The following is a 211,929-nucleotide window of genomic DNA, read 5'->3' as shown; positions in this document are numbered from 1 at the left end:
TTTATTACCAGGTCAAGCTTCGATCGGTATTTGTCATCGATTTTTCGACATATATTTATAATAGTAATTAACATATAATATATATATACACACACACACACATCAAGAAAATCAAAATGGTTTGTTCATGATTCATGGAAGGTAATTTCTTTTGACTAGCTAGATGGTATGTACTAACATTAATTAAGTGATATATACATATACATACATATATATATATATATAGACACACACACACACATATATGTCAAAATTCGAATATTGCAAAAGCTAGCAAATTCAAAATGTGGGACATGAATACTCTGGAAAATTAAAGAAGCATATAGCTATCAGATGGGGTCAGTGTCTGTCTCAATATTCTTACAAAATGATGAATCCTCAAGATTTAACTAACAAATGGGTGTCAATTTAATTTGGTAAAGATGCTGATTTTTTTAAAATGTTTTTTCCACTTATTTAAATGATAAGCTTTTCATTCCACTTGTTTAATTGATAAGCATATATGTACTCACACACACACAAATGCATATAAATATAGAGAGAGAGAGTATGTATGTATTGCTTGATAGGTTTAGGTTAGTGGCTTATAACCAAAACAAAAATGATAGTGTTAGTGAATGCATGCGTAAGAGAAATCCAATATTCTTGAAGTGGAAATTAATTAGGGTAGATAAGTTAGTGCATGGACAGAATACGAGCAAATGCTTTTCACACTCAAAAGTTAAACTTGGAAAACAATAAATCATCTTTGATTGATAAGTTTCATTTGCTCATTATCATCATCATCATCACCACCACTAATTAATTTCCTATTTTTCATACTCTATGTATCTATGTTTCAAACTTGAAACACCATGCATATATATATATATATATGTGTGTGTGGTTATTGTCCAAAATACTGTTGATGTCGTAAGACACAACAGATATAATGTATATTTAGTGCTTTATGTGGAAAAAAAGAGGGATATGTTTGTTAGGTCATGGTTTTAGTTGTTTTGTGTTGCATATATATATAGCTTTCATGCATATATAGAATTAAATTAAATATTTATTTGCTTTAAAGGTATTTGATATTGGTACCTCATGATCAAAGTGGAATATGATGAAACAAACATTTACATTAATTAATTTATTTATTTTTCTTTTTCATGGCTGTTTGAGGATCACTCAAGCTATTGATGCTGTGTCATATATTATTATATATACATCAATACCATATCATATCAACCTTAATTAATTAATATATTCAAATCTTAGACTTTTTTCCAATCCTCTCATCAGAGAGACTAAACAATCAAGTTAAGGTGGAAGAGATATGCTTATCACAGGATAAAAACTTTAAAAAAAGAAAAGAAAAGAAAAGAAAAGGGAAGAGTATAACATATATACTCAGTTTTTTGGGTTTTCTCAATAGCATTTCCATTTCCATTTACAATTACCTCTCATAATACCAAAAATGCCCCTCCAATAAGATGTTGACACGTGTCACGATCAAGTCTGAAGGAGGAGATCATGCTGGGGAGTATCTCGGGCAACCGAGATGTCACCTTGCTTAGACTCTTTGGTACTGTCTAGCTAGCAGAACTTCGAAAACCACATATATGTGACAAAACACTTTGGGATACCTAGAAGCATTCACCACTGAACAATAAGGAAATTCATAAAGGGAACCTCCAAGCATCGAGCAATATCAATAGTCTTGTTGTCTACCGAGTTGACTTGGACGTCCGAGCATCCTCTAAAATACACATCGGAGAGGCCAAAACTCACATTTTCTCCTGTATAGATACAAAACAATTACATTCTGATCCCCATTATGGTCAATTAATATGTCAATAGAACCGAGCATGCGCAGTCGAGTAATCAATCCGATTGTGCACGTCATCAATCCCAAAAATATATATTTTGTTTGAATGGCTCCTTTAATTACCACCACATATTTTACAATCAATGAACTTGACATAGTAATTAAATTAGAATTAGAATATGTTCTTGGTGGAATATTCACTACATAGAATTAACATCGTATCTCATGTTGTCTTATATATGGATTTTGGGTGTATGAGGAAGGTCATGAGAATGTCTTTACAAGTTGAGGCAAATAAGTCTTCAAATAATTATGTATTATTTGAAGATTATTCGTATGCAGACAACAATACTGTAAATGGAATCATATACTTTGTAATAATTCACTAGCAAAGGTAATAATAATATAGATGCTAATCAAAGCCGACATATGTGATTAGATAACACTAATATTCATTTATTCCTTGTATTATTAAGATTCATTATTCTAAATTAAATACCTTTCTCAATTTTTTCTCTAGAAACCTAGCTCAATATAACCTTAATGTAATACATATGGTTGCATTATTATTATTTTTTTATAAGTTATATGGTTATAATTAATTATTAACTTTTTGAGGGCGCGAAGGTCATCACCATACTACACAACAAAGAACAAAGTTTGATAACCAAGGAAACACCCAGTCCAACATCCCCTTTAGACAGCTGAGTAGGTGTTAATCTCGGGTCGTCAGAACAGCTCACACCTTGTTGACAACAAGCAATGAACAAAGTTATTACTTGGCGAACACTAAAATCATTAAATTTTCGTGATTTGTGAAGCCAAAAGAGTACCAATACACTAAATATATATAGTAAAGGCGGTATCTCAAAATATGTCAAGATCAAAATTCCAACCAATTGAAAGACATTGTGGATTTTAGAGAGTGACCCTTGAAATTGAATTCCTACAAAGAGAGTAAGGAGAGAAAAATTAGAGAAAAACCAACACATATAGGCTACTCTCTATCCTAACACATTATGTCATATACATGATTTTGGACATATCAGGGCATGTGGGTATCTCCTCTCTTTTTTCCTCTAATCTCCACCTTTGATTTGGCCACTTGGGTAGCTTCCCTTTCTTCATTTAATCACAACCTTCCATCTCTCCCTTCCTCTCTCTATTTATTCACTCTTATTCCAATTCATTTTCTTGTCCTAAACTCCTCCCCTACTCTTTGATCACAACCACCTAGCTTTACACAATAGAGTAGTTGTCCTTCAACTCTTGATCATCAATGGCTTGTTTGGATGTGTGCAAAGAGGTTAGTACTTATTCGAACTCCTATTTTTAATTTCCTTCTCTTCTTTCTTGACAAACACATATGGTTTGATTCTCTCTATGTATGTATAGGTGAAGTTCAATGAGGAAGATGAAGAATACACTGCAACTCTTGATGGAACAGTTGATTGGCAAGGACGTCCTGCTATTAGAGGAAAATCAGGAAAATGGGTTGCTGGAATTATCATTCTCCGTAAGCTTTCCTCTCAAAAAAATGAAGAAGATTTATCTAGTTCTCTTCATTTAGTTTGTTTTCTAACTAAAGTTAGCATTAATTCAACTAGTTTCTTTGCCTCAATTGTGCTAATTAACAAATACTTGCAACTCTAGAGCAGCTTACAAAGTTTTGTTCAATATAACTCTCTAATGACTCAAAATGATACAGACACCCACTTACACTTTGTGACACACGTATAGATTGTACGCCTTTTCATGAGTCCCAAGTCTTTATCATGAGATGCAATACCTAGTTCCAACTCACACCACACATATAATTATATATAATAAACATGGTTAATAATTTTTTGGGTTGTTTTTGTTTTTAGGGAATTAGGGGATGGTGGGTCTTTTCTTTGTTTTCAGTTTTAGATGAGATGGAAAGAGGACAAGCTACATGCATGAAAACATAGAACAAGTGTTGAAATTTTTGTCTTCTCATGCTAAAGCTAAGACCAAACCACCACCATATGTATTATCAGAAAGAAAACAAACCAACTGTGTTGTGTGTGTTTTGTGTGGTGATGGTTATTTGCCATTGCCATCTTCCAATACTAGAAAAAGAGTGAGAAAATCAAAATTGCATGAAGCAAGCATCATAGCATATGCCCAACACGTAATTAGCCTTTTCAATATGTGTGATGTGGGTTCCTGCCACGTTTCAGTCATCACAAAATTGACACGATCGATGACAAATCATGAAGCAAAACATAGGGTGATGATAGTCTAAACATTAGGGTCAAATCGTATAGACTCGACATATCTTAAATTCAGTGTTTACTACGATTAATTTCGTCGTGGCCACACATTGGGTTTTAACCTAATTTACCATGTCGTCAGATGAGAAACTTTTGTACGTAGGAACTTGACGGCCTGACTTTAGTCCATATCCTCATATCGCCTCTATAAAATGCAAACTCGACAACCAAAAAAAATCACTCATCAACCGTTTATCAACTTCAAATAGAAATTCTGGATGCCCGCCAAATGTCTATTATTTTGGTCAGTTGCCCCTAATACTGAAAATGTGCATTTGAGTCCCCATTTTCACACAAAAAGGAAGAGACTAATGAGATGCCTTTTGGGGAAGCTGTGTGCTTTATAAGTATTACTTCACCGAGTCCCCATTTTGTGCAAGTATCTACCTTCGTGTGCAAGAACCAACCTTTCTAAAAGTCTATTCAAAGAAATTAAGGTCAACTGTGAATTTGACTGATTGTTTGTGATTATGAATCAACAGTGAACCAGGGACTGGCTACCCTAGCATTCTTTGGAGTTGGGGTTAATCTGGTGTTGTTCCTGACAAGAGTTCTACAGCAAAACAATGCTGAAGCAGCTAACAGTGTTAGCAAATGGACTGGCACAGTCTACATTTTCTCTCTTGTGGGTGCCTTTCTAAGTGATTCATACTGGGGAAGATACAAGACTTGTGCCATATTTCAAGTCATCTTTGTCATAGTAAGTAACTTGGACATTGAATCTTCAAGTATTCAACTTAATATTGTGTACTAATGATTCTACATTCTATCTGTATTGTAATGACAGGGTTTGGTATCACTATCTCTGTCATCATACCTATTCTTGATCAGACCGCGAGGCTGCGGCGATGAAGACACACCTTGCGGGTCTCATTCGAGCTTGGAAATAGGGTTATTTTACCTCTCTATCTACCTTGTCGCCCTCGGAAATGGAGGTTATCAACCTAACATAGCTACATTTGGGGCAGATCAGTTTGATGAAGAGGACCCTAAGGAAGGACAATCTAAGGTTTCTTTTTTTAGCTACTTCTACCTAGCTTTGAACCTTGGTTCCCTCTTCTCAAACACCATTTTAGGCTACTTTGAGGACGGAGGGATGTGGGCGCTCGGATTCTGGGCGTCTGCAGGCTCTGCCTTTGCAGGATTAGTCTTGTTTCTCCTAGGAACTCCGAGGTATCGATACTTCAAACCGACAGGTAATCCCCTCTCCAGGTTCTGCCAAGTCTTGGTCGCTGCGACAAGGAAATGGAAGGCTGTGATTTCGTCGGGTGAAGAGGGTTTGTATGACTTGGATGGCAAAGAATGTTCTATGAATGGTAACAGAAAGATACTCCACACTCATGGCTTCAAGTAAGTAATCAACATATAGCCTATAAAACTTGACTATGCTCACCATTCAGTCTACAATAATGCTAACTAATGCCCGCTTTGTATCAGGTTCTTAGATAAAGCAGCGTATATCACATCAGGAGACATCGATGACCAGAAGCGGGGTTTCCTCAACCCGTGGAATCTCTGCCCTCTAACCCAAGTAGAAGAGGTTAAATGCGTACTCAGACTACTACCAATATGGCTCTGCACTATAATTTACTCGGTTGTTTTCACACAAATGGCATCCCTCTTTGTGGAGCAAGGTGCAGCCATGAAGACTACCATCTCAAACTTCCGAATCCCACCTGCAAGCATGTCTAGCTTCGACATTCTAAGCGTCGCACTCTTCATTTTCATTTACCGAAGAGTCCTTGATCCACTAATTTGCAGATTAAAAAAGAAAAGTTCTGCAGGGCTTACTGAGCTTCAAAGAATGGGAGTTGGTCTTGTCATAGCAATACTAGCAATGCTTTCGGCAGGAATTGTGGAGTGCTACAGACTTAAGTATGCCAGAAAGGATTGCACACACTGTGAAGGTTCAAGTTCATTGAGCATCTTTTGGCAAGTTCCTCAATACGCATTCGTAGGAGCTTCAGAGGTGTTCATGTATGTGGGTCAGCTGGAATTCTTCAACGCACAAACACCAGATGGATTAAAGAGCTTTGGAAGTGCACTTTGCATGACATCGATCTCGCTAGGGAACTATGTCAGTAGCTTGCTCCTAACTATGGTTATGAAGATTTCGACAGAGGATCATATGCCTGGATGGGTGCCTGGAAATCTCAACAAGGGACATCTAGACAGATTTTATTTCCTATTAGCCGGTTTAACAAGTATAGACTTGGTTGTTTACATGGTATGTGCCAGGTGGTACAAGTGTATCAAGCTGGAAGGAAAATTTGGAGGGAACACTAAAGAAGAGAACTATGAAGTCTGAAGTATTTGGTCAAAACATCAGCCTGCAGAATGTTAAGGTTTACTGTAACTGCATATATGAATAAGAGGGATGGAAAGCAAAGACTCTGTAGATATTTTCCGTCAACTAGAAAGATGGGTGTTATGAGAGTAGGGAACCAGTTCATGACCACAACTCTCAGACATCCGCATTTCTCCTATTCCAAACACCCAGCTTGTAATTTCTTTCGGTCAAAGTTGTTTTTAGATGTAGGAGAGTGAGTGAGAGTGAGTGCAGGCTGTGTTGAGGTGGGTGGCTTTTGGTTCAAGGTCTTTGAAAATCTTCCCACCTCTTATTTGCTGGTTTCCAATGAAAGCAAGGACATAACTTGTATGGAAATTTTAATGTCAACTTGCATTAACTAAGATATTCATATGAATCACAATCAGGATTCTGGTAGCTTTGATGTTGTTGACACTTTCCATATTTCCAAAGCAGTATATTCATAAGGTTTATGATGGTCATCAAGTTAAAGGAGCTAACTTAATCAGAGATCAATATCCTATAAAGTAATGGCATGACTTGTGTTACATTGCCAAGGAAAACTATGTCAGCGAATCAGTAGAGACCTTAGTCTATGTGACTCTTTTGAGAAGTGCATCATCAGTTTGGTTCAGATAATTAGAAGATAAATACGTTGATCCTAAATGTTTGGGGCAGTAAACTGACCGATCATTCCTGTCAAATAATCTATTACCCGTATACTTGGGGGCCTAGATCATGTTAGCCACCAAGACTCACAAAGCATCTACTTACTCTGCTACGTTTTTCAACTAAAGTTATGTATGGAGAACAAGAAGAGTCCAGTGCATAGACATTCCTATTTCGAAGAGAGGTCGAGAACTCGTCGAGAAAGTTCCTAGATAGCATGGGACAGATCCATCAACATGCTATCCATAAGACTAGGACAAAGAAAAGGCCCATTTTTCACCGAGTGGTGAGCATAAGGAATACCAGAATCAGACTGATAGGATGTACAAAATGGAAGGTAACTGAAATACACTAGTTAAATTGAGGATGAGCTAACCAGAAGTTCACTCAAATTCACATAAGATGTCATATAGCACAAGAACCAGCCCAAATGTTTTCATGCATAATAACATGCAGAACAAAAGAGGGATTCTGATCCTAGCATCCATAGGATAGAAAGAAAGATAAACTCTAGACAGTTTCCATTTACAAAAAAATTCTCTTTGTTGTCGTATGTCAGCATATTAAGAAAGCACATGGGTTATGCTGTTAGGTACTGTCACTCATTAAAATACACAGAAATAGGCATTCGATTCAGATGGGTTATCTTCATAACATCCATAATCCATCCAGTAGAGTATTTCTTTCACATCAAAGAACTCAGTTAACAAACTAGCATTGTGATTTTCAAACTGATTATGTGTTTTCCAAATCTAAACTTAGCACAATATCTTATTGCCATTTCATAATTGAAATAAATAATGCTTGATATTAAGTAAGACAAAAAATAAAGCCAAAAGACCTTGTCAAGTGAGCAAAATCAGCCTTGGACCTTACGAACTTGAATGTGGTGTGTAGATTCAGCACGCCAGATTGGTTGTGCTCCACTTTGAACAAGAGTAACGTGTTCTCCCTCCATCAACTGGCCCTTATTCTAAAACATGAAATATTTCAGGAAAGATACAGGAAATCCAAGTGAGAAAACACAACAAAAGAAGAAGAAGATTTAATTACTAACCAGTAACAGCTTGAGTGCTCGGGAGAAGGTCTCCTCTGCATCATTGGAAAACTGCATAGATATGGGCATGACGCCTTGGTAAAGTGCCAGCCTCTGCTTAATCCTCTCTCTGCCAAGGCATACAAATGAGCCATGAAAAATTGAGAACAGAGAAGAAAGATGGCTATTAACATAACGTAATTAGCCAGAAGTAAACGTGAAAAAGAAAAGTAAAATTCAAAGAAAAATAAGGAACAAAATAATCCAGTCACAATTTGGAGAGAAGATTGAGGCCAACCGACCCGGTCATCAGAATTGCAAGGCTATGTTAAGTGCAAAAGCTTTGGTCCTTCTTTCCATTCTATTTCCTTGATGAGCGAATGAATTTCTGTTGTCAAAAGCTTATAGGCCCCACATCCTCCATACATTTGAGGTTGAAGATGGAAGAACCTTTTTTTATGAAACCCAATATAACATTCTGCTGATAGGGAAATTCTAGCATATGAAAGATGGCAAAAATGTTGTAGCAGACTACAGTAAGATAATAGTGTTTATAGTTTGCCTGGCCAGTGTAACCTATCTCTCAATTGTATTCAAAGAACATTTTCACATTTTAGGCAAGCTATCTAGCATACTATTTGAACTCAAAAAAAAAAAAAAAAAAAAAATGAAGTAAATGGATAAGAATTCTAAACAAGAACGCCACAGGACTTACTCATTTGTGAAGGCAAAGATTGTTGAGCAAGGCCGATAATGACTTAAAAGTACAGCCATGGATCCAGTTCTTGTGAAAACAATAATTGGAGTATTAAGTGTGTTTGCCATTGTTGTGGCATGGAAAGCAAACATTTCACCCATATGACTCTGTAAAAAATAAATGTCGCAAAAAATATAAGATAATTGGGAGGAGTGAGAGGAGAAGAGGTACATTCGAGAAATTTGATGAAGTGGTGCTACAATTTCACCACTAGACCAATTTCCAATTACGTATGTCACTAAACCTAACAAATAAAAATGCTCATGATTGTTTGTCATGATGAGTGCAAGACCTTATAGGAAGTAAGATTTGGATAAGCAGTGCTAACTGGTAAGCTTGACTCCGTCCTCAATGCTACGGAATGCATAACCTTCACTGCTTTCAATGGATACCTTGAGCCATTTTAGAAATAAGTTAGAATAAGATAAGATATCATAGAAAGTCAATCTAGAAAAGAAGAATCTAGTCCTACGTTCTATAAACTTTGCAACACCATCAATTAAACAACTAAAGCAATAGAAAAGCCTCATACCAGAAATGAAACCCACCCAAAGGGAAATAAATCTATCACTGGCACAATCAAATACTAGAAAGGTCTTGTAGAAAATTTATGTTTCTCAACACCTTTCTGTTCTGATTTTCCTCTACTAGAGTAGCCTGGATTGAATTTCTAGAGTAATAACTGAATAATAAAGTAAACAACTCCCATGCACAAGGCTCCCGCAGTGGACGGGGTTGGGGACAAACAAGATGTACGCAGATCTTACCCACTATATGCATAGAGTGTAACTGAATAATAAAAAAAGAAATGTTTTCTTTAAAGCTCCTTTCAGGTGAAACAAAAGACAGGTTCAAACTGCTACACTACATAATATCAGAAGCCTACGTACTAGGATTACCGAGAGTGAGCCAAGCCAACTTACTTCCCATGTGCAGTTTCTCCAGAGAGCATGATTGCATCAGAACCTTCTCGCACTGCAATTGCAATGTCAGAAACCTCTGCTCTTGTTGGCGTTGGATGATTAATCATGCTTTCTAGCATGTTTGTCGCCACAATGACTGGTTTCTGCATACTGCGACACCTTCTGATGATGTCTTCCTGTTTAAAAGATCACAAACACAATTATCGAACAAATTGTTCAGTGTATACATCGATTTCACGGTCCAAGACTTCAGTTATTAATCGAAAAATGCTGTAGACCATGTATCAAGAATGGAAAAAGCTATTGATCATACACATGCTATAGAGGACAACATGTGCAAAGGCACTATTTTGACCCACAATGACTTTATATCTCAAGTAGCCAGCCTTGCAGGAATCATAATGTCAGGAATTTGCATATGAAGCTAAAGTTTAATTTTCTAGACAATGCAACGCATTCCATCTGTCTTCTCTAAACCACACAAGAACCAGCAACCCCAATATATCAACAGTGTCATTACAAGTTCTAACTGTCAGCTAAAACCTAATTAAAAGATCTCCAGCCATCTCTTGTTCAAATCTTGAAGTATCTCACAAGTTTGACTACGACTTCGCATTCACAGGCATCATACACCTGGCATTTACAGTGGTTAAATGAGACCGACGTACCATTTTCATTTTGGTAAGTATATGTGCACCTAAGGTATGGACAAAATAGGATTAGCAGAAAGCATAGTAATAGACTGAAATGAATGGCGTTGGAAATCCAGGTTTTGGATCCTAACTGATCCCTTTACAGATTCTTGTAGATCCTAAATGATTTGGGATTTACGGCTTTGAGGATGATGATAATGATACATAAGATGACTTTAAAACAACAACCATTACTTCCAAAAGCAAAGCTGCAGAGGTGTGAATTTGACCAACATATTTTACATGCATGAAAATGTTGGTTCACAAATGAGATTCATACTATTTATTTACCTGCAATAAAGGGACATCCTCAATTGGAAGTTCGGCTCCAAGATCTCCGCGAGCAACCATTGCCTATAAATCACCAAAACTGTTAGATGATAAAGGGAACGAAATATATAACAAAAAGGTAACTCCCATCCACCCACTCGTACACATCCTCACTGACTAAATTATACCATTTATCATGGTGCCTAACAAAAAGATAAATTAGGGAAATAGCAGACAAACCCCGTCAGATGCGGAAAGTATTGAATGAAGATTAGGTATAGAGTCAGCACTTTCAATTTTCACGATGACATAGATATCCACATTGCAGCCTAGACAAGAGATATACAGAAGGTCAATTGCATATAGCCAAAAAAAAAAAGTGAATCCAAATTTTAGGTGTATGAGGAAACACTGATCAAAATGGGGAAAAAAAAACTTCTACTTTTTAGGTAATTTTTCAATTCATGGACCACTTTGGCATCCTTCACAAAGGATACAGCATAGAAATCGACTTGGTTGTCCACCCCAAATTTGATATCTTCCCAGTCTTTGTCTGTGGAAAATGCCACACATGGCAGAAAATTACTTAGCATAAGAGCATTAATGAAGCCATTGATAAAGCAAGCAAATGTTTACAGAAACACATTCAGCCTATGAAAAAGATAATAACCTGTTATTGAGGGCAGTGTAGCACTCTTTCCACGTACATTCAAATGACGTCTTGATTTTAGTTCTCCACCATCAATTACTACACATTTTACCGAATCCTTTGTCTTTGACTTCACAGCCAATGACATCATTCCACCTATGACAGCAAAAAATAATAATAAACTCTTCATGCTTTACAAACAAGCAAGCGATTTGGGAAATAAATGAATTTGTACTCTCTCTTTTTTTTTGGTGGAAGTCGAGGAAAGAAAATTTATACTTTCGGAATGAGATTATGACAATGTATCAAATATTGACTCCAGATATCAAAGAACCCAGAAAGGAAACAATGCTCAAGTATCCTTCAGATAAACATTAAAATACTGCATCACATATGTAACTTATAGGGGTGGCAAACAGAAACCAGCTTCAACAAGCCATAATCAATCCACTATGTGACAAAAGCTTCCTACTCCAGAAGGTAACTACTAACCGTCTACCAGTAGAATGTCTCCAGCCTCTACATCACTAACAAAATCGTCATAATTTACGCTAACGGTATCTTCTGTGCTGACTCCTCTTTTGATTGTGAAATTAAATTCTTGTCCCTCCTTGAGCAAAATTGGTTGAGGCACATCTCCACTTCTAACCTCAGGACCCTACATCGAGAAAGAAGTTAGCAGCAAAGCTAATTACTAGCCGTAAATTAAACATAAACAGAGATTATGCAATGTGAAGAGGTACTGAACAACATTTGAATATAACCCAAAACTATTTCACAAACAAATATACCTTAGTGTCCAACATTATTGCTATGACCTTATCCTCGAATTGAGAATTGTATTCTTTAACCAGGTCGATAGTTTTCTGATGAGATGCATGGTCTCCATGTGACATATTTAAACGAGCCACATTCATTCCAGATTCTGCGAGCTTCCATATCATTTCACGTGAGCTACTCGAAGGACCAATTGTACAAACTATCTTCGTCTTCCTCCGAGCATTTGAACCCAACTTGGTCAGCCCCAGAGGATGACTACTTACGGTAACCTCAGGGGACGAGTTCAGCTTCTCCTAAACAACTCAAATCACCAACTTTAGACACAATTTCAATTTTCTCGTCCATAACTATGATAAAATAAGAACAGAAAGAGAACTTTTGAATGTGATTTCCCTATATAATATTTCTCAATCACATGCTTTCTAGCATTTTCCCAGTAACCAATCAGGCAACGAATAGTGAAATTTAGAATCTGAAAATATGGAACAAAAGAACACTCACAGGAGTAAAAGGACCATTTTGGGAGGAAAGTTGGTCACTTTGATTCTCCTCAGAAATTTTGATCGATCTGACGGCTGGCATACGCTTCTGAAAGACGTATCTCCGTCGGATTCTAGAATCGAACAGCGATTGAACATCGCTAAGATTCCTAGAAGAAGACAAAACGCGATGATCCGCAGTAGAAAACCTCGCGGAAATATGACCTGCGGCCGCCATAAGTGAGAGAGAGTGTTTGTGTTGCTTGTCTGTGAAAATCAAAAACCTGAAAAGAGTAGGGAGAGAGAGGCGGGGAGGAGCAGAGGAGTTATGAAGAGGGACCAGAAGAGGACAAAAGAAGAGCCTTGCGCGTGTGGTTGATTACGAGGAGAAGATCGCGAGAAGAAGAGTCTGGTTAGGACAGTTGGACTACTCTGCTGCTGCTCTGTAGTCTCTAGTCTCTACCACTGCTCTGCCTCGTTATTTTCTCTGTTCGTTAAAGGCTGCCTCTCACTCGCACTCGCAGTCGCGGACTCGCGGGGCAGGTTTAAGTTTGTTCTCCACTCTCTCCTATTCCTAAATCCTAATTACCATCACTCATTTTCTTTCTTCATTTTAAGCCTTTTCTTTTATTATTATTTTTAACTATCATATATGAGTTGGTTTCTTACTAGGAGCTCTATTCTTGTAACTACGCATCGGATTTTGACCCAATTTATCCGGTTGTCAGATGAGAAACTTCTACACGCGAACCTGACATGTCCGAGTTTATGTCTATATTATATGTCCAAATGATGAATTTGTATAATATCATTCTCATTAAAAAAAAAAAGAGAGAGAAGAAGAAAGAGACCCCACTTATACAACATAGATTTTGGCAATGCAATGTAGTTGGATTGTCATGTGGATCCAAATGAATCTACAAAGATAAATCTTTGTACACTAGGCAAGAGGATAACAATTTACAAATTATGGCTACACTTATTTGTTTCAATAGGACTACTACTTACTTACGAGCGTGACTTTTATATACTATTATCTACAAATAATCAAATTATTAATGGCTAGATGAAACCAAGAAATAACCCCTAACGTGCAAAATTATAGAAGATCCCCTTTAACATTTTTAACAATTCCATCGAATTGAGTATGATTGTATGTGTATAAGTATATAGATACTCAATACAAATGAATAATGTATTTAGGGAGTGTATTGCAAGTGGCAAGAGGCAAGTGACAGAAATAGCAGGCAGTGCCACAATGTTTGGTGCATAGTAGGGGGCTGGCATCACAACAATTACCAAGGAAACACATAACCTTGTGCCTAAATCTTAGAGAATATCTATGAGCTCGACAAATCACAAATCACATCGGGTCCAAAAGATCTCTTCTACTTGTACAATGACTGAGACAACAAAGCCATGTCGTTTGTCTTTGATTTGTTTTGTGGAGTAGGCGAGAATTTCTCCCTAAAATCAAATGTCCCCACATTTTTTATTCTCTAGTATATACCATGCATTGTTTCTGACATAGAAGATGTCGAAATAATGAATCAGATAAGAACTAGTGGGCCATGAAAGTTGGAAAGGCTTATCAGTTCATTGGGCTTTTATAGCAATGGGCTTATTCTGGCTCAGTTTGTAAATGTTCTGGGGTTCTGGACCTTCTGGTTGTTTCAGGCAAGGCCCAACAGCAGCCCTTCATAAAAAAAACAACACTTTTTTAAACTTGGAAATCATCTAACTCAACATATCATTTTGACAGTTGGTGTCCGTAAATTTCGGACTGTCCTCGTACTATACTAACGACAAATAAGATTGGATTGAAGCCTATACAAAAGAAGGTTGAAAGTGAGACGAACTAGAACCAAAATTTTAAAAAAAAAATCTCGGTTGACTTGGAGATGTTAACCAATTAGGCTGGCCAAGTGTTTTTATAAGAAAAAAAAAAAAGAGTAAAACAGGCGAACCTCAAAACGAGAAAGCCAGCAGTACTGCAGTAGCAGGTTCATATGCCAACATGTCAGAGCTGCCTTCACATATCACGAGGGGACTAAAGAATCTAGTTCTAACTTCTAACCCAATCAACAGGCACTGCTCCTCCTGTAGTCCTCGTTCAATTCTTAAGATTTGCGACTGCGTGGGCTCCGGAGATAAGGGAACGTAGGGGGAGGGAGAGAGACGAAGCTCTCCTTCAATCTTCAAGATGAGAACCAGAGAAGCCCACTCTTCAAAGCCAAAATACCCATCACTGTATTCAACCTGCCCTTCACTTCTAACACCTCAAGATCCCTCCTTTTCTCTCTCTACAAATTATTCTTCTGGTCCTTCTGCAAGACTCTCTTACTCTGCCTCCACCACTACAGTCTCCCCTTTCTCTTTATCCCTCAAGTCGGATTTAGGGTTCTTTGGCTCTCCACGCAATTCCCCTCTCATGTTCTCTGCTCATTTCTCTCTTTCCCCCCACAAACCCATATACTATCATCCCCACCTTCTCTATCCACTTCAAGCCCCAATTCGGCCACTTCTCTCTTCTCAAGACCACATCTTCTAACCCTAACCCTAACCCTAAATCAAATTCTGGGTCCCACTCCATTCCCGAGGCTAATCCGGATTCTGGGTCACGTTAAAATGGTCTGTTTGGAGATGGGTTTGTACGAGATGGTTGGCAGGAGGTAAAGTTAGAACCTTGTGGTAGCAATGACAATGGTGATGCAAAAGCTAATTCTGATTATACTGGAATTGGCCCAATTGGGTTTATACCAGATAGGTCAATGAGAGGAGTGGCTATTAAGGCTAGGACAGTGTTGCCTGTGACAAAGAGGGTAGCAGCGAATTTGAGGTGGGGAGTGAATTTACCTGCAAATTTGAGGGGAAAAGTTCCATACTTGACTCTGGATAAGATAGGGATAATGAGGGTGGAGGACGTGAAAGTGGTGAAAACAAGAATGAATAAGAGTGATGTGGGGGATGTTGAGATGTTGAAGGGTATGTACTTTTGGATGAAAAGGTACTTGGAGGTTTTGGAGAAGGAAAATATGGAGATGAGACAGAGTTTGGAGGGGTTAAGATTGGGAATTTCATCTAGGAAGTCACATGGGGAGAGTAATGGTGGTAGAAAAACAGCATTGCCACCTCCTAATGATAGTTTGCATCACTTTGAGCAGTGGAGTGGCAAAAAGAATGGTGAACTCAGAGCCCAAAGAGAGTTGAAGAAGCCTGTCAATCAGGTGATTGATTTGGAAAGTGAGTTGCAGAAGGCTATCAAGGCTGCTTCCTCGTAGACCAGGTTTGGGATGTCTGAATGTATCATGTATGGTTTGCTTGCTTCTTCTTAATTTGTATATAGCAGCTGAGCTTTTGTCAAGAAATCATTTTCCTAATTTATTTAGGGTAGCAGAGGCACAGATAGCATCGCAGGGTTGTTGATGCAAACCTACTTGGTGGCATTAATAATCCAGTGTAAAATAATGTAGCCCACGCCGTAGGTTCCATCGTCCATGTATCTTTATTTCACTTGCAAGTGCAACAACACTTGAACCAGTTAATGAACTTTTGTTGTGAGCATTCGCTCATATTTAAATTTTGGAAAAAAAATTGATCCACTTTGATGGTTTGTTTGTTAAAATTTCTCTGTCGGATATCTTAGACGCGCCTTTTGCTTTCTTTAATTAAATGAGCTTTTGATTGATTTTTCATCTTTGTATTTGTTTGCAAGTAGCCAAGTACATGCCTTGGCTCTCTACCTGCCAATCTGTAGCATAAATAAGCAAGATGTTGGCGGTCGTGGAAATGATGGAGCTTGAAGATTAAGCTTATGATCTATTATTCTGAAAATGGGATGAAGGAAAAAGGGACCTCTTTGACATGTGGAGGTTTTTGCTCTTATCAATATCGATCTTTGGAGAAATTATCCCAACATTCTTTTCGTTACATGATAACATTTTGCAATTTGGTTCAATAGTCCAATATAAGTAAAATTTTCGTCTAATATTCTTAAGGAACTACTTGAAGTATCGATTATCTGCACTAAAACCCCAATAGTTTCTTTGTCTAATATTTCAGACATTTTAAAACTCCGATAGTCACATGTTTTCCTGATGGAACTATTGGGGAACCAGTTGAATTTTAATTTTTTGTTCATTTTGATACAATGAAGTCCACTTTTGTTTTAGTCGGAGTATTCGCCATTGTGACTTGGAGGCAAAACTATCCCATCTTTGGCACAATAATCCTTGACTTTATTACCAAACTAAGGTTGAAAATATGATTTTAAGCTCTTGGGCAAATACCCTTGAATATCTTGGCATAGCTTTTGACTTATATGGATCTTCTAGGACAAAAAAGCTCCACATTCTTTCACCATGTATTCCTAGGCTGAACAGAACCCTGGATCGAAAACTTTTTCATCCTATGCAGGATATTGTGATAGAGCCAGTGGAATTGCAGTTACTGCTAAGATTAAGGTGATTATAGCTATGGCCTGTTGGAGAGCTGCCATGATTCTTGTATCTAATGAACCTAATTTGCATGTCTCTGTGTTGTGGTTTATGTAGTCTTTTAGTTAACATTTACAGTACACTTGCACTAGATACTTGTTCTTGGTGCTTTAGTTTTAGGAGTTACAGAACAGTAATGAATGGTTGAGATTGAAGACATATATCTTCATCGATTTAATTTAGATTGTTCCGTTTTCTTCCAAAACCCTACTTCTGCACAAATGGCAGATGTTGGGTATTATCCCAATGTAGTAGTATTGTGAATTAGGAATCTGCTTCTCTTCTGTCCTTTAATTCTGTCTGCTTTTGAAGAAATGGCGTTTCTGGGATAAATTTGTGTGTTTGTGACTTTGTGTGACTGGTAAAGACCAAATGTACATGTTTGATGATATAGAAGAAAGTCTTCTGGAGTCTTGATGACAGAGATAGATCTCACAAACATTTACCATGATGTGGTTATGATAGAACAAAGGATCTGGAGACATCTGAAATTCCGATCTTTTCGTGACAAGGACCGTGTTGTTTAATTTAGATGAACAGCAGCTCCATGTTGGAGAAAAACTGGAGAAGCTATTGCTATGAGAAGCGACACTGAGAATGGTATTGCCATTGTTGTTCTCATTCTGGCATGGCCATGTTCATTCTTCACAAGCACTTTGTATTGAACTTTATTTATTTCATCTCCAAGACACAATGCATCTTGTTAAACCGTTTGGATTCAATCGAGACATTCTTGTTGTCATGAGGATAGTAGATAAGATAGCTGGGAGGCAAAACTGTTCCCTCTTTAGTTTCTTTCTTTTGTTTAGTCAAGTTCATGTTCCATTAGGTCACTGTTGCTCAGCCTATGTTATGCCTTCCATTCTTTCAAGCATAAGACCTGAAAGAATGCGGTAGCAGTATCAACTACTATCAAGCATGTGAGGAGATGATTACTGTAGAGGCAAGGCTCTGCCACAAAGGTATTGTTCACTCTGGACAACGTGATGGTCCGCTAGTTCCCTCATGAATTTATTGCAGGGCAAAGTCCCCCACTTCGAACTCATGAGTGATGGGAGAGTGAATACTCAACTTATAAATTAAGGTAGGTGATAACTTGGTACTGGGTTGGGTTCGAAGTGGGGGAGGTTTTTTTTTAATAGGAAAGGCTCTGCCACAAATTGTCAGCCACTCTCGCAACTCCATTTGGCACGTAAATGGCCTCAGTTCTGTTGCACAGAAAAGTTTGAAAGCCCCCCTCCACTTAATAAATAAAAGAAGTAGCACAAAGTTAGTTGGACCCATCAAGGCTCAATCACATCACTTGTTGGGTTGTTATCAAAAAAATTCACACTTCATTCTCCAACGCCAACTTCCCATTTTGAACACTTTTCTTTTAGTAGAAAGGTCGAATTACTTACTAAAGTGTGTAACGTCACAAGTTAACACCTCATATTCTAGAAGCCTAATTAGTCCCATTTTGGTTACTTGTAACGAAAATGGTAAGAATGTCAGTGTTTTTTTTTTCTAGGTTGTTCCAAATTGAATAATGCTACAGAGTCGCAACTCTGTCCATAAATAAATTTTTCATCTTTTTGCCTAATTTTGAACAAAATTAGGCCTTTCGACATCATTTTGGTACAAAATATTTTATGGAGCCTAAACTATCATGGTGAAATAGTTATTGATTGTAAAATATACACGTAGGACTCACATAACATTCAACACTCCATATCAATTAGGGGTTAGGTGTGAGTTATGTTTCGAGGGTCTCAATCATTATTATTCTAAATTTAGAGACGACGCACATGATATATGTGAAAATATGAATCTCACGTGATATATCTGAAATTATTGCGTCCATATCAGATTTGATATACCTGGGAGAGAAAAACATTGACATCGTAGCAATAGCAAACTTCAAGTATTCAATCTACCTCGTGTATTTGTGTAAGCTTATCTGGATTAACGGTCCAGATTGATACAGCAATCTTATAGCTTGCGACAGGTATGGCAAGTGGATCCGCCAAACCTATCTCTCCATTAACGGTCCAAATTCATATTCTGAAACATAGAAAGCAGGTAAACGGCGACGTTTTATGGTGGTGTTTTTCCACCGACTGTCGTCGAAGGAAAAAGAAGCAAGAAACGGCACGGAGAGCAGCACCTACCTCCTCCACCGTTGTTTAAAAGGCAAGAGGAGAGAAAGAGAGAGAGAGAACTCGGCCTCTCAAATCCCTCTCAGACACCATAACCAACCAAACCCTGTGCATTCAATTGTGAGGGAAAATGGCTTCAGTAGCTCTGTCTTCTCCTTCGCAAGCGCACCAGGCGTCGTCGTTTCTGTCGTCGTCTTCTTCGTCGCTCTTCTCTCGTTCCTCACTCTGCTTCAAGGGCTTGGCTTCCGGTGCCTCTCGCTCACGAACTTTCGCTCAAAATAGCGTGGTAAGAAACAATATTCGTTGGGTGATTGATTTTGGCTTTGAAGTTCGCCTTTATTCCAATTTTTGATACAAGCGAAAAAATGGGCAAAAAATTGGTTGAGTTTCAATTTATTGTTAATTCTCTGTAATTAGTTTCTTAAATGTCTGTGTTTATGTATTGCACACGTGCATGTAATAGTAAAGTTTTGTTCTTTACCCTGTACTGTTGTTTGTTTCGAGGATTTTGCTGTTTGTTTTTACCGAATTTCAGAAAATTTTCCTGAGGACGAAAGTAATTAAATTCATCTTGAGATAATGTTGTTGGGTTTATGTAGAGATTGGCTTTGTACTACCGATGGTTTTAAAAAATATAGATGATGCTTATAAATCTTTTGAGATGAGGGAAAACCCGACGCAGATTTCACTATTGTGGCACTGCATTAAGGCCCGGAGAACCCTGGAGCAGCCTCTTGCTGGTTTTGGTTACAAAATTAATGTGATTGTTTTGTGGTCCCTGATTTAGTACAGAAATCTATGGAGCTGCTATGAATATGGAAATAATGGCAAAAATGGTGTGTAGTAATTGCAAGTTTTGTGGCTTTATGTACTGATACCACCACAGACAATATAGATTCTAAGATATTATATTAAAAAAGTGCAGCAAGAGAAAAGAACAATGCTTTATATGGTAGCTTCAGATTTTCACTTGTAAATTCACAGGTAGCTGCTTTTTCTCCCAAACAGCAATTGTTGCTGTTGTAGATGAGGCATGAGCATCAGTTTTTATTATTGTGGCTTGCCATTTCTGTATGATATTTTCTTAATATTATATGCAGTTTAACAGTTGTCAAGCTGTTTCTTGGTAGTGGTATGTGTACTGATACAACTATTCATTGTACTAGAAATGTGATATGCAAGAGCCATTGAATATTGGCAATGGGAAGCCAAGTATTCCCATCCTTAATGAACGAACTTTTCCCAAGTTCTTGGAGACAGCACGCATGGAAAAGACAGTTAACAGAACGAATAGTACGAGGCTGAAATTGTTTACTGGCACGGCAAACTCTGCTCTTTCTCAGGTAATTATGTTGCTACCGATTTCATAATTGTCATGTAGGAATTTAAGACCAACTGTAGTGGGATGAGATTACATGTTCTATAGAAGTGCTACATGCTGTTGATTTAAATGTTATTTTGGTTTGGCTGAGTTCATTTATTCTCAGTAGTTGTCAGAACGTGAAAGCTCCCTCATTGTAGTATTCTCCTGAATTAACATTCTTATTGTTCTGGAACCGTTTGATTCCTGACTTTGTCATTTACCCCCAGGAAATTGCTTGGTACATGGGTCTGGAACTTGGAAAGAGAAACATAAAGCGATTTGCTGACGGTGAAATCTATGTTCAGCTGCAAGAAAGCGTTAGGGGATGTGATGTTTTTTTGTTGCAGCCTACCTGCCCTCCAGCAAACGAGAATCTTATGGAGCTTTTGGTAATGGTTGATGCTTGTCGGAGAGCATCGGCAAAGAATATTACTGTTGTGATTCCATATTTTGGATATGCAAGAGCAGACAGAAAGGCAAGTTTCCTGCTGCCATAAATTGTGGCTGGTTTCTGTTTAAGTTTTTGTGATGAGTTGAATGAGGGAGTTATAATGATGTGTGTGATGCATTTAATTATGTTAGGGGATGAGAGGCGGGTATGCTCAAACAAAACCCGGATGGCTGGTGTAAATGTGTTGATTGGAATATACTTACTCATATGTTATATGAAACACTTGAAATCCCTTTTTCATGTTCTTTTTTGATGCTGGTCTGAATGTTTGCTTTTCATTCTTTTGTGGTTCAATGTTAAGGGATTATGTTTGTGGTGAGTTAACAACAATCCGTTATCATCTTATGCTAAATCTCTATCATTTGAACTGGGTTGTATTGTGTACGGGATAATGTACTAGCCTCCAATATTTTTTTCTTGATTTTGTTTGTCTCCAGACTCAAGGCCGTGAGTCAATTGCGGCCAAACTTGTTGCAAACCTTATCACAGAAGCAGGTGCAAACCGTGTTCTTGCTTGTGATATTCATTCTGGTCAGTCAATGGGTTACTTCGATATTCCAGTTGATCATGTATATTGTCAGGTAATTTCATTCAAAATGTATATCTTCAGGTTATTATTCCATTGTCTTGATTTTTCTATTTCTTATTTTACATCCCCTGATGTTTTTATCACTTTATGTCTGTACTGTAGCCTGTAATTCTTGATTATCTTGCCAGCAAGTCCATTGCTTCCAATGACTTGGTGGTAGTTTCGCCTGATGTTGGTGGAGTGGCAAGAGCACGTGCTTTTGCTAAAAAATTATCTGATGCACCCTTGGCGATTGTGGATAAAAGGCGACATGGTCATAATGTCGCAGAGGTAAATTCTGCATCAATAATAATCGCATCTTTCCTTGAGCTTTCCTATCAATAATTCGTGTTATTATATTTCAAGCATGAGGTTGATTTGATTTTCTTTAGCTATGAGTATATGATATTTGCAAGATAACCTCCCCACTTCACCGATAGTTGTTTCTAAAAGTTCAATTCTTGTTCTTCACCTCTGTCCTTTTTGAGTTCTCTCATTTTCATGATACTTTACAGTCCTGTATTTATCTTCTTAGTTTCTTGCATCCCAAGTGTTCAGCTTCTCTAGCCTCTCTTTCTTAGTTTCCCACTTAAGTGCTCTTTTTTTGCCCTATTACTTGACATATGTTGTATTGAGATATTCAATTCTCATTAGAATTTTCACTGTTTCATGTGTGGCACAAAGGCTTTGGATGATGTTCGCAATTTTTGTTAAATACTTTCAGAAATCTTTTCTTCGTCAATGCATGTTTCTTATCCCAGTGATATCTTGTGTGATACTCGTGATTTGATAGTCAGATTAATTTGGCAGGCGTGGTGCTTGGCTAATTTATTCGCTTCCAATGTTTCTCGTACCATAAGTCAACCACAATGTTTCCATGACCTTGTTAGATGCACGTTCTTGTTTACCTATAACCGTCGGAGTTTGATGTTGGGAGAAAGAAACTTGCATCAATTGTCTTTTCTTAGTGATTACATTAGTTAGTCCCTCAAATGTAATCCTAACATTTATCTGGCAGGTGATGAACCTTATTGGTGATGTTAAAGGAAAGGTTGCTGTTATGCTGGACGACATGATCGACACTGCCGGTGAGATCAAATAAAATTTCTTTTAGACAGCACAACTTTCAGTTCTAACCTTTTTTCCCTTGTCAAAGTTTCTCGTTATGATTATGCTCACTTTTAAGTTATTTTATTCTATATTTTCTTCATTCTCTTTTTTCTCCCAAGCATTACTGATGTAAGTTCTTTCCCATTGTTATATTTTCGTTCATCCATTAATTTTGATATTCTGGAACTTCAATATTCGTACATGGTGTTTGACTAAAAAAAAAAGGAAGATATTTGAGAGATGATTGGCAGAGTTCTCTTTAGTACTTTAAAAATCCGTTTTGTAATGTCCGGTTTGTTCTAAGCTAAACTAAATGTGCAAACTTTGATGGTTGTGCACTGTAGGGACTATCGCAAAAGGAGCAGAACTTTTACATAAAGAAAGGGCCAGGGAAGTGTATGCATGCTGCACCCATGCTGTTTTCAGGTGATGAATCTTCCCTTTTGCCTATGTTTTTGTGACGAGGGAAAACCTATTCACACGAGCCACCATTCATTCATTGTGATTCTTGGGTTGCAATCAGCTTTATACCCTATGCTGTCTTGAATTTGCATTGAGTTCTTTCGACGCTTCACTGAAACTGTTTGATTTGGTCATGACTACATTATCTAGAATTCTAGTCAACCTACTCATGTTTTAGTTGTAGTATTATTACACATTCATTCAAACTAGGCACTTTTGCTGAGCACGTCTGTTGCCTGGCATAGTAGAGCAGGCATCAGCTTCGACAAGTTATGGAAAAAAATTTCGTCATTGATATCCTCTCTGTTGTTTCCATGTCTGAACAGCCCTCCAGCAATTGAAAGGCTATCAAGTGGCCTGTTTCAAGAAGTGATAATTACGAACACAATCCCAGTAGCGGAGAAGAATTACTTTCCCCAGTTGACTGTTCTTTCAGTAGCAAACCTTTTGGGAGAGACCATATGGCGCGTTCATGACGACTGTTCTGTCAGCAGCATTTTTCAGTGAAATTCCATTCGAATTTATTCCTCATAATTGATTCATGGGCACCCTTTGGTTGCTCCTCAAGCGGAGAAGGGGATTCGGAGTAGGCCTTAGTTTTTGTTTTAATTGAGTCCATTATTTCATCATTATCTTGACAGCCTACAGCCCAACACTTCTGGGATTTTACTATATGAATTCATAAGGAGAACTCGTTGGAATTCATTACTTTGGTTCATTAGTTTAAAGAGAAAGAAGAGGGAAAGAGAAATTTTAGTAGATAATTACTTGTTCTATTGTTCTCCCTTTCAATTGTTTCTGTTTTAGTAGTAAACCCATTTTGTTTCTATTGTTCTACCTCTAACTGACAGTTCAAACTTCGAATTGATTGGTGGGTTATCGTCAAAGATATGTTAGTGAGGATCAACTAAAAAATCAATTGAAATTCCGAAAAATCTATCAAACCGTCAATAACTGATCGATTGGTTGGTTTTTTTTTTATGTCAAAAAATCGGGAAGAAAAAAAGACAATCGAAACCGACCATGGACAATCCTAAAATGCAACCTCAATTGTCTTGTTCAGTTACTGATGCTTGCTTGACCGTATACTCACATGAGGACTGCTTCTATCTAAGATAATACTGTTGTAATCATAATATGAACTTTCTCTACTTTGCTAATGAAGTTGAAGTTGGGGGAATTCATCCTTGTGTCTTGACTTCTAAAATAATCAACCATGTTCCTTGGAGATTATCTATGCTTATCAAGCTTTAGAAAACTTTTCTCTGAAAGTCTGAACATATGGGCAACTAGCATCATCAATTTTTGGAGAATTTTCATAAGTAAAGCTTAATAACTAGTGTGGATACTCGTAACTTTTGTTGATTTTACATATTTTAATCTTAGCCATTGGAATTGACCAATGGTTGAGATTAAAAAAGACCTATATATCAGGTTTGTAACCCGTTTTAGTCTTTTCACTTCCATTTTCTCTCCCGTTAATTATTAATTGCAATATAAATTAACAAAAGTTATGAATGTCCGCATAAGAGAAGTATGTGTGTTTGTGTATATGGTTAAGGAAACAAAAAACACAACATTAGGGGGCCTCAAATACTCTGTAACGGCCCATTTGACTGTCATATCAGCCCAATCGTTTTGAGGCCTATGAAATTTTGGGATCAGCCAATTGGGAATATGGGCCAAGAGGTTTGTGGTTCAATGGCCAAACTAATTGAGTGTGTCTCCGCTTCAGTTGAATTAGGGTTTGCGTTTGTGACGCAGCCCCCACTCGTTTTATCTATAAATAGGCTGCTTCTATCAGTTGGAACCCTATATACATCGTTTGTCTCTCTTTTCAGGAGTGTATTGATATTAATGAGCTTGTTTGTCTGTGATTGTGCTTTGCCGATGTCTTGTTGGATCTGCTATTCAATATATTGCAGAGTCATGACCGTGATGAACAGCAATTGTGTACCGCAGACACTGTGTTTCTGTGAGGGTGACACATCTCTGTTTACATGGACTACTTGATTTCGTTTCTCATCTGCATTTGTTTTCTCTCCGTTTTCTTTTGCATGGTATGGTTTTTATTGATTGGGTATTGTGGATGGGAGGAGGATAAAGCGAGGTGATGATAGAAATTCATGTCTGTCAATCCACTGACTATTAACAGTGTGATGTTATTATGAATCCCGACAGGTTCTGATCGCCAATTACCAATTCCTTCCATCATAAAAGTCTACAGATTTGTGTTTAAAAAGTGTTTTTTTTGTTGTTGTTCTTACTGATAGATAATGTGTTTATGTTGAGCTTAGTGAAGTTGGTTTCTTGATTCTGAGATGTTGTATGTGTAGATCTGTTTGTTGGGCAAGTGATGAATCTCATTATACTTGATGGGTAATTTGCGTCTGAATTTCTATTGATGCGTATCACCTTGGAGAACTGATGCCTAGTTTTATAGTAAATTTTTCGTTCATTTGTTTGATGAAATTTGTGTTATCTGGTGGATTAGTTTAACCTATCTTTTTGAATGTCTTTATCACCATGAATGATAATTTATCATAGCATGGTGATAAAGATATTTATGAAGTTAAGGTTACATTTATGGTACTAATTGTCTATTATGAAGATTACTTTTGGTATTTTTGGTTGTGGTTCTCTCTTACAAGTTGCATTAAAGTTTGTGCTCTGTCAAATTGTTTTTCTCCAATTGCTGAAGAATAAATATAATTGTTTCAAGTGAGGTTGGAAGGGGTCTCTTGCTTTTAAATTATTGTTATGTGAATCTCTGTTTGTTCGGCAAATGATGAATCTCATTTTATTTTATGGGTAATTTGCGACTGAAATTTAGTTGATGCTTATCACCTTGGAGAACTGATGCCGAACCTTTTTAAGGTAATTATGTATCTGTTTTGTTGTTGAGAGAGCCAAAGGTCAGGAAATTTCGTGGCTGGATGAATGTAGTTTACTGATGAATAGTTACAACTATTTCTTGAATGTTTATATCATTATGATATGATGTTTTTTGGTAACAAGAAGTGTACCACATAAAGGCATTGTAATATAGTGGTATAAACATTCATCAAGTTAGAATTTAATTTTGGGTTTGGTAAAATTTTCTAATGAAAATTTCCAAGTTAGGGGAAGCATTGTGATTTTCAGGTTTTTTTTTTTTATTATTTATTATGAATTATCAAAGTTTTTAATTAATTAAATCATATCGGTTGGCCGGTTAAACCAGTTGTCGATGGTCTAACCGATACAATTTGAAATCCAGTTTTTAAAACATATGTTAATACACATTTTCCACATACTGCCGAAATACCTTCGGTGGGTGGTGGAGTGCTTGTATGTTGATTCACCATATTCTACCGTCTGATCCAAGCAACCCTTGCCTAAAGAAGATTAATGAAATGGTGATTGTCGAATCTAGCAGGGGTCCTTGCCCATTGTGTGGCTACCTGTTTATACTTTCTCATTTCTAATGTAGGAAAAAACTTGAATGTGTTTAGATTTGCACCTGACAAAGCAACCGAGTCTTGTATGTGAAGACCTTGTTGAGGATTAAAGCAAATAATGATGGAAATGCATTGGAAGAAGAGAAGCAGACATTAGAGGATCTTTATGCACTGCAATCTCTATTTCAAGAGCAACAATCTCTTCTGCTAAGGGACACTGATCTTTGAAATACTCATGAACTAGAATTTACAACATTGTTTCCTAAAGTTTCACTGTCCTGCAAAATCAAAGCTGATGAAATCAAGAATACTATCTCCTCGAGCTTCTCAATTGAAATTCTTATAATCCTGTTGTTCAAATGAATCATAAATAGAATGAGCTTATCAGCTTTAATGGAATTTCTAGCCAACCTTCAGACTGTTTATGAAGTTAATCAAGTTCCAACTAGACAGACAGAGAGAGAGGAGTCTAAAGAAAGAATACCCTTTTTTTTTAATTAGTTTCTTACAAAGTATAGAATGACTACAAAATCCGAAGAGAGGACAAGAAGAAAAGATCCTAGACAGGAACAATGTTTAACATAGACTTGCAAGACAAGGAAACCAAAGAACAAAACTCAAGTTACTCAACCATGGAGGTCAGTCACTATTTGTTCAAGGTTCATATTGAGCTCTCTCTGTACATCAATCCCACCAACATAAACAATTTCTGGGTTAGATTTTGTTTTCGTATATATGGACTCAAACGCTAACACAAACAACTTCACGTCCCGCATTTCTCTTGGAAAACCAGCACTACACATTCCCTTGCATGCTGACTATGGTCATTACTGGAGTAGAAAAGTGCAGCATTGTCTTACCAGTCTGTCATAAAAAGACACCAATCATTCAACTTTGTTAAAATGACCTGTTGAGAGAAAATCCCATTCTGTTAGAGGTATGCAGAAACCTTCAAACTAAGAATATCTGATACTCAAATTTGTTTTTGAGAAAAACTTTAAAGCATTACAAACTAAACTTGTGAATTTGTCGAACTTCCAATGAAAAAAAGAAGCAAATGTGAAGAGAACATGATTTCTTGTTTCCAAAGGAATTTTATAGCAAATAAGTTTTAGTTCAATTACCTGGTGTTTGCTCAAGGTTATATGTCCCCACGTTCGTCAAGGAAAATCTCAGGATGTACAGCTGCGCTGTTGACATTTAGTGCCTTTTGCAACTTCCGATTATCTAAGACTTCAACTTCAACCGTGAATATGGAGCTAACAGGGCGGTGATCCGAGAGCCTTATTTCTGTGCGCTTGTATGAATGTTGTTTTATTCCTTTCCCTAACCAGAGTATTCGATCGCACCTGCAAATGATTAACTACATAACTTAGCATTTAACATTTCTCCATACTACCGTCTTTCTTCAAAACCAGATTTCATATGTTTGCCAATACATCAAATGGTTCACAAATGGATTGGAGGCCCATCTTACGCAAAAGCTTAAGCTCGTGAGTTGGGTTCCAATCCATTCGCTTATAAAGCATATCACTCTCATTTTTTTTTCTAATGTGGGACTTTGTGTGGGTGGCTCCGACAGAATACTTACCACGCTGGAGATCTCTTCTTCTCTCCTTCCTTTGGGTTTTCGCCAACATATCTATCAGAGTTTATCTCATACTTGTAAGTGGGAGGAAAGTCTATCACCCCCTCTTTCCATCCATCAAATGCACGCCCACTCCGAAGTTCTTTGCTTAACTGCCACATAAGGTTGTGATATCTTAACACTAATTTCATCAAAAGATAAGCGTAATTCCATTTTGTGATAGAAAAATTACAAAACAAAAGAGAGATAGAGACCACCATTCACTAGTAAAGCGAAAAAAAATGAAGGCAAAAGAAGCATGATAAGCAGAAAGATCCAACCAAGAAACTGTAAGAATCATATACTTAATCTCAGCCACCATGAAATTTCATCCATGCAAGTTTACATTTTTGTGAAGCCAAGAATATATTTAGTTTTCTTATTCTCACCTGGTCATTGCTAATCAGTTCATCCCACTGTTTCAGAGCAACAAGCTTCCTAATTTCTGCGTCCAACCTATTGAGACGATAATTCAAATCTCCAAACCAGAATATCTGACTGTTTACACAAACATCCATGATCAGACACCACATTAACAGAATATTTAATAGGATTTTCTAAAATTTGTACTTAAAAGGGTCACAAACGTAAAAACTAGAGGGAAAAAAAATCAGCAGTCGGTGAGTCGGTGGACAGAAATTTAAGTTCAAAATAATGCTCACTCATGAGATGGGATCGTCTGCGCTTGTTCTGCATCAATTATAGATGAGAAAAAGGTACGTCTTATTATTTCAAATACATCAGCGTTACGCCTCTGTTCGGCCCCATCCTTCTGACCAGAGGTCAGATGTGAACAGACAAAGCACAACCTTGACTGGAAAAGAGTCATGCTAACAGAAACAGATCCCTGCATTAGCAAACTTCTACTTTAGATATCCTATAATGTAGACGAAAGCAAATTCTAATACGTATCAGTATATGCATATGGTATGATTCTAATTCGTATCAGTATATGGATATGGTATGATCCTATTACCACTACAGTTATTGCTATCTCCAAGCTGTAACTAATCACTTTTCCTTTTCCCCTTTTAAGGTTGCTTTGATATGCAATTTCTTTGCTAAGTAGGCTCTTTAACTCCGGCATCAAAGAACAGGCAGTACCTTGTTTCCCATGTAGCCCATGAGACCAACTCCTACTGGAGAGACTTTCACATTGTTTATATGTCTCCTTAACCTTTTGCGCACCCAAATTGATAAGTATATTCCTACCATCTGCTTGCTAACAATTCGCACATATTTAGGACGTGACTTCACCCTAGTTCTAACATCTTCATCATCATATTGTTCCTTTGGAATTTCAAAATGATCATCCTCCCCTTCAGATAAACCATCAGACACGTCAGATAGAGAATCGAGAACTTCAGGCTGAGAATCGAGGACTTCAGGCCTCTCTTGATACTCCGTGCAAATTGAACGCAGGTCTCCAGAGCTATGATGTGATCTTTTCAATCGACTGGCATTCAATGCAACATTTTGGGGGCTAAATATTAGACAATTGTCTGCCCAACTCAGGCCCATTCTTGCATCACTACTTAATACTCTCCGCATTTTGAAACTCGAAGAGGTAACTGTAGGGTTTGCATCTAATGGTAGTTCAGGCCAGTCTAATCTGCTATCACGTTCAATTCCAAACATTTTCTTCAAGAGAAAATTTTCTCCCATACCAACTGCTTTGTTTAATTCTTGTGTCACTGAATCACCACCATACGCAGTTTCCATATAGTTCTCAGTCAGAATTTCTAATGACAGAGGATCAACCTCATCTGCAAGTGCATCAGCAACAGAGGAAGTCCTCAACACGGGAGAGGGTGGGGCACTGTAACATTTGTGTTTGCTTTCAGGTGCTAAAGATTTGTTGAGAGTTCGTCGGATAATTGCCTCCCATTTCGGAATAGGCCTGTTGTCCTCCGCTCCAAGTACATTTCCAGCATTCAAAGGAACAACCTCTTGAAACCTGTAAAAAGCATATGTAAACACCATCTTAAGATCAGTTTTACAAACAATAAACCTTATCAGTAGTCCAATAATTTGATTAGTCACTGAGCCAAAAACGATGATTGTAGACAGAGAAAGAGATACTACAAAATCCTCCAAAACCAAGGGGATGTACTCACCCAATGATGTACATATCAGATGGTTCTTCTGTACAAAGCCAATCATCAATCTCAAGATCTTCATGTGGAAGCACTCCAGCAACATTCCAAGTGCCTATTGTTACTCTACAGATAACCAAGGGCTAGAAGAATTTCAGTCAGGACCCAAGCAATAATATAATCAGTCTAGCCAAACAGCACAAGCAGAATGAATCTGAACCTCACATCCTTAGTATTTATGTACTGGGCACGCAGAGTTTCTGATTTTCCTCTCCTGTGTTTCACCTGATAGCCTTTACTATCTGTACAATGAGGAATATCAAAAACATAAAATGATTAGTATTGAGAATGCATAAAAGGATTAAATATTCTCAGGCTCCTTTGTGTCTCTTAAGATTATGAGGAGATAAATATAATATGAACTTTCACGTTTTAGTCTCTCTTTTTCCCCGTACCTAGTGTCACAGAAACTTAAGATCCAATGGCCAATACTGATTATAGCATAAAAGACAGGCAAACAATGAATCATGCTGCCTTCTACGAGCAAAAAAATTGTATACCCAGCAATAGCCATCATAAAATAGAGTAGTAGGATTACAACCTAGATGAACTTGCGGAGAACTTCGTTAATTTAACAACCATTCCTAAACGAATTGGGTTTAAAAAAGAAACCAGGATATAGTGATAGCAAAGATGTAAACATATATGAAGAGCAATTCATGTTAACAAAGCTAGACCACAAATAAAGAGAACAAGTATTGCCTGAATTTTGAGCTCGGTATGCAGCACGGTTCCCCTGTATCTTATGGCCATGATCCTCGCCCATATGCACTCTTGCATCTTTAAGAGAGCAAGCTGGATAAAAGTCCAAAGAACATCATCAGGCAACCAAAGTTTTAAGAAAAACATTATTACTAAAGCATGCTAGTGTCTTACCATCATCTTCGCTTTCAGTTTCCGGGTCAATCTCATCTTCACTAAAATCATTAACCTTGGGTTTTATATTCAACCATTTCTTCATCACAATTGAAGGCCAAAATGCCTGCACCCATTCACATCATCCAAACAAATAAGGTATATAACAACACCTACTTCGCCAGAATCAGATTCAAGCATCAAGAAGCACTGAAACATACCTCAGCGCGTTTCCCTCTTCTTGTTCTCATTGTTTCAATACCAATTATTCATAAGCGGAATTCCCACAAACAACAAGCCCTTAAATACTGGAATTTCAAAGCACAATACCTTAAATATGGAAGCAGGTGCTAGTATCAAATTTCCACCACATATTTCTTAAATACGGAATGTTCAAATAGAAGACTAACAGACCTTTATAATAAAAGAAAGATCCAAAGGTCGGCCCATGTGATGCCAAACTAAAGGAAATTTTATAATATGTCCAAATAGAAAGGGCAGAGGAACACCCACAACCCCAACTTGCAGAAAAAGAAAAAGAATTACTCAATGGTCCTCCTTCAACGTCACAATCTTCTCATAGCAGAGACGGACTATCCTGATATTATTGAATTTTCCATAAAATCAAAAAAGTCATTTTCATGACAACAAAACCTACAACACATTCTCATCCAAACTCAACAAAAATGAACAATTCAATTGCAAAATGCCAAAACTGCCAAGATTACAGTGAACCCAGAAGACAATTACATAGTTAAAAAAACCAATGGCATTCTGAGTAGGATTCGCTTCAAAACCCTAATGAAAGTAACCCAACAATTACAAATCAATACCCACCGCAAATCTAAAGACAAAAGGTACTGCTAAATAATGATTAATAAGCCACGGATTATTAACACTGATTAAGACCAGCAACCATGATTATAAAAATGCAAAGATATAGCTGCTGATTAACTAAAATGCATTGAAAGCTGACCTTACCATCAAAGCCAAAGATTTGCAGATGTCATAGGACCACACCCACTTGGCAGAGACATGTAACAACCCAGTAAAGCAAACATGGGTTTGACACCAAAAAAAATATAGAAGTTCAAGTCAAAGATTAAACAAATGTGATCAGATTAGGGACAGCTGCAAGGCCATTGGAAGGGCGGTTATATATAAGTTTATATAAGATCAATTGGCACAATTTTCTTTTCCATATGGGGTTAAGATTCACACCCAAGAACTCGTACAGAAGGGACCACAATCCAGAAAGATAGTTAAACGCACTCTATGTGGAGGTTGTTAACTCTTGTGGGTTTCAACTTTCAACTGCAATAAAATCCCCGAATTTTCTTCTTTTTTTTCTACTTTATTTTTTATTCTTTTGTTGAGACTTGAGAGTCACTTTTGATTTATTTTTTTTAAATAATAGCCATGCAAATTATTAAACTTTAAAACAAAGAAAGGAGGAACAGACTGCAATGCAATAGGAAACTAATACAAGATTGTAGCAAAAATGGCTTTTCTCTTTCTAATTAGGGAAAAGCAAAAAAAAAATATAAAATTACACACCTCTAAGGCTCTAAAGTTGAACTTGATTGCGTAAACACTTCTAAGTTATGATCGAAAATGTATCTAAATATCTCAAGTAATTACCTTTTTTAACGAAAAACGACATCATACAAATTTATCATTTTGATATTCAATATGAGTCTAAATTCAGATAGTCAAACACACGTATACGGAAAATTTTCATCTTAATAAATTGAACCAAAATCCAACGCATGGCCGTAAAAGTCCCTACGATTTGAATTATGTAATTACACCTACAAAATTTGGTGTGATTGCATAAATAGCCTGAAATTATAGTCTAATATATATCCAAATCACTTATGATAGCAGTCGAAAAAGAGAAAGGCATGATTCAATTGTTATTCATTTCAACAATTATTGTCATCATAATCAATCTTTAGTCGACAAATTAGGGAGATTAACCTAACACAAACTTAACACCTTATCAGAATTTGAAAATTAGACACCAATTCATCCCCAAAACTAGTGTAGAGAGAAAATGTGTTTTTTGACTTTGAAATAGGCCATGTCAAGTTGGCAATGGCAAGCTGTAGCTGTACCATTGATGTACTGCTTTCACTATTGGGTTGTTGTTTTGTTAGCTCCATCACAACTTGATTAAATAGTGCATGAATCATAGCCAACTATGCTTTTGACTCAAGTGTCTGGTTTAAACAAAGAATGAATTTGTGGATCTAAATCATTTGGCTGATAGCTTAGTCAATGAATCTCTTTAGGATCAAAGCGTATGAACTTGAGATATCCTGAATTGATTATGGGAGTAATAATACCCTTGTGACTTATCACGGGTTTGATGGCCCCAATTTAGGCTCATATTAAATGTTCAAAGGATAAGTTTATATGATGTCGTTCTCGATTATCAAAACAATATGGATCTAGCTTTTCATTCTCCAATCTTACACCAAGAAAAAAAAAAAGAGTTGGGTAGCCTTTTTTTAAAAATTTGGATGAATAAGGTTAGCTAGGTACAAAGTCGTCCTCATAAACATATACATATATATACATGCTTATATAATACTCAAGTTACGTATGTGAGAGATATCTTTTTATAAATTCTCCTATGCATACTTAAAATACGTATCACTTTTAAAGGGTGTGAATGAGTGAAATGACAAGTAGGGTCCACTTCTTTGGGTCTCACATGTATAAAATTAATTATGAAAATATAGATGCGTATTTAAAGTGTGTATAGAAGAATCTTTCGTATATTTTCACTCCAAATCAACCACACACCGCCCACTGAATTTTATTTTCTCTTCATTTAATGTACCTATGAAAGTCAAATACATAAAATGGTAGAACTTGTATTACTACAAAGCTTTGGTCCAAGAATATTCCTAGAAGGAGTATCTTTGAAGTGAAAGTAGGAGTAGCTAGTCTAATTTTATGTTAGCATTTGCTTTCATTGGATCCACAAATATAAAGTTGTATGTAAAGTCAAGTCTGTAAAGAGAAGCTTTCAAGACTAAAATAATAAGGATAAGCATGAAGTGACATGGAAGTGAATAAAGGCAGCAAAAATCAAGACAGTTACATATGTTCATATGATAGCTACAAAATGTTAGATAATCAAGATTTAGATGTTCGGAAATCTAAACTCAAACACATCATTGTCTATTCTGGGGCATGAGTTTATACAAATTTGTTTTTCATGAGTCGTTGTTATTATTGATTTTTAGGTTCAGAAAATGCATCACTTACGTGAGAGATCCTAAGACTTTACTTATATACCACTCGGTTAGGTTATGTCAATTCGACCAAAGATATAGACTTGACATTAGATGAGATAACAAACACACCTTCTCTACACCAATTGAAGAGGTGTGACATAATTTCAACGCGTTGGTTTTGTCTTTAATTAAGCTAATTAGGGTTTTTCCATATAGTGATGTTGGAAGTGACAAGTGCACCTACGTAGGAATGTATATCATTGAACTTGATTGAGATTTGAGAGGAGACTCACACACCAACCATATAACTAGTAAACTACAGCTGTTGAGCATTTCAAATTCAGGGAATGGATTATGGATGGTATGCATTGTACGCTGAAATCATTACAAATGACCAATCAAATATATTATACTCCAGTTGGTGTCAATGTCGGTTTGTCATGAAGCCTTAGAATTACTTGAGTGTCCAAGTTCAATCATCAGCGATAGTAGTTTAACTTCTTGAGTGATAATCTAGTTAGTGAATTTCTCTGCGGTCAAATCGTATGGACTTGGAAGTCTTGAGTTCAATTTCGTTGGGAGCAACACCCTTATGATCATGCGTTGAGTTTTGACCCAACTTACTCTGTCTTAAAGTGGGAAACTTATATGCGCTCTGATATGACGGTTCAAATTTAGGTTCATAATCTGTATGATGTGGTTCTCGATTATATTAAGAACAAAAAAGAAGACAAACGCAGAAAGAGATGACATCAACCCAAAAAGAAAAAAGAAAAAGAAAAAAAACCACTAGAGTCATCAGATAAGTCATTGGCCATACCCAACCGAAAGATTCAAAACAAATCACAAATGTAGTTGCATTAAATCCCAACAAAAACTATCCTTCTCAAAGCCATAGAAAATTAAAAGATAACAGTCCAATTTGCCATGTAAGTCTGCTCATTGGACCACAGAGAGTTGTGGTATATAGCATATGGAGTGATGGAGAAACCACAAGGGTGAAAATGACATCCACTCATAGATTGACGAGTAAGCGTACATCTTTGGAAACCTACTGCATTAAGATATCAAAGAAAGAAAGTGAAGAAAGTTGAGAAGGTGAAGAATTGTTGGAGAAGGATTCAACATAATACTGTAATGGTCCCTAAAATTGTTTATGCATTTCTGTTCAAAGGACGTTCTTTTTCATCTACATAACGAGCACACACTTCCACAGAGCCTAAAAGAGAGTCTCATGTGCATACTACATGAGTCCACAGCTTTTCCAATATGAACTTTAATCCACAAAGGAAATTCCAGATCCTAACTTAAGGAGATACAAAAAAACATAACAATTGGGTGATAATCTGAGGATTAAAGATGCCCAGGTCAGGAGTTCAAAATTAACTTGGATATTTTCCAAATATTACTTGGTTCCTTGGGCCTTGCATCCCACTTTTGAGGGACTTCAGCCCACTTACCTGCACGGACTTCAACCCAATCTAAAGCGTTTGTTTGTCGTAGTGCGGGTTGTTACAGACAAGCTTGGGTTTAAAATTGGCTCAGTGATTACAAAGTGGCCATTGGACTGGGGCCTTTCCGGTTAAAATCGGAGTGTTTTCCTGATGGAATGTATATCACAAAGGTAATGCAGTGAAATGTGCTGTTGAAGTCTGCATGCTACTGCCATGACAATACATCAGGACATGTTCACAAACTTGTCAAAAAATGTAAGCTTAACCTCACTAGAAAACCAACCAGAACGCCTAATATTACAGCAGGATTTGACACACAAAATGGAAATGCTTGGAAGGTTTGTTCTTTATAAGGAAGAGGTATGATGAGAATTGAGAAACAAGTAAAGCTCCTGAAAAATGTGATTTGTACACAAGCTCAACATTATGAGCTACATTGTCTTTCGAGATACTAGATGCTATCACGCGATTGTGCAGGCAATCTGTCCGAACATGGTTCAGCGAAACACTGTGTGTTGTCACATGATGGTGCAACGGCTCCTTTCCTCTGCTGGCTGTGTTGTCGCTTGCTGGAACCTGTGCGACTCTGATGGGTTGTATGTGAACTCTGAAGTATCAAGTCCGTACTGGTTTACATGCATAGATAAACCAAAACATTGCAGCATTATTAGAACAAAAACTATGACAGATAAAAGTCATGAAATAACTGGAACAGAATTGGGGGGAGAGAGGAGGGGGGAGGCGGGTTTGAAGAAGGCAGCATAGTAAATCAGCAATAAGATGGTTAGGTCATTGGTACAGAAAATAAAAGTAACAAGTAAAAAATATGATGAACCCCAAGTTAAATGACTCACAACCTAAAGACCTTTAGAGAAAATTCAGAAACGAAGCTATTTTATTCGGCAGAGTGCATTTTCACACCTTTTCCCTCATCCGTGCACTCCAAGCATCATTTCTGCTTGGACGCTGGTCAATAGTTCCAGCAACAGGTATACCAGTAGCAGGAGCCGCTGATCGGTTGATCAAGGGTTGCTGGATTTGTTGTCTCGGAGCAATGAGTTCATCATCACTGTCATACTCTGCTGGCCTATTTGCTGCCCTTACCATAAGCGCTAACAAGAAAATCAAAGCCTGCAAGCCATGTTCATTCATATTAACGTGCTTCAGGTTCTGGGGGATAACAAGTACACAGTTTTACCATTCAAAAAAATTTAAACAGACTAAAGACAACAATAGAGAGTCAATAACCAGACCCGACTCAAAATAAGACCTTGCTCTTTCACCAAAAGGATAAGGAGAATGTGTAGTTGTCTCGAGTATAAAGATACACACAAAGCTTACAAGAACAATCAAATGAGATCTGCCCTTAGGTTAAAAAGCAAATTTCTCATTTCACATCATAATACAGTTACGAGGCAACTCCAAGAACAAAATCATAATTCACATCACAAAAATAAATGACATTTAGTTTTGCTTACCTCCAAAATTACTACTCCAAGAGCAACCCACTTCACAATTTTCCAGTTTTCTCTCAGGAAATCATATATCATGTCAAAAACTCCAGTTTTATCTGTTGGAAGATCCTGGAAAGGAAAATCATAAAAAAAATTAGATGAGCAAAAAATGCGAGCTGAAATTCAAAGAACCATAAAAAACACTCACTTCTTTCCAGCTCTTGTCAAAGAAAATAAAAGCTGCACATCCAAGCTCCACCAATATTAATAATATGACCAATACCGAATACTTTTCTTCACTTAAGGGAACCAATATTCCAATATAACGTGAAATAAAAAGGTAATAAATAAAATTAGAAATGTAAATGATGCAGATGTCGCAATATCAGTGACAACTGACAAGTGTTAGGGGCCTGCCTGATGCCACTCATACAGACTACCTGATTAACAAGAATATTAGGATACACATGTCAAGCAGCATCCATTTCGTGTTGCAGCTCCAATACAACCAAAACAAGAGATGATAAAGAGAACCACTCCGACACCAATGAATACGTATATGAACCTGCCACGGAAAACAATGCAATGATTATATCTTAGCAGTTGAAAAACACATACGAATGACCAAGGAGTTAGCATAGAAACCCTATTTTTTATGCTACAACAATAACTAGAAAGTAAAATACAGGTATTGTAAGCCAATAACAACAATCAAGCTGCTCAAATTTAAGTCTGCTGAGATTGTATAGAGATCAAATACAATTCAACCCAATGTTACTACTACAAATCATACCGTGCCAGTCTTTAGTTCCTTTGAATTTGGAAGAGCTATATGTAGTTACTGCTGCTTCGATATGTTACATGCGTCATGTGTAGAATTGAAAACCCAAACTAAACCTAAAGCGACTCATCACAGAACCCTAAACCCTGGCCAAATGCATGAATAAAAAATTAGCCCAATCCCTTCAAAATGGCAGGCCTTGCCTTGAAAAATTGTTCGCAGCTATGATTCATACAGCCCTTACAGGGTCCCGATTTCAAGGCTAATCTGTATTAGCATGGCTTCAAGCGATTCCCCTACTCTTATATCTACAACTTAGCTGAACAACCATTCCTTTCATCCATAAATAATAATAAAAAACTATAGTCCAAAATTACAGTGAAAACTTCACTAATTTTTTTTTTCCAAAAAACTGATTCTTAGCCCACACCTTATCAACATTAGAGTAGCCGAGCTCTAGTATGTATGTAATAAATAAGGTTTTCCACTTTCCCTTCATCAATAGTAATCCACGTGATTACAGTATAATCGGTTGATTACTCCTACTTCTCTGAATACATCTAAAAGTGATAGAAATGTAGGACAAAGTAAGAAGAAGATGAAGGTTATATTCAATGATTATTTTCTAACTCGAATACCATATTATATCAAACCAGGAAATATGGATAATTAACTATCAAAAAGAAACATATATGGCTATTAGGAGTCTAAACAATCACTTAAAGCGAGACGTTTTACCCTTCTAACTCTTCTAGTTTCTAGCTGCACAAAAATGGCTTCACTATCCTACATTTTTTCAAGTATCCCCCTCCTCTCATTGTTTCTAAAAGTCAAGGGAAGTCTCTGAGGACTTAACATGGTCAAAGCCAGGTAAATACAGAGCAGATGAATTCAAATATAAACTTTATTAATGCACAAACAGGTAACAGCTGTAGAGACCAAAATAAAAAAGAAATGTATAAAAGATAATTACAACCAGTCATACCAGGCTTTAGGCAAGTTGTCAAAAATATTAGCTGACAAAGACAAAGCCATAAGCATGGGCCGACCAAGCTGCACCAAATCCTGATTGTAGCTCACGAGTGAAACTCCACCAGCGTCGTCACTGGCTCTATTGAACTCAACAAACAAGTAGATCCCATAACCAATCATGGCTAAACCCACAAGGGTGAGCAAAAAGTTCAGGAGCTTCAAAAGGCACTCCAAGCACCCTCTACAAGCCATCCTCTATGATTCTTTCAATCCCTTCAAATCGAAACCCAAATTAGTCTCTCCTTACATCAACAACTCACCAGATTACATTCAATTGAACCCACATTGATGATTGACCCACAAATCAAACCGTTATATCATCACAATTTCACCGAAATACATTCCAAATTCACAAATTATAAAGTCCACATATACTTCAAAGAATAAGCTCATTTGGTGGTTGATAAAATGCACAAGAAGTATCATACAGCTAAGCAAAAACTTTACCCATTGGAAGTTCAAAACAAACAAATTTCAATTACCCCTAATGCATCCACTAGAATTTAGCTTCCCTGAATCCTATGCATCAAAAAATAAAATCACACAAAAGTCGAGCTTTACTTCTCCACCTAAATCTTCTCAGCACCCAAAAAAGAGAGGCAGCAGGTACGTGCTAGTTGCTACCACTTAAAATATTCAAAATTCAGAATCCACAACTCCCTCCCCATGTATTACTACAAAAATTCGACCAAAGCTAAACACTTTGACAAACAATTCAAAATTATAATTAACACCGATAATTCCATTCCGGAAAAAAAAAAATTTCACGACAATATCAGATCTCAATCTTGCTCAGATGAGAACTAGGGAATGAATAAAAAAACCGGAGAACTTACAGCAACCGAAAATTGCGAGCTCCTCTATTTTTATTCTCTGAAAATCGAGACAGAAATGAGGAGAGGAAAAAGATGAAATTCAAACGGGCAGAACAAATGTGTTTGAAATGACACATTTGCCCTGTTCTTTTTTTTGGTCAACCATGAACATTTTGTAAATTTAAAGGGCAAAGAGGGGCATAGAGGGCCTCCTGAGTTGGAATATATGGTGTTATAAGATTATATTATTGGATAGGTACGAACTATTTAGAAATTAGAATATTATATTTCTTATCTTAAAGTTGTGCAATGAATTAAGAATATTATATCATTGCATACTATAATATTACATTTGCAAATTCACACATCTTTCAGTGATCAAAACAAATGTATACAATAATAGTTAGTCAAGGCAACACCTACCAATCAAATTGCACAAAAGCTTGAAGTAGTTTACCTCATACAAGGGTATTGTCCACTTTGGTTACCTCAACGGACATTCCTATTTTTATCCTTATGATTTTATTTCAAGAAGTCATCTCGCCTCCCCTATTCAAACCCAATGGTATTATCTCTTTCAAGCACCTCAAATGACATTCTCATCCCCTCTCTTAGGTCTTATTATAGAAAATTATCTCAACTTCCTTGCTCGAGCCCAAAGATATTGTCCACTTTGAAATACCTCAACGAGTGTTTCGCATTCTTACCCTTGCCCTCACGGTTTTATTCTAGGAAATTATCCCACCTCCCTTACTCGAAACACATGAGCCATGATCTCGTGGAAGTGAGAAAGTGAAAATTACATACATTTTTGTGAAGTTCATGTGAAGTCTAGAAGGTTTTTCCACTCATCTTTGTCTGTTAAGTCTCTGTCTTGGACAGTTGTGAACTGAATTTAATGCTTTAATTTGGACCCAAGAAAACACACCCACTTCAATCTTTTATTACACGATGAAGTAGACTATTCATGAGTCAAGAATTATGATCATGCTGTACCAACTTAATTAAAATATATTTATCAAAAGAAATCAGTTCATTATCCACTACAAGTCTACAACTAATTCCAACTTTATTCACAGAGCTTCTGTTCTGTAGCACCATACTATCCGAACCCCATCACCACTAGGAGCTCCTTAATCAAGACAAGAAGAATGATCAAACTCCCAGAAACCAACATTCAATAATCTGAACTCAGTGTGATCTATTTACAACCAATTAAGGATCCCAGAGGCAATGTTCTTGTAAGGAATTAAAAAAAAAAAAGTTGCTGAGAGGTCATGAGCCTGGTTGGAGGAAATTGCCTACTTTGGAAGATATAGGATCAGGAGGGGGCAGCGTCGGTGGGGCCGGAGATTGTGATTGCCAGATCAGCAAGAATTAGAGCCATTGATGTTGGGAGGGATGGTGGAGATGCCTTGCCTGGAAAGCTCAGCCAGGACACACTCAGTGGAAGGAGGCTTCAGGCCTAAAGGCAGGGGTAGCCATGGCTTGCTTATTGCGTCTTTCACAACCTTGTCAACCATTTCCTCTGCCTGCAAAAGAAACCACAGGAATCAATTTGAGTTTCAAGGGTTCATGGAGATTAATAATGTGCTTTGATGCTCATTTCTCATACGCGCAAAACCTATTACCGCTCTATTTATGTATCGTGACAACTGACTACTTAAATTAACCTAATTCATAATTCTAACATGAAATTCAAGAAACAGTGTTTTAAGAGTAGTGTTGAATTACCGGGTAATGTTCGAAAGAATTTTCAGGCATGCCATAGCCAATGATGGCGCCAGCATTGGAAAATCCAGACGTATTCTGCATTTTCCAAAAATTTCGGTAAACAGGAGCATAATAACACACAGGTGCAGAGTCCAAAAAATTTCCAATCCACATATACGCAACAAAGATCTACATTAGCTTGCTCACCTGCTGAGGCAAGGAAGGACAATAGGTATAAGGTGGGGGCATCATAGGGCAACCCCAAGCATCAGCATGCATCTGAAACATGAAAATACAATGCATATCAGAAGTTACACTTAATAGGATCAGTCCTCCAGCCTACTGGCACAGACAATAAGCTCGTATGTATCATTCGCTTTGAATATAACAAACGTTACCCTAGGATTAGGCTTCCATTGCCAACTATCTGTCTGTGGCCACGGGGGATAGCCACCCCACATCAGGACAGGCGCTGGGTGAGTATTAGGAGCTCCCCACATGTGATAAACTGGACCAGACGGAGGAGCAGGATTAGAATGATATGTTGGGAAAGCCATGATAGGTTTATAGGAACAGTAATTTCTTTGCATTTGGTCTTTTTGATGCAGCCATCTCTGGTTGTCATCCTTAGGCAAGATGTGTCTCCTTTGTATTCGATATTTCTGCATGACATGATCCAATAAGTTAATCAACCATGAATAACTACGAAGTCTATAATAGACATAAGAGGATAAAATTGATAATGAGGCATTCTTAAGAGTAGGATTATGATGAAACTAGCGTTAGAACTGACCTGGAGATGACTTGCTACATTATGTCTAGTCAAGCCTGCCACTTTCATCAGCTCTAGAATTCGTGAAGGTATCGCTTGATCTACTCCTAGCTGCTCCACTGCTTGGACAAACTTTCTATGAAGTTCAGGCGTCCAGTCTACCTGGAAACCAAATGTAAGTGACCAACAGCAACTACTATGCACATTCGTAGCTACACCTACCTCACTGAAATTTAATCTAAATTTGAGAAATAAAACACATTCAATTATTGGAAACAAATTACTAGTGTAGAAACTTCCAAAACGATCAAGATCATGTACTACTGCATATGCCCAGTTTAATGACATGTTTACTGGGGGGCAGGCGATGTAACTAAAATCAACTGTCACAGTATAGGAGAAATCATTAATAGGATTCTATAACAATCCACGGGGTACAATAATACATAAGATGTACTGCGACTGCAATGCATGGCATTTAACCTATTAAGTGCATTGAGCAGCTTATATGTGTATGCTTACGGGGGAAAATGAGAGGCTTTCATGACAACCAGGAAATTCAGATAAAAGTAGCTTACAAGATTAGAAAAAGAAAAGGTAATTGCCAATCAAAACTTTCACCCTTTTTTGGAGACGAGGAAGAATCAAGGATATCTTCTGAAGCTAAAACTGAATTACCTTCATCTTCTTTCGGTTAGCCTTAATCCCGCGGACACTATGGGTAGCTTTACCTGGGCTTTCAGTCCCACCACTAGAAATGTCAAGATTGTCTTTATTTTGAGGGTGTGGGCAGAGATTACCCTCGTTGTTGGCACCATCAGCCAAGTCAATCTCCTCTTTGGTTGAAATCTTTCCTAAACTCTGCGGTTCTCTAACAATTAGAGTCTCCTCAACCATTGAATTTACATCAGTAGTTTCGACAGATTTAGTTTCCCGTTCTTGCTCCCCACTCTCAGTTTTCGTTAAGCTATTAGTGTGATCTTGAAAATCCTCATCCTCCAAAAATCGTTCTACTTGTTTTAATTGTGGGGTTGATGGAGCTGGATACTTATCGCTACCTGCTGACTGCTCAAGCTCATTTCCATTTGCCAGAGACACGCCTGCCTTTTCTGCCCTCTCTTCATTGGATTCTCCATTCTCCAATTGAAGCTGCAGCATGGAGACCACTGACTGCTTAACAGGTTTCAGTGATTCTGAGATGACACTCGCCTTTGTATTGAATGCCTGCTCAGGACGAACAAAAGATAAATTTTCCTTCTCACAGCAATCACACATTATTTAGCAGTATGTCTGCACATACAGTTAGCAGAATCCAACGAACCTTATGAACTACATGCTGCCAGATGTTCTTCAGTTTGTCATCGGAGAGAGGTTTCAGAAGAAATTCAACTGCACCAAGCTGAAAATTTACAGTCAAATGCAAGCATTGATAACAATAATACATGGAGAAAGCCTCCACTTTGAACATCATTTGAGCATAATTCTAGACCAAATCTTAACTGAAGGTACTGAACATTGAAATATAAAATCTCATGTTCATGGATATTGAAGTTAAAATTGAAAGATTAGAATAAAAGTCTCACCGCCATGCACTTCATCATGGTGCTCAGACAATGAGTGTTCGACGTCACTGAAAGAAGATTATTTTGCATTAAGACAAATATCACCAGAAAATAAAGCAATTAATCCCCGGCCTCTCCCAAAAAAAAAATATATTCAATACTGACGAAGGGACTCTCATGCACTAAAACATGATCGCCTAGAGAACTAGTGAGCTTTCAGAACTTACTAATGGTTGGAAAGTCCATGGCAGCTTCTAGAAACTTGAAACTCCCATTGCTATTGCTTGTACTTGCCTGTACAGACAGACACATAGAAAGAATTATCAATATTTTAGGTTCTATTTTTCTTTTTCTTTCCGAATAGTGACATTTGGAGGAAGTGAAAGTCATTATGATCACAGTAACGGTATCCTTAGCTTGATTAGTGCATTATAAAAGATAAGATAAGCACATTCATGCACTTTATTTCACTGGAATATAACCATTTTGAGGCTCATAGTTCTACAATTATGAAATATTCTTCTAGATATGCATGTAAATAAGTTCCCAAACATTCTTGAAGTAGTGATATAATTTAGGCTTCAATTACCTCCACAATGGCGACATGGAAGCTTTCTTTTTTGCTTGAAATTGCAGACAGAGCTTCGTTCTCATTGCAAAAAGAAAAAACTGTAATGAGCAAGTAGAGATGACTTAGAACCACAGAGAAAGAAATTCCCATTTCAGAGAGAATAATCTACTAAAGCATTACAGGATATACAGAAGACTGTGGAAAGAGGAACATGAGAATAGTATTGATACTAAATGATGATAAGAAGGAGAAAGCTAAGAACTTTTACATGGATACGCCATATTTTAAATATGAAAAGAAGCTGAAAGAAATAGTACGCCCTCCGGAAACTAACCAAAATTTTGTCAATAGAACTAAAATCAGAAGAAAACAAACAAAAGAGTATAATTTCAAGGTCTTTTAACATTTTTCGCCAAATGAAGAATCTAAAGCACTAAAATCATACAAAACCCAAATTGTGAACTTTAAACACTTTATTTATAAAAAACCAATATAGTGAGAAATGGACTACTATATGTAGAATCATAACATAAAGGCACAAAGTAGAACCAATGATAGAACCAAAACAGCTACATGCTTAGGGCAGCACCATAATTCAATAGTAGAAACAAAATAACATAGAGGCACAAAGTAAAGCAGTGGGGCACAACTAAATGATATAGGTAGATTTATACTTGCAAAATTAGGTGAAAAAAGACGAAATAACCTAAATTTCCAGTTGAGGAAGTAGAATACTGCATCAACAAGCTCATAACAAATATGGAGAATCAAAATATGTACCAATATAGTCCATAGCTTCTAGTTTCAACTTTATCTCGGCAGCAGAACTGCTGTCCTCATCAAGGAGAAGGACCCTGAGGCCTTTTGGGAAATCCTCCCATGCTGATAAATCATTAGCAGTGCAAACCATAGCTGGTTTGGCATCATTTCTCAGGCTGCTGATGTGTGCCTCAGATCACAACTGATTGACAGCATCAATTCAATTCTCTGCAAGATCCAAATGAGATTCACATCAAGCTCATCAACACTTTGATCTAATGTCCTAAATTTATCAACCCCACTTAAGAAAACTCAGAACACCTGACATTATAAGACCAATTTCACAAAAGTATTCAGCATAATATTGATCAATCCTGAAGCTTAACAAATTCATGCTTTAGACACAAAACTTGACATGGACTCAGATGCATGAGGAGCCCTAATCAAGCTAATTTTCACTCAAAAGTTGGGAGTTACAATAAGAAACAAAAATTTCTCCCCATTGTTAGCTTACCCAAAATAAAAGATCTTGTTAGCTCTTGCTTGCTTTATAAAACAACAAGCAAGATCTCTCCAAGATAAAAACATACATGAAATTTTCAACGTAAATGGAACTGGGGGCTTAAACCAGAACAAAGTACATACCTTTAGGCACAATACAAATTGAAACAGCACAAAGAAAAATCATTCAAAAACCCCACCAAGAGAAGAAGAATAATAGAGAGAATCATGAGTATTAACCCCAACAAAATGCATGCACTTATAACTACGAAATCACCATTCAACCCATTAAATCTCTCAAAACAGACATCAAATAAATCAGTCTCCACATGAGTTTTTCAAAGTGCATAGACATGTATATGCACCATGTGCACTACCTGTGGTGAACACAGAGAAAAGCTGTCCCCTTTGTTTTCTGTGTGTTCCTGTTCACTTCTTAGCTTCTTCGTTGGCTGTATATAGAAGCCGCAGAAAGAGGGGGAGGAGGGGATGGTTAAGTGGGCTTTTATGAAGGCAAGTCTGTGACTTCCAGCACTGTAGCTATGAATGTGTACAGGCCATGGAATATGCAAAGGAAAATTAAAAATAAACAAAAAAAAAAAGTCAAGCACCTTTTCTACACAAGCTTTTGAGGCGAATATCCCAAAAAACACACATTTTCGAAATAATCCCAAGATGTTCATTTTATAATTGATTGCATCTGGAATTAATCACAATCTCATTGGGGTAAGTTGTCTTGCATTATATATGCCTTTTTATAATTTGGTGACTTGACTTCCATGATCATGAGATCATCCATGGCTTCTTCTTTTTTCTTTTTTTTTTGAAACTTTTAAGCGTCTATGTATTGAAAGGTTGATTTCATGGCCAACAACTAAGCAAATAATAGTAAGAAAAGGGGTTTACTTTATCATCAAGATTATGCCTTTCTTTCTTGTGATGATGTATATTGATTTTTATGTAGAGTTCAATCCTTAATTATGGTTCCTTTAATTAATTTTGTAATCATTAGAGGGTATGATTATTCACCAGTTTCATATCATCTATTTTTTCAAAAGATGTATGAAGTTTTGCCGTCGGATTGACTGGATTGAAACAAATTTGCAAGGAATATAGTATCAAAAATAAATATGTTCATTTAAAATAAAAAAAATTTCAAATACAGATTTTGATAGTATTTCTTAATTTTCTTGGCTTTTTTTCCTGGTTATTTGTGTTTTTCAATTGGTTTTGTTGGTACTATGTTTGTAAAGAGACCTTTGTCTCCAAAATGATGTGGCAAAGAAAAGACCAAGATCCCATTGTTGTTGGTATTAATCATTTACCATGGTAGAAAGTGCAATTGAGATTTGAGAATGACTTTAAAAAGTATTGCTGCAAAGTCAAGTTAAATTAATTTCCTGTATGAGTAAATCTAAACTTAGATTTTTGCAAAGCTAAAGGCAAGTCACCATCTTTGATGTTCGTTGTTGGATATCAATTCAATTTTTTGTACTTATTCACACCCATACTTCTTCAATTTCAATTTCTATGTAGACAGAGAATCACGAACACTTGTGTTGTGGTATCTCATAGAGGTTTCGAATTCGAACCTCTCGTATCCCCTTCCTCTGCAATCAAAAAGTTTCAATGTAGACATTTCACCACGATTCTAGATCTTTGTCTCCTCCATCAAACCCTAATTATGACATTTTTCAAAAACTCCATATGATTCAATCATTTCCAATTATGTGAGATAATTTAAATTGCTAAATGCTTGTGATTCAAACACATCACTTCATATACCAAATGATCATCTTTAGCATGAAGTATACAAATTTATTATTTGGATATTGATCCGGACCTAAATTAGAGTTGTCATACCCGCACATTCATAAATTTCTCACTTGATGACATGGTGAGTTGGACTAAAGCCTAGGCGTGACGATACAAGTATTGTTTCTAGTGAGAATCGATTCAAAGAGAATCACCATTGCGTCCTCGCCCAAATGTTTGCATGAAGTACACAACAGTTAATAATAATCTCTAATAAATCTTACACTTGGTAACATTGCTACTTTAGTTTTGAGCCACAATTTGTGGCTGTGGAGGAGAAGTAACCACGTTATGTTTTTGTTTTCTTCCCGTTGGAATTTGTACTCTTCTGTGGATTCAAAATTATTGAGATTAGCATGCACTCTGCATGATTAAATCTACAAAAGATTGGATTATGTCTCCCACTTAATCATGTTTATCTTTTCTTGGACAAATGAAAGAAGGATAGGTACCACTTGATATATATATATATATAAATGGTCAGTTTACCCCTCTATAATACTCTGTTTTTAGGAAGTTTGGGGTCTCCATCGCATAAACTTGGTTTGTCCACTCATTAAACAACACAGGAAATACAAAACTCTGTTCAAATCAAAATGATGATGGTTTGATGGTTGGTGGGTTCGGGTCAATTATAGTGAAGATGCAATGCACATTGTTCACCAGCCCACAGATTGAAGACCATGGTTTGGATACCAGATCCTGGACGTGGTGGCACTCATTGAGAATGATAAAAGCCCTCTGAGACATGATTTTCATGCACCAGGACTTCTGACACTACCAAAGAAAGTACAATCAGTGCATGCCATAACAAAGTCAATTGTTGAATAGTGTGTCATATTGGAGACTATTCAACAAACCTCACTTCTAGTTAGACACTTAGAGCCCACAGATTGGACATCAAGGACTTGAACAGTGTACCATGAATGAAATGATTCCGACACTTGGCTGCATCATCTTGTCTTTTGTTGACAAGTGACAGAGATTAAGCACCAGAAGGAAAGGAAAAATGAGCTTAATTGACAACCTTGGCTAAGCAGAAGCAGTACGTATTATGACCCAAAAGACTGTTTAGGTGAAAGTGATCATTACTAACCATTCTGTCCTAGGGTACGATAATCTTGGTGGGTTGTTGTCCAGTTGTCAGCCATGAAGAAGTGATGTGCTCAAGATTTGCTTGTTGATTGTGTGGAAATGGTCTACTATCAGAATGATGAGGTTTATTGATGACAAAAGAAGGTACTTTCTGTTAGTTTCCAGCTTCGATAGCCACGGCAGAATATCACATGCCAGGTGACACCGGCAATTGTAACTTTTCCAGGAAATGGAGAAAGAAAACCCCATTTTTTCCAGAAATCCAGAGTCTCTCATTAAAGTCATGCCGTCAACTTAGCCCACCCATGTTGGCAACAAGAAAGACTAATGGGCATGATGGAAGTTAAACTCGCGACCTCTAGCATTTATAATGAGTTACCACAGTCAATTTCACTATCTCAACCAAAGCTTATCTCAACCAAAGCTTATTTGTTGCAGAAATCCTGAGTCGTTCAAGATAACCTAACTATATCTGTATCATGTAATTGTTCAAATGGATAGCCTAGAACTCTAGCAATAGAGACGCAGAGCTACAGTATAACATCAACATGATCTAATAAAATTTTACTTGGAAAAGAGAAATTCATTGATCTGGGTACTTGCTATTTGGGGAATTGAGATGTACAAGAATATGATTGTAAAGTTCATCACATTTTTGAATCTCAACCTGATAATCTGGGCAGATACATAAATTATGCATCATCTACATCATCAATAACACAAATAAGAAAACTTACATATGCCATCTCTAAAGTCGGAAACTCTTTGTTCCTTCACTAAGAGCAGTATAAATCAGCATCATGGTATTGTAATTTGCAAACATATTCACCGTTAAACGTTGGTTCTATTCTTCACTTGATGTGCCATTGCCACCAACCCAATATTGTTTGACAGCAATCAATATCTTCTCCGGTACCAGGGGACCGTCCTCATGATCCATCATTTTGATATCCCATCTCATCCCCCCAGCAATTTTCCTAACCTCGTTCAATGCATCGACTTCATCCCGGAGAATGACAGCTCCCTCAGGCCGCAAGATGCGATCCATCTCCAAAAGAATGTCTTCCAGATTGCATCTGTCAAAAAACGCACATCAAAGGCAATGAATAGAGTATATTTCGGGAGCTGTTATAAGTGATCTCAGATTAGTGCAAGAGCATTAGTTTGATGAGCTTGTTTGCTGCTTCACTTCAACAAACAAACTTATCTAATTGGTGAAGGTACAATGACTCAATGAGTCTGTTGAATTTTCCCAAATACTACACTTCTGTTGCAAAGTCATATTTAAAATACTAAACCGAAACTGAACCTAGTTTGGCGAGCTTTGTCACAGTGTTTTCTGTTCTTTGTACATCCATTTTGAGAGCAAAGATTCATACTCCTTCGATATTTCAATGCAAAGAGCAACATTTGGTTCATTACTACAAAATAATGCACAATTTTGGGAAAAGTAAGAAGGGAGCTTTACTTGTTCCGGTACAAGCTGAATACACCATTAGCATGAATGAGGTCATATGTCCTCGGGTACGTGGAGAAACCTTCACACCTGAAAAAGAAATTTGGTGGGTTTATCTCTCACTATTAGCGTTATATTTCATCCATGTCAATAATTTAAAGATGGGATATGTAAAAATGCAACAAATAGAATTTACAGCTTCTTAGGTTTTCCTTATTATTACATCCAGAAGAAAATGAATGCATCTTAAACAAGCAACCCTAGAGTGTTTTTTTATTAACCTTTTATTTTTCCTACTTCCCACTTTGTTTTTTTGGCCAATTTGCAAGACTATAAATCCACCAATCACTAGGCCTTACATAAATCCAACATTTCAGTAGCAAGCTATCACTCTGATGATCATTAAATCATGAAGAGAACCATTTGGACAAAAAGATCACACTGTGGGGAGTTAAGCTGCTTAAATCCAGTTACGATTTATTAAATTATTAGAAAGTCTTGTATCCATACTGCAACTAAACTCCACGAATTTTTGGAGTTCGACTAAAAACACTCGCATAACTGAAAATTTATATCCATTATGGTGAATGAAATGAACATGGGAAAAAGAAAGGATGGTTCAGGAGGACATACCAGTCATGATATATTCCAATCAGGCCTCTTTCATAAATAACGCCTAAAGTATTCTTGGAAATTGAAGGCACAACATTCATAACCCAAGACTTGGGGGATTCAAGCGCTGCAGCAAATCCCCCAAGGCCTGCATTCATGTCCATCACATTTCGATATCTTGCCGTGCCAATTAATTTATTGGTCCTTTTATAAGCATTCACATGTTTTTTCCAAAGTTTATTGTCCTTTTCGTAAGTTTCAGCTGTGACCCCATCAACAAATCCCTTGGCTATGCGGGGTGGTACTGCAAAAAGTCTAGCTGGAAACTTCTGCAATTCTCCTCCCGCAACTTCATTTGTACTAGCTACCTTGGGGAAAGGAGTTATGCATGCCTCCATTTCCTTGTACCTGAATTTTCCACAAGAGAAAGTATTGAGAGAATAAGAAAGGCAAATAAAAATTGAAAGGACTACAGCCAAAAATTGAAAGAAACAGCTTTCTGTTGGTTCAGGCATGGCCATCTCATATTCTCATGTCCCATTATCAAATCGGAAGTTTAAGCTAAGGTTAACCCCTTATTATATGTAAATTCTAACAAAATCAAGATACGACATCCCGAAGGCTTCAATATTTCATTGCAAGAAACATAAAACAGAGATCAAAATAACATGCTACAAAACACTAAAAATTTACTAATTAATTCAACCTGATATAGAATTTATTAACTTCAGCCATGCAAATTACATGTCTACGAACATATGAAATGACTAAATGCTTAATCCTGGCTTGGAGCAGGAAACAAAATGATCAAATTCTTAAATCTCCTTTTGCACTTATACTGTTATGCATGCAATACTAAATGTAGCATAACCTTTTCTTATAGCACAAATTAACCTTCTGTTTACCAAAGCACAGGTTAGTCATACAACACCAGTACCAAAATCCTTAAGGAATTATACATTATTAACAGAATAAACAATAACACAACCTGATGCTCATATGACTAGAGTAAATAATCTTGTTAGCCTTTTTTTCTTTGTTATAGATCTTATTTCTTCATATATCCATGTCACGGTAGTAAATTCATGACTAAATAAACTTAAACGTGTAAGCAAAACCGAGGTGAAAGTAGCTGACTAACCACACATCATCAGCATCCCTAGATTTACAGATATTTTCAGAATTCTTCCTGCATGATTTGTCATTAACTCTTTTTCTCCATATAGCAATATCTCCCTTTTCATACTTCTTCTCCCAACAAAGAAGTTTAGCCAGATCCTCAATCTTACTTTGCTCAGCCTCAAGTTCCTCTTTTGATCGTTTCCATGTCTGATAGTAAGTCTTCCAATTAATTGGAGGGCCTGAGAGAATCCAGAATCCGCCAGGTCTGAGGACTCTATCAACTTCCATTAGGTACTTCCCTTCTGCAACCAAAGTTCATACTTGAATGGTCATAAACTTGCCAGAAGCACATGGAGGCAATTTAAAAACATCAAGTTCATATATATGCAGCATCAAATATTACCAGACAAAAAATACTATATTCTAGACATTTATGCAGAAAAACAAAGTGGAAAGGCAAGTTATTAAATCAGGTTTCTACTTCATAAATAGTAAATACGACTACTGTTATGCTTTCATGAATATATATACACAAAACTATTTATGATGAGTATAGGAACTCAAGAAGGATTATTGCCTTTTGACATTAAGAGCAAACAGGAAAAATGATTTTGGTTGCTAAAACAATTACAAAAGTCTCTACCACAGTACCACTAACAAGGATAAGTTACAACTTACAAGGTTCATCAGCTGGTCAAATAATATGTTGTCCTAATTCTGTGATATGCTCTATTTTGAAGAATAAGAATAAGCGAGTAACACAAACAAAAGCAATGGCAAAAAAGACCATGTCTTACTATACAACCTTGACGTTAGTACTGCCAGCCTTACCATTTGAGGCCCATGGTATCAAACATCGAGAGCACTGAGCCATATCAAAGGCTCTTGATGGGTATGGAAGATGAATTGTTCCAAGAACACCAATAACAGCAGGTACACCTCGCTCCAGAGCAAACTGTACCTGTGCTTCATGATTGTCCCGTGGTGCAAAGGACATAGCTAACACATTCCTCTTTAGCAGGTAAGCACCCCAGCTGGCAACCTGTATTCACTTCTTGTCATTAGCTCAAGAAATCAGAACTGTGTCTTCATCAAAAAAGAAAAAGAAACCAGAACAGTTAAAGAAGTACGAATTCAGTTGGTAGAATGAAGAATTGCAGAAAATGTCACAGAAGTAAAATGTTTGGCAAAATAAGCTGAGAGATTAAAGATTAAAGAGTACAAATTAATGGGAGGAACAGACCAAAAAGAAAGGAAAAAAAAAATAGGGCTGGAGGTATATAAAATGAACACGTAAAACCATAAGTAAATTGATTTATGCTTGATGAAAAGGATAAGAATCACATGAAAAGAAAAATAATTACCCCACAACCAGTATCCAGAGCTGTTCTTACAGAACCATCTTTGATTGGAATGACTGATGCAAGCTCATCAATATATGCATCTGCCCCTTGAGGGAACATTGTTCCTCCGCCAGGAAACTTGAACACATTACCTTGGAACTGCACCCAGTTCTGAACAGCCTTCTCTACCGTAAGGCTTTTATGAGGAACATTAGCATAGTGCACATAGTCACGGCTTTTTGGCCAAGTAAATGGGGTCTTATACCCATTTTGTGCTGGAATTAGACACTTCAACTTTTCCTCTTCTGGAGGGCAATGTCTTTCCCTGTATATCATATTCTCCCGAGGGAAGCTCATTGCCCGGTCTTGCTCTTGGCAGGGAGTATAATCAGTATATCTCATATCACATGGCTTAAACACTTTAGTTTTTGGCTTCGAAGGTTCAGTAATCTCTACATCATTGTGATGAGTTTCGAAATTCAAATTCCTGAAGACAGTGCAATCCATCTTTTTGGTTACTTCCAAGGCTATGCTGTCCCCTTTTCCAGAACCACCCTTTTGCCATGCTCCCAGAATGTAAAAGAAACAGCATAAACCAATCACAAGAAATATAGATAGCGGGCCTCGTGATCTATGGCCTGCTGCGTTATGCTTAGAGGCCATGATAAACTTGGTAGAATTCCTAGAGCAAATTGTATGTTGAATAAAGTTAGATAGCAATAAATTATCAGAGATTATCGATGAAAATAAGTACAAGAAACATAAATCAGATGCTAAATCAAGCTAATATGGCTATAAATGCTGAAATCAACGGATACTAAAGCAGAGTACGAGGAGCAGTAGAGATTAACAGAAGGAGCCAAATCTATATAACCCACATCAATCGAATACTTCTCTCATGTTCTCAAAAACCACATCCACACATCTCGGGTTTTGTAAAGTTAAAACTCTTTCGAGAGCTTCGAATTGATACGAACTCGATTCGATATCAGCTATATGCAAGAATAAAGAACCAAACTTGCAGGCCAAAAGGAAACTGAAATGACTGCATGTCACAAACCCAGAAAGGAAAACAGAGAACAAGTGCACAAATCTCATGAGATCAACTGAACAAGCAATACCAAACACAACTATTATGCAAATGGAAGATGTTTTGAAGTGTTAACCTGAAACTGGAACTCTTCAGTAAGAGCTGCTTCACTTGAATCCCCCTCTACTGTGCTGCAGGCAAGTAGCCAGTGAAAGAGAAGATATTTCAGTGTATAAATATATAGCTTAGTTGAGAAATAAAAAGGGTTTAAAAATTAATAGATTAACCCTTCAGCGACGAGTTCGTGTCTGGTTCTTTTCGAGTTATCAGCTGTTACTTATAAGATATATATTAACGATATTCAGATCCACTTAAAAAGGGAAAAAAAAAACTTCATGGGGGATTTTCTTGTTCTTTTTGGAATTTTTTTACTGTCGAAAAAAGTAGAATAATTCAATGCCCTGCAAAAACAAAGGTATGTGTAGTGTATCTATGTAATTCGGGGTCATGTAGTGGAAACTCTCTGTTTTCTAAATTTAAAAAACAGATTGGACGGTAAAATGAGAAATTGTCTGCCTCTCTGCTGCAGGGAACCCTAACTCTGTATCTATGATTAAAAACTTCACTTATTCTTAGCTCCTGTGACCATGTCCATGTGACAAGGATGGCTATCCACTCAAAGTTAATTGTGAAAACTATGGACAAAGACAGCAATTAAATGGGATTGGGTTGTGGACTGTCCTCCATTGCTGATCACCTTTTGCAACCTCTCTTGCCGACACTATTCAAGTAAGGCAGTGTTTGGATTGATTTACCGGTAATCAATAGAATAGACAAATATTTGGTTTTCTGTTTTTCCACAGAAGACCCCATCAATTAAGGAAACAAATCCTATAAATGAATTTTTATCCAGAAATGAGAGCCCATACTAGGCAGTGGCATGGCTTTCCATTCAACCATCATGGTTCAGGTCCCCACTCCATGTGCTATTTGCACTCTTGACCTTTTTAAGCACTCATCAAGTCCAAGTACCAGCTGGAAAATTCCATTTTCCACTGTTTGGTTAAGCGCAATTAAATAATTGTTTTCAAAAACTGCGAAACCATCCTGAAAGAAAGAATCTTTCACTTTCTGAGATGGTAGGAGAGCTGTCTGCATTTTCAACCCTCTGTCCATTCCATCAGCTGTATGTTTCATCGATACAGATTCAACACGAGTGTCGGATACGACATTGCACGAATACACCGACACGGAAATTCTCAAAATTCTAAGTATACGACACGTTAAAGACATGACAAATGAATATTTAATAAATATACTTTTAAATTTAATTCATATAAATATCCAACTATAAATCGTTAAATCAAAATACTATAACATCATAATAATCATAAGATCGAAAAATAATTATTAATTTCACACATCTAAATCTTCAATTGGATTTTCTACGATATTCTCCATCATTCGATAATCAAAAATTGATCATTTAAAAGGATTATGAGTGGTCATTGTCTATTTGTAATAGGGGTAGGAATGATCAACTTTAAAGTTGACCATTTAAAGTTGAATATATTTGTTTTGAAATGTCGGACACGCATGCACCGCGTGTCCGACAATAATTTTTAAATATTAAATAAAAAAGGAATTGCATGACATGGTGACACAAGACCGACACGCGTCGGGCAAGTGTCGTGCAAAAGCGAGTGTCGGACACTTGCATTGGCTATCAAGTATCAATGCAAGTGTCCGTGCTTCCCAGGATTCAAGTACTGATCAGTATCATTACAACACAAAGAAACAAAGTCGTTTGTTGTTACTCCATGCTTTTCTAGCCATTACAGTCCATGGTTCATCTCCACATTAAAATGTGTCCAATTTTGATATTTCTGTCCAGACAATGACACATGCCGATGAGAATCCTAGTTCAATTGTTCATGAAACTGCATGATCCTTCGCTCCTTTCATGGTCGTAAATCTCATCAAGATGGGTATATAAGTTTTGTCCATACAAGCACTTTGAGAGAGCTGCAAGTATTCCCAGAGTGCCTCCACAACAAAAAAAATCAGGGGCTTAGGCTCTGCAAGAACAATGAATTTTGAATTGTATCAGTTGAGCTATATAAGACTGCATTCAAAGTCGACCAGCACGCCAATGTTTAACAGAACCAAAACCTGGAATTTTGAAACAATCAATTTTGCAGCTTACCAGCCTTCAACTTGCCATGTCGTTGATTAGAAGTTATCTTTATTCCTTCCCTTGACTTCTTCGCGTCCTAGAGCTCAGAGAGCATTTAACTACAAAAGTTGAGAAATAAACACCATGAAGGTAAAGCAAATGCTAACCTTCATATGCCAGCAACGGATTGGAAAGTACTGTTTTACGTAACAAGTAAAATGCACACTAGCATCTTTCATACCTTGCCATCCCCACACCACTTTCATCTCACCCCTCACCAGCTTTGGAAACCGATCTACATGAGAATCTTCCTGTATTAACTCCTCAACCTACATGTATAAAGGAGACTGATAATTAAAGCAAATCATTGAAAGCAGAAATCGCTGCCTCTTAATTCTTTTTATATGCGAGAGGAAAGAAAATAAACAATGTTACAAAGGTTTTAAGAAGCACAAGTGTGAAACTTGGTTTCACACAAGAGTACAAATCAAAAGGGTACTGTAAATTTTTTCAGAATATCACAACAAAAATTCCCATCAAGGGCTTATATAAAAAAAAGAAGAAGTTCCCACTTCACACCAAGGTGAGAAAGGGATACATCTTATGAGGTAGAAAAAGAAAGACACTATGAAGTGATCCAAGTTGCAGATGACAAAATGTACAGAAGAATACCAAATGGCCTTCTAACAGTATAAGGCAATCAGATGAACAAGTTTGTCAAGCATTCTAGAAAGGTTAGAAGCCGAATATTACTTGAATGATGAAAAGTGAATCATGTGACTCAACTCAATGCAAGTATTTTCCAATTTTGCAGGTGTTAGGTTGGCTTCATGACAATAGGATAAAATCCTAGCGCAAGGAAACCAGATAGCTTGGTACAAACAGCTTGAAAGAATTGTAAGTTCTTAATATCTAAGCTAAGATAAACGAAGGTCCACAGAAAAGTAACTCTCAATTGGTTAACAAGCACAAAAAATTATAAAAAGGTTGACTCATTGTAACTCCCATGACCTGCATAATCTGCATAAGTTCGACTAACAGTTAACCGTATCATCGTGTCATTGGATTGCAAACGAATCACAAGTTGAAGTTCCAACGGGAAAACAAATAACAATGAATAGCAATAAATCCCTTCAGTAACTATCAACATCTTGAGGAAACCAAGTGTCTATAAATTAGAGTAGATAGAGCTAAAACACACACATCAAGATAGTTAAAAGCCAATATAATGACACAACAACATTCTCATTCTTTTCATCAATGAAGTACAATCACATCCCACAAAGAAAGTTAAGAAAATACAACACAGAAACGCAAACCCTTCTAATATCTACATCAACCAAGTTACCAGGAGAAAAATCTATAGCACCAAGTAAATTTAGAACTAAAAGCCAAAAGAGATAGACAATTGGAAACAACACAGCTACAAAAGAATAAATCAAATTGATAAACGGGAAACACGAGAATTACTGACCTGAGAGAGAACCAAGGGAGTCTGAACCGCTATCGCAGAAGGGTTTCTGAGTGGGGTTGAAGGAGACCAGGAAATTGCAAGCGTGCGATGTCAAGCATCCAAAGGAGCCTCAAGAACTCTTCTTTTGAAGGGAGGAAATTTCCCGGTGGCTTCATGATTGAGTGTGGAATTGGTTAGTCAAGAAGGAGAATGTTTGGGCTTGGATTTTAGGCATTTTTTTTGGAGTGGAAGACATCGGTGATGGTTTGATGGATCGAATAGAGAAGAGAAGAAAGAAACTGGAGAAGAAAAAAAAAGAGAGAAACAGAGGGAAAGATATTACCGAATACCGATTACTGTTTTACTCAGTCCGGTAAAAAAAACAACAAAAACAAAACCTATTGTCCGTCATACACCCCTACGGCTCTACCTACCATACAACCGACATTTTTTTATTAATTAATTATTTTTCTTTCTTACCTTCTTCAACAAAAGCTCTATCATTGTAAAGATCATATTTTTTTACTTTATTCGTATTGATTCTCATTTGGGTGTATTATCGGTACAACATCTGCAACAGTGTTCTGTTGAACAATTCACTGGATTGTATGGTTACCGTATAGAACCCTAGAATTAGACACAGTTCCTCATAGCCTGGAACCAGGCTTCCTGTTCTGGTGAGTACTCCTTCCAATTTCTTCGAAGTTTGATTTCTTTTGTTTTGAGTGTCAGTTTCTGGGTTTGTTTCCAGATCTTGCTTACTGTGTTTTTTGGGGGAAATTTATGGATCGTAGGAATTCAACAACTCATGTAGCGTGAGATTTGGGATTTTTTTTTTCATTCTTATATTTTTGTTTTCTGTTTTGAATCTGAAAAGCCGCAAAGAAATCTGGGATGTTAGATTCAAAATGAGTTTCTCATTGGATTATGGGGTGAACGTCCAATGAAAGTCAAAAACCTTTCTGGCCTATGATTGTGTTATTTCTGTATCTAGGGTCTTCTACAATGTTATTATGGTTCATTTAGTTTCTTGTCATTGAACAGAATTCCATAATTTTGATTGGAACTACCAGAATGTGCTAGTGTAGGTCCTTATGCAGTGTGATTTCTGCTTAAATTCTCCCAATTCCTTCAAACCTTAAATTGGCATGAAAGGGGCCATTATAGCTGCTGTAAAACTGTAATCTGGATGTTCAATGAATTAATATCCTCTTCATTAGCACTACACCATTGCAAACTTCTGTTATCAACATTTTTTGTCTGTCTGAATAGTTTATCTAACAGTCACACCACACCTAAACCAAAAGAATGCCTACTTTTTTTTAATATACTTAATAAAACTCTTTCTTTCAATTCTAGGAGGCGAGGCAGCTTTGAATATGGCAGACTTACCTGGTTACTGCCGTGCCTGCTTGCATACTGGAAAACTTGCTTTTTTGGCAATTCTAGTTTCTGGAGGGATTGTCTTGCAAATTTTGGTAAGGACTCACGGTTGGCTGTTAATCCTTGGACAACTTATAGGCATTTTTAATGGCATTTTTATGCTTAAATAACCATAGTCTGATTTATTGTGTGCATCATGGCAGGCTTGTGCTTTGTACAATAATTGGTGGCCAATGCTAACTGGTAAGGGTTTCTGCCCTAATTCATAAGTTTAAACCCTTTTTATAAAGGTTTCTTGACCGGTAAGGGTTCTGCTATTTGGTGGCCAATGCTTATCAGTATTTTTCTAGTGAGCGTGCTAGTGGCTTTTCTTTTCATTGTTCATTATTCCTTTTAGCTAGCAAGCTCAGGAGCATTGTTTCTTGTTCTCTTAAATCGGTTTGATGATTCATCAGAAACTTTTTCATGCAGTAGAGAGGCCTTCAAAGTCTTCACTGTTCCTGTAAGCTAATTTAATTTGGGAAGAAGAAGTAATAAGAACCACTACAGATAAACTTTTGATTGAACGGAAACTGTTGTTTTTCTTATTGGTTACGCAATGTATGAGACCTATTTAGTGAATTGGGGAATTACAAAGAAAATGATGTCTTATTGTTTTCTGTCTTTATAGCAGTGCTTATGCATGAATGACTGAACCACACTGGAAGTAAGGTTCTCATATTGGTTTTCCATGGTTTTCTTATTGCAGTAATAATGTATGTGCTTCTTCCAATGCCTTTGCTATTCTTTGCTGGGTCCGATAGTTATTCTCTTATATCCGAATCTGATAATAGGTTAGTTTACATCCTTCAAACTAAGTGTACGTAAGATTGGCTGCTGCCACTCTCTCGCACTCAACTCTCTCTTTTTTCTACTGCATGGTGATTGATACACATACAACAGTTGGGTCAATGCAACCAAGTTCTTGACGGGAGCGTCAGCGATTGGAAGCATTGCTATCCCAACTATCCTGAAGCATGCTGGTGTTATCGGTTGGGGTGCGCTTGCAATGGAACTTTCATCCTTCTTTGTACTTGTGATGGCTATTATGTGTTACATTAGAATGGGCGAGGATGATGATTACAACATGTTTTAATATTTCAAAATGTCCCCACATTTCTCCTCATACCACTTAGATTATGAACAATTATGGATATCAAAATTATGAACATGTAATTGCCACTTAGATTATGGACAATTATGGACATGTAATGCTTCCGTTTAATATTTGACTCTCACTGAAAGCCTCAACTTGATTTGTGGAAACAAGTGTGTATTATTTTTCATTGCTTCATGACTGGAATGTGATAGTATGTAAACTGAATTTGGTCAATCAGAATCAATGTATACTTTGCAAATTGAATTTCAAATGGCATTGAAGAAAACAACACTGAAACATATATAACTGCCTCCAATACAAAATCTAAAGAAAGAAATAGTATAATTCACTCAAATGAAGACAATAGGTGCTAAAACCACGAGCCCAATCCCATCTGTAGCAAAACAATATCCATAACAAGGTAGAGCAAAATCAATAGTGCAAAAATATAACAAACTCTAATACATTATCAAGATTATGGATACTTGTTCCATTTGATTTTGAGACATTTCCATTGTCTTGTTCAAGTACTTTAGACAATCAACTGCAGCTAATGGGATTCAAAACACTAAAAATACAGACACGAACCAACGTGGTTGGATTTGCAATTTTTTTTTTCACCCACCAACATGGACAAGATCATCCCTTCAGTTGCATCCATTGAAGTCATCTAGTTACTGCAGAAAAAGAGCCACAACCATGTGAGCCATACAGAACTGTTCAGTTAAAATGAGGAGCTCATGCAACTGAGCATCAAATAAAGAGCACAAACAAGTATCAGCTGGATTTCCGAGATAAAATACTATGCCAGCCACTCATTATTTCCCCGTATGCCACACCATGTCATTGCAAAATCTACAGAATCTATGGAAGGATATATATTCAGGCAAAATCTACGGAAGGGAGTAGATATTTAGTCATGTCTCTTGGTTCCTAATATTGGTCATGGGATTTGGTTTAAAGTGCAGAAGATGCTCTGTGGACAACACCATGCGGTTGTTCTTTGATTCTAAAGAACATCAGAACCAATTGAACAGTTCACACCAAGACGACATATAAGATTGGGCGAAGCCCATACGGAAGAAATTGGACTCCTAACCCCTCTCCAGAAGTGGCAGTGGCAGTGGCAGGCCCCCAGAACCAGAAAAATACTCCTGGCTGATTCGACCAACACCCGACCTTAGCGACCTTAAGCCCTGATTCCTATCATTAGTTCTTCCTACCGAAACATATCACCCTCCAAAACTCAGAAAAGTTTAACACCTTTCAGAATTCCCAGTAAAATCCATTACTCAATCAACACAATTGCTAATCCAAACAACCTTAACATAAAAGCATAGAAGACAACAAAATTTGCATTATGTTTCAAGCAATTTCAAGCCCTTCTGATCCTTCAATATCGAAATACAGATAAGTACAAAAAAGGAGCTCAATTTTCTCTCTTTTCATCCACTTTATTTCATGTTACATACCAGATTGTTTTCCTTCACTCAGAACACTACGCGGAACTGCGGCGCATCGTCGCCAATAGCAGGAAGAAGCTCCCAGCGGCAGGGCTCGAGGTCCTCAGAAACGGGACAGAAGCCAGCGAGAGTCACTTTGTCTCCGGTTGCAGCGACCGACCCGAACTCAAATACAGTGACACCAACAGCTGGTCTGGGAACCTCTACGGCACCGTTCATTCCAGGAACCTCAGCCACCGAGGTTTCGAGTTTCGAGGCGGATTTAGGCTTGGATTCGGGTTGCGCCTGTGGCTTGCCCTTGAACCAGGAAAGAAGACCCATTTGGGTGGCGATGAGGCTGTGAACCAAAGAGGGGCTAGGGTTTTTGATTGGAGTTGAATTTTTGCCAAATAACGGTTCTTTATTTGACGGAAACTACGAGATGAACAAAACGCTCCGTTTCGTCACCTAATTGACCAAATCAAATTCACAGATACCGAGAACTGACTAGTCACTAGTCTTCCTCTTTGTTTTTGTGCGGAGCTTCAACGCCATGAACGAAGAACAGACTTCACTCCTCCTCCACTCATGCTCTCGCTTTCCTCCTCCAAAAGGTTCTCATTCAGCCTCAATCGGGAACTCTTGTTGTATCTCAAATTACAAATCTTGATCTCATTTTCTTCTTTTTTTTGAACTTTTACGTTGCAGGAGTGCGGCTGTCGTATGGTACGGCTGGGTTCAGAGAAGACGCATCGATCCTCCAATCAACGGTGTTCAGGGTTGGTATACTGGCGGCATTGAGATCGCTGAAGACCCGATCGGTGATTGGGCTGATGATCACTGCCTCACACAACAAGGTCTCTGATAACGGCGTCAAGATTGCTGACCCAAATGGTGGTATGCTGTCTCAGGACTGGGAGCCCTTCGCTGACGCCCTCGCCAATGCCCCCACACCTGAACAATTTCTTCAGGTATGTTCTAATTGTGTATGCTTGTAACATTTAACGGTAGAGGTGACATTTTAGGGCATAGTAAATGTCCTGTGTACTCTGTGCAGTGCAAATATATATATTTATGCTTTTCTAGACAAATGGCTCATGGATGGCTTAGCTCAGGAAGGGAACCTGCCTGGGGAAGGCACTGTTTGTTCTAGACTCTCGAGTGTTAGTTTTAGGGCACCCAGGGGTGCTTGGGATAGGCTATTTCATAGACCTATCATTTCAGTCGAGAATGAGGAGGATGGGAGTGGTTACCCTGTTCTCCTGTTCACTTCCCCTAAGAGTAAGTTGTTCAAACAATCTTAATACCTTTTCCTTAGGGTATGGAGCCACTACCAAGTATAGTATAGCATCTTTGACATGTTCTCAATTGTTTTGAATAGGGTGTTTAGTTTGGTTGATCAGTCCTACTACCAGTAAGGATGAGTTTTTGTAAATAGGGAATAAAAGGGGTTTCAAGTGTGGTTTTACATGCGTTTACCATTTAGAACTATTATGAATGTTTAGGAGCTTTGAGACTGAAACCAACATTCTTTTCTTTCTTTACTGGGAGATATATTTAGATTAGATTAGATGGATTGTGATGGATTGCAAATTAGAGCCTAGTGAAGCATTCATTAATAAATTTAAGTTTCATGGAAAAACTTATTTGGCAATGATTGATTTGTAGGATCTGCTTAGGTTGCTGAAACTACACATATCTATTGTGTTTTATTCTCAGATGGCTTACATCTGAGTGTACATTAACTTCAAATGGTGATGCCTTAACTTGTCTTACGCAGTTATTGACAGATTTTGTAAAGAAGGAAAACATCCCTTTTGATGGACAGCAGTCGGCAGAGATATTATTGGGAAGAGACACTAGGCCTAGTGGTGGATCTCTGCTTGAGGCTGCCAAACAAGTATAGCATTTTTAATTGCCATCAAGTTTTGGAATTTCACTTCTCTCTGTCCCTTTGTCTCTCTTTTTTCTTTTAAAGGGGTTTCATTTTTATTTTATTCTTGATTGAAAGGGCATTAGTTCAATTATTGGAGCAGTTTTCTATGACATGGGAATTGTAACATCGCCACAATTGCACTGGATGGTTCGTGCTAGGAATAAGGGCATGAAAGCTACTGAACTTGATTACTTTGATCAGCTGTCAAGCTCTTTTAGGTTAGAGTTGAATTTCAATAGTTGTTTTAGTTCAACTTTTATCCACCAACTATCATCAGTTAGTGTCTTTATTGATCTATAGGTGCTTGATTGATTTGATCCCATATGGAAGTGGTATCAGTAAGACGGTGGATGACATATTGGTTGTGGATGGGGCTAATGGTGTGGGCGGAGAAAAGCTTGAAGCTCTAAAGAAAATGTTGGATGATTTGGTTATTGATGTTCGTAATTGTGGAAAAGGAAGTGGCATACTGAATGAAGGAGTTGGTGCTGATTATGTGCAGAAAGAGAAGGTTATTCCGCAAGAATTTGGGTCTATGGATGTGGGGTTAAGGTCAGGCTCTCTGCATTTTTTGATTGTAAATTCATATTGGTTGTCGATCGTAGAGCAAAACCTTTCTGTTTCTATAAAGTTACTCTAATTTGCTGCTTGACTTGGTTATACTTTTTTGTTTGAGAAAAAACAAGAGAAGCATCATAAGTTCATTTTTCTCTGAAGGATAGGACGGGACAGGACAGAGTAGTTTATGCTAAGTTATGCTAAGATTGATTTTGACAGGGGAAAGAGGACTAACTGCATTCATGGTTCTAGTTTTCAGGTGTGCCAGTCTGGATGGAGATGCAGATCGTCTTGTGTATTTTTCTGTACCTTCAAATGTTAGCAGCTATATTAATCTTGTTGATGGGGATAAGATATTATCTTTATTTGCTATATTCATCAAGGAGCAGCTAAGTATTCTCCAAGAGGCAGCAGATGAAAAAGTAAAAGCTATTCACCATGCTCGTGTTGGTGTTGTACAGACTGCTTATGCCAATGGTGCATCCACAGAGTACCTAAAGCAGTTGGGCCTAGAAGTTGTGTTTACTCCAACGGGAGTAAAGTACTTACATGATAAAGCTGCACAGTATGATATTGGGATCTATTTTGAAGCAAATGGCCATGGCACCATCTTATTCTCAGAATCTTTTGTGGCTTCGTTAGAAACCATAAAACATGAGCCTTCTTCAGCATCTATAGGTATCTTTGCTCTGTTTTTTTTTTTACAATCCTCATAGTGTTTATATTATTTTTCTAAGCCATATAGACTACATAACGTTTTTTTGGTCAATTTCAGAACAGCACAATGCTGTGCTGAGACTTTTGGCAGTAAGTAAGTTGATCAACCAAGCAGTTGGAGATGCTTTGAGTGGATTGCTTATGGTGGAGGCCATTTTGCGCTACATGGGATGGTCAATACAGAAGTGGAGTGATCTTTATCAAGATCTACCCAGTAGAATGCTTAAGGTCAGTTTCCTTGATACTATTTGTTCAAATAAGGCTTCTCATGCTGTAGTAAAGAAGCATCTAGGTTATCAATTTGTCAATATTCTTTATACTTATGTTGTGTTCCATCTTTTTAGCATATATGAATTCTTAGTGGGCGTTAGCCTGGTTGGTTATACCATTGGTCTTTGTGCACATGAGTGCATGAGGTCGGATCTTCGAGCTACACCGGGTGCAACAATTCTGGAGGTTTACCTGCACGGGCTCTTACCCGGGTTTAAGCGTCTGTCATCGTGGTGCAGGCTGTGGTAGTTAGACCCGGGTTTAGAACCGGCCCTGGGGTTCCGAAGGGGCCGTTGAGTCGGGGGTTTCCCGGTATCAAAAAAAAAAGTGTCATGTCAAAATTTTATAATATAACATCAGCTTTAAGTATAGAATCTGTTTTATTGTTTTCAACATTTTACAATTCAACCTTATGTCTCTCTTTGGTTTCATCTTCTTGGTGGCCTGAAATGAATAAAACTTATATTTGCGTTAGGAAAGAAGATTATTTGCATGGTTCTAATGTTCTACCAATTTGAAGCATTCTATATGAACATATGTGCATTATTGTTTGTGATCAGATTGAAGATATTTTTATCTTTTTGCATGGCTCTCTCCTCATCCTTAAGTCAGTCTCATTTGGACATATTTTTGAGCTGCTTTTGCCATTGACACAAGGTTGCCTATCAGCTGTGGCAAATCCACTTTTTGTTGTGGCTCTCATGACATTTTAATGCAGATGGAGACCGCTTACCCAATAGACTCGCAGATTTGTTAGCTTACATGTGCATTCCTTTTACTCCTGGGATACTTTGATCCTTCTCCTCTTCATCTTGCAAGTTGATGTGTCAACTATTTTCCCTTGTTTATCAGGTGAAAGTTGTAGACAGAACAGCTGTTGTTACGACAAATGCAGAAACTGTTGTTGCGAAGCCCCCAGGCATCCAAGAGGCTATTGATGCTGAAACTGGTAAGTTCGCAGTTTCCTTGCAGAAGCAATTAAATTTTAGCATCATTAAAAAATTCATCCAAGTATCACACTGCATAATTGTACGTGTTTTAGGCTCACTAAGAATAATGTAGTATAGGTAATGTCTGAAAAACCCTCTATAAGCTTGGATAATATTGGGAAAATTTGTCACATTTAAACTAATTATGCGGATTTTCCATCTATGATTCAGCAAAATACCCCCAAGGTCGATCTTTCATACGGCCATCAGGAACAGAGGATGTTATACGTGTATATGCAGAGGCATCCTCGCAAGAAGGAGCAGATAACCTTGCTAGTTCAGTGGCAAAACTTGTGGATCGTTTCCTCGGATTTGGCAGTTCAAGCTGATATTCAATTTATGGATGAGAATACTGATATGATACTGAGTTTCCTTTTCATTTTCCTTTCTGGACTTTTTTTTGTATCTCCTAATTGACTAAGCACAAAGTGTAGCTGCTTCACTGATTCATCATATATAAACATTATTTTATGCATTCCTTCTGCCACCTCAAGTGCAATCTCTTTGTTTTCAGGTATCATGATCAAGTACATCTCTACAGTTATAAATAAAACTTAATGGATAAACATGCTTTGTCATTCAAAAACTTCATTACAATTCCAAGTTCTCTGTCTCATAACTCAAAAACATTCTCACATTCGTCACATAATTGAAACCCAAAGACAAGCAGGAAATCTCATCTCAATCAAAGGAATCTGCCATGCTTATTAGGATCCTGCATCTTTTTCTGGGCTCTAAAATTAGTTTCTAGGGTTGGTTTCGTTACCTAAAACCTCATTCTTCTGGTCATTACTCAACGACCCATTTGAATGTTTGATGATAGGAGTCGAATTCACTATTAGCTCCTCAGATCTGGCAGGTTTTGGGCGTCTTTGAAGAGGTGGTTCTTTGGTTCCAAAATTGGACCTTGACCGACGCGGATATCTCCTCCTGTGAACTTAGAAGGCGCAAAGGGGCCTATGAGGAGGGAGATTTGACGGGCTCGGATTGGAAGAAAAACAGAGAGAGGGCTAGAAGAATAGTATTTAAAGAAACAACGACGAAAATGAACGGCTTGTATAGAGGTTGGTGAGTTGGTGGTGGCTTTGTGAATCACTGAGGGATTGAGGAGATGGACGAGATTGGAAGAGGAACCGGGGCCTGCTGGCCTCGTCCAAGAACTCCATGGTTGCAGTGACAAAGGCGACGACTTCCTCAGCAAGTCAGCCTGCATGCTTGATGATGGGCTTGGGTACTAGAAGATAAGGGGAAACAGTTACAAATTAATTAAGCTTTGCCCATTTAAAAAAGGCCCAATCAACCCAAGCAAAGTTTAGCCCATTTAAGAAAGGCCCAATCAACCCATCCGTAATCCAGTTCTATTCAGAAAGGCTAGTCGAAACTCAAAACCAGCTCCAGCAGAGGGGAAAAGGCCATTCCTAATTCCAAAATTTTCATCCGAAATTTTGTTGGTTCGTGCGAGCGATAGACTCCTCTCAGGTATCTTCTTCTTCTCCTCAATTGTTTTGTTAAACGAGTTGGGAAGTTTTCTTTTCGATTCTCTGCTATTCGTTTCTCCCCTAGGGTTATAGCTGCCCTCGATTTTCTTCTGTTTCAATGCTGGTGCCGCAAACTTTTGTAATTTTTTTGCGTGTTAGCTTGATAGATTTCATCCTTAGCTGAAAAAAAATTATTCTTTGATTTCTTTTGGTTCCTTATAATTTTGTTTGTTATGAAAAATTCTCAGAAGGGACAGAGATTGTATGTGAATCGTTGGAAATTCGATAAAATATAATTTCCTATGGTGATGAACTTGATTGTTGGTTTATTATAAATGAACTGAGTAGAATTGAACATTGCCTTCTTCTTCTTGTCTAACACATTCAATTCATTTTCTTCATGAATTATGGATTGGTTTTGATCAGGGAAGCCAACTGATAATAAAAACAATGGCGGCTTTAACTTCTGGATCCAAACCCCTGAAAGAATATCTTAAGCGGTATGAAAGTAAAAATGAAGAAGAGAAGAGAAGGAAGAAGAAGAAGAAGAAAAGCAAACCAGTGGCTACCGGTGTTTTAGTCGTTGACGAAGATCCTGTTTGGCAAAAAGCTGTAAACCTTGAAGAAGATAATGGAGATGAATCTGCTGGTAAAGAGTCGATAAGATTATTTTCTTCTATGTGCTTGGTCTGTTATAGAGTGAGGATTTCTTGGGTCAATCTAATACGTGTTGTTTCTCTATGCAGATGAAGATAAGCCCCAAGTTGATGAAGACGTAGAAGCACAACGAGTGATGAGGCTGGAGCAACTTATGGCTAGACGTGCTTACAATGCAATAGCTGATGATGGAAGTGGTTGGGTTTCACTATCTCCTAAACAAAACGACATTGGGGATCGAAATATTGATATCTCACCGCCTCGTAGACAGAGGGCTCGAAATGACACACCATCACCAGAACGTCAGCGAATGTCTTCTGGTGATGGTAGAGAAAATATGGATTTGGCTCCTCTGCGGCAGCAGCAAACAGACAACAAATCTGGTTTACACGAACATGATGCGGATCCTGCACAAACCACTGTCTTGAGTCCTGACTTGTCTCTACCCCATAAAAGGAGGCTTATGAATGACACACTTTCTCCAGAATATAAATCAAAGCATTCAAGAGAAGATCTTGATTTGTCACCTCCACGGCAGCAGCGCAAAGCTAATTATTCTCCATCACCTCAGCCAGAGGTGAAATCTTTGCGTTCTACTGGTTTGAACAATGACTTGTCTCCTCGTCGTAGACGGAGAGTTAGAAATGATACGACTGAACCTGAATTGATGCCTGCAAGACCAGATACAGATTTGTCACCACCGCGGCAGAGGCGCAAACGATACTGTACTCCATCACCAGATCCTCATACCAAATCAGCGAGTCATGCTGGGAAAAATTCGGATATTTCCCCGCCTAGGCGATCTCATTCTAGAACATCAGAAAGCCACGAGAGGAAGAAACCTGAAAACTTGCCTGACATTACTCGCCGTCAGCGAGGCCCATATGAGGGTGATGCAGATGGTAACTTAAAGCCAGATCTTTCACCCCCAAGGAAAGGCAGGAATCTTTCTCCTCAACATTCACATAGGCGTTCATTAGAAAAGAATACTTCGCGTGTATCATTGGTTGAAGACCTTTCTCCACCAAGAAAAAATGACAAGGTAAATTTAGGTCCTGCTTCCTCAAGAGCAGAGTCGAAAACTGGTTTGATTACTGGGCGGGATGTGAGAGAACAGATCTTCAAAGCTAAGAAGGAAGATGTGTTGAGGTAATATACTGATTCTTATCGTAACTAGCTAAAAAGATTTCCTTTGTGTATACTTTTCTCATTTGGCATGTCATGTTTTCTGTTAAATAAAGTAAGTTCATGCTATCTGTTTAAAGTTTATTTCATTGCTTTCATCGGACGCCACAAAATAGTGATTTAGATAAAATATGATATGATAGATTTGAGTTCTAAATCCCTGACTATTATTTCACTCTGATTTTGATGGCCTTTGATCCATTTCTCGATTACTGTGGATTACTACTGGTTATGTTGATATTTTTGCCTTCATGCTAGCTTCTTTATCCTTTTGGTTTGATTCATATCCAGGCAACTTAAGTATCTTTTCGTGGAACACAGTGAAAAGTGGATTTCGGGATTTGTGGTAACATATGTTTTTATGTCTCTGTACATTTATGTAGGTTTGAGCAGATGGACCCTTCTATAAGCGGACGAGGTGCTGAACCTGTGTATCGTGATAAAAAGGGTCAGTCAATACTAAATATTATTTATTATGACTGATATTTAAGTGAAATCAAATTTGTGCTTTATTCTGTCTCATTCTTGGATGCTTCAGGTGAGCGAATATCGAAGGAGGAGTTCTTAAAATCGAAGCAGAAAATAGAAGAAAAGCCCAAGGTACTGCCTTGAACTTCTTTGGTAATTAACTGTTGGCAACTGGAAATTTTTGGTTTTTTATTGTTGCAATGACTTGATGCTTTCTTTTGATTTATCAATTACTTTGAGAGCAAGCCCTGGTTCAGTAACTGTTGTCGTTACAATTCAGGTCATATTGTAAAATGTAGATTTTGGTAGGTTTTGCACGCTGTCATGTTGAGGTTTTGAAGGATATGGAGATAATCTATTTATTGGAATAATTAGACGACTAGGGAGAACAAAATAATTTTCTGCAAGCTTACATATAAATTTTCAAGAATAAAAACTAAAATTCTCATGAATACATGGAACTACCGTTAATGATTTAACTATATGGGCAATGAGGCCACCACATATTATAACTACTAAAATTTTCATCATATCATCTTCCAAGGAAAATTCGCACTCCATATTGATTATAGCACAGTCAAGCTTTCTAATGTTAGGGTCTTCACATTAAATTTTCCCAAATATCTTGAGCCTTCTTGAAATAGATAAGTTAATTGCATCTTGGTCGATAGCTCTGGAGTTTTAGTGCCCAATATTTCTTCAGCAGTGTATTGCAAAAAAAAAGACAACAGAAAATTTTTTAGAACCCTGCCATCTTCTTGTGTTTTCGTCCTTGATGCTCTTCTGAGTTAGAGTTTGGTTTTTCCTACTTAATTTTGTTTGTTGGTCATCTTGTTTATTTGTCAGCCTTGAGAATCAAATCCTCATTCACTGTTTCTTTATTAGGAAAAGAAGTTGGAATGGGGCAAGGGATTGGCTCAGAAGCGGGAAGCCGAAGCTAGGCTTCAGGAATTTGAAGTGGAGAAGGACAAACCATTTGCACGAACCAGGTGAAACTAAAGAGTCCAAAAATCAACTGAGTTTTAAGTTTTCTTTTATCTAAATCCTCATGTTACTGATTATTTTCTTCCTTTTCCCCAATCCTTTGACTTTCTATTATTGCCAGGACTTGAGCATCTGTTTGAAAACTCAACTTAGCTAATCCTATTCCTTGCTACATGCCTAAATGTTTAATCTCTTGAGCTTGATGAAAATTTTCTTAGGGGTTTGTGAGTATTAATGTGATCAAACCTGAAGTCTCAGTGGATTGACCATTGGTGACCTACAGAAGTTTGTTGATCCATCGTGAACCATAATTCTTCCAATTTCTTCATTTTATAGTGGGAACAAACTGGTTTGCGATGTCAATAACTGTTCATTTCATCCTTGACATTGACATATTTTATACAAACTACATAATTGTGATGTTATGTTACAGCTGTCTTGCTTAATATTTTTTGTGTTTTAGAGCACATACTGAATTTTTTTTTTGCAAAAGAAAGAAAATTTCTGAAATGGATACAGGATCTGTTATCTGCTGACTTAATAGAACGAAGGGAAGTGGAAAGAGAAAATAGATCTAGAGATGCCATTTCTTTAAAATTTGGGTAGGGAACTAGGGTTATGCAGTGAAAGCCTCTTGTTTTTTAGATAAGGTTTTTCTGAGTTGTGTTATTATGTGATGCCGTATGGTACTTTTTTTACCTAGTTTGTGTGTTTGGAAAATCTTATAGCTGCTTGTGTTGTCTGCAGAGATGATCCGGAATTGGACAAAATGATGAAAGATAGAGTGAGATGGGGTGATCCTATGGCACATTTGGTGAAGGTAACCAAATCATATACTTATTGAGTGGTTGAGACTGCAGGTTATTGACATGTATTATGAAATCTCTCATTACGTATTGCAGAAGAAGCATTCAGAACTGGTCCTGCCCGACTTGGGTGACAACGAGAAGATGAAGGAATCAGGGTTCATAGTCCCTCAGGACGTCCCTAGTCATAGCTGGATGAAAAGAGGGTTAGATGCTGCTCCAAATCGATATGGTATAAAACCGGGTAGGCATTGGGATGGTGTCGACCGAAGCAATGGTGAGTTTAATTAAGTGGAGGAAGATTTTCTCACTTGATTATGTAATTTTCAAAACTAAACATATGTGAGGATTAAGTTATGCTATTCTGTCTATTGTAGGCTTTGAGAAGCAAATGTTCAAAAGAACGAATGAGAAACAAGCTACAGAAAGGGAGGCGTATCTTTGGTCGGTGTCTGATATGTAATTATCAATTCTGGAGATTTGATGCCCATGGCAAGACCAGGAGGACTCACTGGGAGGGTAATACGTGTGTTCTCCCCTAAGGGCAGTTGCAATTGCTGGTTGGCAGCCCCCAGTTTTGAATAAAAGAACAGTATCTTAGAATATTGTAATGTGACTTTCTTTTTCTGTTTTGCGAGGTTGATAAGTTATCATTTCCCCTTTTCATTCAGGATAATAGGCTGTCACAGTAAATGTGTACTCAATACTTGTGGTTTAGTTAGGCTAAAAGCGATATTTCCAGCCTTGGATTTCACCAGGTTCTGAAGTAAGAAATTCTTCTTGTTAATGAAAATGAAAAGCTTAATATTGGTGGGTTGCCTCTTGCCACTTCTCCTGGCAACCCTACTGGATTGGAAGAATTTCCAATCATAAGAGTATATATCAAACAGATGTTTTTCAAACAATTTATGCACCGAATTTCTTTCCAAGGATCAAATGTATCTTATGAATTGGATTCAAAGCAAAATTTGAAATTGGCACAGGCAGATTGATCAACTTAGTTGATCTTTGTTGGCACTTATCCTGGTCTAACTAAAGCATCGTTGCATCGTTCTCTACACAATTAGTGACGCTTATCGTTAAGTCCATGTGACTGAATCAATTTCATCCCTTGCTGCCTTGTACAACTCTAGCCTCTTGGCATGCTGCTGCCTCTTTCCCATCAATACAGGATCTTCATCCAGTAACTGTGCAAGTTGCTTTCCCTGCAGAAGGAATGACCATAGTGAACTAAATCACCAAACAAGGAAGCAAACTATAATGATCGTTGCACTCAGGGCACAAACATGGCCACTAATTCGGTTGAGAGATGCTACGACAGTAACAGACAAGTAATGGCAAATATAAAATTCAGTGCCATTGATTTGCTAAAATCTTAAATTTGTAGGAGACCATTCAATCCAATTTTTGCATGAATGGGGGACACAAAGATACACACAGGCAGATTGCAGGGAAACAGGATAGTTTAGTTACCTCCCTTTTGCCCACTTGTACATAAAAGTAATCTAGCAATGACTGTTTGGCCTGCCTCACTTGACAATACACCACGGCCTTTGGAATGGAATGCTTGAGTGTCTCAGATACCATACTGACATAAGAGAATACATTGGTTCCTATCCTGCGGAAGTGTCCCTCTATATACCGTTCTGCATTGGGTACAGTAGGATTTCCACCCTTCTCCATTTCCTGAGGCAGATTCCGGAAGTAATCAACAGTCAAGTACGATGATTCCATTTCCACCAATCGCAAGGTTGTTTTCTTACTATCTTCACGGAACCTCTCCAATGCTTCAGTGGCAGCTGCCGCTATTTCAGCTTGAAGAGTAGGAAAGCGCCTTAACTCCTGTCCAATCTCAGAATATCAACTTTTCTCCTACCCTGATAGTATAACACTGAATTAAAAAACAAATGATTTTTTTGAATCCTGACCTGAGTTTGTACAATTGACTTTCTCACAAGCTCCTTCAAAATAAAGTGAACCTGCAACGAGAATTCCCAAGCAATGAAAAAAATTCAATGTTCCATTAAATGACCAAAGTTGTACAAACGTAGGAAGCAATTCATATAGAAGACAAATTGTACTTTCACAAGCTTGTTAGATGGCATGCATCAATACACTCGTTCAGTCATTCTATTTTATCACTCACATTCCGAGATTGAACATGATATTGTAATGTTCCCATCCTTCATATGTTTATCCATATCTTTTCTAAATAAGTTAATTCAATTAGTATGAAGAATAAATTGATTTGATATCCAAATTTTTTCGAGAAGGCACCTTTAGTTAAAATTACAACAGTGATATGGAAACTAATTTCTCCAAAATTGCATTCTTTGAGCAAAACCTATATGAGATATGGGGAAGAACACTTACAGCATCTACAGAAGCTTCAGCTGGGCCTCTGAAATAATTAAGTGCACCATCAATGAGGCGTCGATAACCTTGTTCAGGTGCAATTAGATGAGGTTGGAATCCATCTGCTGCTGAAACCACGTTCTTTACATTTTGCACTGATAAGTAACGGTCCAATGGAAGCTTTCTCATAGCAGCAGGAAGCTGGTTATCGAAAACTCCATAGATACGATCACCACCAGGTCGCCTGGGATTTGGCAAAACATGTAAGTGAGAAAAAGAAAAAGAAGAAAGAAAAGAGCATAATGTCATACTTTATATGCCACAGTTGCAAATGTGCAACTGATATGATTAAGACCTAATAGAAACCGCAGTTGATTTTGTTCCATCTGTCAGATGAAGGTATTTCCTAAATTTAAATAAGGAAAAGAAACTAAAAAAAATACAGAGGATATGGAGTATTTGAAAGTACCCTCCCTCCAGATGCTCCTTGAAGACCCGCTCAAATGCACGGCACAACTCAAGAATATTGTATAACTGAGCCTGATATACAAGAGACCAACATCAGTGAACACTTTATCCTAAAGAGCATGCCAGTATCGATTATATGCTAGTACAAAATCCACTCACCCCAGGATCAATGGTTACAGCTTTTCCAAGGTAGTTCAACTCTTCTTCAAGTTCATAAATGCTTCTGTTTATCAACGATAAAATACCTGGTATACGTGCTCTGATTACGGACTCCAGATGCTGACCCCATATCAATTCAAATAAGTGGCCAGTAAAATTATTAAAAGACAGAGAACATATCCCCATCGTATCAAACATGTAAGCAACTAGAAATAACCTTTGAGAGAAGTTTCGCTAGATACTCTGAGCCCATATTGTGTGCTATATGTCCATAAATAGGACTAGTGGAAACAAACTCCCGCTCCCTCTGTCTGGCAGCAATCATGTCCACATTTTTATAAATATCTGCTTGAGAACGGTTGACAATCCCAACCCATGGGTTTTGAAGAGGATAAGCCCGCCCTTCAAGAACCTTCAGTTAAGCACATGGGACAAAGAAAGATGTGATGCTAATAGAAATAGTAGTTTACAAACAATATAGTAACAATCCACTCAAACATTACAGGACACTATTCGTCAGCAGCGGCATCATCTAACAAGTTGTTAAACAATGGCTAGAAAAACAATTATCAAGGATATTTAATGAATTATCTCCCCTAAAATTTATCTTGATAAAGGCCTTTCTGATATTCCAATATACAATAAGGACGGATTTCATCATATATCATGCAGCAATAGATAAATCTAGTATTATTTAATTTTAAAGTTCATTTTGCATCACTATCATATCAAACGAAAAGTCATACAGCGTAGTTGACATTCTCAAGTAACAACTAAGGTTTATAGAACAGCCTATTTTTAAGGGCATGATTTGTTGAGTTCAAAACTTTGTGGGACAACCAAGCACACTCATAATCATGTCACAACTAGGGCTAGGGGATATTTCAATAACTATTTATTGAAAACAAAGATACGAAAGCTTACCTCCAAAGCATCTGTGCCCTTGTCCATCAAGTCAATTTTTGTTAAAACACCAAATGTCCTTTCTCCTGTCAGAGAAATATGTAGAAGCATAAACATCAGGTGAAGCATAAAAAAATAACACTTAGAAGAAAGTAATACCTCTTGGATCAACTTCTCTTGAGAGTTTGATAGCATCAGATGTAGCTATATCCTGATTAGCAGGGGTTATTGCCAGAATGATGCTGTTTGGCTACAGTCAAAAAACGATCTATTTATTAGTGCTAACGAGGAATGGAAGTTTCGAATTCTGGAGGACTACCTTAAAACTACTAACAATCATTTGTATTTCCTTCATTCCAAGGATTTCAAGCTACCGATGGCATAGCATACCAAAATACTACTATGAATAGCAGGTATTCCTGCTCTTAACTGAGACAAATAGTTCCATTTTTTGTATGCAAAGAGATAAATATTTCCATTACCTTCTCAACATATGAACGAACCATGTTTTCAATGTCTTGAACAATGCTCTCTGGCTGTCCCTCTGAATATAACAGGAAGTTCTAATTTAGAGTTTAAATAAGAAGAAGCATATGTCAAGCAAAGAAGAGAACATTAAAGTATACCTACAGCAACCTTTGTCAAACCCGGCAAATCTGTCAATGTCAAGTTAACAACTGCCAAGAAATAGAACTTGAATGTCACAAATGAAGAAACCAAAATAATCTATCACACACTAACTCTAAGAATCAGTATCTATGCCATAAATTTTACTGATGCTCTTGTGCAGTCATTGAAAATAATGAAGATATTCTGAATCACCTGATGTGTTTAGAAATTTTAATTTTACAACAATAAATCCAATCATATGCATGCAATAGAACATAATGTGATACTTTCGATGCATGCAACCAGCTTGAAGTTTTAATTACTATTACCATTTGGAGAATAGATGCTGAGATGAATAGGAACAGGAGATATCTGTTTTGACCTTCCAGTCAATCTATCAGTTTCATCTTGGATTTCCTTCTGAACCAGAGCTGCACAAGATGACAGGAGTCAAACAACTTGTTTTTCTTGTAATTTATTTTCAAAGTACATTGGAACCACAAAGTAACACAGAGTAAATCGTGTAACTTAAATGAGAAGCATATTTTAGAAACTTTGGGAAAATTTTCTCTTCTTTTTTTTTGAATGGAAAATGAAATTGAATAAGGAGCACCAAGAAACACTCACCACAATGTCAAAAATTAAATGACAAACAAAAAAAAAATTCAAAATTATCAAAAAGAATGGGAGTCGGGGAACTTCTTGTGCTCAAGTGGGGTGGAAATGAAAGAAAAGGAGATCATTTGATATTGCGTGTTATCAGACAAGTTTTAAGAGAGTTCATATGCTCCAAAATTATATAGAAAAATGATGGCAACTATGAGGCAACACTCATAAGTACAACTAAATAATTTTGGCCAAGAACGAATCAAATCAAATAGTATGTAAAACATATCCAAAACCTAAATAATAAAAGAAATAAAGAACAAAGAATTATGTATCATATGCATATAGAACAAGTAATGAGCAATATCCATATCATAAATGACATACAGAAGTCTGTGAATGTTTTCTTTGGCAAGTGAAGGAACTCTGCATAATCTGGTTGCCCCTGTTCGGTCTTGTGCAGCTGCAGCACTAAGGGCCTCCTTGTCACAATTCCTGATAGGAATATCACAAGAAATTTGCATATATCAAGCAATTAACAAATTGACAAACTGATTTATGCGTTTCTTCAAAATGCAATGTCAATAATACTATCATGGAAGCAAAAAAAATAAATTAAAATCACTAACCTGATCCCCTGGGAAGAAAATCACGCCCAACGATGCTCTCCAAAACTGATGATTTTCCAGAACTCTACATCCACAGCCAAACACTCCAGAAGTTATACCTCAAGAAGAAATATACATATACATAGAGACACACACAGATGATATGACGTTCGCAAATTTTTATATATCAGAGAAAAAAGAGAGAGCGCGACTACATTCACTTCAAAATCTAGACATCCATGATTAATCATTCAGAAAACAAAAAAGAGATGCACAAGCCCAACAGACATTGGGCAAGAGGAGATAGGGACCTGGCCACCGACTACGACAATAGAAGGAAGGGCCTCCCAGAGAGTAGGCAGAGCTGCGTTATCTCCGACATGATCGCCGAGAACCGTACACGCTCTCTGTAATCTATTAACCAAACCGATCAAGCTCTCCATCGTCGCCACTTGAGAAAAAACAGCTCTATCTCTCTCTAGAATTTGTGGTTCAGAAACCCTAGACGAAGAAGTATCTGAACTAGAACGAACAAGCGAGACGAGAATGCAGGAAGCGAGAAAGAGAAGAGAGAAGAAGTAGAGAAGAAGAGGAAGGAGAGTGAGAGCTATTTTCGCTGTTTTTTGGAAAAATAATAAAAATAATAATTATGTGATTCGTGGGCCTGGCTGGGAGAAAGGTTATTTAGGTGGGAGTGGGAGTGGGAATGTGGGATATCATATGATAACTTGCCACATCAGCAGACTTTTTGAATTCCGTTGGACTCTTTTGATTTGTTTTTTGAATTTTGTCCATGTCAGTTATCATCTTTTCCAGTTCGTGTATATTTTTATATTTATTAGATTCAGGTGCCTGTTTGGTAGGGAATTTGAATGTTGTGACTCCGTTTTTGCCGCTCTTGTATTCTGTGGGAAGACTCGGCTTCTCTTTGGTCAATTGCTGGAGACTAGAGGGAATAGGGTTATAAAAAATTATTCATATAATCAAATTGCTCAGTCCGTTATTTTTTAGAAGTTACATATTTTTTTTAAAGATTGACCAACAATCTAAATTACCGACCGATTGATCGGTTAAATTCATGTCAAAAAATATAAATTTGTCGGGCACATTCAATTTTGACAACTTAAGAACATCTTTATCATATTACCTTTAACATATCCTTTGAAATATCGACAAGATGTCAGTTTACATATTACATAAAAATTATCCTATCGTATTAATTACTATCATATTATTTACTTTATTAAAATAATAATTTCTTTTTCTTTCCTTCATATTTTATTATTACAAAACGTTCACAAAACTTCCCTCATGTTGTTGTGTTTAAACTTTAAAGGGTGCTTGTAATTGTGCTGAGGTGGTGTTTGGCTACAGATTGTTATCTTGGTGTGTAGTTGTTTTTTCTAAGTTGATTATTCTGTTTCCACCCAGTAACTTATTGAGGTTTTCTCCTCTGTGAAATGAATTCAGGGTTATTCCCTTTCAAAAAAGAAAAAAAACTTCTTCCCTCATGTTCAAACTTGGGCCTCACAAAATATCACATGGTTTGGCCCACGACAGCCCAATTGATTGAACAAAAAAATCCAGAGAGGATCACACAAGCCCATGGTTTTAACAATTGGGTTTTCAAATTTGTATTTCGATTGATTGGAAAAACAGTTGAACAAATGATTCGACAGTAGAGTCGAAAAGCATCCTCCTGAAGAGCAGCTACAGCGGAGCTATGGAAGAATTTTATTAGAGACAGTATATATATATAATACAACCAAGTAGAGAGGACATATATCTACTCTTAAGAATATTTCACAGCTAGAGAAAGCAAGTTGATGATGCACAAGGGTATATCACATAACTGGAAGAGACTGTAGTTATGCTTTGCCAATGGAGAAACTTCTTTCATCTCTCTGAACCCTTCATCACATGTACTTGTTGCAGTCATAACAGCACTCAATCTCACATTTGCAATGCCATAATTTCCGATCAAAAAGGCTTCAATGGCATCAACCAACGTTGAAACGGCATCGGAATACAGTTCAAAGCAATCCCCTAAGCAAGCTGAGGATACAGAACTGTAATTTCCATTACTCAGCATGCTCTTGATTGTTGAAACTGTGTTGGTAGTGTTTTCTAGAGCTAATTCCATCGCTATGATGGCCAGACCCCGAAGATCGGTGGCATGACTGACTGGTATTTCTTCAAGAGAGGTTGAACAAAAATTGTAGCTAAAAGCAATGGATTCATCTGAGCATTTCTTGCAAGTTTTGTTGATTATGTCTAGGGATAGAGCGTTGGTGCTTGAAAACATCTCATGATGAGGAGAAGTTAGCAAGAAGAAGATGAAGAAACAACTTGTCCAGAAAGAAAATTTTCTCATGGTTGCTTTGATTGCTTCTCTTTGTAATCACATGGATCGAGATAAAGAAATGTCCAAGAGTCACTGTATTTGAAGGAAACTTCCTACAGGAGCAGATGCAGACGTATGATACACGTATAGGGGACAAAAAATGTAAGCCTAATGTAGCGTGACAGGTAATCACTTGGCGATAGGCTAGTTGGTTATCTCTTCAGATCGGACCTAGGGAGTATGATGACCGAGATCGGGAGTTCGAACCAATAAACTGAGATATTTTTTTGTGGAAGCCTGATTCTGTGAGTTTGTCCCACTTCTGACATTATGAGGCCCTACCTTCATAGACCTCGACACAGTTCAAAGGACATGTTGGGTTGGGTGGTTACTCAATTAAAAAAAATTAGTGTGACATGTAGTGAAAAGCAAGACTGCCACATCTTTCTGTATTATTATTCATTGAGGGGTAGCTTAGAAGACAATAATATGTATGGTTCTAAAAGCAAGACGTGCGCACCTGTATTAATTTTCATTGAGGGGTCGCGTAGGAGACAATAATGTATGGTTTATATTTCTCGTCTCTAAGTGGTTCTTTATTATTGAAGGAAGCTTCCTTGAAGTGTCTGTGGAGAAGAATATGCAACTCCTGGACAGCACATATATGGGCCGGGCTTTGTAACTTATGTCATGGAGACTTCATGGCCTGCTTGGTAGTTGGTTCCCTATAGTTAGGTAAGTTAGAATTCTAACTGGGCTGAGCCTATATGTGTTACTTGAAAATTTTGGCATAATTTGGCCCAAGTTCGTGTTCACATCTTGAATAATTAATAGGGTGACAAAAAAAAATCGAGTAATAAAAAAATTTGTTTGGGCCCGGATTTCCTTCATTGCAACCTAATCGAGTTAGGTAAATCGGATAAAATTGTTGTATTTTAGACCTAGATCCAATTTTAAATCGGACAGAAAAATATTGTTTGGACCCGGATTTCGTACATCCAACTTATGTTCAAACTTGATTTAATTCAGATCGGACAAATTCAGTTATTCGGATTAGACAAAGTTTTGTCATCCCTAATAATTAAGTACCAGATATGTGTAGTTGCTGAATAAGGCAGTGAATTGATTAAGTTATGGAAATTTTTTATCCTTAATTTCATGTTTTGAAATAAGTTTTATGCCAATTCCTGAAAAGAATTAAATCTCGTAGGTTGTAGAATCAGCCTGGTAGCAAGATCAAAATCATTATCATCACTAGACCATAACATTGAAACAACCATATATATCAATTAATAATACTTCGTGATTGAATTAATTTAGAGGGTGAGGGTGAATACGGATTGGAAGACCATCTGCGGGGGTGACTGTCATGCCATATTTTCTCTTCTCGTCTGGAATCAGAGTCTGGCATTTGAATTTTGTCACTAGATTATGCATGAAAGTAAGCATCGCTAATCGACCAATTTCTCTGCCTGGGCATATATGTGGACCTCCCCCAAATGGAAGATAACTGTGGGGAATAGGCCCTTTTCCTTCAAATCTGGATGGGTCAAACTTCTCTGGATGGCCCTAATGAAAACTAATTTATCGTTGGATGATGACAATTCATTTTGATGGACGAGAATGAAAGTAGTTAGTCTACAATTCAAATTTAAAAATTTTCACAACCACTCGTAAATGTCATGTTGGCGTACTAAGACCATTGAATATTTTCTCGAAAGGACATATAGAAAATAATCTTTACATTAAAGGAAACAAATTCATTAATAAATCAAGGTAAATAAGGCAATGAGTTAACTGATTTTCTTTTTTAATTGTTTATACAGTTTCATGTATATTTAGGGTCCGTTTGGCAGACAATTTTGTCAGTAGCGTATATAGTAACAGATATAGTGATAGCAGATATGCTAGATAATATTGGTAGCAAATATGCTGCTTAAATGGTTTGTGCTGTTTGGTTCAACTTTTGTTAGTAACATCTATGCTGGGTAATATTTTGAGGCAAATGACATTAGGGGTATTAGGCATTTTAGTGATAGCATATGCATATAATTGACAGAGAATATAACAATTAATTTATAAAACAAAGATAATTAATTTAACTATTTATAAATAGTTAAATAGAAGGGTTCCATAATATTCCATATTACCAAAATAAAAATAAATTCAAATAAGTTCATACATTTTTGAACCATCTTGTTAATTGTTTGCAAGAAACATAACTCTAACTCGAATGCATCCCATGAAACCAAATTCAAAATAGGATCTCCCTAATGTGCAATATACCCATAAACCAGTTTCGATACAAGAATAATGAAATCAAGAAACCCAAAACCATTTCAAGTAAGTAAAATGAAATCAAGAGCAAAATATGGAAGGTTGGCACAAATCGATTAACACAAGAAACCAATAAACCCATAAACCAGATCAAGCTAAGATCAATCAGAAGAGAATGAACCAGGAATCGACTAATGAAACACAGAATGAAAGATTCGATAAGTGAAAACAATACAGAGATGAAAGGAATCTCACTGTCGGACTGTCTTCGTTTGATGCGAGGCAGCGGCGTAGGCATGAGTGAGTTCTTTGCCCTAAAATCGACAACTAAGAAGACGAGAGCAAAGAATTCGCACAACCTGATTTCTGTCAATAAAAAGCAGGGTTATTTTAGGCAACTCAATAAAATAATGGGGACAAAATGGGTATGAAATATGCAATTGTCTTAAAATTGTATCAAGCCTCTCATTTTAAAACTACAATAATATGGTATCAAAATTGCATTGGTGTTCGTGCCATGAAATGGCCGTTTGGTGGCAACAGACAATATATTCTCTTTGGTAGCATATATTGTCTTGAAAATAGCTTGCCAAACGGGCCCTATACTGTATTTACGTATGTATATATATGCCTCTTTGGGAATGTTTTAATGTGCTTTATGAAATTCACACTTCGATCAAGAAATCTTCACAGTTGATGGAGATTCGATCCTTGTAAATTCATCAAGAATAACGCACTATCATGGATTAAATTTCTTGAATTACAAACCACGTATCTCCATCATCAACTATCATGCATTGTTACCAATCGCTCGTATATTGACACCATATTATTAGTTTTGGTACACCACATCAACATATGATACGGTGTACCAGGACCATTGAATAATTTCTCACATGGAATAACCCGCCATTGATCCTTTAACGGGCCTGACGTACTATTTGCACAAAGGGCCCATTTTATAAATACAGATTCATGAATTTACCTAATACATACTCGAAGGATAATGGATGTGTGTTATAATGTTATATATAAACAAAAACTATAGATTTTAAGTTCTCTCCCAAAGTTGGTTAAATTTCTACCCTAAGCATTTTAGTTTCATAAGCTTGAAAAATTAGAATCATGAGCGATGAAATTTGTTTTATTCAATCGAGAATATCATCCAAAAGCAACACACACACACACATATATATCATCACGTTCCTTTGGCCATATTAGTAAAAGCAATTGCTATCAAAGCCAATTGTAAGAACAATTTATCTTCCTTAGCCAAAGGAGACTCCGTCCCTGCAGCCTCCTTGTACCAATCTTCACAATAAGTAGGTGCTCTCGGTACATAAATCAAGTCACCTCCCAGCTTTTTATAGTCATGGGTGGACTTAAAATCACTCAGAGCATTAGACAAATCATCTCTCATTACTACGTAAATCCCCCTGCAATCCTCCAACACATCCGCCATGAATTTCCCCGATTTGATTAGCTTCGTAATCAAGGAGATAATGCTTGTTATATTTGAAATCTCTGGATCAATCAGACTGATCAACAACTCTTCAAGATTGCTGGCATGTTTGCTCTCTGGGTTTGATTCCAAGCTGTCGATACAGACTGCGGAAACTATTTTCTTATCATGGGTTATTGCTTCACTGCATGATTTTTGTATGAGATCACACCTTGCAGGAAAAGCCAGGAGAAGAACAAGAAATGTTGATATGTAGATGGAAGACAAGTGGATCTGCACCATATCTGAGAAAAATATGGAGATTAATTTGTAATGGTGTATCATGCTATCATGCATGTGTTTTTAAGTAGGGTTTGTCTAGTTAATAACTTAGGTGGCAATTAATCCAAAATAGGAAACCTTTATAAATACATAATATGGAAAGTAATATTTACATTAAAGGAAACAAATTAATTAATAATTAATTAATCAATCAAGTTCGATTAGGTATATTTATAAATGATCAGACAAATGAATCTATCAAGGCGAATAAGGCAGTGAATTAAAAAATATTGTTCACTGTATTTGTGTTTACATTCATCATAATAAAATAGACGACCAATAATGCATCTAAAATTCAAATTGCAAGAAAATGCTACAATTAATATCATTCAAAAGAATATATATATCCAAGTATTTCATTCCAATAACATTGGCGCTGAAAATTCAAGCTGCAAAAAAAAAAAAAAAAATCATCATTCAAAACATGTTCTAAAACATTCTCCAAAAGATAATCAAAGTCATAATTAAGTTGGTGAATTAAGATTGTTGTAATTCATTGTCATGTTCTATCTCCTCTCCATCATCATCAATATCAACACCACCATCTTATGCAACCTAGAAAAGATAATTACATTAAGAAGAGTAAAAAAGTAATTATTATTCAGTTTCAAAATAAGTATTCTATTCGACGACCTCCAAAGCTGTCTTCGATTTTGATGACGTTGTATCAAGTGGTCGGGTTGACGTCGAATGATGTCTTCAATTCTACTGAGGATAGTTTGCACAATAAAGCACGTGAGCTAAAATGGTCGTTAGGGTGTGCTCGGAGCCCTTTTGGTTGATACTCCCACCGTTCCTAAAGTCCTCTTACTTTACTTCCTTGAGTTTTACAGGATTGTTGGTGTTGGTGCTCTTCAGCAATTCTTGATTGTGGAACTCACCCACCACAACTCTCTAGTTTTTTAAAAATATTTTTTCATGGAATGTGACATATATGTATATTCTTGTATTGAAACGTCAATGTACAGTAATGGCACGTTACTGTCTTTTGGTATGAACAAGTGTACGTCTCAGTACTGAGACGTGGCTTTGGCCATGAAGAGTTGGACAGCCAGAGTGGACGAAGACCGCACCGTTCAAGAGACTTCAATCGAGAAAAACCATGTCGGCGTCGTCTCAAGTGGATCCACACGACAAGATGAGAGCGCGAGACGTGAACAAGGCAGCTAAAGGGGAACAAGCTCCACGGCCAGCACTTGAATACGGCACCGTTTCTTCACCTCCATCAATAGGACCCACCTTCTCTGTCTGCCCTCTTCACAAGCTTTCTCAGTTTCAAGTTCATTTCTTGGTAACTATAATTAAGGATTAACAGCTTGATTTGCTTATAATTAACACAGGAGGATGAATTACACTACCCATTCTCAGACCGAGCCCGCTAGCCACTGCTACGCTCGTTACATTGAGAACATCAGGTTAATTCTTGTCTTATATTTTTTTCCATCAGTATTACGAATTCCATCCTAGTGTTTTTGTCTCAACTATTCAACATACTGTTGAGATAGACGCATACGATTTCATATGTGCTTAATTATACGTAAATGACTAATTAATTAGGTGCCGCCACGATAGGGGAAAAAAATCATGTGAATGTGAAATGTTTGCAAAGCAATATCTGGGTCCATGCCCTATTGAATGGGTAAGTAGACTCTTCACGATCCCAATCTTTCTGCTTATTCGTCAGTCTTTAGTTTAATGGTTTGTTCATGACTGTAATTGATTAAAGAGTTTTAATTTGTGCAGATTGAGAGGTGGAAAGGAGAGGGCTAAATGCATTTTTCCAGCCCCAATCTAGGGGAATTCATAGCAAGCTAGTTAATTATATGTTCTAGCTAGCTTTCTCTTGGAGTAAATTACGGCTCAATGGGCTTATGGATATGGCCAGAGTGAAAACATGTTATGGTACCACGCATTCAACGAAGGCCGAAAGATGGACATATTGGGCCTTAAATTATTTCCAGGCCCAACGCTTTCTAGTTTGCTTGTGTAGCGGCTAAATGGATATTCCCTTCTCATACTGGGCCTACTTTCTTTGATTGAGAGCAGATCCCTTCTCACTCATCGAGGCCCCCAGGAGCTCCAGCCAATCACAGACGCCCCCGACTCTCTGCTTCGCGTTTTTGATCCCAGAAAGAAAAAAGCAGAGACAAACGGAACAGAAACACTCCTCTCTCGCTTCCTCGTCATATTCATCTTTTCTTCCAAACCCTAATCCCCTCCCTGAATTTTTGCTTCTTCCACACCAAACCCTAACCCTAAAAAATTGGGTGCTACTCGTTCTGGTAAGGGCTTGGCGATTGATCGTGATGGATTCACAGCAGAGTAACCTTTATGAGACTGCGTCGCAGCCCGACACAGGCACCGATGCCTACACTTTCCTTGAATTCAATACACAGGGCGAATCTGACTTCGATTACCCCGAATTGACCTGGCCGACGCCCTCTGATTCTCTCGCCGCCTTGTCTCTAGAGCACACCTCTGACCACCGCGGGGGCACATCATTATCGTCCGATCACCACTCTGAGTCCACTGTTGTGTCTCCTGTGTCGGCGTCCACTGCGAAGGGTGGCGGGCGCGGTGGAGGAGCAGGCGGGAACAGTAGTGGTGCAATGGAGGCTCTAGGAGCTGGGATGAGTGGGTTGAATTTTGAGGAGACTGGGGATGACGACGGGTATGAGTTCGGAAAGGGGGAATTCACCGAGCATGCCTGTAAGTATTGTGGGGTGTCGAACCCTGCCTGTGTGGTACGGTGTAACGTTTCCTCTTGCCGCAAATGGTTCTGCAATTCAAGAGGGAACACTTCTGGCTCGCATATTGTGAATCACCTAGTAAGTTTTTGGGTGCTCTTTTGGCCTTATTTTACTGCTTTGTTGACTGAAGGAGGGTTAATAATTTTGGTTCCTCATCACTACATTGGTTACTTATATTTAACTGATGGATAGTTTTCACTCAGTTAGAAATGTGTAAATTTAGAGTTAAGAAGTAGTTCATATTTTTTCTTTGTTGTATGTAGACCGTATCAATTTTAGTAGCTTCTATTTTTTTTGTTGGATTTTTGGAGCACAGTTAATAAATTGGGGAATTGAATATCAAAAAAAAAAAACTTATTAAAAAGATGAAAAGAGATGAAAATACGATTTTTTTTAAAAGACGGAACTAAAGCACCCTCTGGAATCCTTGCAGTAATAATTACTTCTTTTCCTTTTGCTGCTAAAAAAAAGAAGAACAAGAAATGCATCCATGCCTCGGCGCAACCAGATTTAAGATACGGCAAGGAGAGTTACAAGAAGAGCTAAACTAAAAGCCCCAAAATGATTGTCACAAAGACTAGAGCACCAGAATTTCAGGTTTCTAAAGCAACTATCAATAAAAAAACTACAGATTACTCTCAAATATTGAAATCTTGTTGTTTCTTTCAACCCATATCATCTACATGATGGCTAAAGGGAGAATCAGAATAGCCTTCCTCTTTGATACGTCATGCTATGAGTACCGGAATTAGATACTTAAGAACAGTGAAAGAAACATATTCTAATGTCTAATTAAGTGAATTTCATGTAAGTGCTGATGGTATGGTAAGTTTGTATGGAAGTGCTGTTCAGAATCCCTTCTAGTTCATCTTTCTCATATGAACACTTGCAAGATAGACGACATTTAAATTACTGTGCTATGTGGTATGTCCACCTATGCTGAATTTCTCAGTTGATTACTGGTTTGGGTAATTGTTTTGGTTGTCTGCTATTGAATGACATATTAAGGTTTTGGTTAGGTAGTTGAATGTCAGTTAAGCTGATATTCGTCTCTGCTTTGCTTTAAGTCACCTTTTCAAGAACTAGTAGATTTTAATGCTAAAAAAATGGAACCAGTAGATGTTATGATTGGATTGACTTTTCTCGTAAATCCTTTTAACAATTTTGTCTTTTTGGCGGATTCTCCAGGTCCGAGCAAAGCACAAGGAAGTTTGTCTCCACAAAGACAGTCCTTTGGGAGAAACTATTCTTGAATGCTACAATTGCGGATGTCGGAATGTTTTCCTCCTTGGATTTATTTCAGCCAAGACAGAGAGTGTTGTTGTTCTTCTCTGTAGAGAACCTTGCTTGAGTGTGAATGCGTTGAAGGATATGAATTGGGACCTGAGTCAGTGGTGTCCCCTGATTGATGATAGATGTTTTCTGCAGTGGCTTGTAAAGGTTGGTATCTGTAACTTTTATAGAGGGACCAGGATGGGGTGGTGTTTCTAGAACTTTCTGACAATTCCGCTTTGCAGATCCCATCTGAACAGGAACAGTTGAGGGCACGCCAAATTAGTGCCCAACAAATTAACAAGGTAGAAGAGCTCTGGAAGACAAATCCTGATGCTACCCTCGAAGACCTTGAGAAGCCCGGGGTGGATGATGAGCCCCAACCCGTAGTCTTAAAGTATGAAGATGCATATCAGGTGCATATTTTAGCTATTATTTTTTATGATTTAGGCTTGACTTGTGATGCAAGAAAGTTCTTATGAAATTTCCTCCATGTAATGGCTAATTTACTAATTCTCTGGTGATTTTGTTTCCTTTTGCAGTATCAAAATGTATTTGCACCACTTATTAAGCTTGAAGCTGACTATGATAAAGTAAGCCATCACTTTCCTGAATTGCCTTTGAAGATGATGTTTACATGGGCTTGTGTTCTCTTAACGTTTCTCTGTGTTACTATACTTATTTCTCCCGTATAAAACATTTATTTCTGTGTGACATTGTTTTGTGCCTTATAGTCTCAGTTCTTTTGCAGATGATGAAAGAATCTCAGAGTAAGGACAATGTCACAGTTCGATGGGATATCGGTCTTAACAAAAAGCGTATTGCATACTTTGTTTTTCCGAAGGTTTCTAAACTGTCACTATTTTACTCCATTGTTGTTAATGTTGTTGTGCATTTATGTATACTATATTTTCTTTGGATGCTGCTGTCTGCTGAGTTTTTGTTGATGACTTGTACTTACGTATATTCCTCATTTCGTGGAATTACACACTCACACTGATGTTTCAGGAGGACAATGAGTTGCGCCTTGTTCCTGGTGATGAGCTGCGGCTGCGTTACTCTGGAGATGCAGCTCATCCAGCTTGGCAGTCTGTTGGACATGTGGTATGCCTCATAACTAAAGATATATGTCTTAAAATTGAGAATGTATTTGATATTTTGATTCCTTTAGAGGATGGTAATATGTTCATTTACTAAAGATATATGTTCTATTCAAAATGTGTTTGATTCCTATAGGGGATAGCAATATGTACATTTACTAGATCTGAATCTGCATTGTTACCTGTACCATTTTTTTGTAGTAATTGTATTGCGCACAGCTATTTCTTTGTATGTTATAGCTACTTATATTTCTGTTGTTTCAGATCAAGCTCACTGCACAAGAGGAAGTAGCACTTGAGCTTCGTGCTAATCAGGTACTTTTGATTTATGTGCAGTTAGTTCTCTGATCTTCATTTTTCTTGAGTTGACTATGGTTCTTATCACTGCTGTTTGATGCAGGGAGTTCCTGTTGATGTGAACCATGGTTTGAGTGTTGATTTTGTATGGAAGAGTACAAGCTTTGACAGGATGCAAACAGCTATGAAAACTTTTGCAGTAGATGACACAAGTGTTAGTGGGTAGGTCTACAGGTCCCAATGTCCTGTCTATATGTGCATTCCCGTGGTTAAGTTGTGTTTTTCTTGCTATTTGCCTACTTTGAATTTTAGTAGATTTGTGTTTTCCAGAAATTTACGACTTTTATCTTAACAATAGTATAGTTCAGCATTATATGTAATTTATAACTTTGAATGGCTTTTTTCATGGGTTTTGGGTTTATATATTATTCAGGGTCATCTGTTCCTATGTAATTTGCCATATTATAATGCCATTAGTAATTTGTTGGTAATAACAGAATGTTAGCATTAATTGCTCAGAGACTATCTTCTGCTCATTCTTTGGCTGGAAGTCTGAACCCAAAGCCAACCACTGACTGACTTTACTCATTGACCTTTGTTTGAATAAGCTGTAAAGGCATTTGCCTGTAGAGAGCTATGTCTGACTACTACTAGTTTTAGCTAATTGCCTAATCATGCTTCCCCACCTCGAGGTGGATTTTAAATAATATACTTGCGTTGAGTTGAAAATATACGTACTTGGTTTATCTGATGTGATGATCTGGGTCAGGTATATATATCATCATTTGTTGGGACATGAGGTTGAGATTCAACTGGTTCGTAATACTCTACCTCGTCGTTTTGGTGCTCCAGGCCTCCCTGAGTTGAATGCATCTCAGGTATGCTATCTTGAATAAATAGTCTGGTCAACCTATTAACATTTTTTTGCTCTGTTCAGTTGGTGCTCTGCTGTTATATTTGATTCTGCTTCTTAGAACCCAAGGCTTAAGTATTTTTTGTTTATGCTGAGATCTGCATAAGTGGGTTACTTTATATTTCCTTTTACTTGTTTTATTACTTTATCATGTTCTTGGAACATGCATGTGTATCAACTTTGTAATGTATGATCAATGTTTAATGGAAGTATTATTAATTTTTCGCAATTCCATCCATGTTTACCTTCCTAACAGGCCAGTTTTATACGTTTGACTGCCCTGCTTTCATCTAACGTCACCGTGTATTTTAATTCACACTCTTATCCATCTTCCGCTAGATGTCTAGTGGGAAATGTATGTATTTGTTTTTTCACCATGTTTGGTAATTATCTACTTAAGACTTTAAATCAATCTAGCTGACTAGCTGAGGTCCTTTGACATTTGTTTCTCTCTCCATTTATCTTCTATCATTGCAGTTGTCTTGTTCATTAAATTTCCATTCGATTGCTTAGTTTTTGTAGGTTGTCAATTTTTAGGTTTGCATTTTCTGACATAATAGCTTATCAATGTGTCGCTGCTAATCTGCTATCACTCATCATACTATCTATATTTTTCACAGGTTTTTGCTGTTAAAAGTGTTCTTCAGAAGCCTATCAGTCTGATTCAAGGACCACCTGGCACAGGCAAGACTGTCACTTCTGCTGCAATTGTTTATCACATGGCCAAACAGGGCCAGGGACAGGTAAGATCTTTAAATATTTTTTATTTTCTTTTTTATTTTTAGATCACGATATATGTTGGCATTATTTTTTCAGGTTCTGGTATGTGCTCCAAGTAATGTAGCCGTAGATCAATTAGCTGAGAAAATAAGTGCCACTGGCTTAAAGGTAAAGAATCAATGCTTCCCCCAGTTATATTTAATGCGTTTTAAGTATGAAGTCTGGCCATTTGTAGCTTTGTTTTATTTTGATTTTTCTCAAAAGCACAAACATAGCTTGTTCCATTTTGAGAAGACTTGTATAACTAATGGGTTCAAGATGTGCATCTCTTGGATTAATGGCAACTAACAAGATAGTAATCTACTTATGTATTCCCTTTTTTGGATTATTTGTTCTCTTTCGAGGACTTCTTCTTATGAAGTCATGCATTTGTTCCTGAGGACATGCATATTACTATTTTCTTCAGGTTGTCAGGCTTTGCGCAAAATCAAGGGAAGCTGTGAGCTCTCCTGTTGAGCATCTGACCCTCCACTATCAGGTTCGTTGATTTACTACTTTTTGGGAATACTCTATTGTAATGTTTTCTCTATGGGTAGCGGTTCTTGGCATGATTCTTATCAGTAATGACATTACAGGTCCGTCACCTTGACACATCTGAAAAGAGTGAACTTCACAAGTTGCAACAACTGAAAGATGAACAGGGTATGTCTTTATTTCTCGCATTCATAATGAGGAAGTTGTAGTTTTCATAATGTTGTAGATAGGCAGGCCAAAAATGGATGGATAGAAATAATACAGAGGGATATTGGCATAATAGGATGGATGGAGAATTTAGTATTCCACTGAATTGAATGGTAAAGAGAACTTGTCATAATTTTCTTTATGAAGTTATGTAGCAAACCCAAATTTTTTTTTTGAAATTTTAAGTGGGTATCCTACATTTCACCATTTTTTAATGTTTCAATTATCTACAGGAGAACTGTCTAGCAGTGATGAGAAGAAGTACAAGGCACTAAAGCGAGCTACAGAGAGGGAGATTACTCAAAGTGCAGATGTGATTTGCTGCACCTGTGTGGGCGCTGGAGATCCTCGATTATCTAACTTTAGGTTCCGCCAGGTTGGAATACATTTATGTTAGCTTTGGGATCTGAACTTTGATTGTCATTCTGGACCAAAAAGCTGATGTGTGTTTCTTTGTGTTAGGTACTTATTGATGAATCTACTCAGTCAACGGAACCTGAGTGTCTTATTCCTCTGGTTCTTGGGGCAAAGCAGGTACATGGGGATCAAATTTTATGTATAAACTTGACGCACGAAGCCTTTAGGATTTAGGAATTTCCTTTAGTATTTAGGATTTTAGTTTATTCTTATTAAACTAGGAAGTCTTTTCTTATTAGAATTAGTAGACTTACTTTTCTAATGAGAAGTAGAAGTATTTTAATTTCCATATTAATGGGATTAGAACTTTGGATCTCTATATACGGAGTAAAGGACTCTTGTACTAGCTTATAAGGCTCTGAAGAATAAAAAAGATAGTTTTTTTTCAAAATTGTAGTAGGAGAGTTTCCTTACACGTTTGGTGAGAGACTAATACACACTTGGTGAATGATTGAGAAGGGAAGGTGAGTTTATCTGACCCCACCTAGGAGATTCAGGGTGATACTGTTCTACTTTAAAGATTCAACCACTGTTCTTGTTTGGTGAACATTCTGTTACTGCATAAAACCTAGGAATTTGGAATTTCTGTCCTGGGGTTTTGTGATTTGGGGTTTAGGGTTTTGGTTTGCTTAATCCTAAACAAAATCTACATCAGCAGTTTAAATTCTACATCAAAAGTCCTCTTAATTATTACATTTCCAGTTCTCTGACAAAGATTTCTTTATTAGATTATTCTTGTTGGTGACCATTGCCAGCTTGGTCCAGTCATCATGTGCAAGAAAGCAGCACGTGCTGGGCTAGCTCAGTCTCTCTTTGAACGCCTTGTTATGCTAGGCGTGAAACCGATTAGGCTGCAGGTAATTTAAAATTTCATGGTTCCCGTTTCCCTCTGGGCATTTGGTTGTGGTTTCCTGGTGGATGAGGAGGCTGTTAAAAGTCTTCAGACGACTTGTGTGTGCAACGGTTTAGTTCCTTTATCATGTTCTTTTCGTTGACTGCCAAGTGATATGTTATAAAATGCTGCTGCAGTGGTGGTATTTGTGTTGTATGTTCACCATATTGTCTGGTGGGGGCTGCATGATGGATGCCCTTTGGACAATTATGCTGTAAGCATGTAGTAAGTGTGTGTCTTTTTGATGTGCTTTATTGCCATTAGACACGGAGACACATAAAAGAGCTCCTGTGGCCTAGTGGTAGCCTGCCAGTTTCGATTTCCCCCTCCCTTGAACAATCATCAATTAACCCCAATCAACAATTAACCCCATACATTGCTTATCAAACAATGGAGATACATAACTCATAAAATCATTAATTTTGCACTTTAGATGTGTGGAGCTTGTTTATTTTATTTGAATGATAATTGGTTGTTGCTTTACTCTCTGGTACCATGTTGTTGTCCCCTTCTAGAAGGAAAATCTCAATATATTTTTGCTATCTTAATCTGTATGTGTGCTGTTGATAGTTCTTGCTGACTTTACCTACATTGACTGACTAAGAATGGATCAACTACTAAATCTTTGCTAGAAATTGCTTTTACCTATTTCTCTCAGCAATCTATTATTAACAAACCTCTTCACAACTCCTTTCACTGTAATGGATTACTATAAGAGTAATATCTAAAACAAGAGAAAGAAACGAACATAAAATTGTTCCTAGATAGATAGGATATGTTCCCTATGGTGACTGGATTAATTTAATCTGTATTTTGTGCTGTGGATAGTTCTTACTGACATTTTTCTTTGAAAATATATATTGATAGTTCTATTAATATATATATTACTATAAGAGTAATATCTAAAACAAGAGAAAGAAACGAACATAAAATTGTTCCTAGATAGATAGGATATGTTCCCTATGGTGACTGGGTTAATTTAATCTGTATTTTGTGCCGTTGATAGGTCTTACTCACATTTCTTCTCCATTGGCAAGTAGTGGTTCTAGCTCAATGATATTGATTATCTGTGCTTTGTACTGTTGATTATTTAATGTGATATATGTGATTTCATAGTCAATTTATGTACTGAGTACTAAATGTGGTTTATCAATGTATATTATGGTTCATTTGTAATGTCCATCCAAATTCTTAAGTAGATACTATTGTATTTAATATGTATTGCAGACTGATATATCATGTTTTGTCTCTTAATTTTAGGTTCAGTACCGAATGCACCCATCTCTGTCAGAATTCCCTTCTAATAGCTTTTATGAAGGTACCCTGCAAAATGGAGTTACAATTAACGAAAGGCTGTCATCAGGCATTGATTTCCCGTGGCCTGTGCCTAATCGTCCCATGTTTTTCTATGTCCAGGTACTGTATTTTTTTGGCACTAAATCTTAAGCAATTCGTGTACTGCTTTTACTTTTAAGCCTCTTTTGATTTGGGGGAAGAAGCTGTTTTTTGGGGATGACAAACAATATCTGATGGTTCAATTTGGTGAGTGCCTCTTTTTTGTTAGGGTAGAGGGAATGAACATGCCCCTAACTCTCCAAAAAGGGTCCTTTTTATTAACAGTTATCAAAGAGGATGCGTTTGATTTATTTTGTTAATATTATTGAGCAAAGCTCTCTTCCCATGCTACTGCTATCCCATCTCTCTTTTCTAAATCTGCAAATTCTTCTTGATTATGATGTATAATTACTTCTTTTTTTTTAGATGGGACAAGAAGAAATAAGTGCCAGTGGGACATCCTATTTAAATCGTACTGAGGCTGCAAATGTTGAAAAGATTGTAACCACCTTTTTGAGGAGTGGTGTAGTCCCTAGTCAGGTAGATCATGATCTTCTTTTTGCATTCAACTTTTTGGCGAGTGGAGGTTCACTTTTGTGATCTGGGATATTTAATTACCTCATCTTCATGTAGATTGGGGTCATAACTCCGTACGAGGGGCAGAGAGCATATATTGTAAACTATATGTCCAGAAATGGTGCTCTCAGGCAGCAACTTTACAAGGAAATTGAGGTGATTCAGGGATATGGCTTGTCTGGTTTAGATTCAAATTTATATGCGGTTGCAGTTACATAATATGTGTATTATCTCAGGTTGCTAGCGTTGATTCATTTCAAGGAAGGGAAAAAGATTACATCATTTTGTCTTGTGTGAGAAGTAATGAACATCAGGTAATTTTTTTCCGACTGTTTACCCTTTGCATGCTACTTAGTGAATATTGATGTGCCTTATCTTCTAATAAGAGAGATCTTATTTGGAGACTGGACTTGATGCCTCTGCCCTTAATTTACCATGCCAATCATAGTCCCCAATTTCTCAACTAATGCTACTACCTAGTATTTTGGATGCTTCAGAAATGAATGATACACTTTGAACTCCAGAAGGAGGTGGATTTCCGTTTTGTTTTATTTTATTTTACCTCTGTGGTATTAGTAGAAATTTGTGGACCCCTTCTGTATTTTATTCTTCCTTATTTTTCATTTACTTGCTCGAGATGCAGGAAAACAAAGTACTTTTGTGCCACACACAATGTTGTAGTGTCCACAATTAAATTATCTATTACGTCTATTAATTAATTTACACTTTGGCTGAGAAGATTTTTTTCCCTGTGACCTGTAAGTTGTAATGTGCTAACAAAGGAATCATGGGTGAAACCCACTTAGATATCCAATTTGCTTTCCATGGAGTTCGTTAATGGTGGGATTGACACTTGGTAATGTACTTTGAAATGATCTAAATTAGATGCATGGCAGTGCACAACTACAATCCTTACAGATGAATGGTCATACGACAATTTTATTTTAGTGAGTCAATTATTATAAAATTTTCAGATCAACCATTTAAGAATTTCTATTTGGTACTGAAACTAAATGTGGCTATTTTTATTTTCATTTGAAGTACTGAACTGTGATGCCATAGGGTGTTTAGCATTATAAGAAAAAAAGATGCCATAGGGTGTTAGCTATATCTTTTTTTTTGCAAGAATCTTAACTCTGTCCTTATGAATCACTTATCGTGTTCAAATTCTGAACAGGGCATTGGATTTCTTAATGATCCTCGTAGGCTGAATGTGGCATTGACACGTGCACGATATGGTATTGTCATTCTTGGGAACCCTAAAGTTCTAAGCAAGCCACTGTTATGGAATGGCTTGTTGACACACTATAAGGTATTTTTAGCTGCTTTTTATGTCATAATGTTAGTGGTAGATTTTGTGTGCTCTTTTTGAAACTTATATGATGTTGTCTGGAAGCGGTTGTGGATTCTTGATCTAGCTAGGTGATGATAGACAGATGTTATCTTGAGTTAGCAATCTGTATTTTCAGTTTCATCAATTAAGAGAAGTAGTTCCGGATCATTTCAAATTTCTGTTGTTCAAGTTGTTGTACTTGTCAAGAGTCTGTGTCCTGTTACTTTGCAATCTCTTTTCACTAGAATTCTTGTATCTTTTTGTTCACTAATAGGAGCACGAGTGCTTGGTAGAAGGGCCTTTAAATAACTTGAAGCAGAGTATGGTTCAATTTCAAAAGCCCAAGAAGGTATGGTTATTAATAAAGGATAGGTCTCACCTAGTGGGTGATGATCGGACATTATCTGATTTTCAAATAGATAATATGCGAGAGAATCAATTTGAAGTTTCGTTATTTTTGCTACTATTTGGATACAGATCTACAACGACAGGAGACTTCTCTTTCTTGGTGGACCTGGTATCGTACCTAATGATAACTTTGGGTCCAGTGCATCATCTACCCCAAATGCTGATAGAAGAAGCAGTCGTGCTAGGGGTATTCTACTGCTTCTTTCTAAATTCTCTTTTGTTTGTGAGGTTGGACTGGGAATTGGCTGAGGACACTAGACTATGTTGTTTGTTCTTCCTCGTCTGAGTAATACTTTACTTGCTGCCAATTATAGGTTCTTATATGCCACCTGGACCTCCTAACGGTACCCACAAGCCTGGAGTTCATCCTGCTGGGTTTCCTATGCCCCGTGTTCCGATTCCACCATTTCATGGTGGTCCACATTCTCAGCCATATGCCATTCCAGCACGTGGAGCTGTGCATGGGCCAGTTGGAGCTGTTCCTCATGTCCCTCCACCAGGAAGTCGAGGGTTTGGTGCTGGGCGTGGCAGTGCTGGTGCGCCCATAGGCAGTCATCTACCTCACCATCAAGGCACACAACAAACTGTTGGAAATATTGGGACTAATTTCAATTTTCCTGCCCTTGAGAATCCGAATAGTCAGCCATCAGTTGGAGGTCCATTGTCTCAGCCTGGTTATGTTAACAATGTACTTACTGTTTCTCCCAAATTTTCTTCTGAATTGCCTGTCCTTTTCTTGAAATTCTCATGTTATGAGAGTATGTATGGACTGTAGATGCCAGTTCAAGGTCAAAGCCAAACATTCCGAGATGGATTTTCCATGGGGGGCATGTCTCAGGTTTGTTTGTCCTTGGATGCGTCATTAGCTTTATATATGTGTATATAAATTATGTTTTTGAAATCCATTTCCTTGATTTGTCTCTCAATCACCATCAAATCAGGACTTCTTGGGTGATGACTTCAAGAGCCAGGGATCACATGTTCCTTATAACGTTGCTGATTTCTCAACTCAGGTACTTGGATCAGAGATTGGAGAAATTAGGATAACTCTGTAACTTAGTATGTTGGAGTAAATAAGTGGTGGTTCTTTTTAGCATTTTTTGCTAGGCATTGGAAAACAAATCGGTATTGAAATATAATTTGTCATTGGAAGTGCATGAAGAGAATATCAGAGGGATCTTTTTTTTTTTTTCCCTCTCTGAATACTGCATCAAAAGTTAGCATTGAATACCACTCTCCGCAATAATCTTTTCCGGCAATGGATGGTTTTTTGAAGTCTTTTATGTTGACTTGTGATCAAAATGCTTTGCAGGCTTCTCAGAGTGGATATGCTGTTGATTATGTTACACAAGGAGCTCAAGGTGGTTTTCCAGGAAACTTCCTTAACCAGAATTCTCAAGCTGGATACTCCCGTTTTGGTTCTGGAAATGATTTCATGTCCCAGGTTAGATCCATGCATGTATTTTGTCCGTTGTTTCTACTGATGGTTTAAGGGGTCATCATTTGCCCAACCTATTGAACTGCTTCTATGTCGCAGGACTACATGACTCATGGATCACAAGGGCTCTACACTCAGGTTGGCTTTAATAATGACCCTTCACAAGATGATTCATCTCAAAACCATTTTGGTGTGGCCAATCCCAATTCACTCCAGTCCCAGGTTTCTTTCCTTACCAATTACTAGAATGGTTAAATGCAAAATTGTAGGCATGTAGAATTTTAGTTGACCAATTTGTTTTCAGGGCTTGATGAGTTCTCTCTACTCCCAGCCTTTTGCCCATTACAACACACAGCCACTGAACTTGCAGGCTCCACAACAGCAGCCTCAGCAAGGTCAAGGCTCTCTAAACCAGAACGTTCATTACAATGGTTGAGAGGCCTTGGGGGCACTTGTTTGTGATGGGTTATACTCTTCGTGTTCAGCCACTTGGTTTGTGCTGTTATGTGTGCCCAAACGTATTATCCTCTAATGGGAAGCAGCAATTGCTGTGCTTTTGGAGGCCAGGCTGACTCGTTATGAAATGCATGGTAGCTACTGGAATTTGGAAATAAGAGAAATAAGTCGGCAATGGCTACTGGCCCATGGAAATCAGGGCAGCACATCCGAGGCTGATAACAAAAGGATAACCCCGAATTATGTGCTTCAAGTTGTGTTTTGAGAACGTATTTTGAAGTAAGAGAGCATTACATGGCACGGTTTTGTCGGAAGGGAAAGTCTTTGAGGAGGAAAGCCCGCTTTATTCACTTAGGTGAACCCCATTATTCATAAGGAAGCAGAGCTTAACATTTGAATTTTGTACAGCAAGCTGGGGAATGTAAAGGCTAACCCTTTCAGCTCGTCCTGACATGTAATTATACTCTTTAACGATATTGTTGATCAGACGATGACGATATCTTAGTAGTGTGTCCGGGTGCAGTAAGTAGAGTCAGCTGGTATATAAACGTGTGGAGTGGGTTTTTTGTGACACATGCTTTACCTTCGTCCCATTTGTTTTATGGGGGACTGAAGTTAAAAGTTTCCTTAAATTGTAAGGAAATCGTAGTACAAAGTTATGAGCAAATTATGAATGGTGGAATGGAATGATTCTATTGCTGGGTTTTGTTTAAGGTGCTTTTCATTTTTTGTTGATTACATGTGATTGATAACGTGCTTAAGCCTAGATGGTGTGCACTCGTTCGAGGTCGGGATGTCGGGAGTTAGATTCTAAATTGGGATGTCGGGAGTTTGATTATAAGTTCATGCCATTATCTTCAAGTGATTAGCATTAGGTCTCGGTCTAACTAATAAGTCATGTGTGTTTGTGCGTGCTTAATCCAGCCGGAGTTTAGGCATGGGCATAGTGGGCTGTTCAAAAGGGGCACTATTTTCATTATCAAGAGGTGCATTGTTTGCATGGTTTTGCTATATAATACACGGCAAAAGTCTCTACATTCCCATCGCCATCTGACAGCGGACTACAACTCTCACGGAGAAGATTTGGAAACTCGACGACCCAAAAACCACGACTGGCCAACTCGCCGAGGCATTCACAAGTCCACGGCCGAACCTCACAGGCAGCCAAAATCCTTGTCTCTTCTCCACAAACCATCCCCAGCGTCAATGCCAGTCTCGCCATTTCTTCGGGGTCATAGAAAACGTCGCTCATCAGTACCACGTCGAACTTCTCCAACTCGCCGCCTTGACTCAGTAATTCTGTCGAACCCCACTCGAGTTCCCTCACCTCCACCCGGTCCTTTAATCCGTTTGCTTCGACGTTTTCCTTGAGCCCTGGAAGCAGCGACCCGATATCTGTGAGAACAACGCGGCTGGCGCCGAGCCGGGCTGCGATCAAACCCGGCAGGCCGGCTCCAGCTCCAAGCTCAATGACGGACTTATATTTGAAATCGAGCTGCGTGGCCATCCACTCGGAAAGAACGAAGGCCGAGTTCCATAGCCACGACCCAGTGAGTGTGCAACCCGTCAGCGAGTCATATACATCGTCGAGTTCGTGAATAGTTAACTTTTGGCCTGCAACTTCTACTTCTCTTATGCCCATAATAGCATAATAAGGTTTGTGTACAAAACCTCTGTTGGTTCCCTGCGGCTTTTAACGGTGGAGGCCTGTGAGTTGTGATTATAATAATATTCATGAAAAAAAATCTGGTAAGTGGTAGAGGGAATCGCATTGATTCTGATGTTCTACAGAATTCTGTTCCAAAAAAAAAGAAACAAGAAAGCAGCTTAAAAGATTGCAATGGCATCAGATGCTTGATATCGTCGTGGGCTTGGGCCCTTAAAACTTCCTTTCTTTAAAACACTAGTGGGTACTGGTTTATAGTGAAGGCCCATTTGGCTGTATAGTGGGCTAGCCCATTGGTTTCCAATGACCAAAGCATCTAGATTCTAGAAGTTGAAATTTTGTGATAATCAATGTTCAAGCTTAGGTGAACCTTGATTATTTGACTATTTGAAATGATTTTTTATTTTTGTCCTTCTCTTTTGTCTCCTATACATTAAGTAATGATGTATATTTATACAAGTATTATTCTTCAAAACTTGTCGGACTATATGAAGAGAAAATCCATCTTTGAGTAATTTTTGATGCACATCGCTTTCGAATTCGACCCATTATATGTCACACATCATCATCCCATTTTTTTATTCCAAAAATTCAACGATCGGCCACATAAACCAAGGTCGATCTCAATCTCCATTCCACAACTCTTTTTCAAAGTTTCAATGTATTATAATTGTTGATGTCACATTTGTCATTGCATGTATCTTAATTATTTGATTAGACAGCTTAGTTAGTTATATTATATTTATATCTTTTTCTACGCTTCAACTACAATTTCATAAGATCTTATGAGTTTACCCATTTTCATTCTCCTTAGGACTTCTCATCCTAATATGTCTTACATGCCAAGTGGCAAGTATCATTATCCTCAAGAGTATTACATGTCACATAAAAAATCGTTACATGCAAAATTATCTACATTTTAACATAAAATCAAAATAATTATGTAATAATTATCCTAATTATATAATTGGTTGTTTTTTCTCCTCTTTGGCTATTGAATAAAAGACCCCTAAAATTAGAAGTTTTAAAAAAATTCACATGGAAATTTAGTTAGGATGAAATCTCAACTTCCCTTTGAAAAATCATAAAGTCAATCTCCAACAACTTCCTTTTTAACAGATTAGGATATACAAATTTCAATTAAACCTAATATGAATAGGGGCATTTGAGAAATTTAAGGCGAAAAGGAGGGGCAAATGTAAGCGAGAGTCCTAGTCGTATGAGAAAAAACACGCGTAAATCATTCACTGTAGTAGTATCCAGCTATGCAGAAACGTAGCTTGGACTCGTATACGACCACACTCCACTCCATCCTCATTCGTCACACTCTCTTCGTCGTCGCCCTGTTTGTTTAAAGCTCAAATCAAAAGAAAAAGAAGCTAAAAGAGAATGCAAGGAGACAAAGCAGTGCGAAGGTAGGGACCAGTTTTGCAGAGACGAAGCAACGGCGCATGTTCATTGAAGAGATCTCTCTCTTCCGACGGTGCTCTTCTCGTTCTCTGTAAGTGCGAGAAATTGTGTGCGCTTCTGGTAGTCTGCTTTTGATTTTGGGATTTTCGATGTTTGATCTTTGTTGTGGAGTTGTGGGATTGAGAGTTCGGAGTGGAGATTTCGTGTCTGCTGTGTTTTGTGCCCTTGTCTCTCTCTTAGCTGCTCTGTTTTCAATTTTTTTTTTCTTTTGCTACTGAAGATTCTTCGTCTAGATTGATTTTTGGGTTGATTGATGAGAATTACCGCTATACGTATGTTTATATGTATGCCGTTTTATATACGTATGACGTATGTACGTACGTATTGATGTTTATCTTCTCCTGTTATAATGCATGTATAGAACTTTCAAATTTAAAATGTTTATTTTTGTCCTACTTCTATATGTCCAGAACTTGAATATGTGATCTGCATAGCTTATATGACTGGTTATAGGCTTATAGCGAATACGACTGTGCTTAAGATGGTTTTGTCGATATATTTTTTTATTTGTTGAGTTGAGGCAATGCTGTGAAAATGCCTTGAGCCTGCGTAATTGTGATAAGTTCTTGGTGGGAATATGGGACAAGTGAGATATTGTAGAGGAGGCTGATGGTGATAGATATTACTGTGGAAATCAATGAATATAAATCATAATCTTCAAATTGAAATTGTTAGGTTTCTGTGCATGCTGTATTGAGCCAATTGGATGACATTTACCTCTAAGTTATCCATCTGGATACCAAAGATATGGGTGCATGCAGAGGTGTTATTCAACCACATACTACTTGAGTGAAGAATATTAATTGATGAAGAATCAGTAAATCTACCTTTGTTGTCATCTTGTTAGAGTCTTGTAACTCATTACGGATGGAACACACTATGCTTGGTTTGTCGAATAAAGAATCAAGAGCCAGACCTTACCCAAAAAAATCTCTCAATAATAACTAAGTTATCTTTAAAAATAGAAGGCTGTTATAGCTTCGCTTTCGCTGTTGTTTGAATGCTTCATTTGATATGATTTGCTAGAATATGCAAGCCTTTTCTGGTCCACAATTTTTAGAGGATTACTTTACTATAAAAGTCTTAGCCTTCAGTTTGATACTTGGATGTCATACTATCTAAACTAGTTTGAAAGATTGCTTTTGCATTAGTGATCTTTCGTTTCCTTCTACATTTTTTTCTTACAAACGAATGGTTGTAATGGCAGGTTAAGTTTTATGGTATCTGCACGAATAAAGTGATCGTATTTATAAGTCATGTTACTGAGCATCTGGGAGTTTACTTGATGACACTAGATTATATGAGTAAGCAAATCAGGCCGTGGCGCAGAAGCTATGTGCAAATTTGGATGCCTATGATCAAAATTTTAACATGTGTATCTTGGCTATGCAACGGTATCTTTTCTGGTGTATTTTATATGGCGCTCTTTACATATATGCATTTTCACATGGCTTAGGGAGTGGTGGCATTGTGTTGCCGATCGATCCTGGATCAGTTGCAAAAATTAATCATAAAAGTGGCATCTCTACTTCCATTAGAAAACATATTTTTTCTTCCCAACTGAACAATTATGTGTCTTGTGAGAACCTGGGAGGTGTTGGATCATTCAATACCACATGCTTGCTAAACTCAAACTTGTATTTGAGTTCTGATCTTTACATTTATGGTACTGGAAACCTGGAGATACTTTCTGGTATTTCAATAGCATGTCCCGCAGAAGGCTGCATGATCACCCTTAATATGACTGGAAAAGTTAATGTGGGTCGATCTGCCAGTATTGTAGCTGGCACAGTTGTTCTTTCTGCCGCCAATTTGACAATGGATGACAACTCTTTTATCAACACAACATCTTTGGGTGGATCACCGCCACCTCAGACTAGTGGTACACCAGTTGGGTATGATGGAGCTGGTGGAGGTCATGGTGGACGAGGTGCTTCCTGCCTGAAAAGTAACAAGACAAATTTCTGGGGTGGTGATATGTATGGTTGGTCAACTTTGTCTGGGCCTTGGAGCTATGGGAGCAAGGGTGGGGGTATATCTCCTGAAAATCGGTTTGGAGGGAATGGTGGAGGACGTGTGAAGCTTCAAGTGCAGGACCTTCTATCTCTGAATGGATCAGTCACTGCAGAGGGTGGCGATGGAGGATTAAAAGGGGGAGGTGGCTCTGGCGGAAGCATCTTTATACATGCTGTGAAACTGTGAGTACTTTTTAAGCTGCTTATATTGAAATTATGCTTGTACTCTTTTGGACAGTTGGATCATTTGTACTTTCACTTTTTTAAGCTGTTCAGTTTCTTGGTAACCTGAGTTGTTGTTTTCTTTCCACTCTTCCTTTTTGTCTCTTTTTTTCTTTCTCTAATATAATGTCTAGAGAGAAGGATTACGGTAGGTCAAAAGCGAATGTAAACTTTGTCAAACATATGAACATGTGTCAAAATGAGAAATTCATTGGGGCATTCTCTTCGCGGCGCGGTTGCATCGGAACCCAGGTGCAACGTTAAATGAGCAGGGCTGGCACGAGCTTACCCCAATAGCGCTGCATTGGTATTCGGATGTGGTGAGACATAGGTAAGGGTTTCCCGCCATGGACGGGTGTGGTAAAAAGGCTAGTCCATGAGTATAGGATTATGTAAGCACTTAGAACATAGGGTCACTTACAGTCAGCTTAACTGAACTAGTTGACACCATGATTGAACACAAGGTTAACATAATGTGTCTACTGGAGACTAAATAGGGGTGAAAAATCTAGAGAGATTTAAAACACGTGTTATAAATTATGGTACACTAGAATAGATAGTAATAAAATAGTGCGGGTAAAGTAATAGATAGCAAACTAAAGGACGTTGTAGAGATGAAAAAAGGTGAGAATTTTAATGGCTAAATTGGTGCTAGGGGAGAGGATAATTAATGTCATAATTGCTTACACCCCGCAAATAGGATTAGATGAAAATACCAAAAAACAATTTGGGAGGACCTCATTGAGATTGTTCAGGGCATTCCAGGTAGGGAGAAAAATACTTTTAGGAGGAGACCTAAATGGAAATATAGGGAGAAATAGTGAAAACTTTGATAGTGTACATGGAGGGTATGAGTTCGGGGTTACAAATGAGGCTATTTTAGAGTTTTCTGTGTCATATGACTTGTGTTTAGTGAATACTTGGTTTAAGAAGAGAATTACATTTAACTACCTTTAAGAGTGTGCATAACTTTAGTTAGATAGATTTCATTCTCACGCAAAAGATAGAAATCTTTGTAAGGACTGTAAAGTGATTTTGGGGATAGTCTAACACAATATAGAATGGTAGTGATGGACATATGCTTTAAGAAATGGCCTAGAAGAAGTAGAGTAGTATGAGAGTACATAGATATAGCAGTGCAGTGGTGAGCAAAATCACGAGAATTTGTATTGGAGGGAGTAGGAAGCGAAGAGGGAGACGGGAGATCTAAAAGGACATGACTTGAAGTAGTAAGAACGGAGGTGGATTCAATAGGACTTGATGAAAGCATGATCCTAGATAGAAATGAATGATGCCATGATGGAAACATATACACTTAGTGGATTCCTGTTGATTTTCAGTCTCATGTAGCCAACCCCAAAATTTTGGGATAATGGCCCGGATGTTGATGAATTTAATGTTAAGAAGTTCGCATGTATTCCTTGTCATTTTGGTCATCCTATCATTTTCCAACCAAAAATACACATGTCAGGAACTTTGAAATGCCCCATTTTTGTTCTCATCCTTCACTAAAACCAACATATCGTACCAAATTATCCCGGCCTCATCAATAGTTGTAGGAACTATGCCTATGTATTTATTCACAGCAATTAATCCCTGAGCCGGTCAAATGGGTATCCATCCTCTATAGGTGGGTGGTACTTTTATTTTAGAGAGTGAACTTTGAAGTTAGGATTTAATTCATTACTTTCTTGTTCATCATCTTGATTGAGTGATCTTAGATGGTTTCATTGGCTTTGTTTGGTCTTATATAACAAACGAAGATATCCTGCACCAGTGTTTGTTGCTCCAACAGAATGCTTCTTTTTGTCAAGACAGATAATTTTATTCAATATTTGCTAAATATCTTCTTTTTGGCTTCCTTTGACAGTGGTAGAAACAATTTGCGTACAAATTGTTTTACTATTTCCTCATTGCTGGCTGTGGTACTACTATGCAAATTGTTTTAGGGGCATAGTTTTGTAGCTTATTAACTTTTTGTGTCATATTTCTATGGCTTAGGAAAGGATATGGTACAATAAGTGCATCAGGTGGAAGAGGATGGGGCGGAGGTGGCGGTGGAAGAATTTCTCTGGATTGTTACAGCATTCAAGAAGATGTAAAAATTACAGTCCATGGTTGGTACCAATCACAAATCTGTATCTGGTAGTTGAAGCATCGATTAGTCAACTGCTAAATATTTCATTCTTATGTAAGGGTCCTTACTCGCTTTATAAGTGTAAATGAGTGGCTGCGGAGTTTTTACCTTTGGGGAGATCCAAATATAGCGACTATTTATTCATTTGTTTCTCATTATAAAAAACACAAAGGCTAATTTTATACATTGAACATCCTTGTCTGGTATCCCCGTGATGCTAGAAGGAACTGTAGTTGTAGATAACTGTTTGTCAAGTCCATGGCCTCAACGACATAGAGAATGGCTTGCTCGTGGTGCTAACTGTTGTACAATTTGTCAACTTGCTTGTGCCACTATCCAAACTATCCAAACTTGCAAATGGCATGGCCCTAAATTATGAAATAGTTCCATAGGAGTAAGTGAAATTCTGCAAATGGCTTGTTTTATTTAGCCTGCATGAGCTTGTTTCTTCCATGATTTAAATTTTAGTTCTATGTGCATTCACTTCTTTCCCCCCATCTTTGAATGTAAATGACATGGTTTATGTGTATTTTTTATTTCGCGAGCTGTTACATACTTTAGCAAATGCTTGTTATTTTCTGAAGTTTAATCTACTAGATTATCCTTCTATATATTTAGTTTAGGCTTTGTTTTTGTTTTTGGAATACAGGTGGTATGAGTCTCGGTTGTCCTGGGAATGCTGGAGCAGCTGGTACATTTTTTAATGCAGATTTGCAAAGTTTAAGAGTCAGCAATGACAATATAACTACAGAAACAGAAACTCCATTGCTTGGTTTTCCTACCAGACATCTATGGTCAAACGTTATTGTGGAAGATAACGCAAAAGCTTTGATTCCACTGCTTTGGACCAGAGTTCAGGTTTGTCTCCAAGTTTCATTTTGTTTCATTTTCCAGTTACATAGTTGATGGCTATTTTCCTCATCGGCTTAACATCATTTACTTGAGCTTATATTGACCATTTTGCAACTTTTTTTCAATAACTTTGCATTTTTTCAAAATTGTCATTCCTATTTCTAGTAGTCCTTGTGGGTTGCTCCCAATAGGTGGAACAGGTTCTCAGATGCAATTCTTCCTGAATGTTGACCAAAACACTTGGTAGTTTCTTATTCTTATAAATTTTAAGAGTAAATGATGGGTGCTTGAATGCACTTTTGAAGGATGCAAACAATAGACGGATAAATAAGTTTATTTTCAGACGTATCGACCAATTATCTAATGTGAGTGATGAGTCTTATTCTTTAAGAAATAAGCCTTCCCAGAGGCATTACCAATTATATTGGCTGCCATTTTGTACCTTTATGGATAAACTTCCCTCTTGAAAGTCTTTAGCTTGGCATGCTTTGGCTTGATCAGGTATTTGAGAGCAAACTTCGATGACTGCGATGAATGCAAATGGCTAATCTGTAAGGAAGTCTATTAACTATTATGAATTTTCTAGAAACCACATTTGCATGGGCGTGTCTTTCATGGTTGAGCCTGTTGGGTGGGACTTCATCTAAGGCTAGGCTTCTATAGAAAGCTGGACCTTAGGGTTTGTTTGAGACCATTTTAGGTCAATTATATAAGGAATAGTTGATGGAGTCGCATGTTCTTTTGAAAACTATACATGGCAGAGTTAAATTTATAATCTTTTGATGGAGATGCCATACATGTTTTACTCACTAGGTGTTTCATTTTTTGAACACCGTACTAGGGCACTTATTGAGGATTTTCTAAATATTGGGTGCCAAAAAATATCAAAATTATTTTGTTTTAGCATTGGCCAAAGCTGGAAGTGATTTTTCTGTTTATCATGTTGAGTTTATCACTTTATTGTCTATTCCAGTAAGTTTCCTTGTGAGACTTCCCTACATATCTTTCGTTCTTCCTCTTGTTTATGAAATTCTCGTTGGTTTTTTCTTGTTGATCAACTCTATCCCCAAAGCTCAAAATGTAAGATTCTCTCCACTCTTTGATTGTGAAGGTGAGAGGCCAATTTAGTTTATATCGTGGAGGCAGCATCGTCTTTGGATTGTCTGCTTATCCAGTGTCAGAGTTCGAGCTTGTTGCAGAAGAACTTTTGATGAGTGATTCTATCATAAAGGCATGTTTGCTTCTCATCTCTTTTATGTTTCTTTTATTCTTGAGCTGTGTTTATTATATTTGTTGTAAAATTCTTTCTGGTACTTTTGTTCATTCTGGAAAAGCTGAAGTGAACAAATCCAGTGTTTATGTTGTCCAACAAACGGGCTCAACAAGGGGGATTTTTTTGGGCGGGAGGGTTTGGGGGTGTTAAAACTTGCCTAATTTTGAAAACTCTGAATCCTGGTGTACTAATATCTCCCGCCAGTATCCTAGAAACTTCATTGATTAAGTTATCAGCGACTCTTCATAAGAGCTTAAATATGGGATCAATCCATGTTGTGAGTTGTGTATTCAAAATTAGTTTTAGAATTGTAACTGTTAGAATATATATATATAAAAGGTGTGAAATGCCTCAAACCAACAAGTTAAACTTATCTGGTTGGATAGCAAAGTAACTAATCTTAACATGGTATTTGAGCAATTAGTTATTTTACCATCCAACCCAATAAGTTAACTTGTTCGTTTGAGACGTTTCACACTTTTTTTTTATATATATTCTAACAGTAACTAATGTGTATATATGAAATTGGTTATAGAATTTGTAGCTAAGTTTTGTGACTGACATCTTGGAGATATGATCTCAAACTCAGATAGTTTTAACGCCTTTCCATTTCGAAATGAAGGTTTTCGGGGCATTTAGAGTTGCTGTCAAAATGTTGCTCATGTGGAATTCCAAAATTCAAATTGATGGTGGTGGAAATACTGTTGTTACTGCTTCTGTACTTGAAGTAAGGAATCTTGTTGTTCTAAGGGTATGATGATGTCATTCAGGTCCTTGTGCTTGATTATTATTATTGTATCCTGTCATACATAATTTTCTTGCTTAATTTAGAATCTGAGATATCATAATTATGTCTTTGCAGGAAAATTCAGTTATTAGTTCAAACACAAACTTGGGCTTGTATGGTCAGGGATTATTGAAGTTGACTGGTCATGGTGATGCTATTAAAGGCCAGCGACTTTCCTTGTCCCTCTTTTATAACATAACTGTAAGCATTTGATGTTATGATGGATATGTTTTCTTTTTGTAGATATTATTCATAAAATGTTTTTTAGCTTGTAAACACTGCTTGGCATTTCCTACCGGTAGTAATTGTGCAATTTGTATGCTCTTCCGTTCATTATATTTGTTTCTACAAGTTTGATTTTTTTCCTTTCTTTCTTTTAGTGTGTGTTTTGCTCGGATTCTTTCTTCCCATATAATAATATTCCTTTCCTGACAATATTTCCCTGGTTATGTGTTACTAATTTTTGATCCGATCACATGTTTGTTACCAATAGTATCATGCAAATATGCAGTTCATTGAAATGGTTTCTTCAAGTTTGACGTCGTCTTCCATTTTTTAGTATTACTGATAACCCTTCCTAATAAAATGAATTATCCCGCCTTCACATTTTGGGAATAACTGTTTTTATCAATCCTTCACATTACAGGTTGGCCCTGGTGCTTTACTTCAGGCTCCCCTGGATGATGATGTGAACAGGAGTGTGTGAGTATGAAGCTTTACATCCTTTTTTCTTTTCACTTTGATTTTCCAATTATCAATTCTTAATTCTAGAAGATTTTCTTAGTTTATGACTCCTTATTTAGTCTGTTTTATGACTCCTCATTCATTCTGTTTTCTCTTCTTTTTTTATGTACCTTTGTAGGGTTACGAAGTCCCTATGCAAGAGCCAGTCATGTCCAATAGATTTGATAACTCCTCCAGATGATTGTCATGTTAATTACACCCTTTCCTTTTCACTTCAAGTAAGCGTCAGACTTTAAATTTGAAGTATTTGGGATGCTAATATTTTCGTATTATATTTAAGTTGCATTGTAATTCCCTTTCCCACACACAGAAATACTCCCTCACTTAACTTCCCTGAATAATTTCCAGCAGCATTCCTTCAACATTTGTCCGACAATCACAATGTGTGCTGTTTATTTTGGTTTCATCCTTCTGCTCTTATAGATTTTTGTTATACATTGATGTTGTTGGTCTGAACTCTGAAACAGCTGAAATATAAGGTGTGAAGGGCCTGATGGTAGATTCTTGATCATAGGTTTAACTCACAGGTATTCTTGGAAAGAGATTCATCACAATGAGTCAATATAGTTGTTGCATTACCCTGAATCTCTTATTGACTCTGTTGACGAATACATGGGCTAATTTCACAAATGAATTGAAGGAGACTCTTATTGGATTCTTGTAAATCTTGCTTCCTTTTCCTGTGTCTTCTAAATGAGGAGGTTATGAATAAAAAGAGGATATACCTGGTTGTAATCTAGATGCCCTTTTCCAAGGATTTTGAATAATAAAATGTAGGTACAAACAAGATACTAGTACTAGATGGTATTGTCTGCGAGGATATTGGAATATGAACAAAACAGGTAAACGGAAATCAGATCAGTCATGGCTTGGATAAGTGTGTGTCTGTTAGTGTGAGTTGTTCATATAGAAAGAACACCAGAAGTGAGCTTTAAGTGGTCTGTGTTTGGTTTCCCTGTCTTGGATTTTTCAACCTACCTGTTAACGTGAAGTATTTGCAAAATGCTCTGTGATATTTGGAATGGGCTCAGTACTGTTGTTTTTGAGTGTTTGAACTTAAAGTCGTTCTCGGTCTGCCTCAGTTTATTAGGTGAGATACTAGTATGTGGTCCTTGTAACAACATTTTATTATCGGACGGAAATGATACAGATATGGATCTTTTTTGAGGGATTAGTGGAGTCTACATATTTTAGTTTGGAAAGTATGGTGGAGGGTACATGGGTTCAAACTAAAATTTTTAGAATAAGGCTTTGATGATGATGATGGGTAATTGCCGCTGTTCAAGGTCTTCATGGAGTCATTGCATCTTTCCTTGTTGCTTTTTTTTTTCAACCTTGAACTCTTGATAATGACACTTTGGAGTTAATAATGCTAGAAGACATTACTGCTGTATTTTCTCTAAAGCATCCATCTTTTTTGCTCCTTATGATTTGGGTATGATTATGTTTAGCCGAGTTAACAAGTTATTTTTGTTCTTTCTATTCATTAGTGTGCTTTCTTTCTTAGTTTCATTCTAACTAAAATCATAAAAAATAGTTTTAACTCATGTAGAAGTGTATTATTTTTGGATCAGACTTGTATTATGGTTTTGGTTTAACCTGGCAGATCTGTCGTGTTGAGGACCTTCTTGTGAATGGCATTGTTCGGGGAAGTATAATTCACATCCACAGGTCAAGAACCATCATTGTTGATACTGATGGCTTGATTACAGCGTCAGAGTTAGGTAATTATCCCCTTCATCACTGTCTTCTTTTGTTTTCTCTCTGCTATTGCTTATTTCTTTTGCTGCACTCTCATTGTGCCAATAGAGTTACTGGTCCTAAGGTAAATGATTTGCTGGTTTTATATTTTAATTGTCAGAATGTCCTTTTGTTCAGGTTGCAGTGAGGGTCTCGGAAAGGGAAAATACACTAATGGAGCTGGTAGTGGTGCCGGGCATGGAGGACGAGGGGGCTCAGGATATTTCAATGGGACAATAAGCAATGGTGGCAGTGAATATGGTAACCCTGATCTGCCTTGTGAGTTGGGAAGTGGAACTGAGGGTCCTAGCTCATCGTATGGGCATGTTATTGGAGGGGGAATGATAGGTAAATGTCAATAAAAACCATAAATTTGCATGAATTTTCTGTTTGTGCTAGTTATGTTTTCTTCTCTTCCATCCTACTTATGTGTAATTGGAGTGCTGTAGTTTTTCAGAGCTCCGGTTACTATTATTGCTTGCTTATTTATCACCTTCTTTGTACTTTGAGCCATTCACCAATACTGTGCTAAACAATGTTTCTCAGTGATGGGCTCCATCCAGTGGCCGTTGCTAAGGCTTGATCTCTATGGATTGTTGGGGGCTGATGGTCAAAGCTTTGATAAAGCAAGAACATATGGTGATGGTACTTTGGTTGGTGGACTTGGTGGTGCCTCTGGTGGTACCATCCTTCTTTTCCTTCAAGAACTTAAGCTTGCTGATAACTCATCTTTGTCGGCAATTGGGGGTGACGGTGGCCCTCATGGTGCTGGTGGGGGTGCGGGTGGGCGAATCCATTTTCATTGGTCAAAGATAGATGTTGGGGATGAATATGTTCCAGTTGCAGCTGTAAGCGGTTCTATTAACAATAGGTATGCCTTATGACATTATAAATTTCGCTTGAAATATCATGTGAAAGTACAATATGTTCGCAGGTAAAACGTTGTGCATGGACCGGTTCTACTGAATCTGTTCCACTTACAACGCTCTCTATGTGAACATCTTAGGGCAAATGTGTTAAATACTCAATGATCTTAGTTTTGCACCTACTAGATCTTAGTGTGCTATTACTCTTAAGCTTTGACTATTTGAATCTCATTCGTGTCAGATCCCATATAGTGGAAAAATCCTGAATTGGAGACTTGTTTCATAGTCTAGTTTTCTCATTAGTATTTAAATGGTAAAATGATAAACAACACTCGTGCACAAGGCTCCTGCAGTGGTTGGGGATATTCAAGATTTATGCAGACCTTACCCCACATAATATATGGAGATGTTATTTAGGGGAATTGAACCTGTGACCTCTAGATTGCATCCCTGCAACTCCACCACTAAGCCACATGTTCGCCTGTTCTCATTAGTATTTAAATGCATATTATATTTGTTAGCTTCTTACCTATCAACCGTGGTGATGTATATAAGTTAGCATCTTTGTTGGGACCACTTTATCCATGTAACCCTCAGCAAAACCGTATACTTACTGCATATTAATTGTGATGTCTTACAGTGGAGGTGGTGGGGATAATGATGATCTTTTTGGAGAGAAGGGGACAGTCACTGGTAAGAAGTGTCCGAAGGGCCTCTATGGTATATTCTGCATGGTATGTTCCCCTTTATTTCTCTTATACCTTTCATTTGATGCTTGCCTCGTTATTGAAATCGTATATAAGGACAAGATGCTCTCTAAATTGATGAAAACTTCATGCCTTTGCACGCTTTTAATGACACTTGATATCAGTAACATTTTTTTAATTATCTTTAATGATAGAAAGTGTCTTGGAAGAAAGCACAGAGGCATTAACACCTAGTTACAAAAATATATGATCTAGAAGCTCATTTATATCTAATAAGATACTCACCTCCATGTCAAAGTGCCTTACATGCCAACAACCAAGATTCATTGACCCAATACCTCTTAATTCCCATAACAAATATGTCCATCAAATGCCTCTTATCCTTCTCCCTATAAAGTCCAACAAGTACTGAATTTCACTTCTTTTTTTTTTGTTACTTTCACGTACTTGATTTAAGTCCTAATCACTCAATATGTTTCCACCAATTAAGCGACCACATAAGACAATCCAAATTCATATATGTACCTTATTTTCATATCTGTAAGACTGTATCTTTATGATTTAAACTTACAGTGTATTGTACTGGCTTTCTTTGTTGACTGTCGCTAAATTAGTATTAAGATTTAAGACGTGTTTGTGCATTGTTCAATATTTACCAATGCTGATGATACAACTCACTTCTCCATATAATACTACACAATGATGGTAATTTGATTTACAGGAATGCCCAGTTGGGACTTACAAGGATGTTGATGGCTCTGATCCAAATCTTTGCACCAGTTGCCCCCTGGAGCGTCTTCCGAATCGTGCATATTACATATATGTACGAGGTACTTATCGTGGTTACTGATCAAATTTTGGACCATAATTTCAATCTCTCATTCTTGCCACTTCCAATTTTTGGGCTTTTATCTCAAACGGTTTCATTTACTGCAGGGGGAGTTTCTCAACCATTTTGTCCCTATAAATGCATCTCTGACAAATATAGAATGCCAAATTGCTATACACCTCTTGAGGAGCTAATGTATACATTTGGAGGCCCCTGGCCTTTTGCACTTCTTCTTTCATTCATGTTGTTACTTCTGGCGTTGCTACTAAGCACTTTGAGAATTAAATTGGTTGGATCAAAATCTTCTTATGGAGAAGCTTCAATTGAACATCAGAGTCATCAGCGTTTCCCATATCTTCTTTCCCTATCAGAGGTATATTTTTAATAGCACAAATGTTTTGTTTTAACTTCTGTTATCCGCAGCTACAAGAGGGTGTAGTGCAGCTTCTTGTGACCACCCCTATTTTTTTTTTTCCTAGGTACGGGGTGCCAGAGCTGAAGAAACCCAAAGCCATGTCTACAGAATGTATTTTATGGGTCCCAATACTTTTAGAGAACCTTGGCATCTTCCTTATTCTCCTCCCAACTCAATTATCGAGATTGTGTAAGAGAACATTTAACTGACTTGAGTAACTAACTGTGGTTCAACTGGATGCTAACATAATACTGTGATTTTTTGTTTCAATAATTTATATCACAAGAAGCATGAGTTGGGTGCACTGACTCAACAAACTATTTCAGTATTTTTTTTTTCCTGACCATTTAAGAAAACTTTTCCTTGTGATGCACTTTTGATCATTCAAAAGATGGGTTCCGGGAATGTTTTTTCTTAGGGCTCTGTGGGTTGGGTTGCGTTTTTTGATAATTGCTGGTGCCAGCCTATTGGTCTAAGTGGACATGCTCAGCAGAGCCCATAGACCAAAGTATTGAAAGCACAATGTCATGTTAGCATCCGGTTGCTTATATTCTGTTTCTTAATTAGCGTTAGTATAACATGCAAGCCCTTCTCATCATCAGGTATGAAGATGCTTTTAATAGATTTATAGATGAGATCAATTCAGTTGCCGCATATGAGTGGTGGGAAGGATCTGTGCACAGCATACTTTCTGTACTTGCTTATCCTTGTGCCTGGTCCTGGAAACAGTGGCGCCGAAGAAATAAAATCCATCGCCTTCAAGAATATGTCAAGTCTGAATATGACCACTCGTGTCTCCGTTCTTGTAGATCACGAGCTCTATACAAAGGGATGAAGGTTTGACCTATTGTGCCATCCTACGACCTGGCTTAATGAAGTTGATAACTCACTGAACTTAGGCTCATTTCTGCGCTTACTTTTATAAGGCTCATTTCTGCGCTTACTTTTATACTTATATTCTTTTAACTTGTTCTCTGAATTATAAATTCAATTAACTGGATAACTAGAAGGGGTATTCATGACCTCTGAGAACTAGGAATCTGATTGTTTTTTTTGATAAGCTAGGAATCTGATTGTTATGCATGGGTATCCTAGATAAATGAGTTCCTGAACTAGAAAGGGCTTGAGGATTATCCTATGGAATTGGATGAAATCAAGATCACTTCAGTGCTTGAAACTTATATGATATTTAATATTATCTGTGAGTTTCACCGCTAGGAAGAGTTTGGATCACCCTTCGGGGTTTGGGAAAACCAGTCTAATGTCTTGCTTTTAAGACTTGTAATCCTGTCAAATATCACTTGATCTGTAATGTAACTTCTTGTTGGTTATATATCTAAAAGATCGTCTCAAGGGCTAAATAATACAAACATGAAGTTTCTATGATATCGTTTTGCAGCCTTTTCATATGGCTCTTGACTGGGGAAAAAAAAGAAATACACCTTCGTGTATGTAATGTCTTTCCTCTTTTTATGTACTGGATAAATAAGAATGTAATGATCATGATACCCAATTATACATATTGAAAATGTGTGCCTAGTCTCAACCGTCTCTAGAAAATAGACAAATGGGAAACAAGATTAACAGGATTTTTCAAATCGGGTACCCAAACTACATAATCAAGGATTTGTATACCTTTTCTCTTATTCAAGCATAGGATGATCAAAACTGTGAGCTATTTTAGTCATTCATTCCTTTATAAATGGTAATTCATGCAGGTTGGAGCAACGCCTGATTTGATGGTGGCATATGTTGATTTCTTCCTTGGTGGTGATGAGAAGCGTTTAGATATGGTATCAATTATACAGAAAAGGTTTCCAATGTGCATAGTTTTTGGTGGGGATGGCAGCTATATGTCGCCTTATAATCTTCATAGCGATACATTGTTGACTAATCTTCTTGGGCAGGTATTAGCTGTTTTTTTATTTTCCTTTTTGTAATGTTATCACATATTGTTTTAGTATGAATATGAATATAAGAAACATTTTTTTATTTATTCTCAGCATGTCCCACCAACAGTTTGGAATCGTTTGGTGGCTGGTTTAAATGCACAGTTGAGGACTGTGAGGCATGGGTCAATCCGGACTGCTCTGGTTCCTGTTATTAATTGGATAAGTAGTCATGGAAATCCACAACTTGAGTTCCATGGAGTTAAAATTGAGCTGGGATGGTTCCAAGCAACAGCTTCCGGTTACTATCAGTTAGGTATCGTGGTAGTGCTTGGTGATTATTCTCTCAACAGTACGCGGCGGTCTGATGTGTTAGATAGAAGTAGTGATAATTGCCCAAGGTAAACTTGATTTATAACGCCTACAATTGTCAGTTGGTTCATCTTTCAGAAGTAATGTTTTTGCCTTGAATAAAACAAATATGTTCCTGCTAGACTACCCCTGAACCATCTCAACCAGTCTGTTGATAAGGAAGTATTTAACGTGCATAAAATTTTGTTGATATAAGATAACAAGCCTTAGAAGGAAGATAAAAACATGAAATAAGGAACCATTTGAAGAAGATTGCACTGTTACTATTCAAAGAAATTTGTTCCAGCTATGCCAAATGCCTTTTTTACTGTCATGTCAAACAACTAAATAGGTGACAAATAAAAATAACATTCATATAGCAGCCTTTAGTGCTACATTTTAATGATGGTGGGAATTTAATGGGTCAGTCCCCCTGTACTGTTGCTGTTGGAATGCTGTTAATACTTTAATCACAATACTTATTAAATCTCATCCCTATCTCTTGGGACTAAGTGACCTTTGAGGAGCTGTACAAGTTTTGATTGCTGGTTATTGGACCATGGTGATGGTTCAGCAAACGTTATTGTGAGAGACTTAATCATTCACTGATTCATCTGCTAGGGTAAATGCTGCATTTACAGCCTGTAGCCCTAAGCAGCTTTGGCAACCTCGACCAAGCACAAGTCATGCTTTATCTCGTAAGAAGATTACTGGAGGAATAAATGGAGGGCTTATAGATAATGCTACTTTGAATTCCTTGAATTTTAGAAGGGACTTTCTCTTTCCACTATCTCTCTTATTGCACAATGCAAGACCTGTTGGTCGTCAGGTATTCAACCTAACTGTGTGTACATCTTTATTTTGGCTGATTATTTGAAAGTCTTCATATAATTTTAGTAATTCTGTTTTTCAGGATACTCTTCAGCTTCTTATTACTGTCATACTTTTGGCAGACCTTGCCACCACCCTCCTTTCATTGCTTCAATTCTATTGGATTTCACTTGGGGCTTTCCTAGCTGTCCTGCTTATTCTACCTCTATCCCTGCTTTCTCCCTTCCCAGCTGGATTGAATGCATTATTCAGTAGGGAACCTAGAAGAGCTTCACTTGCTCGTATTTATGCATTGTGGAATGCTACCTCTCTCTCTAATATTGTAAGCTCACAGTTACCATCATAGTTGGTATTTGCATCCATGTTCTCGTATATATGCATTGTGGAATGCTACCTCTCTCTCTAATGTTGTAAGCTTACAGTTAACATCATAGTTGGTATTTGCATCCATGTTCGTTAACTTTCATTATTGTGCATGAAGGAGTCTTAATGGTTTAGGGACATCGTGATTGCCATCAAAATATTTAACCATTGCTAATGATTGCAGGCTGTGGCTTTCATTTGTGGGATAGTTCATTATGGATTATCCCCTTTCCAGCCACCTGATAAGGCAAATACGTGGAACACCAAGAGGTGAGGGTCTCGACTTCTTATTCCTATTTGCAGTCTATTTTTCATTTAGTGTTTTAGTAGTGTTCTTGAACTGTTTAACACACCAGGGAGGTTGATAAGTGGTGGCTTTTGCCAACAATCCTTTTGCTATTCAAGTCAATTCAAGCTCGTTTTGTTGACTGGCACATAGCTAATCTCGAAATCCATGATTTTTCTTTGTTCTGCCCTGATCCCGACGCTTTTTGGGCCCACGAGCCTAGTTTGTGAGCTGAAAGATACTTGTCTTAAACTGGAAGTGTAGCTTGTGTGGTGTTTGTGCCGACAGGGTGACAAAAGGGTCCCTTTAGTTTTTCATCATGGCCCCGATGCAGGTGGTGGCTTCCTGTGTAAATTTGTCCAAAGTTTTGTAAAGCACTGATTATAAGTGTGCAGTTTCTTTCCTTCCCTTTTAGGCATATAGACAGTGACACAAAACTAGAGAGGTCCTGTGAACAGATAATAGTGTCTTCAGTCTATTGTTTGCTAGAAGTAACTTGTTATATTTGTACATTCTTTTGGTGTCTCAAACAATCCCTGTTGCTCTCCGTTCAACGGCGGGAAGCTCATTTCTAATTCCCGGATCAAGGTTTGTAGCTTGTTAATGTTGGTGCATCAGTCTTTTCACAGGCATACTGTTGATGTTGCATGTTGGGTACTGGTTGTAGGTGTGTTTATTCGCAAGGTTCACAGAGCCAAATGTTGACTTTCAAATAAAGCAAAAACTCTAATCGAATCAGTAAATTGAAAGAGATACAAACAACTTTACAATCTTATTCTAAAGCTTCTCCAAATGGGTTATAGTCATACTAATGTTATTTCTTCTCCAAATAATATTTGTAGTAATTCTTTATTCATACTTCATACAACAAATTTTAGGCCCAACATTAACAAAGGTCAGGCCGAATTCGATTGGTCCGCTAAGGCCTCTTTTAAGCAATTTGTAAGACCCAAAATTGAATTAGGCCTGGACCCATTTAACTTGAGCCTCATTGGCAAACTAAAATGGGCCTCTTCGGCCCAAATAAAATAAAACTTATTTGGGCTTATATCGCTATCTTGGAGAAAAAGCCCGATGGAGAGAAGGTTGCACAGGGCGACAATCGCAGCAATTCACAGCACTGACCGATGCACCTCCATTTCGCACAAACCCGACGATCGCTCACCATGCTCCGCCAAACTTCACGGCTCTTGCTTCGACCTGCCCCGAGGATGGCTCAGGCCTTCTCGACGGACGTTCCGGCCACGACCACGGCGGATTCCACCTTCATTGAGTCGTGGAAGAAAGTGATACCGAACATTGAACCTCCCAAGACTCCATCGGCTTTCATGACACCTCGTCCGGCCCCTCCCGCTTCGATCCCTTCCAAATTGACCGTCAATTTTGTGCTCCCTTACGCTTCTGAGCTGGCAACCAAAGAGGTTCGATTTGTTCCTTTTACTCATTTTCCTCGATTTTATGTTCTTCGGTTATTTTTGGTTCTGTTAAAGACTTAAAAGAAGTACCGCATCGGTTTGGTATAAGCCATGGGTTAATTGGGAAAAAGCAAACTGATAAAGCCTTCTACTAAGGCAAATCATATATGGGGAAAGCTATTGATAAACAGTTCCATAATTCTGAATTCTGGTTCTTGGCTTATTGTAATTACAATGTTCGTAACTTTGTAAATGATGTCCGTGTAGTTTTCTCTTGATGTTCTTGGGTGGCACCCCCTTGCTTCCCTTATAAATGAAATCCTCCGTTGCATTAAAAAATATAGGCATCATTGTCTTAACCAAGCATAACTGGTGGTAAAAGCCTTTGTCCAATTCAGTACAACAGAAGTGCATCGTTCGTAAAACTTCTACTGAATTGTTCCCAGTGGGATTACATTCTACTGCTGATGGAAGTAGGCCATAGAAAATTCATTTGCTTCTACCATAGAAAATTCATTTGCTTCTACCATACATTACTTTGTTTTGAAGAATATTCGAATTCATGCATAGTTTTACAAATAAGATGAGCTACTCACAAGCGGTTCCGACTGTTAGTTTTCTCATTTCGAAACAATACAACCCAAGCTTTCGGGTTAGGTTCCTTTACCAAAGAAGACCTGGTCCAATCTCATACAAATATGTCTTGTAAGCCACGAGTTATGATCAGCAGGTGGCTTTGTTATTCTATTGTTCTGGTTTAAGTTCTTTGTTAATGAATAGTGTTCAACTAAGATACTATCATAGACATGCCACATCAGTCATCATTATTTGATTTTTCTTGAGTCTCTTAATTATATGAAATTATGAATGAATAATGATTGTCCTTATTGATGCTTATCATACAGCCCATAAATGAACTAATGAAGTCTAAGCAAGTCTTTATTCATGCTAATTGCTTAGCATTTTTACATGCTTAATTGCTTAGTGTTTTTTAATGCTTAATTGCTTACCATACAGCCCAGAAATGTGTTTGGACTTTTGATGATTTTTTGCTTTGGACCCTCAGCGCTCTAAAGAAATTTCGAGCAATGAGATACGTGGGATTTTTTTATCCTTCAAACACATAACAGCTTTGTCCTTATAGCCACTGATAACCTTGTAAAATTTCATATTGTTATATATGCATTGTTGTCCAGGTTGACATGGTCATAATTCCAGCAACAACAGGGCAAATGGGTGTTTTGCCGGGACATGTTCCTACCATTGCAGAGCTGAAGCCTGGCATCCTATCTGTGCATGAAGGAAATGATACAAAAAAATACTTCATTAGCAGTGGGTTTGCTTTTATCCATGCAAACTCTGTTGCTGATGTAATTGCTGTGGAGGCTGTGCCAGTTGATCAGATTGACTCCAACCTGGTGCAGAAGGGGCTTGCAGAGTTCACCCAAAAGCTAAGTTCAGCTTCTACTGATTTGGAGAAAGCTGAAGCTCAGATTGGGGTTGACGTTCACAGCGCTATGAATGCTGCCCTCTCTGGCTAAGGATTGTGTTCATTCAGCCTTGTGGTTTTATCACTTCGAATCTACTTTTGTGCTTCTGTCTCGTAAGTTTTTATCTCGTGTCAATAAAACTTCGTAAATCTGTTGAGATATACATTGTTGACTGTGATTTTCAGCAAGTTGAATAATTTTTTTTCCAGAATTCAGAAACCCCATGTTTTTTTTTGCTCATGAAACACATTTGCTATTGAAGTGTTGTAACCGTTTGATTGACAGAGGGCCTTTACATATCCCTTTTTTCTGTTTTGGTTAAGCTCTCATCAGTCGATAGGCGTATGGATGCTAACAAGTTGCAATCTGCCATGTTCAAGTTTGTCCTTAAATTTGAGTTTAGTTGCTAAAAATTGTCTTCAAACTTGATTTTCATACAATGGACATATCCTTGCAAATGCCCTATGACTCGCAGAATATCTGGAATTTCTTTTTATTAATAGTATGTGAACATCTACTTACCAGGAGATTGTGGTCTTGGTTCTGGATGGATTTTTATAACTTGCTGTTATTTTGGTCCGCATATGATGTGATCTAATTTCAGAAAATCAGTACATATAAATGTATGTTCTCGACAACTATCCAGAGACATTATAAAGACAACTATCCAAGTCCCACAAAATGTTGTATAGGCTTGTTAATCAAAAAACATGCATTTTGTCGAAACAATAAAATATACACAGTAAGAGTGTAATTATACTTGTACAGACAAAAAACAAGAGACAACAAAATGCCTCTGTTTGTAAGCCAGAAGCATGATACACTTTCTTGAATGCCTGAAGGGGCCAATATATACCACCAATATCCATTTGATGCTTCTGAAAGGGACTCAACCCTCTTAGGCTTCTTAGTCTGAACATGATCAATTCAGCTCTTAACAATTTTTTCCCGTCTCAGACCAATGGCCTCCACAAGTATTCAATCAGTCTACAGCTGTATGTGGTCACAAGCAAACCAAAGCCTTTTGCAATAAATTCCTAGGGTAAGCGCATGTTTGTGTTCTTGTCATATTTTTGAGTGTTGTCTCCATGGGCAACCACCTTCAAATGCTTGCTCTAGCACGTCTTCCATTCGCTTAGCAAACAGGATCTGTTGAAATGCAGGGAGGTGAAATAGTGAAAGTTTGAGTTCACTGGTACATCCATACATTATAAACTAATGCCCAACACAGTCGAGCAATTCATATCTATGGAATAGCAATCCACAATATGCTTCAAGGGTTATCAAGATGGAAAATCTGAACCTATTGTCATCTTCTACTCCCTTGAATCATCTAACTGAACCATAACTAGCTTGAAATATAAAACCATTATATGGCACAAAATTTGGGGAAGAGGATGGCCCTCTATCACCCACGTTCTTTCAGACATATTTTCGCAAGCAGTCTGTCTAACGCAAGAGTTCTTGCTAGATTAAAAAGAACCCCCAATTCTACATTTGTTTTCTGCCTGTTGAGCTTTGAAATAACCCCCAAAATGTTAGTCAAAGCTAAGAAGATCCAAATCTCATGCAAATTAACATGAAAAGCAAACATGAATCTAAATCCAACTCTAGAATGAGAATAGAGTAAAATATGGATACTGTGTTCCCAAAACACAGTATATCTCCAAGATAAGGTGCATTTATAAAAGCAAGCTGCAATTTGCCATGAGTGAAAACAAATTACCTCCAGACTGGTAAGCACAGTAGCTGGTACTTCAACCAAGTCCTTCAAATTTCTCTCCGGTAGAATGACTCTCTTGATTCCAAATCGGTGAGCTGCCAATATCTGCAAATTTTATATTCAAGAAAATGAACTGAGAAATCGCTTTGTGGTTTTTCAAGAACTATACAGATATGCATAACTTGATACTATCCTTATTGCATAATTGCAAAGTTTCATAGATGAGACACAGTGGCTATGCAGGGATTTAATTTGATTTTACCCACAAGGTTTTAGTCCGACAGATTTGAAGACTTTAGGAATAATTTAAATAAGAATTTGGTCCAAGTCCGTATATGACTTAGTTGACACTCGGTATCTATACATTTAAGAGCATCCTTTTATGTTTCAAGTATAATGATTATTCTGGTAACCTCATTTTTTTTAATTCCCCAATTCTTTGTCCTCTATTCTCCTGGGTGTTAACATATTGTACAGCCATGGGTTCAGCACGACCTTTATCATGCATTTATGAAAAATGGCAACTGCAAGAAGAGACAATATAGTGGAATATTTCAGATGCAAAAGTGCAACGAAGTTCTAAATTACTGGATATTGGCAGTTCAACTTGATAAATAAGTGTAAATTTATGAACTTAACAATACTAATTCATTGTGATATCCCAGGCTACTTTCCCAATGAAATTAGGACTAGTTGATGAAGTGAAATATACCTTATCTTTGACACCACCAACAGGCAGCACAAGACCCCTTAAAGTGATTTCCCCAGTCATTGCCGTATCTGCTCTTACGCGTCTCTGACTCAACAGCGATACCAGAGCTGTCACCATGGTTACACCAGCTGATGGCCCATCTTTGGGCACAGCCCCAGCAGGAAAATGTATATGAATATCCCGACTCTCCATAAGATTGGTTTCCTCAGCAGATGCCAAAATAAGATCTCTTGATCTGGCTCTGACCTATATAGATGAGAAATTCAGTAACAAACGTAGAACAATGGATGGAAAACGAATACAGGTTTCCAAATTTCAAATGCAAGATAAGGCTTAAATGGCATCAGCAAGAACTATTAGTAAACAGAGTAGTATTAACTTTAAAAAAAGGAAAAAATGAAAACCTAAAAGGCAATTTAATAAGCACTAAATTACCCATGTCAATGCGATTTGCGCTGATTCTTTAATTACATCTCCAAGTTGTCCTGTCAAATGTAATTCACCATTCCCAGCCATTTCTGTAGCTTCAACAAACTGAACCTCACCACCAAAAGAGGTCCAAACAAGTCCCACAGATACCCCAGGAGTTGCAACACGTTCAGCAGCTTCTGAATCATCAAATCTTGGAGGCTGTATCACAGGATATATGAACAATATTATCAAATCTGCTGGAAACAAGTGGCAACCACTACTAAAATAAATTTCATAACCGAAGATGTAACCAAACCAAGGTTGCTCCAGATCAAGAGAAAGACGCCTCAGTGCACAAGATCTCATTAATATGAGGCCTGGCAAGGGTCAAATGTACCCATCCTTCTTCCTATATCGTAAAGCGGTTGGTAACTAATTTGAACCTTTCAAACCCAAATCGTAATGGGACGGACAGCCTTACCATTGTGCAAAAGCCCAGATAATACATGGAGAAGTCTCTGCATTCATGGGCCAATGAAGCGGACAACAATAAACCATAACAAACAAGATTTACTCATATGTGCTACCTCTTAACTCCTTTGTAACAATGTGCGAATAGATAAAAAGATGCCGGCTACACATGTCACCCCTTTGGACTAGGCCATTTCACCAAAACGGAAAACGGGAACTAGGATGAACTGAAGTACCAAAACTGCAAATTTAGTCCTTGACTTATTTTTTTGTTCTTAAGGACAATAAGATGAAATGGGAGAGAAAGAAGTCACCATAATTTTATACAAGTAAAAATCCCCGTTAAGAGCTTTCAACTCAATTGCTGAGGTTAAAGGTTATTCCCACTTGGTTAGAAAATTAATAATATAACCACAAGACTTATTATAATAAAAAATGTTTTAATTGGAAACTGTCATCAGATAGCTACCTAAAGTCCCGTGAACTCCCGTAAATGCACTGACATGAAATTGCTTTATCACACAGCTTAACCACTCATACATACATATTAGCCGATGAGGCAATGACATACTTTTCAAAAGGCACAGGCCGATGAAATAATTTTCAAATGACATTATATTTAACGACTAGAAGCTTCCTCGCCCCGATGACATAAACCATAGCATTGAAAGTCACTTGAATAGCATACGAGGTATGAGAGATCTTTTAAATATGAAGCCTCCATGTAAAATGGGGAGAAATTTTAAAGAATAAATAAATATTACCCCCAATACTTTTTCCAGCATAGCCTCGTCAACAATCAAAGGCATGGTAATCTTGAATGCATTTGATATCTCATGATTGTTTAGACCCATAGGAATAACTTCCATTTCCACTTCAGCTCCATCAGCAAGTCTATTTTCCAGTAATGGTGAAGCAAGCTGGTGGACATCTTTGTTGAGTGGGACAGCTTGACCTTGCTCTGCAACTCTCACTGCTGCTGCACGTGCCAATGCAGCCAGGTTCCTCTCTAAATTCCTAACGCCAGCCTCCCTTGTGTATCTTTGAATGACGAGTTTCACCACAGCCTACCAAAATAAAGGTTTGATGAACATCTATCCAATATACCATGATGTGAACAAAAACGCAATACAAAATCTAGATTTCTACTTCCACACTAACCATTTGTCTAAGTTAAGACATTCTACGAAAAAATATATATATATATACATATATATATATATATATATATATAAAGTCAACATTTCTATCCATAAAATCAGGTAGTGCATTGGACTTTACAGAGCACATGCTGGAGACTATTTCTTATGATAATTCAGTGGAACATTCAGAAGAAAACTTCACAATAAAGTAAGTTACCTTTCATGGAGTTTGACGAAATTAAAAGTATTGATAAGTTCATGAACTGCCTAATCAGTGCATGTCAAAAACATATACATAGATTATATCAAAACTAAAGCTTGTCATAATGATTATAGTTCAGGGAAGTAAAACGTGTCTTTTCAACTTCGAAGGGTTGCAACACCCAGCCTTTTATTATTGACTGACACCTTTAAGCTGAGCACTTATAGAAACAATAGCTTTCAGGGACATCTAAAGTTCACTCATTCAGAAGTAAATATCTGTAGCTTGACTCGTATCAAATAAAAACACCCAATTTTATAAACTAAGCCAGCCTAAAACCTTTTATGGGCTGCTATCTCTGTACAAATAAGAAAAACTGTAAATGGTTAATACTTTTTGTAAGACTTCAGTACCTCTGGTATCTGAAGGAACTCAGAACTCAAACCATGCTGATCCAGAACCCGAGGAATCAAATGTCGCATTGCTATGTTAAGCTTTTCTTCATAAGTGTATCCAGGCAGCTCGATGACTTCCATCCTGTCTAAGAGTGCCGGAGGGATAGGCTGCACCCTGTTTGCAGTTGCTACAAAGACCACCTTTGAAAGATCAAATGGAACATTCAAATAGCTGCATAACTTAGGTTAAGGAGTTTTCATACTGGCATTGATGAGATCATTATTGTGACAGCACTTCTAAAAAAAGGAAGATGTGTGATACCCACTAACACCTTTCCTGAAAATAAATTTTAAACAAAATTTAGGATATTCCGGAGTTGGGAAGTGAAAACAGGTTGTAAGTCAATAGAACTACAAATTCATGTGGAGGATAGAAAAGCGAAACATTGAAAGACACACTTGAGCTATTCAGGAGTTGGGAAACATAAACAGGTTTAAAGTTTTAGTATATCATCACCACCACTGCCATCATCAAAGCATTTGTCCATTTGAGATAGGCCAAATGAAATCATAAGAGAAATCAATTTGAATCCACTACATAGATTCTCTTCACCTTTTTCTCCTATCTATAGCTCCCCATCAGCTAATACTATATTTTACAGAAGATATCCTTTGTTATTACTCACATCCCCGCCCTTTTGGGTCTCCCTATGCTATTTTTACTACTGTATACTCTAGTTTTCTCAATCATTCTCACCATCACCCCACTATTTCCATGTTGTACATATATGAATCAACAAATTCAATAGCTAAATAAAACACTGGGAGGTCATTATGAAGGTTGAAAAATAAATGAATAAATAGAGAAAAACTTGAACATATTATTGATATTCAAGTGTATTCAACGTATTTGTATCAAACGGAGAACCAAAAGTAATCAATATATAATTCCAAAATTGATCCTTTTCAATGTTATTTTAGTTCTCTCACTTAATTTTATTCTACTTTTTGTTCTAATTTAATTGACTATGGACAATTTATTTTAATTTATGATCATTGCTCGTCTATCAAACCAATGTTTTTGAAACACAAGTAGCAGAACAAAGGATACTGGTCATTGAATGTTTTGTTTTGCTCAGGGTCAAGAACCTCCAGTAGGGCTGAAGCTGGATCACCACGAACATCAGAACCTGTCTTGTCAATCTCATCTAGCAACATGACTGGATTGCAAACCCCTACCCTCTAAAATCACAAATGCACAAAATTTTTAGTCAATAGACATGTTACACAAATTATTATGCAAACCCCTATCCTCTAAAACAAATTTAAAATTAAAAAAAAAAAAACTAGTCAATCTGAATTTTATCACTGGCACACATCATTACCAATAATAACAATTTTCGTTTCATTATCATCATCATCCCAGCCTTATCCCAAATAGGTTGGGTCGGCTACATGAATCCATTTGAAAAATCAATGCAAATCCACAATAAGAACTTGGAGAAAGCGTATGATGGGGTGCCTATGAAAATAATATGGATTTTAGAGAAGAGAGAAGTCTCGATTATGATATGCATGAAGGAGCCGTAACTAGTGTAAGGACTAATGGAGTAGCTACAGGGGAGTTTCCTATCACCTTAGGTTTGTACTAGGGGTCGGCACTAAACATGTTCCTATTTGTTATAGTGATGGATGAACTCACACAATATATCCAATGTAAGGTACCTTCGTGTATGTTGTTTGCGGATGTCTAGTTCTAATGGATGAGACAATATTAAAAGCTAAGATGTGGATGTAATAATTGAAGTCTAAATGATTTAAATTAAGTAGTTACTAAAACAAAATATATGAAATGTAAGCTTAGTAAGAGCAGACAATGGAATGAACAAACGATCGAATTAGATGAGAGATAATTAACAAAAAGTAAGGTCTTTAAATATATTTGCTCGATTTTCCAAGATGATTGAAACATTAATGAAGATGTAGCTAATAGGATTAAAAACGAGTGGATGAAGTGGAGGAGTGCATTTAGGATTTTATGAGACTGAAAGATTCCTTTAAAACTGAAAAATTATATAGGTAAACGATACGACCCGTGATGACGTGTGGTTTTGAGTGTTGTGGTAAAGAGACAACATATCCAAAAAATGAATATAGCAGAAATGCGAATGCTTCGCTAGATGTGCGGTCACACGAGTAAAGATAGGATAAGAAATGAGATTATTAGATCTAAGGTAGGAGAAGCACCAACGGAAGATAAGTTGCAAAAAAAGTCGAGATAGCGGTGCAACGGTGAGAAGAATCGAGAGAATTTGTATAGGAGAGAATAGGAAGAGAAGAGAAAGACCTAAAAAGACATGACTTGAAGTAGTAAGAAAGTATATGGAATTGATAAGAGTATAATCCTAGATAGAAATGAACCGTGGAAACAAATAATGTAGTAGATTTCCGTTGATTTTCTTATAGACTTATGTAGCGGACTCCAAACTTTTAGAATAGAGGCTCATATGATGATGATGATGTTGGACTTTCCTATATCAGACCAATTACATAGTGTTTTTTTATTTTTTGCAAGAGAATGTCACATATGAAACAGAATTCAGTCATTATGCTCTTCTCCATAGAAAAGCTTTCTACCTTTACTCCATCAATAAGACGCCCAGGCATGCTGCCAATGTATGTTCTTCTATGCCCTCTAATGTCAGCCTCATCCTTAACACCACCAAGAGATATACGTATAAATTTTCTTCCCAAAGAAGCGGCAATAGATGATGCCAAAGAAGTTTTCCCAACACCTGGTGGACCAACAAAGCACAATATTGGACCTCTTGCATCAGGTTTCAGCTGCAGCAGAAAGAACGAGAATATAAATCGGTATTTCCATGGAATAACAATAATATATGGGAAGAATAACTAAAACAAAAAGGGTCACCTTGCGAACAGCCAGATATTCGATAACTCGTTGTTTGACCTTGACTAGACCATAGTGGTCACTATCAAGACGTTCTCTTGTAGCTTTTAGGTCTAGATCCTGTTCTTCAGTGGTTTTTTGCCACGGAAGATCAGCAAGAAGCTCTAGGTACACACGTGAACTATTATATCCTGGTTGTTGAGGTTGCATTTTCTTTAGCCTCCTGTGGGGGAGAATGCCAAAAATTAGGGGGGGGGGGAGAGAGAGAGAGAGTTAACTGCAGAATAATAACAAAGATCCTCAGAGTTTAACGTACAAATCAGTCCATTGATAAGATCACTAAAGGAAGGAGTATACGAGTAAAATCTTGCAAATTTGGAAGAGAATTTTTGTGTTTCATGAGCACAGAAAAGTTACCTTCTCAGAATACATCCTGTCAAAGAAGTTCATTTTGAAAAAGCTTAGTAAAGTTGGTCTTGTGAATCACTGAATTGTGTTAGCAGGATGCAATCTAGTGACTTTGTACATTATATTCAAATTCCCAAGTATTTCCCACCTTTTGTTCAGGATCTACTAACTTGTACATAGAGGTGGAAATGTGGAATCATATTTTTCTTGAATGCATTTTTAAAAAATTGATAAGTGCGCTCCCAGTTTTGACCAAAATATATACTTAACCCCAGTGCTAACAGTAACTTTTCTTTCTTTTCATTTTAGAAAGAATACCTTTCTTGTGCTCAACAATTTTTCATATTGTGCTAGTGTTTCTTTTTCTCTCTGCATAAACAGATAGAAATGCACACTCAAAAAGGCTAACTACCTCAGGGGATAAAAGCACTGCCTCATAAGTGAAATTTAAAATCCATGATAGTCTATAAAACAGAAAATATGGCTACAAGGAACATAAATGAAGTAGCTATCCAGCACCATGCCATTACATTTTGTACTGCCTCAAATGTGATGATAACTTTTTACATCTAATGTCATGCCAGACATCAGTGACATTTGATCCGAAATTTCATGATGGCTTTTCTAATTAGAGAATCTCTAAATAAACAAAAAGCAGCAATACCAAATTTGCATTCAATTTCAAAGAACATCCCTGGTGTAATAAGAATCAACTACTTCTATAGCCATGATGCAGATGACAAAGAGGTCACAAAGACCACAAGTCAAGTATCAAAGAAACTTAAGGGTGATCCTTTATTTGAAAAAGGTAAATTTAGATAATTGTATGGTCTGTCTTAATTGAGTTTTCCATGATTTTTAAGAGAAAAGATATTGTCGGGATCAATGGGTTAGCAGGAATTTCTAATTTATTACTAATGTGTTGTTAATGAGAATGATGTGAGAGCTGCCATATGTCAGCCATCCTCAAAGACGCATCTCTCCAGATAGAGATTATATTTGTTGTCCCAGTTTACTATAACAACATACCTCAACTCCCTCTGCGCATGCTTCCAGATATTTGAAGGCATTCCAGCACTTTCCATCTTTCTTTCCAAGGCAGTAACATCATCCTCGTCATCATCATTGTCACCAAGCTCCTCTTTTATAGCCCTCATCTGAAAATTTTCACGTGAAACATGTAAATGTCTTAGGCATCCACACAAAGACGAGATGCCAAGAATGAGAAGCTACTTGCAAACCTCATTGCATTTACAATATCCACGGTGAATGCCCACTCCACGTGTATTTTTGGCGAGTATGTATTCGCACAATAATTTACTGAAGCCAAATGTAATTTGAAGCAAAAACAAAACACCATTGTATCTTTTTTCATATTCTACTTATCAATCCAGGATATCAATTAACCTGCTGGCGAAGAAGAAACTCTTTCTGAGATTTTGACAACTGTCCTTCAACCTTTTGAGAGATCTTCTCTGCTACACGTATTGACTGGCAGAGGCAAAGATTTAACATTATTTCACAAAAGGCCAGAGCAAGCAACAAGATAATTAAATGTTGAAGGTATAATTACCAGTGAAAGAAAAGACTACCTGTAAATGCCTGTCAACCAATTCAGTGGCTTTTGAAAGTCTCACTTTCAGATCAACTGAGTCTAACATAGCTAGTTGTTCTTCAAAACTTATCTCGAAACTAGCAACAAATATATCTGCCAATTTATGAACAGGAACCGTGTCCAGCAGAACTTTTGTTCTTCCACCGGTTTTTTGTTTCTATCGGAACAATCGACAAGGATTATTAACAAGAAGTCAGAATGACTTCATAATTGCAAAATATCAAAAGATTAATAAAATTTAATAGTAGCTGCAAGGTTCATTCTTCAGTCACATACATCTCTCTCAATGAGAAGATTTTATGATAGCAAGATCTGGATCCAATGGCATCCAGATCATGACTCTCTGCTCCCACTTTAAAAGTGATATCTTGCCTGCCTATCAGGAGATTTTACAGAATAATACAAAAATGAAGACCTTTGAAATCCATTCTACCGTCCATGCCAACATATGCTTCTAAATAGCTTATTAGTGAGTCCAAATACTTGGCATTGCATGAGTTTCACAAATATTATTTCATATTCGATTGCAAGTTCTCTACTTCTGGAAGAACCTCTTGTGGAAAATCCACCGCCAATTTGCCTATTAAAAGAAGAATAACTAAAAGAGAAGAATAACGACATCAATAAAATGAGGAAAGGCTATATTATTACTTCCATGCTATAGTGAGCAGCTCACGACCAGACAAGTTGACCGGGAAAAATATTTCTTCAAAAACAGTGAATGAGAAATTAAATAAAAGTTCTACTTTAGGAAATAAAAAGCAGTTATGTAGCATCTACACACTGATGGCAGTGTCATCCAAATTCATAAAAAACGAAGTCTTAACACACCGACAAAAATTCCAAGTGAATAATTTATCCATGAGAAGGTGTTACCACCAAAAACCATTAGTTGCTTTAAGAAATATACGATAATCTAATAGATTGACATCGCCAGCATCTCAAAATTTATCAAATGGAACAAGATGACAATTTTTTTAAATAAAATAAGATTAAAGAATAGCCTAGCAGGCAAATAGCAACATTATAAGGCTATTAACGTAAAGAACTATTGATGCAGTAAACGATCAAAAAGAAGATAGACGGTTTATAGCCAAAAAGATGTCAGGTGTGCATAGAACTGCTTGGAGAAACCCAAGCACACAGGTACAACCATGCCCTCCAGTGAAACAATTAAATCACAAGCCAAAGAGATGGTCACATGCATTTCCAGGTTTTCACTTCCTGGAGGTCTCCATACAAAATTTACCTGCTCAAGAAGAGTAATAAGCTCCATGGCAGTTGCTTTGAACTGGCGAGACAATGTTACAAATTCCGGATCTTGCTCCACTTGTTCCATCTCTAAATAAAATTAGACGAATACAAAACCGGTCATAATATGAGTGAATGACCACATTGTAAGTTTGTAACTCATCAAAAAACATGACTACCCAGCCCATTTAGACATTCCTTATCGGAAAAAATTGAATCTAGATAAACCAAAAATACGCCGAAAAGAAGTTGTTTCATGCAGCTTGAAGCAATTTATGTATTATGAGCATGTATGGTGAATTTCCTCAACAGTATAAAAGATTCACTTCTCTTATACCCATGCATAATATCTTACAGAGTCTAACTTACCGGCCTTGGTCATATCAAGTGGAGATATACGTGCAGTATAATATGTTCCTCTAGTGCTAAGATCCTGCACATTGAATCTGCAAAGACCTTCAAGCACAACTATATATGTCACCCTCCCACTTGGTTTCTCAACCCCTCTTGACAAATGTAGAGCACGAGCGGCCACTCCCCTGAGAAATCAAAATTATATAACCACCTCTTAATTTAGAAACCAACTAAGAGGGGAAAAGAGTTGGTTTAGCATCACATATTCTCCCAGAACAATAAACAACAAAGAAATGTGGAATTTCATGTGAAAACTGATGCAAGAGAGAAGGGGCAACCATGTTAATACAGAATTTGTAGCAGGAGGTAAATGGTATACAACACGTGGCATAAAAGATATGGGGAACCCATGAAATCATTTGAAAACACTTTGAACCAAAAAAAAATTGCATGACCAATATATGAAATAGTAGATGATACATCGGAGTATACCTGTTGTGCCAATAGGTAACCTCTTGCTGGTTCTTTCCGTCAAGCTTGTGAGCTTCTGGTGTACCAACATGAGTTTTTGAGCTTCTTTCCGCAGAGTCACTTCCAGCACCTAAAATTAGAGAATTACATTATTATATCTCCAACATATTCCCTGGGGCGCACCATTAAACAAGGGCAAAGGAAACCCAACAAATCAGCACAGAAATAGAAGACAATTCATCACCTTGAGGTAAGGAGGGGCTTACAGACGCTGTCTCTGTGGCGTCTCGAACTGGCAGAATACCAATTAATCCCTTCTCTTCTCGCTGCCATAACTCTTGCTCAACCAATTTCACGCTGTATTAATAGAAGATTTGTTGATATCCTAACGCAGTGTACCAACATGCGATTTCACAGGTAATTCACAACAAATTGAAACCAAACATATTGGAGAACTACTCTAGACCAAAATACAACATTAAAATTCCTTACTCATATACAAATTCGATTAATCAAGACTCGCCGTCACAGGTTATTAAAATTGCATTCACATATTAAATATGAAATCAAAAGCAAATCCAGTTGAAAGACGACCGTAATATTGTTCTATTATGGGGAAAAAACTGCAATACGCATACATAAATACACAAATAAATACGAACTTAGAGGAAATTCAAAAATGAAGCATCTAGTTCCTTGATCATCTCTCATGGAAATGGAATAGTGCATTTCATCTACCGAAGAATCAAAACTACAGAAGAAAAGAGGTAGATTAAGTGAAAGATACAAAGATAGGATGGAAGAACCTGCTAGCTGAAGTACATCGAATTCGAATTATGGCGCCAGGCAAGAGGACCTTGTTTCGGAAAGGAAGGATCGCGAGCCGACTCGGTAGCTCCACCGATTCCGCCATCTCTGCAATTCAGATAGTGTGACCGCAAAAACAGGGTTGGAGGCAGAGTCTAGGCTTTTATAGGGAAGAAAGCGCGAGAGAAGCACGAGAATAAGGAGAGGAGAGGAGAGGTTCGTTGGTTTTGGTCTTGATTGGTTTCAATCGGCACGACTTCCTCTGTGTTAAATCTATTTATCTCTTTTTCTTTTAGCATTAGTATTATTTTTCTTTTATTTATTGCTGCTAATAATGGAAAGGATAAGAGACAAACGAAGCCAGTGAGTCTCCTGGCAAGTTCTAAGCCGTCGGATGGCAGATAAGGTGGAGGTAATCGTCATCTTCCATGGACCAGCATGACGGTAGTTCGTGGGACCCATCGACCATGTGATATATGGGATGGATGGATCATGCGAGAAGGCTTGGAGGAAGATGAGATTGGTCAATCGTAATGAGTAATGACTAATGACCATACAAATGCAATCCAGAGTAGAATAAGAATGTGCCACGTTTGGCATGTGATGATAAAATAGTGGTTGTTGGGTAGGAGCCATTACATAATAACTCTTTTATTATACTAATAATAACTCTCGCTGGTTAATGAGACATTTTGGTTTGATTTGGCTGCTTTTGATTTTTGAATACAATTCCAACTGTGACTCTCCCGACAATGGAATAATTATCATCCCATCTTTGAGTTTGACTTCACTTATGTTGGTCATCTACCATCAATTATACACAGCCTCCAGCCTTACCCAATTATAACACTGACCAACAGACATCATATGATGAAACACCACCATGGGCTGGTAAAGTTTGATTGGGCCAGACCTCACGCTCGGCTTAAAAACTTGACATCTCAAAAGTGGCCCATTATCAAAAGTGGCTCAGTCTGGGTCGGCCCATTATCTTATTTCAATTTGTTTTTCCCCTCTGCTCGATCACTACCGAAATTACTCCCATCGGTTCTCCCTGAGTGCCGGAGACGGCGTTCTTTCAATTTGCCCCCAATAGTTTTCTTCATCGCATTGTTGGTCGTTGATTTTGCGGGGGATTTACAAATTTTGTCTCTGGTATTGTCTCGTATTATTCTACCTACTACCTTTAGGATTTACAAATTTACTCTCTCGAAAATTCGAGTTGAATTCATGATAAAGCATAGTTATTTTGTTTGAGAACTTTCAGGTTTAAGTATGGCGGTAACTGCAAGTGAATTCCTAGTCTGGTTGAAATCAACACAACAGAGTCCTTGACGGGGTGTCCGTCTGCTTCACAAACTCTCTCTTCAAATGAAATGCTGGTGAGCTTCAAGAGAAGTCGCTTTGTTTTACTACAATTTTGAGAAATTGAAATTCATGGCAGCTCCTTCACCGGTCCTGGGCAACAACTCCATCGCCACCCCACCCAAGACCCTTCGGGGTCTCAACAAGCCGAAGTGTAGTCAGTGCGGCAATGTTGCTCGCTCCAGGTATTCCATCCTCACCCGCTGGATATATACAAGTATGTATTTTTACAGATTGTGAAAATTGGAGTATGTACGCATGCATATACATTTACTTGCGTGTTTAGCAAACGCGATTCCGGGTGGGAAAACCCAGATTGTCCTCAACTTAGTAGCGCAAAGACTTACTTAAATCTGAACTAAATGATTGATACCTGTCATTTTAGAGGCTTATTATGTTCACGATTATTATTGCACACAGTTTTTTGCCTTGTATCAACTCACTTATAGTGGCCTCCAACCCGAAGGACTTCTCTTATGGATTAATGTAGCTTATCCCGCATTGTTTTGGGATGATGGCTTTAATGATGATGTACACTCAGTGGTTTTTTACTTGCTTATTAGTTTTTTTGTATTTTCATGGGGAGAATAAACAATGAGTTCAACTTCCACCTTTAGTTACTGCTTTTGGTGAAGTTCTTCATGGTAAATGGTTAGGGGGATTTGGGGAAGAAAGAAATTTTCATTCCAAAGGAATGATCATTGTTAGTAAATATCGAAAGGTAGAGGGTGATGGATATGTTGGAGGAATGGGTTAAGGTTTACAAATCTTTTCAACTTGGTTGGATGTTATACATTGGTGTTTTGTTGTTGAAGTCTTCAACTTTCAGCAGGAGGCTTGAAATAGCATATAAATGTTACACTTGTTTTTTTATGAGTATGTTGCACTTTTACGTGCCTCATATATTATTACTGTTAATGGGGTGTATGAGAAATGCTAGAGACTCCCACCTTGGTTGTCTTGATGAACTGAATCGTGTCTGCATGCAGGTGCCCATTTCACTGTTGCAAGAGTTGCTGCTCCAAACTCGAAAATCCATGTCCTATTCATGGTATGTACACTTTATTGACGTGCTTAAAACTGTCTTGTGATTCAAGGGGTGATGCCTTTTTAGCGTGTCATCTTTTCATAAACTAGAAGCATGATATCTCAGCGCTCGGAATAGATGGACTTATCAGTCTTATTAATCATTTGGTTATCAAATGCCGCATATCTGTCCTGGATTAAAATTTTAAAATAACAAGTTAATGTTGGTTACGGTTTGTTATTTTTCTGAAGGGCTTGCCCTTGCGACTAGTTTTTTTTACTGTGGATATTGGTTTGTTCCTATTCCAATTTGTGCATGTGAGCATAATGTTAAAAGATCAACATTTACCTCGGTTAGTACCCTTTTGTTTTTTAGATTGTGGTGTTTCCTTTTGTGTCAAGAAAAAAAATCAGGCTTGTTTGGTTGAAAGATGTTGCTCTCTAATACTTGCAACTAGTCGAGCATATGTGCTTCCTCACTAACCTGAGGGCAGGGGTTCAAATCTCCTTATCCTCCCACTGGTGGCGGTAATAAGAAAATAAGAACAGTTGCTAAGTAAAAAATGTATATAATGTACATCTGGGGGCTTATATGGAGATTTATCTGCTTCTCTTTTTCAAGTTTTTGCCACTTTTTTGTCATTTGACATTGTTCTTTTGTCCATTGTGTTATCTTATCTTATGTATTATTGATGCAGTTTTGAAAGCCAATGCAACATTTACTGACAAAACTCCTACTTCAAGCAGTCCTTTGTTTGAGCAGCCATCAACTGAAGCATCTTCTGCAGGGTATGTGTGCAATTTCTTTCTAATTTTAAATTGAATAGTACTCTGGCTGTATTCCATGGAATGGTGTAATGAACGTCAGATTTGTGTATTCCATGGACTTGTGTAATGAAAGTCAGATTTGGAAAAATCCAGTTGCTCTCATTTATATCCTGAACCATGTTGGAGTTCTAGAGCTTGTTTAATCTAGAATTTTTTGGATTTCATCCTCCTATGCTCCAACAGAATATGCTGTGAGGATAAGTGTAATCCGATAAAAGGGAAGTGTTTGTATCAATATTTCAAAGTGAGAGATGCATAGACATAAAATTCCTGGCATTGTCCATGTTCACTGCCCTGAATGCATGAATTTGTAGTGAACTGGAAAACCTCTCTGTAGCTTAGACTTGTCCACTAGATTCATTTCTGTAGGCATGTCTGCTTGTGTGTTAGACACATCACTGACCATATAAGTTTATGTCCTACTTGGGTAACTTCACGAAGTGTTTGTGTCATAGTTTAGCAAGTAGAACCAAGAAATTTGGCTTTCAGATGTTGCATTGCTGTTTTTTTTTTAAATGTATGAGTAAGGGAAGGATACATGGCAGCAGCTGCCAGCTGTAACCTCAGCGGTCTTGGTACCATGCAAGATGGGTCTAATGAGGCCCAACTTTGAGGAGGTTCTACATATATGTAATTCTAGAATGGGACTTCAATATTCGTCAAATTTGCTAATTCACTACAACGGATGCTTCTAACAAAACTAAAATTTTATTTGATATTCTGTCATCAACTTCATGAAGTGTTATGATTCTTCTTTGACCTTCCTTTATAACATTTGGCCTGGTCAGTACTCAGTAGTATCTTTCCGAGGTGCTCAAGGTTAGTTTTCTGTTTTGTTATTTTGACGTTTGATTTTTCTCTCCATCTTTCATGGGCCCTGTTACAGGAATGCTCTTAGAGTTGCATCACTTCGACAACTTTCGAGCAATTTTGCCCAATTTAACAATTTGCAAGTCCCGCTTCGTTCAAGGAAGCCATTGACTAAAAAGGTGCTAACAAACTTACATACTCATTAATGTTTGTTATACCATGAAACAATGGTTTATTCTATCATGAAGTGCTATTTCAGGATGCTGCAACTATAAATGAGTGGAGATTCGCCAAGTTAAAGGAGTACAAGGACAGCAACATTGAAATTGAAAATGAAGCTTTTGACCGGTACGTGCAGAATATTAGTTTGCTGGAGGAGGTATTTTCAGTTGAATCAATTTTAGAAGAGTTTCCCGAGGATGGATCCCCTTCACTCGACCCTTCTGCCACTGAACATGAAGTTGAGATGATGTATTTAGGGCAGAAGTTGGAGATGAGGTCACATACAATGAGAAGCGACAAGTTAAGGAGGAGGATTCAACAAATTGTTAATCAAGGGTTAAGGAAGCTTCAGGAACGTGAGATGAATGAGGAAGTTGACGACGCAAACAGCAAAAATGAACTTGATAAAAAACCGAAAAAGATAAAAAGTTGGTGGGGCGAGAGGTTTTCTGCCTTAAGTGATCTCTTAGACAAGCTAGACAAAGCCCGAAGTAATGAGGATCTTAAGGCTTGCTTGGAGATGAAATCCCAACACCCTGATCTGCATGCAAAGTCAACCAAAGAGGATGCTGAGGTTCCGAAGCAGGACTCTGGCAAAACTGACTGGTCACCTAGGATAGAGGGAAAACTGTTCAGAGCAATAGAAATTGATCAGGAAACCCTTAACATTGTCAATATGCACTTCTCTTCCCTTGAGGAGATAGAAGATTTGTAAACTATGGTTTAGAACTAGATGTTAAGCAGGGAATGGATTACAGATTTGCTCAAAGTGTGTGTTTTTTTTTTTTTTTTTTGGTATTTTCCAAGAAAAATGTTACTCATATATGTCAGTGATTCCACTGGTATCCAGCCACTGCACTGATGTTGGAGGTATCAAACCGATTATGAGTGATTTTGGGTTTCTTTGGGGTTTTTCTTTCATATGATGGGTGGTGCAACAATGCATATGAAATTATGAATCCAGTTACTGCACTTCATGTTGAGATTGGATCAGGAAGGGTCAAACATAAGGGTAAAATACTGAATGCAATTGTGCAAGTTTGTGGGCTTTGTGGTGGACTATTGGGCAGCTTATGTAGGTTAATACTTATATCCCATTAAAGAAAGCCCATTCAGGGACTTGTGATTATCAATTGGATTCCAAATCACTTGTCTTGAAAGCATAATAAAAAAATCATTTGCTTTTATACTTTCAAGTCACTTAAATGGTTTGTTTGGATGCCTTATCTTTCTCTCTGTCTGTTTCTTTGTGATCATATATTCATATGGATGCGCCCCATTTACATGAAACTTGGCAGCCTTGTGTTTTACACCACTTGATAGCTTGAAATCTTGAACCACCCCCTTTGAAATGAAAAATTTTGAGTGGAACCCACAACAGTAAGAAAGAAAAGAAAGGCATTGATTTGTTCAACAAAGATAGGCACTTACCCAATTGTGTTAGGAAACAAAGCAAGAGAGAAATATGATTATGATTATGATGGGATAACTAAACAAACACTTGTTGAACAGAATTATTTATCTTTGAATCAAAGGCCACAACAGTTGAGATTGGTATATATGGTTGCCGTCCATGAAAAAGATTTTTTTAAAATTGGGTCCTAAAGGCATATACCAGGCATTATGACAAAAGCATGCAGCATCCTTCTTCTTCTTCTTTCTCTCTCAAGTCTCTTTTGAAAACATTATGCATTGTAGCTAGGTTTCTTAATGGGTGGTGCTTTCTTGCTTTTATATATTCTCCTCTTACATTTATACATCTTCACAACCCACACCACACCACACCTTTCTTGGTGGATATATATCAATCTGTGTAGTGTAGACTGTAGACTCACTAGTCTATTTACTCTTAACAAATACTATGTGTTCATATATTATATATGTGGGGCTATACTTTGTTCCAAAATCAACTTTGAAGGACCATTCTTTCATTTTCCCTTTTTGGGTTTTGTCAACCCCCATTATCAAAGGCCACCACTAGCAAGATCTCTCAATCAATTAAGCTTAATCATGACTCTTGTAATATGATTTAGTTTTATTATTAACAACAATAAAAGATTAATTTGGCCAACAAAGAATTTTAGGGATCACTTTGTGAATTGAATTAGGTTCTTGATAATATTATGCAAGGGTAGATCGAGATCCATTTCCAATCCAAAAAGAAAGTGGAGATTGTTGCTAATTAAACACACATGTCAGCTGCCAACTCCTAGCTATTCATGGACATCCACACATCACATGCTTAGTACTGTCTGGACTTTTTTTGTTGATAATATTCAAATCAAGTTAATTGATTTGTTTAAGTAAACCAATGGACAATAATTATGTTGGAGATGATAATTTAGAAGCTAGAGATGAAGAGAAAAAGGCTAGGAATATATATTGTAGTGGGTGATCTACACAGAGTCCCATCAATAGATGAAAAATAAATTATAATGTGTAGTGTCTGTCAGTAGTGGTGACAATGAAGAAAAATTAAAGGTCATCAGATCGGGAAGGGAAGCATCATTTTCTGCGAGGTTTGGTTATATATATATATAGATATTCTTCATTTTTCCAAAAAAGTCTCCTTCACTACATGTGTTGTGTGTATGTACAGCCAAGAATCATGGCTTGTGTATTGGCACTGTCTATAATATATTGATGCCTATTCCAATGCTAATTAATTAGTTGATGGACTCAACTAAAGATCTCATAATCAGCCATCACAACTGATCACAAGCATTGATTCAGTCAATATTTATTTGCACTACGTACACACACACACACTATATCTATATATATATATACATATATATATTCTGTCTTTGGTAAAATATACAACACTTGCTAACCGCATATATAACTTGGTCGTTTAGTGTGATATCACTCACTGCTAATGATGAAAATGACCTAAAACAATTAACATTTTAGACCTAAAGAGTAAGAGAGAACACAAATGGATGACCCTGCAATTTGTCCATCACGGGTCATGTTAACTTTTGAACAAGACATATAATCCAAATAAAATTAGCTTATCCCCCATTTTAAGCAAGCAATCTTGATTCTATTTAAATAATAATAATAATGCTTTAATAATGGATCTTATCTTACTAATATAAGTCAAAAGAGAAGCAGGTGAAATATTAATCAAAAGAGGAAAATAAGTTCCTTAATATATAAATTGCACATAATTTCTTTTAACCAAGAACAATACCTCAGCGTGCGACCTCATACGGTTTAATCCTAGAGAAATTAACCCCATTAGACTATCACATATGCGATTAACGTACATCATTACTTACTAACATGCAATAATATATACCCATAGTATTAGTTAAGGAGGGCGATTAAGCAAGCAAATTAATAATCTATTATGGAATATTCAATAGGCACTAGTTATCTAAATTAAATTTGGACAAAAATACAAAATGAAAGACTTGACAATAGATTGTCGGCATGTAATGAATCAACATTGTCGGCATTTACCAATTGAAAAATGATCATATATACCCAAACAAATTAAAAGACTCCTAAAATTTGTACCTTTCAATTGCATAATTATTACGGAATTAACCATGTCCGTTCATCCAAATCATATCATATATCCAAACAAGAAAGTAAGAAACTAGAAATTAACATCTAATGAAATTTATTCTTATTTTTTTTCTCTTGTTTCGTCAAATCTAGCCAGCTACTTCAATAATTTAATATTAATTATTGAATTTGATCGAACATAAGTGATATATTAATCAAATCGATAAACCCTAGCTAGATTATGTTCAAATTACTTTAGTTTAAAGTCGCTGCCTTGGTAATTAAGCGGGCGGCCGTGGCACTTACTGTTCATTTTTATATAGGTTAATGATACGTAGATCATCATTATAAGTAAATCAGCCGACCTAGAGATTTGATTATGACCGACTTGAATTCAATATTTGCCTCTGCCTCTCCCCTCCTCCCCCTCCTCCTCCTCCTCCTCCTCCTCCTCCTCCTCCTCCTCCTCCTCCTTCTTCTTCTTTGTTTTAATTAATCAAACAACATAAGATGCCAAAAAAGAGCAATAATAATGGACCCTTTTGAAAAAGAAAATAGGCACCCATATGTTTTTAGTGCATAGACCCACTTGGGCTGACCAGACCTAATCCAACTAAGACGAAGAAAATATGTAGACAAGCACAAGCTGGTCATCATTTGCTTCTACTACTAAACCACCATTAATCAAAGTTATCACAATCTATGACTATATATTGCTTAGATATTATTCTCTTTGCAACCAAGAAAACCTACCTTCAATGTCTATGAACAAATACATATATATAATCCACAATGATTAAGCCAAAATTATGTATTGAAAATTAATTAAGATAAGGATAGCTTAATTAAAATGTTACATACCTACATCACTAATAAACCAATCTAATTAAAATAGGCAATAGAGTGGATTCAAAATTTGATAGCCCGTCCTTACATACTAAGAACAGTTTATCCGTTTTGGGTCAAAACCTATACGACTTTGTCCTATTTAATTTGACATATCATTAACACATATTAATTTGATCTTAGAAAAACAAGTTAGGAACGTAATTATATTTTGCACTAAGTTCTCACGTCTAAGTGATGTGGATCATATCAAATAGAAATGCACAATCAAACAAAGAAAAAAAAATAAAGTGGAGGATCGAATCAAATAATCATTGTACTTTTTTTTAGTAGTTAATAGTAGCACTTAATACTTGTGTGATATTTACATATGTTTGTCCCAAAGTCACATGAAGAGCACATGATCTGCCTGATTTCGGTTGTTGAGAAAGCAGGAAGAGCGTTGCAAGTGCGACACGTGTACTATGTAATGTGGTAGACGTGGTGAAAGATTGGGGCCCATTGATCAAACCCAATTAAGGATGCGGTTTGAATGGGTCGGGTGCAAGTGTACCTGCACTTGGTCCTATAAGTTTAGCCCAAATATCATTCCAGTGGGCCCAACCCAAGCCTGTTTCGTGTTTTAGTCAAACCGCCTTTTTCCCAACTTGTTTTGTCCGTTTATAACAAAAGGAAATTACCGAAAGTTAATAATAAAAGAACTTTAAAAAAATAATAATAATAAATGAGGGACGAACCCACTGTTCTTTCCATTGTTTTCAATAATTTGGAGCACTTCTTGTGCTTTTTTTTTGGTTGGAGATCCAGTGGTTTTTGAGAAGAAAATTATTATTTTTGTTCTCTTTTAATTTACTAAAAAGTATTTGTGTGTGGATATATTTCATTTAGATTTGTAACTCCGCTTAATCTTTCAACAGGTCTCCCAAGCTCGAATAAAGGAAGAGGGTTACAGTAGGTCAACAATCAACGTAAAATTTTGTCAAACTTATGAACAAAGTGTTTATGTAAATGATGAACTGAACGTATTGTCTTGCTAACGAAATTTCACATTTTTACAGTTTTTTTTATGACAAAATTTCACAGTTGATATATGCCATCACCACCTACAAAATTAGGTGAGAATATATATATATATGAGACGGTACGTTGAAGTAGCTAGGTAGGAAATTTGCTGCAGAGCAATTGATGCATGCCACCTCAATATTATTAATATTGTGTAGGTCATGCTATTCAAATTAATTATTACCTCTTTATCCCTATATATACAAGGTAAAGGTAAAGGTAAAGTGAATCTGTGAATTATCCAATATATAGATACATACATGGGCACACACAAACGCACGCATATATAGGTCATATATAAAGTGTGAGAGAGCGAAAGAGAGGGGTCGAAACTTTCAAAGGATGACAAATGAATATGAATCATGCATGTGATAAGAAGTTGGAAAATTAAATAAAGGAAAAAAAGGAAGATGAAGATTTTTGTAGAATTATTTGGTTTGAAAACCTAAGAAAGTCGAAACATTGTCTAGATCCCCATTCAATTATTTAATAGCCCCTTGAACCACAAGATTGGAAAAAGATATATATATATATATGCTTGTATGTATGTTTTAACACAAAAGGTTAAGGTGGATGAAGAGAACAGTGAGAGAGGTGCTGATGCGAAATGGGGATATGTGCCAAGGGAAAAAACAAGTGTTGTAAGCAATAATGGGGGAAGACTACTCTCAATAGAGAGGCAACAAGAAAGCAAAGCAACGTGGAGGGAAAGAAAAGAAAACACTGACTCACTCACAATTATATATACATGCTTTGAGATATGTGTGGTGTTGTGGTGTGGAGTGGGTACGTTGTACTAAAATAAGGAGACTTCTCTCAACCTTTAATTGTTGACACTAATAATAATATCGTTGGTTGAGGAGGTGAGTATATAAACATATATATATATATATAGAGAGAGAGAGAGAGAGAGAGATGTGCAATTTGACCCAACACACACATTTACACACACCACGTCATCATCTTTTGCATATAATAATGATAAAATTAAGAAAACATCTCTCTCACTCTAAAGGTTATATGCCCACTTCCTCAAACTTTTATTCAAATCCACGATGAATGAAAGTTAAAATAGTTCCAATCTTTTCCTATACAGTAAGTAAGAGCATCCACATAATTCTCTTGCTATAAGTAGTGTCATGAATTATAGATCATCGAATAAGATTTGAAAGTTCAAGTCTTATCTTTCTTTCTTTATTTTTTTGACATAATGCAAAATTTTACATGCTTTATTTCACGGGTAATTATATTATCTTTCTCCATCAACACTTTGTTTTGGTGTTTAATCGATTGATAGGTTAGATTTCTCATCGATCCCTTATTTAATTTTAGTTTTTTTTTTTTATGAAAGCATCTAATCAATTAAAGACAGCTAGCCTACCAATAGATATATGTACAAACCTCGCATTAACTTGTGATAATTTGGTAAGTCAAATTTGGTTGATCACACACTATGACCATACATTGAAAATGAAATGATAGACATTGCTTTTGAACTTGCACCCCCTTTTGTTTTCACCACCAATTTATGGATGGTTAGTCTTCAAATATTTATCTTTTGCATAACGATTGTGAATGCAAAATAATTATATTTGATTCGAAATTCAAATGTTTAAAAGGGTTTCCTTGGAAAGTGACCTAAACCAAACTTTTGATTCTTATATATGTAACCTCATTAGCCTCCATTGGATGATTAATTTGACTCAAACAATATATATATATTTTTCAAGCCAAAAAAAAAAAAAAAGAAGCCCACAAAGGAGAATCAATAAGAAAATAACAACATACAAATTTATGTATATGTATGTATGAGTATATGCTCTTCCTTATCCCAAACAAATTAACCTAACAAGATGATAAAGGGTAGCGTGATGAAAAGAATGCTTATTTAGACATATGTTGATTCGACTCATGAATACAAAATAAGTCTACTTAAATCAATTGATTCAACCCTGCGATATTTAGCCCAATTCGACATTGTTGACAATTACCTTTAATAACCATTACGTGGTCCCAATTTTCTATTCCGCTCATATTTCTCAAAAACGCACCAACAATCAGATCTGCATGACAAGACCAGTAAATATATGTAGATAAAGTGAGAGAGAATGTGATTTTTAATTTCATAACCTTTTTTTTTTTTCTCTTCACTTTTTCACATGGAAGTGCTGTCGAAGATGCCTAGATGATTTTGATGTAGCATATATATATATATATATATAGTACAAGACAAAGTTATGAGTAATAGTTGTTTGTTTGGAAGCTTTGTTGGATTCTACTATAACAAGAAAAGAAAAGGCTGTAAGCATAACTTATGAGAGAGAGAGAGAGTGTTTGCTTTGCTTCGTTGTTTGGTATTTTATTTTATTTCTTGTTTGTGTCTGAATGTTAGTATTAATGTGGCCTCTCTCTCTCTCTCGTTTTCCTAGCTAGAGAGGGAAAGAAAGTGATGCAAAGAAGAGAGTGAAAATAGAGAAAGAGACGGAGACAGAGTGTGTGATTTTTTTGTGTGTTTTTCGATATTCACATTCTCACACGTCTCTAATTATGCCCTTACCCAAAGCATTGCATTATTGTAATTATATCGCCTTACACTGCCTGCCTGAAGAGGCAACCATAAATTCCCACTCCACTCTTCAGTCTTCAACAACACAAAAGACACAGAGATGCCTCAATTATTTATACAACAACATGCATGCATGTATGCATACATGATACTTGTACATATCTTTTTACATGAAAGTTTGGTGCGAATTTAAAAAATTATGAATCGCATCTCCATTCCTTAAAACTATTCGAAAATTGTCAAATTGGCCTGGGACATTGTGGGAAAATTTCCACAATCACGGTTTAATTTTGTATATAGGATCACCGGCAATCCTGCAAAACCCACAAATAACGTAGAGATTCCTCGATCGGAGGAGTTCGGACCAAGGAAACTCTGACTGTTAAGTAAGTCATGTGTTTTCTCTCGAGTATAAGTTAGCGAATTATTTAGTATATGAGTAATCTTCCTTACCTGATATCAAATACCTCCTTTTATAGTGGAGGGTGATTCGTAACGCCGAAGATAAGGATCTTGGGAATTGATCAGGTTTTGAGTATTTTAGGATGTGTCGGAGTAAATTTAATTATGGGATTTGGTCTTTTTCCAAAGAGAGATTAGTTGTTTCGGATCTATTGTCATAAATAGTGGGTGTCTCGAGAAGATTACGAAGTGATTGATGGGATCATATGGGCTTTAAAGGGTATAGACCAAATAAACTGATGACGTTGAATTATGTTCGGTACAGAAAGTTTTAGCCGTTTAGGATATGGTTGAAGTAGATGAAAGGTAGAAATGGTAGTACGGCTATTCTCGAGAGGATCGGGGTTTGGTGACGTAGACATGGTGCTTGATGTGGTCGACATGAAAGGTATAGTGTCGTCGACGTTGGTCGACTGTTGATCCTTATATTATTGACATGCAGTTTGCCAAGCGTTTTTGGAAAGACAGAAAATCCAAAACAAACGATAGTTTTGTCATTAAAAGAAAAATACAATGAGATATATAAATCTTTAGTAAGAGATTTCTTGCTAACATGTAGAAACTTTGACTGGGTCTTTTCAAAAAGAAAAAATCGACATTTTATTCAGAGATTATACAGAGATTTCTATATGTGTATATATGTATATATTAGATAAGCATCAACAAAGGGATTTCTAGAGTTTTCAACATCTATTATAGTGGCATCTAACTTTGGCCGTATATTACCCGCAAATACATACAAACAGTCCGATCATTGTCAATAATTCTAGAGATAATTTTGCTTTCATAATTAATTTTCCAGCTAGCAATTTCATTCAACATTCAAAAGGAATGCTATGATTGATTAATTAAACGTAGACAACAAAGAATTCTTTTAATTTGCTTTCAATGAATTTAATTTATATAAAAAAAAACAACTTTTTTGTAGAATTTCTCTCACACTTTAAAATGGAATATCCAAATCCAAAGAGCAAAAAGGAGGAAGCTTTGTGGCAATAATTATAATTATATATATTCTATTGGCTCCTTATATAGAAAAGATAGGATATAGAAGGTAGCTTCATTTACTTGTACGTATTCAACAAATCAACATAATATATATAATGCCAATCAATGGTAACTCCAAAAGAAATATTGCCAAGCCCATGATGACTTGATCCCCCCCCGTCAATCCAAAAACCCAACCAGCTCTCTACTAATTGGTCCCCCAATATTTGAGAGATTCTTGAAAGCTAAAGGAATATAATCAATTCACACACAAACATATTGTGATTAATAATTATGAGAGCTAGGGAACATTTTTTTTGGCTTGTGAGTGTGGACAGAACAAATTGAATTGGTCACGGGTCATGGCTTGTGTTCTCTAACGGTAGTTCAATGAAACGATGGCTACAACCATAGACTTTATAATATATATATATAGACGTATATATATGGTTGGCTTTGTATCATAATCGAAGTAGCTCATCCTCATCCTCATCTCTTTCAATTCATTTTATTTGCCGCAAATCATTTTCCTTATACGTGTACATATATATTCTTGTTCCAACATATGACATAAGGCTCACTCATTAAGGCTCTCATAATAATATTTTATCTTTAAATCAAAGTTGTCATTAATTTAATTTGGACTTTTGACCAACCATAGTTTTTGAATTTTTTTTTTGATAGAAATCTCATCAAAGTTTTTGATAATTAAAAGATTTCAGTATATAATTTCATGATCGACTACTCAAATGTAACTTGTTAGGTTGTGAACAAGCTAGAGGATTTTCAATAAAAATTTCTAAGTTATTTGAATGTATAGACTGCTACTTTTGGTATATCAAAATCAAATCAGGGATAATATATTTTCTTTGTGATAAGGGTATTTGTACCAACTCATATTATTAATTACAGTGACATTAGGGACCACTAGTTTTCAGTATTTATTTCTTTTGTTTTTAAGTTGCTCTCTTTTTCATCATATTGTATAAAATGATCTATTTTTGTTTATCTATTTTAGAAAAAAAAATTATATATTTATATGTGAAGTTACTTATTTTTTTTTGGATTCGATCGTTGTTCATTAACAATGAAAAACCAAGCTCGTTTTTGGAAAATCATTTCACTTAACTTTTTTATTTTTCTTTTTTGTAAATATCCAAAAAACTAATCTTTCCAATCTCAATTGAATATTCAAAATTTTGATTTCTGTAGCCTAATGATGTATATTTGTGGCCATAATTCTAGAATCAACTCAAAAATTGAAAAAAAAAAAATTGTAGAACAATTTATTAGATTTCAAGTGCTTTATTGGATATGGCGATTTTTATTCCTCCTAATCCAATATAAACCCAGATTAATTAATTGAAATTTTTTTTTTTTGTTTTCTCTAATGGAAGTCTAGGACCGACATTATTGAATGAATTTTAAAAAAAAAAACAGAGAGAGAGAGAATGAATGAGCGTCAAGAAAAGAATGATACTCATAAATGTCAAACTCAGTGGTGACACAATCCACTCACAAGATATAAAAGGATTTGGCATACCCAGATTTTGTTCATTAAAATATTAAATAAGAGAGATGGGCCCTAGATGGCTCCAAAATAGTGGCCGCAATGAATAAGGGATGCAGAGTTAGTTTTGATTCATTTGCAGAAGCAAATACAAAGACGACCCACCACCCCCCACACTCTGATGTTGCTTCTTCATTACCTCTCAAACTCATGCACTGATCGATGTACCTGCACCCCCTGCACCTCTTCTTCTTTTAATTTACTTATTTTATTTCTCTGCCTCTTGTGAGTAGTGACTTACTTACTTTGTCATATATAATCAGGAGGAAAAGAACAGATACCAAAGTAGTTGCTACCATTGCCCCCCCCCCCCCTCTGCCCCTCATAAATGGTCTCACCAACACCCCTCCCTTGATCTACTCGCATTATTAATCATTAAATTTTAATTAGCATAAGTATACCATATAAATATTGCCATAAATCACCCACTTAGGCTCTCTTTGCATTAATTTCAAAATTTCGAAAGTGTTTTTTGTGTGTAAATACCAATAAGAAGAGGGACTCTCTTTGCAAATAATGAGAAAGAGTAACTAATATAATATAAATGAATACAAGTTTGTCTTTTTAGATATGATATAAATGAATACAAGTTTGTCTAAATTATGAATGGACAATGTGCTAACCCACCAAACCAAAAGATGACAGATGTATAAGGTAATACACTTATGTGAAATATATATATATACATGCGCTTAATTGGATTGTATTAGGTAATACGTATACCAAGTCTTCCACAAACAATATAAGGATCCATCATCACCACTAGTCCTCCTCTATTTCCTCATGATTTGTTAGCTCACAATAAGTCCATGAACTTATGAGATAATATATTATAATGTGCTTCAAATATCAAAGTCATATGATTAATTATGATGACCTCTAGCTAGAAATATATATATATATATATATATATATAGTAGCACCAAATTCATCCTTACTTTGCTTCCACTTTCTATCAAATCAAGTAGTGCTTTGCTTTCTATATGAAATATGTATATGCGCTTCTTTTTTCAAAAATTCCAAATTTAATTATTCATTACATTATAATCAATATGGATTAACTTGTTAGATATGCATGGTAGTAATAATGCACCAAAAAAAGAAGGCAAATAGAGTAGTAAGTATATATATGTACATTTCTTTTTTTTGAAAAGATTCTAACAATTGAGGTTAGGACTTAGGAGTGCTTTTGGTGTGAAGAAAATCACAATCAATGAAGTAGTGGGTAAATTATTGAAGGAATGGTTATGGTGGAGTTGTGCAATAAATATATAAAAAGAAAAAGAAACTCCAAGAAAAAATTTTAGTGAAAAAATAGAAAAATAGAGAAAGTAGAATGGGAAAACCTAGAAATGATAAAAGGCAGGGTGTGTGGGTCAAGAAAATGGTTGGATTAGGTTTAAAGAAATGTCACCAAAATGAAAGTTGGTTGTGTCTTCCATCCTTCAACCCGAGAAAATGCGCCTCATTTTATGACACACTTTGGAAATGATGACTCCAATTTTAATCCCATCAATATCACTAATTAAAAACTATTTTATATTTTTTTATATTAAATTCGTGTATATATATATGTATATATGACTTGAAAACTTGCCAAGCCAAATTCATGTGGCAGTTCATGAACCTTGGATGAGTTAAACATAATTACTTAATTGATTCACTTGTAAGCTATAATGACCAACTTTAGGTTCCATTCAAATGGTCTAACTTTTAAAAATGAGAAAAAAAAGAAGAAGAAGAAGAAGAAAGGGTGACCATGACTATGCACATTTATTTAATTTGCATTATTATTCAATTGTTCAACTCAAACAAACATAAGACGTATGTTTACGTATTCGTCTATAGATCAAATCGGATATGTAATTATTGGAATAATTGTTGGAGATTCAAATGGTAGATATGTGCGCAAGCATGATAACTTATATGTTGTTCTATATCTCCATAAATCTAGAAATTTTTACTTGTATTGTATCATTTGATCTACGTATCGAACTGATAACATTCAAGATTTTGTAGGATTATACACAAAAGGCCCCCTTTTTTGACTCTATCTTTAGTCCTATGTCTCTTATCCCTAGGATGTTGTTGTGGGATGACATTTTACCCTCAATTACAAAAAGGGTAGGTTATTCTAGTGACGTTTAAGTTTTGATAGTCAAATTAATTAGTTATCGGTACGCCAAAATTGCCCAATAATACAAATATTTGGCTGTTTTACAAAATGTAGTACTAGCTAGAGATGAAAGGGGAGACAAACTAGTATACATCTAAATTGATGGATTTGAAACAAACTAGCTAGGCAGCTACTTATACATGCATGCATTTACAAACTAATAAATAATATAACAAGACATTTGCCCCCCCAAAAGAAAACATCAGACAAGAAGATGTTGATTGATGAAGTTTCTACTCGATCAATTACCTAAGTCACCATTAATCCATGACCCAATCCCCAACCACAACTTACGTACTTGCTTTAGATTAATTCCACCAGGACTACACAATTAAACCCAAACAATAGATAAGGATCGATCGATCACTGCATTGTACAAGTCTGTACATTCTTTCTTCTTCCTTTTTCTCCTCTTGGTCCATCGATTTCTAGATTGCACCAAACTATACTATATATATATATATATATATATAGAGCCCTAGCTGTAACCAATTAAGCTAATAAGTTTCAATTAATCTGAGTAGTAAAACTAGGTTATAGTTTGAAGGTCAAACCAATTTCTGTCTTCTGATACAATAAATATGGGTTCACACACCCCATCACATAATTATTTGTCAACTTGTTCAAAGTCTTATTTTCATTCAATCTCGAAAGGGCCATTTCATGAGCTCTACTTGTGTCTCCTTTTTCCTTTTGGTTTTCAAATATATATATGTATATGTATGTATGTAAAATGTGAATATATTTACATATACTTCAACATAAACATGAGGAAAAAAGTATATAAAACGAGATATGAAAGCAAACAAAACAATTGCAAAGAAAGAGAAGTTGTGAAGAAAACGATGTGAGAGAGAGGGAGAGAATGCACAAATATGCCGCGCAGGCGCAGGGATGTAACACACTATGTGATTAGAGAAGTATGGGACCTAAAAAACAAACACAAATTTGTTTGATGCCATTACAATGTACAAGCACTTTCTCTTTTCTTTTCTTTTTAATTTTCTTTAATTTTTCAAATAAAACAAGAAACTATCTATTAATTAAAGGTTAACAAGAAATTAACGCCGTATAGGAAAACATTTTTATTTTGTTGTAATTCCTCTATTAGGGTTTGTAAATTTCTAAGCTACTAACGTGGCGCTATGTATAACACTTGCTATCATTTAGCTTTAGCAGTAATTGAACATGTGATTGAAGCAATTAATTTTTTTAATTATTTATTCTTAATACTAACATGACTTGAATTAAAACTCCCAAATTCATTATTTATGTTCGATTGTTAAAATTAATTTTGTCCTCAAGCGGGTGTTTTGTGGGGTTGGAACTATTATGGATAGCTCTTCTCTGAAATATAAATGCTTGATTAATTAGTTCAAAAATTATCATCCTTATCAGTGTCTCTATCAAATTAAAAATAATTTTTTATTCAAATTTTTTGGGTAACAATTTAATTTATCATTTTTAACGAATTCAAAAATATTAGGCTTAAAATTCTCTATAATCCGATAATTGTTATTATTTAAACTTTAAAAGAAAACCCCATTTTTGTAGGTTAATAACAATTCAATAGTTAGTTTTTCTTTTCCCAAAAATATAGTTTTCAAAATTCTTAAGCCCATAAATTGTGCTTCTTGACAAAATTTTCAGCCATTTAAAATGGAGTAAATGGGGGCATTATATATAGTCAGTCAAATATCATCACATCATATCAGGCTTGCATTGCTAAAGATCAGTATTTTTTTTTATATTGAATATTTCTTGTATCCCTAAATATAGCTAGGGGGCTAGAATAGTCATGATGCCCAAAATCTTAAGATGAAAAATATTGCTAGAGAGAAAAAGAAAAAGACTAAGCTTGCAGCAGCCATGCAATTAGGTGGGAATTGTGGGTTGTGATCTCTTCTCTATTTTCTAAGATAAGGAATGAAAACAAAAGGGAAAGAGAGCTATTGGTGGCCTGTTTGGATCTTCAAAACAAAGTAAAAAAAATACGGAAAAAAAATTTATTAATTAAAACATAACAAATTCAATCATAATAAGCCATAACATTAAATAACGAAATAACGAAAACCAATGTAATTAGACTGCGTAGTAATGAAAGTCAATGTAATAACAAAATTCAATATAATTAGACAACATAATATTGTTATGACCGGTTATGGACGAAAATGTTAGGAATATAAGTCATTTACCTAATATAAATCTCCTCATTCTCCCTTTTCATCGAATTCTTTCAAACAATTTATTTTCACAAAAACTTAATTTGTTGAATAAAAGTGTTGGTTCACATCTATTAATTCAAACTTTGATTATCTTCTTCTTTTTTTGATAGAGATATTATCTTTTTAAGTAACCAAAAAAAAAAGAAACAGTCTTTAATATTAATTTTAATTGAGAAGAACAAAAATAGGGGAGAGTGAGAGGTGGGTAAAGCTGGGGAGAGAGAGACGCATGGCCCAAATACAAACAATCCCAGCGGCAGAGACCTGCAGTTACATATATATCATCACCAACGCCATTGATTTTTTTATTATTAATAAAACAAAATATGTATAAATATTAAATACAGGGTAAGATGTGTTGTGTTGTGTTGTGTAGTTGATAACAAACGCGAGACACTTCCCCAAGAAAAAGCCAACCCCTTTACAAGCGGCGAAGAAGAGAAAGCAAAGCCAACAAACAAAACACTAAGAACGAAGGAACGAAAGAGCAGAATAAGGTGTCTCTCCCTTCCCTTGGACTCATTCGTTTCAATCGCATCTCTCCCCTCTTAAATCTCTCTCCCTCTCTCTATCTATCTATCTATATCAAGAGATATATATATATTCACAACGACAAAACACAAGCAAGCAAGGAAGGAAACCAGAGAAGGAAAAGAAAAGGCAGGGCATTTGAATGGAAAAAAGTTAGGTGAAGAATACAGAGGATGATGATGATGATGATGACGACGACGACGACAAGGAAGACTAGTATTTCTTGAACAACAGCAAGGGCTTATGGTTCATGCTTCTTTTGTGTTAGGCCTTCACATTGCTCCATACTCTCCCCTTTTTTTGCTTTTCTTTGGCACATACACAACCTCCCTGTTAAGGCAGTTGATTAGTCCCTTCGACGTCTATTTTTTTATTAATTCCTCGCATCTCCATTAATGGCCGTTCAAGCTCAATACCCATCAAACGTCCTTCTCTTAAACAGGTTTAATTACCTTCCCTTCTCTTCTAGCTTTTCCTTTCTCTCTGTTTTTGTTTTTATTATCGTCTTCTCTGCTCATTTATCTTATTTTTTTTCCTCTGTCATTTCCTATGTGCAGAAACGGACAAGAACCGAATGATTATTCATTGCAACCGCAGGCAGGAGGATTTCTTGATCAATCTCACCCGTTTTTCAACAACGGAGGTAATTAATTAGTTTCTAATTTCTTTTCATACATATCCATGTACATCTGGCTACCCAATTGCCATTGAAATAGACCAAAACAGAGGTCCAAATTCGATGAGGGTGTAATCTCATATTGCTCGTGTTTATCAACAGCAACGAATCCACGCAAAAGAGGAAGAGAAGTAGAAACACCCAGTACTGGCATCGCCACACCAATCAACACATACACTATGCAACAGCAAACCCAACCTCTTCGGTTAATCGACCTCTCACAGCTTCACAATCACCCACAACAAAATGTTGTCTCCACTGGCCTCCGCTTATCGTTTGGTGATCAACAACAGCAACAGCTACAACAAAATCACCATTACCAACAGCAGCAGCAGCAGAATTTTGCATGTCAATCGCCAGGCGGCAGCTTATTGTCTTCAGTATCTGAAGATTTGGCAATGCAACTCAAACGACAGAGAGACGAAATAGATCAATTCCTGCAAGCCCAGGTAATGATTTTGCATCTATTCTATTGGGTTTCTCTTTAATTTAGATAAGCTTTATTTCATTGGGATAATGGAGCCGATTATTTTTGTACAGGGAGAGCAACTGAGGCTCACATTAGCTGAGAAACGGCAGAGGCACTACCATGCGCTGCTGGGCGCGGCAGAGGAATCCATAACCAGGAGACTGAGAGAGAAGGAGGCCGAAGTGGAGAAGGCCACGCGCAGGAACGCCGAGTTGGAGGGACGGGCAACGCAACTTAGCGTTGAGGCTCAGGTTTGGCAGGCAAAGGCCAGGGCACAGGAGGCCACGGCGGCATCTTTGCAGGCGCAGCTTCAGCAAGCTATAATGAACGGGGGCGTCGCGCAGGATAGCAAGAGAGGGGAGGACGGGACAGGAGGCGCTGGGGGCTTGGAGGGCCAGGCTGAAGACGCCGAGTCGGCTTACATTGACCCGGAACGAGTCACCGTGTCCGGTCCGAGTTGCAAGGCGTGCCGAAAACGAATCGCGTCGATAGTGCTGTTGCCGTGTCGGCACCTTTGTCTCTGCACAGAATGTGACAAAGTGGCACATGCTTGCCCACTTTGCCTCTCCGTGAGAAATTCCAGTGTTGAAGTGTTTCTGTCTTAAGGCCCAAGCCCAATGCAGGGGAGCCCAAGGCCCAGAAGGGCCACCAATGACTAAGCAATGGTAAAAAGAAAAGTATATATTAAATAATGATGTTTAAAATAAAAATGTTCATTTTAATTTTTGGTGCTTATCATAGTGGGTGAAGATGTTCTTTAGTAGCCCAACAATGAGACTTTTTTTTTGGATCCCCTCTTGGAGTGAAGTAAAGTAGAGGTAATGTACATGGCCAAATGGATAGAGGCAATTTCTTTTCTTTGTTTTGTGATGAAATTTAAGTCAATATATATATATATATATATAAATTCTTTTATTTTATGAATTAGTTATGACTTATGATGATATTGCTCATGAAATTGTATTGTTTTAAAAAATGGCATTTGCTTCATTCAGTTGCTCAGTCAATGCAGAAAATTAAAATGCTGCATATATGTAACTCTTGAATGCAAGTTAATGAGTTCAAATGGTAAATGTTGAGTGATTTGTATTTTGCCAAAATTATTCACTTAAATGATCTTTTTCTTCTTCCCTTTTTTTGTTCCAAAGCCCATAATTGTGGCTTTCTTCTCTGATATGGAATTAGTGCTTGAATGGGTGTAGTTTTGTTGCAGCAGATCAGATTTAAAGTTTGCCCATTTTGACCTCTTCTTGTGGTATTAGTAGTTGGAGTTGGATGGGGGTCATCCAGATTTTGCCAAAAAAACCAGTGATTTGAAAGAAAGTGATATACTTGGTTAGTGTAGTCACCCCATTCAACAACTGAAACAACTTTTTGAACAAAACTATTAATGGTGTTTTCTGACTCATCCCATACCATATTGAACAAAACTTTTGAGCAAAGTTAGCTAGATAGATAGATAGATAATAGCTCTACTTACAAGGAAGTTGAAGACTTTTTTGAATGAATATTATATGTGGGTTAAGGAACAGATTGGATCATGACCAAATCTAATAACATTTTATCAATCAAATTTGATCTGTTACATAGCTTGGAAGATAGGCTGGAAATCTGATAGGGATCACATGGACAGTACACAACCACACTGTCCAATGCAACCCCCCAAATCCAATACATGCAGTATTATTACAGATTTCTGAAGAGCAATAATGAACAAGTGCCCAATTATAATCAAAAGCAATGTCATAGTCACGCTCTGCTATATATGCCACACACATTGGAAATCACCATGTTCACAATGCACAAGCTTTTTAAATTCACATATAGCTAGCTAGCTGTCATGGCTCTCAGTACAATAATCTTTTAAGTTGGTCATGCATTGCATATGTACATTCAATAAAAACAAGATTCCTTGCAATCTACTTCTTCTTTATATATATATTATATGGTTTTTTCTTTTTTTTTGAAAAGAATTCCAAACCTGCAAGATCCTTGCTTTATCTATTTGAGAGTGACATAGAGTAGAAAATAGTTACTAGGTTCACGGGATTGGTGGGCACTGGGCATGACATGAGGAGGTAGAATTTTGTGAGATAGAAATTCATATTTTTTCTGATTGAATATCGGGTCATTCACAAGAAGTTAAAGGATGCAGAAAATGTAGATGGTAGTGATATTTTGACAGATAAGAGTCTTCTTTTTAAATTCACATGGGACCAAGTGGAACGTACATAAATGGTTTTGAGAGGAAGCAAAGATTACTTGGTGAAGTGAAGGGTTATCAATTGTGACCACACCACCATAAATAAATAAATAAAAGAAAGAAAGAAAGAGTAATCTCATGAATTGTCTATGACACCATTCATGGGTTTTAACTTATTTTCACAGGTAGGCAATGATGTATCCATATATACTTTTGATGTAAGCAAGCAAAGTCATCAGTAATTTCCTTGTAGGTTTAGTCAATTCCCACTTTAAACACAAAAAAAAAAACAGAGAGAGAGAGAAAGAGAGAGTAAAATGTTATTGATTTGGTCTTTACTTACAGGTTAGGTCATCAATAGTAAACTTCCCTATGCATATTATATAAAGGTATTTGCATTAATCATGATCATCAACCCTAGCTAGGCTATGAAATATGAATATGACTGGAAGCAGCACGGACTCGGTCTTATCTGTCCAGCCAGCCAGCCAGCCAACTAGGGAGCCAAAAGATAATCAAGTGATGAAGTGATGTGTATATATTATAGAGAAGGGAAGGGGCCCTTGATATATGATAATGCACAATGGATTGCAATTTGGACAACACAGAGATATGAGAAATCAAATCTCATGGATATTTTTGGTACGCATCTTTGAATTGCTTGGAGAGTGATAGTGGAGGGTTTTTGTTAATTGTTAGTACAATTCATTGCTTTCTTTCTTTCTTTCTTTATTGTTTGTTTGTTAGGTGAGAGGCCAATTATTTATTACTTTTCATAGAGATGGCTAATTTTGAATTCAATGGCAAGTCCCACAGACAACTTGTCCCATATGGGAATTCTGGCATGGGAAACCTAGCACTAACAACAGAGTGTCAATCAATAGATATTTTGGATCGTTTTTATTTAATTATCATAACTGTAATTATGTGTAAAATTGCTTTCAGAGATTAAGAATTTTAGTTGGAAGAGTGAGTGGGTGCCACTGAATTATTGAACTGGAATTCATAAAATATAAAGGGTTTTTTTTTTTTTTTTTTTTTGAGTAACTTTTTAGGGCTGAATCATAAAGCCCAAATTAAGGGTCCGGTCAATTTGGGCCCATTGTGAGGAAATAAAGAGACCGAGGAAAGTGATTACAGTGTACTTGGGCTACGATTATAAGAGTCGAGAAATAGGTTCAACTCAACGGGCCTTCCTCTGAGAGTGATTCATTGGGCCTAACATTATTGGGCCATACAGTGAGACATTACAGCTTAATATGGGCCTTACAATTACACTTTAGCTCTAGTATTGGGCCATAGAATGAGGCATTAACTATTAAGATCCATCATAAGCAGCCCAATTTGAAGAGCAAAGCTGCAAAACAATTACTCTGTGTAACTTGAAAGGAATTAGGCGCGGTTCTAGGGTCGACTTTGCCAAGCCTGAGCGTCCCTCAAGGCCTGCAACTTGACTACTTTACCAATAAAAAAACCCACCAACTTTTGTATATATATATATCAAAAGTCAGGCTGCTTGAGTGCCTGCCACCTTAAAGAGCTACAACTCTATAGAGCAAAGAATATTGTCAATAGAATAACCTTTTTTAAAAAAAAAATAGAAGGTGCGAGAATAAGAATAAGAATAAGAATAAAAATAAAAACAATGCGGGGCAATTGGGGACACACGTGGAAGCCAAGCAATTGCCTTGTGGTTTGCATATTTTCTTTCTCACCGACTTTTAAAAGTAATTTAGAGTATCAAATCGCACCTACACTCTACCAAATACCTCTACCTCTACCAGTGGAAACTTGCTCAAGTTCGTTGAGTCAAGTGACTGGCACGTGATTGCTTGGGTTAAGGGATTTTTGCCTTAAATAAGGGAAAAGTTAAAGGTATTTTTGCCTTAATTAATTACCATTAATTTGGTGTTTAAGTAAATTAAACATAAATATCAACTTGCTTTGCTCAAAACATCTAGTCTTATGTTTAACAAAAGTGTGTGTGCCTTCTCCCCTCACTAATCTTTTGAAATCTATTTAGGTATTGGTAATGGTTGCCCTATAGGTTAAGAATTAACCATCACATATCACAATATATCACAGTATATCATGTGTGATAAATACTCTCTAACGACTATTGCTCACCTTAATTTTTTAAACTTATAACACATATTATCATTTTTCATCTATTTGTTCATAAAAAATGATCAAAACACATGTAAAAACTCAATGATGGCTGGTTTGATCATTGAAGCAACTTTTTTCACGTGATCACCTTTTTTTCTAAAAACTCATAAAAATATTATTATTAAAGTGAGTGGTGTTTGGTAATTAGAGGACGTATCTAGTGATGCTGGGAAAAGTAGATACTTAACACTAGCAAGCTTGATTAAGAGAAAGATACCCACTTTGAAAGCCATGACTAAATTATGAAGATTAATGTCCTATGTCAAAGGACATGCTTCTTGTCTTGAGAATCAAAACACACTTTAATTATGGCGCTTGCTTTAATTATTCTATGCTTAAAAAAAATAATAAATTAATCTCTCACTTTACAGGTACTTGGCTTAAGTGTGTTATATTATTTGTTTGGTGTGAGTTTCTCCACGATCCATGAGCACACGGTAGCATCAAGGGTTTATAGTTGTTTATTGTTTTAAGACTAATTAATGATTATTTGTTTGGTAACCGAACACAACCCAGCATACCCTTTATATAGCTAAGTCGACATAAATTTATGGCCGTTAAAACAATCTTCATCATGTTCACAACAAGTAAGATTAAGTCGAAACCCATGTGAATAGGATCTGAAAGCAAGACAAGGTACAAAACTAAAATTTGACAAAGAAGTCCAAAAGAATAACTAATTAAATGACCGTCAAGTAGTTGATTCATCATATCATACGTAAGCTGACAAACATCAAGGCGTTCTCGAATTATTAGTGTACAAATTCGATAGACACAATAAAAGTATTGTAAAAATGTTTTTGGGGCGGGCCGTTTAAAGTGACCTCCAAATTATTTTGGGTTTGAACTCCATAATCTACAACATTTTATGACAATATTTTTGTGAATTAATGTGGTAGCTAGGATGTTTCAAACCTTGGTACTCTCCCACACTCACCAACTTTAAAGCCAATATTTCTCATTTACCGGATTTGAATTAGGTGGAGTAGATGATTTACAACACAAATAATAATAATATATTTAATTTAAAATCATTGAGAGGGCGATCGTTCATTGACTTTGAAATTTTCTACTCTACATTTTCAAGTCAACAACCCTAAAACTAAAACTACCCCTCTCTCGGTCTCGGTCTCTGTCGCATTGAATTACTCATCAAGTCTTGCTTGCGACTCCAATTCTGGAAGAAAAATGAACAAGAATCCCTGCCTTGCCGGAATTGCTTACTGGCGTGACAGAGATTTTTTTTAAAGCTTGGTCTTTACTCTTCACCTGTTTCGTGGCAACCTGTCAAGAACAGCATACCACAATACATCGCAGGTGTACCGTGAACAATCGCACGCTCAGAGAGTTTGTTTAAACAAATGCCTCGTAATCCCAATATTATTTTATTTTGCTTTTTTTTTGTCAGTGTAATTTAGTTGGTAAAATTGAGTTTGTTTCAGCTGCCTAGCCTGCAACCGGATCTTATTCCCAATTGGAGTCGTTGATTTCTTGCCAAGTTATATAATATAATAATTAAGTCCGATATCATGCAGTTGCAGAGCCTCCTGCAGGCTACGCTGCAGACTGCAGTAGTAGTGGATTTCCCACAAATTGACAAAAAGCAAGCATTATAAAAAGCCGGTAATACTAATGGTATGGCGTTTGCTCTTTAAACACCCAATATAATTATGAAAATTAAAGCCATTGAGGGGCCCACCATCGCTCCATCACTACTACAAGGAATGGGCTTCGGGCCCCACGATTTCCTCATTTGTTGGGGCCCACAGCTGGAAATGAGAATGAATGGTTGAGTTGTGTCAAAGATGACGACGGATTGAGCTCTCGATAGTCTATATACTCGCAACTTTTTTAAACTCAAACACATTAAGATATTATCTATTCTGTGTCGAAGATCTTATCAATTTATTCATTCAAGCCCAACATCTTCGCTTAAGCCTAAAAAATAAGTCTTAATGTGTTAGATTGTAAATTCTCCTTATTTATTATCACTCCTCCCTTAATTTTTCCAACGCACAGTGGGTGTGAGAACTGAGAAGCGAAGCCCATGGGTTTTGGAATGGAGGGACTCGACACTGACTTCCACTAATACCCCAACACCGTGGATACTACGATACTGACTTGCACTAATATTGTCTTGATTTCTCTAGTACCTTTCCATTGACATTACTAATAAAATTGAAAGAAACTTGTGCAATACAATAATGGATCAATGGAGGACCACAGATGAACAAGTAGGCTATGATTTTGAATTCATTAACTATATGTTTTTATTAGTCTTTCTAATATTGTACTAGAAGATGTTGTTAAATCCGTTCTGTCCAAGCAAGGTAACACAAGAACCAATTAACATGATAATATTAAAAATACTCCTTCAATGAGATTCAAACACATGTCATTTCACATATAGAAGAAGAGGAGATGGGGCTGGGGAGCATCTCCGATCACCAAGATGTCACATATGCATGTACTTCTTGGTATGGCTTGACTAATATGACATCGGGAACCCTAAGGGACCAAAACACATTGGGTTATCAAGGAGCACTCATCACCGATCAAGAAGAAAGATCTACAAGGGATTCACCCCCATAAATATCGTTAGCAATTTGAGGAATCAATCATTCGAAATTCATATAATGGTTCCTCTATTCAGATAAATCTCTCTCACTTATTCACTATTCCTTACTAACTAAAGAGAGCCTTAAATACTGAGTTATTTATCTCACTAGCCTTAGTGCATACAATCGAACTTGAGTTTTGGAGCGTCCCCTTGAGGTGCATACTATCTTAATTTTTAGTCTGATCAATTGAGAGGCTTGCAAAATCAAACAATCGATTATCGAACAGTAGAGAAACCGGTATGATTTTGCCCGTTATCAGAATCAAAGGAAAGTTCAGGAAAAAAGTTTGAAGAGTCGAGGAACCAATCGACTGATCGGGTGTGTTCGTTACGAGAACGCGCGATGTACGAGCGTGGGACCTTCTTTGCTCAAAAATATTGACGTTATATCTTCGAAAGAGAGAAGATCATGTGCGGTTAGGTGGGTAGTGGGGTCCATATACCAGAATCTTAATTCCCTCTTTCTTCCTTCATTTCAATTAAACAACCAAAATGCCATTCTGAAGAATATCCCACATTCCCACTCTTTTACCGTTTGGTTATCTTCGCAAATTTTCCCAAATAGCGAGGCTAATTTGGTAATGTAGTTTAACTGAATGTCATATGAATATGAATTTGGGTTTCTAGGTGGTGCAGGTATCGCTTAGAGCCAATGGATTCACTCACACGGCTTCTTCAATTCTACCGTTGTTTATAGATTCTCTCTCTGAATCTCTCTCTCTCTCTCATTTTCAAGGGGGTTGAACAAGTTTTGCTATAAAATTCTTCGTCATTTTTCGCAAACCCATCTCTCTGTAAGTGAAACCCATCTCTCAAATCTTTCCAGAAAAAAGTTCCCATCTTTAAGGAAATGGACTCTTGTTCAGGTACAAGGAAGACTTGTTTTATAGAGGAAGATGATGGTTTGGCTTCATTAGCAGATGTGGAAACTGGGTATTCCGGGAAGACTCAGCGTCCTTTCTTTTCGAGGTCAATCTGTTACTCAAGGAGCAGTAGTTTAAGGAATTTGACACCGGTGTCGTCGACGGTGTCCTCTCCAAGATCTGTGAGGTTTTATGATGCTAGATTCGAAGATAATCAACCCCATTTCTTGGAAGCTTGTTTTCTTTGCAAGAAACCTCTTGGAGGCAACCGAGATATCTTCATGTACAGGTTAGCCAAAAAGATCTCCAACTTTTAATTTAATTTTTTTTTTCACCGTGATTAGTTTTTTTAGCTTCAGTGTCAATTAACCATGTGCAATGGTGTGAAGTACTACGTCAATTCCATCTGAACTTGTAAATTGTTTCCTGTATTTGGCACAACAGAACACTAATTGTGGGTGTATTGTTTCTTATTAAGACCTGGGAGTTATTTACTATTAGTTTCTCTCAAAAACTCAAAAGAAAGGCTTCTGGTTTTAATTGAATCTTTAGAGGTAGATGTGATTAATGAGAATTATTCTTCAGTAGTTTTATTTCATGTGGTGATGATTCGTGATGTGGTGATTAATTGGATACTTGTGTTTGATTGTAATTGTTGCAGAGGGGACACACCATTCTGTAGTGAAGAGTGCAGACAAGAACACATAGAGATAGATGAAGCCAAAGAGAAGTGGAATCTTTCATCATCAATGAAAGCTTTGAGAAAGAAAGACCAGAAGAAATCCTCTTCTCCAACTAAAGCCCAGAACCACCCCTTCCGTACAGGCACTGTTGCAGCTGCTTAAATCAAGTTCATAATATTAATAACCAATACCCCTCCCACACCCAAAAAAAGAAAAAGGAAAAAGATACAAAGTAAGAAGAGAATTACACCTTATATAACTTATAGAAAGTTGTATAGTTTTGAAGGGAAGTGCTCAAGTAGTGGGAGGAGATTATGAGGAGTCAGAAGACCCAATTTCTGTTTTGTTTTGGGTTGGTTGGCCTTTCTTTAACTCACTGTGAATGTTATATGTGAGGGGGAAAAAAAAAGCTTGTCTTGGAGATCTACTCAACTCTTTCTGTGATGGTGGTTGGGTCTGCTTTTTATTTGTTTCTGATGATATATAAATCAGCTTTTCTGGGTAAAGATTTTGTGGGGAGTTTTTATTTGGTTTGTTTTGATTATGTGATATGTAAAAGCTATAATGTTTCAATGAAGAATGATGGTAGTTAAATTTCTCACTTTGCAGCTTTTGTTGCCTTCATTTCTATTGATTGTGGCGTCTTTTAGTCATGCAAGAGTTGGTGGGAAACATGAGGAGACTTTATGGTGATTGTGAGGAAGCTTTAGACTCTGGTATCATAGTGGGTGCAGTTGAAGAATTTGAACTTCTTTAGCATTAATTTACTTTTAATTTTCACCCTATTTGGTAATCAAGGAAGCTGAGGAAGTTGCTTAGCACCTGACATTGACAAGAAGGTGTTGCATCCGAATTGAAGCAATTTCTCAAACGGCCATTTGCATGAATTGTGTGTGAGGGGGTGAACTTTCACCTAACCTGAATTTGTTAGTAAGAATATGCATAGCTTAAAACATGTTAGCTGGTATGACAGAGCTCATGAATTTTAGGTTAATTTCAAGAAATCAGGTGGTGTTAAGTAGTTTTATAGATAGGTAAAATGGAAAGTGAAATGAAAGCTAATTCGTTAAATATTGCCAACCAAAAAAAACAAACATAATTGTTCACAGACCCGGGGAGGAGATGATGGGCTGGGTTTGGGCCTGTTTATCTAAGTAACTGGGCCTTGAAAAAATTATGGGCTATTATTTGCAGTCCTGTTCAACTGTGTCCATACCCAGTCAACCCATTCGAAGAGAGAACAGTTTCTCTTCTCGAATAGAATAGAACATATATAAAATGCATTCCCATTGGCCATTGTTGATTTTTTCCCCCTCCCTTTTGGTGAGTCGAACGTGCAATGTTTACTTTTGGAATGGGCTTCAATTCAAGCCTCTTGTGACTCATGTGAGGCTCAAAAATCTGACTATTTTTTTTTGGCCTTTCATTTCTGTAATTTTTGTTGTTAGTCAGCATAGATACGTAGATTCAGAACTTGCTAAGTTGCTATACCTCGAATATTCAAGATAATATTAAATAATGACTCATATTAAAAGTATTATCTACTATTTAAAAATTATGAGGAAATGAGAAGTTATGTGAGAGGGGAGAATACAGCCGCAAACCCCGAGGACGTAGACACATTGTTGAACCTCGTAAATCATGTATTTTTCTTCTGTCTTTCTCTTTTCGATTGCTTCTCTGTATTATTCTATAATCTTTAATTGTTTGTGAGAGAACATGTTTTGCAACATATAAGAGGTTCCATACTAAAAGAGGACACATTAGCGAAAGTTGAGCTATGCTAGAAGCCAATTCAATTGGTTTATATTTGAGACAAATAATCGAAGCAGCAGAAGTCTCATTGCATCACCATATTGTACAAGTTCACATTATAAATTGAAAAAACAGACGTGTTTGCAAAAGTCTGATTCTAACTAATATGGAATAGGAACCAGGTGAAAGGATTTTTGTTTATTTCGTGGTAATATATCATATAGTATGCTTCCTGTAGATGCCCGAATCTATAATCGTTGAATAGTCAACATAATTTATCTTGAGCCTTCTACAACGGAGTCTTGTGGAACAAAATGAGATTGAGAGTGAAAGACTTAGGCACCGTGGGGTACTTGCCAAAGAACCTCCGACGATCAAGTCAATTAATCGAAAAGAGGTTGACCAAAGCAAGTATGTAAGAATCGTAAAGTACGGATGCTGATATGAAAAATGATGGAACGAGATAAGATTTGGGATGCAAGAGACCTGAAGGTGGGCTCAAGGCTCAAGAAGGTCAAAGCTTCGACTATATGGGTATTAGAATGAACGTGCCTCTTTCGGAGAAAGAGTGAGGCTTTTATAATAGAGTTGCTTGTTGACCAAGGCTGGCACTGGAGGTACAAGAGACATGTCGCAAGTGGTTATGGGAAGGTGGTGTCGAGTGTAAGGGCACGTGGCTTATTTTGGTTGGTCAAGGAAGAGATGACATAGAGGTTAGGTTGCTCAGTGTCGGATAGTGGCTACAGGTCTTCTGACATAGCATGCTAGGCTAGGCTATACGATTTGTTGGGGTTAGGTTCGACAATGATCTCAGACGACCGTTGCCTTGGGGCGGCCAACTCAGGACATGAGATTGGGGTTCAGTTGTACGATCGATATGATGTAGGACATATGCATGTATGGATATGGTCTCGGACGCATACTTGAGGTGAACATGGTCTCTGTCCATTGACAATTGATGGCGTTGAATGTCTCTGACTGGAGTGTCCATGGATGGGCCATCCAAGGGTGTTGGCACCCCTTCATGGGCTGCTGAGGGCGTTGGATGTCCTTAGCTTGGGCACCCCTTCATGGGCCGTCGTCCAACATGAGGAATGTTGACTGAGTTGGTTTGATCGACATGTGTCATGTTAACTGACATTTGACCTGATTGATTGGATCGTTGAATGACAAGTAGGTTAAGACGATTTTTGGCCACTACACTCCTCAACGGATATACAAATTTATCTTTAACACAAACAAGTCCAATAAGGAATGAAAATGATGATGAGAAGCTCGTCTAAATATTTCGCGTACCTTAAAATAAAACATCAAAAATATCTAATAAAAGAAGATAACTTCGCTAAAAAAGATATTTGGTGCGCCGAAAGTGTAATCTGTGGAATCCAAAAGCGGCACGGCAGATTTAGACGCACCGACCAGTCACAACCATACAATCCCACAACAATTCTCCATAATAGAATAACCTACCATTTTATCCCGCAAAGCAGAAATATCTCCCAGTAATTAATTACGCAAATTTCTCACACAAACAGGGTCTTGATCGGTGCTAAGACAAGTTTTGCGGCATATGAATGGACACGTTGCACCAATTAGAGCCACTAGCGTAAACGTATGATTGCCACACACGAAGACAACTCCAGCTTCAACAACTTGCCCAAAAAGGCTCAACACGGGAACACTTGCCTCCTCCCAATTCAGCCTCTTATCAACACCTTTGACAATGTGACTGAAGAAGAAGAAAACACTACTGATAGTAACACCTACCTCGTCTTTCCTTGATTGACTATATATTAGCCGTTCACTATATATTGCCTTTCTTTTCCTTCCATTTACTCTTTTTTCTTGGCAGGTGTGAATACTCCTTTTTTCTTGGCAGGTGTTAATCAACATTCCATGAATCGCACAAACTGCAAAATAGTTCTTACGGGGGGGTCACACATCACATCATAACGAACTTTCTATTCCCTTCATGCTTTCACTATTCCATTCATTCCCTTTCAAAAGGTATTGTGTCCACCCTTACCAGTCCTCTACCCCACTCATGGGTCCAGAACGGAGAGAATTGAAGCGATAAGGTATAATATAGACCACAATTGAGAAAAATATTACTGCAATTGGAAAGAAAGCCTGATAGTTAGGCGGCCAACTGACTACCAAGTATAAAATAGACCCTGCTAGAACAAAAGCAAGCTATCATTATCTGCTGTAGTTTCAGTTAAATAAATACAGAACCCACGCATAGTTCTCAAACCGACTTGCAATTAGGCAACTAATAACGAAAGTTAATGTAATAATGAAATTCAAAACTACATACCAACTTCAGACTTCAACAATACACTTGAGAGAGTAGTTATAGTAACAAAATAGACTATTATCAGCCATAACAGCAAGTAAAAATCATTGTTCAAATCTTTATCTAGGACAAGTAAACTATGTAACAGTAGAGTTATTCGAAAATCACTCACGATATTTCACCGTCGGGCACAAGTGCAAAAGGAATTAAACTGTATGAAAATAGATATATGCATGCAATCAATGAAAAATTGAGTCGGATAACCATAACTGGGACCTATTTTCATTTTTGGTAAGATAAGAATTGCTAACGTACGTGTAACCATGGGACACCAAAAATGACTTTGAAAATGGTGAGCTGGACTAGTTCTGATCTTTTGCACCTGTTCTCTTTTAAACTAGAGCCCACAAAATTGTCTTCTTCGTAGAAATATACCTAAATTTCTTTTATAAATGAAGGCACAACATCTTCATTATTCCTGCATCTCTTTTCCAGAAACATGACTTTAATATTGCGTTTTTCTACTTCCTTAATCCACCATTTAAATGACACCAACAGCCTCAAAAGCCCATATCAATTCTCAGGCACCATTTGCTGCGCACAGATCAAACCATCATGCCATCTCAGAACAAAGACTTCAATGCCAGAACGGCTCTCTTATGAGAGAACCTTGACCATGGAAGGGAGAACTGAAAAATGGGAGAAGCTCCACAGCTTATCAGGTGCTCATAGTAGCAACGACTCTAGGGTGCCCATATTTGTCATGCTGCCACTTGACACAGTAACACTCAGCGGGCATTTGAATAGGCCTCAGGCAATGAATGCTAGCTTGATGGCCCTGAAGAGTGCAGGAGTTGAAGGAGTTATGGTAGATGCCTGGTGGGGTTTGGTGGAGAAAGATGGACCTCTAAAGTATAACTGGGAAGGGTATGCTGAGCTTGTGAGGATGGTGCAAAAACATGGATTGAAGCTCCAAGTCGTCATGTCCTTTCATCAATGCGGAGGAAATGTAGGAGACTCTTGTAGGTATGAATTGGAACCAAGTAAAGTTTTTGTATTTTGATAATTTTATTTGATGGTATGCTGCAGGTCAGTGAATTATATGATATTTGTTTTAATTTAGATACTTATATTCTACTTTTGGAGAGATGACTCACTTTTTTTTTACACATCTCTATACATAAGATATATAGCTCTAATGAATCAGTAATGATCTAGTCCTCTTTTGTTTCTTTTCACACATTTTATCTACAATATGTCATATAATTAAGGAGGTAAATATCTCATTATTTCATGTTACCAAAAAGCTTAGAACCTTCATAGTAGACAATAGACATGCAGTTGGAGATTTTCATAACATTTTTCTTCTTGAATGTGAAGCATTCCCCTTCCTCCATGGGTACTCGAAGAGATCAGCATGAATCCTGACCTCGTCTACACAGACAGATCAGGCCGGAGGAATCCTGAGTATATATCCTTGGGTTGTGACGCATTACCAGTACTAAGAGGAAGAACACCAATCCAGGTGTACAGTGATTACATGAAGAGCTTCCGTAAGAGATTCAGAGATTATTTAGGACAAGTTATCGAGGTAATTGCATCTCAAACACACAACTTAGTGATACTATATTTTAGAGATAGGTAGTGAGGAGAAACTTTTACCTCTTACCAAATTATTGTACCAAAAGAAACAAAAAGGAGAAGTAAATCCCGTTTCAATGGGGGACCAGACCACTAACCGTTTGAAACACATTAAATATCACAAGTCAATACCGGTGGATGATAACACATTTCACATTAATCCCTTTCTTATTTTCTACTGTGTAGAAACTCATATCCAAATTCTGTTGCAGGAAATTCAAGTGGGGACAGGTCCTTGTGGAGAGTTGAGATACCCAGCGTATCAAGAAACCTATGGTACATGGAAGTTTCCCGGAATAGGAGAGTTTCAATGCTATGACAAGGTGAACTTTGCAACCTAAACATCATGCATGTTGTCAAGAATAGTAGCCTATCAAATTCTTCCACCAAGAATTACTAATTTATCAGGGGCCAAATTCTGTAGATCAATAATCGTAGCAAAACCCGTTGGGGGAGGGGATTTGGGGACAAGAATTATAGCAACAGAAATGTTAGAGGGTAGCAAGTTATTATATATAACAAAGAACAAGGTATAAAAATCACTTTCTTTCAATTCAGAGAACTTTATTGTTAAACAAGCCTTTTCTTCTTCTTCTTCTTTTAAACAGTACATGAGAGCTTCACTGGAAGCATCAGCAGAGGCAAAGGGAAAGAAAGACTGGGGAAGAAGTGGACCCCATGATTCAGGCCAATACAAACAATTCCCAGAGGAGACTGGATTTTTCCAGAGAGATGGAACATGGAAAACTGAGTATGGACAGTTCTTCCTAGAATGGTACTCCAGGAAGCTCCTAGAGCATGGTGATCTAATCCTAGCTGCGGCTAAAGGATTATTTCAGGGAACAGGAGCAAAACTCTCCGGGAAAGTAGCAGGTATTCACTGGCATTACAGAACAAGATCGCATGCAGCAGAATTGACTGCTGGATACTATAATACAAGATACAGAGATGGTTACCTACAAATTGCACAGATGTTTAGTAAACATAGAATCATATTCAACTTCACCTGCATGGAAATGAGAGATGGAGAGCAGCCTGAGTATGCAAATTGCTCACCAGAAGAACTAGTTCAGCAAGTAAAGAAGGCAACAAAGACTGCTGGAGTAGAACTTGCTGGGGAAAACGCACTGGAGAGGTATGATACAGGTGCTTTTAAACAAGTTTTGGCCACAAGTAGGTCAGATTCTGGCAATAGATTGAGTGCATTTACATATCTAAGAATGAATAAAAAGCTGTTTGACGCAAACAACTGGCGGCACTTAGTGGAATTTGTTAGAAGCATGTCAGAAGGTGGTAACAACCAAAGGCTGGCAGAGGACGATACACGCAGAACTAACCTGTATATTGGCTTTATCAAAGACAACAAGATGAAGATCAGCAAGGAAGCTTCTCTGGTGTAGAGTAGCAAATGCATGTACATGAAAACAGTGCATTTTTAGTGTATTATAGACGAGTGATATAGAAGTAAATAAGGCTCTTTACTTGTTGCCACTGAAGTTGGAGTTAATTACAGGTTTTACCAGCGAGTAGAAATAATTTTAGCTGGCCTTGAAGTGCTTGGATTTTGTTGGCCTGGGTTGGAGCAGCTTTGGAGCAACGTTGTTCGAAATCGATGAAATTTGACCGTTTGAAGCTAAACGACGTTCTGAACAGAACTTGGCACAGTTGGACCAAGGCCCCACCATAGTTTTGTCAAATTCTATCATTTCGGACCTCAAATGGGCATTTTTATGTTTTTAGGGATAATTTTGCATTTTACGTTTTAGCTCCTATTAGGGTTGTATCATCTTTTCATTCTATCAATATATAAGGAAACCCTAGAGAGTTTCTCTCAAGTTTCGGGTGGATTCCCGTGTTCTTTACATCAAACTGTTGGTTTGATTTGTGTTTTCTTTTTTCTTTATTGATCTACATGCATGATAGAAGGAACAGGTTAATACAGAACGTATATATATACACAACATATATCGGACAAGCTATCATAGTATCATAGACTGAAAGAATCGAAAAAACAGACATATTACTGTCCCCATACCATCTATTATGACATCGAAGCTAATATTCTTTCAATAAATTGGCTCGTAAAATTTGATAGCGCGCTCTAATTCTTGAAAGATATTGATTAAATATGTTGAAAAGCATTCCATAATCAGTCTATCCATGCACGCTAAAAGTTTCAAAAAAATAATAATACAGTAATACAATATATATAAAGAGGCAAAGTCAAAATATTGAATAGCTGGGCACAACACGATTCACTTGCATAGTTGCATTGGGTGCAGCATAAAGGAAAGATATCATCGCTGAAAAGACGTCCCTTAATTAAGTATACAAAATAAAAATAGAGCATTCAAAATAACCGTTATCCTTTCATCGTGAGTCCATATCACATAAATTCTTTAGAAATAACAAAACCACATCAGAGATGTTGCACATCCCACGTTGCCTGGTAGCAAAGAAGCAAGTTCAACTAAACAATCTTTTTTCTGGAAGATCTCTCACATGTACTAAAAGATAAAATTGAGACAAAATAATAATGAAGGAAATTTTAATGATTCTTGCTACATAATACACGCTAAACACAAGCCATCTTATATGGACTCCAACCTCAACAAGCTTTAGCACTATACAGGACTCTTGACTCTTATCTCATGTGATAGAGTTTGTTCATCAATCACGGTAGTCTTTGAACTGCCCAAAGATGTGAATAATTAAAGGAAAGGATTGTTGTCTGTTAGCAAAAGATAATAAGAGCAACTTCAGGAAACCTTCAGTTGTGATATTGATAAGCACAAAACCCTTGGATGTCTTTGTCTTGAACAAGCCTCACCTAACCAGCCGGTTACTCAACATACTCCAAACTAACCTTTCCTTATCTCTCCATATAGTTGACGTCCAACATGCTTGATTTGATCATGTGAGGATACACCACACCTTATCTCTCCATAGAAACTTCTCACAAGATTGACATTGAATTTGGACATCTGACTTAGCTTGTTGTCTTTTACTAAATGATCGACACCAATTTGCGTTCAGTTCGGTGCTTACCGTATTTAGCAAATGCACTTCCATGTGGAAGGCAATCCCCACCAATACCATGCACGGAAAACCAATATCGAACCGTCTAGTTTTGCACCACAATATAGTAACATACAGTATCCCAAAAAAGAGAGAGAATAAATTACCACAGAATCGAGCACAATTTGAAGGTTGCGAGGAGGCGGAGTTCCCACGGCGAAGATCTTCAACCAGATCTCCGAGCTCTTTTCGGAGGACTCTCTACCGATCACGAAGCCGTACCTGAAGAAACAGAGCGCAGATTGCTCGGAATAGTGAATTACTTGGGAAGAACAAATGCGACTGCGAGAGAAAAGGGGAAGTTAGCCGGGAAAGTGAAGAAACTGAAGGAATTACCAGAACGAAACGCCAGAGAAGACTCCTGCAAATGCAATTGTTTGAATCAGAGTGATTGATTTCGTCATTCCTTTCAGTCGGATTGAAATGGGAGCGCAATTGAAACGAAATCGCGTTTTGAGAGTTTTTATACTTCTATTTCCCTCCCACTTCACCAGGAACGGCGTCGTATCATTCAACCTTTGTCTTTGTGAGGTCTTTTGCATGTTTTGTGGTGCATGTTTGTATTGTATGTTTTGTATATCATGTTAGTTGTGCTATGGGTTTAGTGTATATAAATCACTGAAAGATATATCCGTTTGCAATTAGGTCATTTAGAGAAAAAAATTTCATATTGGGTCACTCATCAATTTTAAGCGAGTCCAATTCTGACCACTTGATCGTCGAAACTTGTTGACATGTTCGATTACTGCCTATGTAGACCAAAATGACGTGGAATTTTTTATAAAAAAATCTTACTTTTTTTTTTTGAAATATAAAATTATAAAAAAAGTAGGAAATGTATATGAAACCTTATGTTTTGACAGAATATTTATTTTCAAATAAGTCATTAAAATTTATGTTTGTGAAACAAATTGTCACAGAATATACCTATTATGTATTTCATATATGTAAATCCAGAAAATCAGACACAATATAATACTGAAGCACCAGGTACTAATCCATCAACATCATCCAAAAGACATGAAAAGTAAACTTACACATCATCTAAAATACATAAGGAATATACTTCTAAAGCATCCAAAAGACCGCCAAAAGACATACAAAATGAGATCCAAAGATAGCCAATGCTCCTTAATTTCTATCACCATTTGTGCAAATTGAGATGCTTGTAGGATTGAGGCAACTCTGGTTGATGATGTTGCAACACCAAGAATCTCACTTGTTAAGTTGGATCCTACTCTCATTGGCATAGAGCACCCCTCCTTCGTATCCCACCTCTTCTGGTCACACCACCTCCTCTTGATCCACCTTTTCTAACACCACCTCCTCTTGATACACCACCTCTAACACCACTTCTAACAAGCCTTGTTCTTGTAGCTATAGAGGTACTCATTCAAGAATTCTTTAGCATAATCACTATCTGAGTCATCCTCCACAACCACCTCAGCCTCATTCTCTTGGTGCCCACCCTCATCCTCTTGCTCATCAGACTCATTCTCCTCTTCATTAGTCTCCACCTCTACATATTGCTCTGAATCAATCAATTCCTCAACCTTAATATCCACATCTATAACGCCTTTAGGATCTAGGACTGGACCATCATAAAATATGAGAACCTCCACAGGGTGCTCAACATATAAATTTACTTGATCTTCGCCTTTGGTACACTCTATCATGTGAAGGACATCCCGGTCATTCCTTAAGGGTTTTAGACCATCCTCAAAACTCTTGTTGGGCAACAAGAAACTACAACCTTCAGACTATTATACCCTACCTCTCTCAGGCATTTCAATATTTCAAATAAGCTAAACAAATCTGAATTGCAATTCTCCCAATATGAAACATCACCTCCAACGTATTCAATTTTTTGTGATACATTATTTTTCACCAATTTACCCCCATGATGTAAGACCATGTCAAAATAAATGGAATCCATGAACCTACAAGAGATGTCATAATACATCAGTAGAGTACCTCGTACATGTGAAAAGCAAAATACCCAACAAAAACCCCAAGAACCAATAGTAGAAATAGCTACCAAAGCTCCAATATTAAATTTGCACCAAAAAAAATCCACCGTAAACCAACAGATCAAGAACAAAGCAACAATCATGGACACAAGACAAGCAATAACTTATCCCTAGATGCAAATAGGGAACAGAAGCAATAATATGTCAGAAAGACTTAACCCAATCGACCTAATCCATAAGAAAGAAAGGTTTAGGTTATACCTTTTAGTTTTGAAACCACTAAAGCCTGCGAGACCTGTGAGTCCTGTGATTATGCCATGGTCGTAAACCCTAAATGAAAGATATACGAGAATGGGAACCACACCGGTGAAGGCGATTGAAGAAATAAGCCTTTCGCACAAAGAGAAAAAGGGTTTAGGAGTATCTGAGATTATGGATGGGGGTGGGTACGTATATCTAATTTCTGTCTTGTTTATTCATTTTTTTTTTCAAAATGAGTTTTTTTATCCACGTCATCACAAATTCCACATCATTTTGGTCCACATAGGCAATAATCGGACATGTCAACAAGTTTTGACGATCAATTGGTCGAAATTGGACCCTCATGACCTAATTGCTTAAAATTGAAACATTAAGTTACCCAATTTAATTTTTTTTTTGATGACCTAATTGCAAACGATGATATCTTTCAATGACCTATATGCACTAAACCCGTTGTGCTCTAGTCAAAGCAAGCACAAGATTTTAAATCCCTTTAAAAGGCTTGTAAATCTTGGGTGTTGTATGACTATGGTGAAAGTGAGCATATGTTGAAGGTGAGAAACTACTCTCATAACTTCTTTGATTTATGTTTATGGTGTCAAGCTGAACTAAAGAAAAACATAAAAGACATGCCTAATGCAAAGAGACTTGTTTTTGGCCGATGATGTTATGCCTACCAAAACTAGCACTGAGAGCAACTCATCACAAGTGTTCTAATGGTATATTTATACTAAAAAGAATTGAGCATTATATCAAATTTTCGACTTTTAAAATGCCATATATATGGAGATTTACAATCCTCTACCGATCTCTTCACATGCCTTCTTTCTTAGTCTTTCCTGACTCCTGTTATTGAACAAGCATTGCTCATTTGAGTTCCGCTGCGTCAGCACCATGTCTTGGACGCCATAAAAGAGATGTTTTGGCCAGTACAAGCAACTAGACCTGTCAGCAAAGGAGAGTAGAGGAGAAGGAAAAAAGAAAACCCAACACATGTTAAGTCAGCAGACAAGTTTTGGTTCATGCTGGCTTTCTTTAAGAGAACAAACATCTCCTTACACGACCTTGATTGGTTTGCGCTGAACAACTCGAGATCCAGGTGATCCAGTGCTTCCATTCAGAGAAGTGTTTCCCACGTCCGAATCTCTTATTGCTTGCTTCAAGCTCTCAATCACCTGATCCATTGATGGCCGTTCCTTTTGATTTTTATTCAAGCAGCAATCTGCCAACTTGGCAATTTTCCGAGCTGCATTGATTGAGTACTGGTTTCTGAGTCTTGGGTCTATTATCATGCTGAATCTTTTACTGTCAGCAGGAAATTGTTTCACCCACTCGAGGAGCTTCTGCTCTAATGTTGGGCGATTTCTTTCCAAAGTACGCCTACCGGTGAGGATTTCGTATAGCACCACACCAAAACTCCATACATCAGAGTGGGTCGAGAGATGGCCGGTTTCTATGTATTCCGGGTCTGCATACCCATATGTCCCAACCACCTGCAACAGAACAACCAATAACTGTCATTGCTAAGACACCTTCACCAGAATGAAATGGAACTTATTGGCAAAACAGAATAATTGCAAAATGACCATAAAATAAAAAAACATGCAAAAAGAGACATTACTTGGCTTCTCACATACATCATTTGGAGCATTAAGCTTTTCAAAACTCACACAAAATGGGGGTTGCCATCGTATATCCATAATTTTCACTGTGGCATCCATGAAATGCACACCAATATGGAATCCACTATTTACTTACCCCTGTCGACACGTGAGTACGGTCACCAGTTGGCCCTTCCCTTGCAAGTCCAAAATCTGAGAGCTTTGGTTTAAAGCCATTATCTAACAGTACATTTGAAGCCTTGAAATCTCGATATATGACCTGTCAGGAAGCAAACAAGAAAACAGGATCGGTTCATATGATCAGCTAAATCATCTCTCTTTTACTTTTACTCTTGTATAATAACTTCTTGGTACAATATGCAGCTGGCAGGCAGAACTGCTGTGTTTTCATATCTATTGAATGTGGATATAAAATGATACCTGGACCTCTAGCCCTGAATGTAAATATGCTAATCCTTGAGCAGCACCAAGGATAATCTCTAATCTCATTTTCCATGGGAGAGTAGGTAAAGCTTGGTTGAAAAGATGATCTTCCAAGCTTTTGTTAGCCATGAATTCATATACCAAAAGCCGCTGGATCCCTCTCTCATTGTCTGCTGAACAATATCCTAGAAGTTTTACAAGGTTTGGGTGGTTAACAATGCCAAGAAACTGAACTTCAGCAAGCCATTCTTTATGACCCTGCATGAGGCGAGAACTTTACCATGAGAAACACATATCAATATGTTGATTAAGATACAGTACAAGTGTACAGCTCATATAACAGCTATAAAATAATGCAAGGGACTGACAACCACACCAAACAAATAAACCATAATTGAGTATGTTTTCAGGAATTGAACTTGTGACCTCTCGTTTGTATCCAACACTGGCAAATACATTCAGCATTACCCTAGTCTATAAATATCTTTCACTTTGTTGCTATATTTTACCAAGAGTTTCAACTTTCTTGCTCATCGGCAATATTATCTTTACTTGCTCTAAGGCATCAAAACCAACAGATTCAATATCCAAATTTGCCACTATCACCAATATAAGATCACTAAGACTAAATAAGGCGACCATCAACCATTTGATAAGTAAAAAGGGATTTCTCCACTCAAACTTTAGGGGCTATTCTTCAACCAACCCATTAAAACGTTGTCTTTTCGATACTAAATTCTGAGAAAGATCCAACACTGTGAAATCCCAGAACCCAGATGTAGCACACCACTGCTTTTGACCCTCAGGTGGTCGGATATGGTTGCATTACATAAACAAAAGGATTTTCTTCAACTTGCAGAACTAATTCACAAAATTTTCAACTGATATCAGCAAAATGTGTCAACCATTGCTAATAACATTTAAATGCTTAATAAACAACAAATATTATTTGACAATAAAGGGTAACCGTGACAATAAACAAAGAGAGCAGAACCTCATACCTGTAGGCTTAGCCTGTTCAGTCTCTTAATGGCAACAATCATAGGATCACCTTTGCCATTAGCAGGCTTAATCTGACCCTTATACACACTACCAAAACCACCTTCTCCAATCTTCAACAATCTGCTAAAACCATTTGTTGCCTCTCTGAGCTCCTGAACAGAGAAAACTCTAAAATTGCGTTCATTCTCTTTGTATAATTCTGGTATGCTCCGTGGAGATGGCAGCGATCTCGCTGATCGAGCCAAAGCTGAATCATTTGATTTACTGGTTTGGTTTTCCAAAGCTGAGGCACTTTGTGTTCCCTTCCTTGCCTTGTGTTTGTCCTTGAATATGAAAAAACACTTCATTCTCCAAGCTTTCAAATTTCAATCCCAGAACCAGAACTCAACTATGGCAAAATCCTGCAACAAACCCCTAAATAAGCTGGTTTTCTTCGAGGAATTTGATCAAGTAGATAGCGAACAAGCTAATACATGTACACGGATTGAAAGGGAGGAAAAAAAAATGAAGGACCTTGAATGTGAAGAAGCCAAACAGGAGAAGAATCAGCACCAGAGGGAAAAAGAATCAAAACAAGCAAATTATGCAAGAATCAAATAAAACAAGAAAACCCAGATACAAATTGGATGAGAGAATCCGTGAAAAGAACAAACCCAGATGAAAAGACAATTTATAAGAATTGACTAGATATTCAACAGGACAAAATTGGGTGTTGTCGCTAAAGAAGAGTATGAACAAGAACCCAAAAACCAAAAGAGAATGGAGAAGCAAAAACTGTTACAAATGCAGAAAAGTAGAGAACACTCACGTTGCAAGTTCTCAGTTTTCACACAGAGAGAGAGAGAGAGAGAGAGAGAGAGAGAGACGAGAAAACTGGCAACTGGCGTGTATGAAACGAAAATAAAACAGATTGAAAAAGACAGATGTAAGAAGACCTGAAGATGATCAGCCCACAAGTTAAAAGACCAAGAAGACTATTCTTCTTTCTTCAAGGTGCATAGCTTCATTTTTCATTATATACATTTGTTTGTTGTTGCTTGCCGTCACAAACATCCGTACAGCGCGTATGGTTACCGTATAAAAATTACTTGTTGACCTTTGATTCTGGGTCTATAAAAGTCTCTGTTAATCCATTTCTTTGATTTTCGAGGAGTCTTCAAACTTTTAAAAGAGAGAAACAAAAAACTCACTTATCTGCATTGAAGTATGTGAAGTCTCAACCATAAATGCGTCAGCTGGAATGTAAGGCTCTGGGGAGAACTGAGAATATGTATGTTCCTTTGGTTTGAAAAATCTGAATTTATGATTTAATATTTCACTCCTTTTGCTCTCAAAACAAGGACAGATTAATAGTAATTAAAAAAGGGTTGTTGTGATTTGCCTGACCCTAAACAATCGGCATCCACACCTTAAAATAACTTCTTGGCCTACCATTACCGGCTACATCAAACAAAGGCAAAGGGTTGGCACTTGGCAGGCCCCATTTGTCCTTCTTGGTCTTTTCAGACATTTCATTTTACTTTATTTCATTTTGTTGGAGATAAAATAAAATTGTCTATGTTGCCCTTTTTATCATGGGTTCATGATGCTTCCGCTATTAAAAATCTCATTTATCTCAAGAAGTTTGCTTTTTTGGTGAGAAACGGAGTATTAGTGGAAGATTTTTTGGCCCTACTTTTACTTTAATTAATCAATCTCTTCTTCAATAGTCTCGAGTCTAGACTTCCTAGAGCCTTTTAATCCCTCTGTGCGTAATAGGTGTAGCCATATTTCTTGTAGAAAAAAGGATTTTCCCAAGTATCACCCCATCAATCAATGACATGTTTTTTTCACACACGTAACTCGCCCTCATAAAAGTGGGACTTCCATTATTGATTTGTTGATTTTATTGGATGTCCCCGATTGCACTACGCATTTGTTGGCTTTGTTTTTAAGGTTTTTGGGTTCTGAATCAAATTTTGACTTAGTTGAAACCATATTTAGACGTGTTTTTTTTTTTTTTTTAAACTTTTGTGAAAAAAGATTCTTACCTAAAAAGTTGAATTTACCAAGATGATGAAACACTTACCCACCGACCCATTTAATTAGCAGTATTAATTCCTCGTTTCTTCTTGTAGAGAAAAGCAGCACCACTCAATTGGTAGCCAAGTCAACCAATTCATCCTACAAAGTAATCTTACGGCCATTTCAATGGCAAATTTTGATACAGAGTTAGATGCTTCAACTGCCGAGACAGAAGTAAATTCAAGACAGGAAAAGAAGGATCCGCGTCCTTTACTCGTTTTCTTTGCATCCACTTTTGTCATCAACTCAGTCAACCTAAATTTTATAGCAAGCCGTTCACGGATATCATCAATCAAAGAAAAAACGATTCCATGTGTCTTACTCCTTTTGACTCAACACTTCCCTGCAAAAATGGCAAGCCCTAAATTGGACTCTCTCTTGCCTCACAAGAGAGAAACTGCCCTTATATAACTCAAACAAGAAGCTATTCCAAACAAATTCAATATATATATATATATATATATACAAAATATATCATGCTAATTAGCCATACAGAAGTTGTTACAAAAATATATTCAATGACTACAACAACTAATAACAATGCACACTTAGTAGAGCTACCCGAGCTCTTCTTCTGAAAAATTCAGATAATCCGTTAAACGGACTTGGTTAATGCAGGGTGCCATTACCATGTGATCCACTTGGATTTCTGATCATCCTGAAAGCTTGTGAGATCGTCCACTTCCTTGCTCTTTAATTAGGATTCCACAGTAATCTTCGATTCATCACAGGTGGGGCTAATCCTGGAATATCCCGAATGTCCTTGTTGTTCGGGTTTACAAGCTGAACAATCAAATAAAGATCAAATAACCTGCTTAAAAATGATGTTGGGAACAAAACATCTATGATATTATTATTATTATTATTATTATTTTAGTCCTCTGTAACAGTAGTTATTCTTCTCTCTCGTTCCTTTTCTTTCTTTTTTTGGTTAGGATCTAAGACTCACAAGAGTGTTAGAATTGAACAACAACCTACTCGGGGATAGAGTTTGGGGTTTTAGGTATGTGGACAACATACCTTCACAATAATAATGGCTATAACTCCAATGACAATAAGGAAGAGCAATGCCATAATGCACTTGTCAGTTGCAACCTATTGGAACATGCTCAAGTAAGTTAACTGAATTTCAACTATACAGAATAACTTTAAGAAATGGTGGCAAAATTTTCAGATATTGACCTGCCTACCAATTTCCTTGACCAGTTTTGAAGCTTTCTTGATTGAAAAGTGGATAGAGTCCAGCTCATTAACAATTCTACTCATTTGTTCTGTCTGAACTTAGAAGAAGTAGATGTCTTAGTTCTGTATACTGCTGAGTTTTTAAAGAGGGGAACGGGGAAAAAGAAACCACAAACTGAATCCAAGATACAATGAAGTATCATGATATCTGATTTTCTAAAGCCCTCAAAATTCAAATAAAGTACCTGTGCCTTTAGAGATGCTGCTGTCTCTGTTCCAACATTGATTGTTTCATGCACAACCTACCATACACATGAACAACTGTCAATCTTATTCGAACAAAGTCTACAAATCATACTTAAGGAAAGTAAAATTTGTTTGGAGTTTTACTATTTGTAAGATTATTCAGTATGACCACAATTGACCACGAAGAATTCTTCTCAAAAGCCAGTTTCGAATTCAAGAAAAATGAGAAATATGTGCTGATTTCTGCTCAAGTATATACACACATAGCACGAGCTAACCTTTTTTGCTCTGTCAATTGCTTGATCGGTCTCATCCATCATCCTGTTTCCATCATCTATTAACTGTTGATTTGTCATGGCTGAAAAATAAATAAGCTTATTATCAAGCATAGCTCAAATGAGAATGGGAAAACAATGCCTCGGATCAAATCTACTATAGAGGACAAGGTCTAATCTGACAAAGAACAGTATGAAACTCTAAACGGGCTACAAACAATGCCTTGGTTTAGCTTGTAGATACAGCACCAATACAGATTATAGTTTGACAAATTTGAGATAGTCTAGAGCCTATGAAGCATAGTATGAACAAAACTGCTTTTGTTATGCCAAACAAGAGAGTGACATTCACGTCATGCATTTCTGTTTTCTTCATTTACATAAAGGAGAATTCTTGGAGAACTTGGTCCCAGTATTTAGAAAATGTACTAACCATCATTGAAATACTAATCTCATGACAGAAGATCATATACTTACATGAAGCTAGCAACACATTTTCTTCCGCAAACTCTTCATTAGGTCCTTGATCAAAGAGATCAACTCGCTTGTTGCTTTCGAGATTAGCTGCATGCCTGTTCCACCACAGTAGGAAAGTCAAACAAGTACAGACAAAAAAGATATCAGATGCATTACATGGGAAACAAGGAACTAGTAGCTAGATGAAACATATATGATGATAACACTAAACAGAATTAAAAAGCTTTTGAGGAATGGCACAAGAAATATAATAACTATGGAGGAAATGAGAATTTCACATACATGACAAAGAAACTTGAATTTCAATACCAAGAGAAGTGCAGAAGTAAGCGATCATTTAAAAATGAAATAAAGACATTATTGTTTGTGGATTCCATTATTAATAATGGTGAAGCATAGCAATAGCATTCCATCATCTTGCTTTTCTTTTTTCGCCAGGAAAAATTGAAGAGGGCACCAAAAGAATGACAAGCCAACGCATTTTGGTAAAGTTAACTTGAATCATGTTTAAAACAAAACAGTAACACTATGGTCAAATTTATTAGTCACCTACTCAACCTTCAATTTTGTGTCCTTGAAAATAAGTTTTTTGAGAAAATGTATATAGTTCTCCAAATTTAACCTACAAACTTCCATCCCATTGAAATCCGCAAACTAAGAAAAAGTTGACGCAGTAAAGAGAAATCAAGACTAGTGCCTTTACCAAGTAACTGAACAACTGACATCTTATCCTAGATATCACTCTCAAGTAATCATACTGCTCTGAGCGATTCTTCATCTGCTGTTTTTTTCAACTTGTATTATTTGTTACAAAATTTAAATGCAGGAGAGAGAGAGAGAGAGCGGGAGGAGGAGAAGGAAAGCAGAAGAGAGAAACTATCACTTGGAAACAGAAACAAGACACACATCTGACAGGAAATGAATCTTTTGATGGAAAGATATACCACTTACTGCTTCTTAAGAGCAACATACGAATTCAACTCTTTGACCTGCGAGGAAATGCCAAATATATTCAACAAGTCATTGAGTGGTTAACACATCAGAAGATAACCAAATTCTATTTAAAGCATACATATCAACATCCTACCATCGATTGTTTTTTCTCATTTAGCATTTTGTTGGTGTCAGGGTCATTTCTAATTTCCATATCCTTTACTTCTCTGTCAAACTCCTTAATAAGCCTGCAACAAAATTTTAGAATAAGAAAATCGTTATTGACTAACTTTTACCAGAAACAAACCCACATAGAAGAAAAGAATAAGAAGAAATGCAAAGCATTGACAATATAAGACTCCTTTCATTGTAATATATACAGACATTCACAGAATGTTCTTCCCACTGCATAAATTGAAACTCCTGAGGAATACAAATAGTTGACCACATGCATGAATGAATATATTGAACTCCACAATGACTCTAAGCAAATAAAAAGAACCAAGTAAGAAAAGATTAGCATATTACTCTTAGTCTTGAATGGAAAAAGCTATAATCAAGAATAAGAAGAAGAAAAACAAAGACGACCAACTGTGAAATACCTTTTACACTCCCGCATCTTCCCTGTAAGCTCCTCCAACTGTCGGCTCTGCCTGTTAACATCTTTAATCTTCTCCAATTTCTGGAACCCAGTTCTGGAGCACATTGCATTACAATTTACATTAAAAGCACCATAAACAGGAATGGTGCATCATTCTAAGCAAAACAAGAGTTCATACTGCATAAGCTCATTAAAAAAGTACATACATCATCAAACAGTACCATCACTGAACTAACAAAAACACAATAGTAGTTTTCAACTTTAAGTTTCAGTTTTCGATCATAAGAAATATGAGCAAACGCAATTAAACATACTGTATATTCTCATTTGAAAAAAAAGAAAAAGAAAAAACAACCCCTAATAGAGCAGCCAATGCACAATAAATTCGATTGCAAAATGAGCACTATGAGCAACAGACAAAATTAAAAATCCTTACGATAGTGAGCGAAAAACGTCAGCGATTTGTCCGTTGATCTCTGCTAGATCTTCGCTGATCGCCGATAAAGGATCCATCATACAAAGTTAAACTAAAAAATTCAAAGTCAGATGCGCAACCTTTCCTCCAAAATCCAAATCGGAATGAACACGGAAACTGACAAATGTCCTTCTCAAAAACAAACGTAATCGAAGCAGCTATATACACAAATGAGAATCAACGCTCGGCATTAAACAATGAGGCGGTACATTCTCTTCCCGATTTGATTCTCGTAATGCTGAAAACTGAATCACGCCTTCATCGTAGCAAGCTCGAACAAAATGCAGCTCAAATGAAATCTAAACAACTTCAATCACGAAATCTAAACAACTTCAATCACGAAATCTGTCGCATCGAATTCTACAAAAATCAACGGATTCCAAAGTTTGAAACAAAAATCAAAAAGTGAGATCAGATCCGTAAAATGTTGGGTTCTGGAAAGCGATCAGGGAGACCGAAATCGATCGTTTACATGTCTCCCGACCTATAGATTCTATACCATCGCAGAACCAGCCTTGGAAGAAAAAGATTTATTATTTTTTTTTTTTCTGCTCGCGACAGTGTGGAGCTTAAAAACCATCGATGTTTTGGCCGTTTAAACCGCTAAAATTACGGAATCTGGAGAGTGCGGCAATACGGGCGCGTTTATATCCGATTGTTCGTATTGCCGCGTTTATGTCTGATTGGTCCATGTGTCTAACTTTTAATATGCATTTGGTGTAAGCTTTACAGATGATCTCGTCCATCCGAGTTAATTTTCATAATTGCCTGTCACGATGCTCTCCTCCAAATGGGCCGTATTGTTACTGAAAAAAAAAGCCCAAAAACCCAACAAAAGTCTAAGAGGGACAAGCGGACAACAAAGTTCAATAGGGAAAAGCAGGGGAAAGCTTTAGTGACAGCCCAAATTTTGTTAAGCATATCCCGACTTTCTTGACTTTGCTTTGATTTTGTCTTTTTTTTAACACCTTAGCTCCTCATCATATCTTTATGCTTCCTCACATACACCCACTGTAGACCATGGTGTTGCCGTCATCCGAGCATCAATTCGGTAACCACTACCATCAAGTTGAAGTCCAAGTCATCACGAACTAAACCGACCAACCCCGATGAGTTTTATCCATCGTAATCACTGAAAATCATGTTCAAAAGTTTGTGGCCATTGAGAGGAAAGTCGTCCGATCCGAACAATCTGACCATTGTTGGAGAAAACCGACATCACCTTTGGACTTCTCATGACAAGACACTTCCATTTTACCCATTTTCCGGCCAAGACGCCATCGGAAATTGACGATCCAAGTTTGATCCCAAACAAAGTATTTTTGGACAATTTGGTCTCGAATAGCGGCTCTAGAATAACTACGAGCCAGAGTTTCATGTTTTCTGACATGATTCAACTCAAGAATGACCCCAACAAACAACGACAAGGCCAGCGGTGCCAGATGTGATTAATGGGTGTACTTGTAAGATGTCTCAAATGTACGTATTTTTGGTGTATTTATAAAAACGTAGAGTTTTCATGGGTTACGCCTAACAAGGAGTATCCTTAATAAATATTAGGGTGTGAGAAAAGCCTCCTCTCACATATTTATAAAAATGTGGATGACTTAATGGCTACTGCTGCAGGGGAAAATGGCAAAGCGTGACTGCAAGAACTAGTGTCAGACAATGACACTCTATTCCTCTAAAACAATATATATATATATACATATACATATTAACAAGGGTCCAACACACACGGCTCCCATTAAGTAAGCAGATCAAAGGTAATTGCTAAATACACAGGTTTTTTTGCTAAATGCACACAAGTCTATCTGTCTGTGGTCTGACTGATTGATTGCATAGGGTCCCTAGTCCCTTGGTCAGGGCAAAGCACTGTACAAACAGTTTGATGATTACATCACCATCGACTTTGTTCCATGCTATTACCGATTACCAATAAAAAGAAAAAGCCTGGTCTAAGAACCGTACGGATAACACAACCCCAAGAAGTCCCCCTTATTCTCCTACTGTAAAATAACTTGCACTCTCAATTCTTAAAAAACTTTAAATATTAAATTAAGGTAATTATAACTTTTACCTATTAATAATATAAACAAAATATATTTTACACTATTTAACCGCTATCAAAATCCTGATTTTAATCGTAAGATCGTATGATCTTAGGTAACCAAAACGATTCGAATAGATGTAAAATCCCAAAATTGATAAGATCTATCGATCTTACCTTATGATCTTATTGATTTTACCATCTTACTGATTTTATAATCTTATCGATTTTACTAATCATAACTTTAATAAACTTATGGAGTCATGGACTTATCGATTGTGGTTTACTAATAGGGATGGCAACGGGCCAGGTTGGGTAGGATTTTTGAACACCCAACCTGGCCCTGATCTCTTAAAATCCTTCTCTAACCCGTTGAACTAGCAAGAAAACAAACAACACTTTCAATTTGTCATCATAGTCACAACACAATCAATTTGTGACGCAGACGCAGAATCAGAACACTTGAATTAGTTCACGACGAAATCAAGATCTTGGAATTCTCCAAGAACAATTGAGGAAACCTCAAGTAATTTTATTAAAAAACTAAATGAATGAATTACAAACGTTTATGAGACTAACCACAACTGCATTAATTGAAAATTTCATTCTCAAATTACTCTATCATCCCTAAATAAGTAAATGGGTTATAATGTAACAAATTTTTCAAAACCTAAAAATAATTAAAATATTCATTTTTATCTTTCCTTTGAAATTCTTATAAACATTTTCATATTAATGTTATTTCAAATAAGATATTTATTATATTTTTATATTTTCTATATCTTAGATTAATCAATTATCTTTCTTAATCCCCCGTTAAAATGTGTTCACAAAAACCAAATGAACACCTCAATTTTTCCATAAAATAAAAACGTTTTGATATTATTCCCCCAAGGGTCAAGGATTGAACAACACTTTTTTTTTAAATAATTTAATTTATTTACAAGAAAATTAATAGTATAAAAATGAAAATTTATTTAATTATATATATTTCGGTCCATAATTGTATCTTATTAATCAAAATTACATTGAGCTTATTATTTAATGTATGTTCAACACTACCCTTAACAGAGAAATAGAAAATTAGAATAACCAAACTGTACAACCTGTAATGAAGTTTTTTTTAATAAAAAGAAATAAACCAACTAAGAGGGGAATCCAATTTAACTAGTTATTCAGAATCTTTCAATATTCATTTTAAGAAAAAAGTTATTTATTATAAGTAAAAAATTATTTCTTTTGGTCAAATTAAAGAAAATAAGAAAAGAGGAAACATAAATTTATTTTGTTTGAAATACCAAAATATATTTATCGTGGGAGTCGAACATAGGACACACATATGTAGAATCCAGTTGATAATCAATCGAACCACCTCTCATTGATATAAACATAAAATTTACGATACAAAATCATGGGTAGTTTTTTTTGATGATTTTGTATCGAATTGTGCAATTATATATTTGTGTTTCTAGAAAAATGGAAACTTCTATCAATAGATTATTGAAGATGATGTTTCTTCTAAAACGAATATATGTTTAAATGTATAGATTGTCATACAATTTAGTACTTGGGATGAAAATATAATTTCGAAAGGTCAATTCATGATATTAATTTATCATATGGATGGGGGGAGATTCTAGATGTAATTAATTGAAGAAAAAAAAATGAAGGTGGGGGTTAGATGTTGAATTATAAATAACAATTAAACTCAAGAAAAGTCCAAAATTGCCACCAAGCCTCTTTAAGTCGCCAAGAATTGATGTGGCAATGGTGGATGGGACAAGACAACGTAGTGGAGCCCACATGATGAAGATGCTTTTTTTAAATGATAGTGTCTGAAACGTCTTATAAGCCTCTTTTTTGTGTCAGTGTCCCATCAGTATGTGTATTTAGTAAAACTTTAACGCAACAAAAACATTTCACAGAAATCAAATCATGATTGACAATCTGTCTCATCTGTGTGCATTTAGTAAAAAATCGTGTGTATATAGATGCACCCCAGATCAAAGCCAACAAGACCCACAAAGTGGCGGTCTCGGTGCAGAGAGCTTGACAGTCAACCAAGGAAACAACAAAATAATACAACGGAAAATCTCTTAATTTTGAGGTTCTCGCTTGATATCGACCCCTTCTCTCTCCGTCTCTCGCACTACGAGCCGCCTCATTCTCTTTCTCGTTCTAGGGCTTTATCTGAACAAGAAGCACTGCTCGAGCTTTCCGATTAGGTAATTTTTCCATAACAATTCCTTGCAATCGTAGGTAGTTTTTCTATTCATCCTCATCCTCTCGTCTGTTCTTTAAACTTGATTTGGTTCAGTATTTTTTGCATATTTTACAGTTTACTAGATCTGTGAACAGGAAAACGAAAACAACATGGATTAAATTGCCTTAATCACATAATATGATTTTATTGTTATTTAAGATATTTGTTTTCTGTTGAACTGGAATAAATTACCATATAAATGCTGCATTTTTTGTTTATTTGTTATTGATTTAATAGCACGGAAACAAATAAGCTTTGACCATTTCCTTTGATTGTTTATGGAACTTTAGACAATGATTTTTGTGGGACTGGTGTTATAAGAAGTTTTAATGTGTTGTGTTCTTCTAATTTACATTGAACTGGTATCTAGAATGATGAATGGAGAAATAGTTTTGAAGAATTTAGAGCTAATGGACACAATCGAAGGAAGTAGGTTTGTAATTGCTTATAATGAGCCTGAACACCTCATTTCTTGTAGCCCCTCTCATAGCCTTCCAGGAAGGTGTTTTCTCCATTTTGGCCCTTTTTGTTCTGGTCTTGTTGGATTTCCTTGATTGGCTTTTTTTAGGTTTTTGGGTCTAACCATTGATGACTATAAAATGTGGAGCTTGGGTTTTTTGTGGTAGAATTTCAGAGCATCTCCATTGGAGAGAATTAAAGGAGATCTTATTTATGATATGTACCTATTTTGGCTTTATATAATAAGAGCTCTGCATATGGCTTGTTTCTTGATTTCAGTATTGGTGTGCTAGAGTGCTTGAGTTTTTTGTGGTAGAATTTCAGAGCATCTCCAATGGAGAGAATTAAAGGAGCTCTTATTTATGATATGTACCTATTTTGGCTTTATATAATAAGATTTTTGCATATGACATGTTTCTTGATTACAGAATTTTACAATACTTGTTTGTTTGTAACTTGTAACTCACCAGTATTCATTGTTTAAAGTCCATATGACACCCTTTATTATCCCATTTTTAGTAGACTGCATAGATGATATATTCTTAGTTCTGCTACTTATGAGAACATTTTGTGTAGTAATCATCCTAATCTAGTTCGTGATAATGTTGAACGGTTTCAACACTCTAAACGGACAATTTTAAGGTATGTACACAAAGTCTTGTATGCAGTGAACCGTCTTGCCAAAAAAAGATTATTGTTCCATCTAGATTTGACAAAATTCCATTAGAGATATAAGATAATCCGAAGTACTATCCATATTTTGAGATATATCATTAAACCTTTTACTTGATTATGATGTTTTTAGTTTATTTTTAAATACTATGATTTGAAAATCTATATGTGATAGGATTGTATAGGAGCCATAGATGGAACTCATGTTCCTCTTGATGAACAAATTCCATATCATCGGAAAAAGGTCGATACAACACAAAATGTCATGTGTGCATGTTCATTTGACATGCGTTTCACTTTTGTGATGGCTGGCTGGGAAGGCACTGCAAATGATTCTAGAATTTTGTTGGAAACAGTGAGGAATCCTGATAATAAAAGCATAAACAAACATTTTTTTTTTTCATTTTTATGCTTTCAGTTTTAAGTGTTCAACCAAACAAGTTTCAATTTTATGTTTTCATTTTATGTTTTTTTATTTTTATTTTCAAATTTTTTGGAAGTGATACCAAACACAACCTTAGATTAGGAGGACATTTGTGTGGTGGATGACAGCTTGCTCAACTGCTCCATGTGTATGTAAAGGCAATTTACTAACCACTATTTGATCTGGACACTTCAAGGGTGAACTCCACTCTTCAGTGGTTATGTTCAGAGAGAGGCTTGGATTCATATTGACTCAGGCTAGGCCATATGAGAAGCTGCGGTAGTATAAAAACGAGAAGGGTGAAAGGACGGGATATAATCTCTACTTGTTTCAACAATTGCAGCTCCAATAGCACTTTTCAGCAGTAGCAGTGATTGAAAAGTTAGCCAAATATAATCTTCCAATATAGTATGAAGAAGAGAAGGAAAAAGAAACTATCAAACAGCATGAGTATGTATTATCATGACAGCAAACAGGTCTTTAACATATAACAGAAAGACACCATTTGCCTAGTTAACAATATGAAATTATGAATGCTAGGGGGTCTACCATTACCATAAGAAGAATTGCAATATTTATACTTAGCTCAATGTGTTTGTCTTCTCTCTTCTTAAGCATCAGAAATGAGGATCACAGAGTGCAGGCATGTAATTTCCACGGTAGTGCTTCTTGTTGTGTTTATGTCACCACTTGTTAAGCTGTCGCCTTCACCTTCACTTCCTCAAGGTATGATCTTTGCCTAAATGAACTTAGCTCCATGTGTTAGAACATCAATTGTTATCAAGTCTTGATTTTAATACCTTCAATTCTCTAACCTGATTGTAGGAATAAACCTCCCGTATATGACTTCAAATGTCAGAGAGGTCTCAGGCAAGTCATTCCATTACATTATTGTAGGCGGAGGCACAGCCGGCTGCTCTCTAGCAGCAACACTGTCTGAGAAATTCTCAGTGCTAGTGGTAGAACGTGGTGGCTCGCCTTATGGAAATCACTTGGTAGAGGATAAGAAGTACTATGGATTCCCACTCATCCTAACTGACGAATTTGCATCAGTTGCTCAAAGCTTCATATCCAAGGATGGGGTTAACAACTATAGAGGTCGAGTTCTTGGAGGATCATCTGCTATAAATGGTGGATTTTACAGTAGAGCTAGCAAGGACTTTGTTAGAAAAGTTGGGTGGGATGAAGGTTTAGTAGAAGAGGCCTATGAATGGGTTGAGTCTAAAATTGTCTTCAGACCTGATCAGTTAACAAATTGGCAGTCTGTCGTCAAACTAGGCCTTCTTGAAGCTGGAATTAAACCATATAATGGTTTCAGTTTTGAACACACTGAGGGAACAAAAATTGGCGGGAGTGTTTTCGATAATCATGGAAAGAGACACACTTCGGCTGATCTTCTTGCAGCAGGCAATCAAGAGAAGATCACAATTCTGTTAAATGCAACAGTAAATAATATAATCTTTCACAAAAATGGTAAGTAAAATATTTGCTATATATATACTGAACAAAAATATTTAACCATCTGGCCGCAGGATGCCAGGATAAAGGAGAAGAGTTGCAGTAAGCTGACAACCAGCGGGTCCAGCACTAACTTCATGAATGGAAATCCAAATGAGAACTTATATGGATTCATGCAACCGATCCTGATGTTGTTTAGATTAAGGCTTTAACTGCAGTATTTACTTCTTGAAGTTGATTAGATCTCCTGATCAAATAATGCAGGTCTGAACGAAAGCAGAGTTGGTGGCATTCGCTTCATCAAGAGCAATGGCAGCGCACGGAAAACTTATAAAGCGTACATCAATAAACCGAAGAACTCAAACTCATGGGGTGAAGTTATTCTGTCAGCGGGGTCACTCGGCAGCCCGCAAATTCTACTACTAAGTGGCATAGGACCATATGAGCACCTAAACAAGTTCAATATCCCAGTAGTAGTAGACTCAGAAGGAGTTGGACAAGGAATGCAAGACAATCCTTGCATTTCTCTCCGGGTAGACATTAAGCAACAACTATCTCCAGATCCACCTCAAGTTGTGGGCATAGCAGATGATTTTAAATTCATAGTTCAAGCACTGATCCTACCCATTGGCCTTAATGCAACAATTATGCCAATTGTTGCCAAGACCGCTTTTCCAGCAGCAAGAGGGAAGCTTGAATTGAACAGCACCGACCCAAGGCAGAACCCTTCAGTAGAATTCAATTATCTAGAAAACAAAAGGGACTTGGAGGAATGTGTGAAGATGGCTCAATTAGTTGGGAAAGTCGCAAGCTCAGAAGCAGTTGCCTCTTTTGCTGGCGGTGAACCTGAAAGTAGTTTTATTTCTGCTAGTGAAGACGAGCTAAAGAAGTTCTGCAAGAAGAATGTGAGGACCTTTTATCACTACCATGGTGGTTGTGCAGTTGGATCAGTAGTCGACAAAGATTACAAAGTTTATGGTGTAAAAGGGCTGAGAGTAATAGATGCCTCAACTTTACTGGAATCACCAGGTACCAATCCAATGGCTACACTATTGATGCTGGGAAGGTATCAAGGTGTTAAAATGCTCAGAGAGAGCTGAAAAGAAGCCTGACCTACAACACTCATTATATATTCAAGTATTTGTGACTTGTCCACTACTACTTTTCTCATCAAATAAAGTGGCTTTGGAACACATTTTCAGGTAATAAAACCATCAACAATGTATACTTATCGAACTGAACCAGCATTTTGAATAACTACAGAAATGAAATTTTCGGAAAAAAACAGGCAAGTTATTGTCTGGGGATTCCATTGTTTATAGCTTTCAAGTTTGAAACATAACACATTCAATGGTCTAACTTTTCTAATGAAATCTGCGTTTGGGCCGCATACGTGAGTTGCACTTAGTAACTATTGGGCCTTCCCAATAGGTGATGGGCCAAGGTGCGAGGTATGAAACAATTAGGGCCCATGCGTTTCTTGTCAGACATAAATTATCCAAGTTTTGGAGATTACTATTGATGAAAACCAGTTTATAATCATACCCAAACCCAAATAATGAGTTTATGTTCCAAAATACATATAACAGGTGCGTTTACTACAACCGTTGTATTGATTTTCAATACTAATAAAAAAATTGTGGAAAAAAGACTGAAGTTAAAGCTGTGAAATATGTTATATACTATTTCATAAACTAAAAGTTAACGTTAGGTAAACTAAAAATTGACGCTGATGGATAAACTATTGATTAAATTATGTGGTGTTTGGTAAATTAATAAATAATAGAGTAAATTAAAAAAAAATTTATGTAATATGAGATTAAAACATGTTAAGTAAAAAAAATAATATAAATATTTAAGTAAAATTAATAAGGAAAATTTAAGTAAAATAATATAAATATTTTTTTAAGTAAAATTAATAAACAAACTTTAATAAAGAAATTAATATATGTACAAAGAAATTTTTTTCATGTAATATATTTTTGAGAGAGGGAGATTTCATGTAATATATTAGTAAAGAAATTAATATAAAGTGGGCCCCATGACTTAAAAAAATATAATACTGTGGGCCCATTTGCAATGATTAAGTGAGGCCATGTAAATTTGAAAGGAAGGGAAAAAAAAAAAAAAAGCATTTCCGCTGAAAAGAAGCTCCACGAAGGAAGGACAACCAAACCCAAATGAGATTTCTATGCTAATATAAATAAATCCAAAACTAAAATTAAATTTCTTCAGAGGAAGAAAAATTAAGATAAAAGCTTTAATTGATGATAAAGATCATATTTTTAATGTAAATCTAAAATAATTAGATGTTAGAAATACAATGCCCACTTTTTTAAGTCGAATGTCAAAAAGATTTAACTTTCTTCTTCCTGAAGTTGTTCCAATGACAAAATACAACTTACACCGTAAGTTTACTGCTAAAGTTGGTTTCCTACGTCTCCTTCGCCGTTATAAGTTGATGAATACCCATCGACTTCTCATCATCCCAAAAATGGCTCAAGAACCCACCTCCATTCTCGACTCTGTTGATGATTTTTACTTCTCAGCCCTCTTTGAGGAAGACCAAGAAGAAATCTTGCAAGTCTCGGATGCCAAATATGCTCAAGAATTGCAGCTTCAGGAGGCTCTGATGGGGTCAGTCACTCTCTGTAATTCAGTCTTGAATCAAAATTTGTCTTCCCCATCACCGATGCTGAATATTCAACTCACTCCAGTTGTGCCAACAGAGCTCGTAATCAAGACGCGTGAAGATTCAGAGGAGGGTTTTGGGGAGTCCTCTTCCTCTATGAGCTTCTGCAAGATTTGCATCGAAAGGAAGGAAAGTGATGACATGTTCACAATTGATGGGTGTGATCACTCATTCTGCTCGGATTGTGTAGGCAAACATGTTCAGGTGAAGATTCAGGAGACTTTGAGTGTTGTATGTCCAGGATTGGGATGCAGGAATGTGCTTCAACTTGAAGCTTGTAGGCCTGTGATTTCCAAGGATGTAATTGATCTTTGGGAGATGACGTTATGTGAGGACTTAATTAGTGAAACCCAGAAGTTCTATTGCCCGTTCAAGGACTGTTCTGCTATGATGTTGATTGAGAATGAGGAAGGGGAAGTGATTAGGGAATCTGAGTGTCCATTCTGTCACAGACTGTTCTGTGCCCAGTGTTCTGCTGGTTGGCATCCAGGGGTTGAGTGTGAGGAGTACCAGAGGCTGAATGAGGATGAGAGAGGGAGAGAGGATCTTATGGTGAGAGAGCTTGCTAATGAGAATAAATGGAGTAGGTGCCCCAAATGCAGATTCTATGTAGAGAGAACAGAAGGTTGCCCTCACATTACTTGCAGGTTAGTGTGTGTTTTTCATCATCATCATCATATATATATATATAGTTGGGTCTGGCTCAAATTGTATATATATATTCCACAAACTAGAGACATTTGAACAGGAAATGCAGGATTTCACCAACTAGGAAGACAATTTAAGATGTTATGGGATAAAATGTCTAACCAAATGTATTGGAATTGTTTTCTTGTTGATTGTCATTCCAGGTGCAATTATCAATTTTGCTATGGATGTGAAGAAGAATGGAGTCAGTCTCATGCGGGCTGTCACAAACAGTGAAGAAGTATGCAGCATAACCAGGGAGGGTTCCCTTTTTAATCTTTGATCTTGGATGGATTACTATGTAATTGGTTATGTTATATCATCAATATTGAGTTCTTTTTGATATTGCACAGAAAACCTGTGTCGAGACTGGGTTGATGATATAGGAAAAAACTGCATGTATTCTTTTTTCTCCCTCTTGGGTGTGCTTTTGTTTGTTCTCATTGTTTCTTGGGTTGATGATATAATGGGCTTCTATTTATGTATGCATTTGTGCCTGAGTTGTGGAAGTATATGCATATGCTTAATCCCTTGTTGTATGAATATTCATCCATCTTCCATCTTAAGCAAGGACTTAATTAAACAATTACGCGTAAGCTTTTTGTGTTCTTAAACCATGGAAATCTTTAGGAGCTCTGAGATGGGGGTGATAACAGGGGTTCTAGTGTACTCTTCGTTATCAGAACCAAGCATATCAATCTCCTCACTAGTCCCACCTCCTCTACTATTATGTTTATCAAGTAGTTTCTTCCCATTCTTTTCTACTGCGCTGCTCGCGCTTCCACTAGCGTCGCTACTCTTACCCCCACGACTACCTTTGGATGATGGGCCAAGGTGTGAGCTATGAAACAATTAGGGCCCATGCGTTTCTTCTTAGACATAAATGATCCTAGTTTTGGAGATTACCGTTAATGGAAAGCGGAAACTAGTTTATAATCATCGCTAATGGAATCATATCCAAACCCAAATGAGTTTATGATCCATCATGTGAGAAGTAGATAAGTCCAACCAAAAACACACTCCCAAACCCAAATGAGATTTCCATGCTAATATAAATAAATCCAAAACTAAAATTAAATTTCTTTAGATGAAGAAAAAAATTAAGATAAAAGCTTTAATTGATGATAAAGATCATATTGTTAATGTAAATCTAAAATAATTAGATGTTAGAGCAATGTTATATTTAACATTGTTAACAATACTTTTTGGATAAATATAGTGCTATACTCTTACAATGGATATAATGGAGTGTATTTCAAGTACTTGAAATGTTACTTTTTTGATAAATATAGCGTTACATGGTGAAAAATGACACTTGAAAATTTAGTTGTGGAAAAATGATACTTGAGAGTTGGAGTATATATATAGTTGATGAATAGTGAAGAGAGATGATGAAAATGAAGAGAAATGTAATGAAAATGAAGAAAGAGAAAATTAAAAGGAAGAGAGAGGTGATGAAAAGAAAGAGAGAGAAGATGAAAAGGAAGAGAGAGAAAATAGAGAAAATGAATATCGAGTGTTGGAATTTATGGAGTGTTGATGAATAGTATTATTATGGGACCCACTCATCCAATTAAATTGTGCCACATAGGAGAGAGGAGAAGAGAGAGAATAATTTTGAAGTGCTGTATTATAGATGCTCTTACAATGCCCACATTTTTAAGTCAAATGTCAAAAAGATTTAAACTTTCTTCTTCCTGAAGTTGTTCCAATTACAAAATACAACTTCCACCGTAAGTTACTGCTAAAGTTGGTTTCCCACCATCTCCTTCGCCGTTATAAGTTGAATACCCATCAACTTCTCATCATCCCAAAAATGCCTCAACAACCCACCTGGAGTCTCGACTTTGTTGATGATTCTTGCTTCTCAGTCTTCTTTGAGGAAGACCAAGAAGAACCCACCTCGAGTCTCGGCTTTGTTGATGATTCTTCCTTCTCAGCCCTCTTTGAGGAAGACCAAGAAGAACCCATCTTGAGTGTTGATGATTCTTGCTTCTCAGCCATCTTTGAGGAAGACCAAGAAGAACCCATCTTGAGTGTTGATGATTCTTGCTTCTCAGCCATCTTTGAGGAAGACCAAGAAGAACCCACCTTGAGTGTTGATGATTCTTGCTTCTCAGCCCTCTTTGAGGAAGACCAAGAAGAACCCACCTGGAGTGTTGATGATTCTTGCTTCTCAGCCCTCTTTGAGGAAGACCAAGACCAAGAAGAACCCACCTTGAGTGTTGATGATTCTTGCTTCTCAGCCCTCTTTGAGGAAGACCAAGACCAAGAAGAACCCACCTCGAGTGTTGACGATTCTTGCTTCTCAGCCCTCTTTGAGGAAGACCAAGAAGAAATATTGCGAGTCTCGGATGCCAAATGTGCTGAAGAATTGCAGCTTCAGAAGACTCTGTTGGGGGCAGTCACTGTCTGTAATTCAATCTCGAATCACAAATTTTCTTCCCCATCACCGAAGCCGAATATTCAATTCTCTCCAGTGGTGCCAACAGAGCTCGTAATCAAGATGCGTGAAGATTCAGGGGAGGGTTTTGGGGAGTCATCTATGAGCTTCTGCAAGATTTGCATCGAAAGGAAGGAAAGCAATGACATGTTCACAATTGATGGGTGTGATCACTCATTCTGCTCGGATTGTGTAGGCAAACATGTTCATGTGAAGATTCAAGAGAGTTTGAGTGTTGTATGTCCAGGATTGGAATGCAAGAATGTGCTTCAACTTGAAGCTTGTAGGCCCATGATTTCCAAGGATGTAATTGATCTTTGGGAGATGGCATTATGTGAGGACGTAATTGGTGAAACCCAGAAGTTCTATTGCCCGTTCAAGGACTGTTCTGCTATGTTGTTGATTGAGAATGAGGAAGGGGAAGTGATTAGGGAATCTGAGTGTCCATTCTGTCACAGACTGTTCTGTGCCCAGTGTTGTGCTGGTTGGCATCCAGGGGTTGAGTGTGAGGAGTACCAGAGGCTGAATGAGGATGAGAGAGGGAGAGAGGATCTTATGGTGAGAGAGCTTGCTAATGAGAATAAATGGAGTAGGTGCCCCAAATGCAGATTCTATGTAGAGAGAACAGAAGGTTGCCCCCACATTACTTGCAGGTTAGTGTGTGTTTTTCATCATCATTATATATATATATATTCCACAAACTAGAGACATTTGAACAGGAAATGCAGGATTTCACCAACTAGGAAGACAATTTAAGATGTTATGGGATAAAATGTCTAACAAAATGGAGTGGAATTGTTTTCTTGGTGATTTTCATTCCAGGTGCAAGTATCAATTTTGCTATGGATGTGAAGATGAATGGAGTCAGTCTCATGGGGGCTGTCACAAACAGTGAAGAAGTATGAAGCATAACCAGGGAGGGCTCCCTTTTTCATATTTGATCTTGGATGGATTACTATGTAATTGATTGTGTTATAGCATCAATATTGAGTTCTTTTTTATCTTGCACAGAAAACCTCTGTCGAAACTGGGTTTGATGATGTGGGAAAAAAACTGCATGTACTTTTTTTTCTCCCACTTGGGTATGTTTTTGCTTGTTCTTGTGGTTTCTGGGCTTGATGATATGTAATTTATTTTATGTTGCTTTTCATTCAATCCCATGCTACAAAACTAAACAAATCGCTTCAGTTAAGTTGGATCATGATGTGACTTATTCTGGTCCTGAACCCTTGGCTTGTTTTGGTTGTAAACCATCAAAGAAAAAATCCAAAAGCATGCTCAAAATGGAAACATGGTTAGCTTTCACACTCAGAAATTGCATAGCAAAAATACTGAGAGGACTCTTTATCAAGGGCTAGGACCTAGAACAGGCAAATGCAATGTGAAGCAGCTATTGCGTTGACTAGAAAAGAGAATTTAAGATTAGAAAAACTGGCAAAAAGTATTAGAATGAATATACAGTGGACTAACATTCCTAATTATATGCAGCTGCTACCCTAATTGATGTAGACAGCTATGCCAAACATCCAAAAAAAAATCATCGGCAAATTGCCTTTCAACAATCACATATATTCACTAAGCATGACTTGAATTTTTCTAGGTTGCAACCTCTTCGACCTCTGAATTGAAAACAAAGCTTGGAAACGTTGTCGTTATGTCCCTGCAATATTACATTATAAGTTGAATTTTATCTGCAGCAGTGCAAATTACAACTTTGAGATTAACAAAAAAAAATTTACTACATACCTGAGATAAGGAAGGGTCATAATTTTCAGTAATGATGGATTCCGGGAAACTAAGTTCTGCCACTCACTTCTATCTATCTTTCCATCCTGATTAACATCAGCATCCAAGAACGTCTGTTCAACAAAAATGATACAATGAGAACTTGTAATTTACATAAGAAAAAGCCAGAACGAAGAACTAATAGTAAATCAACAAAAAACTGTGCACACATGGTCTAAATGCCCCATTTCAACGGTTCGACCTAAAAAAAACCCCAGCAACTTATGGCGTGGAAATCAATTCAATTATGTATAAACAGCCAATGGAAGGCAGTCTAAGGGATATTCTTGATGAGTGTTACCTTGGAGAATTCATCAAAAACCTTAAATTACAGAAACCAACTCAAGTCAAATAGCATTACTACATGTGAATGTCCAGATAGGGATAGGGTCAAAAATCTAAATTTTACGGATTCAATTGATTACTACCCTAGCAGGCCAATAAGGCCACAAGGATTTAATGACACTGCTACAGGTAACTACATACCTTATCAAGTATTGCCTCAACGGTTTCGTCAGCCAACTTCATCTCAGATTCACATAGCAGTGCAATTAACATCTGCTTTACCTGTCAAAAACCACACAAGTTCTATGTAGCCAACCCTAACATTGTTCATATTTAAGGCTTTGATGATGATGATTTGAAATTTTTTTTAAAAAAAACTAAGTTTAATAATTTACATATAGTAGAGAGCCCACAAACATACCTCATGTCGCTCAATACACCCCGTACAGTCCATATCATAGAGTTTAAATGTAACTGCAAAATAATGTCAAAAGGCTTAAATGAATCCGCATTAAATTGTAGAACGATGCACAAAGTATGCGAAGCACAAACTGGTAAAATAATAGCATGCACTCCAAGATTATTTTAATTCTTGTCAAATTACAATAAAATCTTCTTTTTCTTTTTCTTTTTTTGTAGAGGGATGCACGAAGTATGCAAAGCACAATCAATCTTGAGTCTCAACTTACAATCAATCTTGTCTTCTTGGGGGGCATTAGGATGGAAGACATTGAGTGATCGGACAAAGTCACCAAAATCAATTACTCCCTTTTGCTTAACATCAAAAAGATCAAATATCTGCATTACAAATTCCACACATATCCAAAGTTAAAAGGGAAAAGGAGTGTGGAACTAATAATGACCACTTGAAATATCAACAATTTTATGTTCTTCCTGTAGCCATATCAAGATTTCTATCCAATTATGAGAGCAGTTCTGCAGTTGTCTCTTTTAACCCCTGCATACCTCCATGGACCCATCTAACCCAGCCTAGTTTCTAGATTTGAGGTACCCATGGCCAACAATGAGAATACATGGTAATTAACCGTTCAACGATCAAAATGATTGTGAGTGAAAGAAGCATCAGCAAGAAATTGTTTCCATACAAATCTCCAACAGAAAATCACATTTCCACACTCCATGTATGGAAACGTTTTAGTAAGCTATGTTTTTGAGATACTTCCCCATGTAAAAATGAAATTTTATAACAAAGAAGAGATCTACAGTCAGATTGCTTATATTTTAACACACTACAGTTGTTGTTCACCTCAAAGTGTATCAAACAATAAGCTGAAATGGACTCCTGAAGAAAATTGAGCATCTCAATAATAAACCAAATTCCTTCTAGAACAGTAAAACAATGCAACATAACAAATCATACAATCAGACCAGAAAATCAATACAGCCAAACAGCAAGTAGCACAAATGACTACACATAAATAAAGCAACCAGCTACTTGTATTGATATGTACATCATAAAGTCAAAACTTAAGTCCATGTTTAACGATTTGAGGCTTTTAATATATATCTGAAACTATAATTAGTTGTAAACAAACAACAAGAAGCTTTACCCGATTTGCAAACAGATTCTCTTTGTTCCTGTTCTTAAACAGAGCTAACTGAAACTCTTCCTGCATAAAGAAACAAAAAAAAATCCAGCTCCGTAATGATAACCAAAATCTACAGAAAATCATCAGACATTGCCATAAGCATGCAAAATTGCACTCCAGCACAGGCATATATGTAAAATACAACATATGCAATTATGCATCACACAAACAAAGAAAAACAGAAATAATTTGTCTGATTGTCCCATATGGTAACTTGGTTAGCGGATTTAAAATTCAAATAAGCTGAACTTTTACTCTACCCTGTAATATCATTCAAAAGGTAAAGCACTGCCAATAGATTCAATGCTTCAAAAATTCCAAATAACTTTTTTTTTCCTTTAATAAGTAGGACTGCAATTGCGAATGACTGCAAGTGGATAAAAACATTTTCTTGGGTATGCCCATTTACCAAATTACAGCCAAGCCGTGTTTATTTGTTAATGAGTCCAGTCAAGTGAGGGTTAATGAGCCTATGCACCATCCACTTTCAGTCACATGTTTGATTTTCAAATAATAAAAAACTGCTTTTCCCATGACCATCTCCAAATCAAGCCTAATCATATGACCAAAAAGAATATAACACCAAGTGCTCAATCATATATTAGTTATTTTTACACTATATTTGGAAGCAAGCCATGTATCTGCATAGCCTTTAGGGTACTTCCAAGCGCTTTGCGAATGTACATACAAGTAGAATGTTTGTGTATTTTTGTTTATTTTTTCATTCACATTTGAAATTGTGTTGATAGGCTGGATCCAAACCACCCAACAGACATGAAAAAAGAGCAAACTGAATATCATGAGATATCAAAGAAGGCAAATGAAAGAGTTCACACATTAATAATAACAAATATCAAAAGGATAAATGGAGAATTTTTTTCCAAAAAAGTAAAGAAGTGTGAAGCAAAATAAGAGGGCAAGGTTAAAAAATCAAAGATGGCTGTATTGTTATACTAGTCCAGGTAAGTGATACCCTGTTGATCAGGCCATCGTCTATCAAGGAACTGCTAATGCTCTTGAATAACTCGAACAAAGCTTCAACTTCACTAACAGTAACTGGGGTAACAAAAAACAGAACGATCAAAATTCATGTAAATGACAAGTAAAAACATGCAACCTTGGCACAGTTCATAAATTAAGTGCAGTAACTCCAGGAAACAAGTTTCTTGGACAACTGCAAAAGAAAATAAGCAGCGACAATTCGTTGCTCGTTAATATGCTTAGATCAGCTTCAGAATGTCAATATAGAATATTTGATGCATAAGGCACAGAACAAACACTGGAAGAGTTTATTTACCCTAATCTGTCCATTTTGCGGGCTATGAGGCTTACTAACCCATAAGAATTTGCATCCTGCTTTTTCTGTCTTCCCCTCCAAATGAAAGGGCAGTACCATCACCATTGGTGAGGAGCACGACTAGTTCAAGTGATTGGCACCTCAGTTTCAGGGCAGGAGATCGCATCCCCCCATCCCTATTGAATAATCAACAAACAAATGGGACTTGTGCTACACTCCACCTCTGCCTCCTAACTGTGTTGTCCTCTCACTTTTACCTCCTCCAAATTATAGTCTTGAAGTCTACTAAAAAAAAAAACCCTAAGAATCCCTTGAATTCAATGCAGCATCTTAAAGACTATTATCCAGTCGTCTCAGCAGATGATTAAAACATATTGGCTTATCAACTAAAATCTTAAAATATCTAAATTATCTAAATTATGACAATTTGATGACCTCAATATAATATTCTAACTAAAATTAAGTAAAAAAGTTAAGACCATAAATTCTACCCCACAAGTAAAAGGAGAATAAATAAACATCGGTGAAAATATTTGCTCTCCCCTAAATAGTCAATCCATAACCTATAAACAGAGGATATCGTAATCTACAATGTCCAAAGCATGAAAGTTTGTACCATATAGATTGAGGGGCACAAATAAAGACGAAGAGATAAGTTGCATAAGCACTACTTGCAAGCTGTTTGTGAAGCAAGAATTACAGGGTCTTCGTGTCCAGGGACTTGCTTAATCACTTTCGAGTGGAAACAGCCCATTTACCAGTAGCAGAAAACTCAAAAATGTCTGCTGCAGTGCGGCTAGACAAGCTTCTATGCTTTGTTACTGTTTATCATCAAAGCCATCTTAACCTTGCATATTCAGAACCAACATCCACACCAGAAGCTCAAATTAATCAACAAGACAATAGCATTAAACTCCCACAACAACTAAAACTGGGATAGATATAAATGAGTCAACATAACATATAAAAAAAATTATAACTTTATCCATCCAAAGAGGAAAACTGGAGAAGTATGAGTATGTAATACAGAATCAATAAACAACATAAAAGTGAAGGAGAAACCATATCTAAATTCACCATGAATATTAAAATTCATAAAAGAAAATTAATTCCACAAATTCAGCTTTCCATAATATTATAAATAAATAATCTTTTGACTCAAAAAAAAAAAAGATTGAAAAAAATAATATAAAACTAGGAGCCATAACTCTGATTGATTTAGTTTCCTTTTTTTTTTTTTCCCATTAGTTACCGATTAAATCTTGCATGCAATTGCAAGGAAGTAAATACAATTGAAACTTAAAAAGAAAACTGAAATCACAACCCAACGATCATAGAAATTCAGGAACCGCACCTTCCAATCCCTCAAACAGAACGAAACACGGAAAAAAGAGACAGACAACAGCATTGCAAACAAACCAAATTAAAACACAAAAAAAGAAGAAGTCGGCGGCGATACATACGGACCGGAGAAGTGGCCGAAAAATGACACTAGGGCAAGTAAATTGAGCTTCTTTTTTCCGGTTACTTGTTGTAACTAATACTTTTGTATGAGGGGAAGGAGGGGAAATAAATATATGTAGACTAGCGAAGGGGAGGGGAGGGGACAATGAGGTTTCTCTGGATCTGACGGCTGAAAAGGACTGAATATAGGGAGAGAATCTTCCGCCAAGAACAGGGAGACAGAGATTTAGGCTTTATCATCTTGATTCTTTGATGTTGTGAAGGAAAATGGATTTGAAAATAAAATCTACTTTGGAATTAAGATTAGAGTTGATTGCAAAATCATTTGAAATACATTACAGATTATGGACTGTATCCTTAAAATTGAATTGTAATTTAAGTCTAAGGTGAATTAGATCAATAGCTCTTTTCTTAATGCATGAAAATCTCTAATCCCCAGAGAAATTTTGTTGTATATAAATTTTGAGCTAAAAAATTGCACCAAAAAGCAATATCAGAAGCACATGAAAATGGACTATATATATATATATCAATGGAGACTCACAAATATGGTATTTGTTTGGTCATTTTTGACAAATCGTCATGAGAATAAGTTTATTGTATCAAAAGACAATTCTAAAGCCTGCCTCTGCCTCTGCCTCTGCCTCTAATGTCTAGATTTGAACAATATGGTTGAATAGGAATATAGGAGTGTCTGTCAAAAGCCACCACCAGTATGTTGTAATTGTATGGATGTGTGCGCCAGTTTCCTTACAAAACACATGTTTTCGACCCAATTGACCAAACCCTATATTATATAATATAATATATATAATCTCTTAACACTAAAACCAAACAAAAAATGCTCTTCCTTTTTGTTGGGTGGGTTCCTTCCTATTCGATTCGGTAACACTTGGGCCATGTTCAATATAATGGGACGGAGCCCATTAAGGCCTATTTGATTTCCATGGGACCATCTTGGGCCACATCCAAACATAATTCATAATTGGATATGTTAATTAAAAACCCACGTCCGATAGACATCATCATTAACTAGATATGCACAAACAATAGTCGATTATTTTTTAAAAAATAAATAAAAACCAAAACCATCAAATTAGACTACCAACCCAAAAACTTAAAATTAATAAGGGGTGAGGGATAGCCAAGTTGGCTGGGATGAATCCTTTCAACAGGGTATTCAAGTTCCATTTTTCACATCAACAACCTAAAACTTATCAAGTATTTAAAAAGAGTAAGGCCATGCAAATATGTCGAATTTACCTTTCACCCATAGCTTCTCGTCATAAAAAAAAAAGGCATCTTAGCCAATAAGGATTAGTTTAGAGCAGACAAATTACAACTGAGCCTTTTCATATGAACCGTCGGTTCATATATATGTCTTTATAGGCATATATTATAAGCAGTGACTATGTCTTTTAGTTGTGTTTTATTATGTTTAAAATTAAAGAGAAGGAAAGCTGAGTGGGAATACCAAGCAAGTGGGTCTCAAGCCCATAGGTGGCCCATGGAGATCGAATATTTAATTACTTCTTATTTTACAAAATTACAAGAGATGTACAGCTGAAATGTCTTCGTTATCAGTGACCATCATAACAGTGATGGATTGATAATCTTCGTTTTTTCTTTATTCTTATAAAAATTTACAGGTAACTGTCGTGACACGCATTGACTTGGATCCGCCACCCTTTTCATCACTTTTTTTAATTAATATATTTCTTTGTAATTATAAATAAAGAAATAGAAATCATTGTTTACCCAAAATGCTAAATTCATATTATTTTTAGTGTCCTTTCCTAGGAGAGCTGTCTCCTTGGTTTATTATCAAAAAAAAGAAGAAAAATTACACATTCTTACCAATACATTCATTATCAAGTTCTTATCCAAAAATTTAGAGTTGAGTCTATGAGAACATTAAAGGAATTCCACACCACGTGTATTCGTTTTCTTCATTCATTTCTATCATAGAGCATACATTCATCAATCCCTATTAATTTCATATAAGTTTCTTATTACTTCAAACTATGTCTTTTTAGGTATTCTTTGTCGCCTCCTACTTTCTCCTATACAAATTCTCTTGTTTCTCCTCACTGCCGCACCGCTATTTCTACGTTGAACTTGTCCATACTCTCTTAAACAATTTTCTTGTAACTTATTTTTAATAGGTGTTACTCCTACCTTAGATCTAACAATCTCATTTCTTATTATATCTTTCTTAGTATGACCACACATCCAACGAATCATTCACATTTTTGCTACATGCATTTTTTTGAATATGTTATCTCTTGACAGCTCAACACTCGGAACCATACATCATTGGAGGTCGTAAAGTTGACCTATAGAATTTTCCCTTCAACCTTAAGGGAATTCTTCAGTCACATAAAATCCCGGATGCACTCTTTCACTTATCCCCTTCGTTTTTTAATCCTATTAACTACATCATCACTTATGTCTCCGTCTTCTTGAAAAATCGATCCAAAATATTTAGAAACCTTACTTTTTGTTACTTCTCTCCCATCTAATTCAATTGTTTGTTTGCTCTCTTATCTACTCTCACTAAACATACATTTCATATATTATGTTTTTAGTGCTACTTAATTTAAATCCTTTAAACTCTAATGTTTGTCTCCATATTTCTAGTTCTAAGTTAACACTCGATATCGTTTCATTCAGTTCATTCATCACTGTAACTAATATAAACGGATTTAGTGTCGACCCCTAGTATAATTCTATTGTGATGGGAAACTCCCATGTGACTACTCCAATAATCCTAACGTTAACTACGGTTTCTTCATACATATTCTTACCAATATTCTTACCAATACATTGATTAAGAATAAATATATCATGGGATCTCATCTTTCTATCCCTACTAATGGACAACAAGTTTAAAAGTCAATAACCCCCTTGGAAATTGAGCCTCTGAGTCCCCCACTACATTATAGAATATTTGATTGGGTATAAAGAAAGAAATAAAATTTCAAAATATTGTGGGTGTTTCCCTATATTATTATACTTATAATTTAAATGGAGATATGGATTCCTTGTATTTATGTGTAAAAATGTAAAATCCAATGAATTCGGAATTAATTACGGGGAAGGGGATCACAAAAGGGTGAGTAGTCAAGGAAAGCGAGTGCCCATGTAATGCCTGACGCACTCTCATAACAACACGCCACCGACGAGACGATCAGATCACTCTCTGTATTTTCTTACTTCATACTTCACATCCCACAGTTCCTCCACTGGCGACACTTAGAAGAGTAAATCTTTTTAGTAAACGTACGTGTCTCTTTAGGAGCTTTGGGATTGCTTCTTACGAAGATAGTTGCAGTTATCATTATTTGTTTCCTGATTTTCTTACGTTCTCTCTGTGGTTCTGCTTGGTTTCGACTCTCTTAATTTTTCCTTTTCTTTTTATTTTGGTTCGGTTGTTAGGTTGTCTTCTTCCATTCAGAAAGTCTGCTTCTTTTTGACTCCATAACTCATTGACAGCCTCTTTGTTTTCGCTCTATTTTGGTTTGTGTTATTTTGGTGTGGGTTTTCGGGGTTTGTCGTGAATCTGCTCTGGTTTCTATCCGTTTTGGGGTTTTCTGGGAATTGGGTGATTGGGTGGGTTGCCATGGAGGAAAGGTATGAGCCACTGAAGGAGCTTGGTTCAGGGAATTTTGGGGTGGCAAGGTTGATGAAAGATAAGAAGACAAAGGAGCTTGTTGCTGTCAAATACATTGAAAGAGGAAAAAAGGTACTGTTTTAACTACGTTTATTTGAATAGGGGATGTTTTGGAATTCATACTGGACTCAAGTTATCCGATTGATCTAATTGTTTGAAACTTTGAATTTGACGTTTATACTTGTTTATCAAGCACTTTCATCAACAGCTTTCCTTTATTTTTTGGTGTATCTCCTTATTATTGTCCCTTTTAGCTTAGCGCTCTTTAATTCCTGTGACTTGAGTTTGGATTTCAAAATGGAGAATTTTGTAATTTCTGATTGATCAAGAGAATAAGTTGGTTTCTGCTGCTGCTGTATCTCTTCTACATAAGGGTCAGTTTAAATTTTTGTTTACAATGAGTTGAAATTTCTTATTTTGGTCGGTCGTTGCATGAACAAGATGGGGGAAAATTGTGAAACTTCTAGTTTGAGATAAACATATTGATTTTGGGTTTCAGAAGCTAATAGGCTCTGATTTATGGGACTGATGAAGGTAGATATTCCTGAAATCAATAGTTTGGTAGTTTCCAAGTGGGAATCCTGAGAAATTGACTGTGAGATTGGTATTGAAATGAACTCGTGCAACCCCACAAATATATTAGAACTATTTGATGGAGTAGCCATTAGCCATTTGGTGCTGCATTCTGCAAAAATGCCTTCTGGTTCTTCAAAGGATTCTTGACATTGTTATTTGTTATTTTTGTGAACTGCATCATAAAGTATGAACTTTGGACTGTTGTTAGTACTTTGTTTGCGATTAAAGTACCACGGGGCTTGAAATACTGTTTGTGGGGCTGGAGCCAAAAGTACCCGTTAAAACCGAGTAATAGATTGCATCGATTTGACACTTTGGTGCTGCTTCCTCTTATGTTTGAGCCATATCGGCCATTCATCCATTTGAAGCTAACTGTTTCTTTGGAAATATTGTAATTTTCCTACTATGTCTGTCCAGCTGTCCTTGTTCTGGTCACTTTCCTATTGTGGGCACTTAACTTCTATGTAAGTAACAAGTGATGAAAAATGAATCTTCATTACAAAGCATGAGTTCATTAACTGACTTCTCTGACTCAGACATCTCAACTGTTTTATGAATGTAGTATCTGTTAATTATGGGTTGTATATGTACTCGGAGTTGTCCCCTCAATTTTGTGACTCATCAAGCCATGTTATTTTGGAGTTCTTTTTTGGTTTGTTTGTTATCTGTCGGACGCATATGCGTTTTGTCTTTATTCAAATCCAAAACCATGGTTCACTGCTCGATTTGTAGCTAAGCTGTGTTTATGAAGTTCTGCAATTTTTAGATAACCCTGGTGTCTATAAATTTTCGAGACCATTCCCCGCTTAGGCCATCAATTCTTTACGTTATATGTTCTCGTCCTATTACATGTTATCATGGTGTCTTTTTGAAATGCTGACTGTATTCCTGGCTTCAGATTGATGAGAATGTTCAGAGGGAAATCATCAACCACAGATCATTAAGACATCCTAATATTATCAGGTTCAAAGAGGTAAGAGATTATACTTCTAAATTTTTAATATGTAGTTTAAAGTCTAGCTATTCTCAATTAGTTGGATGTGTTTACTTTCTGATCAGCTGCAAAGTTTTGCTCCGGTAATAAGGACATCCTTTTGATTTTAAATTTATCTGACCTAGCTATGGTCTGGATGTAGAATGGAAAGAGCGCTTGTAAATGTAATTGTTATCTGTCCATTTAGAGTTTCTTGTATTCTATCTATAATACACATAAATGTAAAGAGATCCTTGTTGCTTGTAGGTCTTGTTGACTCCAACACATGTGGCCATTGTAATGGAATATGCAGCTGGTGGAGAACTATTTGAGAGGATATGTAGTGCTGGCCGATTTAGCGAAGATGAGGTTGAAAAGCTGGACCTTGTTTTCTGAGTTTAGCGTCATTCTCTCTATTATAGAGTGTTTCCAAGTTGGTCAAATTGATGTTGATTTAGTTATGGCTTGTTTGTTTGCACATTCTTTGTCACAGGCTAGGTTTTTCTTCCAGCAGCTAATATCCGGAGTTAGCTATTGTCATTCTATGGTATGTTATCTTAATTTTCAATGTCTTCTTTTGTGAGAATCCCTTTTCCCTGTTCCCTTTTATCTTCTTCTTTTTTTTTTTGTCTTTTATCTTTTTTTTTCTCCTTCTCTCTGTGCAGGAAATCTGTCACAGGGATCTGAAGCTGGAAAACACACTTCTGGATGGAAGTCCAACACCACGCCTTAAAATTTGTGACTTTGGTTACTCCAAGGTTAAGTTTTCGTTGTTAATTAAAGCTTTGTTCAGTTGATTAATGTCTCTCTCCCCCTCCCTCTCCTCCCCTTAAACGTTAAATCCTCTCTCTCTCTCTATGTGTGTGTGTGTATATATATATATGCATGAAATTATTGTAGTAACATTCCCTTTTCTGTTCTCTGTATTGAGATTTCAATTTGATGCATGCAGTCTGGTTTGTTGCACTCACAACCTAAATCAACTGTTGGAACACCAGCATACATTGCTCCAGAAGTCTTGTCAAGGAAAGAATATGACGGAAAGGTAATTATTTGTTTCAGAGTTTTCTATATTTGCATCGGTATACATTACGCTTAAACAAGATGAGACTCCTCTAGAAATGCTAAACATTAAGAGAGAGATCTCTCTATCCATATTAGGATCACACATTCAAGTAGTAGTTAACAGCCATACATAAATTCATTTGCTTTATTTTTGCTGTCAGTGAGAGATCATATATAATAGGTCATCTTGTTGTAGATTGCTGATGTTTGGTCTTGCGGTGTGACACTATACGTGATGTTGGTGGGTGCATACCCCTTCGAGGATCCTGAAGATCCTCGAAATTTCGGAAAAACAATTGGGGTGAGTATATGACCAGAACTGACTTGAATTCGAGGGGGAATCATCTTTTCGTTGTCCAACTAATTTCGGATTGTTTGCATTGTCCTATAGAGAATTAAGAGCGCCCAGTTCACTATCCCCGACTATGTTCGGGTATCTGCAGATTGCAGGCAACTCTTATCTCGTATCTTTGTTGCTGATCCCGCTAAGGTAACATTCCTTTATTGGAGATGGGCTTACTATGTCTCTAGCAGCACATGAAGATGCATCCCTAAACTATTTGCCTTTTCTAATTTTATTAAGTAATTCCTTTTGCAGAGGACTAGCTTACCAGAGATTAAGCAGCACACTTGGTTTAAAAAGAATTTGCCAAAAGAGCTAATTGAAATTGAGAAAACAAACTATGCAGAAGCAGAGCATGACCAACCAAGTCAAAGTGTTGAAGAAATAATGCGGATCATCCAAGAGGCCAAGGCGCTAGGAGCAGGAAGCAAAGCGTACGAGAAAGCTGCGTGGGGGACATCAGAGGCTGATGACTTGGATGTTGATTTGGAATCCGAGGTTGATGTGAGTGGGGAGTTTGAGGCGGTGTGATAACATACATATATGTTGGCCAAGACAGGATTTGGCTAATTGATTCTGTGAACTTGTGAGATATTTTGATTTTAAATTGAGTACTGCATATGGACTTCATTTTGCATTGTTTGCGGGCGTTATTTTTTGTGAAGGTCAATGTAGAAGTGAAATCAACAGAGTCTAAATCTATTTAGTACCCAATGACAGTATGGTAAGGAAATTAAATAATAGGTGGTAATGAAAGTGAACAAATCAAATATTGATCAACGGTAGTAGAATAGGTATTATGGGAATGATAAAAATATCTGCTTAAAGTCTTGATGAAAACAGAGGAATTGAAATCAGACATTAAAAGAGAGTGGTTTATGTCCATCTCAACTTCTGTTAAGAGAGTTTTCAACTATGAAAAGCATAAAAGCATAATGTAGTACATGCAAGATAAGAACCAGGCTAGGTGCATGCCCATACATACACCTAACAGACGTATACATTCCTTAGGGGTGCACACCGGACCGGGTTCCGGGTTATCGGACCGGGTCTGACCCGACCCGGTGATTTTTCATAGGTGAGGAACCCGGTCCGGTAACTCTGTTAATAACCACCGGGTTATCGGGTTTCGGGTCTCCGGGTTATCGGGTTACCGGGTTCGGGTTTCGGGTCACCCGGTAACACAGAGAGTCCAAATCGGCATATCAAAACTGAGATGTTCTGATGAATTTACCCGGTCAGGGACAGAGGGGAAGCGGAGAGAGCGAACGGACAAGCATATATCTGAGTTCAATTCTAATAACTAGTCAAACTAAGCAAAAGTTGAAGATATAGAGACCAGTGGTAAATCCATTGTACAAAAGACTGTTAGTAATCTACAAAAGTCTACTGATCTACAAAAGTCTACTGCAGCCTCCTAACAAAGTCTATATACAACAGCT

The 211,929-nt window shown here is 36.9% G+C and overlaps 33 protein-coding genes, 2 long non-coding RNA genes and 3 other non-coding genes across 73 annotated transcripts; 22 read left to right on the top strand and 16 right to left on the bottom strand.

Moving 5' to 3' along the window:
• Positions 1-3,028: 3,028 nt before the first annotated feature.
• On the top strand, positions 3,029-6,832 carry LOC119987042 (protein NRT1/ PTR FAMILY 7.3-like). Its single transcript, XM_038831756.1, has 5 exons — positions 3,029-3,116; positions 3,206-3,326; positions 4,590-4,807; positions 4,895-5,457; positions 5,545-6,832. The coding sequence occupies exons 1-5, from the start codon at positions 3,090-3,092 to the stop codon at positions 6,413-6,415; spliced, it is 1,800 nt and encodes a 599-aa protein (XP_038687684.1). The 5' UTR covers positions 3,029-3,089; the 3' UTR covers positions 6,416-6,832.
• Positions 6,833-7,695: 863 nt separating this feature from the next.
• Positions 7,696-13,226, bottom strand: LOC119987043 (pyruvate kinase isozyme G, chloroplastic). Its single transcript, XM_038831757.1, has 12 exons — positions 12,693-13,226; positions 12,203-12,484; positions 11,904-12,069; positions 11,433-11,567; positions 11,205-11,315; positions 11,003-11,091; positions 10,784-10,846; positions 9,801-9,976; positions 9,170-9,269; positions 8,836-8,984; positions 8,142-8,250; positions 7,696-8,057 (listed from the first exon to the last, which is right to left on the bottom strand). The coding sequence occupies exons 1-12, from the start codon at positions 12,906-12,908 to the stop codon at positions 7,944-7,946; spliced, it is 1,710 nt and encodes a 569-aa protein (XP_038687685.1). The 5' UTR covers positions 12,909-13,226; the 3' UTR covers positions 7,696-7,943.
• A 1,493-nt stretch (positions 13,227-14,719) lies between these two features.
• Positions 14,720-16,658, top strand: LOC119987044. Of its 2 annotated transcripts, none has more exons than XM_038831759.1 (2): positions 14,720-15,956; positions 16,389-16,658. In XM_038831759.1, the coding sequence occupies exon 1, from the start codon at positions 15,442-15,444 to the stop codon at positions 15,949-15,951; it is 510 nt and encodes a 169-aa protein (XP_038687687.1). In that variant the 5' UTR covers positions 14,720-15,441; the 3' UTR covers positions 15,952-15,956; positions 16,389-16,658. The 2 variants fall into 2 exon arrangements, with proteins under 2 accessions (XP_038687687.1, XP_038687688.1); XM_038831760.1 differs by having other exon boundaries at positions 16,386-16,658.
• Positions 16,659-19,167: 2,509 nt separating this feature from the next.
• On the top strand, positions 19,168-24,050 carry LOC119986633 (ribose-phosphate pyrophosphokinase 1-like). The gene is made up of 8 exons (XM_038831274.1): positions 19,168-19,590; positions 20,471-20,647; positions 20,895-21,143; positions 21,556-21,699; positions 21,810-21,977; positions 22,705-22,774; positions 23,141-23,222; positions 23,585-24,050. Exons 1-8 carry the CDS (start codon positions 19,435-19,437, stop codon positions 23,763-23,765), a joined length of 1,227 nt encoding a protein of 408 aa, XP_038687202.1. The 5' UTR covers positions 19,168-19,434; the 3' UTR covers positions 23,766-24,050.
• A 959-nt stretch (positions 24,051-25,009) lies between these two features.
• LOC119987016 lies at positions 25,010-27,097 on the top strand. Its single transcript, XR_005465351.1, has 2 exons — positions 25,010-26,656; positions 26,753-27,097. It is a non-coding gene; the product is annotated as an uncharacterized LOC119987016 (long non-coding RNA).
• Positions 25,364-25,450, top strand: LOC119987605. The gene has a single exon (XR_005465493.1). It is a non-coding gene; the product is annotated as a small nucleolar RNA snoR14 (small nucleolar RNA).
• On the top strand, positions 25,603-25,694 carry LOC119987603. The gene has a single exon (XR_005465491.1). It is a non-coding gene; the product is annotated as a small nucleolar RNA Z101 (small nucleolar RNA).
• On the top strand, positions 26,035-26,126 carry LOC119987602. Its single transcript, XR_005465490.1, has one exon. It is a non-coding gene; the product is annotated as a small nucleolar RNA Z101 (small nucleolar RNA).
• A 74-nt stretch (positions 27,098-27,171) lies between the features above and the next one.
• LOC119987015 (type I inositol polyphosphate 5-phosphatase 2-like) lies at positions 27,172-32,646 on the bottom strand. 12 transcript variants are annotated; one of them, XM_038831708.1, is made up of 12 exons: positions 31,751-32,645; positions 31,558-31,666; positions 31,358-31,463; positions 31,184-31,276; positions 30,647-30,723; positions 30,443-30,564; positions 29,430-30,282; positions 28,988-29,172; positions 28,715-28,823; positions 28,290-28,438; positions 27,823-28,047; positions 27,172-27,605 (listed from the first exon to the last, which is right to left on the bottom strand). In XM_038831708.1, the coding sequence occupies exons 2-11, from the start codon at positions 31,585-31,587 to the stop codon at positions 27,840-27,842; spliced, it is 1,932 nt and encodes a 643-aa protein (XP_038687636.1). In that variant the 5' UTR covers positions 31,588-31,666; positions 31,751-32,645; the 3' UTR covers positions 27,172-27,605; positions 27,823-27,839. The 12 variants fall into 12 exon arrangements, with proteins under 12 accessions (XP_038687636.1, XP_038687640.1, XP_038687639.1 ...); XM_038831712.1 differs by having other exon boundaries at positions 31,558-31,644; XM_038831711.1 differs by having other exon boundaries at positions 31,558-31,934; positions 32,313-32,645.
• A 3,566-nt stretch (positions 32,647-36,212) lies between these two features.
• LOC119986556 (tobamovirus multiplication protein 2A-like) lies at positions 36,213-40,293 on the bottom strand. Of its 2 annotated transcripts, none has more exons than XM_038831165.1 (7): positions 40,142-40,293; positions 39,259-39,518; positions 37,958-38,057; positions 37,701-37,781; positions 37,517-37,621; positions 36,960-37,169; positions 36,213-36,664 (listed from the first exon to the last, which is right to left on the bottom strand). In XM_038831165.1, the coding sequence occupies exons 2-7, from the start codon at positions 39,495-39,497 to the stop codon at positions 36,557-36,559; spliced, it is 843 nt and encodes a 280-aa protein (XP_038687093.1). In that variant the 5' UTR covers positions 39,498-39,518; positions 40,142-40,293; the 3' UTR covers positions 36,213-36,556. The 2 variants fall into 2 exon arrangements, with proteins under 2 accessions (XP_038687093.1, XP_038687094.1); XM_038831166.1 differs by lacking the exon at positions 40,142-40,293 and adding an exon at positions 39,568-40,056 and having other exon boundaries at positions 39,259-39,531.
• An 815-nt stretch (positions 40,294-41,108) lies between these two features.
• On the bottom strand, positions 41,109-46,558 carry LOC119986395 (two-component response regulator-like APRR2). 2 transcript variants are annotated; one of them, XM_038830939.1, is made up of 12 exons: positions 46,376-46,555; positions 45,519-45,725; positions 44,757-44,836; positions 44,395-44,461; positions 44,189-44,235; positions 43,927-44,004; positions 43,284-43,829; positions 42,627-42,767; positions 42,232-42,495; positions 42,041-42,112; positions 41,855-41,929; positions 41,109-41,652 (listed from the first exon to the last, which is right to left on the bottom strand). In XM_038830939.1, the coding sequence occupies exons 2-12, from the start codon at positions 45,646-45,648 to the stop codon at positions 41,488-41,490; spliced, it is 1,665 nt and encodes a 554-aa protein (XP_038686867.1). In that variant the 5' UTR covers positions 45,649-45,725; positions 46,376-46,555; the 3' UTR covers positions 41,109-41,487. The 2 variants fall into 2 exon arrangements, with proteins under 2 accessions (XP_038686867.1, XP_038686866.1); XM_038830938.1 differs by having other exon boundaries at positions 41,488-41,652; positions 45,519-45,818; positions 46,376-46,558.
• A 2,912-nt stretch (positions 46,559-49,470) lies between these two features.
• Positions 49,471-54,777, bottom strand: LOC119986393 (probable methyltransferase PMT14). The gene is made up of 7 exons (XM_038830937.1): positions 54,608-54,777; positions 53,463-54,123; positions 52,930-53,140; positions 52,118-52,400; positions 50,998-51,384; positions 50,377-50,454; positions 49,471-49,984 (listed from the first exon to the last, which is right to left on the bottom strand). The coding sequence occupies exons 2-7, from the start codon at positions 54,102-54,104 to the stop codon at positions 49,753-49,755; spliced, it is 1,833 nt and encodes a 610-aa protein (XP_038686865.1). The 5' UTR covers positions 54,105-54,123; positions 54,608-54,777; the 3' UTR covers positions 49,471-49,752.
• A 1,266-nt stretch (positions 54,778-56,043) lies between these two features.
• On the bottom strand, positions 56,044-58,419 carry LOC119987156. The gene is made up of 4 exons (XR_005465388.1): positions 58,122-58,419; positions 56,889-56,976; positions 56,678-56,766; positions 56,044-56,549 (listed from the first exon to the last, which is right to left on the bottom strand). It is a non-coding gene; the product is annotated as an uncharacterized LOC119987156 (long non-coding RNA).
• A 210-nt stretch (positions 58,420-58,629) lies between these two features.
• Positions 58,630-60,788, top strand: LOC119987154 (vacuolar protein sorting-associated protein 55 homolog). 4 transcript variants are annotated; one of them, XM_038831949.1, is made up of 5 exons: positions 58,630-58,777; positions 59,463-59,578; positions 59,660-59,726; positions 60,232-60,316; positions 60,426-60,788. In XM_038831949.1, exons 2-5 carry the CDS (start codon positions 59,480-59,482, stop codon positions 60,616-60,618), a joined length of 444 nt encoding a protein of 147 aa, XP_038687877.1. In that variant the 5' UTR covers positions 58,630-58,777; positions 59,463-59,479; the 3' UTR covers positions 60,619-60,788. The 4 variants fall into 4 exon arrangements, with proteins under 4 accessions (XP_038687877.1, XP_038687878.1, XP_038687879.1 ...); XM_038831950.1 differs by having other exon boundaries at positions 59,460-59,578; XM_038831951.1 differs by having other exon boundaries at positions 58,635-58,777; positions 59,687-59,726.
• A 199-nt stretch (positions 60,789-60,987) lies between these two features.
• On the bottom strand, positions 60,988-62,437 carry LOC119987155. The gene is made up of 2 exons (XM_038831953.1): positions 62,094-62,437; positions 60,988-61,298 (listed from the first exon to the last, which is right to left on the bottom strand). The coding sequence occupies exon 1, from the start codon at positions 62,403-62,405 to the stop codon at positions 62,112-62,114; it is 294 nt and encodes a 97-aa protein (XP_038687881.1). The 5' UTR covers positions 62,406-62,437; the 3' UTR covers positions 60,988-61,298; positions 62,094-62,111.
• A 98-nt stretch (positions 62,438-62,535) lies between these two features.
• Positions 62,536-67,008, top strand: LOC119987152 (phosphoacetylglucosamine mutase). The gene is made up of 9 exons (XM_038831946.1): positions 62,536-62,677; positions 62,772-63,034; positions 63,844-63,963; positions 64,075-64,217; positions 64,300-64,551; positions 64,817-65,235; positions 65,333-65,502; positions 66,397-66,493; positions 66,705-67,008. Exons 1-9 carry the CDS (start codon positions 62,617-62,619, stop codon positions 66,860-66,862), a joined length of 1,683 nt encoding a protein of 560 aa, XP_038687874.1. The 5' UTR covers positions 62,536-62,616; the 3' UTR covers positions 66,863-67,008.
• A 156-nt stretch (positions 67,009-67,164) lies between these two features.
• Positions 67,165-72,868, top strand: LOC119987151 (BUD13 homolog). Its single transcript, XM_038831945.1, has 9 exons — positions 67,165-68,012; positions 68,438-68,660; positions 68,758-69,817; positions 70,237-70,301; positions 70,392-70,453; positions 71,207-71,310; positions 72,053-72,125; positions 72,208-72,388; positions 72,489-72,868. Exons 2-9 carry the CDS (start codon positions 68,462-68,464, stop codon positions 72,572-72,574), a joined length of 1,830 nt encoding a protein of 609 aa, XP_038687873.1. The 5' UTR covers positions 67,165-68,012; positions 68,438-68,461; the 3' UTR covers positions 72,575-72,868.
• LOC119987153 (dynamin-related protein 1E-like) lies at positions 72,717-78,429 on the bottom strand. Its single transcript, XM_038831948.1, has 15 exons — positions 78,131-78,429; positions 77,841-77,904; positions 77,599-77,706; positions 76,935-77,036; positions 76,623-76,673; positions 76,479-76,540; positions 76,156-76,246; positions 76,018-76,082; positions 75,311-75,505; positions 75,094-75,213; positions 74,936-75,006; positions 74,485-74,710; positions 74,040-74,090; positions 73,585-73,953; positions 72,717-73,316 (listed from the first exon to the last, which is right to left on the bottom strand). Exons 1-15 carry the CDS (start codon positions 78,260-78,262, stop codon positions 73,191-73,193), a joined length of 1,833 nt encoding a protein of 610 aa, XP_038687876.1. The 5' UTR covers positions 78,263-78,429; the 3' UTR covers positions 72,717-73,190.
• Positions 78,430-79,498: 1,069 nt separating this feature from the next.
• On the bottom strand, positions 79,499-80,214 carry LOC119987493 (putative invertase inhibitor). The gene has a single exon (XM_038832416.1). It carries the CDS (start codon positions 80,191-80,193, stop codon positions 79,612-79,614), a length of 582 nt encoding a protein of 193 aa, XP_038688344.1. The 5' UTR covers positions 80,194-80,214; the 3' UTR covers positions 79,499-79,611.
• A 3,424-nt stretch (positions 80,215-83,638) lies between these two features.
• LOC119987484 (pectinesterase inhibitor 12-like) lies at positions 83,639-84,184 on the bottom strand. Its single transcript, XM_038832407.1, has one exon. The coding sequence runs from the start codon at positions 84,182-84,184 to the stop codon at positions 83,639-83,641; it is 546 nt and encodes a 181-aa protein (XP_038688335.1).
• Positions 84,185-85,325: 1,141 nt separating this feature from the next.
• Positions 85,326-85,993, top strand: LOC119987483 (putative cytochrome c oxidase subunit 6b-like). Its single transcript, XM_038832406.1, has 4 exons — positions 85,326-85,495; positions 85,564-85,638; positions 85,781-85,862; positions 85,967-85,993. The coding sequence occupies exons 1-4, from the start codon at positions 85,326-85,328 to the stop codon at positions 85,991-85,993; spliced, it is 354 nt and encodes a 117-aa protein (XP_038688334.1).
• Positions 85,994-86,277: 284 nt separating this feature from the next.
• LOC119987045 (regulator of nonsense transcripts 1 homolog) lies at positions 86,278-99,570 on the top strand. Its single transcript, XM_038831761.1, has 29 exons — positions 86,278-87,051; positions 88,162-88,413; positions 88,491-88,661; positions 88,788-88,838; positions 88,997-89,089; positions 89,254-89,349; positions 89,610-89,660; positions 89,746-89,864; positions 90,412-90,520; positions 91,176-91,298; positions 91,372-91,443; positions 91,742-91,813; positions 91,911-91,977; positions 92,250-92,392; positions 92,479-92,550; positions 93,162-93,290; positions 94,586-94,741; positions 95,087-95,200; positions 95,294-95,392; positions 95,473-95,550; positions 96,414-96,548; positions 96,844-96,918; positions 97,047-97,164; positions 97,292-97,665; positions 97,753-97,815; positions 97,919-97,990; positions 98,290-98,421; positions 98,515-98,637; positions 98,720-99,570. Exons 1-29 carry the CDS (start codon positions 86,530-86,532, stop codon positions 98,849-98,851), a joined length of 3,813 nt encoding a protein of 1,270 aa, XP_038687689.1. The 5' UTR covers positions 86,278-86,529; the 3' UTR covers positions 98,852-99,570.
• Positions 99,571-99,684: 114 nt separating this feature from the next.
• LOC119987046 (protein N-lysine methyltransferase METTL21A-like) lies at positions 99,685-100,857 on the bottom strand. The gene has a single exon (XM_038831762.1). The coding sequence runs from the start codon at positions 100,511-100,513 to the stop codon at positions 99,851-99,853; it is 663 nt and encodes a 220-aa protein (XP_038687690.1). The 5' UTR covers positions 100,514-100,857; the 3' UTR covers positions 99,685-99,850.
• A 959-nt stretch (positions 100,858-101,816) lies between these two features.
• On the top strand, positions 101,817-118,946 carry LOC119987010. Of its 2 annotated transcripts, none has more exons than XM_038831700.1 (23): positions 101,817-102,038; positions 103,215-104,205; positions 106,246-106,361; positions 107,031-107,239; positions 108,345-108,464; positions 109,129-109,233; positions 109,369-109,494; positions 109,940-109,995; positions 110,156-110,255; positions 111,644-111,761; positions 111,916-112,125; positions 112,324-112,648; positions 113,284-113,377; positions 114,072-114,180; positions 114,287-114,552; positions 114,659-114,783; positions 115,197-115,431; positions 116,313-116,501; positions 116,598-116,884; positions 117,456-117,663; positions 117,748-117,987; positions 118,213-118,298; positions 118,385-118,946. In XM_038831700.1, exons 2-23 carry the CDS (start codon positions 103,379-103,381, stop codon positions 118,542-118,544), a joined length of 4,311 nt encoding a protein of 1,436 aa, XP_038687628.1. In that variant the 5' UTR covers positions 101,817-102,038; positions 103,215-103,378; the 3' UTR covers positions 118,545-118,946. The 2 variants fall into 2 exon arrangements, with proteins under 2 accessions (XP_038687628.1, XP_038687627.1); XM_038831699.1 differs by having other exon boundaries at positions 109,129-109,257.
• Positions 118,947-119,387: 441 nt separating this feature from the next.
• LOC119986626 (ATP synthase subunit delta', mitochondrial-like) lies at positions 119,388-121,521 on the top strand. The gene is made up of 2 exons (XM_038831263.1): positions 119,388-119,735; positions 120,926-121,521. Exons 1-2 carry the CDS (start codon positions 119,442-119,444, stop codon positions 121,268-121,270), a joined length of 639 nt encoding a protein of 212 aa, XP_038687191.1. The 5' UTR covers positions 119,388-119,441; the 3' UTR covers positions 121,271-121,521.
• Positions 121,522-121,889: 368 nt separating this feature from the next.
• LOC119986625 (lon protease homolog 2, peroxisomal-like) lies at positions 121,890-134,346 on the bottom strand. Of its 2 annotated transcripts, none has more exons than XM_038831261.1 (17): positions 134,092-134,346; positions 133,530-133,642; positions 133,307-133,415; positions 132,830-132,999; positions 132,459-132,550; positions 131,187-131,366; positions 131,002-131,085; positions 130,624-130,751; positions 129,208-129,409; positions 128,913-129,119; positions 127,387-127,517; positions 126,294-126,507; positions 125,301-125,603; positions 124,090-124,284; positions 123,655-123,900; positions 122,946-123,055; positions 121,890-122,368 (listed from the first exon to the last, which is right to left on the bottom strand). In XM_038831261.1, the coding sequence occupies exons 1-16, from the start codon at positions 134,196-134,198 to the stop codon at positions 122,990-122,992; spliced, it is 2,547 nt and encodes an 848-aa protein (XP_038687189.1). In that variant the 5' UTR covers positions 134,199-134,346; the 3' UTR covers positions 121,890-122,368; positions 122,946-122,989. The 2 variants fall into 2 exon arrangements, with proteins under 2 accessions (XP_038687189.1, XP_038687188.1); XM_038831260.1 differs by having other exon boundaries at positions 122,946-123,047.
• Positions 134,347-135,091: 745 nt separating this feature from the next.
• Positions 135,092-139,306, top strand: LOC119986606. The gene is made up of 6 exons (XM_038831240.1): positions 135,092-135,247; positions 135,360-135,642; positions 136,447-136,508; positions 137,182-137,272; positions 138,198-138,300; positions 138,381-139,306. The coding sequence occupies exons 2-6, from the start codon at positions 135,530-135,532 to the stop codon at positions 139,056-139,058; spliced, it is 1,047 nt and encodes a 348-aa protein (XP_038687168.1). The 5' UTR covers positions 135,092-135,247; positions 135,360-135,529; the 3' UTR covers positions 139,059-139,306.
• A 14,808-nt stretch (positions 139,307-154,114) lies between these two features.
• Positions 154,115-156,353, top strand: LOC119987424 (BOI-related E3 ubiquitin-protein ligase 1-like). The gene is made up of 4 exons (XM_038832336.1): positions 154,115-154,726; positions 154,842-154,927; positions 155,063-155,409; positions 155,501-156,353. The coding sequence occupies exons 1-4, from the start codon at positions 154,680-154,682 to the stop codon at positions 156,032-156,034; spliced, it is 1,014 nt and encodes a 337-aa protein (XP_038688264.1). The 5' UTR covers positions 154,115-154,679; the 3' UTR covers positions 156,035-156,353.
• A 6,707-nt stretch (positions 156,354-163,060) lies between these two features.
• Positions 163,061-164,568, top strand: LOC119986613 (FCS-Like Zinc finger 2-like). Its single transcript, XM_038831250.1, has 2 exons — positions 163,061-163,573; positions 163,946-164,568. Exons 1-2 carry the CDS (start codon positions 163,272-163,274, stop codon positions 164,127-164,129), a joined length of 486 nt encoding a protein of 161 aa, XP_038687178.1. The 5' UTR covers positions 163,061-163,271; the 3' UTR covers positions 164,130-164,568.
• Positions 164,569-168,438: 3,870 nt separating this feature from the next.
• On the top strand, positions 168,439-171,507 carry LOC119986561 (beta-amylase 3, chloroplastic-like). The gene is made up of 4 exons (XM_038831170.1): positions 168,439-169,044; positions 169,399-169,609; positions 169,872-169,982; positions 170,268-171,507. The coding sequence occupies exons 1-4, from the start codon at positions 168,518-168,520 to the stop codon at positions 171,057-171,059; spliced, it is 1,641 nt and encodes a 546-aa protein (XP_038687098.1). The 5' UTR covers positions 168,439-168,517; the 3' UTR covers positions 171,060-171,507.
• A 497-nt stretch (positions 171,508-172,004) lies between these two features.
• Positions 172,005-173,402, bottom strand: LOC119987378. The gene is made up of 2 exons (XM_038832268.1): positions 173,074-173,402; positions 172,005-172,959 (listed from the first exon to the last, which is right to left on the bottom strand). Exons 1-2 carry the CDS (start codon positions 173,277-173,279, stop codon positions 172,713-172,715), a joined length of 453 nt encoding a protein of 150 aa, XP_038688196.1. The 5' UTR covers positions 173,280-173,402; the 3' UTR covers positions 172,005-172,712.
• Positions 173,403-175,667: 2,265 nt separating this feature from the next.
• On the bottom strand, positions 175,668-178,961 carry LOC119987547 (probable serine/threonine-protein kinase PBL19). Of its 3 annotated transcripts, none has more exons than XM_038832483.1 (5): positions 178,824-178,961; positions 178,015-178,416; positions 177,011-177,271; positions 176,727-176,849; positions 175,668-176,461 (listed from the first exon to the last, which is right to left on the bottom strand). In XM_038832483.1, exons 2-5 carry the CDS (start codon positions 178,360-178,362, stop codon positions 176,024-176,026), a joined length of 1,170 nt encoding a protein of 389 aa, XP_038688411.1. In that variant the 5' UTR covers positions 178,363-178,416; positions 178,824-178,961; the 3' UTR covers positions 175,668-176,023. The 3 variants fall into 3 exon arrangements, with proteins under 3 accessions (XP_038688411.1, XP_038688412.1, XP_038688410.1); XM_038832484.1 differs by lacking the exon at positions 178,824-178,961 and having other exon boundaries at positions 175,668-175,913; positions 176,033-176,461; positions 178,015-178,817; XM_038832482.1 differs by lacking the exon at positions 178,824-178,961 and adding an exon at positions 178,529-178,817.
• Positions 178,962-180,504: 1,543 nt separating this feature from the next.
• On the bottom strand, positions 180,505-184,862 carry LOC119986566 (novel plant SNARE 11-like). Its single transcript, XM_038831179.1, has 10 exons — positions 184,230-184,862; positions 183,795-183,887; positions 183,347-183,440; positions 183,211-183,248; positions 182,260-182,354; positions 181,786-181,865; positions 181,507-181,563; positions 181,262-181,354; positions 181,100-181,174; positions 180,505-180,862 (listed from the first exon to the last, which is right to left on the bottom strand). The coding sequence occupies exons 1-10, from the start codon at positions 184,307-184,309 to the stop codon at positions 180,773-180,775; spliced, it is 795 nt and encodes a 264-aa protein (XP_038687107.1). The 5' UTR covers positions 184,310-184,862; the 3' UTR covers positions 180,505-180,772.
• A 3,442-nt stretch (positions 184,863-188,304) lies between these two features.
• On the top strand, positions 188,305-192,821 carry LOC119986802 (protein HOTHEAD-like). Of its 7 annotated transcripts, none has more exons than XM_038831494.1 (5): positions 188,305-188,543; positions 189,617-189,682; positions 190,758-190,862; positions 190,962-191,609; positions 191,859-192,821. In XM_038831494.1, exons 3-5 carry the CDS (start codon positions 190,760-190,762, stop codon positions 192,692-192,694), a joined length of 1,587 nt encoding a protein of 528 aa, XP_038687422.1. In that variant the 5' UTR covers positions 188,305-188,543; positions 189,617-189,682; positions 190,758-190,759; the 3' UTR covers positions 192,695-192,821. The 7 variants fall into 7 exon arrangements, with proteins under 7 accessions (XP_038687422.1, XP_038687420.1, XP_038687424.1 ...); XM_038831492.1 differs by having other exon boundaries at positions 190,752-190,862; XM_038831490.1 differs by having other exon boundaries at positions 188,306-188,543; positions 190,333-190,862.
• Positions 192,822-193,956: 1,135 nt separating this feature from the next.
• Positions 193,957-195,458, top strand: LOC119987204 (probable E3 ubiquitin-protein ligase RNF144A-A). The gene is made up of 2 exons (XM_038832024.1): positions 193,957-194,933; positions 195,138-195,458. Exons 1-2 carry the CDS (start codon positions 193,981-193,983, stop codon positions 195,208-195,210), a joined length of 1,026 nt encoding a protein of 341 aa, XP_038687952.1. The 5' UTR covers positions 193,957-193,980; the 3' UTR covers positions 195,211-195,458.
• Positions 195,459-196,681: 1,223 nt separating this feature from the next.
• Positions 196,682-198,571, top strand: LOC119987203 (probable E3 ubiquitin-protein ligase rbrA). The gene is made up of 2 exons (XM_038832023.1): positions 196,682-198,069; positions 198,239-198,571. Exons 1-2 carry the CDS (start codon positions 196,790-196,792, stop codon positions 198,309-198,311), a joined length of 1,353 nt encoding a protein of 450 aa, XP_038687951.1. The 5' UTR covers positions 196,682-196,789; the 3' UTR covers positions 198,312-198,571.
• Positions 198,572-198,795: 224 nt separating this feature from the next.
• On the bottom strand, positions 198,796-204,563 carry LOC119987206 (calcineurin B-like protein 1). 9 transcript variants are annotated; one of them, XM_038832029.1, is made up of 9 exons: positions 204,402-204,563; positions 203,010-203,240; positions 202,070-202,152; positions 201,058-201,117; positions 200,176-200,284; positions 199,908-199,960; positions 199,688-199,768; positions 199,163-199,275; positions 198,796-199,076 (listed from the first exon to the last, which is right to left on the bottom strand). In XM_038832029.1, exons 2-9 carry the CDS (start codon positions 203,053-203,055, stop codon positions 199,013-199,015), a joined length of 609 nt encoding a protein of 202 aa, XP_038687957.1. In that variant the 5' UTR covers positions 203,056-203,240; positions 204,402-204,563; the 3' UTR covers positions 198,796-199,012. The 9 variants fall into 9 exon arrangements, with proteins under 9 accessions (XP_038687957.1, XP_038687959.1, XP_038687963.1 ...); XM_038832031.1 differs by having other exon boundaries at positions 203,010-203,234; XM_038832035.1 differs by lacking the exon at positions 204,402-204,563 and adding an exon at positions 203,857-204,284 and having other exon boundaries at positions 203,069-203,240.
• Positions 204,564-207,037: 2,474 nt separating this feature from the next.
• LOC119987205 (serine/threonine-protein kinase SAPK3-like) lies at positions 207,038-211,127 on the top strand. The gene is made up of 9 exons (XM_038832026.1): positions 207,038-207,602; positions 209,005-209,079; positions 209,347-209,448; positions 209,573-209,626; positions 209,745-209,837; positions 210,032-210,124; positions 210,341-210,445; positions 210,536-210,634; positions 210,743-211,127. The coding sequence occupies exons 1-9, from the start codon at positions 207,480-207,482 to the stop codon at positions 211,016-211,018; spliced, it is 1,020 nt and encodes a 339-aa protein (XP_038687954.1). The 5' UTR covers positions 207,038-207,479; the 3' UTR covers positions 211,019-211,127.
• Positions 211,128-211,929: the final 802 nt, after the last annotated feature.

This window comes from Tripterygium wilfordii, chromosome 20, assembly GCF_013401445.1.
Source record: "Tripterygium wilfordii isolate XIE 37 chromosome 20, ASM1340144v1, whole genome shotgun sequence".
NCBI lineage: Eukaryota > Viridiplantae > Streptophyta > Magnoliopsida > Celastrales > Celastraceae > Tripterygium > Tripterygium wilfordii.
Note: the sequence above shows the minus strand (reverse complement) of the source record. Positions and strands in the feature narration are given on the sequence as shown.

Bases quoted from the DNA above. Each gene is read 5' to 3' on its own strand.
- LOC119987045 (XM_038831761.1), top strand. From the start codon at position 86,530: ATGGATTCACAGCAGAGTAACCTTTATGAGACTGCGTCGCAGCCCGAC. The intron at 89,865-90,411 runs GTAGGTCTACAG...GATCTGGGTCAG, and splicing joins GATGACACAAGTGTTAGTGG to GTATATATATCATCATTTGT. The intron at 98,638-98,719 runs GTTTCTTTCCTT...ATTTGTTTTCAG, and splicing joins CCAATTCACTCCAGTCCCAG to GGCTTGATGAGTTCTCTCTA.
- LOC119987155 (XM_038831953.1), bottom strand. From the start codon at position 62,405: ATGGGTCTTCTTTCCTGGTTCAAGGGCAAGCCACAGGCGCAACCCGAA.
- LOC119986393 (XM_038830937.1), bottom strand. From the start codon at position 54,104: ATGGCCTCTAAGCATAACGCAGCAGGCCATAGATCACGAGGCCCGCTA. The intron at 52,401-52,929 runs GTAAGGCTGGCA...CTTTGGTTGCAG, and splicing joins GATACCATGGGCCTCAAATG to AAGGGAAGTACCTAATGGAA. The intron at 49,985-50,376 runs GTAAAGCTCCCT...GTTTTTTGACAG, and splicing joins TTCAGCTTGTACCGGAACAA to ATGCAATCTGGAAGACATTC.
- LOC119987424 (XM_038832336.1), top strand. From the start codon at position 154,680: ATGGCCGTTCAAGCTCAATACCCATCAAACGTCCTTCTCTTAAACAG. The intron at 154,928-155,062 runs GTAATTAATTAG...GTTTATCAACAG, and splicing joins CCCGTTTTTCAACAACGGAG to CAACGAATCCACGCAAAAGA. The intron at 155,410-155,500 runs GTAATGATTTTG...ATTTTTGTACAG, and splicing joins ATCAATTCCTGCAAGCCCAG to GGAGAGCAACTGAGGCTCAC.
- LOC119987203 (XM_038832023.1), top strand. From the start codon at position 196,790: ATGCCTCAACAACCCACCTGGAGTCTCGACTTTGTTGATGATTCTTGC. The intron at 198,070-198,238 runs GTTAGTGTGTGT...TTTTCATTCCAG, and splicing joins TGCCCCCACATTACTTGCAG to GTGCAAGTATCAATTTTGCT.
- LOC119987493 (XM_038832416.1), bottom strand. From the start codon at position 80,193: ATGAGAAAATTTTCTTTCTGGACAAGTTGTTTCTTCATCTTCTTCTTG.
- LOC119987154 (XM_038831949.1), top strand. From the start codon at position 59,480: ATGGCAGACTTACCTGGTTACTGCCGTGCCTGCTTGCATACTGGAAAA. The intron at 59,579-59,659 runs GTAAGGACTCAC...AAATAACCATAG, and splicing joins GGATTGTCTTGCAAATTTTG to TCTGATTTATTGTGTGCATC. The intron at 60,317-60,425 runs GTTAGTTTACAT...CACATACAACAG, and splicing joins ATATCCGAATCTGATAATAG to TTGGGTCAATGCAACCAAGT.
- LOC119986633 (XM_038831274.1), top strand. From the start codon at position 19,435: ATGGCTTCAGTAGCTCTGTCTTCTCCTTCGCAAGCGCACCAGGCGTCG. The intron at 21,700-21,809 runs GTAATTTCATTC...TCTGTACTGTAG, and splicing joins TTGATCATGTATATTGTCAG to CCTGTAATTCTTGATTATCT. The intron at 23,223-23,584 runs GTGATGAATCTT...ATGTCTGAACAG, and splicing joins TGCACCCATGCTGTTTTCAG to CCCTCCAGCAATTGAAAGGC.
- LOC119987044 (XM_038831759.1), top strand. From the start codon at position 15,442: ATGAGAGGAGTGGCTATTAAGGCTAGGACAGTGTTGCCTGTGACAAAG.
- LOC119987151 (XM_038831945.1), top strand. From the start codon at position 68,462: ATGGCGGCTTTAACTTCTGGATCCAAACCCCTGAAAGAATATCTTAAG. The intron at 68,661-68,757 runs GTAAAGAGTCGA...TTCTCTATGCAG, and splicing joins TAATGGAGATGAATCTGCTG to ATGAAGATAAGCCCCAAGTT. The intron at 70,302-70,391 runs GTCAGTCAATAC...TGGATGCTTCAG, and splicing joins TGTGTATCGTGATAAAAAGG to GTGAGCGAATATCGAAGGAG.
- LOC119986606 (XM_038831240.1), top strand. From the start codon at position 135,530: ATGGCAGCTCCTTCACCGGTCCTGGGCAACAACTCCATCGCCACCCCA. The intron at 136,509-137,181 runs GTATGTACACTT...TTATTGATGCAG, and splicing joins AAATCCATGTCCTATTCATG to TTTTGAAAGCCAATGCAACA. The intron at 137,273-138,197 runs GTATGTGTGCAA...GCCCTGTTACAG, and splicing joins ACTGAAGCATCTTCTGCAGG to GAATGCTCTTAGAGTTGCAT.
- LOC119987378 (XM_038832268.1), bottom strand. From the start codon at position 173,279: ATGCAAAAGACCTCACAAAGACAAAGGTTGAATGATACGACGCCGTTC. The intron at 172,960-173,073 runs GTAATTCCTTCA...CTGTTTCTTCAG, and splicing joins TTCTCTGGCGTTTCGTTCTG to GTACGGCTTCGTGATCGGTA.
- LOC119986395 (XM_038830938.1), bottom strand. From the start codon at position 45,648: ATGGTTTGCACTGCTAATGATTTATCAGCATGGGAGGATTTCCCAAAA. The intron at 42,113-42,231 runs GTAACGTTTGTT...TTCATGTTTCAG, and splicing joins AATGGAAGCCTAATCCTAGG to ATGCATGCTGATGCTTGGGG. The intron at 41,653-41,854 runs GTAATTCAACAC...TTTCTTTTGCAG, and splicing joins ATTCTTTCGAACATTACCCG to GCAGAGGAAATGGTTGACAA.
- LOC119987046 (XM_038831762.1), bottom strand. From the start codon at position 100,513: ATGGGCATAAGAGAAGTAGAAGTTGCAGGCCAAAAGTTAACTATTCAC.
- LOC119987152 (XM_038831946.1), top strand. From the start codon at position 62,617: ATGAACGAAGAACAGACTTCACTCCTCCTCCACTCATGCTCTCGCTTT. The intron at 64,552-64,816 runs GTCAGGCTCTCT...TCTAGTTTTCAG, and splicing joins TCTATGGATGTGGGGTTAAG to GTGTGCCAGTCTGGATGGAG. The intron at 65,236-65,332 runs GTATCTTTGCTC...GGTCAATTTCAG, and splicing joins GCCTTCTTCAGCATCTATAG to AACAGCACAATGCTGTGCTG.
- LOC119987205 (XM_038832026.1), top strand. From the start codon at position 207,480: ATGGAGGAAAGGTATGAGCCACTGAAGGAGCTTGGTTCAGGGAATTTT. The intron at 207,603-209,004 runs GTACTGTTTTAA...TCCTGGCTTCAG, and splicing joins ACATTGAAAGAGGAAAAAAG to ATTGATGAGAATGTTCAGAG. The intron at 209,838-210,031 runs GTTAAGTTTTCG...TGATGCATGCAG, and splicing joins GTGACTTTGGTTACTCCAAG to TCTGGTTTGTTGCACTCACA.
- LOC119986561 (XM_038831170.1), top strand. From the start codon at position 168,518: ATGACTTTAATATTGCGTTTTTCTACTTCCTTAATCCACCATTTAAAT. The intron at 169,610-169,871 runs GTAATTGCATCT...ATTCTGTTGCAG, and splicing joins ATTTAGGACAAGTTATCGAG to GAAATTCAAGTGGGGACAGG. The intron at 169,983-170,267 runs GTGAACTTTGCA...TCTTTTAAACAG, and splicing joins AGTTTCAATGCTATGACAAG to TACATGAGAGCTTCACTGGA.
- LOC119986556 (XM_038831165.1), bottom strand. From the start codon at position 39,497: ATGGCTTGTAGAGGGTGCTTGGAGTGCCTTTTGAAGCTCCTGAACTTT. The intron at 37,782-37,957 runs GTATCCTAATAT...AGTGAAGAAAAG, and splicing joins ATGGATGCTGCTTGACATGT to TATTCGGTATTGGTCATATT. The intron at 37,622-37,700 runs GTGAGTGTTTTT...TTTCCTTTCCAG, and splicing joins TTGACAAGAGCTGGAAAGAA to GATCTTCCAACAGATAAAAC.
- LOC119987204 (XM_038832024.1), top strand. From the start codon at position 193,981: ATGACAAAATACAACTTACACCGTAAGTTTACTGCTAAAGTTGGTTTC. The intron at 194,934-195,137 runs GTTAGTGTGTGT...TTGTCATTCCAG, and splicing joins TGCCCTCACATTACTTGCAG to GTGCAATTATCAATTTTGCT.
- LOC119987206 (XM_038832035.1), bottom strand. From the start codon at position 203,147: ATGGGCTGTTTCCACTCGAAAGTGATTAAGCAAGTCCCTGGACACGAA. The intron at 199,961-200,175 runs GTAAGTTGAGAC...ATTATTTTGCAG, and splicing joins CCAAGAAGACAAGATTGATT to TTACATTTAAACTCTATGAT. The intron at 199,769-199,907 runs GTATGTTTGTGG...GGTTTTTGACAG, and splicing joins GGTGTATTGAGCGACATGAG to GTAAAGCAGATGTTAATTGC.
- LOC119986566 (XM_038831179.1), bottom strand. From the start codon at position 184,309: ATGATGGATCCTTTATCGGCGATCAGCGAAGATCTAGCAGAGATCAAC. The intron at 183,441-183,794 runs GTATTTCACAGT...ATTTTGTTGCAG, and splicing joins AAGATGCGGGAGTGTAAAAG to GCTTATTAAGGAGTTTGACA. The intron at 181,866-182,259 runs GTAAGTATATGA...TTTATTTTTCAG, and splicing joins AAATGTGTTGCTAGCTTCAT to CCATGACAAATCAACAGTTA.
- LOC119986613 (XM_038831250.1), top strand. From the start codon at position 163,272: ATGGACTCTTGTTCAGGTACAAGGAAGACTTGTTTTATAGAGGAAGAT. The intron at 163,574-163,945 runs GTTAGCCAAAAA...TAATTGTTGCAG, and splicing joins CGAGATATCTTCATGTACAG to AGGGGACACACCATTCTGTA.
- LOC119986802 (XM_038831496.1), top strand. From the start codon at position 190,760: ATGAGGATCACAGAGTGCAGGCATGTAATTTCCACGGTAGTGCTTCTT. The intron at 190,863-190,961 runs GTATGATCTTTG...ACCTGATTGTAG, and splicing joins TTCACCTTCACTTCCTCAAG to GAATAAACCTCCCGTATATG. The intron at 191,610-191,858 runs GTAAGTAAAATA...CAAATAATGCAG, and splicing joins TATAATCTTTCACAAAAATG to GTCTGAACGAAAGCAGAGTT.
- LOC119986626 (XM_038831263.1), top strand. From the start codon at position 119,442: ATGCACCTCCATTTCGCACAAACCCGACGATCGCTCACCATGCTCCGC. The intron at 119,736-120,925 runs GTTCGATTTGTT...ATTGTTGTCCAG, and splicing joins CTGAGCTGGCAACCAAAGAG to GTTGACATGGTCATAATTCC.
- LOC119987042 (XM_038831756.1), top strand. From the start codon at position 3,090: ATGGCTTGTTTGGATGTGTGCAAAGAG. The intron at 3,117-3,205 runs GTTAGTACTTAT...ATGTATGTATAG, and splicing joins GTTTGGATGTGTGCAAAGAG to GTGAAGTTCAATGAGGAAGA. The intron at 5,458-5,544 runs GTAAGTAATCAA...GCTTTGTATCAG, and splicing joins CTCCACACTCATGGCTTCAA to GTTCTTAGATAAAGCAGCGT.
- LOC119987484 (XM_038832407.1), bottom strand. From the start codon at position 84,184: ATGGTGCAGATCCACTTGTCTTCCATCTACATATCAACATTTCTTGTT.
- LOC119987043 (XM_038831757.1), bottom strand. From the start codon at position 12,908: ATGGCGGCCGCAGGTCATATTTCCGCGAGGTTTTCTACTGCGGATCAT. The intron at 11,316-11,432 runs GTTATTATCTTT...CATTTTCCACAG, and splicing joins TACACTGCCCTCAATAACAG to ACAAAGACTGGGAAGATATC. The intron at 8,058-8,141 runs GTTAGTAATTAA...TTCATGTTTTAG, and splicing joins GAGCACTCAAGCTGTTACTG to AATAAGGGCCAGTTGATGGA.
- LOC119987483 (XM_038832406.1), top strand. From the start codon at position 85,326: ATGTCGGCGTCGTCTCAAGTGGATCCACACGACAAGATGAGAGCGCGA. The intron at 85,639-85,780 runs GTTAATTCTTGT...CTAATTAATTAG, and splicing joins CGTTACATTGAGAACATCAG to GTGCCGCCACGATAGGGGAA. The intron at 85,863-85,966 runs GTAAGTAGACTC...TAATTTGTGCAG, and splicing joins GTCCATGCCCTATTGAATGG to ATTGAGAGGTGGAAAGGAGA.
- LOC119987015 (XM_038831713.1), bottom strand. From the start codon at position 31,587: ATGAGAACAAGAAGAGGGAAACGCGCTGAG. The intron at 30,283-30,442 runs GTGAGTACATCC...TGCTTTTTACAG, and splicing joins TCTGATATGTACATCATTGG to GTTTCAAGAGGTTGTTCCTT. The intron at 28,824-28,987 runs GTGAGCATTATT...TTGTGTAAACAG, and splicing joins CAGACGATCCCATCTCATGA to TCAGATATTCTGGTTTGGAG.
- LOC119987153 (XM_038831948.1), bottom strand. From the start codon at position 78,262: ATGGAGAGCTTGATCGGTTTGGTTAATAGATTACAGAGAGCGTGTACG. The intron at 75,506-76,017 runs GTAAGCTTTCGT...GCTTAACTGAAG, and splicing joins AGGGCACAGATGCTTTGGAG to GTTCTTGAAGGGCGGGCTTA. The intron at 73,317-73,584 runs GTAACTAAACTA...TTCCTTCTGCAG, and splicing joins TACAAGTGGGCAAAAGGGAG to GGAAAGCAACTTGCACAGTT.
- LOC119986625 (XM_038831260.1), bottom strand. From the start codon at position 134,198: ATGGCGGAATCGGTGGAGCTACCGAGTCGGCTCGCGATCCTTCCTTTC. The intron at 127,518-128,912 runs GTAGAAAGCTTT...TTGTGATTTTAG, and splicing joins GTCTTATTGATGGAGTAAAG to AGGGTAGGGGTTTGCAATCC. The intron at 124,285-125,300 runs GTAATATTTATT...CCTGTGATACAG, and splicing joins TGCTGGAAAAAGTATTGGGG to CCTCCAAGATTTGATGATTC.
- LOC119987547 (XM_038832483.1), bottom strand. From the start codon at position 178,362: ATGAAGTGTTTTTTCATATTCAAGGACAAACACAAGGCAAGGAAGGGA. The intron at 177,272-178,014 runs GTATGAGGTTCT...CGCCTCATGCAG, and splicing joins TGAACAGGCTAAGCCTACAG to GGTCATAAAGAATGGCTTGC. The intron at 176,462-176,726 runs GTAAGTAAATAG...GTTCTGTTGCAG, and splicing joins GTACTCACGTGTCGACAGGG to GTGGTTGGGACATATGGGTA.
- LOC119987010 (XM_038831699.1), top strand. From the start codon at position 103,379: ATGTGTATCTTGGCTATGCAACGGTATCTTTTCTGGTGTATTTTATAT. The intron at 109,258-109,368 runs GTATGATGATGT...ATGTCTTTGCAG, and splicing joins GGAATCTTGTTGTTCTAAGG to GAAAATTCAGTTATTAGTTC. The intron at 112,126-112,323 runs GTAAATGTCAAT...AATGTTTCTCAG, and splicing joins TATTGGAGGGGGAATGATAG to TGATGGGCTCCATCCAGTGG.